Source organism: Gorilla gorilla, chromosome 4 (assembly GCF_029281585.2).
Source record: "Gorilla gorilla gorilla isolate KB3781 chromosome 4, NHGRI_mGorGor1-v2.1_pri, whole genome shotgun sequence".
Taxonomy (NCBI): domain Eukaryota; kingdom Metazoa; phylum Chordata; class Mammalia; order Primates; family Hominidae; genus Gorilla; species Gorilla gorilla.
In genome coordinates, this window is record NC_073228.2 from 119,520,883 (window position 1) to 119,764,675 (window position 243,793).

Genomic DNA, 243,793 nt, shown 5'->3' on the forward strand with positions numbered 1-243,793 from the left:
ATATCCTTCAAATATGAAGGAGAAATAAAGACTTTCCCAGACAAACAAAGCTGAGGATTTCTTCAATATCAGACCTGTCCTACAAGAAATGCCAAAGAGAATATTTCAATCTGAAAGAAAAAGACATTAATGAACAATAAAAAATCATCTGAAGGCACAAAACTCACTGGTAATAGTAAGTACACAAAAAAATCACAGAGTATTATAACACTGTAACTGTGGTGTGTAAACTACAATGATCTTAAGTAGAAAGAGAACCAATCTTTTTGATGAACCAATCAAAAATAATAACTACAGTAACTTTTCAAGAATACACAGTACAATAAGATATAAATAGAGACAATAAAGTTAAAATGGATGAAGCTAAGGTGTATAGTTTTCCTTTTGCTTGCTTATTTGTTTATTTGTTTATGCAAACAGGATTACATTTTTATCATTTTTAAATAATGGATTATAAGGTACTCTTTGCAGGCCTCATGGTAACTTCAAATTAAAAAACATACAACAGATAAACCAAAAAATAACAAGCAAGAAATTAAATCATACCACCAGAAAAAAATTAGCTTCACTAAAAGCAAGACAGGAAGGAAAGAAAGAAGAGAAGATCACTCACTCTCACACACACACACACACACACACACAAGCAGAAAACAAATAACAAAATGGCAGGAGTAAAGTCCTTACTTGTCACTAATAACATTGAACATAAATGGACTAAACTCTCCAATCAAAAGACATAGATTGGCTGAAGGGATAAAAAAAAAAAAAAAAAAGACCCAGTGATATGTTGCCTACAAGAAACACATTTTGCCAGGCTGGGTGCAGTGGCTCACACCTGTAATCCCAGCACTTTGGGAGGCTGAGGTGGGCAGATCACAAGGTCAGGAGTTCGAGACCAGCCTGGCCAACATAGTGAAACCCAATTTCTACTAAAATTACAAAAATTAGCCAGGTGTGGTGACACATACCTATAGCCCCAGCTACCCGAGAGGTTGAGGCAGGAGAATCACTTGAACCCAGGAGGCAGAGGTTGCAGTGAGCTGAGATTATGCCACTGCACTCCAGCCTGGGCGACAGAGTGAGAGTCTGTCTCAAAAAAAAAAAAAAGAAACACATTTCACCTATAAAGACACACATAAACAGAAAATAAAGAGATGGAAAAGATATTCTATACCAATGAAACCAAAGCAGAGCAAGAGTATCTGTATTTATATCAGACAAAATAGATTTGAAGACAAAAACTATAGGAATAGACAAAGAAGTTCTCTATATAATGATAAAGGAATTAATTCACCAAAAGGATATGACCATTGTAAATATATATGCACCAAACACTGGAGCACCCAGATATATAAAGCAAATATTGTTAGAGTTAAAAAAGAGATAGACCCAAATACAATAACAGCTGGAGATTTTAACACCCCACTTGCAGAATTGGATAGACCTTCCAGACCAAAAATCAACAAAGAAGCATCAAACCTAATCTGCACTATAAACCAAAAGGACCTAATAAATATTTACAGAACATTTTACCCAACAGCTCCAGAATAAATTTTTTCCTCAGTACATGAGCCATTCTCAAGGATAGACTATACGTTAGATCACAAAACATTCAAAAGATTTGAAATAATATCACACATCTTCTCTGACCACAATGGAATAAAACTAGAAATCAATAGCAAGAGGAATTTTGGAAATTATACAAACACATGGAAATCAAACAATATGTTCCTGAATGACCAGTTGGTCAATAAAGAAATTAAGAAAGAATTTGAAAAATTTCTTGAAATAAATAATAATGGAAACACACATACTAAAACCTGAGGGATACAGTGAAAGCAGTACTAAAAAGAACTTTATAGCTATAAGTGCCTTCATCAAAAAGCAAAAAATTCAAATAAACAACCTAATAATGCATCTTAAAGAACTAGAAAAGTGAGAGCAAACCAAACCCAAAATTAGTAGAAGAAGGAAGTAATAAAGATCAGAGCAGAAATAAATGAATTTGAAATGAAGAAAACAATACAAAAGGACAATGAAAGAAAAAAGCTGGTCTTTTAAAGATAAGCAAAACTGGCAAACCTTTGGCCAGACTAAGAAAAAAGGGAGAAGATCCAAATAAATAAAATCAGAGATGAAAAAGGAAGTATTACAACTCATGCCACATAAATTCAGTAAAGCTGCAGGATAGAGCATGAAAATACAAAAATCAGTTGCATTTCTATATGCCAACAGTGAACAATCTGAAAAGAAATCAAGGAAGTAATTCCATTTACAATAGCGACAAATAAAATAGAATACCTAGGAATTAACTTAATCAAAAAAGCAGAAGATCTCTACAATGAAAACTATAACACATTGAAGTAAGAAATTGAAAAAGATGCAAAAAAATGGAAAGACATTTTTATGTTCATGGATTAGAAGAATCAACATTGTTAAAATGTCCATACTTCTCAAAGCAATCTACAGATTTAATGCAATCCTTATGAAAATACCAATGACATTCTTCACAGAAATAGAAAAAAAATCCCAAAATTTATATGAAACTAAAAAGACCCAGAATATCCAAAAGCATCTTAAGCAAAAAGAACAAAATTGGAGGAATCACATTACCTGACTTTAAATTATACTACAGAGCTATAATAACCAAAACAGAATGGTACTGGCATTAAAACAGACATATAGATTAGTGGAACAGAATAAAGAACCTAGAGATAAATCCATACATCTACAGTGAACTCATTTTTGACAAAGATGAAAAGAACATACATTGAGGACAGGACAGTTTCTTCAATAAATGGTGCTAAGAAAAATGAGTATCCATATGCAGAAGAATTAAACTAGATTCCTACCTCTTGCCATATATAAAAATCAAATCAAAATGGATTAAAGACTTAAATATAAGACATTAAACTATGAAACTACTACAACAAAACATTGGGAAAACTCTCCAGAACGTTGATCTGGGCAAACATTTCTCAAGTAATATCCCACAAGCACAGGCACCCAAAGCAAAAATGGACAAATGGGATCACATTAAGTTAGCACATCAAAGGGCACAATAAACCAAGTGAAGAGACAATCACTGATTGGCTGATATCCAAAAGACAGGCAATAACAAATCCTGGCAAGGATGTGGAGAAAAGGAAACCCTTGTACACTGTTGATGGGAATGTAAATTAGTACAACCACTATGGAGTTTCCTCAAAAAACTAAAAATAGAGCTACCATATGATCCAGCAATCCCACTACTAGGTATCTACCCAAAAGAAAGGAAATCAGCATATTGAAGAGATATCTGCACTCCTGTGTTTGCTGCAGCATTATTTACCATGGTTAAGATTTGGAAGCAGCTACAGTGTTCATCAACAGACGAATGGATAAAGAAAAATGTGATACTTATACACAGTGAAGTACTATTACAGCCACAAAAAAGAATGAGATCCTGTTATTTGCAACAACATGGATGAAACTGGAAGTCATTATGCTAAGTGAAATAAACCAGGCACAGAAAGAAAAACATCACATGTTCTCACTTATTTTTGCAAGCTAAAAATCAAAACAACTGAACTCATGGAGATAGGGAGTAGAACGATGGTTACAAGAGGCTGGGAAGGGTAGTAGAGGGGATGTGAGGATAGCTAATGGGTACAAAAAACAGAAAGGATGAATAAAACCTAGTATTTGCTAGCACAACAGCATGAGTATAGTCAACAATAATTTAATTGTATATTTTAAAGCAACTAAAAGAGTATAATTGGATTGTTTGTAACACAAGAATAAATGTTTGACATGATGGATACCCCTGTTTTATGTGATGTGATTATTTTGCATTGCATGCCTATATCAAAGTATCTCATGTACCCCATAAATATATACACCTATTATGTACCCAAAAATAAAAATAAATACAAATAAAATTAAAAATTAAAAACAAAAACATCACAAAACTTCCAAATAAAGACTCCAAACATTTCTAATATTAAGGATTAAAATAAATGTGAGCTATACATACATTAAAGAAAGATGAATAAAAACAAGTATGATAATTATTTTTAAAAAAACTACAATGAGATATAATCTTACCCTGGTTTAAATGGCTTTTATCCAAAAGACAGGCAATAATGGATGCTGGTGAGGATGTGGAGAAACGGGAACCCTTGTACATTGTTGGTGGAAATGTAAATTAGTGCAACCACTATGGAGAAAGAACAGTTTGGAGGTTCCTCAGGAAACTAAAAATAGAGCTACCTTACGATCCAGCAATCCCACTCCTAGGTATACACCCAAAAGAAAAGAAATCAGGATATCAAAGAGATATCTGCATTCCCATGTTTATTGCAGCACTATTCACAATAGCCAAGATTTGGAAGCAACTTAAGTGTCCATCAACAGACAAATGGATAAAGACAATGTGGTCCATATACACAATGAAGTACTACAAAGCCATAAAAAGAATGAGATCCTGCCATTTAAAACAACATGGATGGAACTTGATTGAGGTTATTATGTCAAGTGAAATAAGACAAACCCAGAAAAACAGACTTCACATGTTCTCACTTATTTGTGGGAGCTAAAAGCTAAAATAATTGAACTCATGAAGACAGAGTAGAAGGATGGTTACCAGAGAGTGTGAAGAGTAGTGAAAAGTGGTTGGGTGTGGGCATTGAAACGGTTAATGGGTATGAAAAGTTAGAAAGAATGACTAAGACCTAGTATTTGCTAGTACAACAGGGTGACTATAGTCAAAAATAATTTAAGTGTACATTTTAAAATAACTAAAAGTGTATAATTGGATTGTTTGTAACACAAAGGATAAATGCTTGAGGTGATGGATACCCCATCTGCCCTGATGTGATTTTTATGCATTGCATGCCTACATCAAAATATCTTATGTAATCCGTAAATATATATGTGTACTATGTACCCAGAAAAATTTTTTACATCAGAAAACAATGCCAAAGAAAGGAATACTGGCAACTAATGATCTCAAGCCACAATGCTAAACCCTCTCCTAATAACTCTGTCCTCAGTCAGCAGATGAGTTTCGGCCTGACTTCACTGAGAAAATCCAAGTCATTGCAGGAGCAAACTCTTAACTGACTCTCCTAGCCACATATAAATACATCTCATTTGCAGCTCACCCTCCTTATCTTCTTTTATGCTTTCTCAGTAAAAGCGCTGTCATTCCTTCAGAAAAAGAGTAATTTCTCCACTTTAGTTTTGATCCTGTCCCCCCACCCCACCTGAGGTAGCTTTATTGATCATTCTCTCTCTTTTCCTCATGACTTGCCTGTTCCACTAACTCATTCTTCCACAGTAAATATTTAGTAAACAATCAATTTTTGTTCCACACCACATTTTCTCCACCTTTTTTTCTGGGAAAATCTCTGCATTTCTTGGAAAATGCCACCTGTAATGACCAAGTGGCTGTGTCCTCTGCCATGGTCTTATATAATCCTGTACGCTAGTCACAGTTAATTTTCCAGGGGAACATTCCAGGGAATAAAGTGAAGGTGAGACCCCCAAGGTCCTGAGCATTCATTCACAGGTGACATATCTTCGGAAAAATATCAAAGCTCTTCCCCTGAGAGAATCAGATGAGCTGGTTTGTTGTTCTAAACAGTGGAGAGAAGAAAACCAAAAACAGAGAAGAGAATCAAGAGGTAGAAACAAGATGAAGACCAGCTAGCACGAGGTGAAGAGTGTGAGCCAAACTCCAAGGTTGTGGAGGAGGGGAGGAGGAAAAGAGGACAAAGCAAGGAGAGAGATGGGTGAAGACTATTTTAAGCACAGAAACTTATTCCTTTATTTGAAAGTGTTTGTTTACTGTCATATCACTCCTCTGTCTTCCCATAAATCTTCATGAAACATTTTTCTGAGGGGATTTTGTTGTCGATGATTTTAAAAGAGGGCAGAGGCTCACTCACATCTGCATTGCTGTGGCACAGCACAGAGATTTCTCACACAAAAGAGAGAATCAAAAGAAAGAGGTCATAAGATTGTAAAGTGTGGCTCACCTGCATTCCACCCCCAGAAATTTATAGAAATTATGGGAAGAGCTTTGAACTCATGGAAGGCAAGTCAATCTTACTGTTTTCTCTAAAAAGACAGAAAGAAGGCTCTGATGATGCTGTCATATGTCCCAGTACATAAATGGTAACTCACAGATAGTTCTAAAGCAGTGATTCTCAAAATAAAATTTGTCAAACATGAATGGGACTTGAGGTTCCTCTTATTATAAGTCTTTGATTCTTATGGGGGCTAATGCATAATTATATAAACTTATGTCACTGAGTAAATACTACGGATTCCTAAACTGGGTGGTCATAACATAAAATTCGCCATTTGCCAGAGTTTACTGAAGACTCTATCACAAAGCATCTGGCTGCCACTGAATGCTATAAAATTCTCATTGTGCCTGTTGCCCAGAAACATTAGAATTTCCATAATTCTCAGACTGAACTATATTATCTGTACCATCAGTGTTAGCATGAGTGGGTCACAGTTTCAATTGCTGCTATTCCTGAACTAATAAATATAAATTCATAAGTTTTACTTTTGTGGGTCATTTTGTTTTTGTGTAATTGCTGCAATGTTACCATTTTGATTTTAATTTTGGCCCTCTCCAAGTCTTTGTTATCAAGTTCTTCTTTCCAGTGGGAGATGGGAACAGCTTGAATAAGTAGACTGTGGCACCTTTTGTCCTACATTGGCAGAAGTTCAAGCAATTTAAAAGCTACCAAACTTAGTAGCTTTCAGTAACAGCTTTGTAAGCAGTTTCTCATTCTGTGCTTCAAACAGACTGATGCTGGAGAATAGGAAAGTTGTGTTCAGCTTCACTTTGGAAAAGTTGGTAACCACAGTCTGATGCAGCCTTTCATTTGTTTCTCTAGGTTCAGTAGTAATGTCTCATCTTTTATTCCTGATTTTAGTAAGTTTAGTCTTCTGTATTCTTTTTCTTGACCAGCTAAAGATTTGCCAATTTTTGTTAATCTTTTCAAGTACACAACTTTTGGTTTTATTATTACCCTTCTCCTGCTTGTTTTAGATTTAGCTGCTCTTGAGTGTTTTAAGGTGCTTCTAATGGTAAAGCTGTTGATATGAGCTCTTATTTCTTTTTTAATATAGGCATTTATAAATTTGCCTTTATGCATTAGTTTCGTGGCATCCCATATGTTTTGATATGTTATGCCTTCATTTTTATTCAACTTAGAATATTTTTAATTTCTCTTTTGATTTCTTTTTTAATCCATTGGTATTTGGAACTGTCATTTAATTTCCACATATTTGTAAGTTTTCCAGTTTTTTTCTGTTATTGATTTCTAATTTTATTTTATTGTGATTGGAGAACATATTTTGTATTATTTCAATTCTTTTACATTTATGTTTTATGGCATAACATGTAGTTTGTACTAGAGAATGATTCATAGGCACTTGAGAAGAATAGATATTCTGCTGGAGGAGCCAAGATGGCCGAATAGCAACAGCTCCGGTCTACAGCTCCCAGCATGAGTGACGCAGAAGACAGGTGATTTCTGCATTTCCATCTGAGGTACTGGGTTCATCTCACTAGGGAGTGCCAGACACTGGGTGCAGGTCAGTAGGTGCAGCGCACCGTGCGCGAGCTGAAGCAGAGTGAGGCATTGCCTCACTCGGGAAGTGCAAGGGGTCAGGGAGTTCCCTTTCCTAGTCAAAGAAAGGGGTGACAGATGGCACCTGGAAAATCGGGTCACTCCCACCCAAAGACTGCGCTTTTCCGATGGGCTTAAAAAATGGCGCACCAGGAGATTATATCCTGCACCTGGCTCGGAAGGTCCTACGCCCACAGAGACTCGCTGATTGCTAGCACAGCAGTCTGAGATTCAAACTGCAAGGCAGCAGCGAGGCTGGGGGAGGGGCGCCCGCCATTGCCCAGGCTTCCTTAGGTAAACAAAGCAGCTGGAAAGCTCCAGCTGGGTGAAGCCCACCACAACTCAAGGAGGCCTGCCTGCCTCTGTAGGCTCCACCTCTGGGAGCAGGGCACAGACAAAGGAAAAGACAGCAGTAACCTCTGCAGACTTAAATGTCCCTGTCTGACAGCTTTCAAGAGAGCAGTGGTTCTCCCAGCACGCAGCTGGAGATCTGAGAACAGGCAGACTGCCTCCTCAAGTGGGTCCCTGACCCCTGACCCCTGAGCAGCCTAACTGGGAGGCACCCCCCAGTAGGAGCAGACTGATACCTCACATGGCTGGGTACTCCTCTGAGACAAAACTTCCAGAGGAATGATCAGACAGCAGCATTCGCGGTTCACAAAAAACCACTGTTCTGCAGACACCGCTGCTGATACCAGGCAAACAGGGTCTGGAGTGGACCTCTAGCAAACTCCAACAGACCTGCAGCTGAGGGTCCTGTCTGCTAGAAGGAAAACTAACAAACAGAAAGGACATCCACACCAAAAACCCATCTGTACATCACCATCATCAAAGACCAAAAGCAAATAAAACCACAAAGATGGGGAAAAAACAGAGCAGAAAAACTGGAAACTCTAAAAAGCAGAGCACCTCTCCTCCTCCAAAGGATTGCAGTTCCTCACCAGCAATGGAAGAAAGCTGGATGGAGAATGACTTTGATGAGTTGAGAGAAGAAGTCTTCAGACGATCAAACTACGAGCTACAGGAGGAAATTCAAACCAAAGGCAAAGAAGTTAAAAACTTTGAAAAAAATTTAGACGAATGTGTAACTAGAATAGCCAATACAGAGAAGTGCTTAAAGCTGCTGATGGAGCTGAAAGCCAAGGCACGAGAACTACGTGAAGAATGCAGAAGCCTCAGGAGCCGATGCATTCAACTGGAAGAAAGGGTATCAGCAATGGAAGATGAAATGAATGAAATGAAGCGAGAAGGGAAGTTTAGAGGAAAAAGAATAAGAAGAAACAAAGCCTCCAAGAAATATGGGACTATGTGAAAAGACCAAATCTATGTCTGATTAGTGTACCTGAAAGTGACGGGGAGAATGGAACCAAGTGGGAAAACACTCTGCAGGATATTATCCAGGAAAACTTCCCCAATCTAGCAAGGCAGGCCAACATTCAGATTCAGGAAATACAGAGAATGCCACAAAGATATTCCTTGAGAAGAGCAACTCCAAGACACAAAATTGTCACATTCACCAAGTGGAAATTAAGGAAAAAATGTTAAGGGCAGCCAGAGAGAAAGGTCGGGTTACCCACAAAGGGAAGCCCATCAGACTAACAGCGGATCTCTCAGCAGAAACTCTACAAGCCAGAAGAGAGTGGAGGCCAATATTCAACATTCTTAAAGAAAAGAATTTTCAACCCAGAATTTCATATCTACCCAAACTAAGCTTCATAAGTGAAGGAGAAATAAAATACTTTACAGAGAAGCAAATGATGAGAGATTTTGTCACCACCAGGCCTGCCTTACAAGAGCTCCTGAAGGAAGCACTAAACATGGAAAGGAACAACCGGTACCAGCCGCTGCAAAATCATGCCAAAATGTAAAGACCATCGAGACTAGGAAGAAACTGCATCAACTAATGAGCAAAATAACCAGCTAACATCATAATGACAGGATCAAATTCACACATAACAATATTAACTTTAAATGTAAATGGACTAAATGCTCCAATTAAAAGACACAGACTGGCAAATTGGATAAAGAGTCAAGACCCATCAGTGTGTTGTATTCAGGAAACCCATCTCACATGCAGAGACACACATAGGCTCAAAATAAAAGGATGGAGGAAGATCTACCAAGCAAATGGAAAACAAAAAAAGGCAGGGGTTGCAATCCTAGTCTCTGATAAAACAGACTTTAAACCAACAAAGATCAAACGAGACAAAGAAGGCCATTACATCATGGTAAAGGGATCAATTCAACAAGAAGAGCTAACTATCCTAAATATATATGCACCCAATACAGGAGCACCCAGATTCATAAAGCAAGTCCTGAGTGACCTACAAAGAGACTTAGACTCCCACACATTAATAATGGGAGACTTTAACACCCCACTGTCAACATTAGACAGATCAACGAGACAGAAAGTCAACAAGGATACCCAGGAATTGAACTCGGCTCTACACCAAGCGGACCTAATAGACATCTACAGAACTCTCCACCCCAAATCAACAGAATATACATTTTTTTCAGCACCACACCACATGTATTCCAAAATTGACCACATACTTGGAAGTAAAGCTCTCCTCAGCAAATGTAAAAGAACAGAAATTATAACAAACTATCTCTCAGACCACAGTGCAATCAAACTAGAACTCAGGATTAAGAAACTCACTCAAAACCGCTCAGCTACATGGAAACTGAACAACCTGCTCCTGAATTACTACTGGGTACATAACGAAATGAAGGCAGAAATGAAGATGTTCTTTGAAACCAACGAGAACAAAGACACAACATACCAGAATCTCTGGGACACATTCAAAGCAGTGTGTAGAGGGAAATTTATAGCACTAAATGCCCACAAGAGAAAGCAGGAAAGATCCAAAATTGACACCCTAACATCACAATTAAAAGAACTAGAAAAGCAACAGCAAATACATTCAAAAGCTAGCAGAAGGCAAGAAATAACTAAAATCAGAGCAGAACTGAAGGAAACAGAGACACAAAAAACCCTTCAAAAAATTAATGAATACAGGAGCTGGTTTTTTGAAAGGATCAACAAAATTGATAGACCGCTAACAAGACTAATAAAGAAAAAAAGAGAGAAGAATCAAATAGACACAATAAAAAATTGATAAAGGGGATATCACCACCGATCCCACAGAAATACAAACTACCATCAGAGAATACTACAAACACCTCTATGCAAATAAACTAGAAAATCTAGAAGAAATGGATAAATTCCTCGACACATACATCCTCCCAAGACTAAACCAGGAAGAAGTTGAATCTCTGAATAGACCAATAACAGGAGCTGAAATTGTGGCAATAATCAATAGCTTACCAACCAAAAAGAATCCAGGACCAGATGGATTCACAGCCGAATTCTACCAGAGGTAAAAGGAGAACTGGTACCATTCCTTCTGAAACTATTCCAATCAATAGAAAAAGAGGGAATCCTCCCTAACTCATTTTATGAGGCCAGCATCATCCTGATACCAAAGCCGGGCAGAGACACAACCAAACAAGAGAATTTTAGACCAATATCCTTGATGAACATTGATGCAAAAATCCTCAATAAAATACTAGCAAACCGAATCCAGCAGCACATCGAAAAGCTTATCCACCATGATCAAGTGGGCTTCATCCCTGGGATGCAAGGCTGGTTCAATATATGCAAATCAATAAATGTAATCCAGCATATAAACAGAACCAAAGACAAAAACCACATGATTATCTCAATAGATGCAGAAAAGGCCTTTGACAAAATTCAACAACCCTTCATGCTAAAAACTCTCAATAAATTAGGTATTGATGGGACATATCTCAAAATAATAACAGCTATCTATGACAAACCCACAGCCAATATCATACTGAATGGACAAAAACTGGAAGTATTCCCTTTGAAAACTGCCACAAGACAGGGATGCCCTCTCTCACCACTCCTATTCAACATAGAGTTGGAAGTTCTGGCCAGGGCAATTAGGCAGGAGAAGGAAATAAAGAGTATTCAATTAGGAAAAGAGGAAGTCAAATTGTCCCTGTTTGCAGACGACATGATCGTATATCTAGAAAACCCCACTGTCTCAGCCAAAAATCTCCTTAAGCTGATAAGCAACTTCAGCAAAGTCTCAGGATACAAAATCAATGTACAAAAATCACAAACATTCTTATACACCAATAACAGACAAACAGAGAGCCAAATCATGAGTGAACTCCCATTCATAATTGCTTCAAAGAGAATAAAATACCTAGGAATCCACCTTACAAGGGACGTGAAGGACCACTTCAAGGAGAACTACAAACAACTGCTCAATGAAATTAAAGAGGATACAAACAAATGGAAGAACATTCCATGCTCATGGGTAGGAAGAATCAATATCGTGAAAATGGCCATACTGCCCAAGGTAATTTATAGATTCAATGCCATCCCCATCAAGCTACCAATGACTTTCTTCACAGAATTGGAAAAAACTACTTTAAAGTTCATATGGAACCAAAAAAGAGCCCGCATCACCAAGTCAATCCTAAGCCAAAAGAACAAAGCTGGAGGCATCACGCTACCTGACTTCAAACTATACTACAAGGCTACAGTAACCAAAACAGCATGGTACTGGTACCAAAACAGAGATATAGATCAATGGAACAGAACAGAGCCCTCAGAAATAACACCGCATAACTACAACTATCTGATCTTTGACAAACCTGAGAAAAACAAGCAATGGGGAAAGGATTCCCTATTTAATAAATAGTGCTGGGAAAACTGGCTAGCCATATGTAGAAAGCTGAAACTGGATCCCTTCCTTACGCCTTATACAAAAATCAATTCAAGTTGGATTAAAGACTTAAATGTTAGACCTAAAACCATAAAAACCCTAAAAGAAAACCTAGGCATTACCATTCAGGACATAGGCATGGGCAAGGACTTCATGTCTAAAATACCAAAAGCAATGGCAACAAAAGACAAAATTGACAAATGTGATCTAATTAAACTAAAGAGCTTCTGCACAGCAAAAGAAACTACCATCAGAGTGAACAGGCAACCCACAAAATGGGAGAAAATTTTCGCAACCTACTCATCTGACAAAGGGCTAATATCCAGAATCTACAATGAACTCAAACAAATTTACAAGAAAAAAACAAACACCCCCATCAAAAAGTGGGCAAAGGACATGAACAGACACTTCTCAAAAGAAGACATTTATGCAGCCAAAAACACATGAAAAAATGCTCACCATCACTGGCCATCAGAGAAATGCAAATCAAAACCACAATGAGATATCATCTCACACCAGTTAGAATGGCAATCATTAAAAAGTCAGGAAACAACAGATGCTGGAGAGGATGTGGAGAAATAGGAACACTTTTACACTGTTGGTGGGACTGTAAACTAGTTCAACCATTGTGGAAGTCAGTGTGGCGATTCCTCAGGGATCTAGAACTAGAAATACCATTTGACCCAGTCATCCCATTACTGGGTATATACCCAAAGGACTATAAATCATGCTGCTATAAAGACACATGCACACGTATGTTTATTGTGGCACTATTCACAATAGCAAACACTTGGAACCAACCCAAATGTCCAACAATGATAGACTGGATTAAGACAATGTGGCACATATACACCATGGAATACTATGCAGCCATAAAAAATGATGAGTTCATGTCCTTTGTAGGGACATGGATGAAACTGGAAATCATCATTCTCTGTAAACTATCGCAAGAATAAAAAACCAAACACTGCATATTCTCACTCATAGGTGGGAATTGAACAATGAGAACACATGGACACAGGAAGGGGAACATCACACTCTGGGGACTGTTGTGGGGTGGGGGGAAGGGGTAGGGATAGCACTGGGAAATATACCTAATGCTAGATGACGAGTTAGTGGGGGCAGCGCACCAGCATGTCACATGTATACATATGTAACTAAGCTGCACATTGTGCACATATACCCTAAAACTTAAAGTATATATATAAAAAAAAATAGATATTCTGCTGCTGTGAGGTGTTCAATAGAGTGTCTGTTAGGCCTAGTGGATTTACAGTATTGTGGAAGTCTTCTTGAACTAGTCTGCTGAGATGTTCTATCCATTATTTTTTTCAGAGATAAATGACTTTATTATTCACAGTGCAACAAGCAGCATAAGCATCAGCACATTTACTTTGGTTTTCTGAGTCTCATTTCCCACAGAACAATGTGAAGCAGGTCAGTCCATACTTGCAGGAATAATAGGGTGTGTTATAGGAGAGAAACCCCAAGCTTAGGGAAGCTGGATCTTTTATAACAGGCAGTGAGCCTACCTGAACTTTGCTCCAGAAGGAAACACTATGTTGCTTGTTAGCGAGTAAATAAATTTGCCTTTTGATCCCAGAAAACCATAACTTCTACTTCCCAAGATTATTTTCTACACAAACGTTAAAAAATATATGGTTCTGAACAAAGAAAATTAGAGCCTCTGCAAGACAGGTAGAAGTGTGAGAGACTCATGAAGAACTGTCTCTCAACAATTACCTAAATCTTTCTCATCATTAAAAAAGAAAACACTCCCTGACTCTCTTTCCCCTCCATTTACTCCTTTGTCTTAATCAGTTTGGGCTGCTATAACAAAAATAACACAGACTGAGTGTCTTAAACAACAGAAATCTATTTCTCCCAATTTTTGAGGCTGAAAAGTCCAAGATCAAGGTGCTGGCTAATTCAGTTCTTGGTGAGAGCTCTCTTCCTAGTTTGCATATGGAGGATTTACTGCTGCAACCTCACATGGCAGAGAGAGGGATCCTGTCTCTCATGTCGCTTCTTACAATAGCATTACTCCCATTCATGAGGGTTTCAACCTCATGATCCAATTACCTCCTAAATGTCCACCTCCAAACACCGTCATTTTGGGGATGAGGGCTTCAACATATAAATTTTGGGAAGACACGAACATTAACTTCATAGCACATCACTATCCTTTTTTTTTACACAATAAAATACCTCAAAGTGTTTCTATTTTTTTAAATCACCCAATCCCTTTGCAAGCCACACATTTTGGATTTCACTGAGACTCCTGAATCCAAGGGATCCTTTGCATTCTTATTTAACTTGTTACTGTCATAAATTTTCACACTCATGACAACTTCCTCCTTCTTGAGACTATTTCCCCTAGTTTTTTCTAAAACGAAATGCTTGTATCTTCCTTCTTCCTGCTTCTTCCCTTCCTCTTCCTTTTATTGAAATATAATTCATATAACATGAAATTAATCATTTTAAAGTGTATAATTTAATAGTTTTTAATGTATTCATTTTATTGTACAACCATTACCACATGTAATTTCAGCACATTTCCATCATCCCCAAAAGAAACCTCATACCCGTTAGCAGTCAGTCTTAATTTTCTCCTCCCATCATCCTTGGAAAATCCTCATCTACTCTCTGTTCCTATGAATTTGCCTATTTCAGATATTCCATGTAAATGAAATTATATGGTATATGTGTATGGTCTTTTGTGACTAGCTTTTTTCACTTAGCATTATACTTTCTAGGTTCATCTGTGTTGTAGCATGTACTGGTAGACATTTCTTTTTAAAGTTGAATAATATTGCATTGTATAGATATGCTATGTTTTGTTTACCCATTCATCAGTTGATGGACACTTGGGTTGAATCTATTTTTTGGCTATCAGATAATGCTGCTATGACATTTGTGTGTATGTTTTCAGTTATTTTGGGTTACACTCATTATTGAAAATAGATTATTGAAGTCTCTATGAATTATTGTTGTCTATTTCTCCTTTAATTCTGTCAGTTTTTCTCCATGTATTTTGGTCTTTGTTGTTAGGTACTTATAAGTTTTAAATGTTATCTTCCTGCTGGGTTGACCATAAAATATCAATCTTTATCTTTGGTAACATTTTTTTACTGTCAATTTCGTTTGATATCACATAGCCACTCCAGCTGTCTTTGGTTGCTATTTGCATGATACATCTTTTTCCATCTTTGTATTTTCAACCTATTTGTATGTTTGAATCTAAAGTATGTTTATTATAGACAGGATGTAGTTGGATCTTGTTTTTGATTGGATTGTTTAATTCATTCATATTTAATGTTACTACTGATATAATTGGATTTACATCTGACATTCTACTTTTTGTTTTCTATATGCTTCATCTCCTTTCCCTCCCACTGATCTCCTTAACTGTTTTCTTTTAAGTGAATATTTTTAGTATAACATTTTAGTTCTTTAAAATAATTTTTTAATTTTTTTGCATTATGTTCATAGTAGCAGACTTACCATATGCATTTTAATGCTTCAGAATCTACTTCTAGGTTTACGCCAACTTAATTTTATCTTCTTCCCCCTTTTTGTGTTATGATTGTTATATATATTACACACATATTATATAATGTATAAATGTAATATATATCTATTCCAAGTGTTATCTATCTGTCTATCTATTTATCTACCTGTCATCTATTTATCTGTCTCAGCTTTCCTCTCCCAGTGGATCTATGAACAATGCTGACTTGTCCTGGCATTGATGTGTGACAATGTGCACTCAACTGTAAACCTCAGGAAGACAGAGACCATGTCCATAGTGTTTCCTGCTATAGCCACTGAGTTACCACACTTGATAAAGCTGAAGCAATAATGCATAGTGGTTAAAAGTGCCACCTACAGTCCAACAGACCTGGATTTACAGTGTCTCTGCTATCTACTAGTGTAGTGACATCCAGCATGTTACATAGCTTCTCTGTGCCTCATTTTCCTCATCTATCCGTGATATTGTAATGCTGTCATTCTTATTACTTGTCTGACATATTGTTCATGTTCAGAGCTGTTCCCTTTTATCTTATCTGTTGGAGAAGTTAACTGAAGCTTCAGCACAATCTGGCCCATCATTTTAATTTTATGCAATGAATGTTTGGGGTTTTGACCATTTATTCCTTCCCATTTGGTACCCATTTTTTAACATTAAAAACAAAATGAAACAGAATTAAAGTTTCAGAAAGAAACAAAATTCATAACGAGATCAGTTTCCAGTTGTTTAGTGGTCTTTTGGTCACAGCCAGAAATGCCCAAGCTAAGAGCCCACCTGTGATCACTGACAGCCCCCACCTCAGGCAGCTTGGCTTTCCTCAACCCCGAATCTGGCTCAGGGTCACTGTGTTCTCTAACCATAGAGGGATTTTGTTCCTTTGCTTCACCTGCAAGCAAGCTGATTTATAATTTGTCCCTTAGTATGGGCGGGGGGGGGGGGGGGGGAAAGGGACGCACAAGAGCTGACTAGATTACAGCTATTTTTGAGAGCATTTCTCTGTATGTTTAGTATCAAATGCTAATGGAGAGAATGCTAAGATGAGAAAATTGCCAAATGTGAGATGCTGTTGTGGAAATCACTCAGAAAGAACCATAGTATTATTCAAAATGAAGATGTCTTCTTCCAGTCTTCTGGTGCTAAACCAGCCCAATTTGGTAAGTAAAAATTGGGATCTTTTCATGTTAATTTGTATTTCCATGACTACTAATGAGGTGGAGTGGATTTCGATATATTTATTGGCCATCTTTTCTCCCCTATGAATTATCTGTTTATATTGTTTGATTCTTGCCCATTTTTCTCTATTGAGTTTGTCCCTGTTGCATTTGTTTGATCACTACTTATGAATATATTCAGAATATTTCTTTTTCTGATCTATAAAATATAAATATTTTTCCTGTCTGTTAACTTTTAACCTTTTCTTGCATCTGAATTTTCCTGAGGATATTGTCAATACTAATTCTAAGTCTCATTTAATTTGCTTCATAACTATATAGAGTATAAGTAAATAGGGTAACTATATTTACTCTCCAGGGCAATTCTGACTTTTGAATTTGCCCTTGGCTGGTTTCAGATGTTTGATGACCCTCTTTTGTGTCTGTATTTGAGAACTCCCTTTTGTCTGTCTAGTTCCATAGATGTATTACCAAGCTTCATGCACTGACTGGGGAGGTATTGACCATTGGCTGTCTTCCAGATGAGGGTGCTTCCCTGTCTTCCTGGATGTCACCAGCTTTCTGGTATTATCTGCAGCCCAAGAGTCATCACTCTCTTCTCTCACCTAGGAACAGATACCTCTCTTGTTTGCTTCTGGTCCATGGGAATGAGATGGAATGGAAAAAAGGAGCTGAACAGCATGGCTCCTCCTCCCACCATCCCTGAGCAATTACCCTTTCGGTTGCCTCAGGGTCCAGCTGCTCCACTGCCTGCCACCTCTGAGACTGGGGCATCTCAGGAGCCCTGGCACCTTTTGCCACAATGTCATTGCAAAGGTTTGGGGTATGGCTCTTTCTGCCTTCTATCTTCCAGGACTTTTTCAGCTTCTGATTCACTATGGCAACTCTAACTCTTTTGTTCCAACACAGGTATAGAGTTTTAAAAAATTATTTTCTCTTGTCATGTCTAAAAATTTGAAATACAAGACAGAGACGCCTTTGCTTTACACATTTGCTTGACTATTTCCTTCCCTCGATCACCTGATATTTTTATTCTAATCTACTGGTAACATCCTTTAGGCATTGGCTTAGGTGCTGAGATGGTCTGTGGCTCTCTGAAATTATAAAGCAAAATTTTATATATCTGTAAACACTTGCATTTTCCTAGAGCACAGGCTGGTAATTCTTGTTTTCAAAGAAAGCCATGAAACAAAGAGTCTAATGATTGCACAAAAACAAAAGACAGTAAGACAATGATTTCACAATTGTAAGTCTTGCCTGGAATTTTAGATTTCCTTTCAAATTCTATTTTAGGATCTGATTACTTTTGATCCAGGGAGTAAAAAGCGAGAATCTGCTACAGCCTCAGCTGATTTTCCACATAGGTTTGGAACTGCTTTATGGGAATAATCTGTGTAATCACTTTTAATCAAACCAGAAGAGAGAGGAAAGATAAGAAGTTAAGAATCCAGTCAAGGTAAGCCTGAGCCAGCAGCACCCTAGAATCCCACAGCATGCACTCAGCCCCTCCAGTGGCCAGCAGCCAGGTGCTAGTTGCTTTGCCTTCTCAACTCTTTGTTTCCCTTGGCAATGACTTCTTAGAGAGGTCCCCCTGCAGAAGTGATTGCAATTGCAAATTAAGAAAATGGGTGAGAGAAAATAATTATTTTCTTCCATTCTCAGAATAACGCATGAGGTTAAGCATATGAGAGAACAAAATAAACCAATTCCAGCATGTAAATGATCAGCATCTATTTTAATAACTACACTTGGGATTCTGTAAATATAATGAATAGTAGTATATGGCTTTTGGAAACCATTTAATGGATCCTTATCAGCAGCCTACAAACAGGATCTGAATGGTCACAGCTTTGGATAATGGGACACAATTTAGGAATTGAGGGAAAAACCAACTTTGCTAATCTCTAGAACAATCAAGAAAATGTCTGGAATTTATAAATAACAGTGGAGGGAAAGCATGAACTGCCAGAAAGCTGCTATTCCTCTGCTTGGCTTTTAGCAGAGGCTGAGGAATTTGCTTGGGTTGTTTGGGAAATTCTTGTGATACTTATAATATAATCAGGCAGAGGTTTTCTTTTTTTAATATATTTCTGCTTGCCTGCCAAATGCTAATGATTGCTGGATACCAATTGTCTACAGCAGTTGTTAAATGAGTTTCCCTTCACATCTCCTCTGGGGGTGTTTATAAAAGGGTGAGGAATCTATCAAGAAGTATGCTGTAGAAAGCAACAAATCCCCAATCTCCTTTCCACTCTGGAGGTACTGAGTTGAAAAGAGGCCAGGGATCTTCAGGCTCCACTTATTCCTGACATCACCCAGAACCTTGGCGAGGTTCCAAAGTCTTCAGGGTTGGAGGTTCCAACGACTCTGGGTTGGAGGTTGACTAGGTCCGGGAAAGCTTTTGCAGCCCGAAGACTTCTGCCTCTCTTACCTACTTCTCTGTGTTCTCCATCCCTAACCCCTGTCAACCACTAATCTGTTTTCCATTCCTAACACCCTGTCCCTTCAAAAATGTTATATAAATGGAATCATATAATACCTAACCTTTTAGATTGACTTTTTTCACTCAGCATAATTCCCTGGAGAGGCATCCAAGTTGTATCCCATTTCAACAGTATTCGATGGTGTGTATGCACCACAGCTTGTTTAGTGACTCACCTATCCAGTTCGGGTTATGATGAATAAAGATGCTATGTGAACATAAGTTTCCATTCCTTTGGACTGAATGCCCAAGAGTGCAATTGCTGGGTTGTAAGCTTTAGTTTTATAGGAAACTGTCAAATTATTTTCCAGTGTGGTTGTAACATTTTACATTCCTACCAGCAGCAGTTGGATCCAGTTTTTCCATGACCTGGTCAGTGTTTTCACTGTGCTTTATTTTAGCCATTCTGATATGTGTGCCATGACATTTAACTGTGATTTTAATTTTAATTTTTCTTATGGTGAATGATATTGAACATCATGTATGCCTTTTGACCACTTTCTAGTTGGATTGGTTGTTATTAGTGCTGAGTTTTGAGATTTCTTTTTATGTTCTAGATAACTGGTCCTTTGTTGAATTCATATAACTTTTAATATGTTGCTCAGGAAATACATGATTACATTTTCACTGTGAAAATAATATAATATTTAGCAACAAAATTTGAAAGTTCCCCTCACACCCTGCTATGTAATTTCACTCATGCCACTAAGGGTCACCTTTTTTCCCCAATTTTTAAAAATTGTGTTAAAAATACACAACATAAGATTTACCATCTTACTCATTTTTAAGTGTTGTTCAGTGGTATTAAATACATTCATAATGTTGTATAACTATCAACACCATTCATCTCCAGAACTCTACCATCTTGTAAAACTGGAACTCTAGTAAATAACAACCCCCTTTTGCCCTCTCCTTTTGTTCCCTAGCAATCATCATTTTACTGTCTCTCTTATGATTTTGATCACTCTAAGTTCTCTCATATAAGAGACTGTGACCGGCTTGCTTCACTAAGCACAATGTCCTCAAAGTTCAACCATGTTATAGCATATGTCAAAATTTTCTTCCTTTTTAAGGTTAAACAGTATTCTATTCAATGCAGCTACCACATTTTGTTTATCCATTCTTCTGTCCATGGACACTTGGAACACTTCCATGTTTTCACTAGTGTATAATATTTGGTCAGCAGACACAGAAGTAGAATTTGTGGAGCACACGGTAATTCTATTTTTAATTTTTTAGGAACTGCTATACTGTTTTCCATAGTGGCTGTACCACTTTATATTGCCATCAATATAGTATTTTATATTGCCATCAATATAGTATTCCAATTCATCCACATTCTCACCAGCACTTGTTTTTGTTTTTATTTTTGAGACAGAGTGTTGCTCTGTCACCCAGGCTGGAGTGCAGTGGCACGACCCCAGCTTACTGCAACTTCCGCCTCTAGAGTTCAAGCAATTCTCCTGCCTCAGCCTCCTGAGTAGCTGGGATTGCAGGTGTGCACTACCATGCCCAGCTAATTTTTGTATTTTTAGTAGAGATGGGGTTTCCCCATGTTGGCCAGGCTGGTCTCAAACTCCTGACCTCAGGTGATCCGCCCGCCTCGGCCTCCCAAAGTCCTGGGGTTACAAGCATGAGCCATCTCACCTGACCTAGTTTTCTGTTTTATGATCATAGCTATTCCGATTGGTATTAGGTGGTATCTCATTACAGTTTTGATTTTCATTTCCCTAGTGATAAGTAACATTGAACATCTTTTCATGTCCTTTTTGGCCATTTGTATCTTCTTTGGAGAAATGTCCATCCAAGTTCTTTGCTCATTTTTGAATCAGGTTGTTTGTTTTTCTGTTGTTAAGTTTTAAGAGTTCTCTGTATATTCTGGATATTAATCCCTATCAGATATATAATTTACAAATATTTTCTCTTACTCTGTAGCTTGCTCTTTTACTCTATTGACATTGTCTTTTAATGCACAATATTTAAAAATTTTTATTAAGTCCAGTTTGCCTACTTTTTTGTTTCCTGTGCCTTTGTTGTCATCCAAGAAAGTATTGCCAAATCCAATGTTCTGTAGCTTTTACCTTATGTTTTCTTCTAAGAATTTTATAGTCTTAGCTCCTAAATTTAGGTCTTTAATCTATTTTAAGTTAATGTTTGTCCATGGTTGTAGGTAAAAATCTATCTTTATTCTTTCACTTGTGGATATCTACTTTTTTCAGCACCATTTGTTGAAAAGACTGTCTTTCCCCAGTGAATGGTCTCACACTATTAACAAAAATCATTTGACCATATATGCAAGGGTTTATTTCTGGGCTTTCTATATTTTATTCCATTTGTCTGTCTTTATGCCCATATCACACTTTTGATTATTGTAGCTTTGTAGTAAGTTTTAAAATCAGGAAGTATGCGTCCTCCAGTTTTGATCTTCTTTTTCAAGATTGTTTTGACTATTCAGGGTCTCTTGAGATTCGATATAAATTTTAGGATAGGTTTTTATATTCTGCAAAACATGTCATTGGGATTTGGATAGAAATTGCATTGAATCACTTTGGGTAGTATTGATACCTTAATATTAAGTCTTCCGATTTATGAACATGAAGTGTGTTTTCATTTATCTGTCTTCATTAGTTTCAGCAATGTTTTGTAGTTTTTGTTGTACAAGTCTTTCACTTTCTTGGTTAACTCCTAAGTATTTTATTCTTTTTGATTCTATTGTAAACAGAATTGGTTTTGTAATTTCCCTTCCAGATTGTTCACTGTTAGTATATAAAAATCTAGTTGATTTTTGTGTGTTGACTCTGTATCCTGTGACTTTACAAAATTCATTTATTAGTTTTAATTTTTGTGTGAAATCTTTATAATTGTACACATATATAAAATTGTATCATCTGTGAACAGAGATATTGTTACTTCTTCCTTTGCAACTTGGGTGCCTTTTTTTCTTGCCTAATTGCTCTGCCTAGAACGTCCAGTATTATGTTGAATAGAAGTGGTGAAAGCAGACATCCTAATGTTAAAGAAGAAATTTTCAGTCTTTCACCGTTGAGAATGATGATTGCTGTGGGCTTTTCACATAAGGTATTTATTATGTTGAAGTAGTTTCCTTCTATTTCTAGTATTTTGAGTGTTTTTTAAATCATGAAACTATGGTGAATTTTGTCAAATGCCATTTCTGCATCAATTGAGATGATCATATGTTTTTCATCCTTTATTCTGTTAACAGTGTATTATGTTGATAGATTTTTATATGTTGAATCATTCTTGCTTTCCAAGAATAAGTCCTGCTTGGCATTATCTTAGTCTTTTTTTTTTGCTAATAACAAAATAGCTGAAATTGGGTAATTTATAAAAAAAGGAATTTATGTTTTACAGTTATTGAGGTGGAGAAGTCCAAAGTCAAGCGGGCACATCTGGTGAGAGTCTTCTGGCTGGTGGGAACCCTACAGAGTCTGGAGGCAATGCAGAGTATTACATGGTGAGAGAGCTAAGCTTGCTAATATGTTAATGTGCTAGTTCAGGTCTCTCTTCTTTTTCTTATAAAGCCATCAATTTCCCTCTAATGATATCCCATCATCTATTATTCCAAGAATGTATTCATCCATTCATTAGAGCAGAACCCTCATGATCTAATCACCTCTTAAAGGCCTTACTTCTCAATACTGCCACATTGGAAATTAAACTTCAACCTGGGTTTTGAAGGGAACAGTCATTATATGTAATCCTTTTAATATGCTACTGAATTCAGTTTGCTAGTATTTTCTTGAGGACCTATGCATCTGTGTGTATCAGAGACACTGGTCTGTAGTTTTCTTGTAATGTCCTTATCTGGCTTTGGTATCTAGGATAATGCTGGCCTCTTTAGAATGAGTTGGAAAATGTTCCCTCTAAAAAAATCAGATTTCAGCAACTTCAATTAAAAAAAAAAAAGAAAGTGTTTCCTCTTCTCCAATCTTTTGGAAAAGTTTTAGAAGAATTGTTAATAGTTCTTCTTAAATGTTTGGTAAAATTCACCAGTGAAACCATCAGCTCCAGGACTTTATTACAAGATTTTTGTTACTGATTCAATCTTTTCACAAGTTATAGATCTATTGAGATTTTCTATTTCTCCATGACTTAGTCTTGGTAGCTTTTGTGTTTCTAGGAATGTGTCTATTTTATCTCAGTTATCCAACTTGTGACATCCAATTATGCACAGTACTCTCCTATAATCTTTTTTATTTCTGTAGACTCAATAGTAATGTCCCCACTTTTATCTTTAATTTTACTAATTTGAGTCATCTCTCTTTTTTCCTTAGCCCATCTAGGTAAAGTTTTGTCAATTTTGTTGATATTTTCATAAAACTTTTGGTTTCATTGATTTCCTCTATTGCTTTTATATTCTCAATTTTACTTACCTCTAATCAAATCTTTATTGTTTCCTTTCTGCTAGCTTTGGGTTTACTTTGTTCTTCTTCTTTATTTTGTAGTTCATCAAATTATAAAATTTAGTTTTTGATTTGAGCCCTTTCCTGTTTTTTGATGTAAGCATTTATAGGTATAAATTTCCCCCTTTGAACTGCTTTCACTGAATTCCATAAGTTTTGGTGTGTTTTGTTTTTGTTTTAGTGTATCTAACAATATTTTCTAATTTTCTTTGTCATTTCTTCTTTGATCCATGGGTTAAGAGGGTGTTGTTTATTTCACAAATTTGGGAATTCTCCAGTTTTACTTCTGTTGCTAACTTCATCCTACAGTGTTTAGACAGCATACTTTTTATATCTCTTTTTAAATCTGTTGAAACTTCGTTTCTAGCCTAACATGTGGTTTATACTGGAAAGTGCCCCATGTACAATTGAGAAAAATGTGTATGCTGTTGTTGTTGCTAGAATGTTTCATATGTCTGTTAAATCTAATTGGTTTATTATGTTGCTTAAGTCTTATATTTCCTTATCTACCTTCCATCTGGTTATTCTATCCATTACTGAGAATGGGTATTGAAGTCTCCCACTATTATTGTAGAACTGTTGGTTTCTCCCTTTAGTTTTATCCGTTTTTGCTTTATATCTTTTGTTAGTCTGTTATTGTGTATACAGATGTTTATAACTCATATCTTCTTGCTGTGTTGAGCCTTTTATTAATATATGATGTCTTTCTTTTTCTTTTGTAAACCTTTTGACTTAAAGTCTGTTTCATCTGATGTCAGTACAGCCACCTCTGCTCTCTTCTGGTTACTTTTTGCATGGAATAACTTTTTGTATCCCTTCACTTTCAACCTATTTATATCTTTAGATCCAAAGTGAGTCTTTTATTTATAGAATACAGTTGGATCATGTGTTTTTATCCATTCTGCTTATCTCTGACTTTTAGTTGGAGAGTTTATTCCATTTACATTTAAAATAATTAGTGATAAGGAGGAAATTCTATAATATTGCTATTTGTGTTCAATATGCCTTATATCTTTTTTGTACTTCATTTCCTGAAACACTACTGTCTTCTTCTGTGTTCAGTTGATTTTTTGCTGTAAAGTGTTTATATTTCTTTCTTATTTCCTTTCATATATATTCTCTAAGCTGTTTTCTTTGTGGCTCCAATGGATATTACATTTAGCATCCTAAAGTTATAACTCTGATTTGGATTTATACCAGTTTAACTTCAATAACATACAAACTCTGCTACTTTACTACTTCGTCTCCACCCTTTTCAGTTGTTATTTTCATTAAATTATATATTGATACATGTGCACCCCAAAATAAAAACTAATACTTCTTTTGAATGCATTATTCTCTTTATTTACATAGAAAAAAATGTGGAGTTAGAAACCAAAGTTACAATAATACTAAATTTTAGACTAATTTTTTTAGTGTATTAGTTTTTAAGTCACATGGAAAACAAATAAAAATGTAGTTACAGATCATTATATTAATAAGTGTGTGGAATCTCAAACTGGAACAAAAGTTGGGGGGCATGCTAACAAGAAATGCCATGACAAGTAATAGGAAGAAAAGAGTATTGAGGGAAAGAACTTTTTTTTTTTTTTTTTTTTTTTTGCCTTTCTTGAATTTGGTTTTTATTGTGGGTGGGTAAAACAAAACAAAACAAAAAAAAGGATGACAAATTTTACCATTATCTGCCTAAGCATTTGTATTATTCAGGGTCTCCAGAGGAACAAAACCAATAGGATATATACACAGAAAGACACACACACATATACACACACACATGCATAAACATGTGCATACCTATATGAGATTTATGATGGAAATTAGCTTACACATGATTATGAAGGTCAAGAATTCCCACTGTCTGCCATTTGCAAGCTGGCGAACCAGAAAAGAAGATAGTACAATTCAGTCTGGGTCTGAAGGGCCAGATGAACTGATGGTATAACCCTCAGTGTAAACCTAAAGACCCAAGAACCAGGAGTGCCAAGGCCTGTGGACAGGAGAAGACAGATATCCCAGCTGAAGTAAACAGATGAAATTTTGGTCCTGAGCAGGATGAATGGTGTCCCCTGCTTTGGGAGAGTGATCTTCTGTACTCACTCTACTAATTCAAATGCTAATTTTTTCCAGAAACACCCTCACAGACACACTGGAAATAATGTTTTACCAGCTATCTGGGCATCCCACAGTCCAGTAAAGTCGGCCCATAAAATTAACGTTTTTCTCATTTGCCCTGAGAATACTTGCTGGCAGCGCTTGCTGCTTCAGCATTTACCCCGAGATAACTTCGCCACGAAATATCTCAGTTTTATTATTATTTTTGCATTGCTCTAGCACATCCACTTTGGAAACAAAGGACATCATTCTATTTATAGAATTCTGTTTTTAGTAGTGGTATTTCCATTTACAAAATATAGTAATTCTCAATGGCTGAAAATATCAAATCCTGGAAAACATAGCATTCTAATGTGTGATGTTAAGACTGTTCTCGAACAGTGGTTGGCTGAAGATTCATTTGATAAATGTGATTTTTCTAAAAGAGACAATTTTGATGATTCAGACAATTCTGATGTTAGTTCTGTTTAGAAATAACTCCAAGAACAGTTTTTATGTTTCACTTTCACCCTGAAAATTAGGCAGATTTGCTTAATCCTCAAAGAGCATGTTTATATAAAATTAAATGAGCGCTGACAGTGAGCTGCACTTTTTTTTCTAAACAGGAAAAAGGTTAACCATCACACCATCTATATTCTGTAATAGACCCTACTCCCCACCCCTACGGAGAACTGGGTGACAATATGTTGAAGCTGGCAGTGCACTGAGAAAGCTTTGTGTCCAATTTCGCAGTTTTACTGAGGATGAAATGGGAGTTCTGATAGACAAAGAGTTACACAATTAGCCACAGCAGCACTAGGAGAGGAAACTGAGTCTCTTGACACTCTATGAGTGGTGAAATACTCTTGCTTTTGTGGTTTATTAGGGCCTTCTGGAAACTTTCACCAATGAAGAAAATCTGTAGGACAAGGTATGATAAGGTAGACTCAAAAGAAAAAGGCAGACCACTTACAAAAGAGGGTACTAGCAAAAGGGCCCAAAGTTCCAAAGTTCCTGCCATCCTAAGCTTACAAAGTAGTTACTTGTAGAAGAGCATGGGGAAAGTGGGATAAACTGGTATAATCGAGACAAAAATGTCAAATAGCCCAGGACTAAGAGCTGGGCACTCTGGGATTTCGCCTGAGCCCTGTACCTTTTCTATCTAACATATTGTCCTTTGGTGATTTGATAACTGCAGCTTCCTTTATGGGTTGATCTGACCTTGAGTGAGAACATTTGGTTTCAGTGATTTAATTAGAACAAACCAAAAATGCCTGTCACTTACACAAATAATCTTAAACACAGAGTGAGGCAAGAGTTGCTAAAGTCCTATGAAAATGTAAAAAGGTCTCATTTTGTATGTTGTTTGGTTACTAACAAGTTCTGAAGTACTAGATACAATGTTTGAAGAGTCTGATAATATTAAAATACATTGTGTTGAGATGGGTTGGTACTTTCGATGTGAATCTTGTCACATTAATCTCTCAGGGAAAGTTATCGACAGCCACCACATCTATTTTTAACTGAATGCAAACTGTGGCAGAACTAAAACCAAATGCTGAACTGCACACTGACTATGTTCTGAACACTTAATATACAAGAGCTTGTAATACTGAAGCCCTTAATATTTACTTTTATTTCCTGTCTTCCTTCTGGCTATACTCCTTAATTTGTCTGTGTTGGATTTTTTTTCTCAGATAATTCTCATTCCAATTATTCATTATCTAGCTATTCTGAGAAGCTGATAGGGAAAAAGTGTTACTCAGGGAAGCAATAGGACTTTTTTACAGAAGCCATTAGGTCAGAGAATTTATTCGTTCAAGGTGGTTGTAGATATGAGTTGGTAGACACGAGTTCTTTAATAGGGAGAACAGAAAAAAGATCATTAAGGCATCTGTTAATACGTTTTTAAAATGGAGATACTAGCTCATTTGGGAAATTCTTGATATAGAAAAAGTATTCACATTAATGCTACCATCATTTCCAGAGTGTAAAATAATTTTGCAGTTTTAATTTAATGTCAGAAAATGCTTGACTATTTTTCCTCATTGTTTTCCAGGCCTTAACAATTTCTAATTATCCTATTCTATTTGCTGGCTCTAAATCCAGAGCTTCTGACAAGAAATTTTACATTAGAAATTCTGTTGATACCTTTTTAAAAATAAAACACTTGTAGAATATAAAGACATTGAGAATATAAAGGGCTCAGAATAACAGGGAAAATCATAATGAATTCCTAAAAATTAACTGCAAGAAGAAATATTTTTAGATGCTATTGTTTCTTAAAACGTACTTCAGCAGCACTTATTAAGTCTCTGGTTTTTACTTCAAACAACACTTTCCCCACATTCATTCGTTAATAGTTTATCTGTTTTTCAAGACCTGGATCAAAAGCAACCTTCTTTCCTAATTAGTTTCTTCCTTTTCCATGGTACATAGTTGATTTTGTTTCGTGAATATCATTTTTTTTTGTTGTTGTTGTTTGTTTGTTTGTTTTTAATTCTACCTGATAGTAAGTTCTGTGAGACCTCATCTGTTTTGTTCATTACTATGGTCTCAGGGCCTAGAACAGGTGCATAGAAAATAACTGTTTTTCCACTCACTGACCTGTTCCATCAAACTAATTCAGGTAGGGACCTTGTTTAGAGTTGCCCCACAGACTGCTGAATCATTAAGGATCTGCTAAGCCAACCCACACAAATCTACAAACTTCAGTGGATGTATTCCAGGGGTTCTCAGGATGGCCTACTGCAGTAAGAGAATGTGAAGGTTATTTTCATGTGTCAACTTGACTAGTCTATGGTGCCCAGGTGTTTGCTCAAACATCAGTCTAAATGTTGCTGGGAGGTTATTTTTTAGATGTGATTAACATTTTAATCAGTAGGCTCTGAGTAAAGCAGATTACCCTCCATAATGTGGGTGGGCCTCATCCAATAGACTGAAGGCCTTTAGGGAAAAACACTGAGAAGGAAGAAGGAATTTTACCTCTAGACTGCCTTTGAAGTCAATACCTCTATATCCACTCTTCTCTGAGTCTTCAGCCTGCTGTCTACACTGCAAAACTTGGACTTACCAACCCTCACAATCTTATAAGCCAATTCCTTAAAAGAAATCTCTCTCTCTCCCTCTACATATATTTATTTACACACACACACACCCTATTATTTTTGTTTCTCTGGAGAACCAAGACTAATATAGGAAAGAAGGCAGAGTGGGAGATTGGCAGTGATGCTTTTATTCGCTCACTTGTTTTCCATGTATTGCAACCTAGAGCATCTTCTGCATACTCAATTGAGTGGATTATGTGGAAATGATGGGGAGTGACCATAAAAACCTTTTTTGTCACACAAAGATTCACCTTATGGCAAAAGCACATTTATTGAAATAGGAATCATACATAAAAATAAGATCAAAAAGCAAAGTTTACAAACCTTCTGACCTCTTCAGTGAGGACAAATTAGCTGGCAGTAGTATGTCATCTAGCAAATATTTTATAAAAGAGAGACACACAGCCTGTTGCTTCAAGGTAAAGGTAGTAATTTAATAGTGAGGGAGAAAATAACAGCTCAAGCATGCTACAGAAGCATCTAAAAGTAAATGTTTGGAAATTATTTTTGTTACTGGAAGTAAAACATTACTTATAAAAACTGCACATTTATACACTTAAAAAGTTGGAAATAGACTGTTTACAATATAGTATCTTTTAATTAGTTTGCAAGAACAACTGGCTATTTAATAGCTCAATTTCAAGGCAAGAAAAACGAGCATAATTACTGCATGAAATTTAAAAAATGAGTTTTATGATTTAAAATGAGTTTCATGATTTCCTGCAGGGCACAGAGGCTCACACCTGTAATCCCAGCACTTTGGGAGACCGAGGCAGGTGGGTCCTTGAGGTCAGGAGTTCAAGACCAGCCTGGCCAACATAGTGAAACCCTATCTCTATGAAAAATACAAAAATTAGCTGGGCATGGTGGCACATAACAGTAATCCCAGCTACTCAGGAGGCTGAGGCATGAGAATTGCTTGAACAAGAGAGGTGGAGGTTGCAGTGAGCTGAGATCTCACTACTGCACTACAGCCTAGGCAACAGAGTGAGAGACTCTGTCTCAATCAATCAATCAATCAATCATTTTCTTCTTCCAGGCCTAAGTACCTACTATAGACTGAATGTTTGTATCTTTCCAGAACTCCTATGTTGAAATTCTTATCCTCAATGTGATGGTATTAGGAGGTGGGGGCTTTGGGGGTTGATTAGGTCATGAGGGTGGAGCCCTCATAAAAGGGTACTTTTATTAGTGCCCCTATAAAAGTGACCCCAAAGAACTCTCTTCACTACTTCCTGCCTTGGGAGAACATAGTGAGAAGGAGGTTGTTTTTGAAATAGGAAGCAGGCCCTCACCAGGCATTGAAAAAGATTCAGTGCCTTGACCTTGGACTTCCCAACCTCCAGAACTGAGGGAAATAAATATTTGTTTTTTAAGCTACAGTCTATGTTATTCTGTTACACCCGCCTGCATAGACTAAGACAGAAAATTGGTACCAAGAAGTGAGGGTGCTGCTGTAACAAATACTTTTTTTTTTTTTTTTTTTGAGACAGTCTCGCTCTATTGCTCAGGCTGGAGTGCAGTGGTATGAGCTTGGCTCACTACAACCTCCACATCCCAGGTTCAAGCAATTCTCATGCCTCAGCCTCCCAAGTAGCTGGGAATACAGGCACATGCCATCATGCTTAGCTAATTTTTGTATTTTTAGTAGAGACAGTGTTTCACCATGTTGGCCAGACTGGTCTCAAACTCCTGGCTTCAAGTAATTCACCTGCCTTGACCTCCCAAAGAGCTGGGTTTACAGGTATGAGCCACTGTGCCTGGCCTGCTATAACAAATACTTTAAAACGTGAAAGCAGGTTTGAAACTGGGTAACGAGCAGAGGTTGGAAGAGTTTTGGGGTGTATGCTAGAAAAAAAGCCTAGATAGTCATGAACAATATTTTAAAAGTGATTCTGGTGAGGATTCAGAATGAAAAGAGCTATAGAGAAAGCTTCTGTCTTCTTAGAAAATAATTAATCATAAACTGAATGTTGGTAGAAAAACAATAAAGGCCATTCTGATGGGTCTCAGCTGGAAATGAGAAACCTATTATTGCACAATGGAGAAAAGTCAATCTTTGTTTTAAATTGGCAAATAACTTGGTTAACTTGTGTTTATGTTCTAGTGTTTTGTAGAAGGTAAAATTTGTGAGCGATGACATTGGCTATTTAGCTGAAGGGATTTCTAAGTAACGTGTTGAAGGTATGGCTCGGCTCCTCCAAATTGCTTAGTAAAACATGAGAAGAGAGGAATGACTTAAAGATGGAATTGTTAAGCAAAAAGGAAGCAAGACTTAAAGATCTAGAAAATTCCCAACCTATTTATATCGCAAAAATGAGAAAGTGTGTTTGGAAGACAACACTAAGGATGTGGCCAAATGACCACCTGATAAGATTAATGTGGATCAACCATCTTAACAGAAGTCATGTGCTATTCTTCAAGACAGTGGAAATATAACCCCGAGGGTATTTCAGAGATCATCAGGGGTGGCCATTTCCATCACAGGCCAAAGTACACGGGCCCAGGGGACATGCCTGTTTCCACCTAGGTTTCAAAGAATGGGGCCACCAAGAGCTGTGGGGTGCTGAGCCATGAGCACAGGACCCCAGGTCAGTGAAGCTGTGACATTCCAGCAGAGAGCTACTTCATGGCCATTTCTCTAAACTGTGGGGATGATATTCTAGTAGGATAGGAAGGCAGGGCATCAAACCAAAGAGGATTATTCTCAAACTCTGAGGTTTAATGAAGTGTACCTTCTTCAGTTTTGGATTTGTTTGAAACCTATTCCCCCTTGCTTCTTTCGTATTTCTCCATTTTAGAATAGATATGTCCATCCTATACCTGTCCAGTCAATATATTATAAAAGCATATAACATGTTTGATTTCACAGGCTCACAACTGAAGAGAAATTTTGCCTCATGATAAATTATACCTCAAGTGCCACCCATATCAGATTTAGATGATATTTAGATGAGACTTTGGAGTTTAGACTTTAACGTTGATGCTGTAATGAGTTAACACTTTTGAGGCTATTGAGATGGAATGAATGTATTTTGCATGTGAGAAGGACATAAATGTAGGGGGACCAGGAGTGGAATCCTATAAACTAGATGTGTGAGTACTCACCAAAATTCATATGTTGAACAGACTAAGATAGCACTTTTTAATATAAGTTTTTTTCTGCTATGACAGCCATTAAGATCAAACGTCAAACCAAATCTAGTGCTGCTACATCACAATATATTGAACCAAGGTTAAAAAAGAAAAGGAGCTGGCTGAGCATGGTGGCTCATGCCTATAATCCCAGCACTTTGGGAGGCCGAGGCGGGTGGATCACCTGAGATCCAGAGTTTGAGACCAGTTTGGCCAACAAGGTGAAACCCTGTCTCTACTAAAAATACAAAAATTAGCTAGGCGTGGTGGTGGGTGCCTGTAATCTCAGCTACTCCGGAGGCTGAGGCAGGAGAATCGCTTGAACCTGGGAGGCAGAGATTGCAGTGAGCCGAGATTCTGCCACAACACTCCAGCCTGGGCGACAAGAGCAAAACTTCATCTCAAAAGAAAAACAAAACAAAACAAAACAAAGGAAAAAAGGAGCCTATTCCATTATATCATCCTGTTTTAAATGTGATTAATAATAAGCTTTTAGTTATAGCAAAGATACTATAAATAACACACATTTAAAAGTCATTTACAATGTTTATTTCATTTTAAATGACTCTCTTTTCTTTGCTATTTTGTGCACGTTTTATAATTTTGTGCTGTAGTAGTATAACAGAGCATTATAAACTTCACAAATAAGTATATACACAATGGGACTGTAACTTCATAATGTTTTGTAGATAGGAATTTGGAGAGCTCCAGGTCGAATGAGGGCCAGTGGATATTCCACACAGTCCTCAGTTTGAGGGATACTCACAAATCTGCTCACTGAAATGAGACCTCTTGCCCATTTTCACATGCTTTTGGGATTTATTTTAATGGATAAAGTACTCACTGGATAACGAAATGTAAATATTACAGAGATTAGACTTAAGGGACAGTCAGATGATGGAGATTAAGTTAAAGGCTTAGTTGCTTCCACCATTAAAGCAATTATGAAGAGTGCTGAGAAAATAAAGACAACTAATAAAACTGCAAATTGCACATTCATCAGCAGTAATAAATTATAGTGGCACCACATCCTCACAAGCAGTATCCTTTTATGACTCCATTTATTACACTGAATCAGTGGTTTTATTTTCTTGAATGAATTCACAGTGCTAAGAGGGATTCTTTTAAAGAGAGAGTTCAGTAGTACGTACAGGTTAGGAATCCACTTAGCTAATTTTAAAGGAAAATTTCTATACGAAACCCATAAAAATAAGTTTTTCTTCATCAGATTATGTCTAGTTCATAAAGGAATAATTGCCCACAGAATAGAAAAAGCAGGGCAGGATTCTAAAGTATTAAACCTGGCTGGATGATGTGTCATTAAAATAAGGAAGTTCTTTTTTTAAAAAAACACAAAACTGGAAACATAACAACGCAGGAATTCCCCAATTGTAATATACAATGTTCTGCTTCAGGAGAGGTGCTCAGAGATAGTAGAAAAGAATGCTTATTTTCTGCCACATGTATTTATAACATATCCATAACTTTTTAATTCATAATTGTGTTTGCATTTTAAAGAATGAACTCTAACTCTAGCAAAATTTACACTTATAAAAATGTAGTATGGTGAAAAAATTTGGTATGGTGAACTTTGAAGCCAGAGCAATCTGGATTCAAATTCCAGCCTTGCCATTTACCTGCCATTTAATCTTGGGTAAGTTGTCTAACTTTTGTGAATCTATGTACCCTTATGTTAATAAAACTACTAGTCTCATTGTTTTTTGTTTGTTCTTAAAGTGAGACTATATGTATATACATAATTTGACTCATAAAGTGGCCTTCTCACTTCATTTAACATTTTAACCCTTAAATATGGCCTAGCTTTGTGTGTTTTTTATGTTTTTCTCCATGACACTTATCATTTGCTTACTTTGCTTATTTTCCATTTCTTCAATTGGATTTAATATAAAATCGTGCAGGTACTTTGGAAAACAGTTTGGCATGTCCACTAATAATTAAACATAGAGTTATCTTATGACCGAGCAATATCACTCCTAGGTATATGCACAAGAGAAGTCAAAATGTGTCCACACAAAAACATATGCTTGAATATTCATTGCAGCATTATTCTTAACAGCAAAAAACAGGAAACAACACAAGTGCCCATCAGTTGATAAATGGATAAACAAAACATTACCTATCCATACAATGGAATATTATTCAGCATAAAAAGGAATGATATAATAATACAAGGTACAATATGGATGAACCTTGAAAATGTCATGTTGACTGAAATAAGCCAGTCACAAAAGACTACATATTACAAGATTCTATTTACATGAAATGTCCAGAATAGGAAAATCCATAGTTCTCTAAGTAAATTACTGGTTGTTTAGGTCTGCGGAGGATGAGCAGTAGGGGAGTGATAGCTAAAAGGCACGGGGTTTCTTTTTGAGGTGATGAAATATTCTGAAATCGACTGTGGTGATGGTTACACACCTCGGTAAACACTAAACCCACTGAATTGTACAGTTTAAGTGGGCAAACTGTATGGTGTGTGAATTATATCTCAATAAAGCAATTAAAACTATATGGTTTCTTGCCAGTTTTTATTATAATGTGAAATAAGTTAAAATATATATTCTCTTTTCTGTAAGACTTTGGTTTTGGTTACTCCTGAAAAACATCTAATTAACTCTATAAATTTCTTGATAGTCAAATGGGTCAGATAAGTTATCTCCACAAAATATTTGAAGTCACAAAAATGTAAACAAATATATTTAACTAAATTAAATGATAATAATTGTTATCTTTTAAAAGGATTGTATCCTGTAAACTCCAAACACTACTGCAAAAAAAAAGTTGACTTAATTATTACACTTTCTGAAAACTGTTAAATGCCATCTGTCTAAATTTTACTACCAACAGAAATCATCTTAATCTGTACTGTTACAACTTAAATATAATTCCTAAGATCCCTGAAACTTGGACTAATAGTAAATTATACATAAACTTTGGTTATCTAAAATCTTTGGTTATCTGGACACATTCTAAGATATTAAAATTTGTAAAGCTAGAAATCACAAAAGTAGTACAAACAAGTAATGTGTATTTTATCTTTGAAAAGTGCCAATCATGATAATACATTTGATATAGTATATTTATAGTCATGTAAATTAAATTATACAGCTAATATATCTGAAAACTGAAATTTAAAGCTTTAAAAATTTTATCACACTTATTGGTGTATGTTTAAACATAGATATAGTGTTATATTAGAATTGTCAAACTAAGAACCTTGTGAATAATCAAAGAAAAACTAACAATTAGGTGGGAAATGGTCTTTGAGTATTCAATCAGCTCTTTTAAAAAAAGCAACAATGACAAACAATCATGTTTTCTTATTTGGTGGCTGTTTTGGAGAACAGACTTCCTTAACTCATAGGAACAGAACTTCGTGAGAGGCTCCTAAATCTTTGTGGTTTTGTGTAGATTTCTTGATTCTTTTAATTAACTTTTTTTTTTAAGAGAGGGATTCTCGCTGTGTTTCCCAAGCGGGCCTCGAACTCCTGGGCTCAAGTGATACCCCCCACCTCAGCCTCGTGACTAGCTGGGATTAAAGGTGTGCACCACTGCAACTGACTTTCAATTCCTTTCTGACCAAAATCTTTTATTTCTAATAAGAAATAAAAGAAGTTAAAATTCTATAAATTATTAGTTACTGCTGTGCTTAATTTAAATGTTATTTATGATTATTTTTATAGCTAAGATCATTGTTTCATCTTTAGACATCAATGACCTGTTTATATATTAATGCTATAAAATGTTTCTTTGATAATTATTTTTGATATTGCTTTTCCTAAATATAGGTTCCAAATACTTCATAATAAAAATTTTAAGATATTATTTTGTCTTAACTATCTTTGGGGTTTCCCAGGAGTCTTCTGAGACACAAAAGATTTGTTCCAAACTTTATTAAATGAATAATGCTACAAATAAGAATATGTGTATGTTCTACAAAATTATGAGAGCCATCCTGCTATCAATCTCACAGTATGGGGACAAACCCCTCTCAAATCAAAAGGAGAAACTTAATCCTCTCCAGGTTAATTGCATGCAGATGAAATGTTATTATAAATATATTCTTATATCTTCAGGATGCTTATAAATCACATATATTAATAGAGGATTCCATTTCTCCTTATTCCAATAATTCTGGCTAATATAACATATTAACTAGAGTTATTCAGTTTTGTCATCAATAGATGGTTTCTGCTTTCTTTTACATTTGCTTAAAAGTACCTGCTATAAACCACAGATCAGAAGTTCTGGAAAAATTTTCAAAAAAATCTCCAAAAATTTCAACACTCTTCAGCAAAGAACTGTTGACTATTCTACTCCACAGAAAAGTAGATTTATGGATCCAGACTTGCCAAACAAAGCTGGTATCTTTATTACAAAGAGACCCAACACCTTTCAGAATTCACAAGATGAGTTTGGCCTTTCACAGTTCTTTCATCCAGAAGTGGTCAACCTCATGGAAGGAGACACATAAGCTAACATTAATAAAACCAGTATTAACTAGGGTTAAAAGAACTGATTTGAGTACGATTATTGTTTTCTTTAAAATGGGCATATTAAATTTAGGTTTTCTTCATAATATCCTCAGGAACCATTTCATACAGATGTCACTGGACTGTTGATTGCTGAAATCCTGTCCAAAGCTAACATTCTTTGAGCTAATATGAATAGTAACTCAATCAGCAACGTTTATTACATGCCTCCCCAAATGTATATTTTGCACATAATTAGATCACCAGAAATGTGATTTGTGCTTCTGATTATCTACACTCAACTGCATTATTAATGTGTTGATATTAATGAGACTTTACCATTAACAACACATTAATTTTGTTTATAAATTGCATCTTAAAATATTGACCACTTTTATTAGGAGTGCATGCTGTTTTTTCCAAGAAGGAAAAAGTGCTCTGTTTTAGCATTTATCAATATACCCTATTCAGTTTTGTTCTGCTTTTTTTTTTTTTAGCAAGGGAGCACTGATAGTTAATTTTATATGTCAATTTCGCTTGGCTATAGTACCCAGTTATTTAATCAAACAGTAATCTAAGTGTTGCTGTGAAGGTATTTTGCAGATGTGGTTAAGATCTATTTGACTTTACTTAAAGGAGATTACCCTTGATCATGTGGCTGGGCCTCTTTAATCTGTTGAAGGCATTAAGAGAAAAAAACTGAGGTTTCCCAAGAAACGGAATTCTGCCTCAAGACCACAGCACCAACTCCTGAACTCTTGCCTGAGTTTCAAGTCTGCTGGCCTGCCCTACAAATTTTGGAGTCAAGACTACATATATCAATTCCTGTCTGCTTCTAGCCTGCTTGCTTTGTTTGCCCTACAAATTTCAGACTTGCCAGGCCTAACAATTTCATGAATCAATTTTTAAGATAAACTCCTTTATATCTACATCTATATCTATGTCATATCTCTATCTATCTATCTATCTATCTATCTATCTATCTATCTATCTATCTATTCTATTGGTTTTTATTTCACTGGAGAACCATCACTGATATAGAAATGAATTTGCATAGAAGTTGGCTAAGGTTAGGAGTATAGTCTGTGCCAATAGAAAATAAATCTTCCCTATGGAAAGTTCACTAAAGCCATTTAAGGACCAAATCCATTAACTTGATCTCATGGGGCTGATAGAGGGCAGGAGAGCCCCAAAGTGGAGTCTTAGACCAGGAGGGTTCTTGGCTTTGCCCAGGAAATAATTCAAGGGTGAGCTGGTGGTGCTAAACACTGACTTTTATTGAAGTGGCATGCATAAATGCATTGTCAACAGTGATTTCCTTATGGGCACGAGATTGGGAGTTGGGAGGGGAAAAAAAACCTGCTTTTTTTTTCCTTCACAATTACTATATATATTTCAGAGTCGTTTATGTTTCAAAGACCATAGATCAGTATGTTAATTGAATAATTAAAACTCCATAAGCTAGGTAGGTGTGGTGGTTCATGCCTGTAGTCCCAACTACTCAGGAGGCTGAGGCCGGAGGATCACTTCAGCCCAGGAGTTTGAGGCTACAGTGAGCTATGATTATGCCACTGCACTCCAGCCTGGGTGACAGAGCAAGGCCTTGTCTCTAAACAAACAAACAAAAATTTCATGAGGTTCAGAGGCCTTGATCATTATTTTTTGTGGAATTCCGTGGGAAGCCTAGAAGTGTTCCCCACAAAAGGATGATGTCCCCACGAAAGGATGACAGCCTCCATTTGCCGAAGACCGGCTGATTCATAGGAATCCTTTTCTTGGATTCATTAAAATTTAGCATTCATAAACAGAAGCTCAGAGGGAAAGAAGACATTAAAGTTAGGGATGCTGTAGGATACCTAAAGAGGTCTATAGAATTCAGGGAGTCCACAGAGCTGGCTGGGAACAATTGTATTGTTATTTTCACTAACCTTTATCTGAAATTCAGGATTTCCCTCAATTAACAATGTAAACAGCAATCCAGAGCAATAGACAACTGTGTTTCTATCTCCAATAGAGATCACAGATATATTCATATTCATTATAGTTGCAGATATCTCAAAATACTGTTTCTGCTTCTCACTGCTTTGAAGTTATAGTAGATAGTAGGCTTGCTGGTAGATCTAAACTAGTGCATTAAAAGTACATAGATTATAAATTTGGCTTATAGTCAGGTAACTGTGTCTGTAAATTATTGTTTTTCTTTGCAGTCCTCTACATGGTATTTTCTTCCTTTAATCCCATGACAAGCTATGGTGTTTTAAAAATATATTTAAAACATTATTCTTAGAAGGGGTCTGTAGGCATCACCAAAGTTCTAGAGAGGTTCATGGCATAAAGAAAGTTAAAAATCTCTTCTTTAGAGAAAAACAAAACTAAATAATCTTTAACAAATAAAAGCAATCACAGCTTTTTGTTCTTGTTAAAAGAAAAGGGATTTACAGATGTGTAACATTCCATATTCCAAATAAGTGTTTTTTCTTTTTGCAGAGACCTAGCACAAAGGAATTACCATTACCACAGTCATCTGGAGGTAAACTGTTTTCCCATAGCTACAGAAAGATCTTTTGTTTAGGAAAAGTATCTAAGCAAAAAACTGACTTATACTATATAGATGATTTTTCCTTTAATCAAGCAAGAAGTACTTGACAAGGTTTTAATTTATGATATTCTGCTCTTTCAAATGATAAAGATATCTTTAAATTTCAATTAGATTTTACTAAACAATAGACCTAAATCCCATTTTACCTGTCTTTTCTTATTTATATCTTATTTACTTTATTTATTTGTTTTTATGGTAGGGGTCTTGTTCTGTCACCCGGACAGTAGTGGAGTGGCGCAATCATAGCTCAATGCATCTTTGAACTCCTGGGCTCAAGTGATCCTCCTACCTCACCCTGAGTAACTGGGATTACAGGCATGAGCTATCATGCCCAGCTCTCCATTTTACCTTTTTGAATCTTAGAAAGAGGAACCAGAATCCATATAGCCAATTGAAGCAATGTGACACATATAAGAACTCAATTTAGGAATTCAAGGTTATTGCCTGGAATCATTGTACTGAGGTTTATAGCCAATCATAGATCAAAGATCACCAGAAGGACCATGTCAGAAGACTGGGCAGTAAATAATTTGCAGTTGTTTGTTCCAATACATTCTAATGTGCCCTTTGATCTTAAAAAGTTCATGGACAGATGATGGTGAGGGAAATAAAGGACAGCAGAGTTCAGTGATGGGAGGTTGGGATGGGGAAAGGCTGCAATGCCGTGTGATGCCCTCAGTTCCACAGGGCACATTGTGTAAGCACTTTGCTTTCCCCTCAGCAGGACATGCACTCTGGCCTCACGTTGAGTTGCATAAGTAAGGATTTCAATTTTTTAGAAAAATTTACTTTATCAATGAGGATGCTGTTTATGATGGCAAGGACATCAAGCCCCTTTGTTTGGACATAAGGTCTAGGGAAAAACCCCTAACTCCTCCCTCTTCTCCCTTCTCAGCAGTCTGAGTTTGCTGCAAGTTGCAGTGCATTTCAGGTTATAATAGAACAGGAGGAGAGTCTCATCTGGGAAGAAAAATGGGAAGGACCAGGTGGAAAACTATCAGGGCTTAGGTATTCAAAAGTATGGCATCAACTGGCAGATATGCTACATGTTTTTTGAGGTTTCTCTACTTCTGACCATTTTGGCTCCATGAGCCATATTTATCAATAAACAAGGAGCAATCTATCAGACATATTCAAAGTGTGGCCTATGGGCAGGAGGCATTATCTGGGAGCTTCTGGGAGAAATGCAGATTCTCAGACTCTAACCTAGAGCTGCTAAATCAGAATCTCCAGGGGTGGGACCCAGGAATCTGTGTTTTAATAATCCTTCCAGAAGATTCTTAGGCAACCTAGGCAACCCTCTGCAGGTTCCTCTTCTGAGGGAGGAGGATGTCGCTGTGTCACTGAGCAACGGCAGTGTTATGTGGGTGTTTATTAACTGGCCAAAGCCCCACAATGAAGAGCAGCAAAGCCATTACTTCATGGCACACAGACTGAGGGGAAAAACCATTAGTTTCTGTTTAATTTGCCCATGCTAAATCCACGCCAATAAGTTTGCAAAACATTACACACCTCCCTGTGACTAACTGTTTTGAAATTATACTCAAGTGTTTGGGTTGTTTGGGGAATTAAGGTAGAACACGTTGTTTAGGGAATCTGAGAACTTTTTCTCATTTTTTCCACAGACTTTCTATAAATATGTTGAAAGCTTGGACTGGGTCTTACTCATGCTTTTCTTACCAGCACTGGCTCAGAGCCTGCTTCATTAGAGCTGATTAATAAATGTTTGGAAAATGAATAAATGAGTAATAAATGAATGAAATTCAATGAAGTTTTTGTCTTTACCTGTGTTTATAGGTTTTATATTGCTCTCAGTATAAATTACCACTAATGTAGTAGTTCAAACAACAAACATTTATTATCTCATAGTTTTCTATGTCCAAAGTCCAACTGGGTCTCATTGGGCTGATCAAGGGTTCTGCAGGTCTGCATTTCTTTCTGGAGACTCTAAGGGACAATCCATTTTCTTGTCCATACAAGTGGTTGGTAGAATTCAGCTCTTTATAGCTATAGGGCTGAGGTTTCCATTCCCTTGCTGAGTGTCAGCTGAGGGCCTTTCCCAGGTTATAGAGTTCACTGCATTCCTTGGATCCTGGCTCTCTTCCTCCATCTTCAAAGCCAGCAATCAAGGGTTAAGTACCTCTCAAACATTGAATCTCCCCTCTTTCTTGTTCTCCCACATTGCTCTAACTCTCTACCTTCCTCTTCTACTTTTAAGGACTTTTATGGTTACATGAAACTTACCCATATATACAGAATAATCTCATATCAAGATTCATAACCTTCATTATGAATGCAAAGTCCTTTTGCTGTGTAAGTTAACATACTCAAGGATTCTGGGAATTAGAGTATCTACATCCGATGGGCCATTATCCTGCCGACCAAATTCTATTACACAAAGTATATTAAAAGCATCTAAATCCTGATTGAAAAAGATTTCAATTCAAATTAAAAGAAATTTGATGAAGAACAGGTATCTTTTTTTTTTTTAATGAGACAGAGTTTCACTATGTCACTGTATTAGTCCATTTTCATGCTGCTGATAAACACATACCCAAGACTGGGTAATTTATAAAGAAAAAGAGGTTTAATAGACTCACAGTTCCACATGGCTGGGGAGGCCTCACAATCATGGCAGAAGGAGAAAGGCACATTGTACATGGCAGCAGGCAAGAAAGAATGAGAGCCAAGGGAAAGGGGTTTTCTCTTATAAAACTATCAGATCTCATGAGACTTATTCACAACCATGAGAATAGTATAGGGGAAACTGCCCCCATGATTCAATTATCTCACACCAGGTCCCTCCCACAACATGTGGGAATTATGGGAGCCATAATAATTCAAGATGAGATTTGGGTGGGGACACAGCCAAACCATATCATTCTGCCCCTGGCCCTGCCCAAATCTCATGTCCTTACATTTTGAAACTGATCATGCCTTCCCAACAGTCCCCCAATTTCTTAACTCATTTCAGCATTAACTCAGAAGTCCATAGTTGAAAGTCTCATCTGAGACAAGGCAAGTTCCTCCTGCCTATGAGCCTGTAATATCAAAACCAAGCCAGCTACTTCCTAGATACAATGGGGGTACAGGCACTGGATAAATACACCCATTCCAAATGGGAGAAATTGGCCAAAATGAAGGGGCTAAAGGCCCCATGCAAGTCCAAAATCCAGCAGGGCAATCAAATCTTAAAGCTCCAAAATGATCTCCTTTGACTGCACGTCTCACATCCAGGTCATGCTGATGCAAGGGGTAGGTTCCCATGGTCTTCGGCAGCTCTGATCCTCTGACTTTGCAGGCTACAGCCTCCCTCCCTGATGCTTCCATAGTCTGGCATTGAGTATCTGTGGCTTTTCAAAGTGCACAGTGCAAGATGTCGGTGGATCTACCAATCTAGGGCCTGGAAGACAATGACCCTCTTCTCACAGCTCCGCTAGGCAGTGCTCCAGTGAGGACTCTGTGTGGGGGCTTCAACGCCACATTTCCCTTCCACACTGCCCTGGCAGAGGTTCTCCATGAGGGTACCACCCCCACAGCAAACATGTGCCTGAACATACAGATGTTTCCATACATCCTCTGAAATCTAGGTGGAAGTTTCCAAACCTCAGTTCTCAACTTCTGTGCAACTGCAGGCTCAACACCATGTGGAAGCTGCCAAGGGTTGAGACCTGCACCCTCTGAAGCCACAACCTGAGCTGTACCTTGGCCCCTTTTAGCCATGGCTGGAGCAGCTGGGACACAGGACACCAAGTCCCGAGGCTGTACACAGCAGGGAGGCCCTGGGTCTAGCCCACAAAACCACTTTTTCCTCCTAAGCCTCCAGGCATGATCGGAAGGGCTACTGCAAAGGTCTCTGACACACCCAGGAGACGCTTTCCCTATTATCTTGACAATTAACATTTGGCTCCTTGTTACTTATGCAAATTTCTGCAGCCGGCTTGAATTTCTCCTCAGAAAATGGATTTTTATTTTCTTTCACATCATCAGGTTGCAAATTTATGAACTTTTATGCTTTGTTTACCATTTAAAACTGAATGCTTTTAACAGCATCCAAGTCACCTCTTGAATGCTTTGCTGCTTAGAAATTTCTTCCACCAGATTCTCTAAATTATCTCTCTCAAGTTCGAAGTTTCACAAACCTCTAGGGCAGGCGCAAAATGCCACCAGTCTCTTTGCTAAAACATAACAAGAGTCACCTTTACTCCAGTTGCCAACAAGTTCCTCATCTCCATCTGAGACCACCTCAGCCTGGATGTCATTGACAATATCATTATCAGCATTTTGGTCAAAGCCATTCAACAAATCTCTAGGAAGTCCCAAACCTTCCCACATTTTCCTGTCTTCTTCTGAGCCCTCCAAACTGTTCCAACCTCTGCCTGTCACCAAATTCTGAACTCATTTCAGTATTTTTGGGTATCTTTTCTGCAGCACGCCACTCTACCAGTACCAATTTACGGTATTAGTCCATTTTCATGCTGCTGATAAAGACATACCTGAGACTGGGTAATTTATAAAGAAAAAGAGGTTTAATGGACTCACAGTTCCATGTGGCTGGGAAGGCCTCCCAATCATGGTGGAATGCAAAAGGCATGTGTTACATGGCAGCAGGCAAGAAAGAATGAGAGCCAAGCAAAAAGGGGAAACCCCTTATAAAACCATCAGATCTTGTGATACTTATTCACTACCACGAGAACAGTATGGGGGAACTGCCTCCATGATTTAACTGTCTCCCACCGGCTCCCCTCCCAAAACACGTGGGAATTTGGGGAGCTGCAATTTAAGATGAGATTTGGGTGGGGACATAGCCAAACCATATCAGTACCCAGGCTGGAGTTCAGTGGTGTAATCACAGCTCACTGCAGCCTCAACTTCTCTGGCTCAAGCAATCCTCCCACCTCAGCCCCACAAGTGACTGGGACTACAAGCGTATGCCATCACACCCAGTTAATTTTTGTCTATTTTGTAGAGACGGGATTTTACCATGTTGCCCAGGCTGGTCTCGAACTCCTGGACTCAAGTGATCTGCCCGTCTCAGCCTCCCAAAGTGCTAAGATTACTGGTGTGAGCCACCAAACCCAACCAGGTATGATGTTCTTGTAGAATGCATTAGCACAAGGTATCAACCCCTTGAATTAGCCCTTTGAGAGATGATGAGTTTAGAAAAGTTTGTTTATAGCCTTCTATTATCACCACTTTTAAAATTCCCCTTCCTGTGCACCCTCCCTCTTCATACCATGCTGGACAGCACCCAAGCTCTTAAACCTTCTTCCTCTTTTCTTTGTGTGGCTCTCAGTCAAAACATAATAGGAATAGCTAATTATTGATCACTTTACTATATGCTTATTACTTTCATACAAACCATCTCATTAAATTATCATATTACCTCAAATAAGTACTTGTCATTTTAGAGGAAGAGTAGACTTATCAAGTTTAAGTAACCTATTTATGATAGTCAATAACAGAGCTCGGATTCCGCCATAAGCCCCTCTTGTTCATCATTACACATGACGTCTCCTTGTGATGCCCCATTTTCACATTCCCTCTACTCCTAAGCAGCAGACCAAACTTAGACTCATATGTTCACTAAATGATACACAAAAATGTCTTTTGTAACAAGATCTCAAGTCTTAAAGAATAACCCCATTGGTGAAAATCAAGGCATCTCATGGTAGGCCAGGAGAGGAAATCAAACTATCTAGCTTCCCTTGGCACACAAACATTTATAAAGCTTGACAGAGTAGGAGTTTAGAAGAGCACTGGAGAATTCTTTTTTTAAATCTTTACTATGCCAGAAAAAGCACTAGTTCTATGGAGTAGTCAGGAAGAAGGTCTAAGGAAGATCCCATGATATTTGTCATTGCTATAGACACTGTGTTTGAACAAAATCTCTCACTTCTATTTCTACAAGAATTTTATCCAAATTGGTAAAAATGTTCCCTCAGTATGGGAATTCATAAATAGGAAAAATAACTATTGGCTTATGAGTTATTTCACCCCTTTTGACTATTTAACCATTGATTGTCTGGTTTTATTACTCAGTATTTAGTGCCTCATTATTTAGTAAATACATACTGTATATTTTGCTATTTGCTGACACCATGCTAGGTACAGAGGCGAAAAAGAAGGAATACAAAGTTCAACCACAGACTTAAATACACTCAGCAGCAGCCAAATTATAATATAAAGTAAGCTGTGACCTAATCTCATTTTTACCCTTATCCTGGATGATACCTTAATCAAGAAAGCCCAAGGAAATATAGATTTAATTCTGAATGGCTTGTTTGTTTGGAGGCCCAGGCTTGTTCCTAAGAAATTCATTTTAAACATGCAGTGTAGAGCAGGCTACTTCTCCTTTGCTCTATCATGTTCCATTTGCAAAAAGGAACTGTGTTCCAGGGGAGCGAGGACCAGACTGTGGTCTCGGCACTCAGCTCCTGCCCACCCTAGAAGACTGTTTTACCCTTAGAGCTCCCACCAGCTTTCCTGAAAGAGCAATCAAATCTAGCTTTCCTGTGAATTATATTTTTTGATGCCATAAATAAATATTACTGTAACCTTTGTTTACTATATATATTTTTTTCCATAAATAATATTTCTATGGCTATGATGACTATTCATAGTTTAATTTCTGCATTAGCAAGACTGGTGCTTTAAAAATTATGATGTAGGTGGAATTTGTCTTCACACATCTCTTCTCTTTCAGCACTGATTGACTCCTGAGATACCAAGGGAACATATGCTGCTATTAGATCCATCTTTTATATCCTCTACCACCAAACTTCACCAACTAGAATGTGCTTTTCCAGCATGCACTATGTGGCTCTGGAATCTGTATGACTGATTTCAAGCCCTCACTCCATAAAACTTTCTGTCCTGTTGACCTTTTCATTTGGAACTTAGTTCTCAGACAGATAGATGAGGAATAAGCTACAGGGCAGGGGCTATCTCTTTTACATATTTGTATTTCCTAATGTCTAGGTTATTGTCTGTGCTATAATAAATCACAATACTACAAACTATATTAATAATGGTGGACACTTCTGTAGCATTTACAACATGCCAAGCAATTATTTATACAATTTATATACATTGACTCATTTCATCTCATGACAAATTTATAAGTACTATTATACTCATTTTATAAATATGGAAATTAAATGTTGTTGAGTTAATGAATGAAGTAATGGAAGGTTACCTCATATAATAAAGACTTCCTGGAGACAATTCCTCACTTCAAAAGAGTGACCCTAACAGCGGGAATTTGTGGCCTGTGGGCTATCTAAGAGGAAAGATACTTGTGGGTGTGTGGGGCTACAGTGGGAGAGGATATGTCTTTGAAATCCCTCCAGTGACACAGCACCCAACTTACACAGTATTTCAGGGATCTCTCTTTGTCTATGGTCTTGCTTCAGACAACTTGGCTTCATCTGATTTTAAGGAGTCCAGGAGTTAGGGAGGTTATAAATATGCTTGCCCAGATTAGGGGAGGGGGAGTTAGAACTCTGCAATCCAAGCCCTAAGGGATATATTAGAGACGAATAGAGAAATCCAGTCCAACCAGCTACAGAAGCTTGTGGGACAGTGCTGGCCCTGGTTACTGTTGGTCATGGAGCTTCTGTTTTCACTTCCTGTGCTACATAATAAATAACCACAAACTTAGCAGCTTAAAACAATACCAACTGATTTAGTTATTTTTGACTTTTAGATTCAGGGTTACATGTACGGGTTTGTTATATAATTGAGTATATAAATTGAGTGTCACAGGGGTTTTATGTATAGACTATTTCACTGCTCAGGTGATAAGCACAGTACCCAATAGGCAGTTTTCAATCCTCACCCTCCTTCTACCCTCCCCCTCAAGCAGGCCCCGGTGTCTATTGTTCCCTTCTTTGTGTCTATGTGTACTCCATGTTTAGCTCCCACTTATAAGTAAGAACATGCAGTATTTGGTTTTCTGTTCCTGTGTTAGTTCACAGGATAATGGCCACCAGCTCCATTTGTGTTCCTGTGAAGGACACAATCTAGTTCTTTCTTATAGGTGCATAGTATTCCATGGCATATACACACCACATTTTCTTTATCCAGTCCACCATTGATGGGCATTTAGGTTGATTCCACGTCTTTGTATTGTGAATAGTGCCACGATGAACATATAAGTGTGTGCATCTTTTTGGTGGAATGATTTATTTCCCTTTGGGTATATACCCAGTAATGGAGTTGCTAGGTCAAATGGTAGTTGTTTTACGTTCTTTGAGAGATTGCCAGGCTGCTTTCCACAGTAGCTGAAATAATTTACATTCCCACCAGGAGTATATAAGCGTACTCTTTTCTCCCCAGCCTCTCCAGCATCCATTATTTGTTGATTTTTTAATAATAGACAGTCTGGCTGTGTGAGATAGTATGTCACTGTGGTTTTGATTTGCATTTCTCTAATGATTAGTGATGTTGAGCATTTTTTTGTATACTTGTTGGCTGTATGTCATCTTTTGAGAATTCCCTGCTCATGTCCTTTGCCCACTTTTTGATGGAGTTGTTTTTTTTGTCTTGCTTGTTAACTTGTTAAAACAATACCAATTTATTATCTCACAGTTTTTGTGGGCCAAGCGTTTACGAATGGCTTATCTGGATATCAAAAGGTTGCAATCAAAGTGTCAGCTAAGCTGCATTGTCATCTAGAGGCTGGACTGGGAAAGGATCCACTTCCAAGCACACTTAGGTTGTTAGCAGAATCCATTCCCTTGCAGCTGTAGGACTGGACTCCTTAGCCTCTTGCTGGTTGTTGGCTGGCAGCTGCCCTCAGCTTCTTGCCATATGGCCCTCCCAATATGGCCACTTACTTCTTTAAGGTCTGCCACAGAGTTCCTAGAATAAGTCTTCCAGCAAGAGGGCTCATATATCATGACATAATCACACTGAAGTAACATTCTATCACCTCTGCCACATTCCATTGCTAGAGGTAAGTCACAAGTCCTGTCCACACTTAAGTGGAGGGCATGAGAATGAGAAGATGAGATTTTCAGGGGTTATGTTAGAGATTATCTGCCACAGTCTCTCCGGACCCTCTTGAAGAAAGCTCCATGAGGTTAAGCAGAAGTGTTATGTGCACTGCATTCACCCTGCATGTGAACAGATGACATCAGGCACCCTGTCTGACTTATTCATGGAAGTATCCCATGTCCAGAACAGACCCTTCTACTGAAAAAGGTCTGCCCATGAATAAATAAGTGAATGACTCCTCATATTATGTCTGTTGTAAAGAAAGGAAATTGACAGGCAGGAATGAGGCTAAGAGTACACCTACAACTTACACTTACACTTGATGTGTAAAAGACGGCCCTTTGCATGACTTACTCCCAGCTAGCTCGTCCATTTTCTGCAAAATAATGTCGCTGGCAAAGAAGTTGTTTAGAAAATTGGTCCAGGCGATAAGGGAGGAGGAAGAAGACTTTCTGTGAGGGCACTTTCTCTAGTGGACCAAGTCTTCTCTCAGGATGGCTGGGCACCCCACTTCCAGGTGGTTCTGGTTGGCTCTGCTTTTCATAGAGAAATTTTGGAAGTTCTACAAAGATGTTAACAAGAGTATGAGTGCATTTCTTTTTTCTAGTACTTTACAGTTAGCAATGTCCCCTCAGGTATAACTTTCTTTGAGTCTAAATCTCCAAGTAGCCATACTGGACACAAAGAAAAAGCAAACAGAAGGACTGAAACAAGAAGGGGAAATTTTAGTATTAAAGTGACCTCCAAGAGTCATGCAAGCAGCAGAGTCAGATGTTGCTTGGTGTCACTGAGATTTGACTACTCTTCCTGGAGCATTTCCTAACTGGGACCACACATTGTACTAACTTTGACCCAAGGGGTAAGGCTGTAGGCATAGAAACATGTAAGAACAGGGACACAAGGATGAGTACTCAGTAGGCTCTCAAGATGTGAGCTTTGCCATTCATTTAAATCATGTAGAGAAACAGGATAGAGTTTGGCTGGAAAACGGCCGCACACTAGACAAGTTTGATGTTTAAAATGTTGGTTGTTTGTGTGTCCATGTGCAAGTGCGTGTGTACGGAGGTTAGATGCAGAAGAGAGAGCATGTCCAGCCTCACTTTCTGTAAATTTTGTTGTTAGTAAGGAGGGGTGGGCTGGGCGTGGTGGCTCACACCTGTAATCCCAGCACTTTGGGTGGCCGAGGCAGGAGGATCATTTGAGGTCAGGAGTTTCAGACCAGCCTGACCAACAGGGTGAAACTCTGTTTCTACTAAAAAAAAAAAAAAAAAAAAACTTAGCTGGACGCGGTGGCACACACCTGTAATCTCAGCTACTCAGGAGGCCGAGGCACGAGAATCACTTGAACTTGGGAGACAGAGGTCGCAGTGAGCTGAAATTGCACCACTGAACTCCAACCTGGGCGACAGTGTGAGACTCGGTCTCAATAAACAAAACATAACAAAACAAACAAAAAAAAGGAAGGGAATAGGAGATCTTTAAGAGGAAAAAGAAAATTTGGAATTTCCTGAACAAAAATCCAAGGTATGGGAGGAGAAGTACAGGGATCAGAACTCAGAGATTGCCTTTGGCCTCTCCTTCAGTCCTTCAGCAGATTTTCAAAACTCCAACTGCACAGAAACTTTCAAATGGAAAAAGGATCTATTTACAGGCCAAGCCTTTACAAAAATTTATGAATCGGAACATAATAGTGTAACTAAGAGGTAGGTCCTGAAATCCAGCCAGGAAAAACACTAAGACAGAGAAATTTATTCCTATGAAGGAACAGTGGCCAAAAAAAACCCCAGAAAAACAGAGTAATCAGGGTTTGCCTTTCCACCCATGATTCTGAGCTGCTGTTTGTACTAGGAGTTTCTAACATGCAGTTTGCATCTTCTGTGTCACTGGCAGATCACACTTTACCAGTGGTTTTGGGGACCGAGTGACCAGCCTTTTATCTGGAGATCTGAGGTATTCTTGTTCTTTTTCCTGCTGTATCTGCCTCATGTTTGATGATGAAACATGTTATTTTTCCTAACACTTACCCATTACTTCTGGATGAACTTGTCAGAGGAAAGGCCCCAAAACACTTGCACTCCTTCTGTAAAATACTCAAACCATCTTCTTGTCCCAGCTAACCAAATGGGAAGCCAAGAGGCACTCAGGGCCTCCTCAAGCATGGGCTTATCTGGCCAATGTTTGCGATTATAAGTGATATATCTTTAAAAGACATATTTTAATTTTAAACTCATAAGGCTAGGAGAGCTTTTATAAAAAAACAGAATATACAATGGCAAACATACAAACTAATTTGGGACAGTTCATATTCTTGGAGCTAGCCACAAGGGTATGCAGTCCAAAGGAGAGCTTCCCCTTAGCTCTAGGTAGGAAAGCCTGTGAGATTTTGGCTGTGCTTCATTCTTTGGGTACACCATCAGCAGAAGGAATATATAATGAACTTAATAGGCTTAAACATTAACTGATAGTTTAGTACAGTGCAGGAATGCCAGGGATGCCCAGAAATGCACAGGTAGGGAAGAGGATGTCAACGTCCTCTCTCTGAATAAAGAGGGCAGACCTGAGGCCAGGGTCTTTAGCCAACATGATGATAAAAAGGAGGAAGAGAAAAAAGTGGGAAAGGAGAAGGAACACGATGATTCTAAGTGGAAAACTGTCACCTCCAACATAGCACTCAACAAAGTTGAAATGCTATTTTGTGTTTAAAGAGTAAAATTGAGAAAAATGTCAAAGAGGGAAAATACATGTACTGTGACTTGAGCAGGCTGTGAAATCGAACTCTGTTTTAACATTTGAGATAATCAACTCTTATCAAGATTATATTAAACTTCATTAAAAATTGCCTTCTAAGTTGAGAGAATAACCAAGTATTTTATAGGCTTTTTTTCTTAACTTTAGATGGCTGGATTGAGAAGACAGTAAATGAGAAATATATGTATAAAATCAGATAATCCTTGCTCTCTCAAACATACCAACCTGTCAGTGACCTTGGGTGGCTTTGTCACCAATAAAAATCACAGGTTATTTCACTGCAGGTTACGGTTGTTGCAAATATCTTAAAATACCATTTATGCTCATCGTTGCTTTGAAATTATGATAAGAGAAATCACTTATTCATCAGGCCCACAGCAGCTTTTTGAGTAAAAGAAGATAAGCCATTAAAAGAAAACAACCGAGGTAGGGGACTGTGACTAAGGAGAACACACACAGATTGGGGTTTGACTGCTATGTGAATAGTCATTTTTTTTAGTCACTCAATAAACTTGAACTGAGTATCTGATGTCTGCCAAATAATAAACTTGGCCTGGCACTAAATTATTATTTTTGGGAGGAGTAATCAAAGACAGTAATTCCTAGATAAGAAAAAACAAAATCAAACAAAACACAAAACAGGCAGATTTCTTTTTCTATGGAGATCACCAAGTTGCTTGAGAATGAGGTACCTACCAAAGATTACCAAGACTTTCTGCAGCAAAGTATACTGACTTTGTGCTCTGGACCAGAAAGTAAATTCTAAGGATCTCTTTTATAAAAGAACATTGCACCATAATGATTTTAAGGCATGGGACTTTTAGAAAACGGTAGGAGTTTCTCTCATATTCAATCTCTACTGCTGTGAGTTTCTTAGTGATTTGACAATAATTCCCAGTAATTTTCCAGAAAAGTTATTACAGTCTTTTCAAAACTGCCTAGGACAGATGCCAAGACAAAGCATTCAAGCTGCAACAGGGGCCAGATTTCAACCCACTCATGCTTTCCCAATATGTACTGCCATCTATTACAAGAGGAGGTGATCTAAGAACTTATACCTAGTGGTTGGCAACTAAGCATATGAGTATGAACAGTTCCACAATTTCTGTCGTATCAGAACAGCAGCAAGCAGAAGGGAATCAAATGCTTCTCTGCAACCTGTCTCTTTGGTGGGACTTCCATCAGTACTGACACCTGCCAGGCATCCACAGAAATCTAGATTGCATTAACAACCACAGGTTGCCTTCTCTGATCTTAGAATTTTGGAGATACCCTTCCACGTTAGCTGGAACAGAGGGACAATAGTAGAGTTTGCTTCTTAACAGAGCCCTTTCTCTTATATCAATCTGGAAGTTTCTTTCTATCTCATCCTTCTTGGTGAAGGGTTCCCAACCTTTTGGGGAGCACCTGGAAGCTCTTTGATCAAATATTTCTTGAGAGTCAGTTTTTACTCTGTGGTATCTTGATACTTACTACTACTCTCCAGGGGCAGCATTTCCTCTCTGCCTAAACAGAAATGATTGTCTGGGTTTCTGTCAGACTGTACTATCCACTCAACAAGTAGATCCAGCCCATTTTACCATAAGAAGCTATTTTTAATATCTCCCCGAAAATGTTGGGGGCCACCACATGATCACATTTGGTGCCTCAATAGGAGGTGAGATTATAAGTAATGACAAAAAAAGTGACCTAAAAAATCCTTTTAAATGATTTTGACATTTATTAATTCTACATGTATTTTTTAATAAAGCATATATTTCTGAGTCAGATTATGTATTCAGTATAATGAAGAAATAGATTCTTGAAAGAAGTCTTCCCAGAGAACCTCTGGTCCACAGATTGGAAAATGTCACATTATGTTATGAGTTCCTTGAGGAAGAGGCTATGTTTTGTTCAGCCTTTTATCCCTCATGCCTAACCCAGTGTTTGGCACAAAGCACATGCTTAACATGAAATAGATATTTGGGAGATGTTTTGTTTTAGTGAACACTTTTGTTACATTAATGGGACACTTACCATGTGCCAGACACTGTTGTAAGTGCTGTACATGTATTAACTCATTCAACCATCAAACAACTCTAGGATATAGATGATGTTTTACAGATGACAAAACTGAGACTCAGAAATCTTCAGTAATTTACTCAATGCCACATTGCAAGGAATTTAAAAAGCCAGGATACAAAGTAATTAAACATTTCCTTTAATGTTTTCAAATGTAACCGCATGGCAGATAGGGAGTCCACAGCCATGGTTATTCGGTGGGGCACTGCTGACTGATCATATTTTAGAATGCTACTTGGGCAACTCCCGAACATGCAATGAAGAATGAGCGCCCTTCATCAGACCGCGTGTGGTGGTTCACACCTGTCCCAGCACTTCAGGAGGCCAAGGTGGTGGATCACTTTAGGTCAGGAGTTTAAGACCAGCCTGACCAACATGGTGAAACCCCGTCTCTACTAAAGTATAAAATTAGCCAGGCATGGAGGCATGTGCCTGGAATCCCAGCAACTCAAGAGGCTGAGGCACAACAATCGCTTGAACCTGGGAGGTGGAGGTTGCAGTGAGTCGAGATCATACCACTGCACTCCAGTCTGGGTGATAGAGTGAGACGCGGTCTCAAAAATTAAAAAAGAATGAGTGCCCTTCATAAGGAAGTATTAATCTCCTTGTCTCTAGGCTACTAGAAATAGTTTCACAAATACACATCACAGTTTGTATATACCACCATTTCTAATCTGATTTATTTCATACCAGGCTCTCACCTGGTTTTTAACAGAATAAGGGATTGTGTGAATGAAGGATTAAATGAATGAATGTCTATTCCTTGATAAAGACTTTATATGACATCAATTACTTTTCTGGCTAAGAGGTTTTGGAATACAGTATGAGCTCTTCAGTGGAAAGAAAATTAGGTCAGAGCTTCATTTCTCATGGGATGGAATAATTAAAACTCATCAGTTAAAGAGAGAAAGACACCACGCAGAGACAGGCAGGAGGCAGAGGGCAGTCCACACAGTCCATCTGACCTTGCTGGGTCCCCACAGCACTGAGTACATCAGAACACAGGCACCACGGGAGAAGCAAAGAGAAATGTAGGAGGCGTCCTGCCTTCAAGGAGCTCACGATCAATACAGAAGGTAAAATGTGTACATCAGTGAACATAATACAAGGCAAAATGTGACCTGTGTTAAAAGTAAATGAATAAATAAAGCACAGAAAGATTTAAACCAAGATTCCTGGGATCACAGCAAGGCGCCAGATGACTTCCAGCTACTGGAAGCAGGAAATGCCAACCCCTGAACTGGCTGTATTTTGATTAAAAGAGATTAGAAGGAAGGACTTTCTACAAAAAGGAAACTATGGAGATGCAGGGGTGGGAGAATGGGGGAGAACTGGCAGTTCATTCTGGTTGATTAAACAGTGGATACACACTGGCCAACTCCTGGCTAATCTTTATTTGGATTGGATAGTACATTATTGTGTTTTTCAAAAAAAACCAAATGTTATATGTGAATGCCCTAAGGGAGGACAAGGGCTCTGTATCACTTATCATTCTCCACTGTCTGACATACCCACCCATCCACACATTCATGTTTCTTGCTATCTTCACAGGTTATAGGATGGGTGATCTCTGCACTAAAGCAGAGTGTCTTGGATCTTACTGGGGCTTAAGCTAGGGGGAAGAAATTACTCACTAAGAAATAATCAGTTCTTAACCTAGAATTCAGACAGGGGAAAGCTAGGGAGATGGAGTAGAGGGAGAGGGTTCAAACTGGATGGGAAAAAATTGACCTTAATTTTCACTAAACTCTAACTAAAATTTAGTGTTTCGTTCCATTTTGAATGCGGGTAGGGAGAATCACAGTAGTATTAGCAGTACTTGTTACTTCGTTGCCAATAAAAATCACAGATTATTTCATTCCATGTTGCAGTTGTAGATTTCTTAAACTACCATTTATGCTCATGATACTTTGAAATTATGCTTATCAGACTTATGCTCGCTCTTGTTTTTTGTTGTTGTTTTTGTTGTTTGTTTGTGTGGGGGAGGGGTTTGTGTTTTTTGTTTTTGTTTTTGGCTCTATCACCCAGGCTGGAGTGCAGTGGCATGATCTCGGTTCATTGCAACCTCCACCTCCCGGGCTAAAGCCATCCTCCCACCTCAGCCTCCCAAGTAGCTGGGACTACAGGTGGGCTCCATCATGCCCAGCTAATTTTTGTGTTTTTTTAGAGATGGGATTTCACCGTGTTGCCCAGGGTGGTTTCAAACTCCTGGGCTTGAGCAATCCACCTGCCTCTGCCTTCCAAAGTGGTGGCGAGAAATTGTGCCCAGCCTAGATCTTGTTATTTAATGAGTTAATAAAGAAGTACATATATTACTATATCACAAATTTTTAAAAAGTATTTTGATATGATTTGCATATAAATGATTTCTTTTGTACACCAATGTGTTTTATTTTAAAACATAACTCTGAAAAGAGATGCATAGCTTTCACCAGACCACCAGAAGTATCCATGACCCAAAATAGATGAAAAACCTGGCTGAAGGTAGCTTGGGATCACAAAGAGAGCTTTAAATATCTTCATTAGCATTGTGAATTTAGTCTTGCAGGCAAATGGGAGACACTGAAGGGTTTTTTTCTTTGTTTTGGGGAAGGTGTTTGTATTAGTCAGGGTTCTCTAGAGGGACAGAACTAATGGAATAGATATATATACATATAAAGGGGAGTTTATTAACTCACATGATCACAAGGTCCCACGATAGGACATCTGCAGGCTGAGGAGAAAGGAGAGCCAGTCCAAGTTCCCAAACTGAAGAACTCAGAGTCCAGTGTTCGAGGGTAGGAAGCATCCAGCATGGGAGAAAGATGTAGGCTGAGAGGCTAGGCCAGTCTCTCTCTTTTCACACTTTTCTGCCAGCTTTTTATTCTAGCCATGCTGGCAGTTGGGTAGATTGTGCTCACTCAGATTAAGGGTGTGTCTGCCTTTCCCAGCCCACTGACTCAATTATTAACCTCCTTTGGCAACACCCTCACAGACACACCCAGGATCAATACTTTGTTTCCTTCATTCCAATCAAATTGACATTCAGTATTAACCATCACAAGCCCACCCCTTGTCAACTTGAACCCATACACATCTCCTGAAATCATATATAATCTTCAAATAAAGACAGTAATAAGGTCATAATTATGCCTAACATAATGCAAATATCCTTTGTACAACTGGAAATGCACCAATCCGCAACCCAAATACTATTTTTTTTTAGACAGAGTCACTCTCTGTTGCCCAGGCTGGAGTGCAGTGGCACAATCTTGGCTCACTGCAAGCTCTGCTTCCCAGGTTCGTGCCATTCTCCTGCCTCAGCCTCCCAGGTAGCTGGGACTACAGGCGCCCACCTCCACGCCCGGCTAATTTTTTTGTGTTTTTATTAGAGACCAGGTTTCACCGTGTTAGCCAGGATGGTCTCGATCTCCTGACCTCGTGATCTGCCTGCCTCGGCCTCCCAAAGTGCTGGGATTATAGGCATGAGCCACCGTGCCTGGCCCCAAATACTATTACATTAAATTAACAATACTTAAATGCTGATGTGAAGTCAATAAATCTTATGTTACATGATAAAGGAGAAAGGAAATAAAATGAAGATATTTTCTGAGTACAAGCATATGCATGAAAAAACATGTTTTTAACAAAAGAAGGGGAAAATATTCATAACAATTCCAATCCTCATTTCTGCAGCTGGTCACGTGATCGTAGCTGATATTGATGACTACCTTCTACTACCCATTCTGTATCCCCTTTGTCTTCAGCAAGCACCTCAGAAGGTCATGGCTTTTTTTTTCTGGTGGAGTGACTCAAATCTTCATTCCTGAAGGATCTGGGTCATTTGTAGTCCTGCCTGGTTTGGGCTGTTGTAGTTTCCCATTGACTTTAATCACAGGGCATGGTAATACTAAGAGACACCCTAATGGACCTCTTGTAGTCCATGCATATTCTTCCATACCTCCATTATGAAGTAGTAGACTGATTTCATCTTGATAGTCCAGATCAATTGCCCCATCCAACACTGTAACTCCCCTCTTAGCCTGTTGACTTAAAGGTAGGAGGAGCCCGAAGTGTCCAGGTGGCAATCTTAACTTCCAGTTTAATGGAACTGTTGTTGTGTCTCCTGGTGGCAGTGTTCCTCCCTCTGGAACTAAGACCTCTAGGCCAGCAGAATGTAATATCATGGGAACAGGAAGTAAAAATTTTCCTGGTGGATCACTAGAGGTGATGGTGAGTGGTGCCACTTCCACTTCCACCCCTTGATTCCTGGACCCATGAATCCTGGCTATGGGAGAAACAGTACCATATATTGGATGCAAATTCAAAGTATACACAGCCTTCTGGAGAACTTTGCCCCAGCCCTGCAAAGTACTGTCACCCAGTTGGCATTGTAATTGTGACTTCAAAAGGCCATTCCACCATTCTATCAATCCAGCTGCTTCAGGTTGATGGGGAACATGGTAAGACCAGTGAATTCCAGGAGCATGAGCCCACTGCTGCACTTCTTTAGCTGTAAAGTAAGTGTCTTGCCAGACACAATGCTGTGTGGAATACCATGACGGTGGATAAGGCATTCCATGAGTCCATGGATGGTAGTCTTGGCATAAGCATTGAGTGCAGGATAGGCAAACCCATATCCAGAGTGTCTATTCCAGTGAGGACAAACCTCTGCCCTTTCCATGATGGAAAAGGTCCAATATAATCAACCTGCTACCAGGTAGCAGTACGAGGAATGGTGCCATATTGAGGGCTCAGTGTTGGTCTCTGCTGCTGGCAAATTGGGCACTCAGCAGTGGCTGTAGCCAGGTCAGCCTTGGTGAGTGGAAGTCCAAGTTGCTGAGCCCATGCATAACCTCCATCGCTACCACCATGGCCACTTTGTTCATGGGCCCATTGGGCAATGACAGGTGTTGCTGGGGAAAGAGGCTGAGGGATGTCCACAGAATGGGTCACCCTATCCGCTTGATTAAAATCCTCCTCTGCTGAGGTCATCCATTGGTGAGCACTCACATGGGATACAAATATCTTCACAGTTTTTGACCACTCAGAGAGGTCCATCTACATATCTCTTCCCCAAATTTCTTTGTCACCAATTTTCCAATCATGCTTCTTCCAAGTCCCTGTCCATCCAGACAAACCATTGGCTACAACCCATGAATCAGTATATAATCACACATCTGGCCAATTCTTCTTCCATGCAAAGCCCACAACCAGGTGCACTGCTCGAAGTTCTGCCCACTGGGAAGATTTCCCTTCACCACTGTCCTTCAGGGATGTCCTAGAAAGAGGCTGTAGTACTGCAACTGAACACTTTTGGGGGGTGCCTGCATATCATGCAGAACCATCTGTGAACCAGGCCCTAGTCTTCTATTCCTCTGCCAACTGATCATAGGGAACTCCCCATGAAGCCAGCAGTGCAGGCTGGGGGAGAGATGGCAGGGTTGCAGGAGTGAAGACCATAGGCATTTGAGCCACTTCCTCATGTAACTTACTTGTGCCTTCAGAACATGCTCAAGCCCAATCACGTATATACCCCTTCCATTTGACGATGGAATGCTGCTGTGCACTACCCACTTTATGGCTAGATGGGTCAGAAAGCACCCAGTTCATAATAGGCAGTTCAGGTCACATGTTGACATTCAATTTCCACCAAAGCCCAGCAACAGGCCAAGAGCTGTCTCTCAAGAAGAGAGTAGTAATCTGCAGAAGATGGCAGGGCCTTGGCTCCAAAATCCTAAAGGCCTCTGCTATGATTCACCTAAGGGGGCCTGCCAAAGGCTCCAAACAGCATCCCTATCTGCCAGTGACACCTCAAGTACAATTGGATCTGCTGGGTCATAGGGCCCAAGTGGCAGAGCAGCTTGCACAGCAGCCTGGACCTGTTGCAGAGCCTTCTCCTGTTCTGGAACCCACTTAAAACTGGCAGCCTTTCACATTACTCGATAAATGGGCTAGAGTAACACACTCAGATGAAGAATGTGTTGCCTCTAAAATCCAAATAGCCTCACTGGGTGTTGTGCCTTTCTTGGTTGTAGGAGGGGCCAAATGCAGCAACTTATTCTTCACCTTAGAAGGAATATCTTGACAGGTCCCACACCACTGGACCCCTAGAAATTTTACTTAGGTAGAAGTTCCCTGAATCTTATTCAGATTTATTTCACATACTCTGGCATGCAAACATCTCACCAATAAGTCCAGTGTGTTTGCTACTTCTTGTTCACTGGATCCAATCAGTATAATGTCATCAATGTAATGAACAGTGTGATATCCTGCAGAAGCGAAAACCAATCAAGGTCTCTCCGAATAAGATTATGACACAAAGTTGGAGAGCTGATATACCCCTAAGGTAGGACAGTAAAGGCATACTTGCCAGCTGAAGGCAAATTGCTTCTGGTGGGCCTTGTGGACAGGAATGGAGAAAAAGGCATTTGCCAAGTCAATGGCTGCACACCAGGTACGAGGAGATGTGTTAATTTGCTCAAGCAATGAAACCACATCTGGTACAGTAGCTGCAAGAGGAGTCACCACCTTGTTAAGCTTATGATAATCCACTGTCATTCTCCAAGATCTATCTGTCTTATGCACAGGCCAATTGGGAGAGTTGAATAGGGATGTGGTGGGAATCACCACCCCTGCATCTTTCAAGTCCTTGATGGTGGCACTAATCTCCGTAATCCCTCCAGGGATGTGATATTGTTTTTGATTTACTATTTTTCTAGGTAGAGGCAGTGCTAATGGCTTCCATTTGGCCTTTCCCACCATAATAGCCCTCACCCTACCAGTCAGGGCGCTAACATGGGTGTTCTGCCAGCTGCTAAGTATGTCTATGCCAATTATGCATTTTGGCCCTGGAGAAATGACCACAGGATGAGTCTGGGGACCCACTAGACCCATTGTAAGTCAGACCTGAGCTAAAACTCCATTAATTACCTGATTTTCATAAACCCCTACTTTAACTGGGGGACCACAATGATGTTTTGGGTCCCCTGGAGTCAATGTCAGCTCAGAGCCAGTGTCTAGTAGTCCCCAAAATGTCTGATCATTTCCCTTTACCCAGTGCACAGTTGCCCTGGTAAAAGGCAGGAGGTCTCCTTGGGGAGGGATGGAAGAAAGATTCACTGCATAAATTGTCGGTAGTGTAGTGGGGTCCTTTCTCAAGGGGACCCAGTCTCCCCTTTATTCAAGGGGTTCTGGGTCTGTAAACTGGCTCAAGTCTGGAAATTGATTGAGAGGCCGTGATTCTTTGTTTGTATAATTCAAATTAGTCTTTTGTCCATTCGACCTAGAAGGTTTCTACTTGTATAATTTAAGTAGGAATGCAGTAGGCTTCCTATTGATATCACTTTTGGGAACACTGTGATTAATTAGCCAATGCCAGAGCTCTACACAAGTCAGACTATTCTGATCACCGCTTTGCCTCTGCTGTCCATTATGGTAGCTACTCCCACCTTGCCTTTGACAGTTGAGTGCTCCCACTTGGCCCCTGCCACCTTGGGATCCAATTATTCCCATTGTATTTAAATTTTGTAGTTGAGTGACTGCAGTTCCCACTGTTAGATCTGACACACAGAGAAGAGCAATTGCAGGGCTCTTCAAAGATTCAGGTGATGCCCTCATAAATCAATTTCACAAGGCATTGGTCAAGGGTATATCTTCTGGACCCCCCACCCCTACCCCAAGCTGGGATGAGTAGGTCTAAATTGACTAATCCACTCCATCACCCCAATCTCCCTAAGCCTTTGGATCCCTTCCTCTATATTAAACCAAGGGAGATCAAGCATTTCCAGCTCACTCACAGTGGGCCATCTTTTAATCCATATTTCAGCTAACCAAACAGTTAGGACCTTTTTTAACTCCCCAAGCTGCAAAATTAAATGCAGAGTCCCTACTTATTGGGCCCAAATCAATAAATTCAGTCTGATCCAACTCTGTGTTCCTTTTGCAATTATCCCACACCCTTAATATACATTCCCATGCCTGTTATCCAGATTTCTGTTATATAAGTTAGAAAACTCAAGCAGTTCTTTTTGAGTGTAGTGTACCTCCTCATGGGTCACACTCTCAACCTCACCAACAGGGGCCTGCCAGGACTTTAGTTATAAGTCTAGAAGCAAATGTGGTGTTAGGGGTGGCTCCTGAGGAGAATCAACATTATCTTGCCTGCCAACTGCCTCAGGAGAGGCCATCACTGTAGACTTAGGCAGCGCAGGATTTATCTTCTCAGACAAAGGTGGAAAGGCTGATGGCAGCATGGGTCAGGGAGAGGATGTTGCCACTACTGGGGATGGGGAAGCTGTTCTTTCTGACAAAAGAGGTTCATCAGTGTGTACTAACTCAGTGTCCAGCTTCATCAGGATCCTCCCACATCCCCATTCCAAGTTGCAGTGTCCCATTCTTTTCCAGTCAATGCACTCATTTTAACAGTAGACACCTGGTGAGGCTGTGCATGCACCTTTTGTTGCAGGTCAGCCACTCACATGATAAGAGCTTGTGTCTGTTTTTCCACAATTTCAACTCTTTCTCTACAGCTGATAAGACTCTCACTCAGGGCAATCTTAGCAGATTTGAGGCTCAGTATCTGCTTCTGAAGCCAGGAGATAGAATCCCTAAGTTCATCATTTTCTTTCATCACTTTGTCTACAGAATTTAGGAGCAACCAACCAGCTTCACTATGTTCCTTGGTTCTCCACATATGCGCAAAGGCATTACGTATAGAGTCACTAAACTCCTCGCCTCTCACGCGCAATGAATCAGAAGTGTCAAATGTATTTATTTTGCATAACTCTCTAAACAGTTCATGCCAAGGATTATCCGTGTTCTCCATACTATTAGAAGTAGAGTCCTTAGCATTTTGGGGTCTAATCATATTAAGCAGCCAACTCCAGAAACCCCAAAACCAACAAAAGAACTGCATCTTTAATATTCTCTTCCTCTAGAACCACTGCTGGTACCAAAATCTGTATTAGTCAGGGTTCTCTAGAGAGAGAGAAATAATAGCATATATATATATATGTCATATATATGAAATATATATAGCACATATATATGTCACATATATATTACTTAATAAACTTAAATATATATGTAAATATACAAATATATATAAACTTAAATATATATGTGTGTGTATGTGTGTGTAAATATTTAGGGGAGTTTATTAACTCACACAATCACAAGGTCTCACAATAGGCCATCTGCAGGCTAAGGAGCAAGGAGAGCCAGTTCAAGTTCCAAAACTGAAGAACTTAAAGTCTGAAGTTTGAGGGCAGGAGGAAACATCCAGCACTGGAGAAAGATGTAGGTTTGGAGCCTAGGCCAGTCTCTCTCTTTACACATTTTTCTGCCTGCTTGTTATTCTAGCCACGCTGGCAGCTGATTAGATGGTGCTCACCCAGAGGGGTGGGTTTGCCTTTCCCAGCCCACTGACTCAAATGTTCATCTCCTTTGGTGACACTCTCACAGACACATCCAGGATCAATACTTTGTATCCTTCAATCCAATCAAGTTGAAACAGTATTAATCATCACAGTGTTTAAATATTAATAATTACTTTTTAGTAAACTGGAGCAAAATATTTTCTAATCAGTTTTATTGAGATAAATTACATATAAAAGTACATACACATTTGAAGTGTAAAGCTCAATGAGCTTTGACAAATGTATATATACATGTAACCATCATTACAATCAAGATATGATTTCAGTAGCAGAAAGTAAAATTTGGAATTTGTACCTCCTGCTGTCTCTCCTATCCTCAATGTATACCCACTTCCAGTTCGCAAGTGCACTGGTCCTTCACTGAGGGACCCAGACCCCGAATTCCAGCAAGGGTGAATAGTCCACAAACCAGTCCAGGTGTCAACAGTGATGGCATATTGAAATTCAAGGACTTAGACATAGATATGATACATACACAAACAGTCTAAGGTCAGTCTTCAAATATCTACCTAGGTAATCATGTAGGTAACCATAATCAAATTGCAACTTTTTACTGGCTGAGGGAGGGCTGGAATTTGATCATCCATTCTTATTGACTGATAGCATATGATGCTGCTAACCATATCAACACATGAATTGATAATATCTATTTCATATTGCCACAACTTAAGCTATATCTTGTTGAAACTCCTGAAAACTACAGACATTCTTTAAAAAAAAAAAAAAAAGGCTCCTATTACCCTCAGGGACTCTGGGAAATCAGCCCAATAGGATGATTTGCCAGGTCCTATAAATATTTACCAAGATGGCATTAGATAAAAGAAAGTTACAAAATAATTTGCATTGGAAGTTGTTACTTCAGCTGCATAAGCCTAAGACTCTATCACCCTAAAATAAAGTAGCCTTTTTCTTTTTAAAGACAGACTACAAAAAACTTAACTCACTTTATAATAGTTTTCCTAATATTCTCAAGGTATCAAAACCCTCCAAATATATTTTTAGGGTGTAAAATAAAATTGAAAAGAGGTACTATTCTTGGAGGCTATATGTGGGGTCTTCCCTGTCTTCTGTCATGTGCTTTCTTGTATTATTGTTAGGCAAGCAAATTACACCATTATATTACTTTTTGAATATAAGTTTTCTGCAAAAATATTTGTAAGCCTGTCATTGCATAATAATGATGACAATGGGGAGGAATAATATAATGATACACATGATTTTTTCCCAATATAGATGGTGAGTCTTCTAGCATTTACTTTAATATCTCTCATTTATTGAATGACAGTTGTACTTCAAGTTGTATAAGACACTTTATTTACATATATAATCTTATTAAGTCCTCCCAACAATCCTAAAACTGTGTTAATATCTATTTTTTTTACAAATGAGGAAACTGAGATGCACAGAAAGATAAGTGGCAGATCTGACTTCTGTCTTCCAAGAGTATGTTCCTTCCACTTCCTTGCCTCTTTCAGGGATGTATTACTAGTCATCTTAATTTTTATAGTTCGTCAACTGCGCTTCAGCGTCTCATTTTGAAATATCTGGAGTGAAAGGTATGAGCTCTCTATTTTGCAAGGCAGAATCCCATCTTTTGTATTAGTAAGGGGTAGATCTTTAAGGAGGGGATGGACACCACTTCCCAGCTCCCCTGGACTTCTTGGCACCATTCTTCCCTCCAGTACATTTGCTCTGAGCTCCTTTCCTCCTTTACCTTCCAGTTACTACAGAGCCATACAAATCACCTATGACTATACCTGATCATCTTTTCTTTCCTTTTCAGTCTTATTAAGCAAATAGGTAGTTTTCATACGAGCAAATCTGGAAAAATTTAACAATAATCGCAGAGACTGGCTGTAGTCTGCCACAGCCCTGGGTAATCAGCACATTTAACAATCACTCTCATGAGATATTACTGAAAGGAAACCCGAGCTTTGTCTCCCACTCTCCCTTTAAAATTTACTTCCTCTGAATGAAATCCTCCATGTTCCGTGACTTCTGCTCACTCTTCTGAAATAGTCCTAGGGCACTTTACGTCACAAAACAGTCTCCATCCAATAATGAGAATGCCCCCTCCAATGTAACATACAAAACTCTTTCTTTGATTGTTAATTTTTTTTTCCATCTCCTAGCAAGGCCAGGATTTAGGGGAGAGTGGTGGCTTTCTCTCTTTCTCTCTCTCTCTCCCCGCCCCTTTCTTTCAGTGTCTCCTCTCAAACCTGCTAAGCACAACCCTCAGGCCCCTGGGGTTGGAGGGCAGAAAGGAAAGGAGTACAGAAAGTTCTTTCTTCACTGGTGTCGTTCTAAAAAGTTTTGCACGATCAGGCATGGAAGATATTTAAAACTGGTTCCCCCACAGGGACTACTGTGGGTTCTTTGGCAGTTCCCTTGATAGGTTCCTCCTACTGCAACTCTGTTTGAGAAACCAGTTCTCTAACAGTTGAACAGTTTGCATTTTGATCTGCCTCACTAACTCCTTTTAATAGTTATCCTATCTCAGAGCCTCAGTCAAGATTTCCCATTTAACATTTGCCACTATGTTCATCCTGTATATTATGGATCGCCGTTTGTTTGGTGGCTATGAGTGCAGACAATATTCCTTTTCAGCCAGTAAAACTATAAATGGAAAACATTAGCTGGCCTTTGTTACAGTACTGAAAACTTTTCTCATAATTAGTTTTCATTCAAAATTTAATCAACTTCAACTTGAAAATGAGGTATACTACCTCTTCTACAGGTAGTAATTCTTTTTTCAATTTGTTGTACATTTTGATGGTTTTCAATAAATAGGCATTCTCAGCTCTGGTCATCCCATGCCTAAAATTGAAATCAATATTCCCCCCCAGCTGATGAAAATTTTCATCACGATTTACGTTTTTCTGTGTAAAAATGAAAAAGAGAACGTGAATTAACATTCCTAATTCCCAGAAGGTATGCATTCTAACTGAAGATTACCCTGTACCATTTTTAGTCGATATCATTCATGTTGTTGATGGACACAATACAGATTCACTGGAGTCATGCGTTTTTAAATAACAGTAGCATGTTAATTGTTAAACATCCTAGTCCTTTTTTCTGTCTCTCATTCCACCCTCAGGATCATATCAGACATTCTTATGGCAACTACACCGGCATGGCAAAGACTAGAGTGAGGGAGTAAGGTATCCAGGACACAAAATTTAAGGAGGCACTCACTCCCATGGTCATACAAGCTAAGTACCCCTTCAACTTTGCACCCTTGGTGCCTCACTCATCTTACGTTAGTCCTATGCCTGTGCATCAGACCTGCATTGCTTCGCATTCATCCAATAATATTCTTGAGTACCTTCTGTGGACCAAACACTGTTCTTGGTGCTGGATGTCCAGAAGAGGAGCAATCAGTTACAAATTCCTGCTCTCAGTATTGGATAACAATTAAGTGTTGTGCTATGGAGAAAGAGAAAGCAAAGAAGGAGAAAAAGGATGTGCCAGGGTGGGGTCGGGGTTGTCAACCAAAACAGTGTTCAGGGAAATCCTCACTGAGAAGTCAACATTTGGGCAAAGAACTGAAGGAGGTGAAATGTTTTTGAAAACTTGACGAAGTGTTCACAAAATGTTAATGAATTTGCTACCAGTAATTTATAATAAATAAATTTCATGTAACTATCTGACTTCTCTTGACAAATCCAAAGACCTGGCAAGACAGAGCCACATTTCTGTATGACAACAACTAGATGGAGCTGAGGGAGGCCCTCTACTTTAAACCAAGCCAGAGCCTTTATATTGGGCAAGGGTTCTCCAGTTCCCAAAGTCTCCCTCTCCCTGCCTCACTCAATTTCATCAGTTGTTTATTCCCTGTAGACTTTTGAGCTTGCACACTCTGGCTAGAATCCTTCAGAGAAGAGAGACCTCAAATGCTGCCACTCTCCCTTCAAGCAGCCACTCATGGTCATGGTGCTATTGCAAAGAGATGGTCTCCTTACCACACCACAGTGAAGTCGCTCTACTACAAGGCAAGAAAGGCCTTGATTCCAGACTCCAGAGATGAGTGATCTTTATTTAGCTGCTTGAAGCTGAGGGTAGACAGATACTATTGAGCTGTTTTCTTGCACAGTGATTGAGATTACCCGAACATTGTAAAAACCCTGCTATCCTAGTCCACACATGTTCTATCTTTCAACCAGAGCAGCAAAAGAAAAATATCAATTCTGAGATGCTCAAGGCATAATTTTCTGTCTCAGCAAAATTTCAAGACAACAAGCTGTCACGGGCATTGGAACCCCACCGACCTGCTGGCACATACGGAGGACAGGAATTTTCCACTTGAATGAACTGCCCGTACTGTTACTGAAACTCCCCTGAGGAAGAGATCTGTGGTGGCAGGGAGTGCTGGCAAAGAGACTGCTGTGAAGTGTAGACAGAAGCACCATTCCCTACAAGGCTGAGAGAGTCAAAGGCAGGTTGCCATAGCTACTATTGTTTAGCCTTTCCATGGCATATTTTTTTTCTGCAACTATTTGCCTAAATTATAGCAATATTTTAAACTGAAGCCAAGTAGGTGAGAATGAGTTAAGATTTCTCAACTTCAACTTATGTAAAAAATCTCAACTGTGAAATTGCATCAAACCAGTTTTGTTGTAAAATGAAAATAGGTGGGAGCACTGTGACTTCCAAGAAGACATGGGGTGAGTGTGTGTTTGACAAACAGTGTGAGATTCTGATATTTCAATCAACTCCCTACATTTGCACTGGATTAAAAAAATTTCTCAAACCCCGTCTACTCTACGGAGTACTTTATGTCTCAGCTTTATTGCACAATCAGTTGTAAGAAAAATAAAGGGAAAAAGAAGTATGTTTTCAAGCTTAACTCCAAGTGAGTAATGGAAAATTGAACTTTCATGTTAGTAAAAATGAAAACCATGGTTTAAAAGTTACAATAATTTTAAAAGTGACTTTTCAAATAGCAATTAGGTCATTCATTTGACTTAATACTAAATTTACATCAATTGAAGGGAATTTTATTTTACGGTAATCCTAAGAAAATTTTGAAACAAGAGACATTTCTCTTTGGTGTACAAGATTTCTCTTTTCTGTACTTTTCCTTCACCTCTAGCAGGTTCTCCTATATACTGCCAAAAAACAGTTTCCAGTAATTATGCTCTTACCCACACATATTTAAATATGGGTTGATGGGTAGACATAGGAACGTTATGTTCTTTAAAAAGCTCTGGTTAAAAGATTGTTGCTGCTTTTAAGAACACAAAGAAAAAACTGCGAAGGGAAGAATGGCTGTATCACCTTCACAAATTCTTATGATGTTTCTCCTTTTAAGCAAAGTTTTCAAAGGATGCCAATCATTCGTTAATGAAAGCTCTTTGTGGTTTTCTTTTGCAAATCAAACATTAAGCAGCAGCATCTGGCCTGCAGATTGTTCTAAAATTTTTGTACCTTTTTGTCACACCCATGGCAACAGTAGAGATGCTTTGCAATTCTGTATTCTTGTGATATCCTGAATACACAGAAGCTCTAATTATGTAGTAGACCTGACCTTACAAAAGGAAAAACTAAATAAATTGTATTTTTATTTTCCATAAAACAACTCTTCAGAGTTCTTTTTACCTTGCACCCCTTTCATTCTTTTTTGTTTACCTGTAAAACAAGTTTGCAAATGACTATTTGCCCATACACATAGCTTGAATGCTAAATTAATATTATTTGCAGGAAAACTTCATTTTCATATGGACTTCCATGCTAAGGGAGCCACAGGTGAGAGAGAGATTATCTAAAAATATGACTTAAGATTCAATAAAGCCATTTCACATGAACATTTTTTAAAGGCTTGAAGAAATTATTTTGGGTAAAGTCTCTTTCCAGTGCCCCAGAAACTATGACCACAGGCAATGGATTATGCTGCATTTGCTGAGGCTGACCCCGTTCACCTGCTTTCCTTCCATGAATTATTATTGAGGTATAGCAATGGTTTTGGGTGGTCCAAAAATAGGACACTAGGCCAGCCCCCGTCCTCAAGGTTATGCAGTAAGAAAACAACCATCTTTCCTCCACTTTCTGTGACCATCCTCCTCTGCCTCAGAATTCCTCTGACTTCATTTTCATTCCCTGCATCCTCCTTCCTTCTGGCAGAGGCAGAAGCTTCTCTTTTCCTGGTCTGAATAATCCTTATCCCCACATCCCCCTCCTGCCTTGACTCCTAATTCCATCCACTTCCTTTCTTCATCAACTTTCTTTTCTCCTTTTGAATGTCTTTCTCTCCTCCTGTCCCTTTCTTTCTGACTAAAAGCCTATGCGCATCATCCCTATTCTGAAAAACCCTTCTTTACAATGTATTGTCACCTCAAGTTACTACTCCAGCAACTTTCTTTCCCTACCAATCACCCTGTTAACAGAAAATCCTTAGCCAAATTAAATTAACAGAGTTTAATTAGACAAAGAACAATTCATGAATCAGGAAGCCTCTTGAACCAGAATAGGCTCAGAGAGATCCCAGCATAGCCACATGGTAGAAAAAGATTTATGGACAGAAAATGGAAAGTGACTTATGGAAAGTGACTTACAGAAAAGAGAAGTGAGGTACAGAAATAGCCAGATTGGTTACAGCTCAGCATTTGCCTTATCTGAACATAGTTTAAACAGTTGGCCCCCTTTTATTGGCCAAAACTGGGTGATTGGCACAAAAGTAGGTTATAGCCTATTTACATCTCCGTTTAAGTTATAGTTCACTATGTACAGAGAAACCTTTAGGCTGAACTTAAAATATGTGAGGAGGTAGTTTTAGACTAAACCTGATTTAAAAATTTTCCCCTTTTGGTCATCGTCTCTCAATTTTGGGAGATTGACCAAAACTTTAGTCATTGATGTCGCTAACACCATTGTAAATGTGAGTATTTGGTCTCGAAATCCCCTAGGAAATAGCAGAACAGTGGGATTTGTAAGGTGGGAACAAGAACTTCAGGTTATATTTTTGTAAGGGTTAGAGTAGAGGGTACTCTCTTATGCTGAAATGTCCTGTTTACAGGAGAAAAACAAGACCTGGTCTCCTCTGGAATCTATTTCTTTAAAGCCTTAGTTTGATTATATCACATTTAGCTTGAGTGTCTATTTTGGTTTGGTGTGATCTGTTGGGGCCTATTGCATGAGCTCAATCCAAAACAATGGCCTCCCATAATTTTCTTTAAAAAATTCTTCCCTTCTGGTCAAGTTCTCATTTAGTTGAGAGTATGACCAAAACTTAGGGCCTTAGTGCCACTCTTACTGTCATTTTGGGTTTTCAGTGTCAGCATATCATTCATAGGTTCCAGTGCCCTCATGGTCACACATTTCTTTCAGCTCGTCATTCCAGTTGAAAAGAGACCATTTGACATTCTAGAGATGGCTGCGTGCAAACATTTAAGGCTTTTAAGAGAATACAACACACCAGGGAGACTACTATGACTATCAGGAGAATAATACCAAGGGTTTAGAGTATGCTCTTTAGCTGGGATACCCATTAACCAAAGCAACTAAAATTAAACAGATCAAAGAATGAGCTGGGTAAACAGTCTATTTACTTTAACCAAGCGGTCTGTTCATTAATCCCGTACGACTGAATCCCCATAGTACACAATTTATTTCTCCATGGGCAACAAGACATGCCAGCAACTGCACGGCTACTTCTCCGTTTAGCCAGTAAGTAATCTAGAGCAATTTTAATATTTAGCATAACTTTCACAAGAGAATTTAAAGTCTGTTGTGTAACCACAGCCTTTACTATAGAATCGCGCTATCATGAGAGATTAATTTTTAATCATTACCTAATTTACTCTAAATCATGAAAAAGAAGACCTAAAAATGACGCTCATCCAGAAGAATGAAGACGTCCTGGCAATTTTCTCTCTCTCTCTGTTTTTTTTTTTTTTTCTTGACAGGGTCTTGCTCTGTCACCCAGGCTGGAGTGCAGTGGCACAATCTCGGCTCATTGCCACCTCTGTCTCCCAGGCTCAAGCAATCCTCCCAGCTCAGCCTCCTGAGTAGCTGGGACTACAGGTGCATGCCACCGTGCCCGGCTAATTTTTGGTTAGAGACTGGATTTCACCATGTTGCCCAGGCTAGTCTAAAACTCCTGAGCTCAAGCAATCTGCTCACTTCAGCCTCCCAAAGTGCTGGGATTACAGGTGTGAGACACCACACCTGGCCTGACAATGTTCTCTTTAACCCATGATGTAGTTTAAGAGGAGTGGACCAAAGTTTCATTTCTGACTGATTATTAGGCAACAAATATGCCATTAAAATTTCTTACCTACATTGATCTTTCATCTTGCATCTATCGCAACATGAGCTTGTCCGTGTATAAGGCTGGCTGCAAAATCTTTCATAAATAGGAGTATACCCCATGAATACACACAACAGACCCCCTTTTCATTTCCATTGTTCACAGAGGCATAAGCACACATTGAAAGATATGAGTCTCATGATAGCAGAGAACTCTCAATCTGTGATTTTGGAAGAAAGCTGTCCACATCACAGATGCCAATGCTTCTGGGAAGAAACTTCTCTGATTAGCTTTACTTTAAGGTTTCTAATGGGTGTACAGTTCCAAGAGTGTGGAGGGCCCTTCTGAGTTGTGAGATTATGAACCTTATGGTATCTCTATTTTTAGTTTCTTGAGGAACCTCCAAATTGTTCTCCATAGAAGTTGAACTAATTTACATTCCCACCAGCAGTATACGAGGGTTCCCTTTTCTCCACACCCTCGTCAGCATTTGTTATTGTCTGTCTTTGGATATAAGCCATTTTAACTGGGGTGAGATATCTCATTATAGTTTTGATTTGCATTTCTCTGGTGATCAATGATGTTGAGTAACTTTTCATATAACTGTTTACAATTTGTATGTCTTCTTTTGAGAAATGTCTATTCAAATATTTTGCCCATTTTTTTGATCAGATTATTGGATTTTTTAGCTATAGATTTGTTTGAACTGCTGGTATATTCTGCTTATTAATCTCTTGTCAGATTGGTAGTTTGCAAATATTTTCTCCCATTCTGTGTATTTTCTCTTCACTTTGTTTATTGTATCATTTGCCGTGCAAAAGCTTTTTAACTTGATGTGATCCCATTTGTCCATTTTTGCTTTGGTTGTCTGTGCTTGTGGGGTATTGTTCAACAAATCTTTGCCCAGACCAATGTCCTGGAACATATCCCCAGTGTTTTCTTGCAGTAGTTTCATAGTTTGAAGTCCTAGATTTAAGTCTTTAATCCATTTTTATTTGATTTGATTTTAGTATATGACAAGAGATAGGGTCTAGTTTAATTCTTCTTCATATGGATATCCAGTTTTCCAGCACCATTTATTGAAGAGACTGTCTTTTCCCCAGTATATGTTCTTGGCACCTTTCTCAAAAATGAGTTCACTGTAGGTGTGTGGATTTGTTTCTGGGTCCTCTATTCTCTTCCTTTGAGCTATGTGTCTGTTTTTATACCAGTACCATGCTGTTTTGGTTACTATATCTCTGTAGTATAATTTGAAGCGAGGTAATGTGATTCTTCTAGTTTTGTTCTTTTTGCTAAGAATAGCTTTAGTTATTCCAGGTCCACAAAAGTAGTTTCATATAAATTTTAGGATTGTTCTTTCTATTTCTGTAAAGAATGTCATTGGCATTTTGATAGAGATTGCACTGAATCTATAGATTGCTTTGGGTAGCATGGACATTGTAACAATATTGATTCTTCCAATCCATGATAATGAAATATCTTTCCATTTTTTGGTGTTCCCTTCAATTTCTTTCATGAGTGTTTTATTGTTTTCATTATAGAGATCCTTCACTTCTTTGGTTAACTTAATTCCTAGATATTTGCTTTTATCTGTGGCTATTGTTGATGGAATTACTTTTTAGTTTTTATTTTTTACATTGTTCACTCTTGGCATACAGAAATGCTCTGATTTTTGTGTGTTGATTTTGTATCCTGCAACTTTACTGAATTTGTTTATCAGTTCTAGTAGCTTTCTTGTGAAATCCTTAGGTTTAGTTTTTTTAAATACAAGATTATATCATCTGCAAAAAAGGACAATTTGGCTTCTTCCTTTTCAATTCACATGGCCTTTTTTCAATCTTCTCTGATTACTCTAACTAGGGCTTCCAGTACTATGATGAATAACAGTGGTGACAGTGGGCATCTGTGTTATGTTCCCAATCATAGAGGAAAGGCTTTCAGTTTTTCCCCATACAGTATGATACTATTTAATATCTGTGGGTCTGTCATATATGGCTTTTATTATGTTCCTTCTATCCCCATTTTTTGAGGGTTTTATTATGAAGGAGTGTTGAATTTTATCAAATGCTTTTTCAGCATCAATTGAAAAGATCAATTGATCATTTTTATCCTTCATTCTGTTGATATGATGTATTATGTGGATTTATTTTTTTATGTTGAATCATCCTTGCATGCCTAGGATAAATCCTACTTGGTCATGATGAATGATCTTTCTAATGTATTCTTGGATTTGGTTTAGTAGTATTCTGTTGAGGATTTTTGGCGTCAATATTCATCAAAGCTATTAGTCTGTAGTTTTTTGTTTTATTTTGTTTCAATGTGTTTTTGGTTTTGGTATCAGGGTAATACTGGTCTCATAGAATGAGTTTGGAAGTATTACCTCTCCTTTATTTTTTGGAATAGTTTGCGTAGGATTGGTAACAGTTCTTATTTAAATGTTTGGTAGAATTCAGCAGTGAAGTCATTGGGTTGTGAGCTTCAATTTGCAGGGAGACTTTTTATTATGGCTTCAATCTCATTTCTTGTTATTGGTATGTTCAGGTTTTGGATTTCTTCCTGTTTTAATCTTAGTATGTTGTATGTATCTAGGAATTTGTCCATTTCTTTTAGATTTTCCAATTTATTGGCATATAGTTGCTCATAGTAGCCACTAGTAATCCTTTGACTTGCTGCAGTATCACTTGTAATGTCTCCTTTTTCATTCCTGATTTTATTTAATTGGATCATCTCTCTCTCTCTCTTTTTTTGTCTGGTGAAAGGTTTGTCAATTTTGTTTAACTTTTCAAATAACAAACTTTTGTTTCATTGATGTTTTGTATTGTTTTCTTCATTTCAATTTCCTTTATTTCTGCTCTGATCTTCATTATTTCTTTTCTTCCAGTAACTTGGGATTTAGTTTGCTCTTGCTTTTCTAGTTCTTTAAGATGTTTATTTTAGATTGTTTATTTGACATTATGGCACTTATAGCTATAAAATTCCCTCAGAATTGCTTTTGCTGTATCCCATAGGTTTTGGTATGTGTGTTTCCATTGCTTGTTTCAAGAAATTTTTCAATTTCCTTCTTGATTCTTTCATTGACCCACCGGCCATTCAGGAGCACATTGTTACATTTCTATGTATTTGTATAGGTTCCAAAATTCCTCTTGTTATTGATTTCTAATTTTGCTCCATTGTGGTCAGAGAAAATGCCTGATATTATTTCAATTTTTTTGAGTGTTTTATTTTGTGACCTAATATATGGTCTATCCTTGAGAATTATCCATGTGCTGAGGAAAAGAATGTGTATTCTGCAGCCATTGGAGGAATGTTCTGTCAATATCTATTAGATCCATTTGGTCTATAGTGCAGATTAACTCTGATGTTTCTTTGCTGATTTTCTCTCTGGAAGATCTGTCCAGTGCTGAATGAGGGGTGTTGAAGTCCTCAGCTGTTATTGTATTGGAGCCTATCTCTCTCTGTAGCTCTAATAATATTTGCTTTATATATCTGTGTGCTCCTGTGTTAGGCACATACATATATTTAAAATTGCTATATCCTCTTGCTGAATTGGCCCCTTTATTATTATACAGTGAACTTCTTTGTTTCTTTTAATAGTTTTCTGTCTTCAAATCTATTTTGTCTCACATAAGTGTAGTGACACCTGCTCCTTTTTGATTCACACTGGCATAGATTTTTTCCATCCTTTTATATTCAGTCTATGTGTGTCTTTACAGATGAAGTGTGTTTCTCGTAGGCAACAGATCACTGGGTCTTGTTTTTTTCATCCACTCAATGAGTCTATGTATTTTGATTGGAGAGTTTAGTCTTTTTACATTCAATGTTATAATTGATAAGGACTTACTCCTGCCATTTTGTTATCTGTTTTCTGGTTGTTTTGTGGTCTTCTCTTCCTTCTTTCTTTCCTTCCTATATTCTTCTAGTGAAGGTAATTTTCTCTGGTGATATGATTTAGTTTCTTGCTTTTTATTTTTTGTGTACCCATTGTATGTTTTTGTTTGTTTGAGGTTATCATGAGGTCTGCAAATACTATCTTATAACTCATCATTTTAACCTGATAAAAACTTAACACTATTTGCATAAATAAACAAGCAAAAAGAAAACTAATAAAAACTCTAACCTTAACTTCATCCCCTGACTTTTTAACTTTTTGTTTTTTTCTATTTATTTATAAATTTTTGTTCAGACTATGTCTTTAAAAGTTGTGGTAGTTATTATTTTTATTGGTTCGTTGTTCAGTCTTTCTACTTAGGATAAGAGTAGTTTACACACCACAGTTACACTGTTACAATACTCTGTGTTTTTCTATGTACTTACCAGTAAGTTTTGTATCTTCAGGTGATTATTTACTGCTCATTAATGTCCTTTTCTTTCTGATTGAAGTACTTCCTTTAGCATTTCTTGTAGGACAGGTCTGGTATTGATGAAATCCCTCAGCTTTCGCTTATCTGGGAAAGTCTTTATTTCTCCTTCATGTTTGAAGAATATTTTCACCAGTTATACTATTCTAGGGTAAAAGTTTTTTTTTTTCCTTCAACACTTTAAATATGTAATGCCACCTCTCTCCTGGCCTGTAAGGTTTCCACTGGAAAGTCTGTTGCCAGATGTATTGGAGCTCCATTGTATGTTATTTGTTTCTTTACTCTTGCTGCCTTTAGGATCCTTTCCTTGTCCTTGACCATTGGGAGTTGGATTATTAAATGCCTTGAATTTATCTTCCTTGGGTGAAAACTTCTTGGTGTTCTACAACCTTCTTGTATTTGGATATTGATATCTTTTTCTGTGTTTGAAAAGTTCTTGTTATTATCCCTTTGCATTAAACTTTCTATCCCGATCTCTTTCTCTACCACTTCTTTAAGACCAATAACTCTTAAATTTGCCCTTTTAAGATTATTTTCTATAATATATTCTGTAGGCATGCTTCATTGTTTTTTATTCTTTTTTGTATTGTCTCCTCTGACTGTCTATTTTCAAATAACCTGTCTTCAAGCTCACTAATTCTTTCTCCTGTTTGATTATTTCTGCTATTAAAGGTCTCTAATGCATTCTTAAATATGCCAATTGCATTTTTCAGCTTCAGAATTTCTGCTTGATTCTTTTTAATTATTTAAATCTCTTTGTTAAATTTATCTGATAGAATTCTGAATTTATTCTCTGTCTTATTTTTAATTTCTCTGAGTTTCCTCTAAACAGCTATTTAGAATTCCTGTCTGAAAGGTCACATGTCTCTCTTTCTCCAGGATTGGTCCCTGATGAGTTATGCAGTTCCTTTGGTGTGGTCATGTTTTCTTTGGTAGTGTTGATGCTAGTAGATGTTCTTTAGTGTCTGGGCATTGAAGTTTATTGGAGTCTTCACCGTCTTGGTTTATTTGTAGAAGTTCTTCTTGGGAAGGCTTTCTAGATATTTGAAAGGACTTGGGTGTTGTGATCTAGGCTCTATCTGCTTTAGGGAGTACTGCAAATCCAGTAACACTGTGGTTCTTGCAGACTTGTGGAGGTACCACCTTGATGGTCTTGGACAAGATCTGGGAGAATTCTCTGGATTACCAGGCAGAGACTCTTGTTCTCGTCCCTTACTTTCTCCCAAACATACAGGGCTTCTCTCTGTTCTGAGCTATCTAAAGCTTGGGGTGGAATCACACAAGGACCCCTGTGGCCACCATCACTATGACTGCACTGGCTCAGAACTGAAGGCAGCACAGTGCTGGATCTACCGTAACCACTCCCTGGCTACTCTCTATGTCCACTGATGGCCCCCAGGCTCTACAATTAACAGATGTCAAGGCCAGCCAGGCCTGTGTCCTTCCCTTCAGGGCAGTAAACTATCCCAGGCCCCAGGTGGGTCCAGAGGTGCCATCCAGGAGTTAGGGACTACAGTCAAAAACCTTAGAAATCTACCTGGTGTTCTATTATATTGTGGCTGTTCTGGTGCTCAAACCACACAGTGCAGTTCTTCCCACTCTTCCGTGTTTTTTCCAAAAGCAGGAGACTCACCCCATAGCTACCACCACCCCAGGCCTTGAGGAGTACTGTAAGACTACTATTGATGTTCCCTTAAGGTCCAAGTTCTCTTAAGTCAATTTGTCATGAATGCTGCCTGGCCTGGGACTCACCTTTCGGGGAAGTGGGCTCCCCTCTGACCCTGGGCAGGTTCTGAAATGGTAAGACTCAAGTCGAGCTCTACCCCTCTGTGGCCATGCTGTGGTACCTAAGGTATCAGACAAAGACCCCTTTACTTTTCCCTCTGCTTTTTTCAAGCAGAGGGAGTTTCCTCCCATAGCCACCACAGCTGGTATTGTGCTGAGTCTCATATGAAGCTAGCAAGTCTCAGAGGCTCACCCAAGGAACTCTATGTAGTACCTGGGTATCGCTGCTGGTTATTCAGAGCCCAAGAGTTCTTCAATTAGCAGGTGATTAATGCTGCAGGACTGGGTCCTTTCCTTCAAGGCAGTGGGTTCCCTTCTGGCTCAGGGTGTGTCTAGAAATGTCATCTGGGAACTAGGGCCTGGAACAAGGACCTGACAACTCTGATTGGTACTCTATCCTGCTGTGGCTGGGCTGATATTTAAGATGCAAGACAAGGTCCTCCCCACTCTTCCCTCTCCTATCCTTAAGCATAAGGAAGGAGTCTTTTTTGGAGCCATGAGCTGTGCAGCCTGGGGTTAGGGAATGGGTGATGCCAGCACTTCCTTGCCTGTCCCAGCTGATGTCTCAGTATGCCATGTGCCCTCCCCAGTACATGATCTCTTAGCCTACTTCAACACTAGGACTCACTTAAGAATATCAGTCCTTATGGCCTAGACTGTCTTTCAAGTTTTCTGATATACACAGAGTGCTGTAGCCCTTGGTGGAGAGGTTTGCAGGCACTGGGATTAACGATTCCCCTCTGGCTGGGGCTGGTTTAAATGTTCCCTCCATGGGTGGGCTCCAGCTGAGTTTGGTTTCATTTTCCTTTCTGTTCAAACACAGCACTGAGTTCAATGCCTCACAATTGCTGTGTTCTCCCTCCCTAGCTGGAGATGGTCTCCACACCACACCGCTGCTGCCAGAGGGAGCATGGAGGGATGGTGTCAGCAATTTGGGACTGTTTTTTCTATCTCTTTAGTGCCTCTTTCAGCAATATGAAGTTAAAACCAGGTACTGTGAGTGCTCATCTGATTTTTGGTTCTTATGAAGATGTTTTTTTTTCTGTGTAGATAGTTGTTAACTTGGTGTCTTTGCACGGGGCTGCAATCTGTGGAGCTTTCTATTTCGCCACCTTGCTCCACCTTGCTCCAACTCTAGTTTTCTTTGATTGAAGCATTTCCTTCTCTTATTTTCCTGAAGCTTACCATCCAGGAAAAGACTCTCAAGATTCAGTGTATTCTCTTTGGCTTTGTCTCTGTCATTTCCCTCAAGAGTTATCCATTTTGTGGCTTCACTGTGCATTGTTTAGGTGTGTTTTTACAAAGGGATTATTTCCCCAATTTGCATTCCAACCTCCAGTAGCCATTGGTCATATCTACATAGATAAGCCATTTAGACCTGAAACTTCATCAGTTTTAAACCAAACTCAAGACCTAACTAATTTATATGCCTCATTTTATTTATATGAATGGTGTCATCATTTCTAGCTACACAAGCTCACAGTCTCCAAGTTATCCTTGTTTTCTCCTCTCCCTTAACACCTGAGCACTAAACCGTAATCCAAAGGCAGTTCTCAGGATCCAGCAGTGAGTGAGAGGAGAGTACTGCAAGATATTTTTGGTTACAATTTAGTGACATTTTTATGTCCTGATGATATTCTAGATACACCACAGCCAAGCTACTAGGTTAAGTTTATGCCTGTTCTTCATATCCCCTTTCTTCTCATTTAATTTTCTTTTGCATCCATATCTCCAGTTTTCTTTGAATTCCTTTCCTAGCTCTTTCTTTCTTTGTTTTATCTTCTCTTTTATTGGTAATCAATCATATTTTTTAAAAGTATTATATTCCCTTTGTCTCTCCCCATCAGCATTAATTTATTGAACAATACCTATTCAATCCTATCTATCTCACATCGTACTTCATTGGTACTCATTTTCATCATCTTTCTTAATCTTAAAACAATTCCAAAGGAACAAAGACCATTGTATGGCAGACAGGCCCGATAGCAGTAACTTCAGCACATCCTGAAAATGACCCTATGGTCTAAGAAGAATTTGCTCAGTTTCCCAATCAAAGGAATCTAGGAGTGGCCAATCCAGATTTACTCCTTATCTATGAAGGACATCTGAGCCCCTGGCTCATCCCTTGCAATGCAGGCCACACAGGGGATCAAAGCCGTTTGTTTTGGTTAGATTGCGGTAGCTAGGGGGAGGGTGCTAAGTGAAAATGCTATATAAACTGTCTGCTTTTTACAAACGGTAGCGGTTTGCCTGACCAGCCTGCCACCAAAGGACCATACCTGTATGTAAATCCCCCCAGTAAACCCTATGTCTTGTTCACTGTCTCTTCTTCATCTTCTCAGACATAGTGTCATCCCTACTGGAGTCAATAGGGGTCCAATACAACAACCATTTCCGTGTTATTCATTATTTTATCTTGTATCCCATGGTGCCAAGCACTTAGTAGGTGTTCAGTAAGTGTTTGTTAAAGGAAAAAAGGATGGGAGGGAGGGGAGAAGGGAAGGGGAGAATTTGCTCCCCACTTTGCAGATAGGCAACTAAGACAACACTCACAAAGCCAATTAGTGATGGAGTCAGATTTCTACTCCCCATCTGGTTAAAGTCCAAACCTGTAATAAGGACATTGCTCTTCTGTGTCCCCCACTCTATACTAGGTGCTAAAGGAGAAGACACATATGTAAAAGACAAAGGTTCTGCCCTCCAGGACTATATAATTTAGTAAGGTAGTTAACTACACAAATAACTATAATATAAGTTAGGATATAATTACGGGTCCACAATCTCCAAAATGATTTGTTCAGTATCTAGCTTCTGGGTAAATAATTTTAATGTGTAACAGAATAAAATAAGTTAGTAAACAGTCTCCATATAGAAGGTTCTCCTTTCCCCGGGAGCCTTGTGGTTGCCCTTAAGAACAAGAATCTTAAAATTTAAACAAAGAGGACACTCTCTAACACAAGTCAGATCCAGAGGCTCAGGTTAATGAAGATGCCTGTATAGTTCTGAGACTGACAACAGATTCAAAGTCCTGAGAAACAATTCTTCACTGCTGGCTCATAAAAGCCAAAATAGTGTCATTAAAATGTGATGTAGCTTATTATCTTTCATAAGTTGGCTCAAAAGAGGAAACTTCTTTATGGCTTGGAAAAGATAGAAAGTGAATTCATTTTTAAAACACTAGAGTAGACAAATAATGTAGTCTCTCGTGCATACCACACCATCTAATTCTCAATACAGTTCCTCCTTTAAGGAAAAATAAATACGAGTATTTATACAGTTCCAGGAAGTATCTTTCTATTACAAGGATGGTGGCTCATGGAACCAAAATGAAAATATGAGTCACTTGCAAGGGACCTGGTTGAAAAGCTACAGGTTGAGACTTGTTTGTTGATAGGAGTATTTGTGACACCTATCATTTGGACGAAGTGTTTACTCTGAGGAATGAGACCTTGTAATAAGATGAGATTTATATTTCTCCCAGAGTATTAGTAAGGAGATAAGTAAAGATCTCTCTAAGTTCCTTGGAGCACTCCTATTTTATCTTTTCCTCCTTTGGCTGTTGTTTTTCCTTCTGTTAATTTTCAGCAATCTTTTTTTAAAGTGGCCATTTTTTTCAATAATTGCAACTTGGAGGGTTAGATCTGTCCAGAGGTTTATTGGGTATATTTTGGCAGTCCAGACTGGGTGAATAATTATTTCAGCTGCAGATTCATAATCTTCTTAGCTTTATTTTTTGGTCTAGTCTCTTTCCCTTTTTCATTTTTAATTAAAGTACAAGACAACTTTTCAGCAAGATTAATCAAATTGTGAGTGTGAGAAGTAGCCCAGCTAGGGCAATGTCTCTTTACTATTAGAGCTAATTTTTTGTGTAGCCCATTTATAAACTTGGAGTTCAGGAGAGTCTCATTTTGATGATTAGCAGAACTCACCTCAGATAAACCTGAATATTGTCTAAAAGTCTTTTCAAATCTTTCGAAATATAACACCACTGACTCACCTAGATGTTGTTGACATCGCTGTATTTTATTCCAATCAACTCCCTTTTAGAAGACTAAAGAAATGGTTGCAAGTAGAGCCTTTCAGTGTCACGGGCATTCCTGCAGTCTTCTTTTGAACATTTACGGAAATCCTCTAGGGGTTTTGCCAACGGGCTTTATCTATCCAAGCCTCATTTTTAGCCTTGTTTTTGAAGCTAACATGTAAACTAGTTGATATAAATCAGAAATACCAGGGTCATAAGCTCAAATACTTAAATTCCATAGCAGGGCAAGGTAATTTAGACAGTAAAGGATAAAGACAAAAAGGACCCGAGGGAGGAGAAGGGAAAGCTTCTGAGGGAGGAGAAGCTTCAGTAACCTTTTTAAATTCAGAAATTGTTTTAGACAACTTTTGTTTTTTTTTTTTCCTGCAAAGAAATAACTTTATCAGAACCTCTTTTGGATGCATTCAAATACCATTGAAAATGACATTCCCAATTACTCTGTTTTATTCTAGTCAGCTTTTTTAAATTTGAACTTGCAAGTAAATTAGTTGAAGTTTTTCAAAGGTATCCCATTTCAGCCATTGAAGTTTTGGTTCTTCACAAGTTATAAGGGACCATTTTTAAAAATAATGACAAGGTGTGGTGCCATAAGTATTGTACATGAATCTAGCTGGAGTCTCTAAAGGTGGATTTTTCCTCAAGGAAGACTTGGTTTTAGATGGCTGATTGTCCATCATTTGCACTTTTCTCTTAAGGACTAAAAGCTAAAAGGGAAAGGTGTTTTGGACTGAGCATACTGCTTAAGGGACTAGCTCCCCAAGGTGTCACCCTTGGGTTGGTTCTTCCCTTTTATGTGTCTCAATGAAAAACAGGAATTCAGTGTGCTTAAGGCACTGGGAGATCAGTCCCTTATATGTGCCCACAAGTTTAAGCAAATTTCCCTCTATTTTCTTCTTTGGGAATTCCCTGTGGGACCATTTCTTGTCTCGATTGATAAGCTCTGAAACTTGCACAAGTGCTTGGTTGCCTAAGGTGCCTTTGGCTGGGAGGAACAGTGTCCCTTTTCTTCAGGACTTACCACATCCTAATAAAGGTCTTTTGTTAATTATTGGTCACTCAAAAGAAGAATTCTAATTTGCCAAATTGAACCAAACTTCAAAACCTCACCAATTTAAATCACAATTTTGCTTAATGCATAGACATTTACTTTCTCCTATTAAGAGAAACCAGATTTTGAACTAGAGAAAAGGTTGCAAACTTTAGCAAGTAAGACGAACAAAATCTTAACCTTAAAGATGATTAAAACCACAAACTTGCAAACAACAGAATCTCTAGAGAGATAAAAAATGAAACTACTACCTTAAAGCTTTAAAGTTAAGCTTCAATTCCAGCTCCATCCGGTATGGAATCAGGTTGCTTGAATACAGTCTGCATTTCACCTAAGCCAGGGAGATTTGAAACCAGAGAGGAGCCTTACCAGGGGCTCCCACAAACTCCAGCAAAAGTCAGTTGGATGGAAACAGTTCATGCTGGTACCAGCATGCTGGTCTGTAAAGAAAGCAGAAAGAGTCAATGTAGGAAGCTCACTATGGGTCTCATCTGGGTCACCAATATGTCAATCTGAAATAACGGAAAGGATAAGAATCTAGTTTAAATGAGTTTATTCAAGTGCAAAACTGAGGATGGCCATTTGGAAAATACAGACTCCAGAGAAATGGGGTCAGTGCTCAGAAACTGAAAAGGCAAGGTTTTACTTATATCAGCAGAAAACAAGGAAATTTAACAGGATTATATTTCCATACAAGGCTGGTTTATGAGTTACAGCAATTTGATTTGTTATAGCTTGTTCCCCTCCCCACCCCCACCATGGTATTTAACATTCCATCTTAGACAATGTGATAATCATGACGTCTTTGCGTAAGAGAAGAAAGAGGGAAATTAATCTATAATGAAGATCAATAGTTAAGAGTAAATGAGTCATTTCTGGAACCCTTTAGTCTTTAAAAACATTTTACAAAATAATATAGGTAAAGGAAAAGGCTAATGTATAACCAGAGAAACAGAGGTTACAGCTGCCTAGGTTATATACGTCTGTTACATGACTCAAATCCCATAATCACATTCCATTAAGGCCTAAAATGTTTAAAATTCCAACAGCTTTTATTTTATTTTTCTAACTTTTATTTTAGGTTCAGGAGTACATGTGCAGGTTTGTTATACAGGTAAACTGCATGTCACGGGGGTTTGGTGCACAGATAATTTCATTACCCATGTGATAAGCATAGTACCCAATAGGTATTTTTTTCTGATCCTCTCCCTCCTCCCACCCTCCACTCTCAAGTAGGCCTTCGATGTCTGTGGTTTCCCTCCTGGTATCCATGTGTTCTTGTTGTGTAGCTCCCACTTATAAGTGAGAACATGCAGTATTTGATTTTCTGTTCCTGTGTTAGTTTGCTTAGGATAATCGCCTCCAGCTCCATCCATATTGCTGCAAAGTACATGATCTCATTCTTTTTATGCCTACATAGTATTCCATAGGGTGTGTGTGTGTCTGTGTGTGTGTGTGTGTGTATATACACACACCACATTTTCTTTACCCAGTCTATCATTGATGAGTATTTAGGTTGATTCCATGTCTTTGCTATTGTGAATAGTGCTGCCGTGAACATACACATTCATGTGTCTTTATGGTAGAACTATTCATATTCCTTTGGGTGTGTAGCCAATAGTGGAATTGCTAGGTCAAATGGTAATTCTGTTTTAAGTTCTTTGAGGGATTGCCACACTGCTTTTCACAATGGCTTAACTAATTTACACTCCCATCAACAGTGTATAAGTGTTCCCATTTTTCTGCAACTTCGCCAGCATCTGTTGTTTTTTGACTGTTTATAATACCAATTCTAACTAGTGCAGGATGGTATCTCATTGTGGTTTTGATTTGTATTTATCTAATAACTAGTGATGTTGAGTATTTTTTCATATGCTTCTTGGCTATATGTATGTCTTCTTTTGAAAAGTACCTGTTAATGTCCTTTGCCCACTTTTTAATGGGTTGTTTGTTTTTCGCTTGTAAATTTGTTTAAGTTCCCTATAGAGTCTGGATATTAGACCTTTTTTGGATGCATGGTTTGCAAATATCTTCTCCCATTATGTAGGTTGTTTACTTTGTTGATAGTTTCTTTTGCTGTGCAGAATCTTTAGTTTAATTAGATCCCATTTGTCAATTTTGGCTTTTGTTGCAATTACTTTTGGTGTCTTTGTCATGAAACATTTGTGAAGTCCTTCCTGTGTCCAGAATGGTATTTCCTAGGTTATCTTCCAGGGTTTTTATAGTTTTAGATTTTACATTTAAGTCTTTAATCCATCTTGAATTGATTTTTGTATGTCATATAAGGTAGGGGTCCAGTTTCAGTCTTCTGTGTATGGCTAGCCAGTTGTCCCAGGACCATTTATTGAATGAAGAGTTCTTTCCCCATTGCTTGTTTTTGTCAAGCAATGTGGAAGACCAGATGGTCTTTAGGTATGTGGCATTATTTCTGGGCTCTCTATTCCATTCCATTGGTCTATGTGTCCGTTTTCATACCAGTACCATGCTGTTTTGGTTACTGTAGCTCTGTAGAATAGTTTGAAGTATACTTTGAAGTATAGTTTGTAGCAATGTGATGGCTCAAGATTTGTTCTTTTTGGTTAGGATTGCCTTGGCTATTCAGGCTTTTCTTTTATTCCATACAAATATTAAAATAATTTTTTAAAATTATGTGAAGAATGCCATTGGTAATTTGAAGGGAACAGAATTGAATCTATAAATTGCTTTGGACAGTATCGCCATTTTAACAATATCGATTCTTCCTATCCATGAGCATGAAATGGCTTTACTGTGGAAGGCACTCCTTGGCCTCCCAAAGTGGCTTTCAGAAATATGCCACATTTGGTGGCCTCCTTTCTCTCTGTTTTCTCTAGATTGAATACGGGGATTCAACCACACCACTTCACTCTCTCACCCTTTATAGCATACAGTTCTCTCCCTTTCCTTGGCATCCCCTGGCCCTATCATCACCTGAGGTCTTCCCCACGACTTTGGGGGCTCCCATCTAAAAATACATTCTAAGTCCTCTACCTGGAACTAATTTACCTCCAGGTCTACACTACTGATAACAAGATATATGATCCCTTGCAAAGGAACTTGTAACACCCTGAAATTACTCAGAAATCACACCTGTAATCCCAGCACGTTGGGAGGCCAAGGTGGGCGAATCACGAGGTCAGGAGATCCAGACCATCCTGCCTAACACGGTGAAACCCCATCTCTACTAAAAATACAAAAAATTAGCCAGGCATGGTGGTGGGCGCCTGTAGTCCCAGCTACTCAGGAGGCTGAGGCAGGAGAATGGCATAAACCCGGGAGGCGGACTTTGCAGTGAGCCGAGATCACGCCACTGCACTCCAGCCTGGGTGACAGAGCAAGACTCTGTGTCAAAAAAAAAAAAAAAGAAAAAAGAAAATAAATCACACCTTACAGGCGAACTCTGTAAGTGGGCTCCTGTAGGAAAGCAGCCTGTTGCATGGCAAGAAAAATGCCATCTTGAAGTGAAACCGTCATTAATTCCTGCATATCCAGGCATTCCCACAGCAAGGTCAAGAAACAATGCCTATATCATAGATTACTCCTCATAAAGATGCTTCTCTAACTTCCCCAGTGGTCATGAGTGTCATAAGAGGGTCTGAGACATGACAAGCAGCGCATGCCTTACCAAAACAAAACAAACAAACAAAAAAAAAACGCTTGCTACAGAAAGGATATTTTCTGGAGTGCCGAGTGTGGGGATCCATCATCTTGTGTCTACCCAAAGCATGGCTTTTGTTTGTTAGTCCCTACTAAATGTTTCTTTCTGGGAAACTGAATTTGTCAGCCTCTTTCTTTGGCCTGTCAGCTCTCTTGGCTTTTGGGGGTAGATCTGCATATATCTACTCACCCAGAACATTTGGTGAGTCAGTCAGGAGCTAAGAGGCCAATAGACGGAAAAGGGGAATGAAGCATCTGTAGGGGAAATCCTAGGCCAGCCACGTCTATGTGGGATGGTGTGGCACATCTGTTAGATGCATTTGGACTTCTGTGTGAGTATGGAGACACCCTGAACATGCTGGTTGGCCTAGAGTGGTTATTAACTGAAAGGCATATGGTGCGGTGTGGTAAGGAAGGGCAGTGGATAGTCACTGCAGTGGGTTGGCTGCTTCTGTGGGCCATTTGTCAGCACAGGTTTAGCTAGCGATAGAAATGAAAAGCAAATGGGTAGAGGAGGAATTGCACCAACCCGATAGAAAAGGAAATGTGCCTTTTCACTTCTCTGATTGCGTCAAATGTAGCTACATGTTTTACCAAAAAAAAAGAAAAAAAAAGCCTGCTATAGAAAGAATATTTCAGGAGGGTAGGTGTGGGAATCTATGGTCTCTCAGCTGCCCAAGGCATTGCTTCTCTTCATAGGTTCCTATAAAATGTTTCTTTCTGAGAAACTGGATTTGTCAGCCTCTTTTCTCTGGCTTCCTAGCTTCCTCGGCCTTTGACGGGGAGACTTGCATATATCTGTTCACTGCAGAACAACCCCATACATGAAATTAATTTTGAGATTAGAGGAAGAAGTTTCATTTATAAGCCCAAAGCAAACAATGAGGAAAAAAATTTATGCTCGGGAAGTTAGGGACTAAGAACTAACCTAATGACAGGGCTAAAGAAGGAAATTTGGCCAAAATAATCTGACAGAATGCAATTTCAACAAAGGCAAATTAAACCAAGGTAAGTCACTCCATGTACATTTGTGTCTAAATTAATATCTCTAGTCACAAATAACAACTTAAACTTATAGAAGTAGCTGATGAAACCAGCTGACACAGAGAGCCATGTATCAATCTTGATTATAGAACCTTCTGGAGATCATGGTTATTTCAATATATTTGGACACTGAGGGTACATCAAAAGGGCTAAAAGATTATGGCTAGAAGATAAAATAGATGTGTCTCTCTATTCCTTTCTCTAGATATAGCTAAAATCTCTGGACATCATACATAAAACAAACATAAGAATACTCGGAAAGGTGAGGACAAAAAAACAGGTCAGTTAGGGACTTTGAAACCTTAAAAAACAGCATGGCACTGAGGTCTCTAGATTTCCTCATGCCTTATATATTTTATACTGGATGCTAGAGAAGCCTGTAACCCAAAATACCAACATACACTGATAAAAGAAAAAAAAGCCCCAAGAAAACCAAGAAAGGGTCAAAAGGTCAGCCTAGTGAAAAACAAAAAAATCATCTAATTAATTCAATTTTTAAAAAATAATTTCAACTTTAATTTTAGATTCAAGGAATAAATGTGTAGGTTTGTTACCTGGGTATATTGTATGATGCTGAGGTTTGGGGTATGATTGACCCTGTCACCCAGACACTGATCATAGTACCCAATAGCTTTTCAACCCTTGCCCTCCCCCTTCCCTTGCCCCTTTAGCAGTCTCCAGTGTCTATTGTTTCCATCTTTATGTCCGTGAGTATCCACTGTTTAGCTCCCACTTACAAATGAAAAGATGTGGTATTTGTTTTTCTGTTTCTGTATTAATTAGCTTATGATACGGTTAGGCTCCGTGTCCCCACCCAAATCTCATCTGGAATTGTAATCCCCATAATCCCTATATGTTGAGGGTGGAACAGGTGGAGATAATTGAATTATAGGGGCAGTTTCCCCTATGCTGTTCTTATGATAATGAGTGAGTTTTCACGAGATCCAATGGTTTTATAAGGGGCTTCCCCTCTTCACTTTGCACTCACTCCATCCTGCCACCCTGTGAAGAAGGTGCATGCTTTTCCTTTGCCTTCTGCTATGACTGTAAGTTTCCTGAGGCCTCCCCAGCAATACGGAACTGTGAGTTAATTAAATCTCTTTCCTTTATAAATTACCCAGTCTCAGGTGTTTCTTCATAGCAGCATGAGAATGGACTAATACAGCTTAGGATAATGGCCTTCAGCTGCATCCATGTTGCTACAAAGGAGATGATTTTCTTCCTTTCTATGGCTACATAGTATCCTACGGTACATATATACCACACTTTCTTTATGCAGTCCACCATTGACGGCACCTAGGTTGATTCTATGTCTTTGTTATTATGAATACTGCTGCAATGTACAAACAAGTACAGGTGTCTTTTTGGTAGAATAATTTATTTTCTTTTTAATATATACCCAGTAATGAGATTGCTGGGTCAAGTGGTAGTCCTAAGTTCCTTGAGAAATCTCCAAAGTGCAGACATAAAATTTTTGACAATAACCACCCAACTCCAGCCAAACATTAGGAGGAAAACTGTAGCCCTGCCCTGATCCCATCAGCAAAGGCCAAGTGGGAAGGCTATACTTCCACCTTTACCCAGATGTAATGAGGTGCTCTCTTTCCTCCTGAGAGTGCCAATGAAAGCTGCACTGGGAACATAAACCTCTACCCCCATGTGGCAGTTATGGGGCAGCACTTTCCTTTCCATGCTGATGTGGTTTCAGATGAGGCTTGCTGAAACAGAATATTTAAATAAGATCCAAAGTCTTCTGATTTAATGCTCCAAATGTCCAGAATATTAAAATTTACTCATTATACCAAAACCCCAAAAAAATCTCAATGTAAATGAGAAAAGACAATAACCAGATGCTGTCTTAGTCTATTTTGTGCTGCTACAGCTGACCACAGACTGGGTAATTTATAATAAACAGCAATTTATTGGCTCATGGTTCCAGAGGCAGGGAAATCCAAGATCAAGTGGCCAGCATCTGGCGAGGGCTTTCTTGCTATGTCATCCCATGGTGGAAGAGCAAAGAGAGAATAAGAGAGGGAGAGTAAGAAAGGAGAGGGGCAGAAAGAGAGGGCTGAACTTGTTTAATTAAAAAAACAAACCCACTCCCATAATAATGAACCCAGTCCGGTGATGACAGCATTAATCCATTCATGAGGGCAGAGCCCTCATGGCCTAATCACCTCTTAAAAGATTTCACCTCCTGGGCCAGGTGCGGTGGCTTGCGCCTGTAATCCCAGCATTTTGGGAGGCTGAGGCGGGTGGATCACGAGGTCAGGAGATCGAGACCATCTTGGCTAACACAGATGAAACCCTGTCCCTACTAAAAATACAAAAAAATTAGCAAGGCATGGTGGTGGGCACCTCTAGTCCCAGCTACTTGGGAGGCTGAGGCAGGAGAATGGTGTGAACCCAGGAGACAGAGCTTGCAGTGAGCCAAGATCACACTACTGCACTCCAGCCTGGGCAACAGAGTGAGACTCCATCTCAAAAAAAAAAAAAAAATTACCACCTATGTTAGTCTATTTTCACACTGCTATGAAGAACTATCTGAGATTGGGAAATTTATTTTAAAAAAGAGGTTTAATTGACTCACAGTTCCATATGGCTGAAGAGGCCTCAGGAAACTTACAATCATGGCAGAAGGCAAAAGGGAAACAAGGCATGTCTTACATGGCATCAGCATCAGGAGAGAGAGAGAAACAGAGAGGAACTGCTACATACTTTTAAATGATCAGATCTTAAGAGAAATCCTTCACTATCACAAGAACAACATGGGGAAACCCACCCCCATGATCCAGTCACCTCCCACCAGGGCCCTCCCTGGGCATTACAATTCAAGATGAGATTTGGGTGGAGACACAGAGCCAAACCATATCATTCTGCCCCTGCCTCCTCCCAAATTTCATGTCCTTCTCACATTTCAAAACACAATCATGCCTTCCCAACAGTCCCCCAAAGTCTTAATTCATTCCAGGATTAACGCAAAAGTCCAAAGTCTCATCTGAGATAAGGCAAGACCCTTCCACCTAGGAGCCTGTAAAATCAAAAGCAAGTTAGTTACTTCCAAGACACAATGGAGACACAGGCATTGGGTAAATGTTCCCATTCCAAATGGGAGAAATTTGCCAACACGAAGGGACTACAGTCCTCATGCAAATCTGAAACCCATCAGGACAGCCATTAAATCTTAAAGGTCTGAAATAATCTCCTGTGACTCCATGCCTCACATCCAGGGCATGCTTATGCAAGGGGTGAGCTCCCAAGGCCTTAGGCAGTCCACCCCTGTGGCTCTGCAGGGTAAAGCCCCCACAGCTGTTTTCACAGGCTGGTGTTGAGTGCCTGAAGCTTTTCCAGGTACACGGTGCAAGCTGTCAATGGATCTGCCATTCTGGGGCTGGAGGATGGTGACCCTTTTTTCACAGCACCACTAGTCAGTGCCCCAGTGTGGACTCTATATGGGGGCTCCAACCCAACATTTCCCCTCAGCATTGCCTTAGTAGAGGTTCTCCATGAGAGCTCAACTTCTGCAGCAGACTTCTGCCTGGACATCCAGGCATCTCCATACATCCTCTGAAATCTAGGTAGAGGTTTCCAAACCTCAACTCTGGGCTTCTGTTCACCCTCAGGTACAACACCACATGGAAGTCACCAACGGTTGGGGTTTGCACCCTCTACAGTCATGGCCCAAGCTGTATCTTGGCCACTTTTAGCCATGGCTGGAGCTGGAGTGGCTGGGACACAGGGCACCATGTCCCAGGGCTGCACAGACCCTGAGCATGGCCCTGAGCATGGCCCAAAAAACCATTTTTCTCTCCTAGGCCTCCAGGTCTTTGATAGGAGGGGTTGCTGTGAAGATCTCTGAAATGCCCTGGAGACTTTTTCCCCATTGTCTTGGCTATCAACATTCAGTTTCATTTTAGTTACACGAATTTCTGCAGCCAAAAGTTTACTGTTCTCCCCAGAAAATGGGTTTTTCTGTTCTACCACATGATCAGGCTGCAAATTTCCCAAACTTTTGTGCTCTGCTTCCCTTTCAAACATAAGTTTCAATTTCTGATTATCTCCTTGTGAATGCATATGACTATATGCTTTTAGAAACAGCCAGATCACATCTTGAATGCTTTGCTGCTGAGAAACCTCTTCTGTCAGATACCCTAAATCATCTCTCTCAAGTTCAAAGTTTCACAGATCTCTAGAGCAGGGACAAAATGTTGCCGGTCTCTTTGCTAAAGCACAGCAAGAGTAACCTTTACTCCAGTTCCCCATAAGTTCCTCACCTCCACCTCAGCCTGGATTTCATTGCCCATATCACTAAAACCATTTTGGGCAAAACCATTCAACAAGTCTCTACAAAGTTCCAAACTTTCCTGCATCCTCCTGTCTTCTTCTGAGCCTCCAAACTATTCCAACCTCTGCCCATTACCCAGTTGCAAATTCCAAAGTCATTTCCACATTTTCAGTTCTCTTTATAGCAGTACCCCACTCCAAATACCAATTTTCTGTATTAGTCTATTTTTACACTGCTATAAAGAACTACCTGAGGCTGGGGATGGTGGTTCATGCCTGTAATCTCAGCACTTTGGGAGGCTGAGGTGGGCAGATCACTTGAGGTCAGGAGTTCAAGACCAGCCTGGCCAACATGGTGAAACCCCATCTCTACTAAAAATACAAAAAATTAGCTGGGCATGGTGGCACATGCCTGTAGTCCCAGCTACTTGGGAGGCTGAGGTTGGAGGATCACTTGTAGCTAGGAGGCAGAAGTTGCAGTGAGCTGAGATCATGCCACTGCACTCTAGCCTGTGTGACACAGTGAGACTGTATCTCAGAAAAAAAAAAAACTACCTGAGACTGGTTAATTTATAAAGAAACGAGTTTTAATTGACTCACAGTTCTGCTTGGCTGGAGAGACTCAGGAAACTTACAATCATGGCAGAAGGCAAAGGGAAAGCTAGGCACATCTTACATGGCAGCAAAAGAGAGACAGAGAGGAACCACCACACACTTTTAAACCATCAGGTCTTGTGAGAAGTCACTCACTATCATGAGAACAGCATGGTAAAAACTGCCCCCATGATTCAATGACCTCCATCAGGTCCCTCCCTCAACGTGTGGGAATTACAATTCAAGATGAGATTTGGTTAGAGACACAGAACCAAACCATATAACTTCACAACACTGCCACATTGAGGAATCTAGTTCCCAACACCTGAACTTTAGGGGACAAATTCAAACCCTAGCAGATGCCAACAAAAAGATGACATGAATATTGTTTGAATCATTTGACAAGAGTTTTAAAACAGCTAGTATAAAACGGCTTCAGTAAAATTTACAAATACACTTGAAAAAAATGAAAAAAATAGAAAATCTCAGCAAAAAAAGAACCAAATGGAAATTTTAAAACTGAAAAATGCAATAATATAAATTAAAATTTTAATGGATGGGATCAACGGCACGATGAAGAAGAAAGAGGAAAGAATCCATAAACTTGAAGATAGAGCAACAGAAATTATCTAATGTGAACTACGGATAGAACATAGGCTGAACAAAAATCAACAGAGCCTAAAGTTCCAATGGACCCATACCGAAAGATCTAACTCCATGTCATTGGAGTCCTAGAAGGAGAGGAGAAATCATGAGAATAAGAAAGCACTCAAAAAATAATAGCTGCAAAATATCCCAATTTGGCAAGAAGTATAAACCTACAAAGTCAAGAAACTGTAAGATTCAAAATAGGATAAACATAAATGAAAGCCCACCAAGACACATCATAATCAAACTTCTAAAAATCAAAGACAAAAACTATTCAGAGAGACTCCAGGGTTGCCACACAGTGAGACAACATTTATAAATAGGAAAAAAAATGATATACAGAAAACAGAAGTGAAGTACAGAAACAGCTGGATTGGTTAAAGGTGGGCATTTACCTTATTTGAAACTGGTTTGAACAGCTGGCTTTCTATGATTGGCTGAAGTTAAGCTGCTGTGATTAGCTGAGCCTCAGCTATTTGTTAAAGTAGTTTACAGTCTATTTACACATCAAGTTGGGTTACAGTTTATTATGCACTAAGAAGGCTTTAGACAGTACTTAAAACATAAGGAGACAGCTATAGGCCAAACTTAATTTAACAGTATGTTTCTCAATGTACATAAAGGAAGTATTTAAGACAATTATATTATAAATGGGAGTGGGTAAAGGAGACTTAAGTGGGGTTAAGTGTTCTATACTTCACTTGAGCTGGTTGATCTTAACACCAATACACTGTGATAATTTATGTAGGTATAATATAATAACTTGAACAACCTTTAAAAAAGACTATAAAGAGAAATAGACTCAAAAATCCCAGATAAATAAATATGAACTTTCAAAAACTGTTCTTGTAACTTACGGGAAATCAGGGAAAGAAAAGAAAAATTAAAAACGTAAGAAAAAAAGAATATACATAAATCAAAATGGCAGACTTGGGCCCTAATATATAGACAGTTTTTTTAAATGATTATGGATGGGGTGGGTGCTGTCACACATTTCTCAGAATCCTACTATTTTGTGCTGTAAGCCTTCACTTTTTAAAATGAAGGGCTGCATTCCCAGATATACCCAGAATGGTTAAAGTTACATTTTCCCCCATGATTTTCCATTCCTTTGACTCATTTCATGCTTATAAATGTTCAAAGCCACAGACCTCAGAAACTAAAGCAGTAATCAGCCAGGTACCCTTTACAATTAAACTAAAGCTATGACATTATATTCAGCAACTTCTCCAAACCAAGGCTTTCCAAACACTTCCGAATTAAATTAAGTTCTTTTTCCTATCCTACCTCTTCCTTTTAACCAACTGTGAAGACAATGTTATAATGTTACCAAGAAGAGGTTCTCCAGCATATTGTGTGATAATAATAAACCTTGTAGTTAGGAAAGGAATAAAAGAATTTGAAATAAGTCTATCTGTGGTTTAAAAGCATCTCTTTTCTCCTTATGTCAACCTCGAAGTTTGTAAGCTAATTCTTGGAGACTTGACTCCCTTTTACATAGAAGAGAATTATATCTATTTTGAGGGTTAAATAAATTTGGTAAATGCGAATGTGTTTGGCATAGGTCAAGGTAAACAGTAGGTACTTAATATTAGATTTCCTCCTTCAATCTCAGATTTCTATTAGGCAAGCAAATCTGGAAATCTTTAGAATAAAGCTCTACTGTACATTTTCATGTTTTCTTTTTCATTTTTGGTGAACCTGAGTACAATCCTGATATATAGATCACTTAGAGAAGAAACTATTACAGTTTTTAAACCTGCTGACACTATCACTCATCTGTAAAGTGACCAGTTAATCTATTATCCAGTTTGCAACACCTTTGAGAATGAAAGCAGAAACTATCACTATATTACTCCAGGACATTATGACTGCCTTGGAAAAATCAGGATGCAGAGTCATAGACAGGAAATCAGCTGTGACCTAAAAGCCAAATCACAAAGGCATCAGAGCAGCCAAAATAAAGATTCCCAAATTCTCTTAAGGGTATACGTTATATTCATGGGAAAACTCCAGTAACTCTCAGAAGAGCCAACTTACTCTAATTTACACCAAATTTATCAATATTGCTTTTCTAGTTTTTAATTCACAAGGACATTGACTATAACAAGACACTATAACCGTGAATAGAAGACAGAGGATCCCCAAAAGTAAAGCATTTTAGGAGTTGTAGCAAACAGTTACAAAGCTCAATAGCAGGAAATAGCTGTGTCATAGAACAGTGCCAACTATCATGTTCATAAGGTTGACCCTGGATCATTAGAGAAAGTTTGATTCACGTTCAGGTATCATTTAAAGCCCTAATGAAGAGTGAACTCCATTTCTATCCAAAATGTTTTTTAAAATTTTGTTTTGTTTTTCAAAGGATAAATGTCTCAGTATTTGAAACTCAGCCAATCAGAAAACATAATGGTGGGCTTAGCTTGAACCCAAGCTAGGCCTGGCCTAGGATTCACGCCATGTAATCACAAGAAGAAAGTCCATGGAGAGGGACTTCAGGGCTCCTTGAGAAGGACCTCCTCTAAACAAAAGGAAAGACTTACAAGAGAAGGTGTGATATGGTCTAGCTCTGTGTCCCCACCCAAACCTCATGTTGAATTGTAATCTGAATTGTAATCCTCATATGTTGGGGAAGATACCTCGTGTGAGGTGATTAGATCATGGGGGCAGTTCCCCCATGCTGTTCTCGTGACAGTGAGTGAGTTCCCAGATATCTGACGGGTTTATAAGGGGCTTTCCCACTTTGCTCAGCACTTCTCTCTCCTGCCACCAAGTGAAGGACGTGTTTGCTTCCCCTTCCCTCATGATTGTAAGTTTCCTGAGGCCTCCCCAGCCATGCGGAACTTTGAGTCAATTAAACCTCTGTTCTTTATAAATTACCCATGCTTGGTCAGTTCTTTATAGCAGCATGAGAACAGACTAATACAAGGTGATAGGAGAGTAGCCACTGAATGAGAGAAGGGCATTTCTGGGAAATTATGGTTCTTACTGCTACCTGGTCCATTTCCTCCCTCTCCTCCTGTACTCTTCTACACCACCTCCATCTGCAATCTGTGCAAGAGGCTTGGAGAGGGTAGCCCCCAACATACGTACATTTGATAATAGCTGAAAATACTGTGTGTGAGCCACACATGAGACAGCCCAGGGACTTGGAAATGTCTCAAAATCCCACAATAGAGAAGACAGATGACAGCCAGTAAATCCTGCACTACTTTCATGGTGGCCCCAGGCTGATGGGGCCTGAGATCCCAGATCTGAGACTTATTTGAAGATCTGGATAGCTAAGATTTTTGCTGTGCATTGTTGAGCAATTCTACTTCCCTTATTATCTACATGGATAACACTTGAAGATTTTACACACAAATTTTTTTCTGATTATAAAAAGAATATATATATAACTACCAATATAAAGGTAATATCCAAGTATTAATTGTGAAGACAAGAGGGAATATATAAATATATGTTATATATGTATTGTAAATATAAATATATATTAATATGCATACATTTATATCTATACATATACATATACACATACATACATAGATTTATAGCTATACAGATATATAGAATATATGTTCCCTTCAGGAATGTGGGAGAATAAAGGTAGATCAAATAGCTGAAAGAAAAAAAAATCTGAGAAACTTGTTAGTGTTTCGAATATGTAACTAAAATTTTTTTATACATGCACTTGTGTGACTGTGCATACGTATTTGAAATTTTTTGTATCCTGCTATGGGGGAAGTTATTTGGTGAATGATGTCTTGGGAGACAGAGACTCTAATAGAATTATTATAATTTAGATCAATTTAGCTTAAATTCCTCTCCTGGGGACCTTATACAAGGTTTATTTTTTTCACAGATGTTACCTCTCTTGAATAAATTATTAAAATATCTCCCTATGTAAATTAGCTCTCATTCAAATACTGAAAACTATTTTGTGTGTGTACGTATACACACTGGCTCTGGGATTAGTTTAAGGCATATAAAATTGACATGGAATGCGATTAATTTATATTGAATTATTAAGAGGTCATTTAGCTTATTTTTATTTATTTTTTTAAGAGACAGGATTTCTCTCTGTTACCCACACTGAAATGGAGTGGCACCACTGTAGCTCACTGCAGCCTTGAACTGCTGAGTTCAAATGATCCTGCAATCTCAGCCTCCCAAGTAGCTGGGACTACCAGTATGTGCTAATTTTTTTTTTTAAAGGTTTTTTGATAGATACAGGGCTTGGCTATGTTGACTAGGCTGGTCTTGAACTCCTAGCCTCAAGTGATCCTCCTGCCTCTGCCTCCCAAAGAGCTGGGATTACAGGCATGAGCCACCACACTCAGCTGATAATTTAAAATAACATACATTTATTTTACTGTGAAAAATAGTAATGCACAGTGTTGATACATGAGAGAAGCCCCAAAATGACACCTCTCTTCTCGTTGAGTTTTAAAGTAAGATCAAAAGAACAAGGCTGGACAAGGTGGTTCACGCCTATAATCCCAAAACTTTGAGAGGCCAAGGTAGAAAGATGGCAAGATGGCTTAAGCCCAGGAGTTCGGAACCAGCATGGGTTGGTTCTTCTCTACAAAAAATTTAAAAATTAGCTGGGGTAGTGAAGCATGCCTGTGCTCCCAGTTACTTGGGAGGCTAAGGTGGAAGGATTGTTTGGGCCCAGGAAGTCAAGGCTACAGTGAGCCGTGATCACACTGCTGCACTCCAGCCTGGGTGACAGAGCAAGAAAAAAAAAGAAAAGAAAAGGAAAAGAAAAGAAACAGATGTAAAATTGAAATATTACCTTTATTGTTGATAAAACTGATACTGGAGAAGGAAGCTTATATCTGCAGACAAGCAAGCTGCCTGATATTGGAACCAGAATTAGACATTCCACTCCCAGCAGTGCTAGTCAAGGCCACCATCTCAATGTAGAAGAGGAAGACACATATCCTTTGTAGGGCAGCTCACTGCCAGAAGGAAAGAAAAGTGAAGAGTTTACACTTTGTATGCCCATTTTTCTCCTCCGAACTCATGGGTTTATAAGTAAAGGAGTGAAGAGAGTGTTATATAATCAATGTCCTTCACATGGAAAGAAATGTCAGGAGAGTTTCCTAAACATGTTGTCTAGTTGTGTTTTTTATTAACCATTAACCGTTGGGTGCAGCTGCTCCTTTGGGGGAAAATATCAGCAGGCTCTCAGTATAGGTCCATGCTCCCACCTCATGGGTTCTTCTGCAATACCAACAACTTCCCCTTTGAATATCATCCTGGAACCACCAGAGAGCAGTTTTGATTTTGCCCCCAGAAGAGTCTTAAATGCATCGGAACAGTATAGTAGGTAAATTAAGTCCAAAGCCACTTTCTACCCAATTCCAAAAGTTGACTGCCTATTCTGTTTTTCATCACAAGTCCTGAGCAGCCTCCTGCACCAGCATAGTCTATTAGAGGTTCAATATTAAGACCGTCCAACAAAAAATGGTCAGCAAGCATAGAAATATGAATATAAACTCTCTTGCATTAAGAGTTCACAAGAATTGTTTGAGGCCAGGAGTCTGAGACCAGACTGGGAAATACAGCAGGACCCCATCTCTACAAACAATTTTTTAAAATTACCAGGTGTGGGCCGTTGCTCTCCAACGCCAGCACCACCTCTCACTCGCTGAGCTCCAGCCTAAGGAGAAGGGGGGTAAGTAAGGAGGTCTCTATACCATGGCTCTTACAAAGCAGACTGCCTGCAAATCCACCGGTGGTGAAGCATCCAGAAAGCAAGTGGCTACAAAAGCCGCCTGCAAGAGTGCGCCCTCTACTGGAAGGGTGAAGAAGCCTCATTGTTACAGGCCGGTTCTGTGGCACTCCGAGAAATTAAACATTATCAGAAGTCCACTGAACTTCCGATTCGCAAACTTCCCTTTCAGCATCTGGTGGAGAAATTGCTCAGGACTTTAAAACAGATCTGGGCTCCAGAGCGCAGCTATTGGTGCTTTGCAGGAGGCAAGTGAGGCCTATCTGGTTGGCCTTTTTGAAGACACCAACCTGTGCGCTATCCATGCCAAACGTGTAACAATTATGCCAAAAGACATCCAGCTAGCACGTTGCATACGTGGAGAATGTGCTCAAGAATCCACTATGACGGGAAACATTTCATTCTCAAAAAAAAAAAAAATTATCTTCTTGCTGTTATTGGTAGTTCTTGTGAATTTTTAATGTAAATGCAGGGACGTAAAGCGTTAATGCAAGTCAAAATGTTTCAGTGAACAAGTTTCAGCAGTTCTACTTTGTAATAATTATAAATAAACCTGTTAATTTTTTTTCTGGAAAAAAATTACCAGGTGTGGTAGTGCATACCTGTAGGACTGCTTGAGCTTGAGCCCAGAAGTTTGAAATCATAGTGAGCAATGATCACACCACTGCACCCCAGCCTGGCAACAGAGCAATACTCTATCTCAAGAAAAATAAAGAGTTCACAAGAGCAACTAAGCCTGCTTACAAGATGACTCTAAAAACATTATTGTCCAATGGAATTAAAAGTCCAGAATCAGCTTCCCTTGCCATTCAGTGTTAATGTCCAAAGACATACCAATTCAAAATTTACCCCTCTCAATCTCTTATCTTGTTCAGTTTTCAGATAGAGATTCTCCATCTTGGATAATGTGATTCTTTCAGCAGTTACAGCATAAGCTGTTCCATATCAGAATTAGTGTAGTTCTCAAGACGTAGTATTACTTCACGCTAAATCTTTCATGTACCACCCTTGGAAAAAGTTCAGAGTTAATTAGTAGTACTTAATAGCACTGGTCCCACATTTACCAAATTTAGAAAATTGCTCCATCCCCAGTCCCTAGGGCAGTTATCCCAGAAAAAAATTATATTCTCCCAACTCAGTACTTAGTCTAAACCAAAGAGAGTTGGCAAAGACCGCAGCAGAGATTCGGCAGCATTGAGTGGAAGAAGATACTTTCTTGGTTTGAGCTGCACCAGTATGCCAGAGTTTATGCCACTTGTCCATAGGCCATGATCTGGGAGCTTAACAATAACTAGGAAATGGCTCTTGGCAAGAGTTTATTTTTGGAACCATGAATTTTCCAGATGGGGAGAGAAATACTCCTACGCATATTGTCACCTCTCAGAAAAGAGCATTTAAGATACTGCTGCTTTGAGCAAAGTCCAGAGAGCTGACCTAGGGGCATTCCCAGTCTTATTTGAGGTGCCTTTCTTTCCCATCCAGTATATTCAAAACTTCCTAAATTGTTCTTTGTCCTTTGAATCCCATGTTTCTACTGTTCAAAGATATTTTAAAAAGAAGTAAAATCATGACTCTCATATAGATAGAAAATGAGCACATGTTAAAGATGTTATGTAACCCATTAATTGCGTGGAGAAACCAGGCAACTGGTTCAAAGGAGAAGTCATAGAAGTACAAATTTTTATGGACTAAGAAATGTTGATGTGAATGCTCGTTTGGATGCATGGCTTCTGCATGGGCATGGGGTGGTGAGAGGATGAGGGAGTGTTGTTCCTCCACCAGAACAAATTTCACTTCAAAAAAATTTCAAAATACAAAGAAATTATTTTGACTGGTATCAGTTATTTTCCTATTTACACAGTTAGAAAATAGCTCCCATAGAATAGAAATTAGATAACCATGAAGGGTGTATTGTGCTAGTCTAGATGTGACATAGTTTCATAGTTTTCCATTGGAGCACACATCTTCCTTCACTAGCACCCCAATATTGAACTGAACGTAGGCACCGCCAAGTTACACAGCATTCATATTCTTTTCTGATCTGGCTTTTTCTGTCTTTGCTCATGGAGGCTGTTTCTACTACCTCTTACTGCCAGGTCAGTAGTCCTAAGAACTCTGCATTCTAATCTGGGACATCTTGAGATCACACAATGAGGAGTGATCCTTGAATCTGTGTACAAATCCTATGAATTTAAGGTTAGCTCCTTCACAGCTCACTCTTTGGTCCTGGATGCAGAATGAAATTGGAGCAGCTCATCTAGTGCTCCCTCCCAGGGTCTGGCACTCTTAACTGAAACTTCCTGCAACATACACACACGCATGCACAGACACACACACACCACACACACAAATACCCTTCAGCTGCACTGCATTTTAAAAGCACCAAAAGTGTGCTGCTTTTAAAGTATGTCCAAAGACTTTCCCCTACTCCCTTACAAATGGACTACTGCCTTAGCTTTTTCAGTATTAAGCCCTTTGAGGCCCACTAGAATCTGTCCAGAAGCCCAAGAGGCCAGAGCATTTATGCCTGTGTAATCCAAGGACAGGCAGCAGCCAGCTCAGCAAAGCCCCCACTGGGGGACAGTAGCTTTGTTGAGGACAGGAAGGCCAGTGTCTGCTTGCTCACCAGCCCCCTCATGGCTATCTTCTGAAGGCAACTGTGGACCCCATGCATTTGTCGGGTCCGCCTTCATAAAGATAGCTATTGGCCTGTGAATAAGGCCTTCATAAACAGCAGTAATCAGCAAGTTCAAAATACCACATAGCCCAAGGGATAGAGCCTCTGACCTAGGCTGCAACAGTGCAAAGCTAACTGCACAGCTGTTCAGACTGACTGCATCAAACCACCAAAGTCACCAAGACAATAAAAAGGGTTGTCCATTAAGCATGTCATATCATCAGCTATGAGATATACCCCTATTAGAAAGCAGTTAAAAATGAAAGAGAAAAATGTAAGTCTTAGAATCAATTAAGTATAGCAGTAATAGTAAAATAGCCAAAATGTGGGTGTAGTTACTATATGCCAGGCTCTGTTTAAACCTTTACTTGTATTGCCTCATTTAATTCTCACAACAGCTTTATGAAAGCAGGCATTATTAACAGAATCCCCATTTACAGAAAAAAATGGAAGTAGAGTGAGATTAGAAATTAGTCCAGGGCCACCTGGGTATTAGATAGTGGAGCCAGTCAGTCTGAGTATGAATGTCTACACTTACATTCTTGTAGCTCATTTGGAAAGTATAGAAATATAGAGAGAGGCAGGAGGAAAAGCCATTTGTCATCTTATCCCTGAAAGACAACATTAAAACTTTGACACTGTTACTCCCAGTAATTAAAAAAAATTCTTTATTATTTTTATTTTTTATTTTTTGAGATAGAGTTTCCCTCTTGTTGCCCAAGCTGGAGTGCAATGGCGCAATCTCAGTTCACTGCAACCTCTACCTCCTGGATTCAAGTGGCTCTGCCTCCTGAGCAGCTGGGACTACAAACACATTGCATCACACCCAGCTAATATTTTATTTTATTTTTTGTAGAGACGGGGTTTCACCATGTTGCCCAGGCTGGTCTCAAACTCCTGAGCTCAAGCAATCCTCCCACTTTGGCTTCCCAAAGTGTTGGGATTACAGGCATCAACCACCACACCCAGCCTTGATCTACTTTTTGTTGCAACCATTCTATACCCCAAAGGGGATGCACCATTCCTGGAGGTACTATAATACCAGGTCAATGGGTGGAGTGGGGCAAGTTACTAGTCCATCTCCTAGCTCCAAAAATCCATTCAATATATTATCCTCTGATAGAGGATGTATCAGGTATTAAACTGATATAAATAGATACCACACTTGATCTTACCCAGGCCGAGTAGTGGTAAAAATAAATTTTCTACGAGACTTTTAATAATCAATGTTTTTGAAGTGATTGTTTTTATAGGAACCAAATGGAACTATTAATAATTATTATCCCACCAACACTCCAGAACAGCCCTACCATGGGTCCTTTGAACTCCAAGATTGTTGGGAATCCTAGCCAGTTCTTTCCTTGCTTTGTCCCTTTATGGGGTTAATCCAAGCCTTCCCATGGTTTGCAACATTTCCACATGCTGCTAAAGAAGACCATGCAGCAGTAGTGTGTTTCTTGTGTGCCTGTCTTAGACCCTGAGCACTGTCACATGATCCCACTGAATTATTGCAGTAAATGATCCAGACCCCTTGAGACACCATATGGCAAGCAACCAGACATCACAAAAGTATGACTTGTATTTCTGGGCAAGCAGCAGTCTCAGAGGACTAAGCTTTTCCTAGGCCTTGAAACCCTTGCAGCTGCCAGTAGCTGGATGAAATGCGCATCTCCAGGTGGAAGAATGGTCATCAGCCCACCCCAGAGAGAGCCTGACACTTGAGAATACAAGTGGGGCTTAAAGCATGTGCAAAACAAAGTCGAAGACCTTGTCGGTACTAATGACATCAGCTTTTCACACACAGCAAACCCAGACAAATGGAATGCAGATAACTACGTATTGCATGAACAAATTAAAAGAAATATGCTTTGATTTTTTTTTTTCCCTTTAAATCCATACAGAAGGAAATAGGCGTGCAGGGTGCGGTGGCTCATGCTTATAATCCCAGCACTTTCGGAGGCCAAGGCGGGCAGCTCACATGAGGTCAGGAGTTCGAGACCAGCCTGAAAAATTAACTGGGTGTGGTGGTGCACACCTGTTGTCCCAGCTAATCAAGAGGCTGAGGCAGTAGGATCGCTTGAACCTGGGAGGCTGAGGTTGCAGTGAGCCAAGATCACGCCACTGCACTCCAGCCTGGGTGATGGAGTGAGACTCCATCTCAAAAAAGAAAGAGAAAGAGAGGTGTGGTGCCTTACACTGCCAGGGCCTCCAAAGACCTAATATATAATTGGGGATATATAATATAGAAATAAACTTGTGGCTGGTATAGATTTTCTCAAACTGGGTGGGGCAGGCTCGGCTGCATTCTCAGGGATTTGGTAATTTTGTGAGGAATTTTAAATGTTAATTTTTCATTTTAAAGATAGTACAAAAATAACTTCACCTGTTATAAAGATTATTTGCAGTGACAATTCATATTTGAAAATCTTTGCTTGTAGAATAAGACTTTTGTTCCATAAAGTAGTATTTTTCTCACTGAAGTAAGTAGACATAGTTTTGAGACTTCATGAAATTTTTTTCCCTTTACAAGGTTAATATAGCTCCCAGATTTAAGAAACATTGGTCTGGGACATTTTTAAAAATTGAAAACTGTAAGACATAATTATAATTTGGTATTAGTCCCTCTTTATTTCAGTTTCTCAACTACAAAACTTTCTCCCAGCCTCTCCCTTAAATGAGATGTAAAGTCAGGTGAGATTAATGTGCACTACAGCTCCGTAAGAGGAAAGATACAGGCTAAATGGAGGGCATGAATTGTTTTAAGCATAAATATAGTTACTGAGGAGAAGTGCAAATCACTACGGATCAGAAAAAAGGTGATTCTTACCTAGCAGCCTTGTGACAGTGAGGCTATGAAATACAGGCTCAGAGCCAGCCGGTTGGCTCCTCCGCAGTGGCAGAACTTCCCCAACTGTGACCAGCATAGGAAGACTAGGCAGAAGCCACGTGGGGCTTCTATTTGGGCTAAATGAGCAAAGCAAACCCATATGGAGAGGATTGCAGCAAGGAGGAGCAGGTGACAGTGCAAGTAAAAGTACCTAGCACAGTGCTTCACACGAACCAGATGGTCTACACATGTTTATTCCTTCTGACTCTTTAGTTCAACTAAATATTTAGTGGAAAAACTGAGAGATTTTAAAAAGAAAGAATTCAACAATTTGGTTTGACAGGACTGTTATTTTGACTTATATCCCAGATAAGTTTTTGTTTGAACTGATATCTCAGATATAGACCAAATGAACAGATTCACATCCAACAAGCCTATGTAGATATTTGCTGTAAGCTAGACACACGTTAGGTGACTTTGCAAAGGCAATCCCAGTCCTTCCCAAATCCTCCAATGTCCTATTAATTAACAGTCTCATCTCAAATACATAATAAATAAATAATGAACAGTCTTATCTCGTACGACTCTGGAAGTCCAAAGCCTAAAGTTCCTAGGAGGAAACTCCCATTTTCCAAGTGGTTTTCCGTTCAGTTCACTTTATGCCACACTGTGAACACGGCTCCTTCTCCATCATTCCCCAAAGCTTATATAGGGCTGTCGGGCCCCTAAAGTGAATTCTGCTGCTTCTCTAGAAAAATAGAAGCCTACTGCTACTGCCTCTGCTCCAAGATTCTTATCACATACTCCATGAGTGTCTTTCCATTCCTTACTCTACCTTTAATTCCTGACCCCAGACAAATTACCCTGCCTAGAAAAAGAGAAGCCACCTTAGGCCAGCCCCTGAGATTCCCTCAGAGTGAGCAATTCAAAAGATCAAGGTTGAAGCTGAAATGTTGTTTGTGATCTGACCTCTGAAGTCACACGCCATCCCTTCCACCATATTTCACAGCACATGCAGACCAGCTCTCCTTTCATTATGGGAGTATGCTGCACATGCGCAGGAATATCAGGAGGTAAAAATCATTGATGGCCTTCTTGGAGACTGGCTACCACTTTGCCACTGGCTTTGGGCAAGTCCCATAACCCCTCTGAACACCAAGGTCCTCATCTATGAAATAGAAATTAATAATAGTCTCTACCTCATTAGGTTGTTTGAAAATGAGAAAATACATGTTAATTCTTTTCACTTACCAGGAACTCAGTATACATTAACCGTAATCACAATAATTCTACCATCAATACTGTTGGATAATAACTAAAAGCTTTCCCACACTAAAACCATATATCTATCTGACCAGTCCACAGAGAAGTCCACATTGCTTAAGCCATGAAGTGGAGGCATGCACAAAGCCACTCACACCTTCACATCCTTTCCTTCATAGATTCACAGAACATTACAGCTGCCCGTCTCTTCTCTCTCCCTGCCCTATTGATCACACATTGCAACTCTCTATATTGAACAACTTACAGTCCCGTGTTATTCCACATTTTTAGTCTTTGTACATGCACCTCCTTCTGCACGGAATGCTCTTTCTTTCCAGCTCTCTAATACCTCACCTAACTTCAACTCATCCTTCTTTGCTTCATAAATATATTGATTTGTTTTCCTAAGTAGTTTCTTTCTCTTTTTCCTTTTCTTTCCTTTTTTCCTCTCTCTTTCCCTGTATATGTATTTAGACCTCCTTTTTCCCCGTACCTTCTTTCGTCTACTCAAAAAATTCCTACCAAGTGTCAACCATGTGCCAGGAAAAAACTAGCAAGACAAAAGCCCTGTCCTCCTGGAATATGTAGTTTACTGAGACAATTAGTACCCTCTCTCCAAAGGAAATACATACATACATAAGACGTCAGGTCATGATGAGTGCTGTGAAGAAATATTAAACTGGGGAAATAGAGAAAATGTTGTAGAACTGCAGACCTATTTTAGAGTAAATTTAAATAAATTTTAAATAGATTTGGCTTCCTATAGACTATGAACACCTCAGGGTCAGACATTAGATCATTTACCTCTATTTCGCCAGTGCTTAACAATGTGTCTGGAGCTAAGAATATGTTTAATAAATATTTGTTGAATAAAATAAAGAAATAAATATATGTATGTATGAATAAATGAGTAAATGTTAGATTCCAATATAAACCCTATATGAAAAAAACTGAGGCCCAGAGAAAGTTGATTTACTCAAGAAAGCTTACTTCAAGGACAATGCTGTTTTTACTGTGTCATATTACACGTACCTAAAACATCTTTGTTTTAATAATACCCTATCTGCTCCTTTTTTAGTGTTGTCTAGACTTGGCTACTTGAATGAAATTCTGAAGAGCCTGTTTTTCTAGTTTTTTACTTAATCTTCATGGAAACCATCACTATTTACTCTAGAATAGATAAAGGGCTTCACCAAAGTCTCAACAGTATATTAGCTCACTTGGTCAACCAGTTGTTTGATCATAAACTACAAGGATTCAGAATGTGCAGCTGATCAGGAACCAGAAAAGAGTTCCCACTAAAATCCCTTAGGATTCGATTCTTTTAGAGAAGAAAAACAAATCTAGGACAATAATTCTCAAACTTTTGGACTCAGGACAACTTTACCCTCTTAAAAATTATGGAACATCCCAAAGAGCTTTTGTTTTTGTGGATTATATCTATTGATATTCACTGTAATGGAAACTAAAATTATGTAATTTCTAAAAATATTTACTTATTTTAAAATAATAGCAGATTCATTAAATGTTAACATCTTTTAATGAAAAATAGCTATATTTTCTAGAATAAAAAAGGTAATGAGTGGAGTGGCTTTTTTACACTTCTGAGAATCTCTTCTATGTATGCTTAATAGAAGAAAGCTGGATCCTCCTATCTACTTCTGCATTTGGTTTGTTATGATAGCATTTGTCATTTAGCCTCTGGAAAATTCCACTGCACATTCATGAGAGAATGAATAGAAAAAGTCAAATAACATTTCAGTATTATTACAAAAGCAGTTTTGATCTTGTGGGCTCTATGTAAAGGACTTGTGGTGGGGGAGGTCCCTAAGCATCCCCTTGTCCATACTTTCAGAAGTGCTGGTTTTGAGAGTCATAAATTTATATTTAAAAAAACAAAAATAAAATAAAATTAAACTATGTTTCAGGTTTTTATTCTAAACATGTATCTATTTTAATACTCCTATAGCAGTGGTTCTCAACTTTTAGTGTGCTTAAGAATCATTTAGGAGGCATAGTTAAAATGCTGATTTGGCTTCTACCCCCAAAGTTGCTGATTCCTTAAGTTTGGGCTAGGATCTAGGAGGGTGCACCTTTTAACAAGTTCTCACTCCAGGGCTCTATCCCCCAGATAATAATAATCCATGCCGCATTATTTGAGAAAAACCATTCCAAAGCAAAAAATATCTTGGATAGTTTACAAAACTAAAGCATTTCAGTAAGATGAAATTTTAAATTTTGAAGTAAAAGTATCTGACTTAAAACAGAGAAAGAGATCAAGAAAAGAGAAACCCGTTTCCTGTGATACACACAGGTCCACTCTATGGTTATTGCACCAAGAACGTGTGTTATTGCTAGCATAAGGAATTTTCCTGTCCTCCAGATTTCACTATAGCCAAAGGTCTCTTAAGTCATCCAAACACAGTTCTTCATTCTACTGCTAATATATTTACTTTCTGGCCTTAAAAAAAAAAAAACTTCTAGAAGTAGCTAAAGATATCATTAAAACGTATAAAAGAAAAACACATTAAAGTAGTTGTTCTTTGCCTAAACACAACGACGGTGATTAAATTCACCATTTCATTCATTCATTTATCAAATAGCCACAAAGCTTGTAGGCCAGGTCCTGGAAATATCAATATGTTTACCCTATAGGCTGTCCCATTTCTGTTAAAGGCACAACCATCCACCTAGCTGTTCAAGCTGGAAACCCATGAGTCACTCTTAATATCTTCCTTTTCTTTATACGCTCCGTTTCTCATCTACGTACTAGTGCTGAACTCCAAAATATACCTCAAACTTGTCGACCTATTTCTATCTCTACCACCTTCACTTTAGTCAAGCCACTATCATCTTATGCCTGGACTCCTGCAATTGTTCCTAACTGTTCATTCATTCATTCATTCATTCATTCAATATTGATGAGGACCTACCAAGTACCAGGAACTTTTCAACACTCTAAAGACAGAGCAGAGAAACAAAACAGGCAAAATCCCTGCTTAATGGAACTTTCATTTTGGTGGATGGGAGACAGACAAAAAACGAATTGTACAAATAAATGTAGATATGTCAAGTAGATAATTAGGTATAGAGTTGGGTGTTCAAGGGAGAGATCAGGACATATTTTAGTATTCTGGAAGTTCCAAGAACATGTCAAGCACTCATTTGCATATATTATTCCCTCTACATGGGACCCCCTTATCTTTATATTTTTTTAGAAGTTGGTGCCTTCGCACACCTTAGCCTACATGTCATCTACCTAGAGAGGTCCCTGGCCACCCAATCTAAATTAAGTCCCTTACTATAATTTCCTCTCAATAACACCTGTTTATTTTCCTTCTTAGCCCATACCACAACTTGCAAAGTACTTGTCTATTTATTGCTCTCTCAATATTAAGCTGTAAATTCTATCTTTATTGTGTTTATCATTGAATATTTAGTGCCCATCACATAGTGAACAGATGTTTTGGTTAGGATTCTACCAGAGAACAGAGCTAGCAGGAGATTTTATGTATATATGTAAACACACACACACACACACACACACACACACACACACACGTATGGAGAGAAAGAGAGATTTACTGCACCAACTGCAAGAGGATCTTTTTTTCCTTTTAATTCTTTTTTTCTTTTTTTTCCTTTTTTGAGACATAGTCTCAGTCTGTCACCCAGGCTGGAGTGCAGTGACGTGACTTTGGCTCCCTGCAGCCTCGAACTCCTAGGCTCAAGAGATCCTCCCTCCTCAGCTCCCAAGTAGCTGGGACTACAGGCGCATGCCACCACACCCGGCTAATTTTTGTCTTTTTTGTAGAGACCAGGTTTTGCAGTTTTCGCCATGTTTCCCAGGCTGATCTTGAACTCCTGGGCTCAAGGGATCCCCCCACCTTGGCCTCCCAAAGTGATTACAGGCATGAGCCATCACACCCAGCCGGCTTTTGGTTTATTTTTAGCATCACCTGAGTGATATGCTTAGTTTGTTATTTTCAGTCTTTCTTCTATATCCTTCCCTTCATGCCCTGTAATATCTGGAAAAATTTGTGGGTAGAGGACATAAGCAGAAAGAACGTAATCTTACTCACAGCTGATCATAAACAGCTTGGAATGCAGACGAGGACATTCTGGAAAATATTTCTCCTCATTGAGTTGCTTTTTAGTCCATACAAAATCCTCCCCATGAGTCTCCACTTCTCTTGATCTCCCTTAATCCTTCCATCTCTAAGACTTCCATATCCTGAAAGTTTGCAGGACATTCTACAAGGAGCCAAAGCACTTAGCACTTGCCCAAGCTCAGCAACTCCTATTAGCCCCTCAAAGCCAAGGCTGGTAAAACCTCTTTGCTCTAGACCAAGCTTGTTCAACCCAAGGCCCACAGCCCACATGTAGCACAGGAGGGCTTTGAATGTGGCCCAACACAAATTTGTAAGCTTTCTTAACATATTAGGAGATTTTTTTTGTGATTTGTTTTAAGCTTATCAGCTATCTTTAGTGTTAGTGTACTTCCTGTGTGGCTCAAGACAATTCTTCTTTCAATGTGGCCCAGGGAAGCCAGGAGATGGGATGCCCCTGCTTGAGACCCACACATTCTTCATGCCTAAAAGGTAAACATGCCACTCTTTCTCACTTATATAACCCATCTTTCACAACTTCATAGTATCATTACCATGCAATATTTTTCAAAAAAGGCTCTCCACAATAATGAGGAAGAGGCAGATTGAAGAGAATCAGAGATTGCTGTCTCGTCACACTATTTCTGACACAGTTTTCATAATTGTTTCTCAGTAGTCTAATCTCACAAGTTTGATAACATGTGCTTACATTAGCATTGATTTTTAACCAGTTGCAAATATTTGTTTTTATTTCTACTTTAACCCAAGATTACTTAGAAAAGTTTTTTTTTAATTTTTTAACTTTCAAGTTTACTGTTTCTTTGTTTTTGTTTTTGACTATCATTTTTTGTTAATTTCTGTTCCTATTACATTGTGGTTAGAAAATGAGATTTCCCTTTGAGGCTTAATGCATGTTAAATTTTTATAAATATCCCACATGTATTTGAAAAGAATGCAAATTACTTGTGGTCAAGCTTACAACTGGGTTATTCAAATCTTTTATAGCTTTACTAATTTTTCTCTCTCTGATCCAAGAAAAGAGCATTAAAATATGTTACCACTGTGGATTTGTCAAATCCTCTGTTTTCTATCCATTTTTCCTTTATGTATAATGAAGCTACATTGTTTTATAATTTTGGTGGATTATATCTTTCACCAATATGAAATATTTCTTTTGTCCCATTGAATGATTCTGTCCATTAATAATTAATACTAAATGGTTTGTTCATATGTTTAGTATTTTCTTGTACTTTTTTTTCTCTTTTTTTTTCTTTATGTCTCTTACAAAACAGCAGGTAGCTGGATTTTTTTCTTTTTTCCTACTCAGCATCTCTGTCTTTTAATGGGGAAATATAACCAGTTTATATAATTGTCAATATGATATGGCTTTTCTTATTCTTGCCTCATTTTTACTATTTTATTTTTATCATTTTCTTGTTTTTTCCTCTCTTTTCTTTTGTTGTGGTTTTTTTTTTTTTTTTTTTGCCCACTCTTTTCTTATTTATTTGAAAGTTACAAGTCCTACATCCATTTTTTTTTGGTTACCCTAAAAGTTGCAACTCACCTAAAAAATTCTGTTTACCCATCTGTGTCTAGATATAATCTGTATTTTTTTGTCGAGCTACACAAAACAAACATTTTAGCATGTTTTCACTTACTTCTGAATCCTTCATATTTATCATCTAGTTGAAATGGTCTTTGATTTTATTTCCAGATTGATATTAGTTTTTTTTTACATTATGCATGAGTGATTATTTAGACATAACTATATGCTTTAGCAATTTCTTAGCTAATTATTGCTTCTGTAAGCTAAATATTTTCTCTCTTAGATTCATTTTCTGTCTTACTGGATTATATTCTTGAGTAATACTTTCAGAAAAAAAAAAATCTGTGGGTGGCAAAGCTTTGAATACCTGCATGACTAAAGATGTTTTAATTGTACTTAAATAATTGAATTTGTGCTCATCTAGCTTTTCAAAAAATTTTAGTCTCAAAATTGTCTTCCAGGATTTCAAAGATATTATTCCATTATCTTCTCACATTCAGAGCTAATGATGAGAAATCCAAAGTTAATCTGATTTTTGTTTGTTTGGAGGTATCATGATTTTTTTCTTACTGGATGCTTTTAGGATTTTCTCTTTATCCATGGATAGTGAAACACAATTTGAATGTGTCTAATGGGTGCTTTTCAAAAATCCTACCCATTAGGGCCCTTTGGGGCCCTTATCTATTGCGGCCCTTCATTCAAATACTCTTGTCTTTCTTTAGATGTGGGAAATCTGTCTTCCTTTTTCTTCCTTCCTTCCTGCCACTCTTCCTTTCTCCCTCCCTTTTTTCCTTCCTTCCTTTCTCTCTTTTTCTTTCTTTCTTTTCTTCTTTCCATTACCTCTGATCTCTCTCACTGCCTCGTTCCTTCCCTCCCTTTCTTCTCCCTCCCTTCCCCTCCTCCTTTGAGGAGGGGAATCAGAATTTCTGGATTGTGCTAGATTATGAGAAAATTCTTCATGTAGATCTTCTAATTAATGTTTACATCTGTCCTTTCTTATATTAGGGTTATTTACTGAGTTTTGCAGTTTCTGTGATCAAAAAATAAAGACCAAAAAACCCAAAATTATATAATATTTTTTCTAATTGCCTATCTTGTTGCCTATGAATATGCAATGTCCCTCTTCTATCACACTGAGGGTATTAATTACAACTATTTTGGAGTCTTTTCTGTTTGTTCTGTTTACCCTGTTTGAGTTTGCTTGTTTGTTGAGCTTGGTGCCTCACTTTCCCAGTGTTCCTCAAATGTTTGGTGATTGGTAGTTGTGTTCTTATCTTTGTATCTGTGGTTCTGTATATACAGGTCTGTGGATTCCACTGCAGTTGACTACAGCTTGCCTCCAGGGACATAAACAGATAAAAGATGTATAACTTCCTATGTGGGGTGGGATGGGACTTGTGGCCAAGAAGAGGTGTTCCAACCATTGCCTTCTGGGTGAGAGGTTTTCCCACCCACCTTGGAAGCTGACAGCCATGTGGTAGCACTGCTTTGTCATTTTATCCCCAGGCCCCATCTAGGGTGTCAAACAGCTGCTGCCCACTGCTTTGTGCACCCAAGAGAAAGGGGATGGGCTGATTTGTCCAGAATGTTTATCAGTATTATAACTATATTTGATCTCTATTAGGAGACCTGTGAGAGATTTCTTAAAGCCCCCTTTAAAATACTTTTGCTTTATGATTTGCAAATTGCATTAAGCCACATCTAAAGAAATACGAAATTTTCAACTTGTTGTTTTAAAAAGGCAAAACTAGCCCTTAACTACATTCCTGGTAATGTTAATTGATCTCACAGAGGGAAGGTGGAATTATACCTTTGAATAAAGCAAAACAGGTAAGCAAATGCAAAAGGGTTATATACTAAGTCAGACCTTATTTTAAGAATTTTTAGTGGGAAATTATTACCATCATCGGCACCACAATGAGTAAAAGAAAAACTAAGTGCCCCTTAACAGAATAGATCTTCAAGATTTCTATGTAATTTGAGGAGAATAAATGAGAGACAGAAAAAAAGGAATAAGCTCAATTTAATTTGATGTTTTTAGAGAAACCAAGGTCATTCAAATATTTTTTAAAAAACTTTACAAAGAAAATCTTATTACTGTTACATAAAACGTTTAATGTTTGTGACAACTAGAATATTGTGTTTGGGTAGGGTTGCCAGGCATTATTTGCATACAGGGCATATCCAGTGTCCTGTATTGACTTTGTCAGAACACATTAAACGCCCTGTATTTGGCTTTTTCCCCCAATAAATTAGAAAAATTCAGCAGCTAGAGCTATTTTTCTGCACCCATAATTAGTACTTAAATTACTTAAATAGCAACACCAGCTAAAAATCATTCTTTTGGAAATAAACATCTGGACAATCCCTCATTGTCTCTCCTGCAGATTTGGCTAAGAGAAGACCAAAAGAGGAAACTGAGAATTAAAAGTACTTATTTTTCATATTTAAGAAAGTAAAAGACTATTTTATTGGCCACATTTCCAAGTTGTAAATGAGTAGGCATTGTTCATTCCCAGACGACTTTGTATCGACACACAGGCTCTGAAAATCAGCCAAACAGCCATTGCTTCACTCCTATGGCCATGCTTCTCATCATCAATCAGTCAGAAAACAGCCTCCCTACAAGCTTCTGAAATGGAGAGAATCCATAAGAGCCCAAAGCATCTGAGAGCTAATCAGTCTCAGTAATCTGAGATGCCCCACACTCACAGATAACAGCCAATCGGCAAGGGTCTCCCTCCAGTACCGTTGCTCCAGAGTCAGCCAGTCAACAGCAGCCTTCCTCCAGTGACCACAGTAAGGTAGCTGAAAATCCTTCAGTCTCTAGGCACTTCACTTCTGAAAGCCCGGCAGTCTCTGAATGTCAGGATTCTGAAAACCTATATAAGATCAACTCTGGCTTTGCTCCAGCAGACTATCTTACAAGCACAGTTCTTACTGTGTCTTGTAAGTTATCTTCAAGCTCTTTGTGTAATGAAGTTGTTCATTCAGCATAAAAAAAAGTCAGCTATAGGCCAGATGTGGCTCATGCCTGTAATCCCAGCATTTTGGGAGGCAAAAGCAGTAGGAACTCTTGAACTAGGAATTTGAGACCAGCCTGGGCAACAGAAACTGTAATGGCTTTCACTGGTGTATGTCATCATCAATCTTAAAGCTCAAATGACTATTTGAAGGTACTGCTACCAGAGCATTTTTCGATTCCAAAACTGCAAGCAAATATTTAAGTGGCAGGACAAAATCTACAGCAATAATAAAAAATATAATAACTGCATTTACTCTACAGATTATCAAAGATCTAATGTCTCACCTTTTGTGGCATAGCCAAGTGTGAATAAAATAATCACGATCAGAAAAAAATTTCTTATTTCTTGTGCAGTATTTTTCCTGTAAAAAAGGATTGTTTATAAGACTATGGTGAGTAAAATCTTCCAGAGGAGACTTCAGGCACATTGGAAAATTTTAGTGGACTTTATTAGTGAGCTAGGAATTCATAAGATAAATTGTATAGCTTTTGGTGGGGACCATGTAAATGTATGCATACAGGTACAGAAAATGTGTAGTCAAAGTTGAAGCAAAGCATGAATGATTGTATAGAAGATGTTGACTGTCCTGCCCGTATTCTGCATAATGCTGTTCAAATAGCATATGATGTTCCTTCTACTGATACTGTCACGAAATTGTTATGAAATTCTTCTCTTACTTCAGCTTTTATGCAGCAGCTCCTCAAATAACATCGTTTTGTTCAACATCATTCCCTTGTAACGCTGATGAAAAAAGTTGTCTAAATTGTCACAGTAGGAGTGTGTGTGAGAGCACCCTGCAGTGAGTTGGCATCCTGGCCGGCGTGGGTTCCCACCTATGCCCTGAACTGCCGGGATAGGCTCCGGCCACCCTTGACTCTAAACTGAAACAATTGGGTAAATAATTATCTTGTTTGTATTAATCTTTCCCAATAGTATGTATAGCTCACATTTATTTCAATGTTTAGTATTAGAAGCGTTTTGGGTCTTTATGCAGAAATTTGATGATGTTTTTGTGACCGGAAACATGCCATAGAAACTTTACTCTTGTTTACACCAATCAGCCTATGGTGAATTAGTTTCATTATATGCAATTTCACTTAGTCACAGTTTCTAAGAACCTATGGAGGACCTAAAGTGAGGACTTACTATACTTATAAGCAGCGTTTTCCCATTCTATCAGATTCAAAACCTATTGGTCTCTTTAACGAATGTATTTGGGAGAATCCTCAGTATGAAATCATACTTTAATTCTGAAGGAAAGACCCCCCCCCAAATTCTTGTTGAGTACTTAAATAGTTTATTAAGTAAAGGCTACTTATTTCTTTTTCATATTTTGCAATTACTTTAGCAAGAGGATTATGCAAATTGAAAGAACAACATTTTTGAAGTAGTTGTTTAAGGAAATTATTAAATGCATTAGAGAATGACTTGAAAAATTTATTCCTTTAATTATCAAAGTTGTTTTGATTTTATTTTGTTTTTATTTATTTACTTTTCTTGAGACATGGCCTTGCTCTGTCACCCAGGCTACAGTGCAGTGGTGCAATCACAGCTCACTGCAACCTCTGCCTCCTGGGAGCTCAAGCCATCTGCCTGCCTCAGCCTCCTAAGTAGCTACAAAACTTGTTTTTAAAAGTGGCAACATTACTTTGAACAAGAAAAGAAATTCCAGCTTGGATTAGTTCATTATTATGGCACTTATTATAACTATGTTTTGAAATTGATACCATCCCTTGAAGAATTTGATTCTTTTATAGAGATATTACTAAATACACTTTCGACATGGGAACAAGAGGAATCATCATATGTATTGTTGAAGAGGAAGGGAATAAAAATTCATAGCAACGCTCTTTTTTGACATTGGACAACATTTTAAAAGTCATTGATCAAGATGCAATATAATCCTCAAGAATAGAAAAGCAAGTTACGTCACCAAAGATGGTATGTTCTTCAACAAATTAAATTTCAAGAGCACTTACTGGGATTTTTAATTTTAGGCCAGTACATGCCTAGAATACCAGCTCGTAATGAGCATTTTTTGTCATTGGTAAATGTTAAATGCACAAAAGAATAAAACTAGTTGGATGGGACCACTGTAGACGACATGTTAAAATGGAAATGGAGTATAGATTATAACCACAAGGAGTTTTATAAGTAAATTCTGGAAAACAAAGAGCTGTTAAGGAGAGCCATTAGGGTGATAAAATTTTAAAAATGGATATGTAATTTAGATGGCTATTATTTATTTCAGATAAACAAGAAATACTTTTTATAGTAAAGTATGTCATGTAATATTTTTCATTTCTCTAAATGTATATATATAGGCAACTAGAAGTAAAATTTAACTGGGCATTCTGTTTTATTATTTGCTAACCTGCAACTGTATATTTAGCTCAAATTTAAGTTTTAGTAGAGATTGATTTTTATGTGTTTTATATATATAGCTATATATATATACAGTTTATAATAAATTGGGGCACTTTATATATAATTTTGCCTATTGTATAAGACTTAGTAATATTGCTTGCCTTTTATTGGTTATACAGGCTTACAGCTATTTTAATCTTTGTTCTTATGCAATATCATTAGCAATATTATTCTTTTTTTCAGAATAACATAGTTTTTAGCAGCTTTATTGAGAGAGAAACATACCATATAACCCACTTACTTGAAGTGTACAACTCAATGGTTTTTATTATATTCATATAGATGCAACCATGGCCACAGTCAATTTCAGAACATTTTCACCGTCTCAAGCATGATACTGGTACAGCCTGCAGAATCATGAGCCAAAATAAACCTCTTTTCTTTATAAATTACCCAGTCTCAGGTATTCCTTTATAGCAATGTAAACTGACGAATACACCCATCTTTATGCACTGCTAATGTACTTTCTATGTTTATAGATTTGCTGATTCCAGACATTTTGTATAACTAGAACCATATAACATGTTCTCCTGTGACTGGATTCTTTCATATTTAGCATAATGTTTTCAAAGTAATCTGTGCTATAGCAAGTTTCTTTTTGAGACAAGGTCTCACTTGGTTGCTCAGGCTGGAGTGCAGTGACATGATCATAGCTCATTGCAGCCTTGAACTCCTGGGCTCAAACAATCCTCTTACCTTAGCCTCCTGAGTAACTAGGACTACAGGTGTGCATCACCACACTCACCTAATTAAAAACAATTTGTAGAGATGAGGTCTTGCTGTGTTGCCCAGGTATAGCCAAGTGTTAGTACTTCATTCTTTTTTATGGCCAAATAATATTCCATTGTATGGATGTGTCACATTTTGTTTATCCATTTACAGCTGATGGACATTTGGGTTGTTGCTATTTGGGTTGTTACTTAGAGTTGGAATCACTGGGTCATATGGTAAGTCTATGTTTAATCATTTGAGAAACTACCAGACATTTTCCAAAGTGACTGCACTGTTTTTCATTTCCACCGCAGTGTGTGAACGTTCCAATTTCTCCAAAACCTCGTCAGCACTTGTTATCTGACTTTTATATTCTAGCCATCCTAGTGGGTGTAAAGTGGTGTCTCATTGTGGTAACAAGAATAGACAGAATTGGGTTAGCTTCTACTATAGTAATTACTGTGGAGACAAAAGACAACTTTAACTAAAATAATAATAAACAAATAAATAAGCACCCACTCAAGAGGATTCTTTTAAAGCAAAAAAGGACTTTCTGTGACTATGAAGCATTGTTTTTAAGTTAAATAATCCAGTAAAAAATGGAAAGAAAGGAAAGAAGCAGTTGAGAATCCAATCAATGGTGTGCTAATTAAGTGGAAGGAATATTTCAAAACAAAGAACAAAACTTCTGATCTATGTAAAAACTGAAGTCACCACCTTGAAAAGGTTTGCTAAATTTCAAGCAGGATTAGAAAAATAAGTCATATGTCAATATCTAGATGCAGCCTAGTAAGTTTCTGAATGAAAGGATAGAAAATCTTACATGCTTCCAGACGAAAGACAAAATCTCAGACTGGCATCAGACTACTCAAATGCAGTGATGGAAGCCAGAGGTTGCTGGAATAGTATCTACAGGATGTCGAATGAAAGGAGCACAGTCTAAGAAGCCTACTCTCAGCCAAGATGCCATTAGCCTCTCAGAATAAAAAGCCACATATTGGTGAACACATTATGAGTTAGATAATATATTCCCACACATATCTTAGCTGAGGCAAATGCTAAGAAAGGAGACCTCAAACTCAGGGAAGCTCAAAAGAAGATGCAAGAGTGATACACAATTATATTGTTGGTTAAATATAATAAATAAATAGTGCTACAGAGATAAGGACTTTTTTTATGTCAATGCCAAATAAAGTCTTAAAATTGAAGACATATGAGAGAAAAATCTAATAGTAGTGTAGAACTAAAAATACCAAAGGATCTCAGAAAATAGGAATTGGAGAAAGGTGGGAGGTAAGGGAAGCTTAGCATTCGAAAGCTCTTATTTAGTGACTGAAGAAGCAAAAACATGGTAAGAATGAGCAGAGGGCAATAGGACCCTTTGGTATCTTGTTTTTATTCAATAGTAGAAAATATTTATTAGGACTATGAGAAATTAGAAAATGACCTCCAGTGGGATGGAAAAGTGAGAACTTCTAAAATAAGAGTCACTAGCCAGGGGAATTTGGGAAGAACCTCTGGAAGTTTAATGCCTAAGGGCTGAGTTTCCTGGCTCTTAGCATCTGAATTTCACAGACTGAAATCAGGATGCTTTACTGGTCTCCTGATCAAATTTGTGAGAAAAAACCTGCTAGAGAGGCAAAGCAGCAGAATGCATGGAGCACAAACTTTGGAATCAGATAGAACTTGGTCCCAATCAGAAATCTGCCACTTTGCCGCTTGCTCTGAGTCTTTGATTGTCCTTGTCTGCAAAATGCGGATAAAAGCAGCTCCCTCACAGATTATTGAGAAGATCAAGTAAAATAATACGTGAATATGCAGTGCAGTGCCTAGCACAAGTAGCTGTGCTACAATAGTCATTTTTATTTTATTATTACTCTAATGATGTATTTATTATTATTTATTGTTTCTTACCCTAGCCTGTTCAGATACTCTAAGGCCCAGAGGACCAGGTCGGGCTCAGCTGGTGAGTCAGAGGCTTTTATTTCAGCATCCTGACCCCTGTATTAGTTCTTCCCTATGTGACTTTGCTGTGCAATTTCAAAGCCACTCTCTCATGCTGAGATGACCCAGAATCGTTCTAAAATCTCACCTCCCACCTAGACTGGCTATTTGGACCATTGTTTATTTGAATCATTGAAATATCCTTAAATAAATTTGTTCATTGATTTCTTTACATTTTGTGGGGTGAAGACAGGGTGAAAGAGGTAAAAAGAGATAATTTCATGGCTATTCTGAAAGAAAGATGTGAAAATTATTTTGTTAAGTACAGACTTCTGATTCCAAGCATTTTGGATTTTGAAGTTAAAAGAAATGAGGTTGAGTTTGACTTTCCCAGACTAAAATTGATACCTATATATTAAAAACAATTTTTTTTCCAGTTGGGACTACGTCAGTTTCCTGCCGTTATCTGATACGGGTACGGAAAGATGCATCAGACTCAGACATAGTTAACAGCTCAGATTAACTGCGTCTAAAAATATTGTAGATGGAAAGAATTGGATGTTCTTGCAGACAAGAGCTGAATTAGCATATGCAGGTATATTTGTATCTTGGAGAAATATAAAGTATAACAAAATAAGCAGAACTAGATTTTCATGAAGCATTAAAACTACATTTAATGATTTGCATGGAGATTCTTCTTTCTGAAAGAAAAAAAATATGACAATTCCTCCACAATGTTCCTAAGAAGACTGCTGCATTTGCTTCATAACAATCTATTTATCCAAGCAAATTAGTGATTCTGTATTTTGTTATCTGAGACATTCACACAGAATAGGCTGTCCCTATAAAGCATCTTGGATCCTGTCATTGCCTGCATTTATTTTTCTTGCCCCTTCTCACTCACATGTCCCTTCTGCTCATATGCTATGGGTAACAACACAATTGAGTTTGATAAGAGAATTAGTATAAATCAGACCAGTTCATAAATTCTATTTCCCTATGACACTGCCCAACATCAAACTTCACTTTATCTTCCCAAGATGTGTTCCTTCCTGACTTACCTGGGTCAAATGTATAAGATTCCTTCTCCTTGGAGCCTGATGGAGATTTCACAGTAATCTTTGATCACTTTCTCTCTTCAGCCAATCCACAATCAGATCCTGTGAATCCTGCCTCTGCAATGGCTCCTCTGTCCCCTTGTTTTCTGTTCATTTCCACTGCTAACTCCTAGTCCAGATCTTCCTGTCAAAGCTCCTGCAGGGACCTCTGAAATGACTTTCATGTCTTCAGTTCTCTCCTTCCAACAAACTTACACAAAGAACCAGGTAAAATTTCCTAATGCCCAGCTCTGATCACATCACTATTATGTCTGGATCTCTCTTTATTGTTTACAGAATGAAACCCAAAGTCTTCAGCCTTTGCCCACTGCTTTTCCACTCAGCCTTCCACTCCCACTATGCCCTCTAGTCAAATTGGATTCACAACTTTCCAAACTAGTAAAGCCTTCTTAAATGAATGAGACACAGAAGTATGTGAGCCTTGGCCACCTTAAGACTTTCCATCTCCCTACAATACCCTGTTCCTCAGGTCTACATGTAAAGATCCAACCCATCCTTTAGGCAGAAAAGCTCCCCATTCTCAGGTCCCATAGTCCTCAGTTCATATCTCTTTCATGACATTTATTGTTATTCTTTTTGGTTTGCTACTTATCGTATGTGTGTGTGTGTGTGTGTGTGTGTGTGTGTGTGTGTTTGTGTGTGTTATACACCTTTTCAGGATGGAGGCTTGTTCTTTTTAGATTTGCTACAACTCCTTGCACAAGATCTAGCACCTCAGAGGGACTAACAGATGTCTGTGGAATAAATACATTATTTTCTTTATTGAATTGATTTCACCCAAAGCAGACTTTCTACAAGTTATTTAACCCCAAAGCTTAGTTTGCTAATAGAGTTCTCTGACATTTAGGCAAATTTTATTGTATTATGGATAAAAACATTTTAATTATATATCAGCAAGTTATATATATATATGTGTGTGTGCATATATATATATATATATATATATATATATATGAGCTGTAGGTATTTATTTTTCTGTTGGTGACAATCTGACAGCCAACTTAGGGGCTGCCTGTGATAATAATACATGTCCTATTGGCCAAGAAGTGATTAAGATGGCTGTGGGGACAAGTTAGACCAGGGTCAGATAAATGTTTTTGGCTGCTAGGTTGTGTTTTGTAGAGAAGGAATTTGACAAGGGGGACAGAGTGCTTCCCAGCATATGATGACGCTGGCAATCTGGGGCAGGTACCATTTGTGTCTTCTGATATGTCCAGAGATAGCAGATGTTTCTTTGTTCTGCACTTTCCTTATTTATACACACGAAAGGGTGTCCTCTGATTCTTAAATTAATGGGAGTCATGAATCCTTTCAGTACCTCAACCTCTGGCCAAAGGAGGAACTTTGTCTGCTCCCACCAAGAAGCGGGTGCCTCACCCTTTCCTGTTAACAGGTGACTACTGTGCCTGCACATAACCACCACTGCCCAATCTGGGAGGATGTCTCTCTCCCTTATTTGCTGATTGTGGATGCCCAGCCCAAGGGGTTTCCTGCTAGGGTGATAACACATTGTTCTTGAACAGAGAGAAACAACTTAGAGGGATTATCTTGTCCTAAGATGTTGTGTTGCCTCTCAGAGTGGAAATCTACCTTTTAAATACTCTCTTTGTTCTCTGAACAGTCTGTTGTCTCTGTCCACACCACAACTATGAAGTTATTTGTCAGGAACATCACTGTTAATGGGGGTGAAATGGTGGGGAAGTGGTTACTCTGGTGGAGACTGAGAAAAAAACAGATGGAGCACTTTCGTTCTCTGGCAATTAGGCTTAAATGATTCTTGAGTGGATTCCCCAGTAGCATTGATTGTCACAATGCCCACGTTACCCACTCATGCTCCTGGCTCTCAATACAACAGGCTTCCCAGAAGGGAATCTTTCCTCCCCAGACTAATAAAATTGGCTACCACAGATTAAGTGAATGGTGGAGTGGAAAAATCCCACAAAAAAGACGTGTGCCAGAGTTTCTGAAATTAGAGACAGCAGAGATCAAAGGGATTCTTTAAAGACCTCTTTAAATCCTGTGCATTAAAAAAAAGAAGTAATTAGGCAGGCAAAACCATTATTGAAATCCCAAGATGTACAGTAAAATTTCAAAGCCCAGCTGGTTTGGTTGCTAGAGGAGTCGGAGGGTTGGGAGGCCCTAATACAAGACCACTTAGTCTATCCTTCACCCCTCACTAAATGTTTGGGTCTGGGGCACTTCTAGGGAATCCTAGGGTTCTATGGAGCTCAGTTGTTGTTTTTAATCCTTTAATTGAATGATAAGGAAACTGAGGCCCAAAGAAGCTAGAAGCCTAATAGCCCAATACAAGTTAATGACAGAGCAAGGTTAGAATTCAGGACTCTGGGCTGAGTGTTCTTTCTGCTCCTTGTAGAGGTTTGGCACAGGCTAGGAAACAAAGTCAAAGGAGAAATAGAATAAAATTCCAAAAAGTTACTAAGAAATAATTTAGGCATATGAATTATATATAGTAGAAGAAACTCCCAATAATAGTCATGAGCATGATATTTCTTCAAGTGTTCTCTGTAGACCTTCAGCATCAGAATCCCCCAGATTTCTGGGGACCGTTGTTAAAAGTGTGTATTTCTGGTCTTCATCCTAGACCCACAGACTTGGACTCTCTGGAGGTGAGTCCAGGAAACTGCATTTTTAGACACTCCCCTAGTGGTTTCTTACACTTGACAATGGCATGCTCTGTCCCCTCCAGCAGTGGCCTTCACACCAAAGCAGGATAGGATAGCGCTTAACAGAATGTGTCAGCTGCATACCATCCCCTGTAACTGCTGTTACTTGGTTTTTGACTTTTAAAAATACCTTAGGTAAGGCCAAGTGTGATGGCTCACACCTGTAATCTCAGCACTCTGGGGAGCTGAAGCAGGAGGATTGTTGGAGCCCAGGAGTTTAAGACCAGCCTGGGCAACACAGCAAGACCTCCATCCTACAAAAAAATTAAAAAGAAAAAATAGCCAGGTACAGTGGTACGCACCTGTAGCCCCAGCTACTTGGGAGGCTAAGGTGGGAAGATCACTTGAGCCCAGTAGTTTGAGGCTATAGTGAACTACGATTGCACCACTGCATGCCAGCCTGAGTGACAGAGCAGAACCTTGTCTCAAAAATAAGATAATTAATTATTTTCAAAAAGCAGGATACAAAATAACAGCAAAGTAGGAGGGATAAGTTCTAGTGTTCTACAACACTGTAGGATGATTATAGTTAACAATAATATATAGTTTCAAATAGCTAGAAGGAGGATATTGATGTTCCCAACACAAAGAAATGATGTTTGAGATGATGGATATGCTAATTACCTTGATCTGATCACTATACATGATATGTATCAAAATATTACCACATGCCTTAAGAGTATGTACAATTATTACTTGTTGATTTAAAAAAATGAAATTAATTTTTAAAATTGTCTTGTCACAACTCAGTGCAAGAATTGGTACCTCAGGAACGTATTAACTCATACCAGAGCAAACACAAACTAATTCCTGTAACAGAGCAGAATGTGGCAAGTGCTATAAGAAAGTGAAAATAAAATTCTATGGGAGCCCAAAGGTAGACAGATTGCCTCCCACTGAGGCAACTTCTGAAATAATTGATATTTGAGCTGGGCCTTGGAAAGGAGCCGCTATGTCCCCAGAGGGCAGGGAACTGGGGCAGAGTGCATTTTAGACAGAATGAGGAGGCAGAGCAGAACCAGTGAGGTAGCAAAGTGGTACTTGTCCAGAGTACGGGGTGGGGAAGCTGTGTGTGTTTGTGGGGGATTGAGGGGTGCTAAGATCTAAGTGCAAACCTGGCTCTATTGGGCAGGAGAAGGGGGAATGTAGATTGAGGGTTAGGGCCAGAGCTATGTGGGGTGAAATCACAGCAGAAGCTAGAATATGGTTGTGACAGACTCAATGCATACAGGCTTAGAAATAAACATAAGAGAGGTATTTCATTAACTCACCATGGCAATGCAAAGATGGTGAAGGTGTAGGGGTGCTGCTGGGAGAGCAGGCTCCACCAACACCTAATAAGTCCTCAAGGGAAAATGCCTGATCCCAAGCTCTTAGTGACTTTTGTCAGTTTTCTTTGTAATGTGAGGGGACTTGATACCTTTTGGGTTTGGCCTCAGGCCTTAGCTAGATTTCAGGACATTGAAAAAAATCCCACCTGTCTCCTGTTACACAGAGCATTAATTCTGATGGAAGAGTTTTGACGTGGTTTGGGATCAATGGAGGATGTTGAGACGTTGGAGCTTTCCCTTGAGCTCACTCATGAGTCTGTCTGTAAAGTGCTTTATCTTTGGAGTGATGAGAATGTTTTTGTAAGTTTCATCAGTAAAAGAAGAGAAAGAAACAACCTAGTCTTGCAGTTTTAAAAGTAGTGTTATATGGCCAGGTGCGTTGGTTCATGCCTATAATCCCAGTAATTTAGGAGGCTGAGGCAGGAGGATGGCTTGTGCCCAGGAGTTCAAAACAAGCCTGGGCAACATGGTGAGACACGACCTTTAAAAAAAAAAAAAATTAGCCAGGCCTGGTGGCATGTGATCCCAGCTACTCTGGAAGCTGAAGCAGGAGGATTGCTTGAGCCTGGGAGGGTGAGGCTTCAGTGAGCTGTGATCCTGTCACTGCACTCCAGCCTGGGCAAAAGAGTGAGAAAGAGTGAGAGCCTGTCTCAAAAAAAAAAAAAAAAAAATTAGTGCTATCAAGGGTAAGAAGGTGATGGTCGTTTGGTTGCTATAATTCTTCAATTTATCCTTTTATTCATACATTCAACAAATATGATTTGGTGGAATTGGTTCCATCTTTGACTCCAGAGGCCAACACTGGACTCTGGCCAGGCCAGAGATTACACCCTGTTGGCCATAATGAATGGATCGGGGATAGTTATTGATGCACTCAGCACCCATAAAGCTAAATTCCTTTCAACACCTATGGAAAGATTGTGAATAAATGATCCCTTATCTTGCCAAAATTGAAATAGAGAGCTTGGGTCATAAGCCTGCAGGTTTGGGGAGTCATCTTAACACACACAGGTAGACTTTAGGGTCAGGAAATATGGAGAGCATGATAGAGTCCTAATAAGCTGTTTGAACTCCTTGGCACATGCTTGCCTGATTACTTACCCTTGGACTTTACGGTAACATGAGCTTGCTTTGTTCGGGTCAGTTTGGGTCACATTTTGTCACTTGCAACTGAGCAAGCCCTAACTGAAACAACCTGGAATACTGGTCTGGTGCCATGGAATATAGCCATGAACATGGTCCCCAAAGTTGATCACCTTTGCCCTGTCAAATAAGTAGGAATAAAGCACAGCCCAGTCTCAGCCTCTGCTATGATGCAATCATTAGTTGGATCTATTCAGGAAAAACAAAACTACTATCTATTCCATTGGGCCTGAGTATCTCATGAATATATTTTGTAAACTATGAAGTCAGAAACCAGTCGACAGATATCAAACAGGAAAATCATAATCACAATTGTGCTGGCCACATTGTTTACTTTCTGTCCCTGCTTAATAGTTTTTCTTTTCTGTCAAAGGTCCAATGTCCTGGGCAGAATTGATGTCTATTTTGTTTTTTCCATTATGAAGCTGTGTGTCCTTGGGCAAAACATTTCATGTATGTGTGGCTAAGTGTTCTCATTACTGAAATAGAGCAGGGAGAAATAATATCTACTTAAAAAATAGATCTTTCCTTAAAAGATCTATTTCTCTGAAGTGACAATAACAAATATATATGCAAAAATATTTTAAAATTTAGAAGTCCAGTACAAATGAAAGCATAAAAAAGTATATATATAATTTTGTTTTTTTGAGATGGAGTCTCACTCTGTTGCCCAGGCTGCAGTGCAGTGTTAGGCACAATCTGAGCTCAGTGCAACCTTTGTCTCCTGGGTTCAAGTGATTCTCCTGCCTCAGCCTCCTGAGTAACTGAGATTACAGGCGTATGCCACCACACCCAGCTAATTTTTGTATTTTTAGTAGAGACGGTGTTTCGCCATCTCGAGGCTGGTCTGCTCTCGAACTCCTGACCTCAGGTGATCCACCCACTTGGCCTCCCAAAGTAAGCTGGTATTACAGATGTAAGCCACCTTGCCCAACCTAAAAATGTACATTTAAGTTGCTCAAGCGAATCTTGTTCTTACTCTGAATTGGTTGAATAACCTTAGCTATAAAAATGTGCTGGCACATGTTTAACAAAACTTCTCTGAGGGTAAAAATACCCTAATTTGTAGCGTTGACTAATTTCCGCAGTAGAAATTCTATCATTATAGTCAATTTCAACCTACCAATTTGCTTGCAAAATTCCCGAATATCAGCTCTAATAGGGCTGTATGAGCCTATACCAGCACAACATTGCTCAGATCCATTGGTTAGCTCCTCTGCTTTAGTTTCTTCACTTATCAAAACACTCGTTTCACTAATTATAATCATACAGCTTTCACTGCAAGGTGCCTTGCAGTCATCTACTCTTGTAATGACATTTTCTTTATGCTATGACATGCCTAGCAGGGATCTTGGCATCGAAGGCTAATCGATCTTTATTTGCATTAATTTGCTTTCTAGTTCTGTAATATGTCTATCCCTCATGAGCAAGGAACTGGTCTGGTGATGCTTTTAGGCAAACATTACACATAGTACTCTTGTATGTGGATATTTAGATACAGATATTTTAAGTAGATAACCACTTCCTTGAGCTCTTATAAGAATGTCCCTCAGATTACTGAGGGAGAGTCAGTCTCTCACGGTTGATGTCTCTGTGTGAATTATTCAAAAAATTCACCAAATGCCCCTCAGTAAGCAACAGGTGAGGCATATTTTCAAACAGCCCAGAAAGTTATTACATCTCCTTCAACTGCACAGAAAGCTCAATGATAAAAAACAAAAACAAACATCAGGAATGCCTCAACTCTCCTATAGTGGGGCTGAATCCTAAATTGACCATAACTAGATCGTGACTTTTCTTACTAACAGGGGCCCTAGAGCTTTCTTGGTTGTGGTATATACTCTCTCTATGAGTGTCAAACTTCTGATAGCTTTGGAGCTTCACATGAATACAGCAGGCCAGTGAACAGAGTGGAAATGGCTGAATTGAAGAGCCAAGACATGGAGCAGCAGACTGTGCACTAAAGGGACGCCTTCAAGCAGGGCAGCTGGCTATGACTTTCTGCTGTTACCTCATTTCCTGGGCCCTGTTATCTTGCTTGTTTTGCAATAAAGAAATATGTCAACTGATATTTGTGAAATGACATTATGCACACGGTTATTCATTGCAGAATTGCTTGTAATTATAAAAGTCTGGAAATTACTGAAAAGTCCATCAGTAGAGGGCTAGTTAACAGAACTATGGTACATTCATCCAATGGGATAGCACACAGCCATCAGTACAGAAGAATAAAGAAGCTGTTTGTATCCTGATATGGAAAGATCTCCTTATAAGTTCCCAACATTGACTTCAGAATGCTACCCTGTGTATAAAAAGTGGGAAAAAATAAATGAGGAAACACAAGAAAGTGATAATATTGGCTACCTTTAGGGAGGGAAATGAAGTGCTTGGGGTTAGGAAGGAGACTTCTCACATTGTTTCTCATAAAATGGTTTCTCACATTTTAGCATTTTAGAATTTGCTATGATCAGTGTGTCTTACCTATACCAATACATACACACATGAACACACTTTTTTCCCACATATACTTTTTACAGAAATAATTTTTATTGTGGGAAAATATAGTCATTTTAATCATTTGTAAATGTGCAATTCAGTGGCATTAAATAGATTCAGAGTGCAGTGTACCCATCACCACTATCTATACCCACCAAATTTTTAGTATTCCCACCAAAAACTCTTTAGCCATTAAACAATAACTCCCCATTCTCCCTCCCTCCAGGCCCTTGGTAACCTGTGTTCTACTTCTGATGAATTTGCCTATTCTAGGTACCTTGTACAAATGGAATCATACAATATTTGTTCTTTGTCTGGCTTATGCCATTCTCCCACTTACTTTTGTTTTCTAAAGAAAACATCTATCAGCTGGATAAATAAAGTTGTGAAAGTTTGAAATGTCGTTCATGTCTTTAGAAAAAAGAGAACAGATCTTGTGAAATGTGTTGACGTACCTTGGACAAGGTAGCTCATGCCTGGTGTTTCCTAGAAACCTTAGATAACTCATTGTAACCTTTAAAAGGTTAACTAGTTGCCCAGCTTAATCTCAGAAAATGAAGTCAAATAGCCACCATTTCGCACAAACCTTGGCTCATATATGGCAGAGCTTTCTGAAGAGGGGCCCTAGAGGTCTTCAGAGAGTCCATGAATCTTTTCTGAAATTGCATGCAAATTTGTTGCGTGTCCCCTTTTGGGAGATAAGTTCTTTAGTATTCAGAGATTTTCAAAGTGGTCCATAATAATAATTTTGAAAAAGGCTAAGTACCATTGTTAAATAGGATAATTAATTCTGTCCCCTTCCTTGGAACAGATGTAAAAACGCTTTGTTCATCAAAAAGATTGTGTGAGTACATGATTCATGAATCCACGCCAAGGTAAGTCTCTGAATCAGCTTTACAAAAGAAGTCTGTGGCTTAAGAAAATGATCCTTAGAATTTACATCCTTAATAAAAATAACATGGCACATTTGATTTGGTGGCACACAGAAAACACCAAAGCATCCATGTGTGTTTGTACAAGATTATCATGTAAGGAGGTTGAGGATTTTTTCATTCATTTCATAAATATTGAACACTTACTATGTGTCAGGTATAGACCAAACACTCAAGATATAAAGTAGTAAATAACACAATGTCTCTCCTCTTATGGGGGCTCGCGTCCTATTACTAGGATTTAGACAATAAAGGAGAGAAAAAAGAAATGACACTTTCAGATAACCGTAAGTGCTTCAGAGAGTGCTTAGAGATTTCACTGTTAGATAGTGTGATTGGGAAATTCCTCTCTGGGAAGATGGCATCTGAACTGAAACCTGATGGGCAAGAATGAGCCAGCCACGTAAAGAGCTGGGAAAGGACATTCTAGGCAGAGGGAGCCACAGTGCCAAGCTCCAGCTGCAGGTAAGATTGGAGAAACTGTGTACTATGGGGTGATTGGCCACCTGTCTCCTCATTTTAGGGCTACTCCTCTTCTACCCTCAGGTCTCCACTCCCTTTTACATCCCACCTACACTTTAGCAAACAGTATGATTCCAGCCCTCAATATTCCTTTTCACTCCTACAAAGTCCTCTTGAGCCCTTGATGCCATCACTGCCTTGCTTATGTGCAAACATCCCAGTGACCCAAGCAAACAGTAAGCTCTGGGAGAAGCAGTACGTTGGCTCCTGCATAAATGTTGTTATGGGCTGGAGACAGCAGACCAATCACAGAGGCAGGGAGAGTGGTGAGGCCATCTAGATTGAGCCTCACATTCACAAAGTTCTTCACATTTACATTTGACCATCACTATCATACATAGGGTATTATATCATTTATGTGTGTTAAAGGTGCTATTTATTAAGCACTTAATGTATATGTAGAAAACATGTAACTATACCATAATTTTGCTTTTTGTTATAATGGGATACAAAAAAAATGAGAAGTGGCCCAGCCTTCTTTTACCTTGAAAGGCCTAAATATAAAGAGAATGAGTTTTAGAGGATGACTGCTTGAGATGAAATCCTGGCTTCAATCCTAGCTCTGTAATATTTTGGCTAGATACCTTTTGGCGAGTTTCTTAACCATGCTGAGTATGTGTATATAGAAAGAGGAATTGTGTCCTAGGATGGATGGTAAAAAGAGCCTCCCTCATACCTAATTTAGATAATGATATATAGATAAGGGTTTTGGACTTCTGAGTTGATATTGTAATGGGATGTAACTCTGTGATCAGGAGAAAGGCCTTCCAAAGGCATTCAATCTAATACTCAGAACCTAGAAATGTTATTTCATGTGGCCAAAAACAAAACAACTTCTCAGATGTGATTAAGGATACAATCTTGAGATGGAGACATTGTCTAGTTCCTCAAAGAAAAAAAGGGAAGTAAATGAGATGTAGAAGGACTAAATCCGCCATTGCTGGCTTTGAAGATGGAGGAAGGATGTTCAAGTCAAGGAATACTGGACAGTCTTTAGGAGCTGAGGGAAAAAGAAACCCACAAAACAAGAAAACAGATACTGTGCAGCCTACAGAAAGGAGTGTAGCCCTTACAATACTGATTCTAGTGCTGTGAAACAGACTTCTGACCTGCAGGGCTATAGAATAATACATCTGCATTGCTTTAACCCTCTAAGTTTGTGATAATGTGCTATATACAGCAGCAGAAATATACCAATTCATTAAGGTTACTTTTCAGAATTACTAGTAGGCTCAAACAACTTATAACAATACCTAATACATAGTAAGCATTCAATAAGTGTTAATATCTTTCCAAAGGATGAGAGAGGAAGCTAACATGTAAATACTAATATGAGATATATAAACAATATAACCAATGAGCTACACAGAAACTATTTTTAAAGGACTTTGCTAACTACATTCCCAGAATTAATAAGCTCTAAGATTATGACAGATATTCCTTAAGAAGTTGCTTAGAGCAGGAAGAGCAAACTCGAATGCATATGCAGGCTTTGCAGGTAACAAATAATGGAAATAGGTGAGTTTGGGACTGCAGCAGATTGGAGGGCCGGCCCATTTAAGAGGCAAAAAACCCTAGCCTAGCCAACTAATACCAATAAAAATGCAGTGCAGACCAAGTGTTCCAGATAATTCAAATTTTGAGCAGCTAGAATCCCTCAACTTCTATGAAATCTCCAGTTTTTAAATGTTGAAAACCAATCCACATTTAAACACATACAGATATAGACACACAATTTTCAGGCAAAACTGACCATGTCTGAGCCACACTACAGCCAGAGGCTCTCAGGTTGGTGTCTCTGACCAATTAGTGAAGATATTAAGTCCAAAAAGGTTAAGTTGTTTTCGAATGTTTTTTGGCTCTCTCATATTCTTACATCATAAAAGCATTTGTCGGCTGGGCGCGGTGGCTCACGCCTGTAATTCCAGCACTTTGGGAGGCTGAGGCGGGCCGATCACGAGGTCAGGAGATCGAGACCATAGAATGGTGAATCCCCGTCTCTACTAAAAATACAAAAAATGGCCGGGCGCGGTGGCTCACGCCTGTAATCCCAGCACTTTAGGAGGCCAGGGTGGGCGAATCACGAGGTCAAGAGATTGAGACCATCCTGGCTAACACGGTGAAACCACGTCTCTACTAAAAATACAAAAAATTAGCCGGGTGCGGTGGCAGGCGCCTGTAGTCCCAGCTACTCGGGAGGCTGAGGCAGGAGAATGGCGTGAACCCGGGAGGCGGAGCTTACAGTTAGCCGAGATTGCACCACCGCACTCCAGCCTGGGCGACAGAGTGAGACTCTGTCTCAAAAACAAACAAACAAAAAAACCATTTGTCACGGTGCTTTTGTATATCTAGATCTAAGAAACTGATTTATGTGAAGTTTCTGTCATGTTAATCAGAAAGACAACTTCAAATTGTGTTCAAATCCACTTTATTAAAATTATTTGGCAATTTTAGCAGTACAAAATCTTTGACTATGACCATAGGACACAGACATGAGTTTATGTTTTGGTTTGTTGTGGTCTGGGGAGCATGTACTTTTCTAAATCCTCTGCACTTCCTTTCATTACCAAATGGCAGAGTGCCGTAAGTTCCTCTATTATTCATAGAAAAGAAATTTGTAAGGTAAGACTGAAAAAATAAAATCTACAGATTCACAAAATTATCTTCCAATATTAAGAACATACAAAGTATACTAAAGACATCTACATTTAGTCCTCCAGGTAACAAAGCAAACATTTGACGTTTGACGTTTCTGTTTTTACTTCTTGCTAATTACAGTTCAGAGACCAAAGTATTTCCAAAAGCTATGAAAACCCTCACTGACGCTCCTAGTATGGATTTAATGGAATTAGAGGATAGAACTATGAGAACACTTGAAAACTTGCCTTTAAAAATCACAAGACTTTCTTTTCCTCAGTGGGACTTTTCTTCTGCAGTAGCTGAGGGCACTATTTGCTTACTTAATGCCTTATAATTAGCATCTGCCTTACAGTAGATCTAAGTATTGGCTTATTTAAGTATATTACTGGATAGCACGTGGTAGGTAGCCTTTTTGTCCAAGGCAAACATACAGCGAACCTTAAAGTAAAACCTCAGAGGGTTTGGTGCCCCTTAGTTGTTCTCCAGCGAGCCCGAAGTTGCCTGTAAAAAAGGGGAAAAAAAGAAAGCTGTGTAAGAATCTTCACAAAAGACATTTTAAGTCCTTCTAAATAGTTCTGCTTTTGTAGCAGTGTATGAAAACTCAGCAAGGGCAAGGGAGCCTTGTTGTTTTTCCTGCAATAAGAATATCTCTTAGGGTTTGGAATGTGGAAGATAAAGATGAAGCGGAGCGACAATGAGAAAATTCTGCCCTGGCTTCCCTCAGAGGCTGTGCTTTCATTAAGACTCATAAGGATTGTTTTGGTCTCCATTTTCACACATTGTCTATTTCTGGATATTCTGATAATTAAATAAAGACTATTCCTCTAAATGACAAACTTATTTCAGAGGTAGAAGACTGCCCTGCTGTATTAGTGTCTGTTGCCTTTTTATTTTTAGTAGGAAATGCTTGTTTCTCAAGGAGGAACATGTTAGTATAGTCTATTCTTATTTGTGGTATAAATGGCATAACAACTCTAAGAATAAGCAACATTGGCAAACAAAACAGACAATTTTCTTTAGTTATATCATCAGAATAACCTTTACAAAGGTTAATTATGCAAGTTATCCCTGTTGGCCCAGCAAATTAGACCTATGAATAGTAAGTCATGGCAGTAACAGTTATATCAAATAATAGTTTTCACTCTTATTTCCCAAGTAAATGAAAACATTTTCTTTAAAAACAAGCATACATTTTGAAATTTCTCAAATAATGTTTGGATCTAACATAATAAGTTTTTAAAAATAAATTGAAAAGATAGTCTCTAAAGTTAAAGAAAACAATCAAGATATATTGGGCCTTATCCATGAATTAAGACTCATCTCATTCTTTGCATACATGCAGTGTAACAGTGCCAACCTACAGAGCATTTAAACCTAGAAGAAATTATACTCACATTTGGAGTTCTGATTCCAAATTTACTGTGGAATGTCATTGTGACTTTGTTTTTATGTCCTGTTCTTTGATCAAAGGCATGGCACGTATCAAAAGGTGGACTGTACAAGTGAAGGCTCACAGCAGGTTCCGTATGGCTGATGTTCTCTACTCGATGTAAGCCAATGGAATCTAAACAATATCCGGGAAGGAAAAATAGATAAAGGAGCCTAGATAACAGCTGTAGGTAAAATCTCTGTGAGTCATCTGAGATCATGAATCAATTGTGATGCAAATGGAATAGATATTAATTAGAATTGAACTTGCAGTTAAAGATAGTAAGTGACATGCATGCATTAGCCTCTGCTCCTTCCTGAAAACCCTCTCCAATGGCAGTAAAAAAGTAAAAAAGACATCAATATACAAAGACAAAATAGGAAAAGAGAAAACACTAAGAAAAATTTGAAAGCTTAGAAAGTAAGATGGATAGCTTTACAGAGCAGAGAAAGCTAAATCTTAAGCTATCCATGGAGAAAACCAAGAAATAACCTGATTTATATCTTGAAACTCCAAATAGCACAGGAATTGACAGCACCAGGTACTTCTGGAAATGAGGGTAAAGATAGGCTGTAGATGTAAGAACTGGTTTAAAGCCTGTTTAAGAAGTAGAGTCTCAAAACCCTTTTACCAATTCTCTCTCTTCTTTCTTTTCAGCAGCAGACTAGGTCTAGTCTCTAGAAAGAGTGTAAGAGATCAACTTGGGACTGATGGAAATCAGGTGAAAAACAGGTGAATTAAACAACAGCTTCCATACTGAATGGTAAAAATCCCTGCTTTAGTCATCACCTAGCTGCGAGAATGCTGCCAGACAAGATTTTTCTTTCCAGGCAGAAGATAGGAAGCAACTTCTCAGAGAATCTGATTGGCTCAAGAAAAAAGCTTTAAAGATATTGTTGCTGGAAGTTCCTGAAGAAAAAGGCTCTGCCAGACTATCAAAAAGTGAAATCCAGTTGACAAGCTCCACTCATGTTCAGGGTTACCAATTAATTTTTTTGTTCTTGGTTTTTAAATATTAGCACATTGCCAAGGTCACCAGACATTTGAGCAAGGCCTCTAGTATGAAAGACAGAGGTCAGAGCAAACAAAAAAGCAACCTGCAACAGAGACTACTCAGGGGAAGTGTTCAAAAACCTATCATTAATGTTTTCCTAGAAATAAGAGAAAATACCATAAAAGGGACCATAAAACAAAAAGAGGTTGAAGAAACAGAAACCAGAAAAGGGTTGGCAGGAAATGCTGAGGAAGACTCAAAGAACAAAAGGACAAAGACAGAAAATAGAAAAGAAAGAGAAAAAAAAAAGAGGAACAGTTCAAGAGGTTTAATATCTAAATAGGAGTTTCAGAAACAGAATTAAAAAAGAAATTCAAAGAAATAACCTGTTAATGTTTTCCTGAGTTGAAGGACACGAATTCCCAGATTTAAAAACCCACTGAGTACCCAGCACAATGAATGAGTCATCAAACAAGATACATCACTGTGAAATTTCAGAATACTGAGGATAGAGAGAAGGCACCAAAAGAGAAGATCCCAAAAGTTTCTAGAAAGAAAATGGAAAGATTCAAAAATCAGAATGGGACCAGGTTTTTTTTTTTAAAAAAAAAAAAACAGGGTCTCATTCTGCTGTCCCTGCTGAAGTATAGCAGTGGGATCTTGGCTCATTGTAGCCTCCACCTCCCGGGCTCAAGTGATCCTCCCACTTAGCTTCCCAAGTATCTGGGACTACAGGCACCTGCCACCATGCCCAGCTAATTTTTGTATTTTTGGTAGAGATGGGGTTTCAACATGTTGTCCAGGCTGTTCTTGAACTCCTGGGCTCAAGCAATTCTTCCATCTTAGCCTCCCAAAGGGCTGGGATTACAGGTGTGAGTCACCAAACCCGGCCAGCCCTAGGCTTTTGATAAGAACACTAGAAACTAAAAGACAAAGGAATTACCCTCATGGTTCTGAGGGAAGATATTTATCAGGTGATAATCCATAACCCAGCTAAATTATCAATCAAGTTGTAGGAGTTGAATATAGAGATATTTAAATATATGGGGTCTCAAAAATTTACCTTCCATGGATCCTTTCTTGTGGAGCCATTGGAGCATATGCTCCACCAAAACAAGGGCATCAACCAAGAATGAAAAAAAATCATGAGATCAGTAAAGAGGGGATCCAGCCACAGGAAACAGCAAAGGGAAAGCTTGAGAGAATGTAAGCCTTACATTGTAAGGAATCTCAGGATCACAGCTCACCCCTGGCCTAGAGATCAACGAATCTGTGCTGAAGCAGTCAAGAGGCCCTGGGAGAGAGATCTTCAAGAAGATTAAACACACACACACACACACACACACACACACACACACACACACACACACACACACACAAAACAAGATGAAATACTCAATTAAAAAATGTTAATAAACTTACACAGTTACAAGAAAGTTTCAGGGATTAATCAAGTAATGAATTTAGCATAACTAATGTAGGCACCCCATGAGGCTTTGTGCTTTCTTCTTTATGATCTAGCTCCATGAGTGCACATCATAAAGAAGAATGAAGCATAGAACCAGAAGACTTAAGTCCTACTTCTAGGTAATTAGCGATGTTATCTTTGAACAAGTCACACCTTCTAGGATCTTTCATTTTCCTTATTTCTAAAACTGGTGCCTAATTCTCAGATCTGCAAATTCTTTGATCCTGTAGCTTGTTGTGTTCATAATATACTGGCTAAAGCACAGTTTTGAACAAATGTTCAACACTGCAGGTCCACGCATCATCTAATGCATGCTGACAATCCTGCAAGCAAAGACCTTGCAAAAACAAGTCACCCATCCTTTAGAGAAGCTCCTATTAATAATCCAGGCATTATTATTATATTTTGATCTTTGCTTCTTTTTCCTTTATGGTCATGGTGTACCCTCTGTCACAGTAATACTGGACTTTTCTTGGGGGTATTTATGAAGGAGAGTTAGGTCCACGCCCTGTCGACCTTTTGCTCATTACAATAGGCAACTTGGTCTCCTTGCCCCAGTCCTCCCTTCTCCTCCACCCTATGTTGCATGCTGCCACCAAATCGATCAAGATATTCCCAATTATAACTCTGCTGACCAAAGAAAGTCCTTACTTTTAGCTGGTCTTGCAGGCCCATAGCCTGAGCTCACTTTACTCTCCTGCTAATCCACTGACCAAACCCATTCTTCTTTCTTTCCTTCCCCCAATGCTTGAATAGTTTCCATTTTTTACAACAATTGTACCTTCACTTGTGCTCTTCCTTGTACTTGCAACATCCTTCCCCCTGATCACTATCCATCTCCACCCCTACTCCTGCATCTGTAAGAATCAGAGGTTGAAAATTTGTGGCTTTTAAGTTATTTGGGTAATTAGTCTATAGAAATAATTAACATATCCCACCCAATATTTTAATAATTGGCAAAATTTCATATAAAACCCAGAATTTCCAACTTCTATGGAAAAAGAAACCAGGTTGATCTCACTGGAGCTGGGTGGCCACTGCTGTCACCTTAATATGAGGCTTGTATACTACAGTTCATACCAGGCCTCACCACAGCTTTATCCCTGATGTATACCACTTCCTTATCTGTTGAGATTCTATAGGTTTTTGCATTGAAGACCCTTAGAAAGCTTACCTGTTCTTAAAGATCTGATCTATTTTCACAAGCACTCTGACTCCAGCTGAAAGTAATTATTCTGAAAGGTGTGTGAATGCTTTACTTCTGAAATTATTCTGAAAGCTTTACTGTGAATGTACAGACAACAGAATTTTCTTGGAAATCTGGTGTGCCTTATAGATAGCAACCCTCACATTATTTGGGTAAATGAATCAGAGCTTCCTGCCACATAGGAAACTAACATCCTTGTGTTATGTGAATGAGGGACAACTTCCCATACAATTTGATCTTTGCAAGTGACTTGTATATCGGCCAAATATCGAGGCCAGTAAGATTTATGAAGAAAAAAACTTGCTTTGCCAAAAAAAAAATCCCCCAAAGCTCTATAATACTTTATATAGGTGGGGTACATGCTGATGAAGAACATAGGTTTTTCAATCAAATTGCTTAGGTTCAAATTCTGGTTGCCACTTAAAAGCTGAGTGACCTTGGACAAATTGTTTAATCTTCCTATGTGTTGGCAACCTTCTATGTAAAAGGGAATAAAAAACTATCTATCTGTCTCATATACATTTTAATGAGCTTTTTGGAAAGTTACTGTTCCTTTTAGGAATATGGAAATTAATCACTGCCTCTCTTGAAAAGTATTTGGCTATCCCATATCCCATTTAGAAAAGATAAGGAATTCTTGGTAAGATATGTATAAATCACTGGCCAATAACGTGCTTTGTAAAATTTCCCTCGAGGATACTTTTTAGGTATGCTATATGTATTTTAGAAAAACAGAGACTAGCTAGCATTCTTAATTAGTTACAGAACATTTTGTTCTATTTTCTAACACAAGGCTAATGTTTCCAACTTGATCTCTTTTGTTGAAAGACTCCACTGAAGTAAATTCATATTTTATTTTAACTGTCTTAAGTCTTGGCAAGTAAATGACTTTTCAGTGGATACTGATCTGCATGCATATGTTTTCAATAAGTGATTCCAACCAAGATACAAAGGCTTAAAAAACAAAACCTGCTATGTTTAAGTCATTTCCCAAGTATTTTAAATCATGACTCATGATCCAGGTTCTACTGCACAAAAAGTGTAAGTAACCAATATTTCAGACAAAAGGTCATGGTTCTTCCCACTTGCCCTTAGAAAAAGAATAAGATGTTACCATTGATGTAGGCACACTGGTTTTCCCTCAAGACTCTTTCAGACTTCTTGACCATCTCATTGGATTTTTTGTCAGGCCAGGCAAATAATGTCTCCTTTAGATTTCCCTGTAGCATCTTCAGAAAGCAGTGGGAGTTGGTATGATCATGAATACTGCTATATGTACACAAAATGACAACTGAACTCAGTAGATGGTCTAGTATCCAGACCTGCAGTAACAGTCTTCCCAGAACTGACACCTGCACACTGTCAATAAGCCATCTCCCCAGCCAAAATCCATTTCAGCTGAATTTTTAAAATGTTATCAACTTACAGTTCAACAATGTTCAGGGTAAAGTAATAATATATCATCTATATCAATTCATATAAAAGGTACAATTTTGATGCATACCCCCACTAATGAACAGTTTTTTTAACTTTGTTATACTACTTTGATAACAGAAACACAAAACCAGCAACAATTTTATCTTCCCCCAAATACATATAACTCACTTAAACTGGGCTAGAATTTGATTATGAAAGTACATTAGAGAAATTTTAGAAAAGATTAAGACAATCATCCATAGTAATTGTACCACACTGAGAAGATCCACTTAACATTTAATGTTTTTTCCCCAAGGCTTTTGTCTTTTCTCCTTCCTTTGGGGAGCTGTGGGAGAGAAGGTATCTATATGTGTATTACCATCCTAAAGTTACACTGTATATAAAATGTTAACATTGTGTCAATTTACAGTGCTCTACCTGTGATTACCTTCCAACATTGGTGGGAAAAAGTTAATTGGATTTGAGGAAACAAAGGATTTATTTATGCAATCTCAGAGTAAATAGTATTTAAGTATATGAAGCAGTCGTGGTTACAGGGTTAATTAAAATATATGTATCTATATACATTTTGGGTATTCATTTCATATATTGAATTTTATTAATTTATATATGTACCATAAAAAGAATTTGTTTCCTAAATCCACAGAGTCTAGTCCCACTCTGGACATAATGTGCTTTCAAAAATATTGAGAGAATGAATGGAAACACTTCATTCCATATGAGTAAATAAATGCACTCTACAGACCTAACTTTCCAAACACTTATAAATTCATGTTTTCTTTCATAAAAATGGATCTAAATTATTGCTTTTACCATTCTCAAAAGACTGAGAAAGGTATGTTTCAAAAGATAGTAATACTTAGTTGATAATAAGACTGTCAAATGTGAAACTAAGACAAATTAAGGACAGAAAACAGAGTATGGTTAACTTAAGGGGGTTACTTACCTCATTTGATTTACTATTCATTTTGGGGGCTGGTTTTAATATGTCTGCTGTATGCCTGAATGCCCTGTGCTAATTCCATTGATAATTTTTGTTGGGATTAGGGAACATTGTGAACAAGTAATTAGAAAATGAGGGCTGGGTGTGGTGGCTCATACCTGTAATCCCAGCACTTTGGGATGCCGAGGTGAGTGGATCACCTGAGGTCAGGAGTTCGAGACCAGCCTAACCAACATGGTGAAACCCCATCTCTACTAAAAATACAAAATTAGCCAGGCATGGTGGCGCATGCCTGTAATCCCAGCTACTCAGGAGGCTAAGGCAGGAGAATCGCTTGAACCCAGGAGGTAGAAGTTGCAGTGAGCTGAGACCATGCCATTTCACTCCAGCCTGGGCAACAAGAGCGAACCACTGTCTCAAAAAAAAAAAAAAAAAAAAAAAAAGAGATTTGTTACTACTTGTAAGACCTGTGGCTAGCCTGGTACTATATTTTTCATATGCTAGAAAACATGCTCTAATAAATATCTGTGAATGAATAGTTATTTTACCTGCCATGTCCTTCACCCCAACAGAGAATCATCAGATTAAATTTTCCATTTCCTTGATCCACAAGATTTCGGGTATACCTAAAAAAAAAACAATATATTCAGAAGTTTTAAGTTCGTTGCTGAAACAAGCACTGGAAAAAATAAGTGTGTCACCAAGTACCATTTATTCACAAATGTTAACATTTCCACCTCTAAGCAACTTTGAATGCAGTTTTCTAATTAGAAATCCAACACAAATGAAAAATCCTTTTTCACAGTTCATTTTGAACGGCTGCATTTACAGAGGTAGCTGCTCAGTTTTAATTAATGGCATGGGAAAAATAACAGGAAAAAAACTGAAATTGCATGTTTCTCAATGTAACAGCCTCAAACTGATGGAGTAAGTTTCTCAGAGAAAGTATTTCCAAAGTGCATTACTGGTTCAGGCAAGAATGTTGCTATTGTTTTGTTTTGTTTTTCTTTTTTCTGCCTGTAGCTAAACCAAGACTTGAGAAACAAGGTTTCATTAAATAGCTGTTCTAGAATTCTTAGTTTTACTAAAGCCTAGACACAAACCACATTCAAAAGCCCTTATAATGAAAAGTCTTCCACAAATACCATGGGGGCTGATCTAACTACCAGAACAAAGAAGACTACATTAGTGAAGTAAAGAACCCTCTAAACCTCTTACAATTAGGAGAAACCAGTAACTGGCAAACACATACACACAGACACACTCACCACAACCAACCACCACCACTGCCACCACCAACAACAAACTGCAAACCACGACCACGACCATGAAAAAAGCAAAATCAACGTCAAAGTTTCTATTGGTCCAAGGTGTACTGTTGACAGCATCTAGTTAGCAAAGTTTCATAATTATGACATTCATTTAGACTGTCATGTTAAAGAAAAGGGGTCTTTACTCCATTTTTGGGGAGTTTTTTTTCCCTTCGTCATCAGTTAACTCTTGTCCAGCATGCCCCTTCCATCCTGTCCCATTCCTCCCCACCCCGAGGTGTCCGAAGAGCATGATCCTAGAGGGAGTTACTTAGTAAGTGCTTTTTAGCCTCAGTTTTCCCTACTTTGTAGCCTTTATGACCTAACAAGAAGCTGTGCACACAACCTTCAATTCACAGTAAACTGAGTTCCTGCAGAAGGATCCTAATTCTTCCTCCAGAAGTCTTAGGATAATCTTTCTTGCTTCTCTGCAGCTTCTTTCAAAGAATTCACAGCCTGGCCCACACGGGAGCATATTCTGTCTTGATTCTTCTGCACTGGCCCTCCCAAAGTCAGAGAACAGAATCCTTCACAGCGCTAGGCACCTATTTAATGCAAAAAATACTGTAGAATTGACTTCTCTCCCATCTCCTGTCTTCCCCCAACCGCCCCCTCAGGACTACATCCATTATGTTAATGAGCTGTACCTCAGATATCTGTGAAAAGACCAATCAACCCAACTGGTTGCACTTCAAAAGGTTTAGAGTTTGTCAATCAAGACTACTTCAAGGTCCTTGAAAATACACTTGTTCTAAAGATTAAAGATTAAAAACTGTTACAACCTGTCCTGGTTTAACAGTGGTTTAGAGTGTAGGCTCTGGAACAACAGTGCTAACCCCGGGAGCCTGCAGCCGCTATCGATAGAAGACCTAGTGCAAGTCATTCAACGTCTTCATTGCCTGCCATTCCTCATATGTGCCAAGTGTCTGGAAGAGTACCTGTCCCATAACAAGTCTTCAATTACCTGGAGCAAATGCAAGAAAATTTAAAAGCTAGACTCTCTGCTAGCTTTCACGGCTACAGATGGGCTCTACCATGAACTAAGCTGATAGGAGCCAAAGGAATTTCCTCAAGTCACTTGTATATGAAAAATGGGATCCTTAGTGGTCTTCACTTTTTTTATTTCAAATCCTAAAATACAGTTGAAACCGCCCATGCCAACAAAACTTTACGAAACATCCCACATGTTGAAGAGTGACTAAAAGAACCTGCTCCCAAGAAAAACAAACTTACTTCTTTCCTTATTCTTTTCTTTCACTTACCCCTTTCTCCTAACCCTAAACCCAAAAAACCATAAAGACTGGCGCACTAACTGCTCAGAAAAAGTAGAACCTCTCACACTTCGGGGTGATTAAATTTTACCTCTGGCCCCGGAGGATTGGTAGAGAGATTCGACTTAATCACCAAGCCGGGGCTGCAAAAAAGCCAGCTTACCAGGGCACCTCACTCAAGTACATCTGGGAAGTAGGGGTCTTTAATTTACATTACAGATAGTCAGAACCAAGGATAAGAGAAATCAGATCATTTGGGGGCTGAAAAAAACGACGGTCGAATATTTAATCTGCGAAACTTGGCAGTGGATTTGAATAAACCCACAGTCGGGGAAGTTAGTTAAATTGGTTTGGGAAAGGGAACAGCAGAAATTGCGTAATGGCAGCTGACGGCCACAAGACGCTATTTTACATGAACAAAAATGCTTGCTATAAGGTGCCCGGTTGCAGGCGACCGAAGGCGCAGTGATGGAGAACTGACGCGGGTGACTTGTCTTCTTCAACATCACACACTTCTCCCGATGGCTGATGTAGTGCTCCCCTGGGAGCACCCTCTGCTAGTCCGGCCAGACGGTTCCTTAAGGTGCCAGGAGGGCCCGAACCTGAGTGCGGTCTCTCCGCATCTCCGCGCCAGGGGTTAACGATGGCTTGGGAGTGTGGGCATTGCTCCCGAGGCCAGGGGCAGGAGGACTGGTGGTTTAGAAGCAGAGGGGTTTGCGGGAGAGAAGAGAACAGAAAATCTCGCAGACGCGCGGTGGCCTCCCTTCCCGGCGCCTGTCCGCCGTTCCCGGCCGGAGGTAAGCAAGGCCAGTAGGATCCACCTTCCGCCTGCGCTGTGGCCGCGGAGCCCCAAGCGAGTCGTGCCAGCCCCGCGGCTGGCCAGCGAGGGGGCGAGCGGCGGACGCAGCGCGGCCCGAGCTTCCCGAGCCAGTCACTTTGGGCTGCGTCCCCCACGTCCATTCCTCCTCAGACTGGGCGAGTGGGCGCCGCCTGGCATTGAAGCTGCAGCGCGCTCACCTGTACTGGTCGAACTTGGCGTACATTGCCCACTCGGTGGGGTCGCTCTCGTAGGCTTCCATGATGGCCTGCACCTCCTCTACATTGACCTCATCGCCGGCGAAGAGCTGGTGCAGGATGCGGATCAGATCAGCCAGGGTCCGTGGCTTCAGCACTTCGGTCTGCTCCATCTCGTGGGGAGCTGGCTGCGCGCGCGTCTCACTGCTGGGCTGCGGTGGAGGAGCTGAGCGAGCCAAGGAGGTGGGGGCGAGGGAGCCTAACAGCCCGCTAGACCGCTAAGCAGACACACACGCACAAACCCAGCATTAGAGTGCCGAAACGTAAGGATGTCGTCGCAGAGACAGCAAGAGACCCACCCCCAGGCCCCTGGCAGCGCAGTGGATCCGGGATCGTTGGAGACGCGGTGCGCACACAAATCAGGTTCAGATCTGTGGGGTTCATCCTCCCGGGCCCCTTTTAAGCGCTTGGAGTCACTAGGAATGTACCAACGGCCCTCGGAGGGAGGACGAGGCGGAGAGCCACCCAAGAAAGGTGGCGGAGGCGGGGAGACCCTGCGGGCACGGCTCACGCGCACATCCCCTGCTTCCCCGGGCTCCGCGCCTTCCCAAGAGCCCCATTGTCTCCGGGGTCCCGGGGATCGCGTGGGCTCCGCGCAATCTCTCCCCCACTTTAACGGCGCGTTTTAGCCGTCCGGCCTAACGCCTCTCCCCGCTCCACCTCCGCCGCTGTGGTTCGCGACGCTGGAACGTAGACAAAAAGGGTCGGAGGAGATGGCTGCGGGGACGGACGCTGAGTAAAGGAGGAAAAGAAAAGGGAAGGAGAGGGACACTTCTTCCAAATAGAGAATTGTGAGGAGCCTGCGAAAATTGAGGATGGATTCCACTCCTAGGCCAGAGAGTGCCTGTTTTGTCGATTGAAACTATCCACGATATGCCCCAGGCTAGGTGAAAATAAGTCCAAGACTTTATATATATATATTTAAGTATAAACACACACATATTTTTTAAAATGCATACTGAAATATATTTTGACAAAGGAGACTCGGGTCTCTAGTAAGACGATTAGTGAAATGATGGAAAACCAAGAACTCTTTGATTTTAAAATCAAATATTTTCTTTTAAAAAATATCCAGCGCAAAGAACCTGATATTTCATTTGATGGTGTAAAAGGGGGCTTTTTCTGAGGGGATAGGGCTCTGACGCAATAATTTAAGAGGCTATAATTATATTTGAATCTTTCAACCTTAGGCATGTGCTTGAAGGAGCCTGCTAGTACATACATATAAGGAAACACGTTTCTACGTCATGCATAGCACCTAGTACGTTGGGAACAACACAAATCAAGTACAGTAGGATTTAAATGAGAAAGATGTGAAAGATGGAAGAAATGCAAGTGTAGATTTCTTCCTTCTCATTATGGATGGACGCAGGGAATAATTTGGATTTAAGGTTATTAAAGTTCTAGACTTCTGAAGACCTGTTTTTTTCTAGACTATGATCGCCCTCCCTCGTGTATATACATGTATACAATGAAATTTACTTGTGCCAGGTAGTCTTAAACATCTCTGGTAAAACTCGCTACATTATATTCTAACAGTGTTGTTAAAAGCTGAATCACCTATTGTTTAAAAATGGCTACAAATAGAAAGCATTCCAGAAGCCAGCCTTGGTGATGTGTGTTGCTGCGGGGTAGTGAATTAACAAAGTATTTTGTGACAGAATAACCTGTAAACTTTTCATTGTTTACTCAAATTACTTTTTATTCTTGGCAATGTTTTCTATTGAGTCTCTTAATTACTTCATTTCAGCTAGTCTAATCCATAAATGTTTGGAATGAACAACAAAAATGAAATGCAAGCACAATTTATCTTTTCTGCATTTCAGTTGATAAAACTTCTAAATTTTTCTGACAATTCATTTTCTTTCTCTGACTCCTCTTTTTCTTTTTACATTTTTATGAAAGTAATATATTCACATAGTTAAAAAAAAATCAATAGTACTGGAAGGTCAATGAAAAGCAGCAGGCCCTTTTAACCATTCCTGACCATCTGTCCTGTGCTTAAAGAGTCAGTCTCTTAACTCTTCTAACTCTTCCTTGTGGTAGTTACTTCCTTTTTCCAAAAATAGGCTTATATTTTTTTTTGTTTCAGCAATTTTAGATATTATCTAGTCATTTTACATTACGATAGCTCCATTCGTTTATTATTCATTCATTAATTTATTTAACAAATGTTTTTTCGGGTGAATAGAAATTTTCATTTCACCTGAGTAAATACCTAGGAGTGAGATTGCTGGGGCATTTAGTCAGTGCATGTTTAAATTTGCAAGAAATTGACGTACTAATTTGCAAAGGGTCTGTGCCATTTCACATTCTCAACAGTGATGTATGAGTTCTAGTTGCCCCGCATCCTCACCAGATATTGTCAGTTTTACCGATTTTGGCCAAATAGAGGTGTGCTGATATTGCATTGTGTTCTTCATTTTCTATATCTCTAATTGTTATGGGCAGGTCTCTGTTCTTAGAGCTCCCAAGATGGTGGCCACCGCTCCCAGGATGGCAGCAAGCCTTTTGTTCTCTGAACTGGGGTTCTTGGCCTCATGGATTCCAAGGAATGGAACCTTGGGCCATGCGGTGAGTGTTATAGCTCTATTAGAAGCCGTGGGTCACAGAAGAGAACCGTGGAACCCAGCTACTAGTGTTCAGCTCAAATAGGACGAACCCGGGCACTTAGCCATGCAGGAACAATGGCGAGCCTTTAGCCGGATTGGGAGTGGCAATGGGTGCCTCGCTGGATCAGCAAAGCAGCGGACACCCTGCCGGATCTGGAGGGGTGGAAGTCAGTGGCGGGTCTGTGACAGTGGCAAACAGCAGTGGTGAAAAGTGAGCGAAAGCTCAGCTCGAGCCTTAACAAACACAGACCAGAAGAGTGTGCAGTTGCTAGGTTTAACAGAGTGAAAACACAGCTCCCATACAATGCGAGGGCACCCAAAGAGGGTTGCCACTCCCTGCTTTAATGCCTGGGTTTATATCCCGATCATTGTCCCTCCCCCATGCTCTCAGGTGATATATTATTTGACTATTTCTTTACCTCCTGCTTTAGCCTAATTTGTATTTTAGTGAGCCCTCTTTACTACCTGATTGGTTGGGTGTGAGCTGAGTTACAAGCCCCGTGTTTAAAGGTAGTTGCAGTCACCTTTCCCAGCTAGGGCTTAGGAATTCCTAGTCGGCCTAGGAAATCCAGCTTGTCCTGTCTCTCATAATGACTAATGATGTTGAGCATATTTTTATGTGATTAGTTATTTGTAAATAATTTTTGGTGAAATATCCAAGTATTTTGTCCTTTTAAAAACTTAACTATCTGTTCTTATTGTTGAGTTTTAAGAGTTTATTATATATTCTAGAAACAAGTCAGATGTGATTTGTATATATTTCCTCCCAGTCTGTGACTTGTCTTTTGTTTGTTTTTTTGGACAAAGGTCTTGCTGTGTCACTGAGGCTGGAGTGCAGTGGAGCCATTGGCTCACTGCAGCTTTCAACACCTGAGCTCAGGCAAGCCTACTGCCTACGCCTCCTGAGTGGCAGGGACTACAGGCGTGCACCACCACACTTGGCTGATTTTTTATTTTTTTGTAGAGATGTGGTCTTGTTATGTTGCACAGGCTGGGCTTGAACTACTAGGCTTAAGTGATCTTCCTGCCTTAGCCTCCTGAAGTGTTGAGATTATAGGCATGAGCTACTGTACCTACCCTCTTTTCAACTTTTTAGATTCAGGGGTTACATGTGCAGGTTACCTGGGTATATTGTGTGATGCTGAGGTTTCTGGTACAAATGTTATTGTCACCTAGGTACTGAGCATAGTATCCAACAGTTTCAACCCTTTTTCTCCTCCATCCTCCCTCTAGCTATCCCCAGTGTCTATTGTTGCCATCTTTATGTCCATCTGACTCCACCTCTTGACCTTCAAAGACCTCAAGGAACTTTCTTAATATACTGATATTGACACATTTTTATTGTTTCTTCTCTCAACTTCCTCCCTTCCCCCACACTCAAGATTTCATTGATCGTCTGTATGTGGATGCCTCCCATATTCCCTTAGTTTTACATGCAGACTGCAATCTCCAACACCTTTTGGCACCTCCGATGCAGTATGTGTGAAACTCCTTTCAAGAATGCTCTTCCAAACTCCTAAAGGTTCTATTTCTGCAATGAGGCACCCAGGCTCAAAAACCTCATCCACTGCTGCCTACTCCTTCCTTGCATCATTATCCAGACCCCATTCAACCAATTGCCAAGTTTTGTATCTCCTTATCATTTTCTCTACTTTGTATTCTTATTGCTATTCCACTATTCAAACCTCTATTTGATTTTGGATGGATTATGGCACTGGCCTCTGAACTGGATTCCTTGGTTCCAGCTTTCTCCCATATGTATCCTTTATTCACAATCGCTTGATTTATTAGCCTAAAGCACAGAACTAATGATGTTGTTTCCTGGTCACATTCTTCCAATAACTCTAACTTTCCTATACAATAGGTCTTATCAGGCTGGCATTAATTTTTTTTCATATTTTGGCTGTAAACTACCTTTCTTGATATTTCACCTTTTATTATTTTTCTTTATGAATATATCTTTCAGCCAAATTGAATGTGCTTACCAAATCCATTCTTTTGCTTAAGCTTTTCCTTCTGCTTAAATCCTAGCCAGCCATTTCAACATGTCCCAATCTTATTTTAAGATCCAGCTTTTACTTTCCTGTCAAATGTGCCATCTCTCCTCCTCCTGAACAACGGAACAATCACTATCTTCCTTAAGGCACTTACCATTTCTCAGCATGTATTGCAATTATTTACGTGGATCACTTTGACAGTGAGAACCTTTAAGACAGGCTCCTCTTAAATTTTATTTTTATATCACCATCAGTGCCTAGCACACAGTATTTTGTGCAGGTTAGGCACAAATAGAAATATTTCTTAAGTGCATGCATAAATGAAGTTAGTAAAAGCATATTGGCTAGAGTAATTTGTCTAGTTCCTCATTCCTCTTTAAGATCCTAGGGTTGTGATTTCAAATCGAGAAAAGACTTTTTTCAGGTTCTTTGCAAAGGACATCTGAATTCTTCCCAACAGTGTTGCATATTGTAACCTAAATGTAGTCATTAAAAAAAGTTGACATTATAGACTTTATTAACATAAGTATAATACCTAGATCCAGAGAGGTAGCTCTACTGTACTCTGAATTGCCCAGGGCAATCAATGACTGTCACATTTTCAGACAGGCATTGACATGGTGGTAGATATAAAGAGAAGGGAACTATCCAACATATTTTAAAAAGCATGTACTATATTCCAGGCACTGCTAACAAAACTAAGCCACTGCCCTCAGAGGGCTTACATTTTAATGGGGTTGGGTTGGTAGGAGGAGCACACCAACAAATATTGTATACAGCATACATGGAGAAATGGACATACAAATACTTTATATACAATGGAGAAAAATAAAACAGGGGAAGTTGGGTAAGTAGAGTGGCGACTTGCTGTTTTAGAGGGAGTTCAGGGGAACATTTCCTTGAGGTGGTATTTGAGCGAGGACTGAAGGATATTAGCAAGACATTTGTCTAGGGCAAGTTTCCAGGTGGAAGAACCAGTAAGTGCAACAGCCCTTGGATTGGAGAAAGCTTAGTGTTTGAGTAATAGCATTTGGGTGGCAGAGTGTGGGGAAGTGATGACTACATATCACATAGGCCAAGGTAAAGACTTCAGCTTTTACACCAATATAGAAAGCCACTGGGGATTCTAGGCGAGGAGAGAGTACATACAGAGGAACCAACGAGTTAGTTGTTGCAATTTGAGTGAAAAAAAAATATGATGGTGGCTCTGTCCACAGTGGTAGCAGATAAGAAATGGCTGGACTCTGAACATGTTTTTCAGGTAAATCAGTCAGGCTTTTAAATTTTTATGGATACATAAATGTACATATATATGGGATACATGTGAAATTTTGATACAAGCATACAATATGTAATGATCAAATAAAGGTAACTGAAATATCCATCACCTCAAGCATTTCTCATCCTTTGTGTTATGAACATTCCAACTCCACTTTTCTAGTTATTTTTTGAAGTATACATTATTAACTATAGTCACCCAATTGTGCTACCCAACACTAGATCTTTTTCCTTCTAACTGTATTTTTTTTACTCATTAACCAACGCTTTATTATTTCCCTTTTCCTACTACCCTTCCCAGCCTCTGGTAACCATCATCTACACTCTATTTCCATAAAAGCAACTTCATTTTAAGTTCTGTGATAGATGTGCTGAACGTGCAGGTTTGTTAAATAGGTATACATGTGCCATAGTGGTTTGCTACACCTATCAACCCATCATCTAGGTTTTAACCTCCACATGCATTAGGTATTTGTCGTAATGCTCTCCCTCCCCTTGCCCCCAACCCACCCACAGGCCCTGGTGTGTGATGTTCCCCTCCCTGTGTCCATGTGTTCTTATTGTTCACCTCCCACTTATGAGTGAGAACATGACGTGTTTGGCTTTCCATTACAGTGTTAGTTTGCTGAGGATGATGGTTTCCAGCTTCATCCATGTCCCTGCAAAGGACATAAACTTATTCTTTTTTTATGGCTGCATAGTATTCCATGGTGTATATGTGCCACATTTTCTTTATTCAGTCTATCATTCATGGGAATTTGGGTTGGTTCCAAGTCTTTGGTATTGTGAACAGTGCTGCAATAAACATAAGTGTGCGTGTATCTTTATAGCAGAATGATTTATAATCCTTTGGGTATGTACCCACTAATTGGATTGCTGGGTCAAATGGTATTTCTGGTTCTAGATCCTTGAGGAATCACCGCACTGTCTTCCACAATGGTTGAACTAATTTACACTCCTACCAACAGTGTAAAAGTGTTCCTATTTCTCCGCATCCTCACCAGCATCTGTTGTTTCCAGGTTTTTTTAATGATTGCCATTCTAACTGGTGTGAGATGCTAGCTCATTGTGGTTTTGATTTGCATTTCTCCAATTGACCAGTGACGATCAGCTCTTTTTCATGTTTCCTGGCTGCATACATATCTTCTTTTGAGAAGTGTCTGTTCATATCCTTTGCCCACTTTTTGATGGGGTTGATTTTTCTTGTAAATTTGTTTAAGTTCCTTGTAGATTCTGGATATTGGACCTTTGTCAAATGGATAGATTGGAAAAATTTTCTCCCATTCTGTAGGCTGCCTGTTCACTCTGATGATAGTTTCTTTTGCTGAGCAGAAGCTCTTTAATTTAATTAGATCCCATTTGTCAATTCTGGATTTTGTTGCAATTGCTTTTGGTGTTTTAGTCATGAAGTCTTTGCCCATGCTTATGTCCTGAATGGTATTGCCTAGGTTTTTTTTAAGGGTTTTTATAGTTTTAGGTTTTACATTTTAGTCTTTAATCCACCTTAATTTTTGTATAAGGTGTAAGGAAGGGGTCCAGTTTCTGTTTTCTAAATATGGCGAGCCAGTTTTCCCAGTACCATTACCATTTATTAAATAGGGAGTCCTTTCCCCATTGCTTCCTTTTGTCAGGTTTGTTGAAGATCAGATGGTTGTGGATGTGTGGTGTTATTTCTGAGGCCTCTGTTCTGTTTCACTGGTGTATATATCTGTTTTGGTACCAGTACCATGCTGTTTTGGGTACTGTAGCTTTGTAGTATAGTTTGACGTCAGGTAGTGTGATGCCTCCAGCTTTGTTCTTTTTGCTTAGGATTGTCTTGGCTATACGGGCTCTTTTTTGGGTCCATATGAAATTTAAAGTAGTATTTTTCTAGTTATGTGAAGAAAGTCAATGGTAGCTTGATGGGAATAGCATTGAATCTATAAATTACTTGGGGCAATATGGCCATTTTCATGATATGGATTCTTCCTATCCATGAGAATGGAATTTTTTTCAATTTGTTTGTGTTCTCTCTTATCTCCTTGAGCAGTGGGCCTTGAAGGCCCTTCATGTCCCTTGTAAGGTGTATTCCTAGGTATTTTCTTTTTTTTTTTGAGACGGAGTCTCGCTCTGTCACCCAGGCTGGAGTGCAGTGGTGCGATCTCAGCTCACACTGCAAGCTCTGCCTCCTGGGTTCACACCATTCTCCTGCCTCAGCCTCCCGAGTAGCTGGGACTACAGGTGCCCACCACCACACCCAGCTAATTTTTTTTATTTTTTTATTTTTAGTAGAGATGGGGTTTCACCATGTTAGCCAGGATGGTTTCGATCTCCTGACCTCGTGATCTGCCCACCTTGGCCTCCCAAAGTGTTGGGATTACAGGCATGAGCCACCGTGCCCAGCCAGGTATTTTCTTTGTAGCAATTGTGAATGGGAGTTCACTCATGATTTGGCTATCTGCTTGTCTGTATTGGTGTATAGGAATGCTTGTGATTTTTGCACATTGATTTCCAGTCCTGAATATCCTTGTTAATTTTCTGTCTCGTTGATCTAATATTGACAGTGGTGTGTTAACATCTCCCATTATTATTGTGTGGGAGTCTAAGTCACTTTGTATGTCTCTAAGAACTTGTTTTATGAATCTGGGTGCATCTGTATGGGGTGCATATATATTTAGGATAGTTAGCTCTTCTTGTTGCATTGATCCCTTTACCACGATATAATGCCCTTGTCTTTTTTGAACTTTGTTGGTTTAAAGTCTGTTTTATCAGAGACTAGGATTGCAATCCCTGCTTTTTTGTTGTTGTTGTTGTTTTCCATTTGCCTGGTAAATATTCCTCCATCTCATTATTTTGAGCCTGTGTGTGTCTTTGCACAGGAGATGGGTCTCCTGAATACAGCACACTGATGGGTCTTGACTCTTTATCCAATTTGCCAGTGTGTGTCTTTTAATTGGGGCATTTAGCCCATTTACATTTAAGGTTAATATTGTTACGTGTGAATTTGATCCTGTCATCATGATGCTAGCTGGTTATTTTGCACATTAGTTGATGCAATTTCTTCATAGTGTCATTGGTCTTTATATTTTGATATGTTTTTGCAGTGGCTGGTACTTGTTTTTCCTTTCCATATTTTGTGCTTCCTTCAGGAGCTCTTGTAAGGCAGGCCTGGTGGTGACAAAAATCCCTCAGCATTTGCTTGTCTGTAAAGGATTTTATTTATCCTTCACTTACGAAAGTTAGTTTGGCTGTATATGAAACTTTGGGTTGAAAATTCTTTAACAGTGTTGAATATTGGCTTCCACTCTCTTCTGGCTTATAGGGTTTCTGCAGAGATCCACTGTTAGTCTGATGGCTTCCCTTTGTAGGTTACCTGACCTTTCTCTCTGTTGCCCTTAACATTTTTCCTTCATTTCAACTTTGGAGACTGTGACAATTATGTGTCTTGGGGTTGCTCTTCTGAAAGAGTATCTTTGTGGTGGTCTCTGTACTTCCTGAATTTGAATGTTGGCCTGTCTTGCTACGTTGGGGAAGTTCTCCTGGATAATATCCTGAAGAGTGTTTTCCAACTTGGTTACATTCTCCCCATCACTTTCAGGGACCCCAGTCAATCGTAGGTTTGGTCTTTTCACATAGTCCCATATTTCTTGGAGGCTTTGTTCATTCCGTTTCAATCTTTTTTCTCAATCTTTCCTTCACACCTCATTTCAGTAAGTTGATCTTCAATCTCTGATATCCTTTCTTCTACTGATCAATTCGGCTATCGATGTGTGAAAAGAACTCCTGCAGCTAGCTCGGTGTCTGCCTGAACAGCTGCCCAGTTTTGTGTTTGAAACCCAGAGCCCTGGTGGTGTAGGCACATGAGGGAATCTCTTGGTCTGTGGATTTCTAAAACCAGGGGAAAAGTGTGGTATCTGGGCCAGATAACACAGTCCCTCACAGCCTCCTTTGGCTGGGAAAAGTAGGCTCCCCTGCTCCTTCGGCTGGGAAAAGTAGGCTCCCCTGCTCCTTCCACTTCCTGCATGAGGCGACACCCCACCCTGCTTCTGCTCACCCTCTTTGGCCTTACCCACTGCCTACCCAGTCCCAATGAGATGAACAGGATACCTCAGTTGGAAATGCAGAAATTACCCACCTCTGCATTCATCTTACTGGGAGCTGCAGACTGGAGCTGTTCCTATTTGGCCATCTTGCCAGCCAATCCTAAAAGCAGTTTTTTTTTAGGCTCCCACATATGAGAGTATGTGCTATTTGTTTTTCTGTGCCTGGCTTCTTTCACTTAACATCACAATATCCTCCAGTTCCATGTTGCAAATAACAGGATTTCATTCTTTTTTAGGGCTCAAGATGCCATCATGTACACTTTCTTTATCCATTGATCCATGCATGGACTCTCAGGTTGATTATGTATCTTGGCTATTGTGCATACTGCTGCAATGCAGGTATCTTGATATACAGATCTTCTTACCTTTGGGTTTACAACCAGCACTGAGAATGCTGGATTACACAGTAGTTCTTTTCTTCATTTTTTGAGGAAACTTCATACTCTTCTCCTTAGTGGCTTTAGTAATTTACACTCCCACCAACAGTGTACAAGTATTCTTTCTCCACATCCTCACCAGCCTCCATTATTGCCTGTTTTTTGGATAAGTAATTTAAACTGGGGTGTGATAGCTCATTTAGTTTTGATTTGCATTTCCCTGGTGATTAGTGATGTTGAGCATTTTTTCATATACCTGTTGCCCATTTTGATATCTTCTAAGAAACACCTATTCAGATCTTTTGCCTAATTTTTTTTTTGCTATTAAGCTCTTTATATATTCGTTTTTAATTCCTTGTCAGATGAGTAGTTTGCAAATATTTTTGCCCATTCTGTAGCATATTTCTTCACTTTTCCTCTGCTGTGCAGAAGCTTTTTAGCTTGATGTGATCTCATTTGCTCATTTTCACATTGGTTGTGTTTTTGAGGTCTTACAAGAAATCATTGCCCAGCTTAAACTTTTGGTTTCCCCAATTTTCTCTTCATAATTTCAAGTCTTACATTTAAGTCTTTAATCTATTCTGATTTTTGTATATGGTGAGAGAGGGGTCTAATTTCATTCTTCTGTGTTTGGATACTCAGTTCTGCCTGCACCATTTATTATAGAAGAGATTGTCCTTTCCCTAATGTATGTTCTTAGTGTCTTTGTCAAAAGAGTTGACTGTAAGTAAATACATGGATTTACTTCTGGGTTCTCTATTCTGGTCCCTTGGTCTGTGTCTTGTTTTTATGCTTCTATCATGCTGTTTTTGTTACTATAGCTTTGTGGTACATAATTTGAGGCCCAGTAATGTGATGCCTCTGGCTTTGCTATTTTTGCTCAGGATGGCTTTGGCTGTTCTGGGTCTTTTGTGTTCCATACAAATTTTAGATTTTCTTTTCTCTATGTCAGTGAAGAATGTCACTGGTATTCTGGTAGCAATTGCATTGAATCTTTAGATTGCTTTGGGTAGTAAAGCTGATGGATTGAAACTGGGTTGGAAGAGAGTCAAGATTCTAAGCAACTATAGGGATGGATTTATCATTCTTAAGACAAGACTTGGGAAAAGTGGGGCAGGAAAGGGGGAAAGGTATGTTTTGTAGATGTAGATAAAAGAACTGGGAACAAATACTTGGAGGAAGCAAGGAGGCAGATTTTGCCATGTTGTAAGAAAGACAGTTATGAAACAAATAGAGCCATCTCAAAATGGACAGGACATCCTTTTTGTCTATCACTAGAAGTAATCAACCTAGATTCATGTGTATCAGCTATGACAGAAGGAACTATGGGAATTGATTTATAAGGATTCCTCTAAAGATTTTACTCACGTTTTATCTTTCATTAATATTAAATATGAAAACATGGGTATAGTAGCATCAGGTATCAAATTACTTTCCATTATTTCTAAAAATTCAATTTTAAAAACTTCCGAGATTTAAATTCAAATCTGAAAATCTGTCCTACCCCCTTCAGTCAACATGAAAGTGACTCCAAGAACAGGGACTTTATTAGTCTCTTATGAGCTTTATTAGTGTTATTCCAATATTTAGGACATAGTAGGCACTCAATATGTGAATGACAGGTTATACGAACAAATTGAAGTTTATACTTACGTTTCAAGGTTTTTGATATTGCCAAATGGCCCCCTAAAAGTGATATACCAACTCATATTCTATTCACCACAATATGACAGGATTTCCCCACAACTCTGCTAATAGCAAGATGTACATTATTTTTATTGTCAGTCAGCATTGTTTTTATTTGTATTTTTTGTAACCAATGGGGTTCAAGGTGTTTCATGTTTTGTTGGCCATTTGTATCTTTTTGTGAATCGAAATTTGGTATGTTTTGCCTATTTTTCAGTTGGTCTTTTCTTACCAATTGAAACGAATTCTTCATATATTTTAAGACATTAAAAACACCGTCATATGTTGCAAATGTTTTCCATTACCTTCTGCTGTACAAAAACTTAAACTATACAAAATTTCCTGTTTTTAGCTGTCATACTTTGCTAATCACAATTTCATTCACTCGATGTGTTACATTACTAATTATTTACATATAAGGAAATGTACTAAGTATTATGTGTGCGTGGGTACCAGATAAAAACCAGAACAACTGGACACATGGCTCTGAGGCAGTATGCAATAAGTGCTGTAATAGTGGTAGTTTGCTCTAAGTGTTTTTATGAGAGAAAGGGTATCTTCTCCTTGAATGATTCAGATAGCCTTTAAGAAGTTAAAATCTGAATCAGGCCTTGAAGAAGAGTTAGGATTTGAAAGGGTGAAGGTGTAAGTAAACTGCAGGAGCAGAAGTAGATAACAGAAAACACAAGGCATCTTCAAAGAATGGTGAATAATCCAGTTTGGGTTAAATAATGTAGGCAGAGTATTTATATAAATACGATTTGAACTGTATTCAAATAGTAGTATTTGCTGAACTGTTTTCTGAATAGTTTTCATTACGTGGCCTGTAGCTGGCTTCCTTAGTGCCAAAAGTTTACTCAGCATATTATAATCCTTGGAAAATGAAGCAGAAACTGCATGAAAAGAGATTTTTATTTTCACACTCCTTCAACACCTAAGGCTTTCTCACTTTGTGTTACAACTAAATTGGTTGACTAATGTCATGTAATCTGAGAAATACACTGTACTTTGTTCTAGTAGATATTTAAGGTCCCTTTAGGACTGAAACTTACAGAAATCAGATTCCAGGAATTATCCAATCTCATTTTGATTTCGGATAAAACATTAATTTGCCTTATTCCTTAAATATGGTGAATTCATTATGAAGTCTTTGGCATACTTTTAAAGATGCAAGTACAATATTGCAATATTATACATATACTTTGTGTGCCATGGGTCATCTATGCACAGTAAGATGAAGCATGATATTAATGACATCTATTTAGTCACAAAGAAAATTTAAAATATCACCTGAATGTTCAGTTTTTCCCCCAAGTTTAATCAGACTTGAGAGTTTAAATTAAAAATAAATTGTGTTGTAGGTTCTAGTCACCCAATAATTTATCGGATCCAGGCTTAATTATTGTTTAATGCTGCAAATTTAGCGCAGAATAATTCTTTGAGTAAAGATCAAGAAATAATTAAATATGATTTGAAAAAGTACAAAGTCCAGGCCTGGCACGGTGGCTCACACCTATAATCCCAGCACTTTGGGAGGCCAAGGTGGGTGGATCACCTGAGGTCAGTCAGGAGTTTGAGACCAGCCTGGCCAAAATGGTAAAACCCTGTCTCCACTAAAAATAACAAAAAATTAGGCGGGTGTGGTGGCAGGTGCCTGTAATCCCAGCTACTCAGGAGGCTGAGGCAGGAGAATCACTTGAACCCGGGAGGTAGAGGTTGCAATGAGCCGAGATTGTGCCATTACAGTCCAGCCTGGGCAACAAGACCGAAACTCCGTCTCTTTAAAAAAAAAAAAAAAGTGCAAAGTCCTATGTATTCTTCAGAGTTGTTAGGAAAGAAAACGAATAAGGTTAGCTACATATTTAGCTAACCTTAGATTTAATAAACTATTAAGTTATTTAGGTCAAAAAGAATAATTAAATGGATGCTACAAATTCAACCAGTATTTTCGATTTTTTGAGGTCTATCATCTGAACCCTCAGTGGCAAACAATACGAAAATTCAACATATTTTTATTTGTTAAATATATGAATATAATTAAATATATTCCTTCAGTAAACTGAACTGGACAAAACTAGAGAACAGATCTTTTCCATACACAACTTATTTAACTTTAAAGTGATATTACTTTGAATTCTACTACATACCATCTTAGATCCTGTTTTGAAATTCCATTCACATTACATTCGATTTACTAGAATGCCTTTTTTTTTCTTTTTTGAGATGGGGTCTCACTCTGTTGCTCAGCAGGAATGCAGTGGTACAATCACGACTCACTATACCCTTGAACTTCTGGGCTCAGGGGATCCTCTTGCCTCTGCAGCCTAATAATGGCTGGTCTCAAACTTGTGGCTTCACGCAATCGCCACACCTCGGCCTTCCAAAGTACTGGGATTACAGGTGTAAGCCACCATGCCTGATCTGGAATGCTTTCTAAAAATATGGCATTATAAACATAATACTAAAGAGAAAAAAAGGTTAAATCTCACTTCGAGAAATTATCAGTCTAATAGCATCAGTAAAAATGGCACTTTTAGTCATGGCATAAAATACACAATAAGGCTATTTTTCAATTATTGAGTGTTTTCAAGTTGGAAAATGCATTATGAAACACTCAAAAAGATGTTACTGGGTTTACTCATCAAGTGCTTTTGACACCATATAAATGACAGAGTAACACCACAGTTATGTGATTGGGACTCAAGAATCCTTAAATGATAGGACTGAAAACAGGTATATGACTTATTTGTCCAGAATTTATATTTTTCTGTATCCCAATAAAATAATTAAGCCATGTGTATTGTGTAAAATTACAGTCTTTTAGTCTGTCCAATGTGCTTGCTCTCCTGCCTAGATATTAGCTAAAAATTAGCAAAAACAGCCATTTCCCCTATTATTCCCCAGCAAAGATGTGAAACCAAAGTGCCTAACCTTTTCTGCCTGGTGGACTGCCCTCTACTGGACTATTTGAGGTATTCAGCCAGCAGGTCAATGTGACTAAAAAGGTAAACATAGACATAAATGTAAACATTAAAAAAAAAGGAACCCTTTAGTATATTAACTTTTACCATGAAAACAATTTCAGTCATTTTGAGAACTGGCAATGAAGATGTTTATACAGTCTTAGTCTCCTTTTCAACCTTGGAGGCAGATCTGCAGCAATAATAGTAACAAGTAGGAGCAATGGGTGTACTATCATGACCATCTTTTATGATGACTGGTCTATTAATACAAATCACATTTTTCTGAGTCCATTCATGCTATGGATGTTTTCTTATGCATAAACATAGAGTAGACACATACTAAATAGATCACATCTGTTAAGTCTCTTGCCACAAGCATCAAAACTTTTCAGAGCTGTCTCTTCTGTGAAAATCCATTTTATGTAGTAGCAAGTTGATTTTCTTTGTGGTTCATCCCCACGCCTGAGACTTGCAGTAATGTAAAACCAGTTTTCCATCACTGCCAAAACACTACAAAAAAAAAAAGGCAATAAATCAAACTCAATCTTTATTATTCTTAGATGAAACTAAGAAAATAAATGCCACATGTATCATAAATATCCACACACGTATATTAAGTTACCTATGTTACAGGCTATCTCTTTAAAAGGATGCCTGTTTCTATCAGACACATATTAATAATCCTAAGTGTTTAATAAAATCTGTCCTTTAAGCATCTTAGGCATGAATGAGCTTATGTATTTTAATCTTGTCCTTTCTCTACATGTCCAACCACAATGTATGTAATTTTAGCTGTTTTCTAGTAGTGGTGCTAGTATGTGTACTCTAATAACTATTACAATGACACTGTAAGATGTTTAACAGTCATTCTTATGCTGTTTTCTCAATTTCTTGTAGGCAGATTTGGATAACAGATTATAAGAACAATGTAGAAGAAATCAAATGTAGATAAAGAAAAAGCCTTACTTTATGAGAATCATGAAGATGACTTTGAAATGTAATTTATTCCTTGGTTCTTCAATCATTGTATCATTTATTAATATCTTACTATGATCAAGATGTTAGATAACAGAACAAGAAAGTCATCTTTTCTACCCCAGAAAATTAAGAATGGCATGCCATCTCTTGAAATAAAAATGTGAATTAACAATACTACACAATATACATATTATACAGATGTGCATACTCGATTAAGAAAAAAAAGCAGTAATTTCTTTTTTTTTTTTTTTTTACCTCATAGAGAGTTCCAACTTCTTGGTCTGGGGAAGGAGCAAAGGACTGATTCACATAAATAAACTACAAGAAAGGAAGGAAAAACAGAGATGTTTAATGGTATCCTGATTAATCTGCATTTTTCTGCATTCCATTCAGCTAGCTATTTTGTATTGTTTTCACAATTGAAGAAAGCTTCTCTGAACTCCTAACTTTTCTAAATAGTCAATTTAAAGAGATCTTTATGAAGATCTCCTTTTTCCTCCACAGGAATAAAAATAACACAATTCCAGTTCCCAGAACAGTGGTTCCTAACTTTTTATAACTAAGAAACTTTTAAATATTTTTTACAAATAGCTTTTGAAGAGCTGGCTATTCAAGAAATTACATTATCGTAAAAATGTCCCCACTTACCCACAAAGAATTTCTCCTAATATAATTACACAGGCACACAGCCAAAAATCAGTATGTCTAATATTCAAGGTAGTTTGTACACTTTCCTTGGGTAAATGTATGACATATATACTTAGGTTTTTTAATAAAGTCACTTACAGGCAAATGAAGCAGGAAAAAAAGTAACAATTAAAACCTTATAACCTTGCTCTTTAAAGGATTCACTGCTCAATGTTTCAGTTTAGTCTGTTTTTACTAAAATATTTCTAGTACTTAAAGTCACAGTGTTGAAGTGCCCTCTAATAATTTTCTTTTTGGAAAACAAAACTTTATTTGCAGGTAACATATTTAGTTTTCCTTTAATATCCAAATTTGGGACTAAAATGTCCTGGGTTAAACTTAGTATTTTTTAAAAAAAAGTATCAGAATAGTTGGTTGACAGATATTATTTTGATCACCAACCATGAACCATCAATATTGCTTGCATCTCTCTTAGCCAATATAGTGTGGTGATTAAGCGTATAGGCTCTGAGACACACCTGGGTTTGAATCCTGGCTTTACAAATAATCTCTCATCCTCTTTATTTGTAAGATATGGAAAATAATAGGACCTATACCTCTTGGGTCTGTTAGGAAAGACAAAATGAGATAATACACTAACTTTCAGTGCCTGGTATATGTACTCAATAGACGTTATTGTTAAATTATCTTTCAATAGTTCATGCTGAAATATCAGTTCGTGGTTATGGCTGAGTAGAGTTCTGGCACAAAAATTTCAGAACTGTAACAGAAAACAATGTGCATTATAATGTGAATTTTTTGTAATACAGATATAATTTGTGTTCAGTGCCTGACAATTTATGAGCAAATCCAGATTTTACTCTTGTACATTATAAATGAGGGGAAGGGCTCTCAATAACAGCTTAGTTTATTTTATCAGTGTCTATGATGTGCTGAGAATTGTACATGGAACTATGAAGATTAATGTGATCTCTTCCCTCACTGAGCTTATAATCTGTAGGAGAGGCAGAGACACACATGAATAAATACGGGTGAGAAAAGTACATCTAATGAAGTATGTAGCGTACAGAAATGTACACTACTCTAGCCTAGCAAAAGGGTCAGTGATGGCTTTGTGGGAAATAAGAAATAAGCAGGATTTAACCAGGTGAAGAAAGCAGTAATCAGGACTTCATAGGCAAAGGAGACAAAGAGTAAGATGGTGTTGTGTTCACAGAAAACAGCAGACTAGATGGAGCAGAGAACCAACCAAAGGCATTCAATGTGATTTTGTAACAGGTGTTAACTGGAAATTTTAAAAAAGCAATTCAGTTAGTTTAAAAGACAGAAAGACATAAATCTGTTTGTATACTATAAAGCTCTATATAAGTAATAGGTTAACATCAATTCCACTGCAGAATCGCTAAGTGGCGTATAATTTGTTACTTTAAAGTAGATGTAGTTACTCCAGGTTTGTGAAAGTAAAATTCCATGGAAGTATTATTTCCAAACTGCAAGAACTTGGGCAGACAAAATTAGTTTTATTAATTACTTTGCCTTTAAATCAGCTTTTTTTTCTTTCTGCTTTTAAATCAGCAGTCTTTAAATTGATGTCTCTAGTTATTCTGGTTATAAAGCTCTCTGTCTAGTGGATTCCTCAGGGTTCACTGGAATAGCATTTTCTGCTAATAGTCTGTGCCCTGATTAAGTCAGTTATGCAGGATATGAAAGCCTTATTTCACACTTTTTCCTTAAGCATCTTTGCTGTCAAAGTTTGACGACAGCCTAATTTTCTAAGTCATGCCCTCTTTCCCGTCCCCTACATTTCCAAATGATTTCAAGTCCAGTAATTTTAACAGAATGCATCCTGATGTTCATTATTCTGGGTTGATACTCTCAGGTACTTCGGATGTTTTTTCAATATGTAGTTTCAAATCTCTTACCTTAAATGACATTTTTACAGTATTTTTTCTGTTCCCTTGCTCTGGTTTTCTTCACAGACTCTTGTCCAAAGGTTGACTCACTTTTTAAATTTTTTTCATCTTCTATTTTTCTTAACACATTATCCATTGTTTATGTTCCTCCTACTTTAGTCTCCATTTCTGAAATAATTTTCTTTTATTTCTAATTCTTTTCCTGAGCTTCATTTCTTAGTTTTACTAATGCTGATCGTTTTTCTTTCATGTCTTATACCATCTTCTTGTTTTTAGCTCATTTTGAAATACAAGGTTACAGTTTTCGACTTGTCTTATAGGTGTATATTTCTGGCTTGATTTCATCGTCTCAAGGGATGCTGTTCTTTTCCGCAACTCTTTTTTCTTGTAACACTGTACGGGATTTGACCTTGTTATTCCTGTTATTGTTTTTATGTGAAATTAGTTTTCCTCAACCTTTAGAATGAGGTGAATTAGGGTAGTTTTTCTAACTTCACAGAGCTCCCCCTGTTGTTTTTTGTATACTATTCAAAACGATGGAGGCCTGCTTTGAGCTTTCCAGGCTCTGTTCCCCTCCATTTTGATCTGGTCTTTCTCTTTCCTTCCTTTCTCATGTCCCTACCCTTTTCAATTTTCATTTCACTTCCTGAAACTTCTCCTCAGTATGGGGTCCCGGAGCCCTCCTGGGTCCATTTTGAGATTGTTTGAGCCCTTCAAGTCCTTAGTGCAAATGTATTGTCATCACGTGCTACAGAAGAGGGCAAAACTCCTTAGTCAGCTTCTATTCTTAAATTGGCTCACTTTACTTCCCAGTCAGGATCTATTAGCGCTTTTGAGGTTCTACTTTTCTCAGTGCTGTCAGATGCCAACCCTGTTTCTTACTGCTTCTTTCAGCACAGATGCTGATACCATGAAGGTCCTGTGGTTGCTGGTGGTTTGTCCCCACCAACATGTGTTTTGGGGCTCATGGGGATACCTTATCACCTAGTTTTGTTACAAATACTAATCAGGGGTTTTTGGTTTTGCTATCTAGTTGACTAAGTTTTGTGAGAATTCAGAGAGATTCACGTATACCTTCTGATTCCACCATTTTCCCAGAATTCCTAGCATTACTTTTTTTTCCTTTAACATCCATTTTGCTAGATAAAATTCAGGAGGTATCAGTTTTAGTTTAATGTAGGAAAATGACAAAATAATTCTTATGTTTCCTATTGCTTAAATGGGAAAGGATAATCATATTCACTACAGAGGCTTTAATTTAACCCTTATGAAATTGTTTTCATAGGGTAAAATGGCTGAATGATGGCAATTTTATATGGTTCAACCTACTATGTATTGGTATCAATCAAGTCCTTTCAGGTTACTGAATGAATACAGGCAATACAAAATTTCAAGACTCTTAACACAGAACACAGTATCATTTCATTTTTCTTAAATCTCCATGTATTTCTAAACTAATGCATTAAATTACGCAGTACTCTTATTTTACCAACTCTTCATGTTGCATCTTTAGCAAAGATACAGCCTCTGCTCATTTTTCTCAAGTGTATGTCCTCATTCCGCTGACTTTTCCATTTAGCTTCACTTTTGTAAGAGCATTTGCAGCCAAACTCTTAGATCAGAGTCAGTTTTTTGCTCCTCCCTGACAAAAAGAAATTCCAACATGTCCTGCTTTAATGATAGTTCACTTGTTTTACCCATGCACACGCCTGTGTTCAGAAGCAAATATTTCCCTCTAGTGCTCCCAAAAATTCCTGATGTTATTTAAAAAATACTTAGCAATTCTTCAACTACCTATCCACTCATGCTATCTGAGTTAATACTATCCAAGATTGTGATCTATTTGCAGATAAAGGTGTCTCATACATATAATTATGTATATATAAAAAACAATGTGCCAAATACATGTAGACATTTAAATTTCTGTAGTCAAATGCCAAATTAAAATGCAGTGGCATTTAAAGAATTAACGTTTACTACAACTGCCACTATGAAGTGCTTAACGTGTACTGTAACATGAAATATTTCCTAGTTCTTTCACAATATATGGCAAAGATACATTGCTTACCTCAAGAAAAATAGGAAAAAAGTAACTGCTATCAAAACAAACTGAAAAAATCCAAAACTTCTGTAGTAATGTACAGATATTGCAATGCTCTATGATAGATTTTTATGCATGGGTATTCAGTGACTTTCTGAGGAAAACAATACAGGAGGCAAAAAATAAATACATAAACTGGTACACATTGTAAAACAAATCTAAAACATTTCATTTCAGAATTCCCCAGAGAATCCTTTGATAAAGTACATAAACTCCACTAACAAGAGATAAGGCAGGGCACAGTGGCACACTCATGTAATTCTAGCACTTCTGAGGCGGCCCCATCTCTACTAAAAACACAAAAATTAGCCAGGCTTGGTGGTGCACTCCTGTAATAATCCTGGCTACTAGGGTGGCTGAGGCAGGAGAATCGCTTGAACCAGGAGAAGGTTGCAGTGTGTCACTGCACTCCAGCCTGGGCAACAGAGCGAGACTGTCTCAAAAAAAAAAATTGGATAAATAAAAATAAAGGGATAAAAGGGCATAACAAAAGCAACATATGTGGCTCCATATGCATTTCTATAAACAACAGTTAATTCACTGTTGCCTAGGAACTACTGCAAATTTTTGTAGGAAAACATCACCATTGGTTTCATACCAACTGTTCTGAGGCCACAAGTTTAAGAAACTTTTTGATGAAGTCAATGAGTCCTTGGATGGTTCGTGTTCGCTCTACTGCCCACTTCTTTGTTTTCATAATAGGAGTGTCTCCCACAGCCTTTAGCAAAATGTCAACTGTAAAAGAAGAATAAAATTTACTGACAATTACACTGAAACATCTAAAGAGAATGGAATATAAAAGACTTAGAAATCAGAAATATTTAATCTACATCCATCTTACGTATTTATGATACCGAAGATATGTGAGAGATGTAAAAATGTTAGATTCTTTTCCATCATTTTTTTCTTGATCCTACAAAGTTCTCCCAACAGGACTAATTTTTAAAATGCATTTTATCTTAACAGGCAATTCCAAAGAGAGGAAATACAAATGATCAATACACAAACAATATTTAAGTTCACAAAAAGCAAAGTAAAATAATGTCATGTCCCTTTTCACCCACGAAACTAGTTAAAAATTAGAATAATTACCAGTGTAGATGATACTACTTTTGAGAATGTAAAATGGTATACCCTTTGTGGAATGCAATATGGTAACACAGATCCTAATAAAGGTATACTTTGATTCAATAATACTTCTAGGAATCCAGTGTAAGAAAATATGAGATGTGTAAAAATTCACTTAAAAAGATTTCACCTCCATTTAAGCATTTATTTTTATATGAAACACTAGTAAACCTAAATATCCAAAAAGGATATTTGGAGGTGACTGATTAAATAGAATGTAGTAAACCGCATACACTTTAAACTGCCTGGGGTTCGAATCCTGGCTCTGCCACTTGCTGGGTATATATGTGGATATTTAATCTCTCCAACAGCATGTATAATATCTTAAATTCATTAAAAACCATCACAAACACATTCACATAAATATGGAAGAATATGCACCAAAATGGTATTTCTCAGTAGTGACATTGTAGGCAATGATTACTTGGTTTTACTTATGCTGTTTGTAACTACCAAATTTTCTGTAATAAACTTTTTAATAAAGGAAAGCAATGTTATTAACAATAATAGAACAACCAAAGCCAAAAAGAAGTTGCAGAAAGAGAAATCTTAAGGTTTCAACGATCCAAAACACAGAAATGCAAATCCAAACCCTATGAATCTGTCTCTCAGACATAAAGTTATTTGCTAAAACAAAACAAAACAAACATACATCTGGCTGGGCGCGGTGGCTCACGCCAGTAATCTCCACACTTTGGGAGGCCGAGGCAGGAGGATCACTTGAGGTCAGGAGTTCAAGAGGGCCCAGTCCCCTTCCAACTTCTTGTTCAAGACCAGCCTGGCCAACATGGTGAAACCCCGTCTCTACTAAAAATACAAAAACTTAGCTAGGCGTGGTGGTGCATGCCCGTAATCTCAGCTACTTGGGAGGCTGAGACAGGGGAATAGCTTGAAACCGGGACGCGGAGGTTGCAGTGAACCGAGATTAAGCCACTGCACTCCAGCCTGGGTGACAGACTGAGACATCCTCTCAAAAAAAAAAAAAAAAAAAAAAAAAAAAAAAAAAATCTACAGTCAAAAAGCAAGACACATTGAAAGCAAAATAGTGTATTGCTGCCCCCTAAAGTTAACTCTATTCTATTACACCCTTCTTGCTCCATTCTTTTGATATTAAATATTGGGGCCAAAAGATCAGAGGTCATTTTATTCAAGTTTACTCCTGGAATGAACGCATCTAGAACACATGATGCATGCACACTTTATCTTCCTACTAAAGAACTACTTAATTATCCTAGGTCCAGTTATCTTGGGAATAGGAATGAATTTGGAGATAACGTGGGATTTTAGTTAGCCTATCTTTCATACCTCCCTTCACTGCTCCCTCAAATCCCCTGGGGATATCAATAAATCGATTAATGCAATTAAACATTTCCAGAAAGTGAAGCAGGAAATATCTTGAGTTATGCTACCAAGGATGAAGTGTAAGACAGTGAGAAACTAGAGAAGGAAAATAATTTAATTACAGCTGCCCTCTCTTTTTAATTTTAAAGGTGATTTGCTTGTAGTTCTGAACCCGGATACACATTAGAATCAACACTTACTCCCCAGGAAACCTAACATACCTCCAGTGCCAAAACCTTGGTCTGTTTCAACAATCTTTCTTCTGTAGATTAAAACAAAGGCTGAGGATACAAAACAGTTAAGCTGCTTTCATCATACTATCCTCAACAAATGATGACAACCACAAGGTAGGAATAGTTAGAAACTAAGTTTTATACTGGAGAGGCAAACTCAAATGCTAACAAGAGCCAGAAAATAAAAATCTCATCCTTAAATGACAGTTGAATTTGCAAAAAAATACTGTCCAGACCAAGAAAATATGCCCTCGGGCAATATTTAGATTGTAAGCCATTTTTTTAGCTTTTGTTTTACACAGCTATCATCAGAGTCCAGTAACAAGTTTTGACTAAGACTGTTAGACCTTAAAACGAATCTCCGAAAGTCCGCTCTTGCCTATAGTAAATTGGAAGAAAAAATGCAACAAAACACTGTAAAACCTGCGAAATTCTTTTGAAGATTCTAGTGGCTATCCATGGAAATACTCATAGTGCATCACGTGGAAATGGGAGTCTGATATAAAGGGGGAAGGGGGGCAGTCTTGGGAGAGAATTATCCTCCACAGTAGCAGAAGTTGAAGAAAAGGCAATGAGACCAATGTCTTTTTTTTTTTTTTTTTTGAGGCGGAGTTTCGCTCTTGTTGTCCAGGCTGGAGTGCAATGGCGAGACATCCACCCACTGCCACCTCCGCCTCGCGGGTTCAAGCGATTCTCCTGCCTCAGCCTCCTGAGTAGCTGGGATTACAGGCGCGCGCCACCACACCCAGCTAACTTTTATATTTTTAGTAGAGATGGAGTCTTACCATGTTGGCCAGGCTGGTCTCGAACTCTTGACCTCAGGTGATCCACCCGCCTCAGCCTACCAAAGTGCTGGGATTACAGGCGTGAGCCACCGCGCCCGGCCAGAGACCACTGTCATCTTAAGACAGAACGGGGAAAACGTCTAAGGACGAAATCAGCCTCTCTGAATCGAGGATGCTTACATGCTGATTTTCCCATAGGCAACTCTAACTCTACACAGAGTGCTTTAGAACACGTAACTTTAGCAATCTCTTTTACAAAGGGAAACATTCTCAAGCAATAAAGGGTTGAGGATAGCTGGCTCAAGCAATGAAATAACTCACAAAGGTTCCAAAATGTGTTTCTTAAAAAGGTAACATCTATGCCTTTAGCTTTCCCTTACCAGTCTTCATTTTGCGTTAAGAATTTGGTTTTTGGTTTAAGGAGTGAATTCACAACCAACTGGGAGGGGGGAAAAAAGCAAAAGCGAGTTAAGCTGGAAGGCGTGAATTCTAATCCAGGCTTTGCCAATGACCACCCCTACACCATAAAACATTACTCAAATAATTAGCTCCTGTATTAAGTACCTGGAATTACCGAGACCCCCCCCCCCCCCACTCAGCTCCCTCCCTCCTTCAAAGAGCTCGCAGTATGGCCAACTCAAAAAATACAGTATCAAAATAAGTGTGGCAGGCAAGTATCAGGCCCTACACCGATAGACAGAGATGGTATTTTAACACTCAACTTAAAGGCCTTAAAAATCAAAAAGTACACTTCTTTTCTTCTGATGACTGGTCAAAATGCAGGTCTAGGACAGGAGCTCCTCTAAATTTTGCTTCTTTACTGGCCGCCACCCCTAGTCGGATGCAATCTGAACCTCCCGCCTCTCTGCCCGGAAATAAATTCAGTTACTTTTTTTCTTGGTGTCGCCAGCAGGTTCCTCTGTTCCCGGGGAAACTGCAGCGGAAGATGGGGGCTCCGGGGTGGTTGTTTCTGGGGAGACATCCGTAAGTCCTTCCCCTCCAGCAGCACTTGAGGGAGGAAGCTGCAACACAGACTGCGACTCCTCCGCCATCTTGCTTGGGAAGACTCAAGAGCGGAAGTAGCGACTGAGCGCGTGCAGTGGGCGTGCTTTTCTCCAGGGAGCGTCGCAAAGGAGGCGCCGGAGTAGGGGGACGCAATTACACAGTGAAACTTGGTGTTCCCGGCTAGTCATTCAAATCGAAGCTGTCGCAGACCTCTGAACGTTAGTAACGCAACATGTGTTTCTCCGCGACTACAGACCTCAGGAGAGGAGCGGTGGGCAACGTGTCCGTGCTCGGTCGAATGCTCACACTCCCGTTAGGCCGCTGGCTCGGACCTAGAAATGTTTCCGCTTTCCTTAGTGCCTGCCCCGCCCAGGCCCCGCCCCTTGGGCCCCGCCCGACGGCTCGGGAGCGCGCGCGGTCGCGTGCGGGAGGGGGCGGGTGGGGAAGGATCGCAGGCGAGATTACGAGGCGAGGCTCGCGCGCCCGCCCCCAACCTGGCCCCCAGTGCCCACCCGGTCGGCCCGGCACAGCCATGATCAAGGCGATCCTAATCTTCAACAACCACGGGAAGCCGCGGCTCTCCAAGTTCTACCAGCCCTACGTGAGTATCCAGCCGCCGCTGATCCGGGCGAGGGGGAGTCGTTGGCGACGGGCAGCGCCCAGCGCGGCTTTCTCAGAGCGACCCCCTCCGGCGCGCTGCGGCCCTTGTCGCGTCCCGGCCGCCTGGCGTTCGCCAGCTGTCAGCCTCCCGGTGGGTGTGGACAGGGTTCCCACCTCCCTGCCGCGCGGTCAGCCACCGACGTGGCTTTGCCCGGGCGGTTCCTCCGCCCGTCGGTGGGCTGCATGCTTTCCTGGCTGCGCGGGCGAGGCCCTGGAGACTTCCCGGGGCCCGGCCCTCGCCGATCGGGCAGCCGCAGCCCAGCCGCGCCGCGGAGCCCTGCGCCCCGTCCCCAAGAGCCCACCCCGCGCGGCTGCCTTCCTGCCGCCCGCGGCTGCAGTTAGCCCGGGAGGAGGAAGACGGCGTGGAACTCGTTCTTCTCGCCCCCCTCCGCCGACTCCCATCCTTTTCAGGTGGACTTCTTTCTGTTCTTTGGACAGATGGGCTACCGTTTTTCACTGTGATCCTCTCATAGCGCAGGAACTTTGGCTTCCTGCGTTTGATAGATAACTGCATGTTCTGTACAGTCTCTCTTCTGTATGTTTCGATACGTGACAGACTGCCCAGTGTGACTTTCAGGTGTCTCCTTATTGAAAAGGAAGATATGTGAGGACCTAATATTTTTATCAGGCGTTTTACCAGCTGGCTGCAAATTATTTACCCTCGAAGTAACCGGCGACGTTTGTAGTTGACTGATTGGAGCTGTAGTTCTATACCTAAAAGTTATGATTTCAGCTTCTGGTTTGGCATTTTTTCACGTATGGGAATTTGCCCTCATTTATAGTTTTTTTCTATTTATGAAGAATAGTAGCATTTGTAGAACTTCTCTTTTAGACGTGTAAATGCTGTTTAGTATGGACAAGTGCAGGAGGCATTAAGGTAGTAGAGATAAGTGATTTGTTGATGATGGAGGAAGGGTTTTATAGAGTTATGTGCTTATCTGAGGGCAGAATTCGTTAGCTGAAACACATAAAATTGGACTCCCAGTGGTAGGATTAATGTGAGGTATAACTGTTGTGTGGTATTGTGGCACTTTGCTTATAGCAAGAAATGAGCTTTCAATTCAATTTTGAAATTGTGCCAAGGCTAACACTTTTATGCAGATAAGTCCCAGATGGAAATCAATCTTGCCATTACAAAGTAAATGTGAAAATGTCAGTTTGCCTAAAATGATAATGCAGTCTGGAGGTGTTAGTTGAAGTGAGAAATCTTGAGCTTATTCTTCATTTTTTTCAGTTGTTTTGCTTTTGCTAGCTGTAAAGAATATTTTCTGCTACTCGTGTGTGGTTTTAATTTAGTGTAACTTGAATACTAATGGTCTGTTTAAAAATTCTACATCATTCTTTAATCCAGATTAAATTCTAGTTGATCCTCCCGAATGGGAAAAAATGCCATTAACTTTACCTGTTTGTTAAAATATAGTACCAGCTTTTATTGAAGGAGTCTTTGTCATAACCATTTTGCCAGTGTCATCCATTTGCAGTGTAAAAAAGGTATGTTGCAATAGTAAAAGAATTCAAAAAATTATTTTTCCATATCTAAACTTAAGCAATATTCAAAATAGTGGGTTTCCTGGCTAATAATCCTGGCATATAATCGGTGTATACTACTCGTATAGTGTATAATTTAACTATCTATTGAAAAATGCATTTAATTTAGAAACTCAGGAATCTGTCTTTCCCTTGTCCAAAAGTGGGAACAGAAGTATTGTTTACCATCACTTACTAGGTAGCAGTGACGGTTAATGTGGGAAGTGGCAGTTTTGGCCGGAGTGGCAGCTCTGGTGGCATTTTTGGCCATTGTATGAGTGACAGTGCCACTGAGGGCACAGAGCTAGAAGATATAAAAAGAAGAATCTGGTGGTCACTGGCCATGTATAAGTGAGGTATGAGAAGCTGTTTCTGTGTATTAAGTTTCTATAAGTTGGGTTTTGCCGAGTGTTTTTTTGTCTTTCAGGAATAATTTAAGATTATTTATTTATACATTTGCTTCCTCCACTAGACCATAACCTTTTTGAGGGCAGTTATTTTTTTTCAGTCATTCATTCCATCAGTTTGTCAACGGATAAATTTAATTTATGCCTACCATGTGCAGGCACTGTTTTAAAATCTGAAGATGAGCAGATAACTTTCTCTCTTGTGTGAGAAACATAGCGCTATTAAGGAGTAGGCTATATTATAGCATGCCAGATAGTATTACGTGCTGTGGAAAAAAAAATAAAGCGGGTAAGAGTCTTAGAGAGTGAGAGGATGACAGTTTAAAATAGGGTAGTCTGGTAAGTTCTCACTGAGAAGGTGGCATTTGAGCAAAGACTTGAAGGAGGTAAGAAAGGCAGCCTTGCAGATATCTGGGGGAAGAGCATCCCAGGTAGAAGGAGCAGCAAATGCAAAAACCCTGAGGAGAGCGCCTGTTTGAAGAACCCCAGGAACTTGTACATAGCAGGAGCAGACTGTGTAAGGGAACATTAGTTGGAAGTGTCTGTTTGTGTAGGGCGTCATTCTATTCTTGCTGCCTGGAATGTCCTTCCTTTCCATTGCCACGAGTACAAATTCAACCCCTTGTTCTAGGCCCAGCACAAACATCACCTAAACATTCGGTGAAGCCTTTGATCTTGCTCAAAGCCTCCTCATGGTTTTTAGGATTTTTTTCGTCTTTGTTATGACAGTATTCTCGTTCACAGCCTATAATTCCTCGTGGCAGCCATCCTATAGAATACTTGAAGGAACGTATCAGATTTTAGGTATATTTTTGTCATTCTAAGCAGTCAACACTGAGTCTTGAACATAGAAAACTCTCTAACTCTTTGCTAAATGCATTTATTTAGAATCTCCTAGCTTGGGATAGAGTTGGGATTGGTTAACTTGCTGAGTTTCCTTCTGTCTCTTAAAATGTAGTCCTTCACTAACTAGAGGTTTTAAGAATCTCTGCCTTTAGCATAAAAGTAATGATGGAGTATCTGTTACTCAGCTGTTTCTGTTTTAAGAGGTCTCTAAGAAGTATATGTCCAATATGAATAAAAATATTGAGTTTAATTTATTAAACAATATCTAGAGGTGTGACTGAGCTAACAATTCCGTATACTGGCAGGATGCTGAGGTTTGAGTCCAACCGTAATCGTTTAACACTGAGCAGTTTAAAAAATGTTTAACCATTTGCCAACAAGTTTATCCTACTGCACTGCATTTTCATTCCTCATGTATCTCCCTCAAATATAACAACTTACATATTCATCTCTGCCCTTTAACAGTGCACATTTCCATTTCATGCTGTAATACATTGTTAGATTTGATTGTGGCTCCAAGCTGTTATATGTGAGAAATATGAAGTTACACACCTGTTTTGCTAAACAGAAGTTTTGGTTCATTCTGCTAGAGTCAGACATTACGAATTCAAGTGTGGGCTGGGTGCCATGGCTCATGCCTGTAATCTCAGCACTTTGGGAGGCCGAGGCAGGCGGATCACCTGAGGTCAAGAGTTCAAGGCCAGTGTGGCCAACATGGTGAAACCCCATCTCTACTAAAAATACAAAACTTAGCCAGGCATGGTAGCGCACGCCTATAAGTGCAGCTACTCGCTCCGAGGCTGAGATAGGAGAATTGCTTGAACCTGGGGAGGTGGAGATTGCAGTGAGCTGAGATCGTGCCACTGCATTCCAGCTTGGGTGACAGAGTGAGACTCCATCTCAAAAAAAAAAAAAAAAATTCAAGTCTGGACTCAAAATGCATTCCTTTTTGTTTTTGCCTTCTATATCCTTGGTCTATGACTGCACAAATTCAAATGTTTTGCTTGGTTTGTCTTTTTAAGTTGATAGTTAGCTTCAGCGACTTGGCAACAGTAACGTTTAGTCTTTTGATACTTACCTGACAGTATTTGTGCATTACTGTAAATAACTAATGAGACTTATATTTTATAAACCAAATATATTTTTACATAGCTATCTAACAAAAAAATCCCTTGGGTTATGATTCCATAGTGTATCCTCTGGTGAATTACTTTTAAAACATTTTTCTTTTTTTATAGAGAAAAGGTCTCACTATGTTGCTCAGGCTGGTCTTAACCTCCTGGCCTCAAACACTCCTCCAGCTTTGGCTTCCCAAAGTGCTGGGATAACAGATCTGAGCCACCATGCCTGGCCTGTGAATTACTTTTATAAAGTGGAAATGTCTTTCTTTTGTGTGAATTATCTTAGTTGTTTCTTCAGATATAAAATACTGTGTGTATGTATGCATGCGTGTGTACACACCACACACATATGAAGTGCAAGCAGGAAAATTTTCAAATTAACCTATATGAGTTGCCTCAATTTTTTTAATAAACTGTATTTAATTAAACTGTTAACTAAATGCAAGCCTTAGGAGGAACTCTAAGATTCTTCTCGTTTTTTTTTTTTTTGAAAATCTTAACATAAAAATACAAAGTGTTGAAAGTATAGATAACTTCTTTTTTCTTTTAAAAATATCCCTTAAAAAGATCCATCCACGTTCACTGATGTCTTTTTTTAGTGACTATTAAGACGTTGTGGCAGATGGGATAATTAAACTTATGTCTGTGATCAAGACAGAATTATCAACACTCCTGAGTATGAGGGTGTTAACACATACTAACACACGGCATTTCAGCTTTTTGTTAAAAAGAAAATTCCATACGATTTGGTTTCCTTCCATATTAGTTATAATGCGTTTGTCTGCATAAATTGGGTTTTATGTAGCCTGACTCAAGTGCTTAGAAAGAACTATGTTATGTACATTATAAGAAGTGCAGAGTAGTAGGCCGATTCCAAAAGTATTTGATTCAGCAAATCAATGACTTTATTGTAGATCCAATTTCTTTCTCTTTCTCTGCTTTACTCATCACAAAATTACTATTATCCAAAGGCTGTTTTTCTCCTTTGGTAATCAGTTCAATTCAGAAAGAGACAACTATCTGTTTCTGCAGTCCTGGACTGTGTCTTTCCCTTCATTCTGGTTAGACCCACCCAAGACCAATAATATTAATAGCTTACCCTAATCAAGATCCAACTTTGGATTGGAGCTGACGATGAGAGTGAAAACGGGAATAAAATGGATATTCTGTTGGAAAGACGAAAGAAAGGAGTGGATGGTGGGTAGGCAAACAGGGGTCTGCTATTTCTTCTTCTAAACTTTTAAAAAAATATTTATTTTTATAGCCGGGTACAGTGGCTCATGCCTGTAATCCCAGCACGTTGGGAGGCCTAGATGGGAGGATTGTTTGAGCCCAGGAGTTCAAGACAAGCCTGGGCAACGTGGCAAAACCCTGTCTCTATACCAAAAATACAAAAATTAGCGAGTCATGTTAGCACACACCTATAGTCCTAGCTGCTTAGGTGGCTGAGGTGAGAGGATCACTTGAGCTCCGGAGATCAAGGCTGCAGTGAGCTGAGATTGCGCCATTGCGCTCCAGCCTGGGAGACAGAGGAGACCCTGTCTCAACAAATTTAAAAAAATATATGTTTTTATTGAGGTATAGATGACAAAAAAAAATTACATATATTTACCGTGTACATGTTATTTTCGTATATGTATATATTGTGAAATGGGTAAATCAAGCTAACTAACATATCTATCACCACTATTCCCTCTTTATTAGCTTTTAATATATATTAGTTTTCTGAAATTTTAGATTGCTTCTGAGGTTGTTAATATCAGGAATAGTTCCTTGTAATATGCAATACTGAACATGTGTCACAATAGATCTTAATTTCAGGTTTTCCTTATATCAAAGTATCCTCGAAAAACCCAAATGCTTATACGTTCACAGTTTTTATGTGGAGTATGCTGGAAAACTTGCTTTTTAAAAATTAAGATTAAACCTTTTGAATATTTAATTGTAAAGGAGGAAATAAAGTCTTCAAAGTTAAAATGATTTTTGGTTATGAGGTAAGTGTTATAAATAGCACAATGTTATAGGTCATTTCATAGCTTTTCTAAAAGAAGGCCTTACATGACGTACCTATATTATATTCTTTAGCAAAGTTGTTTTCGATTTTAAGTAAGTTTCTTTTTTTGTGACTATGTGGAAAATTAAATATTAAGGCCACTAAGGTCATTCTTGATTTTACCACAGACAGATAATTATTAACACTTAGTGTATTTCCCCCTGGTCTTTATTTTTCTTTTCAGAATGTCCTGGTGAATAGGATATACCTTTTAGACATTAATAACAGAAATAAATGCTTTGAAGCTGATGATGGATTTATTAAACATTGTGGCTTTAAGATAACTGAATATGTTAATGTTCAGCCACTCTCGTTAAAATTAAATAAAGACAGTATATGTTAATAGCACATTAATAATTTGCATGTTTTAAGAAATGTGTATATATCTTTCTTTTGTATAAAATTAAACTTACCTATGTAACCTGAGGTTATCAGTGTCCTTGTCTTTTTCGTTCTGAAAGGAAATCTTTGCTAATTTTTGTTTGAAAGTCAAGAGTTCATTCTTACCTTTAGCACTTAGAGTCTTTTTTGTACCTGTGGATTATGGATTTTGTCACTGCTGTTTATAATTCAAGGTGATTCTGAGTTGTTACCATCTAGAGGGCCCAGTCCCCTTCCAACTTCTTGTTGTATAAAACTGTCACATTAGGCTAACTAAACACATTCTTTCCTCACCCATCTGCCTTTTCAGTTTTCCTCTCATCAAATCCTTTGAAGTACAATATAGTTAAAACAGCTTTCTTTGCTGAAGAATCAAGCAACTCTTAGAAGGATATTGAAGTGAATAAAGGACAATTCTAGCTAATAACTGTTTTCTTAAGACTCCAAGTGGAGGAAGCCCTTGTAGAGTTAGGCCTCTGACTAGGCCTTCTAGAGATAGGCCTCTGGGAAGAGGGGTGGTCTTTCTGGATACTTTCTGATCTGTCTCTCCATTACACTCTTTCTCTTTTCCTGTCCATATCCTTTCAAGTATTTATTTGTTGTTTGTATGGCCCTATTCTAAGCACTAGTAATACAGTGATGAGTAAGACAGATGTCACCCTTGCCCTGTGGGTTTACATTCTGGTGATAGGAGATAGGCAGTAAATTATTTAAGATTGTAATTAGTCTGAAGACAAATGAAACAGTATAAGGGAATAAAGCTTGATGGAGGAAAGCCTATATTAGATCGGGTCATTGGGAATACCTCTTTGACGACCTGACATTTGAGAGGAAAACTGAATGAGATAAGAGAGGAAGAATATGAGAACAGCAACGAAAAGAATGTTTCAGGCAGAAAGAGGTGCAGTGTCCCTCAAATGGGACCACACTTGATGTGTTCAGGAATAGCAAGAAGGCAAGCTGAGAAATCACGGGGAAGAGAGGCAGGAGATGAAGCTAAAGAGAACGATGGGGACAGATCATGCCGGTATGCCACACCGTGCCCCTTCTTGACATAATTCAGTTTGATGACATCATGCCCAGCATGTTCTCCACAAGAGGAGATACTCCTCTTTGAATCACACTTGGATTTTGCCATTTAAACAGTGCCTCTGCAGAAGGGGCAGTGAGGCTCTCCTCTGATTAGTTACTTTCTTCTCTACCCAGTTATTGTTAGGCTCTGTAAAGATGGTGTTGCTAGGCCAGTGAATGAAGGTAAAAGTCAGTGCATCAAAACCAGGCATGGTGTGTGCCTATAGTCCCAGCTACTTGGGAGGGTAAGGTGGGAGGATTGCCTGAGCCCAGGAGTTGAGGCTATGCCAGGCAACCATAGCAGGGCCCCTGTCTCCTAAAAAAAAACAAAAATAAAGGAAACAAAAAACATGAGTGCTCCAGTTCTGTATAGCCTCTCTATCAGTGAGACCTGTGATCAAGCTTTCGTAAGTCACCTGTGAAGTAACAGAACTCAAGAAGAAAACCATTTTTTTCTTAGCTTATTGTCTTAATTATATGTGAATAGAGTTTATGTGAAGCCCACTAGACCCACCTCTATTGTGCTGAAAAGCATTTACATTTTTCCACTCTTGCAAGCCTGGTGTAATTACAAGAATCACTTGCTGTCAGTCACAGTTCTCTTTGTTACTCAGGAGGAAAGGGCTATCTTTTAATATTCCAGACCCATTGAATTGTTGTGATTACCTTGTGCTTACTGAGGAAGAGTACTAGTTGATTCTACCGCATACATATCCTGCTATTTCCTGTCATTAATATATCTTAGTGTGATATGAAAGGGTTATAAAATAAATTTTATTGTAGTAAAAAATATATAACATAAAATATCATTTTAACAGTTGCAAGTGTACAGTTTTGTGGCATGAAGTATATTCACATTGTTGTGTCACCATCACCACCATCCATCTGTAGAACTTAGTCTTTCCCAGCAGAAACTCCTTACACATTAAACACTAACTTCCTATTCTCCCCTTCTCCTAGTACCTGGCAAACACCATTCTACTTTGTGTCTCTATGAATTTGACTGCTCTAAAAACCTCATATAGGAGGAATCATGGAATTTTTGTGTTTTTGAAACTGGCTTTTCTTTTAGCACGTCTTCGAAGTTCACTCATGTTATGTAGCATGTATCAAAATTTCTGTAATTGTTAAGGCGGAATAATATTTCATTGTATGTGTGTACATATCATCGACCTAAAAGGAAGAGGCTGAAGCACAAAATAGGATTCAAAGAGTTTACTTGAGCCAAAATGAGAACAGTTGCCTGGGAGACTCAGACTCAAGTATCCTTGGATATGAGCTCCCTTTGGCCATTGTTACAAGCAGGTTTGTGAAGGCATTAAATAAAGGGGACATGGAGTGGGCTGATACTAAGTTGTCTGTCAGGAATTCTCACTAGTTTATAGAAATAACTTTGGTTAATGATTGACTAACATTGTTGAGATGCAGGGAGTTGTTTATAGTGTGTGGTGCAGCATTATTAGGTTATTTTCTAGTTACTTGTGGCAGTGTAAAGCAGTTTCAATAGATAAATATTTCTCATAGCTCAAAGGAGAGAAGTAGGATGTGATTGCTGTCACATTTTAATGCCTTTCTGGGCCAGATCATTTAAAAGGACTTGCATTCCTCAGATAAAAGTTTCTTTCTCAATGCCGTATTTTGTTTATCCGTTTGTCAGTGGAAACTTGGGTTGCTTCCATCCTTTGGCTATTATGAATAATGCTGTGAACATAGATGTACTGATATCTGTTTCAGTGCCTGCTTTTACTTTTTATAGGTACATACCTAGAAGTGGAATTGTTAGATTATACGGTAATTTTATGTTTTGCTTTTTTGTGGGGAAGCGGCACATCATTTTCCACAGTGGCTGTACCATTTTACATTCCCACCAGCAATGCACAAAGGTTCTAGTTTCTCTACATCCACGTTATTTTTTGTTTTTTGAAAATAGCCATCTTAATGTTTATGAGGTGGTGCCTCATTATGGTTTTGATTTGCATTTCTTTAGTGACTAGTGCTGTTGTGGATCTTTTTGTGTGTTTATTGACCATTTGTATATCTTTGGAAAAATATCTATTTGAGTCTTTTGCCCATTTTAATATTCAGTTGTTTGTTTTTGTTGTTAAGTTGTAGGAGTTTTAAAAATATATTCTAGATATCAGTCTCCTGTTGTATATATGATTTGCAAATATTTTCTCTGATTCTGTGGTTGCCTTTTTACTCAGTCTCCTGTTGTATATATGATTTGCAAATATTTTCTCTGATTCTGTGGTTGCCTTTTTACTCTGTTGATAGTGTCCTTTGATACACACAACTGTTTAATGAGATTTAACTTACATTTCTGTTGTTGTTGTTGTTGTTGTTGCTGGTGCTTGCCTTTGGTATCATACCCAGAAAATATTTTTTTAATTACTATATAATAGTACATTGTGTAGTATACTATAATTTAACCAATCAATGTGGACTTCAATTTTGAGTAAGGTTTTTTGATGAGATTAAGAGAATGGTTGTGGAGCTTGACATACAAAGACTTAGTAATTGTTGTGTAAATAATATTGATTACTTTTATTACTGCTTGTTACTTTCTACTTCTAATTGGAAGATCATGTAGTCAGTCATAGGACTATAGAACACACCAGAGATTGTTCTCAAATACTCTTTGTGTTTTCTCAGAATGAATTATCTCTTTTATTTTATTTTTTTCCAAAAACCCCAGTGTTTAAATTATATGGGCCCTGTTTTGGTAAAAGGCAAAAGGTTTGTAAGATCTGAAGAGAAACCAGAGTATGTGGGCCCTGTTTTGGAATGAACTTGCTGCTTATAAAATGGAAAGTCCTCAAACACTCTTCCTCAGAAAAGTTCTGTAAGAAGACTTTTATAGGAGAAAGTATGGCTGTAAAAGTTGCCCCAGCTTCTTTCATTTTCTCTGAGAAATTAGCTAACCTTTTAAAAAAAAATCTTAATTAAAATATAGCTCTCACATGCTATAAGATTCACCCATTTAAAGTATATAATACAGTGGCTTCTAGAATTATATCATGGTTGTGCAACCATCGCCACAATCTAAGTTTAGAACATTTTTGTCAAACTAAATGAAATTTAGTAACTATTAGCAGTCACTCTTCAATCCCCACTCCCCACTGTCCCTGGCAACCACTAATCTGTTTTGTTTCCGTAGATTTTTCTATTCTGAACATTCTATATAAATGGAATCATGAAATATTACAGTCTTGTGATTGGCTTCTTTTACTTAACATGATGCTTTCAGGATTTGCCTATGTTGTAGCATATATTAATATTTCATTACTTTTTATAGCTAAATAATATTTTAGTATGGAGAAATATATATACACTGTATCTTGTTTGTCCATTTATCAATTGATGGACATTTGGGTTGTTTCCACTTTTTGGTTACTATGAATAATGGTGCTATGAACATTCATGTATGAATTTTTCTGTGACCATATGTTCTCATTTCTCTAGGGTATATAACTGGGAGTAAAATTGCCAAATCATATGGTAAGAATATGTTTAATTATTTGAAGAAATGCCAGACTATATTCTAAAGTGACTGTACCATTTTACATTCCCACCAACAATGTCTGAGGGCTCCAGTTTCTTCATATCCTAACCAACTCTTGTTATTGTTGGTTATTTTTATTCTAGCTGTCCTGATGGGTATCAAGTAGTATCTTATTGTGATTTTCACTTACATTTTCCTGATGACAGATGATGTTGAACATCTCTTCATGTGATTATCATCTATTTACATATCTTTTTGAAAGAAATATATATTCAAATCCTTTGCCTGTTTTTAAGTTGTCTTTTTATTATTGACTTGTAAGAGTTCTTAATATACTCTAAGTGCAGATCCTTTGTCAGGTATATGATGTGCATGTATCTCCTCCCATTCCATAGGTTGTCTTTTTACTTTCTTGCTGCTATCACTTGTAGCACAGTAGTTTTGAATTTTAATATCATCTAGTTTATCTCTTTTTTTCTTCACTTGAGCTTTTGGTATCCTATCTAAAAAATCTTTGCCTACTCCAAGGTCAAAATCTTGTAACTGTGTTTCCTTTCAAGAGTTTAGTAGCCTTAATTCTTATACCTAGGTCTGTGGTCCATTTCAGGTTAGTTTTGTGTATGGTGTGAGGTGGGGATCCAGTTTTATTCTTTTACATGTGGATATTTAGTTGTTTGAGCACCATTTGTTGATTATTCTTTCCCTATTGAATTGCCTTGGTACTTTACTCCAAGGTTTCCTCCCAAATTTTACCTTGTTCTTGGAGTTCTTAGACCTTCCAGCTGCCACCATGGTTGACTCTCTAAATATTTCAAACTCAGTCTGTCACCTTCTCAGCTTTTTGTTATTTCAGTAATAGAGTGTTTGCCATTGAAATTGGGAAATATTTTAATATGTGTCTTTGTTCATTTTGTGCTTCTATAACAGAATACTTGAGACTGGGTAATTTATAGTGAACAGAAATTTATTTGGTTCATGGTTCTGGATGCTGGGAAGTCCAAGGTCAAGGAGCCACGTGTGGTGAGGGCCTTCCTGCTGCATCATAACATGGTGAAAGGCATCACATGGTATGCACACGTGGGCAAGTGTGTGAGAAAACTCGCTTCGATAACCCACCCACTCCTGTAATAATGACCTTCATTCATTCATGAGAGCAGAGCCCTCATGACCGTATCACCTTTTAAAGATCTTACGTTTTAACACTGTTGTGTTGGAGATTAAATTTCCAACACATGAACTTTGGGGGATACATTCAAACCAAAGCAGAATGGTTGATGGTGGTTTAGGGCGTTAATTATACCTGCCATTTATTGAGTACTTTTTTGTGCATGCTAAGCATTTTTTATACATTGTAAGAGAAAATAGGAGAGAATTCTTCTCTAAAGAAATTTAATGAGATATCTTGGAGAGTTCTAATTAAGTTACTATTGTAAGTGCCCCAGTCTCTTCTTGTTTGGGATTTGAGGATACTATCCTGATTGCTGGTTCTTTGCACACTCTGGCTGAAGTTAGGCCTGCCCATGTACACAGAGTCTCCAGCCAGACTTCTTAGGAGAGGCCTTGACAGAAAACACACTGACTGAATTTTCTTTGCTAGGGTCTTCTCTTTTTCATGATTCCTAAATGTTTGGAGTGCTCTGAGGCTTTGTCCTCAGACATCTCTTTTTTTTTTTTTAAGTGCAACATAAACTATTATTATTCTTCATATATTTTCTTGATTCTGTGATTTTGTCCACATTTTACTTCTGCCCTTCATGTAACTTCATACTCCCCATTCTCTATATTTTTGAATTCTACCTATTCTTTAATGCCCTTCCTCAGTATTTGTCACTTTTCTTTGAAGATGACAGTCTTGCTGCTCAAAGTCATTGTTCCTCTTGACTTCTTACAGTATGTTATTTGTACTACTCTTATGTCAGAAATCGCCCTCTACCTTTTATTATAAAGTTATTTTCTATATATGTATGCTTATATATGTGTGTGTGTATACATGTATATATTTTATATCTATCTATCTATCTATCTATCTGTCTATCTATCTATCTCTATCTCTATCTCTATCTCTGTCACCCAGGCTGGAGTGCAGTGGTGCAATCTCGGCTCACTGCAACCTCCACCTCCTGGGTTCAAGCGATTCTCCTGCCTCAGCCTCCTGAGTAGCTGGGACTACAGGCATACACCACCATGCCTCACCACTTTTTTTGTATTTTTAGTAGAGATGAGGTTTCACCATGTTGATCAGGCTGGTTTTGAACTCCTGACCTCAAATGATCTGCCTGCGTTGGCCTCCCAGAGTGCTGGGATTACAGGCGTGAGCCACCGTGCCTAGTCCTATTTTAATATTTTTATTCAACCAAGGCCTTGCTCAGCCACCTAGGCTGGAGTCCGGAGGTATATCACGGCTCACTGCAGCCTTGATCTCCCTGGGCTCAGGTGATCCTCCAACCTCAGCCCCCTGAGTAACTGGGACTACAGGCATGCATCACCATGCCCAGCTAGTTTTTGTATTTTTTGTAGAGATGGGGTTTCACCATGTTGCCCAGGCTTGTCTGGAACTCCTGGCTTCAAGTGATCCTCCCACCTTGGCCTCCCAAAGTGCTGGGATTACAGGCTTGAGCCACTGCACCCAGTTGATTATGAGGAATTCTGTTTCTTTTTTTGAAATATAAAAAAGGCAAAATACAAAACTATAAATTCAAAATAATGATATCTATATTTTACTTCTTGTATTAGATCATAAGCTGTTTGAGAAAAGGATCTATTTGTCTTTGATCTTGGTAATCCTCTATATTTTAACATTTACCAGAGTGAATGAATGCATTTTAAGAAAATACTTTCCTACATTTTTAAAAGAATGATGAGGATGGGAGATGACATTGACTATGATTAGAGGGAAGTTTTAAAGTTGCCTGTGTGCAGTAGCCAGACAGGGTCATGGGAAGGGGGCCCTGTGCTTCTAAACTCAGTGGTTGCTGGTTAGTTTGGTATTCAAAAGAGGATAAAAATCTGGTAGATTAGTTCATTCTCAGCATGTGTAGCTAGACATGAGTAAAGATAACAGCATGAGAAACTGTTAGTACGCATACCTCAGTTCAAACCTTTAGGGAATGATTAAAATTTAAAAAAAAAAACATTTCACTCAGTTGCACTTAGTCGTATGTCTTGCATGCTTAGTCTAAAGACTGTAGCAAAAAAAAAAAAAAGAAAAATTAGATTTTACATATCTTTGCAGGTATCACAGCCTTGCAGAAGAACCAACTGAAAAAAAAATTCTCAGGCTTTACAGCAAGCAAACTTCACTATGATTTTTACAATTCTGATTCTGTATCCCCTGGGGGTTATCCCAGTTGCTTCTTTAGGATGGGGTTTATTACGTTGTACATATATCCCGATGTGTCTGTGTGAATCTTTGTCTTTTTTGGGGGAGGGCAGAGGGCGGTTCTTTTTTTAGATATTGTTTTTAAAAAGGAATAAATGCATACACCTGTTTGTCAAAAAAAAAAAAACAAAAAAAAAGTTGCCTGTGTGATATATGCATAAGGACAGGAGGGAAACGTAGGAAAAGAGAAAATATTGTTAGTGGGTTTCTGTTTTTTAAAAGTTTATTTTTGTTTTTCATTACTACATTAAGAAATATTAAAATAATAAAAGTTTGTGCCTTTTTGTAACTGTAGTTGTCTTTAGACTGAGGTAATCTAGGAGTTGTGACCAACTGAAATATAGCTCTTTTGACTTCGGTTGTGAAACTATAGTGTTAGGAAATCTGATCAGCCTGAAGCAAGTTCTAGGCTCCTTAATGAAAGCTGCTAAGTTAAATAAGGAAAATAGTTTTATGTCAGCAGATACTTATTTAATTTTAGCTTAGCCTTTGGATGTTTGATTAAAATTTTAAGGCATTCTTTCCTATATTGTTTTCTTTTTTCTTCATTTTTAATTGACATAATAACTGTGCATATTTATGGGGTACAGTGTGATGTTTTGATCTATGTATACATTATAAAAGGATCCAATCAAGCTAGTTAATACATGCAGCATCTTTTTTTTTTTTTTTCTAGAGATGGCATCTTGCCCTGTCTCCCAGGCTGGAATGCCCTGATGCCCAGGCTGATGGGCAGTGGTGTGATCATTAGCTCACTGCAGCCTCAACCTCCAGGGCTCAAGGGCCTCAAGGGATCCTTTTGGCTCAGCCTCCTTGGTAGCCAGGACTACAGGTGCCCACCACCAACTAAGTTTTTAAAACATTTTTTTTGTTGTTGTTTAGATGGGGTCTCACTTTGTAGCCCAGGCTGGTATGAAATTCCTGGCTTCAAGCAATCCTCCGGCCTCGGCCTCCCAAAGTGCTGGGATTACAAACGTGAGCCACTGCACCTAGCAACGTATCTATCATTTCACCAACTTATTATTTCTTTGTGGGGAGAATGTTAAAAATACATTCTTCTGGAAGTTTTAAAATATATATTATTATTAACTGTGGTCACCATGCAGTTCAGTAGATCACAAAAACTTATTCCTCCAGTCTGACTGAAACTTTGTACCCTTTGATCAACATTTTTGCTTTCCCCGTTCCTCCTTTTATTCCCACCACCAGCCGCTGGTAACCACCACTACTGATTTTCTTAGTTGAGTATTGCCAGCATTCTAAGAAGATTCCAAATGGCAGCAGTTGAAGTTCCTATGAGAAATTCTTTCACTGTCAATGTAATGAAACATAGTTAAAGGTTAGCACAGTTGACCTCTTCCTTGATAAGCAGTAATATAATGCAGAAAGATAACATTCCTTAAAAGAAAACTTCCTATAAGATTTTATTGTCCTTAGAATTCTAGAGCTGACTTTTCAGATAAGGCCCAGAGGTAGTACTTAAAAATAAGTCAGTGTTAATGCATGCTTATTATATGCCAGATACCATTCTACAAGTATGTACATGTATGTATAAAGTAAGTGTATGAACTCAGTTCTCACACCACCACCATGAGGTAGATATTGTTGCATTCTCCATGCTACAAATGAGGAAAACTCAGGCACAGAGAGGATAAGTAACTTGCTCAAAGTCACAGAGTTAACAAAGAGTACATCCAGGAATAAACCCATGTATCTGGTTGCAGATTATTTACTCTCCTCCTTTCCTTCTTTTAGTTTGTTTCTTCAAGTTATACATACATATTGGTTAAAGAATCTAATAGTTTCATAAGGTTTGTTATGAAAAATAACATTTCATTTCTCCCTTTCCACAAGTAACTATTTTTAGCTGCTGATTACAGTGTTTATGTATGTGTCTAAATAATGTACTTGTTTTACTGCCTGATTTATTACTTGTAGACATGATTTATTCTGCTATTAAAAATGATTATTTGGCTCTCCTCTCCTCCACAACTAATTCCCAGTCCCCTCATAGTTATTTCATAATTTTGGTTAGATCAGTGTTTGATGTTTACGTTAATTTATTATGTAAACACTATCTTCAGCTGAGCCGTGTTGTAAACTGTACTGTTTTTTCTTTCCTGACACTTTTTCTTTAAAGGTTGTAATTACCTTTTCATTTGATGTAGTTTTTAATGCACTTATCACTAGTTTACATCTTTGCCAGTTGTCTGAATCATACACATCTTTTCTCAGTTTTAGGTTCTTAAATAAATCTCTTCTGGAGCCTTTTGACTAGGACCAATCCAGACCAGTTGTATGGCAGTCATGCTGGGATCTTTATTATTTTAGGGGATTCCTTTTGCTTGTTTCCTGTGTTGGACCTCCTATTGCTTCATTTCTTTGTTTATTATCCTGCCATGGTGGAGCCAGTAATACCCTCCAGTAATTTCTTGAGAAAAAGGTCATGGGAAGTAGATTTTTTGTGATCTGGCATGCTGCCCAAAAATTTTTATTATGACTCCACGTTTACTGCATATAAAATTTTAGGTTAGAATTTTTTCTCAGAACTTTGATTATATGCTTCATCACCTTTTAGTTTCCAGTGTTGCTGTTTAAAAGTCTGAAGCAGTTCTGATTACTTACCTTTGATGTGTGATCATTTATACCTTCCAAAAAGTTGTAGATTCCTGTTTTTTGGGCAGAGTTTCTGCAGTTTCACAGACCCTTGCCATTGGTCTGTTTTCATTAGTTGTGCTGGGTACTTGATGGGTCCTTTGGTTGTAGAAACTTTTGACCCCTGCTGGAAACATTTCTTCATTTTCTGTTCTCGAGTCTCCTTTTTTCAGTTTTTCTGAATTTCTTTGGACTCTTCTACGTATCTTATTCTTTCTCTTTCATTTTCTATCTTTGTGCCCTTTGGGTCAATTTCCCACCTTTATTCTCCAGTTTTCTACTGAATTTTTAACATTTCTCCATATATTTTAAATTCCCATGAGCTTCTTTATTTCTGAATTTCACTCTTTTATAATATACTGTTATTTTATAGTTGCATTATCTTTTCTTACTTCTCTTATATTAATGATATATATTTTTAAATTTTCTTCTTTTTACTTGGTTTGTTTCCTCTGAGTTGCTTTTTCCCCTATTTTATGTTTAACTTTTAAAAAAATTTATTTATTTTTTAGTTTTTATTTTTTATTATATTTTAAATTCTGGGATACATGTGCAGAATGGGCAGGTTTGTTATGTAGGTATACACGTGCCATGGTGGTTTGCTGCACCTATATTAGAGTTGTCTTCAGCTGTCCAATAATCCTTGACTGACTGCTCCTTTCTAAGGATAGGGTACTGAAAGCTGATTGGAAGCTCTCAATCCATGATTAGAGGTTGCCTGTGCGATCTTTACTTAAGGTAATCAAGCTAGGCAGTTTAGGTAGTGTAGGAATTGGAATTGTGACTACAACTCCCCAAATCATCATGACTTAACGTAATACAAGTTTGTTTCTCACTTACATAAAGCCCAGCGTTGGTGTTCTTGGTCAACTAGAACCTTTCATGTGGGCCTTTTTTTATCATTCTTGAGAAGGGGCCAAAGGAACTTCTACATCTAGTTAGCATGGAAGATTTTGCAGGAATTTTTATGAGTGAGGCTTGGGTAGTATATTTTTAACAAGCTGATCATCTGGGAGGAAAAAGCTCTGATTTATAGCATTTGCTGATCTTTATGGTATAAATACTTCATCATGACCAATTTCAGGCTACTGACATGATGTCACCAAATGCAGAATTAGGAAGAGATACACCCAATAGGCTTTCATGCCAGCTCTGGCATACCACTGTAACTACTAGCCACATTCCACTGGCCAGAACTGTGTTGTATGGCTCCACCTAAATTCAAGGGAGGGTGAAATTGTATGCCCTGGAAGTAAGGGAACTAGATTTTAGTGAACAGCTAACAGTTTTCTGTCATAGTTGGTGTCTCTATTATCATTATCTTTAGATCTAGTTAGAGTTCCTACAGAGTTATGTTCCAATCTCCTGCCTAGACGGTGAAGAAGGCCTGGCTCTAGGTATTCTGAGAACTGATTAGACAGGATCTGGTGGTATCTGTACATTTACATAATCCCCATGTTTTCAGTGTGGTCCCTGAATTTATTTTATGTTACTGTAACAAATTACCACAGACTTAGTGGCTTAAAACAACCCAAACTTATCGTTGTACGGTTCTGTAGGTAAGAAGTCAGATGTGGGTTTTACTGGACTAAAATCAAGGTATTGGTATAGCTGCATTCCTTTCTGGAGGCTCTGGGAGAGAATCTATGTTCTTGTCTTTTCTAGCTCCTGGAGGCCACCCTCATTCCTTGCTCATGGCTTCCATTCTCCATGTTCATAGCCAGCGGCATAGCAGTATATCTCTGATTCTTTTTCTCTAGTCACATCTCCCTCTGACCACAGCCCAGGAAAGTTTCTCAGATTTTAAAGTACCATGCGATGCGATTAGCCCCACCTATATAATCTGGGATAATATCTTCATCTCAGAGTCCTTAATCACATCTGCAAAGGCATTTGTCATGTTAACCACACATATTTACAGGTTCCAGGGATTAGGATGTTGTCATTTTTTGGTGGGCCGTTTTTCTGGCTACCACAGTACCCCTTGCTCTCCGAAGACCCTCCCTTTGATCTATTCCTAGTAATAAAATTAAGAACTTTTGTTGGGGATGGTAGTGGGAATTTAGTGATCCTTCTGCTTTTTAAACAAACTTTCCATCCTTATTTTACAGTACTCTATCTTCACTTCCAGACATATGTAAAAGCACCAGTTCATGAGGTTTTTGCCTATTTTGTGACACAAATTGAGTTAGTTTTATGATTTCCCTCTCACCAATTTAGGATTAAATTTTCTGAGAATACTTTAACACTTATTTAAACACTTTCAAGATTTTGTTGTTGTTGTCTTCCTTTCCCATTCTCTTCATCCTTGTGTGTTTATGCCTTTACCAAAAAAGCCCTTTAATATTGTCTTAGCTGGGGTTTGGGCAGGCAACAAAGGCAGATGTGTGTTTAATTTACCATCTTAATTAGAATACAGCTTGCACTTTTAACTTCTGTACCATACTGCCTTAACTTTATTGCCTTTTTTATGTGTAAGGTAACCCAGATTTTGGATAATACAAATGGTTGTGGATCCTGTCTTCTAGATTACAAATTTATTTATTCAATACACTTTTATTGGCTACTGTACATCAGCCACTTTGCTTAGCATTTCAAATACAAAACTCAGGTTCCGGTGTTAGAATTCAGACTACTACAAAGGAAATTTGAGCACATTGTTATAAGTGTATGATAGGAATAGAAACAATACCAAGGAAGCATGGAGAAAAAAGGGACTAATTTTAATTGAGAGTCAGGAGAGACTTCATAGAAGTCATAATGTTCTAGCTGTGTCTTAGAAAGGGTGTTGCTAGAGAATGGAGTGTGGAAGTTGTTCCCAGACAGAAGTGGGAAAATGTGAAGAAGGTGAATGGTAAGAAGTTCAGTGTGGCTGGAGCAGATCATAAAGGGGAGAAGAAAGAGTTGATGAAACTTCAGGGATTAGTCTGGCTTAGATTTTGGAGAACGTTTTATGGCATGGTAGGGAGTTTGTATTTAGGTCAGATAAAAACTAGAGATCTTTAAGAAAGGAAGTAACACGGCTTGCACATCTTTGGTTAAATTTATTTCTAAGTTTTTTATTTGTTTAATTTCTTGTTTGGGATGGTATTGTGAATGGATTTAAAAAAATTATTATTAAAAAAATTTTTTTTGAGGCAGGGTCTTGCTCTGTCATCCAGACTGGATTGTGGTGGCATGATCTTGGCTCACTGTAACCTCCACCTCCCAGGCTCAAGCAATCCTCCTGCCTCAGCCTTCCAAGTAGCTGGGACTACAGACATGCACTACCATGCCTGGGTAATTTTTTGTAGAGGCAGGGTTTTTCCATGTTGCCCAGGCTAGTCTTAAACTTCTAGACTCAAGAGATCATCCCACCTCAGCCTCCCAAAGTGTTGGGATTACAGACGTGAGTCACTGAACCAGGCCAAAATTTTCTTTTGTTTTTCTTTTTTTTTTTTTTTTTTGAGATGGGGTCTCGCTATGTTGCCCAGGCTGATCTTGAACTTCTGGGCTCAAGTGATGATCCCCTTCAGCTTCCCAGAGTGCTGAGATTATAGGTGTGAGCCACTGTGCCCAACTCAGAATCATCCGTATTTAAGGGCGTGGTTCGGTTCTTTAACTTACTTTTGATAGGATTCCATTGTACAATTCCATTCCATAATTATCCTTCTGTGACTGGTGGACATTTGGGTCATTTTCAACTTTTCTTATTACAAACAGCTCTTTTATGAACATTCTTCTGTTTGTCTCCTGGTACAGAGGTTAAGAGATTTTTTTTATGTACAGTCAACTCTTGCAAGGGTCTACTTACACACAGCTTTTTTTCAGTAAGTTTATTGGGAAGTTTTTTGGAGATTTTTGACAAATTGAAAAAACTTGGCAATTGTGTAGCCTAGAAATATAAAAAAAAATTAAAAACTTTGGAGATATATTATTAATGCATAAAACACAGTAGATACTAGTTTATTTTATCATTTACTACCATAAAATATATACAAATCCATTGTAAAAAGTTAAAATGTATCAAAATTTATGCAAACACGTAGAGACTGGACGTGGTGCTACTCTCAGTACATGGTGCTAGTCTCAGTGGAGAGAACTGTAAACAAATGTAAAGATGCAGTATTAAATTATAACTGTATAAAATTAACTGTAGTTTGTACTGTACTACTGTAATAATTCCAACATTCTGTTGCTATTGTGGTAAATTCAGGTGTTTTGAGAATCTGCTTAAAATGCTGTGTGATGCTAATCATCTCCTGGTGAGCAATTTGTCTCTCTAGTAAATTGCACATCACAGTAAAAAGTGCTTTCTCCCAATTCCTGTGTAATTTGTTATCATGTTTGTTGTAATATCATAAACCTTGAATAACACTATGGGAGTCATATGAAGTGCTACTAGTGATGTTGGAAGTGCTCCCAAGCAGCAGAGAAATATCATGACACTACAAGAAAAAGTTGGATTGCTTGTTATGTACCTTAGATAGAGGTCTGTGGCTGTGGTTGCCCAGTATTCAATGAATCCAGCAAAAGGACTACTGTAAAGAAAATAAAATTCATGGTCAGGCACAGTGGCTCATGCCTGTAATCGCAGCACTTTGGGAGGCCAAGGCAGGTGGATCACTTGAGGTCAGGAGTTCGAGACCAGTCTGGCCAATATGGCAAAACGCCGTTTCTACTACAAATACAAAAATTATGGCTGGGCGTGGTGGCTCCCATCTGTAATCCTAGCACTTTGGGAGACCGAGGTGGGTGGATCACCTCAGTCGAGTTCAAGACCAGCCTGGCCAATATGGTGGAACCTCGTCTCTACTAAAAATACAAAAATTAGCTGGGCATGGTGGTGGGCGCCTATAATCCCAGCTACTTGGGAGGCTGAGGCAGGAGAATCGCTTGAACCCAGGAGGCAGAGGTTGCAGTTAGCGAGATCATGCCATTGCACTCCAGCCTGGGCAACAGAGCAAAAACTCTCTCGAAAAAAAATAAAAATAAAAATAATAATACAAAAATTAGCTGGGCATGGTGGTGGGAACCTGTAATCCCAGCTACTCGGGAGGCTGAGGCAGGAGAATTGCTTGAACCCTGGAGGTGGGTTGCAGTGAGTCAAAATTGCACCACTGCACTCCCGCCTGGGCAACAGAGGGAGACTCCATCTCAAAAAAAAGAAAAGAAAAAGAAAATTCATGAATCTGTAGCTATAGCTATGCCAGTGTGTGAGAAAACTTTGCACCTTTTGCAAAATCCCTTTTTATGTCGTATTGAAAATCCAGCTCTTATGTGGGCACAGGAATGCCATAAGAAAGGCATACCTATAGAATATGATTTGAGAAAAAATGAAGTCATTATATGATAACATAAAGCATAAGGAAGGTAAAGGATCTAAAGCTGGAAAATTTAATGCCAGCAAAGGATGGTTTGATGCTTATAGAAAGAGGTTTGACTTTAAAAATGTCAAGATGACAGGAGAAGCCAGCTGTTGCTGACCAAGAGGTAGCAGACGAGTTCCCAGGCACCGTTAAGAAAACCATTGCAGAGAAAAGATGTCTGCTTGAACAGATTTTTAATGCAGACGAAAGTGCCTTATTCTGGAAAAAGAAAAAAATCTACCACAAAAGATATTTTTTAGTAAGGAAGAGGAACAAGCACCAGGATTTAAAGTTGGAAGGGATAGGCTAACTCTACTGTTTTGTGGAAATGCATTCAGGTTTATGATGAGGACTGTCTTTATCTATAAAGCTGCTAATCCCTGAGCCTTGAAGGGAAAAGATAAACACCAGCTGCTAGTCTCTTGGTTCTATAAGAAGGAGTGGATGAGAACCCCTTTTCTGGATTGAGTCCATAGATACTTTGTTCCTGAAGCTAGGAAATTCCTTGCTAGTAAGTGACTGCCTTTTAAAGTTTTTTTGATATTGGACAATTCCCCTGGCATCCCAGAACCCCATGAGTTCAACACCAAAGGCATTGAAGTGGTCAACTTGCCCCCAGTCACAAAGTTTGTAATTCAGCCTAAAGATCAGGATCATAAGGACCTTTAGGGCTCATTACACTTGGTATTTATGGAAAGGATTTTCAACACTATGCAAGAGAATCTTAATAGAATATCATGCAAGTCTGGAAGGATTACATCATTAAAGATGTCATTGTTGTTATAGAAAAAGCTGTGAAAGCCATGAGGCCTGTAACAGTGCATTCCTGCTGAAGAAAACCGTGTCTATATGTTGAGCATGACTTCACAGGATTTATGACAGAACCAATCAAAGAAATCATGGAAGAGATTGTGAATGTAGCAAAAAAGGTGGGAGAATGAAGGGTTTCAAGATAAGGGTTTCAGAGAAATCTAAGAGCGCATAGCACAACAGAGTAATTAGCAGAACACATTTTGATGGAGATGAGTGCTTCTGAACAATGCCAGATGATAAGGAAGTAGACTTAGAAGAAGCAGCGCCAGAAAACAAATTGACATTAGACAATCTGGCAGAAGAGTTCCAGTTATTCAAGACTGCTTTGACTTCTTTTAATGACATGGACCCTTCTGTAATAAGGATGCTAAAACTAAAGCAGACAGTGGAACAAGGATTAGTACTGTATAGAAACATTTTTAGAGAAATGAAAAAGCAAAACGGCAGACAGAAATTACTGTGTATTTCCATAAAGTTACATCAAGTATGCCTGCCTCTCCAGCCTCCCCATCCACTACCTCCACCTTTTCTGCCTTTGCCATACTTAAGACAACAAAACAAACACCTCTCCTCGTCCTCTGCTTCTTCAGCCTACTTAACATGAAGACAAAGAGGAAGTCTTTTTGATGATCTATTTCCACTCAATGAATAGTAAATATGTTTTCTCTTACGATTTTCTTAATAACATTTTCTTTTCTCTAGCTTACTTTAAGAATTGTTAAGAGAAAAAGTGTAGTGGAGTTAACATTTTTGGGGAGTCAAAACTTATGCATAGATTTCCAAATGCATGAGGGATCAGCATCCCTAACCGCCACATTGTTCAAGGGTCAACTGTCTATGTAATTGCCAATGTGCAATTGTTTTTGATCTTCAAAAACTGGTTTCATATGGTTTAGATTAGTATCTAGGAGAGAAAGTGCTGGTTAATAAAACTGTTTCCCCAAGTGATTATATGTTTACCCTCCCACTGGTGAGATGAGAGTTTCTTTAGCTCTACATCGTTGTCAACATTTTTTACTATCATATTTTTATACTTTTGCTGATAATCAGTACATGTGGAGCTATCTCATTGTTTTAATTTGTATTTCACTTAATTACTACTGAGGTTTAGTATCTTTTCATTTCTTTGTGGACCATTCACATCTTTTCCTGTGAAATTGGTGTTCATGATTTTGGTCAGTTTTCTATTGTAGTGTTTAGGAAGCTTACTCTTGTTTTGTTTTGTTTGAGATAGAATCTCGCTCTGTCGCCAGGCTGGAGTGCAGTGGCGCGATCTCAGCTCACTGTAATCTCTGCCTCCTGGGTTCAAGCGATTCTCCTGCTTCAGCCTCCCGAGTAGCTGGGATTACAGGCACGTGCCACCACACCCAGCTATTTTTGTATTTTTAGTATAGACGGGGTTTCACCGTGTTGGCCAGGATGGTCTCGATCTCCTGACCTTGTGATCCACCCATCTCAGCCTCTCAGAGTGCTGGGATTACAGGCATGAGCCACTGTGCCCGGCCAGGACGCTGAATCTTACTGGAATATGAATTGCTTTGTCCAGGTTAATAAATATTTATTGACCCAATCCTTGGCTTTAGATCAGCTTATATAAAGATGAGTAAGATGGATGGACTCTTACCTCAGTCTATATTTAGTAAAGGTTCAACTTAATTGGAAGCTCCGTAGTTCTATTTCTTTCCTCCATTCAAATACAGATTAGCTACACTATTTATATCTTTACCTTTCTGATTCAGTTTACTCATTTGTAAGATAATCAGCTTTGACTAGTTAATATCTAGTTTCCCTTTTACCAGTGTATGTAATTCATCTAATATTTTTTCTTGTTGGTTTTTGAAACTTAGAAATGCGTTACTTTTATTATAGTGGTAAATATAAATAATTGGGTTTTTTTTCTTTTTCATCAAAAAATATTGGGTTTTGCTTCTGTAAGGTATAATTTAAGTCACTTCTCCAAGGACCCCTCTCTTAGATGGATTTCCCAGACAGATATTACTACCTTTGATTTTAAAAATTCTTAAAATGCTATTAAACCTATACACTCCATCCTAATATATATGAATTATTCTTCCTCAGAGTGAAGATACACAACAGCAAATCATCAGGGAGACTTTCCATTTGGTATCTAAGAGAGATGAAAATGTTTGTAATTTCCTAGAAGGAGGATTGTAAGTAAAGCATTTCATAGACATTTCTAAGTTTTGACTATGTGATTAAAATATATACTGTTTAATCAGTTTATGGTAAAAGTTTTCTAATTTTGATTAATTGGATTAGGTGAATTAATTGCCACCTATGTTAGCTATAAATCTAACTTAAAGAATTATTTTTTAAAGATATGCAATCTTTTTTCCTCTTAAAAATTTTGGAAGGGAATTTTATATAAAGGTAATATATTAAATCGTAAAAATTCCAACATTACAGGGAAGTATAAAATGTAAAATAAGAATCTCTCAACCTTAGTCCTTCTACCCAATTTCTTGTGTATCCTTCTAGAAAACTGTTTGTATTGACTAACATATAAAGTATGTTATATGTGTTGACTAACCTACAACCTTAAAATTTTTATTTATGAGATCACACTTTGTATGCTCATTTGCATGTTGCTGGTTCTCAGTATTTTCAAAAGCTTTGCATATAAACACATCTAGGACAAGCTTATTCTTTTTAATGACTACAGAGTATTCCTTTTTGTGAATGTTCATAAAAATTAGATTACATTCTTTATTTTACTGTTACAAGACTGAAGTCTGTTTTTCAAATATACCTAATTCAGCTAATCAATTTTTCTATTTTTAAAATGAATAAGAATATTGCCAAATATTACAAATAAATACTTTTAAACGAATAGCTTCCGTGAAAACAGTTTGTTCTCAAACATAAATCAGTCAGAGAAACTTAGAATTTTCTGTATTTTACTGTGTATGATGGATGAGAAATACTCTGGATAACAGGGAATCCATGGTCATAAGTTACTTTTTATGATGTGGAACACTTAACTTGGGTTTCCTGAAAGATTATATCATGCTGTCCTTAAATGTCCAATACATACTTACAAATTTTGCTGTTAACTCAAGGTTTCTAATTTAATAATTGAGACAAGTGTACCTGCTTCTGTTTTTGAATTTTACTTGTACTTATTTAATTTTAGTTGTCTTTGACATTACTATCACTTCCTCTCATCCTAGCCTCTTGATTTCTTATCTCCTAGGAAACTTACCACCCAGCACAGTGCACTGCATGTAAGAACTTGATTAATCTTACTAGGGTGCTATTTCAATTAGAAATTGTGGCTGGAAATTGTGATTGTTCTTTTTTAACCTTACAAAAAATAGAAAGCAAATATTGCAGCAGAGATGAGGCCTCGCATCTAGTTTAATCCTAGTTTTGTCACTAACCAGCTGATTTCCTTGGACAGGTTACTTAAATTCTCAGGCCTCAGTTTTCTCCTCTATAAAATGAGTTATTTGGACTAACAGGATTTCTCAGTCCTGTGGTTTTATATGATGTATTACATTCTGTACAGGAATTTTTATCAGTATTATACTATAGCTTAAAGATAAGATTATATTTTTAAAGGCAAAGTATGTACTTGCCACATTAATATTTTGCTTGCTTTTAATAGCATTACTGGCCTTTTTGAAACTTATATTCTTCAGAAGTTTGCTCTCCTTTTAAAGTAAAGCAAAAGTTTTAAGATAATCACTAAATCGCTGATTCAGAATGAAGTAAAGCCTCCTATTTGTGTTCTTTTTGCCTCTTTCAGGGAACAGTTGCAGTCATAGTCTGTAAATATACTCTCAGAATCTTTAAATTGCATGTAGATATTTTTAAATTAAACATCTTCTCTAGAAGAGTATCTAGCATAGTAGGAAATTTTTATTCTTGTCAAAGATCATTTCTCCTTTTGCTATTAGAAGACATAGAAGTAGTATATACCTTGGGAAGTTGTTTCTACAGAACTTATAAGTTTAGTATTATTTTTACTGTGTAAGAAATAGATGCTGGCCAGGCGCAGTGGCTCACGCCTGTAATCCTAGCATTTTGGGAGGCCTAGGCGTGCAGATCTCCTGAGCTCAGGAGTTCGAGACCAGCCTGGGCAACGTGGTGAAACCCCATCTCTACTAAAAGTACAAAAATCAGCCAGGTGTGGTGGTGTGCGCCTGTAATTGCAGCTACTGTGGTGGCTGAGGCAGGAGAATTGCTTGAAGCCAGGAGGCAGAGGCTGCAGTGAGCTGAGATAGCACCACTGCACTCCAGCCTGGGTGACAGAGTGAAACTCTGTCTCAAAAAGAAAGAGAGAGAGAGAGACAGAGAGACAGAGAGAGAGACAGAGAAAGAGAGAAAGGGAGGGAGGGAAGGAAGGAAGGGAGGGAGGGAGAGATGCCATTTTCCTATATTCTGTTGGGGTGGATGTTAGTTTAATTTTGGTTACATATAGCCTTGATTGTAAATTATGTAAGTGTTTAGGGGTCTTTTAAGAAGGTGAATTCATTATTGTAAACTTAACTATGAAATAGCTAAACTATATTTAGAAAAATATAAGATGTTTGGAGTGATTCGTAAATTATTATTTCTAAAATACTAAAATTCCAGTCATTATAAATAAAAGTATTTCATGAAAGAGTTTAGTATCTTAGCTCAGTTTTCTTGCATTTATATGTCAAAACAATGTAATTTTGGAAGAGATCTTGACGGTAAATCTATCCAAAACTTAAGAAGTGTCATTCTTCTTTTTTTTCTGGTTGATAATCAGTCTTAAGCTGTGTAACTTACTGTGACATATGGAGTTAAATCTAGTAAGCACTTACAAATGCCCCATGATCTAATTTCCGCCTACTTCTCTGACTTTATCATTTACTAATCTTTTCTTATCTACTGGCCTTTTTTCTCTTCCCTGAACATACATACTTTGTTCTTGATGAAATGGCCTTTTATTACTTACTACCTTAGCCTGAAATGCTCTTCTCTAAATTTTTTCCAAGCCAACTCCTTATCATTAGATCTCAGCTTAAATGCCACTCTTGCTTAATATTCAGCCTGAAGTAGGGAACCCATCAATATATCATCATTGTATTTTGATTATCAGTGTAACACTTGCCACTGTCTGATGATGTTCTGATGTGTGTGTTTGTTGCTTCTTCCCCACTACCAGTGCTTGGCACATAGTAGTTACTCAGAGAATAGTTTAATGAATGAATGAACTGAAATTAAGCACTGGCTTCTTTTACTTGATATTTCTGAAGAAAACAGCCACCTTAATTTACCTAGTCTCTGAATAAGTTCACTTAAATGCTTTGCCATTAAATGTCACCTTTCATTTGACAAGTGGTTTTTAAACAAATTATCAGTTTGCTTGAGCTAATGAAAATGATTCGCATTTTGTTTCCAATAACATTACAATTTTTTTGTCATTTAGATTAATTGGAGGATCTGACAACAAACTGATTTATAGACATTATGCAACGTTATATTTTGTCTTCTGTGTGGATTCTTCAGAAAGTGAACTTGGCATTTTAGATCTAATTCAAGTAAGTTAACACTTGCTTCTTACTATCTTAAATAACAGTTTGACATTTAAATTTTTAAAAACTTATATATTCTAAATTTTCTAAAATGATGTTAGTAAGAAATAAAGCATTTCATAATAGATATTGTGTTGGTAAAAGAGGTCAGAGGACATAGAAACAAGCAAACATTTGATCTGATTAAAACTATCATAACTAGTTTAATCATGACGTTTTATCTTGCTCATGTAAGTTACAGCAAGGAGCTCAAGACTCGTGGGTTTCTTAACACATGTATCCAAAACTAACCCTAAACCCTACCTCTCCCTGTCTCCTGAAAATCTTTCATAATGTCCCTGGAACTCAAGGTCAGTCATCAGCAAATTTCTTTTTATCTTCAGCCTCTTCTGTTAATATTACTTTACATTTTGCTCTAAATTAAATCTTGCTTCCATGATGATACTACGTGCAACCCTTTGAAGTAGTGGCCATTTTCTTTCCTGCTTCTTTCTGCCTTTGAGCCTGGAGGTGTAATCTTAGCTTCTCATTGCATTTTCCAAACCATTCTTTCTTCTCAAACACCTCCAAATTTTGTCTTATGTTATCAGACTATACCACCTTCTATCCATTTAGTTATAGTCATCACTCATCTCCATCTCTCCTTCACTGGAGATTTTGTTAAGAATTGTGAAGGGTCTGAGATTTGCTCTACTTGCAAACTAAGAAGTTAACCTGCCATAATTTCATGGATGCTGGCAGAAGGCAGGAGATTTCTGGGCCAGAGACAAAGGACCTTATTACTAATAGCAAAAACATTAGCTAAAGTGACAGCATTTGCTTGCACGAATTCTCTAATTCCCAAAGGGTGATATGAAGAGGTCCAGATGATACCTGCACACACAGTGGGTTAAATGACAGATGAGGAACGCCAAGTTTAGGGAACTGGAATCTTTTATAATGGATACTAAGCATGTCTGCCCTTGTTTGGAAGGAAGAGAGACTGTCTCTTCCAAGAGTGTAAGGAAACCTATCCTTTGCTGTGGAAGAAGACACTGTCTATTTTCCAGGGCTGTTTGATATACAAGCATGCTTAAAAAGATAGCCCAGAACAAAGACAGTCAATGCCTCTGCTCACAATATGTGTGGAAACACAAGATCCATGTAAAATTGTCTCCTAATAGATTTTGGTTGTTGGTTCACTGGCTTTCATTCCAGTACTGCTTGTTTTGTAATTCTTGGTGATTCCATTGTTCATATGTATAATTCTCCCAATATCCTGGTGTCTTCAAAATCTGGAACTCCTCTCTTCCAATAAATTTTGCCCTCCACTCCATCTCACTATGTACCCATTTCTAGATTTTATCTTTGTCTAAACTATAACCCCTCCATAATCTCAATTTCACAGTTTTGAAGTCGTTAGACCTATTGCAACCCTCAGTTTTAAAAAATCTATCATTTTTTTCACTCTGATTTTACTGATGTCTTACTTTCCTTATCCAGCTTAAATTTCATAATCATGGTAGTGATATAGCCTTGTGTACACTGAACTCCTTGCCCACACCCATACATCTGAACATACCTAGAGGAAAAAAAAAAGTAACCATATTTACCAGTCTCACTTTAAATTAATGATCCCTTAGCTCATTGAGTCCTTTATGCTACCCAAGAATCATTTTCTGTTTCCCCAGTCCATTTACTCTCCCATACCTCTAGATGACTACTCATACAGTCTCCTCTCTCCTAAAATATCTAGCACTTCTAGCACCTTGCTTCCCAGTGCACAGATAAAATTGGCTTTTGAAGTTAGCAAGAAGGTGGCATGGTTTGACCTCTAGTTGGCGTTACAGAATAGACAAGAAATTAACCCAAGCAGACAACTTAGGTAACAAATTCTTAGCACTGTGGCTAAGGCTTTAAAAATAAAAACATTGTGGCCGGGTGTGGTAGTTCACACCTGTAATCCTAGCACTTTGGAAGGCTAAGCTGAGCAGATCACTTGAGCCCAGGAGTTCGAGACCAGCCTGGGCAACCCCATCTCTACAAAAATTAGACAGGCATGCTGTTCTGCACCTGTAGTCCCAATCACTCGGGAGGCTGAGGCCGGAGCCAGGGAGGATGGCTTGTAGTGAGCTGAGATTGTGCCACTCACTCCAGCCCAGGTAACAGAGTGAGACCCTGTCTCAAAAAAATAGAAATAAAAACATTGTTAATAAAATAAAAAAGGAGATAAATGATAAATTGATCTATTTGTATGCCGTATTACTCTTAAATCTGTAATTCTTAAACTGGGTTTTTGGGAGGAGCTGGGTATCAAAGTTACATGAAACCACAAGGTAATCATGGCACATATTCCGGGTATATGTTTCTTCTTTGTTTTGAAGATTGGCGGCAGTGAGGAAATGAATGTAAATATGTATATATTATGAGGTAGAATACAAATTTTTCATAATATTTAAAGCTCTAAGTGGAGACTTGAAAGAAATTTTGAGCTTGAGGTAAAGGTGCCCTGAGATCCCTTGGGTATATGTTCACTTTCCTTCTGGGGCCTACTTGAGAAACACTGCTGAGTTATGTTTTGTTTTCTCAAGGCTTTTCTAGTAAAGAAAAAGAAGCCAGATCTTACTTTTGATGACATTGAAGGGTTGATCAGGACTATATATTGCATTGCCTTGTAACTTTGTTTATTCTTACATTTCTTAGTTTATCCCACCTAGGGGAGTAGTTAATTCATTTTATCGTTATGTCAAGAGAGCATTATATTTTTACAGAAAAAAAATTAATATAGAACCATGCTTTCTATTTCTCTGTTACCCATGACTGAAGAGAGTGGTAGACATGCACACTATGTTCCAAAACACTGTTTTTATTTACCTGAGCCTAGCCGCTAGAATTACAGGAAGAAAAACAGGAGAAAGTGTACCATTTCAAATTTAGTCTCTTATTGAAGAGAAATGTTGCTGTTAAGAAAGACCAAAACAAATGTGTCTTTTCCTAGAGGTAAATCAGAAGTATTTTATGCTTGCGTCCTGAGATTAAGTCATCACTGTTGATTATTATTTTCTTGCTGTTGTTGATCTTCTTATGAGAAAGTAGTTCTATCTCCAAAGGGGATTAGATGGGGAGTTTTCAAAGAACAAACATGCTATTAATATATCATATCCAAAGTAAATTCTGTCATGTACTCGTGGAAAGTGGAAACTATCTTTTGTGTTTTGCAGAATTTTTTATCCATGCTTCACACGTTGATCACTTGTTTTGATATTAGATAACATACAGAAGAAAGGATTTCAGGAGGACTTTGTCATTTTCCGATTACTAAAGTAGGCTAGAGCTGTTTTTACAATACCCCTGAGTTACCACATGCTGATGTATTGTGTCACAAAAAAGAAGATTTCTGTAATTCACCTTGTAGGTACTATATCTGTCACTACCAGGAACATGTTGGAAGTTCTGTGGTTGTGATCTTTCCCCTTCAATTACCACAGTTCATTAAATACTGAAGAGGGAGTGTACTGAGCACACATGAGTCAGTCACTTTAAAAAACATCAGTTGAATAAACAAAGATGGAAGTGCATAACTTATTGTTTCTGCTTCTGTTTCATCAAATAGCTATTCACAGAGAACTGATTTTCTTAATTTGTTCATCCTCTAGTTTTTAGAAAGGCAATTTTAATGTAAAAAGTAAAAGTGGAAAATTATAAACCAAGAGAGTTTACATCAAAACCTCTTGGTCTTGCATATTCTTTTAGAGAACAGATCAAGAAAACTCAATATGTAACTATTAAACCTATGCTTATAATTTTGATATTTTAAATATCAAAAGTGATACCATTCATATAACTGGAAGCATATATTTTAATGCAGAGAGTTAGTGTCTCTAAGGTATGCATATGTTGTCCCAAATATGACTTTGTATCTGTATAAAATCTGGGAGAAGGCATTATTAGTAAATTCGTTATGGAATTTACACCACTATTCCACCAGTACTGAATTTACATCAGTAGTCCACAGAATTTACACCAGCTACCCAAACGAATGATCAGTTTTTGTTTTCTTTTGTTTCTTTTTAAAAATTCCTTGTAAGTTTGGAAAAAAGGGGTGGACTTTTTTTTATTGATATATACCATTTTAGTGTGATATTAACTGCTATGTGTGCCATATATGCAAGAGTTAATAGCTAGCTTTTTAAGGAGTCCTTTCTGTTGTAGCATATTGTTATTGGAAGTGTTAAAATATTTACAGGATGAGAATAGAAGTTTATTAAATATTAATGTTGGGTTGAGTTATTTATAAGCAGTCGTATTGTCCTTAGTTTATTATGCCAAGCTGATAATGGAGGCATATAAATTCACTGGATAATTCCAAATTTCTGTTACAGTTTTCTGTACCACATGTAACAGTAATCAGAGCATCAGTCTTACTCAGTTGTAGCTAGATAAAAAAACAACAAAATTGAGAACTAACAGCTAAACTTTCTTTAGGTTTAGAAAGATACGTTCTGACCATGTTGTTAGAATGTATATTTAAACTGAAGCTCCATATATAATATTTGTTATTATTACAGTACTGTTAAACTACCTTTTGAGGAATTATTTTATTCATGGCTGCTAATGCTCATTTAGTATGATGTTGAGCAAGTTATTTATTCTTTATAGACCTTAATTTTTTTTTAACTGTAAAGTATGTTTGTTTCAACATGTTGCCTACAGACAAGAGGTTGTTTGAAAGACCTGTGAATTAAAGCTATCTATTATCTTGTAGTGGTTAAAACCATTTAGCCCTGCCATATACTAGCTATGTAATTTTGGGCAAGTTATTTAACCTCTTTGACCCTAACTTTCCTCATCCACAAAACAGGGATAATAATAATAACACCAATTCACAGAGTAGGTGTGAGCGTTAAAAAAAGATATTTCATGTGAAACCCATGACTAAATGATTAACATTTCAGTGGTTTTTAGCTAACATTATCACTAAAGCATATATTTGTAGGAAAGGCATATAAAATATTATTTTGTTAGTACACAAACTGAATTAAGTAAATATATTTTTTTTAATCTTTCTGACTTTCTCATTGTTAGAAGCATTTTTGAATCTTTTTATCCTATATGTTGTTTGATGGCTTGGAATGAATTTTATATGACACATTTATGTGATAAGAAATAGTCTTCATTGGGGAAATTTATAAGCCAAGAATACTTAAGTGAGGAAAGGTCTCTGATCTTCCCAGCATCACCTAGCAAATTATGGTGAGGTAGGTACTTCTGACCGACTGAATATACAGTGGTGTGCCAATGAAGGCCCACCCAATTATTGTTCTCATCTATCATGATGGTAGGCCTGAAAGCACACTTGGTGGTGGGGTGACAGATACACTGTTTAAGCCTTGGGCTATGTAGGTTTGGGTACCACCTGTTTTTTAAAATTGCCTGGGAAAACCGACTGGTTTTCCAGTCCAGCACTTGGAAATTGTGGGAATTTGTAACTCTCCTGTTGGAGATGAACCAACTCTTGGTCCCAGAGGAAGATGAGTTTCTGGTGCAGTTCCTCCTGCTGGAGCAAGAGGGATTCCTGGCCTAGCGAGCTTATTTTCCAGGCACTCAAGTGAATGCCCAGGATCATTTTAGGAAAATTCTGCCTCCTACATTATACTGTATTACCAGGTTATTTAAAACTTTCTGTTTTCAGTAAGATTTGTTTCTCATGTATTTTTGGGCAACCCCCAGTTTTTTTAAAATAGTTTGGGTCAGATTGTTAGAGTTGTGCAGGATTCCTAAAATTATTTTCCTGTGTTCTTTTCATGCTTGAGAAGTCTAATTTCCAGCAATTGCAAATATAATAATTCTCAGTTATTTACATTGCTATTTATTTGTGACAAATCCTGGTATCAAATTTGATGATAACTGCTTTTCTAATTTACATGTTTCATTGATGACTTAGCAGTTCTTTTAAGAGGCATCATGGCGTCAGGTTTAGAGTGTCAGGGTGTTAGAGTCAGGTAGTATGGATTTGAATCTTGGCTCTGTCACATAACAGTTATATAACTTCAGGCAATTACTTAACCTCATCTGTCCCCAGTTTTCTTTTTTGTAAGTGCTGATATTCATACTTATCTCACCAGCGTTGTTGTAAGAATTAGAACTAATTTATATAAACAACCAGCAAATGGTCTAGAATATAGTAGACACGCTTTTCTTAGTTACTTCACAGTAGTGAAGGAAGTAGTTTAGAACTCAAGTGCTTAAAGTCAGAATTTTGGAGCTGGGAGTGACTTAAAATTTATTTTCTTCCCTTCAATGTAGGTTTAAGAGAAAAACTCAGGTTATGTTGGTCTTTTTCTTTGATTTAAGGTAAATTCATCATGTCCTAATGTAGAATGGTTGGTTTTCAGGAAGGAATTGGACATGGTGGAGAGACTCCCCAAATTTAACATTAACCACAGTACAGCTATTAACCCAAGAAATTAACATTGATACACTACTATATAATCTGTAGGCCTTGTTTACAATTTGCCACTTGTCCCATTCAAATGTCCTTTTTCTCATTCTGGATGTAATTCACACATTCCATTTAGCTGTCATGTCTTCTTAATCTCCTTTACTGTGTAACAATTCTTTAACTTTGTCTTTCATTCATGTCTTTCATATACTGATCCTTTTGATGAGTACTAACCATTTATTTTGATATTCCCCAATTTGGGTTTGTTTGATACTTCTTAATGATTTAGATTGTGCATTTTTGGCAAGAATACCACAAAAATGATGTTATGTCCATAGTGCATCATATCAGGAGGTATACGATGTCCATTTGTTCCACTGCTTGTGATATTTGTGATGATCACTTGGTTAAGTTCGAGTCCAACAGGTTTATGCACCATAAAGTTTCATTTTCCCATGGTGCTAGTATTTTTATGGGGAATATTTGAGACTATGTAAATATACTTTTTCTAATCATATATTTGTTAATTCATCTTAATATCTATTGATCATTCTTACCTAAAAGAATTATTAATATTTATGGTGTTTACCAAATGGTGGGGTTTTTTTCTATCATACTTTCAATATTTAATAGTTGAAATTCTCCTGTGAGGAAAAGCTTTGTAATATATATATATTTTTATTATACTTTAAGTTCTGAGATACATGTGTAGAAGGTGCAGGTTTGTTACATAGGTATACACATGCCGTGGTGGTTTCCTGCACCCATCAACCCGTCGTCTACATTAGGTAGATGTAGGATAGCATTATCTTCTAATGCTATCCCTCCCCTAGCCCTCCAGCCCTCCACCCCCTGACAAGTCCCGGTGTGTGATGTTCCCCTCCCTGTGTCCATGTGTTCTCATTGTGCAACTCCCACTTATGAATGAGAACATGCAGTGTTTGGTTTTCTGTTCCCGTGTTCGTTTGCTGAGAATGATGGTTTCCAGCTTCGTCCATGTCCCTGCAAAGGACAGGAACTCATCCTTTTTATGGCTGCATAGTGTTCCATGGTGTATGTGTGCCACATTTTCTTTATCCACTCTATCATTGATGGGCATTTGGGTTGGTTCCAAGTCTTTGCTATTGTGAACGGTGCTGCAATAAACATATGTGTGCATGTGTCTTTATAGTAGAATGATTCGTAATCCTTTGGGTATATACCCAGTAATGGGATTGCTAGGTCAAATGGTATTTCTGGTTCTAGATCCTTGAGGAATCACCACACTGTCTTCCAGTGGATGAACTAATTTACACTCCCACCAACAGTGTAAAAGCGTTCCTGTTTCTTCACATCCTCGCCAGCATCTGTTGTTTCCTGACTTTTTAATGATCGCTGTTTTAACTGAATGAGATGGTATCTCATTGTGGTTTTGATTTGCATTTCTATAATGACCAGTGATGATGAGGTTTTCTTCATATGTGCGTTGACTGCATAAATGTCTTCTTTTGAGAATTTTCTGTTTATATCCTTTGCCCACTTTTTGATGGGATTGTTTGCTTTTTCCTTGTAAGTTTGTTTAAGTTCCTTGTAGATTCTGGATATTAGCCCTTTGTCAGATGGATAGATTGCAAAAATTTTCTCCCATTCTGTAGGTTGCCTGTTCACTCTGATGATAGTTTCTTTTGCTGTTCAGAAACTCTTTAGTTTAATTAGATCCCATTTGTCAATTTTGGCTTTTGTTGCAATTGCTTTTGGTGTTTTAGTCATGTAGTCTTTGCCCATGCCTATGTCCTGAATGGTATTGCCTAGGTTTTCTTCTAGGGTTTTTATGGTTTTGGGTCTTATGTTTAACTCTTTAATCCATCTTGACTTGATTTTTGTATGAGGTGTAAGGAAGGGGTCCGCTTTCAGTTTTCTGCATATGGCTAGCCAGTTTTCCCAACACCATTTATTAAACAGGGATCTTTTCCCCATTTCTTGTTTTTGTCAGATTTACCAAAGGTCAGATGGTTGTAGATGTGTGGCATTATTTCTGAGGCCTCTGTCCTGTTCCCTTGGTGTGTATACCTGTTTTGGCACCAGTACCATGCTGTTTGGGTTACTCTAGCCTTATAGTATAGTTTGAAGTCAGGTATCATGATGCCTCCAGCTTTATTCCTTTTGTTTAGGATTGTCTTGGCTATGCAGGCTCTTTTTTGGTTCCATATGAAGTTTAAAGTACTTTTTTGTAATTCTGTGAAGAAAGTCAATGGTAGCTTGATGGGGATAACATTGAATCTATAAATTACGTTGGACAGTGTGGCCGTTTTCACGATACTGATTCTTCCTATCCATGAGCATGGAATGTTTTTCCATTTGTTTGTGTTCTGTCTTATTTCCTTGAGCAGTAGTTTGTAATTCTCCTTGAAGAGGCCCTTCACATCCCTTGTAAGTTGGATTCCTAGGTATTTTATTCTCTTTGTAGCAATTGTGAATGGGAGTTCACTCCTAATTTGGCTCTCTGTTTGTCTATTATTGGTGTATAGGAATGCTTGTGACTTTTGCACATTGGTTTTGTATCCTGAGACTTTGCTGAAGTTACTTATCAGCTTCAGGAGATTTTGGGCTGAGACTATGGAGTTTTCTAAATATACAATCATGTCATCTGCAAACAGAGACAGTTTGACTTTCTCTCTTCCTATATGAATACACTTTATTTCTTTCTCTTGCCTGATTGCCCTGGCCAGAACTTCCAATACTGTGTTGAATAGGAGTGGTGAGAGAGCGCATCCTTGTCTTGTGCCAGTTTTCAAAGGGAATGCTTCCAGCTTTTGCCCATTCAGTATGATATTGGCTATGGTTTTGTCATAAATAGCTCTTATTATTTTGAGATATGTTCCATCTATACATAGTTTACTGAGAGTTTTTAGTATGAAGGGGTGTGGAATTTTATCAAAGGCCTTTTCTGCATCTATTGAAATCATCATGTGGTTTTTGTGACTGGTTCTGTTTATGTGATGGATTACGTTTATTGATTTGCGTATGTTAAACCAGCCTTGCATCCCAGGGATGAAGCCGACTTGATTTTGTTGGATAAGCTTTTTGATGTGCTGCTGGATTCGGTTTGCCAGGATTTTATTGAGGATTTTCGCATCAATGTTCATCAGGGTTATTGGCCTAAAATTCTCTTTTTTTCTTGTGTCTCTCTCAGGCTCTGGTATCATATCAGGATGATGATGGCCTCAAAAAATGAGTTAGGGAGGAGACTCTCTTTTTCCATTGATCGGAGTAGTTTCAGAAGGAATGATACCATCTCCTCTTTGTACCTCTGGTAGAATTCGGCTGTCAACCTGTCTGGTCCTGGGCTTTTTTTGGTTGTTAGGCTATTAATTACTGCCTCAATTTCAGAACTTGTTATTGGTCTGGTTCAGATATTCGACTTCTTCCTGGTTTAAGTCTTGGGAGGGTGTATGTGTCCAGGAATTTATCCATTTCTTCTAGATTTTCTAGTTTATTTGCGTAGAGGTGTTTATAGTATTCTCTGTTGGTAGTTTTTATTTCTGTGGGATCAGTAGTGGTATCCCCTGTATAATTTTTTATTGTGTCTATTTGATTACCCTTTTCTTCTTTATTAGTCTGGCTAGTGGTCTATATATTTTGTTAGTCTTTTCAAAAAACCAGCTCCTGGAGTCATTTATTTTTTGAAGGGTTTTTCATGTCTCTGTCTCCTTCAGTTCTACTCTGATCTTAGTTATTTCTTGTCTTCTGCTAGCTTTTGAATTTGCTCTTGCTTCTCTAGTTCTTTTAATTGTGATGTTAGGGTGTCGATTTTAGGTCTTTCCCGCTTTCTCCTGTGGAGGTTTTAGTGCTATGAATTTCCACTGAAGCACTGCTTTAGCTGTGTCCCAGAAATTCTGGTACATTGTATCTTTGTTCTAATTGGTTTCAAAGAACTCATTTATTTCTACCTTAATTTCATTATTTACCCAGTAGTCACTCTGGAGCAGGTTGTTCAGTTTCCATGTAGTTGTAAGGTTTTGAGTGAGTTTCTTAATCCTGAGTTCTAATTTGATAGCACTGTGGTCTGAGAGTCTGTTCATTATGATTTCTGTTCTTTTGCATTTACTGGGGAGTATTTTACTTCCAATTATGTGGTCAATTTTAGAATAAGTGTGATGTGGTGCTGAGAAGAATGTATATTCTGTTGATTTGGGGTGGAGAGTTCTGTAGATGTCTATTAGGTCCACTTGGTCCACAGCTGAGTTGAAGTTCCGAATATCCTTGTTAATTTTCTGTCTTGTTGATCTATCTAATATTGACAATGGGGTGTTAAACTCTCCCACTATTATTATGTGGGAGTCTGAATCTCTTTGTATGTTTCTAAGAACTTGCTTTATGAATCTGGGTGCTCCTGTGTTGGGTGCATATATATTTAGGAAAGCTACCTCTTCTTGTTGGGTTGATCCCTTTACAATTATGTGATGCCCTTCTTCGTCTTTTTTGATCTTTGTTGGTTTAAAGTCTGTTTTATTGGAGAGAAGGATTGCAACCCCTGCTTTTTTTTTTTTGCTTTCCATTTTCTTGGTAAATATTCCTCCATCCCATTATTTTGAGCCTGTGTGTGTCTTTGCACGTGAAAGGGTCTTCTGAATACAGCACACTGATGGGTCTTGACCTTTTATCCAGTTTGCCCATCTGTGTCTTTCAATTAGGGTATTTAGCCTGTTTACATTTAAGGTTAATATTGTTTTGTGTGAATTTGATCCTGTCATTATGGTGCTAGCTGGTTATTTTGCCTGTTAGTTGACGCAGTTTCTTCATAGTGTCGATGGTCTTCACAATTTAGTATGTTTTTGCAATGGCTGGTACCGGTTTTTCCTTTCCATATTTAGTGCTTCCTTCAGGAGCTCTTGTAAGGCAGGCCTGGTGGTGACAAAATCTCTCAGCATTTGCTTGTCTATAAAGGGTTTTATTTCTCCTTCACTTATGAAGCTTAGCTTGGCTGGATATGAAATGCTGGGTTGAAAATTCTTTAAGAATGTTGAATATTGACCTCCACTGTTTTCTGGCTTACAAGCCAGCAGGGTTTCTACAGAGAGATCTGCTGTTAGTCTGATGGGCTTCCCTTTGTGGGTAACCCAACCTTTCTCTCTGGCTACCTTTAACATTTTTTCCTTCATTTCAACCTTGGTGAATCTGACGATTATGTGTCTTGGGGTTGCTTTTCTCGAGGAGTAACTTTGTGTTCTCTGTATTTCCTGAATTTGAATGTTGGCCTGCCTTGCTAGGTTGGGGAATTTCTCCTGGATAATATCCTGAAGGGTGTTTTCCAACTTGGTTCCGTTCTCCCTGTCACTTTCAGGTACACCAATCAAACATAGATTTGGTCTTTTCATGTAGTGTCATATTTCTTGGAGGCGTTGTTTGTTCCTTTTCATTCTTTTTTCTCTCATCTTGTCTCCAAGCTTTATTTCATTAAGTTGAGCTTCAATCTCTGATATCCTTTCTTCCGCTTGATTGATTTGGCTATTGATACTGTGTGTGCTTCATGAAGTTCTCGTGCTGTGTTTTTCAGCTCCATCAGGTCATTTATGTTCCTCTCTAAACTGGTTATTCTAGTTAGCAATTCCTCTGACCTTTTTTCAAGGTTCTTAGCTTCCTTGCATTGGGTTAGAACATGCTCCTTTAGCTCAGAGGAGTTTGTTATTACCCACCATCTGAAGCCTACTTCTGTCAATTCATCAAACTCATTCACCTTCCAGTTTTGTTCCCTTGCTTTTGAGGAATTGTGGACCTTTGGAGGAGAAGAGGCAGTCTGGCTTTTGGAATTTTCAGACTTTTTGCACTGGTTTTTCCTCATCTTTGTGGATTTATCTACCTTTGGCCTTTGGTGTTGGTGACCTTCAGATGGGGTTTTTGTGTGGACATCCTTATTGTCCTTGTTGATGCTATTCCTTTCTGATTGTTAGTTTTCCTTCTAACAGTCCTCTCTGCTGCAGGTCTTCTGGAGCTTGCTGGAGGTCCACTCCAGACCCCGTTTGCCTGGGTATCACCAGAGGAGGCTGCAGAACAGCAAAGATTGCTGCCTGTTCCTTCCTCTGGAAGGTTCGTCCCAGAGGGGCACCCGCCAGATGCCAGCCAGAGCTCTCCTGTATGAGATGTCTGTTGACCCGTGCTGGGAGGTGTCTCCCAGTTAGGAGGCACTGGGGTCAGGGACCCACTTGAGGAGGCAGTCTGTCTCTTATCAGAGCTCGAGCACTATGCTGGGAGATCCGCTGCTCTCTTCAGAGCTGGCAGGCATGAACGTATAAGTCTGCTGAAGCTGCGCCCACAGCCACCCCTTCCCCCAGGTGCTCTGTCCCAGGGAGATGGGAGTTTTATCTATAAGCCCCTGACTGGGGCTGTTGCCTTTCTTTCAGAGATGCCCTGCTCAGAGAGGAGTAATCTAGAGAGGCAGTCTGGCCACAGTGACTTTGCCATGTTGTGGTGGGTTCTGCCCAGTTTGAACTTCCAGGTGGATTTGTTTACGCTGTGAGGGGTAAACCGCCTACTCAAGTCTCAGTAATGGCAGATGCCTCTGCCCCGACTAAGCTCCAGCATCCCAGGTTGACTTCAGACTGCTGTGCTGGCAGCAAATATTCAAGCCAGTGGTCCTTAGCTTGCTGGGCTCCATGGGGGGGGGGATCCACTGAGTGAGCTAGACCACCTGGCTTCCTGGCTTCAGCCCCCTTTCCAGGGGAGTGAACGGTTCTGTCTCACTGGTGTTCCAGGTGCCTCTGGGGTATGAGAAAAAACTCCTGCAGCTAGGTTGGTGTCTGCCCAAACGGCCGCTCAGTTTTGTGCTTGAAACCCAGGGACCTAGTGGTATAGGCACCCGAGGGAATCTCCTGGTCTGCGGGTTGCAAAGACCATGGGAAAAGTGTAGTATCTGGGCCGGGTGGCACCATCCCTCACAGCACAGTCCCTCACAGCTTCCCTTGGCTACAGGAGGTAGTTCCTCAACCCCTTACACTTCCCAGGTGAGATGATGCCCCACCCTGCTTCTGCTCACCCTTTGTTGGCTACATTCACTGTCTCACCAGTCCCAATGAGATGAGCCAGGTACCTCAGTTGGAAATGCAGAAATCACTCGCCTTCTGCGTTGATCTCGCTGGGAGCTGCAGACTGGATCTGTTCCTATTCGGCCATCTTGCCATCCACCTCCTTTGTAATATTTTTACTCTTTTTAAGTCACTGCTCAAAATATCAATCATACCATATTCAACTATAGGTAGAAGAATGTATTTTTAGGCCAAATACCATTTTAAAAATCAGCTTTTGCTTGGGAGTTTAAATATAGTTTTGACAATTTATATCAATATGAGCTTTAAAAAATGTTCTCAGGAGTAGTTTTGTACACAGAAAGAAATTATTCAGAGGTTACTTTCAGTTTTAATAATACTTATTAACCTTAACAAATTCATAAACCCAGTTCTTTCTTAAAATTCTAAATTCAACATACAAATCAAATTAAGTCGCTTAAATGGAGGGACTGAAACATAATTAAATTTCCTATAGTACAAGCACTCCTCGCTTTGCAGATTACCATGGTAATAATTCATGTTTATAGGAACCATGTTTATCACTTTGCATGGTTCAGTGGTTGCTGAGATCTATTAATGTGGTACCCTATAAAACAAGGAGTGCCTGTATTTTAAACGGAATTTATATATTTAATATGTTTTATTTTTATGCTCATATTTTGGCATACTTTCTCAAATTTTTAAATATCTCAAATTAATTTTTAGAAGTTCATATATTATGGTTACTCTTAAGTTATCTTAAGTATTCTAATAGTGTAGGCAAATTTTCCTTTACTTTTCAGCTTAAAAAGTCAGGTGGATCACAAGGTCAGAAGTTTGAGACCAGCCTGGCCAACATGGTGAAACCCCGTCTCTACTAAAGATACAAAAAATTAGCCGGGCATGGTGGTGCGTGCCTGTAATCCCAGCTACTTGGGAGGCTGAGGCAGGAGAATCACTTGAACCCCAGGCGGGGAGGGGAGTGGAGGTTGCCATGAGCTGAGATCACACCTTTGTACTCCAGCCTGCGTGACAGGGTGAGACTTCGTCTCCAACAACAACAACAACAAAAATCCCATTGCAATTGGATATTCACGTTTACATAGATTTATAAAAGCCTAGTCTGTTAAGTATTCTTACAATACCACATTTTTTAAGGCTTAAGTATTTAAATATCAACTATACAGAGTCTTTCTAAACTTAACATGAAAATATTAATATTATAGGTTCACATCATAATTTCTGTTACTTTAAATTTTTTGGGGTTAAAAAATCACTTAACTAGTAAGGCAACCATTTTTTTTTCCTAGTTTCTGAGGTTATTACATGTTGACTTGAGAGGCCCTGGCCTGATCCCAAGACTGATTCTTTACTAACACACTGATAGGAACACTGATACAGACATTCTATCACATAGAAAAATGGTTGATCTCAGAGTTCTTCCTAGGTTGAAATCATAGCCATATAACTTAATGTTATGAACTTAACTATTATTACTTCTTTCTACTTCCAGAAGTCTGCACTAACATTACGGCCAGCATAATTTACCATGTTAGTTGTATTTCCATTTCTTCTGCTTTCTTGAGATATTTCATTGTCTTCCTCCTGGTTCCAAAGACACATTAATGACTTTCCATTTGTATTAGTCAGTGTTCTCCAGAAAGACAGAACTGACAGGATATATGTATATATGAAGGGGAGTTAGTTTATTAGGGAGAATTGGCTCACACAATCACAAGGCAAAGTCCTACAATAGGCCGTCTGCAAGCTGGGGAAGAAAGAAGCCAGTAGTGGCTCAGTCCGAGTCCAAAAGCCTCAAAAACAGGGAAGCCAACAGTGCAGCCTTCAGTCTGTGGCCAAAGGCCAGAGAGTTCCCTGGCAAACCACTGGTGTAAATCCAAGAGTCCAAAGGCTGAAGAACCTGGAGTCTGATGTTTCAGGGCAGGAGGAACCAAAGGAAGCAATCAGTATGGGAGAAAGATGAAAGCCAGAAGACTCAGCAAGCAAGGTTATTTAACCTTCTTTTGCCTGCTTTGTTCTAGCCACGCTGGCAGCCAGTTGGATGGTGCCCACCCACATTGAGGGCAGGTTTTCCTCTCCCAGTCCACTGACTCAAATGTCAATCTCCTCTGGCAACACCCTCAAAGACACACCCAGAAACAATACTTTACCAGCTATCTAGGCGTCCTTCACTCAAGTTAGCAGCTAATATTAACCATCACGTTTTTGAATACTTTTGTTAATTTATTTTGTTCTCCTTAAATTTTATCATTTGATGTAGGTGGATGAAATACTTTAAAGAATGGTGTGAAAAGCCTGTGTTTGTAGTTAGTTCTTTTTCTATTTCTTCACTTAAAAGGAAGTTTTGAGTGAGATTTTAACTGTTAACAGTAGATTTTTGTGGGTGCTGTAAGTATGGACAGTTCAAATTTTTGCTTTATACTTTTCTGTATTTTCCATATTTTCTAAATGATCACTTCTTACTACATTAGAAATAATATATTATTTGTTGTTGATGTCGGTTCTGGAATTAGATTTTTGAGATTTGAATCAGGACTCTACCATTAAGTGTTAGTGGTTAACCTTTTGCTTTAGATTACTCTTCTGCAAATGGTTGATGATAAAAGTAGTTGCCTTATGGGATTACTGCAAAGGCTCAAATAAAATAATATACTTAAAGCAGTCGGAACAGTGGTAATGCCACAATACTGTGTAGAGTTGACTCTTGAACAACACAGGTTTGAACTGTGTGGGTCAACTTATACACAGATTTTTTAAGATAAAGATTACACTGAGTGTACCTGCCTCTCGTGCCTCCCATTCCACCTCCTCCACTTCTTCCACCTCTGCCACCCCTGAGACAGCAAAACCAACCCCTCATCTTCCTTAGTCTACTCAATGTGAAGACGAAGATAAAGATATTTATGATGAACCATTTCCACTAAATGAAGAGTAAATATATGTTCTCTTCCTTATGATTTTCTTAATAACATTTCTTCTCTAGCTCGTTTTATTGTAAGATTGCAGTATATAATACATATAACAAAAAATGTGTACTAGTCGACTGTTTATGTTATCGGTAAGGCTTCTGGTCAACAGCAGGCCATTAGTAGTTAGGTTTTTAGTGAGTCAAAAGTTGTACGCAGATTTTCAACTGTGTGGAGAGTCAGCATCCCAACCCCACTGTTGTTCAAAGATCAGCTGTACCAAGTAAATGCTAGCTGTTATTATAATTAACTTTCTATAAATCACAGAGAAGGAATCATTAATGTAAACTCTTTCAGAATTATTATGACTTGGTATAGAAGGTAGATGGTCCTTTCTTCAGCTCTTAATTTCTCTATATTGACGTTAAGAGTTCATTATGTGTTAAGTGCATGGTACATAGTAAATGCACAATAAATGACTGTTTTTGCTAACATTGTCATCACTGGCATGTGAGTGTCCAAGTGAGGTTTAATAGAAATCCAGTCCAGAATGCAGTCATATATTGAGTCAAGTGCTATTTACATATCTTAAACACCATACTTTAAAGATTCTTAATAGTACATGCAGTGGTACCTATTGGAGAGTGTACCTAGGCTACATTCATAATTGTTCTTCAAAGGTAAATGATCTGATTTTAAGTTCAGTTTGTGTTCCCTAGCTCTGCTGGTACATTCAGTATTTGTAATGGTATTTTTTAGTTATTGGTTTGAGTTAAACCAAGATGTTTCTGTCTAGAACATCTTGCTGGTGATAAAAAAATAATTCTTTGGCTTCAGCATATTAGTATCCTTAAATTTATGCCTCCTATTTTTGCACTAAAGACTTTTCCTGTCTTATAACATGTCAGTGTAACCCTTTTTTTTTTCATTTATTATTGTAGATTCAAAACAGCAGGATCTGTTTCTCCTGAATTTTAACAGAAATTTCTAAACCCAGAAACCAATTTTTTTTTTTTACTTAGAAACTCAAAAGGGGGTCTGCCAAATAAGTGGTATTGTTTAAGGGTAATTTGTGGTATTTTTATTTTATCTTGTGTACATTTTTATTTCTCCGTGTGTTTGGTATTGTAATACTAGCTAATGTATATTGAGTGTTTTCTTTTGTGAGACATTGTTTTAAGCCCTTTATATTTATTCATTTAATCACTAAAACAACTCTATGATATAGTTACCATTATTATGCCCAGATAAGAAACTGAGGCTTAGTGTTAAATAACTTGCCTTGGATCTCAGAGTTAGAGGCAAAGCTAGAATTTAAGTATACACATGCTGAAGTTTGTGCTCTTGAGTACTAACTACAAAGCTGTCATATAATAGATACCTGTTACTCTTTGTGGCCTGGATGTATAGGTTACTCTTTGTGGCTTGGATGTAAAGATAAAGAAAACACAAGCATGTTTTATAACTAGAATAGCATGGGAAAGGAGGACTCTTTATATTTGGAGGAGGCATTTTTCAAAATCTATTTACTTTTTATATTTATTTTTTGAATACTAGGTAATTAAAATGCAGGACAATTTAAAATATTATTCTTTTTGTAAATTAGAAGTAATTTTTCTCCCACCAGCTTTTGAATTCCTTGAGGACAGAGTTTAGGTCTTTGGTTTTATATCCCTGGCACCTGAGTAGCTACTTAGTAGTAGTTAGATACCTGTTATATTGAAATTGGCTTTAAACTTTATATCATTTTAAAGTTGAAGCACAAGAGGGTGCTATTTACTATGATACTTCTAGGTCTTAGCTCCTTTTATCTTTCTCCTTGTGAAATAATAATGCAACAGCAATTGTTTTATTGTTGTTATGGTTAGAACCATCAAGACTCTAATTTTTCCCCCTTAATTTCTTCACTTCAGATTGTCGATTATTTGTTTTTTGTTGGCCTTGTCCGTGTAACAGATCATCAGTGTGTAATGGACCTTAGGGCTCTAGATTTCTGATGATATTAAATAATTTTTGCTAAATCAAAAGAAAATTAGAAAGTCTTTTGAAGAAGGTTTTTTGATTTTTTAAAACTGAACATAGTATCTGAGTGCTTTAAATTTTAAGAATTTTTTTCATAAATTAAGAACATGCAGTTATAATGACATTTTGCTGCAGGGTACTTTTTTATAGTATTCACATTTTTTTACATGTGATATTGTTCTGGATTAAATGTGGACAGCATTTTTTTCTTCCTAAGTTAACAAATTACAGTGTCTTGGTAGTTGTGGCATGTAGTTATCTTCCTTTTATATCAGTATTTATCAGCAGAATTATAATTTTCTATTTCTATTTTAATTTTATAATTATCATGTATTTTGAACAGCCAGATAAATAATTCTGGCTGCCATTTATTAAATGGGTCTTCGGAACTGTGCTGGGCACTCTATCTAAATTGTTTAACTCAATTTTTATGATAATCCAGAAAAGTAGGTAGTTTTATCTCTGTCTTATAGTTCTGAGATTTAAAGGAGTTAAATGACACTTGAGGCCACAGAGCAGGGATTTGAAGCCATGTATGTCTTCCTGGTTTCAAAGCATGTATCCTCAAGACAGTACTGTGCTGCCTCTATAGGCAACCCATGTTTTTTTACCACTCCATACTTTACCAGAGGCACACTTAATGCTATCACGAACTTTTTTTTCTTTTTTGCCCAATATAATCTGCACATTTAGTAGGTTCTGCTAATCTTTTATAAATACATGTAAGTGAAGGGGAACTATTTAGACAGCATTTTTACCAAGATGGTCTTCTAATGGTTAAAACAGTATGACTGCAACATATAGGTAATCAATGGAACTAGAAAAATTAAGAAAGAAAAAATAAAGGCATACTGGAAATTGTATTCTGATTAGTAAATCTAATAATGATTTAAAATCAAGTAAGACCACTCCACATCATACACAGAAATCAATTTCAGATAAATTTGGTCCAAACATGAAGAGTAAAATAATAAAGCTTTTGTTTTCTTCTGAGTGAATCTCTTTCCTGACCTTGCTGTAAGCCAAGATTCCTTAAAGTGGACATAAAACAATGTTAACTATAAAGAAGAAAACTGAAAAATTGGATTTTATTGGAATGGAAAAATTCTGTTCTTCCAAGGACACTGTTAGGAGAATGAAAAGGCAAGCCACAGAACTGGCAAAGGTATTTGTAATACATATGACAAAAGACTGTAGCTAGACTATATAAAGAATTCCTATACATCAATAAGAAAATACAGACCCTTGTAATCCCAGCTACTCAGGTGTCTGAGGTGGAAGGATTGCTTGAGCCCAGGAGTTTGAGACCAGCCTGGGCAACATAGTGAAACCATGTCTTAAAAAAAAAATGATAAAAAGACCAATAGAAAATGACCAGAAATCTTGAACAGGCATTATGAAAATGGATATCTAAATGGGTAATACAGTTGAAATGGTACGCAGTCTTATATCAGAGAAGTCCAAATTAATACCATCATATACCACCACACACCCTTGAGTATGGTTAAAGTTAAAAGATGGATAACATAAGGTGGTGAAAAGGCTATGGAACTACAGAAACTCTCATATACTGCTATTTAAAGTCTAAGTGTGTATAATTGTTTTGAAAGTCTATTTGACACTGTATACTAAAGCTTAACCTATACGACTCTTTGACCTAGCAGTTCTACTCCAAGTATACAATCAGTAGATATGTGTATACGTATATATATGTTCACTAAAAGATGTGTAAGAAATGTTCTTAACAGTACTAATTGTAATGGCACCATACTGGAAACAACACAAATTTATGTCACCAGTAGAATGGACACACTGTGATATTCTAATTCAATGGCATACTGTACAACTAAGAATGATTAGCTGTTGTATTATGTAATAACCTGAATAAATCTCACAAAAAATAACAATGAATAAAAGAAGCCACTCACAAAAGAGCATGTATCCTATGATCTCATTTTAATATGGTTCAGACATAGATAAAATGTATTCATAGTGTTAGGAAGTAGGGTATTGGTTACCTTTGATGGTTGATAAGTGACTGATGGACTCTGAGAAGGCTTCTATAATGCTGGTAATGTTAAAACATGATTTGAGTGTTGATTATACAGAAAAATTTATGTTATATATGTTATGATTTTTATACTTTTCTATGTGTATGTTACACTTAAGTAAATACTTAAGTGGGGGTGGAACTTAAATGACTTTATTTTCCATAACTTTTAACTGTGATTTTCTAAATAAGTATTCAAATGATTTCTAAGTTAAAGACTATTTTAAAAGTAAATATTTTCTTCTTTCTCAATGGAAATGTCACCAGTAACTTGAGTTGTTTCCGGAGCTCTGATATCATCCCAGGCTGTCTAGTTTCTTTAAGCAGATGTGCCTATTAATAGGGGTCTAGGAAAAGACCTTTCCCAGCTGTTTCATCAGGGCTGCCCTGGTAACAGTGAAAATTTTCCTCTTTTCACTCCTATTATTACTCTCTCCAAAAAGTTAATATTTGTTAATTGCTTACTCTGTGTTCAAGCAGCATTACGCCATTCAGTCCTCATAACAGGAGTCTGTTGTATCAAAGAGGAAAAATGTATCTGAATTAGTTAGAAATAGAATGAGTAAAGTCATTTCAGGCACCATGTCACCAGGGCCTTGAGGAGAAATAGATAAAGTTGGGAGTTTGGGTGGATACTAAATGATACTAATTTTTTACCTACCAAAAAATTAAACTAAAATCTCACTTGTGGCTGACCTGTTGTAAAAGGAACATACAAGATTTTTTTTGCCTCTACTTCCACAGTCTGTCAATACAATACATCTGACACCAGATATGTGGGAGTTTGTCCCCCACACACCAAGCAGTTCTCCTGCTGGGTGTCCTGTAATTCAGTGCTGACAGTATCTATGTGGTGATAGTATCAGATCCCATGACACAGTCCCACAAGGCTGCCCCCACTTCAGATGCCAGTTGCAAGTAGTAGATTGTGACCTGTACTTTTGATTGAGTGATGGTAAATTGGGATTCTTGTGACCCCTCTCCTCAGTTTGATTAATTTCGCAGAGCACTTTACAGAACTCAGGGGAACACATTTACCCACTTATTATAAAGAATATTACAAAGGATACAGATGGGTGGGACCCTCATGGAGAACCTCTACTAGGGCAGTGTGGAAGGGAAATGTGGGGTCAGAGCCCCCACACAGAGTCCGTACTGGGGCACTGCGTCTTGGAGCTATGAGAAGAGGGCCATCATCCTCCAGACCCCAGAATGATAGATCCACTGACAGCTTGCACTGTATTCCTGGAAAAGCCACAGACACTCAACACCAGCCTGTGAAAGCAGCCAGGAGGGAGGCTGTACCCTGCAAAGCCACAGGGTTGGAGCTGCCCAAGGCCGTGGGAGCCCACCTCTTGCATCAGAGTGACCTGGATGTGAGACATGGAGTCAAAGGAGATCATTTTGGAGCTTTAAGATTTGACTCCCCCACTGGATTTCAGATTTTCATGCACCCTAATAATTCAACCAAAAAATGGGCAAAAGATTTGAATAGACATTTCTCAAAAGAAGACATACAAATGCCAAACAGGCATATGAAAAGGTGCTCAACATCATTGATCATCAGAGAAATGTAAGTCAAAACTGCAGTGAGATATCATCTCATCCCAGTTAAAATGGCTTATATGCAAAGTCAGGCAATAATAAATGCTGGCAAGGATGTGGAGAAAAGGGAACCGTTGTACACTTGGTGAGAACATAAATTAGCACAGCCACCATGGGGAGCGGTTTGGAGGTTCCTCAAAAAATAGAGCTACCATAAGATCCAGCTCACTGCTGGGTATATATTCAAAAGAAAAGAAATCAGTGTGTCAAAGAGATATCTGCACTCCCATATTTGTTGCAGCACTGTTTAGAATATCCAAGATTCGGAAGCAACCTAAGTGTTCATCAGCAGACAAATAATGGATAAAGAAACTGTGGTACATATACACAATGGAATACTAGCAAAAAGAATGATATTGTCATTTGCAGCGACATGGATGGATAGAACTGGAGATCTTTATGTTAAGTGAAAGAAGCCAGCCACAGAAAGACAAACATCATATGTTCTCCTTAATTTTAGGATCTAAAAGTCAAAACAGTTGAACTCATGGACATAGAGAGTAGAAGGATAGTTACTAGAGACTTGGAAGGGTAGTGGAGCATTGGAGAAAGGTGGAGATGGTTGTGGAGATGGTTAATGGATACAAAAAATAGAATGAATAAGACCTACTATTTGATAGCTCAATAGGGTGATTATAGTCAATAATCATTGAATTGCACATTCAAAAATAAGTAAAAATGTATAATTGGATTGTTTGTAACCCAAAGGATAAATGCTTGAGGGGATGGATACCCCATTTTCCTTGAAGTGATTATCGTGCATTGCATGCCTGTATCAAAACATCTCATGTACCCCACAGATATATATACCTATTATATACCCACAGAAATTAAAATAAATTATAGCTAGACAAAATTAAGTGTATATATTAACTATAATAATTTTGTTGTCATCTCCTTGTGGTGAGGTCAAGTGTTTTGAGTATCTGCTTAAATTGCTATGTCCTGCTAATAATTTCCCCATGAGCAAAAAGTAATCCCTTCTGGTTCTTGTGTATTTTTCATCATGTTTACTCAATATCGTAATCCTTGAATAACACTACGGTAACTCCCATACCAAGTGCCACTAGTGATGGTGGAAGTGCCCCCAAGAAGCAGAGTGTCATGACATTACCAGCAAAAGTTGAATCACTTGATATGTACCTTAGATTGAAATCTGCAGCTGTGGTTGCTTTCCATTTCAAGATAAGTGGATCCAGCATATAGACCATTGTACAACAAGAAAAGGAAATTTTTAGGAAATTTCGTGAAGTCGTACCCCAGCAGGCATGAAAACGTTATTTCACATTTTTTGCGAAATATGAAATATGTGTTAATCAACTATGTCGTTGGTAAGGTTTCCATCAATAGTAAACTATTAGTAGATTTGGGGAAGTCAAAGTTAGGCATGGATTTTCAACTGCCTGGAAGGTTGGAGTCCCTAACCCTACGTTGTTCAAGGATGAACTGTAGTTACATGTCCACTTAGCCATCTAACATTGATGCCAGGAAGGAACCTTGGATTGTGGGTGTGTAGAAACGTGCCCTACATAGGAGGAACTATAGCAAGAAGCCTCTTGTTTACATTTTACCCCTTTCCCCATAGGATCACCTGTGAATAGTGGGATGACTATTCATTTCAATAAACTAGGGATAGTCCTGGTTTATAGCTGTTGTTCCAGGCTGTTACTACATTGTAATAATATTGCATACTATTATATAATTTATTATTAATAGCTGTTCCTTTTTACTTTTAATACTACCCCATTTAGGATAATAAATTATATGGTCCCTTTATCTTAAGTTACTGAAAGGGGTGGTGAGAATAGAAATGGGAATAGAATAGTCAATGACAACTATGCAAGTTGGAATTTAAGAGATTGATTTTTGAAGGTTTGCATCAGAGATCATCAAGATCATCTCAATGATTTACTGGGATGCACTGGACTCAGAAGTTGCTATATGCATGCTATGGTTTATTATAGTGAAAGGATACAGAGTAAAATCAGCAAAGGCACATGGGATGAAGTCTGGAAGACTCCAGTTGCAAGCTGTCAGGTGTTCCTTTCTACTGGAGTTACACAGGACATGCTTAATTTCCCCCAAAATATATGATAATGTGTACAGAGTATTCCCAACCAGGGATGTTTACGCTGGGGGTCAGTCACATAGGTATGTCATGCCTGCATAACTGACCTTGGCTACCTAAGCTTCAGATCCTCAGAGAAAAAGCAGGCGTTCACTATAAATCACATTATTAACATGAAGTACCTGCTCAAATTGGTACAGCATGGCCCAAGACCTCCAGCATACAAAAACGCTCTAATCAGACAACCTTCTGAAAGGTTGGAGCTTAGTTCTCAGGAGCTGGCCAAGGGCTAGTCCTGAAAACAGTCCATTTATGGGAATGTGCAGAGTTAGAGCAACGCAAGCCTGCTGCGGTGACTCTTCCCCACGAGGTCATACAGGTTATTCAGTTTAGAGTTTGAACCCAGGTAAGTCTGATTCCAAAGTCTGTGCTTTTTCACTAAGTAGTTTTTAGTGGTCTTTTATACTGATTTGATAATTAAAAATTACTGGCTGCATTAGATATAGTAGGGACTTGGACTGTGCCTTACCTCTCTTGACAGATATTTCCTAATGAGCTTTCTTCCCCCTCACATCAAAATAGGAGGCTTAGTTGAGTATTTTTAAGTGCTTTTATAAGAAATGGTGCTAAGACTTTCTAGTTTTAGTCCTTTTCAAAAAAAGTTTGTTTTCTATACTTACGTATTGAAAAGTAATTTATCTGTAGTTAAAGTTGGTAGGACTCTATTCTTTTTTTACTTTTTTTGCATTAATACAATTTTTAGTTTGAAAAAGATAAATGTATAATACACAATTTTAGTTCATAATTAAGAATTGCCTTCCTTATAGATAATAGTTTTGAATAAATTTAAACAGTTCTTAAAACCTTTTTTCTTTTTCCATAGGTATTTGTGGAAACATTAGACAAATGTTTTGAAAATGTCTGTGAGCTGGATTTGATTTTCCATGTAGACAAGGTACTATTTCTATTGTCACATCTAAGCTTTTTAAGAAAAACATTAACTTATAATTATCATAGTGAAAATGGCTTTAATGAATAATTCTATTTTTATTCTTTTATTATTCAATTCATAAATTGTTTTTACTATGAGCCAGGCTTTGTGCTTGGTGGAGAAGATTCAGATCCTGCCTTAGAGGAGTTCACATCAAAGGGCGGAAACAACGGCATTAACAAATAATAATAATAGTATGTGTAGCATGTTAATGGGGACACAGCTGAACCACTTACCTCTGCCTAGGAGATTGTGAATGGAGGAAATTACATTTAAACTGGATTTTTAAGGGATTAGTAGATATTTCATACATAGAAAAGGAGAGGATGGTCCTACTGGCAGAGATATAAAATATAGGCCTTTTTGTGAGGAGGGACTGATACTGATCAACAGGCCTAATTTAAAACAACCATTAATGCCATGACTTTGAACTTTATTGTGAGGCAATTTAATGTTTTTAAACAAGTTTTTACTGACATTATTATTGCTTTGTTTGTATATTTTTTTGATAGAATGATTTTTTCTTGTGTTATGGAGATTGGATTGATAGGCTGGGAAATTAAACACATGGAAATCAATTAAGAGTTTATTGCAGTAGTCTAGAAGGAAATGACTAAGACACTACGATGAGGTTTGAAAGAAGGAAAAACACGTAAGATTAGGTTTGGAAGAAGGTAGAATTGATGGGATTTGATGGCTTATTGAAAGCTGAAGGTGAGAGAAAGAATGACAGATTTCTACCAGTATTAGTAGATATTTGTGATACGGAACTTGGGAGGAAGAGATTCCACTTTCACTATGTGCAGATTTTTTTCTGTATTAGGTTTGTATAATCTAAGAGATTCTTTATGAGTGATTCAACTACTGAGTAAGAGTCTGAAAATTTTAGCAAAAAAAATCCAGTGTGATTTTTAAAAATTGGCTTTAATGAGGCATAATTTACAGGTGTTAAAAGTCAACAGTTTTAAGCTTACAAAACTAAGTTTTGACTAATGTGTATAGTACATGTAACCAGCATCACAATCAAAGTAGTACAAAGAATGCATTTCATTATTTGTGAATGTCAAAAAAATACTTTTCTCTTTGGCCAATATTCTAGATCATATCTCTCATTTACCAAGTGATTTGATTTTATAAATTAATTCATTTTGGATGGAGTACTTAAGCATGATATTTTTATGAGTCTGTTTTTAATGTTCTACTGTTTTTCTCTAATTGCTATGTCTAATACTTTTTCACACTTACAAAGACTCTTGTTATTTTTAGTCATTAGGGTTCACAATATTCAAAATTATGTTTGAAGACCAGGTGCAGGTGCTCATGTCTGTAATCCCAGCACTTTGGGAGGCTGAGGCCGGAGGATTGCTTGAGCCCAGGAGTTTGAGGCCATCCTGGGCAACATGGCAAAACCTGGTCTCTACAAAAAATACAAAAATTAGCCAGGTGTGGTGTTATGCATCTGTAGTCCTAGCTGTTTGGGAGGCTGAGGAGAGGGGATCATCTGAGCCTGGGGAGGTTGACGCTGTAGTGAGCCATGATTGTGCCACTGAACTTCAGCCTGGGTGACAGAGTGAGACCCTGTATCAAAAAAGAAAAAAATTTATGTTTTGGTACATGATTAAAATTTTTAGAAAGCTGTGTTTTAAAATGACTGCTGAGAGGTCATCATTAGCTTATATAAATACATTTACCATCTTTTAAGAAAATTGAGGACTCTCTTGTGAAATGTGATGGTAAGAGTAAGGTTCTTATATTTTTTTTACTAGAGAAAGAGAATAAAAGTTTTTAAGGAAATTAAGTTGTACTCATCTGCAACTTCCATACATGACACAGAATGTTTTTAAAACTTCTGTTTCTCATTAGTATGCATTCATTTTAGAAAAATCAGAAAATACAGAGAGAAAAATATGTGAAAATCATCCCTATCCCGGAGATTGCCTAGTGTTAACATTTTAGAATATGTATAGTTCTTGATTTTGCATCTTTAAAACAAATAATCTTTAAGCAAATACATCTTTAAAACAATAAAGATGGGATCATACAGTATGTATTTTGTGTTAGCCTGTTCATTTTACAAAACACTATGTCACTATTTTAGAACCTGCCAAAATTAGCTGTCTCTCTTTTCTCTGGGCTAAGATCTTGTTTTATTTTTTCAAGGCAAGGAGACAAAAGTTTTAAGATACCAAAAGACAGAGATCAACTAAGTGTTTCCTTTCTATTCTCCAAGACAATGCTAACTTTGCTTTCAGCCGTTTGATGAAAATTATTTTCAACTTAAAAATATATATATATATTTTAAAATTTCAACTTTTAAGCAGCTCTGGACCTTCCAGCAGTAGGGATCTTCTGGCTGGCTCAGCTCACATTTTCTCTTTTTTTTTTTTTTTTGAGATGGAGTCTCGCTCTGTCACCCAGGCTGGAGTGTAGTGGCGATCTCGGCTTAATGCAAGCTCCACCTCCCAGGTTCACTCCATTCTCCTGCCTCAGCCTCCCGAGTAGCTGGGACTACAGGCACCCGCCACCACGCCTGGCTAATTTTTTTGTATTTTTTTAGTAGAGATGGGATTTCACGGTGTTAGCCAGGATGGTCTTGATCTCCTGACCTTGTGATCCACCTGCCTCGGCCTCCCAAAGTGCTGGGATTGCAGGTGTGAGCCACCACACCCGGCCACAGCTCACATTTTCTTAAAGGCAAGACATAGGGAGGTTTGCACACAACCCTCAGACTGCTTCTGGGTCACAACTGAGTAGATGAAAAGAGAAAGTTGTAGAGAATACCCCTTTTGTTATCAGTCAGGATGAGCTAATTTATGCTGCAGTAGCGAACATGGAAATGTTAGCCACTTAAAACAAAAAAGGGTTATTTCCCATTCACACAGTATGTTTATCATATTCCACATGCTGTCATTTTGGGATCCATGGTAACAAAGCTGCCACTATCCAGAACATCGTTAGTTTCTATGTCAGAGAGAAAAAAAGTTTTCATTGGGTAAATTTATCTGCTTTTCAGGGTATCACAGATGATAATTGTAACAAGTATTTTGCCACTACAAACATGGATCAGTAACTTTCCAGCCTCCAATGTAACAGTTTCTATGTGGCCAGCTGCCCAACCTGTAAACCACTGTCACACATTTTCTTTTATTGTGGTTGTTACCAGTTTCTTTTTATAAATCTTTACATGCTAATAACCGTATCAATCACATAGGCTAGTGTAGTCACCCTGAAGTAGTGGGACAGACCCACCCCTACTCACAGCTGGTTTGGATGTAGAGACTAACAATGTCACAGGTGCCCCAAGAGGATAGGAAAAGATTTATTACTCACATAATGAGGCTTTCTGGAGAAAACAGAACAACACGGGGCTTGGGTTTTATGGTGGTTTGGTGGTGGGGATGGGGTGTGAGGATTTCTGCATGTGGGCCAGGTCTTAGGTAGTCTGAACTTTCCACTAGTGTAAAGGAAGGAGCACCCAGACCTTCTTAACAGCTTGCCCAGATATGGGGCAGAAGAGGAATGGGGACTAGTAGAACTTGAAGGCTGTGAGCAGACACACATCAAAAATGGAGTCAGACCCTTTATCACATACAGCTAAGGTATGCTGTGGTTATTACCCCTAAAATCCTAAAATATGAATCATTCAGTTTGTTTCTTACTTACACTATATGTTTATTGTGGATTTGCTGGGAGAGCTGCTGAGTTATCTGCCCATTTCCTATATAGTGTGGCTCCAATTGGGTGGCCCCGTGTTGTTGCCCATATTGGAACAAAGCATCAAAATCCAGGGCAAAATGAGAGAGCTAAAGATTCTGTTCAGGGCTTGGTTTGGAGGATGTATGACTTTGATAGTGACAGCTGTTAATATACTCTGTTCTCCTCTCTGCATTCCCCCACTTGCCTCCACAAGTGATTAGGGTAGAGATTTGATTGGAGGCCTGTGTCTTTCATACCCTTGAGGCTGAGAGAATAAAGACTTAAGAGCAGTGGTTTCTTGCAACCTGGTCCCTCTTGAGGATTTGGACAGCCTGGTCTTTAACCACAGGCACAGAATGAGAGACTCCTTTTACTTTCACCAAATAAAGGAGCTAGCCATTAATAACATCTTGGAAGCCAGCCCTGAGCACAGTAAGCCAATAGAAAGCACTGCCATCTGAACAAGAGAGATGAACAGATTGAACAATCAGAAATTACGCTCCATGGAAAAGAACTACTGGAGAAGATAGAGTAACACTTGAAATTTTATAATTTTAAAATTTATTTATTTTGGTATGGCTGGGGTCTTGCTGTGTTGCCCAGGCTGGTCTTGAACTCCTGACCCCAAGTGATCCTCCTGCCTTGGCTTCCCAAAGCATTGAGATTACAGGTGTGAGCCACCACCTGGCCTCACTTGAAATTTTAAAATGATCTTAAAGGTACTTAAGATTTGGAAAAGTCTTCTTGGGCTTGAAAAGAGTTTTTCAGACTGAAAACTTTTAAAGAAGGTGGTCACAATTGAGGCTTGAATTAAAGGTAGAAGATCAAGTGTAGGAAATAATCCCAAAGCATAAGACTGAAAGATAGAAAACATGAAGAAGAAGAAAAGAGACTTTGAAGGATACATTCAACATGTATTATACAAGTACTTGGAGGGTCTTATCCAATTGAGAGAAAGAAGAATGAGGAATAATTAAAGTATTTTAGTAGGAAAACAAGGTCTCTCAGTGGTCTAGAAAACTTGATATTTGTTTTATAAATAATAATAAAGTCATTTAAGAGGGAGAGATATTTATTAATGGGAAGTATAAGCACAGTAGAGTCTCATATTTAAAAGGAAGAGAATAGTGTAATAAAATTAGATCAAACTTAAAATATTGGGAGAAAAGAGAAAGTATAATTAAAGGTAGAAATAATATTCAATACACTAAAAGTGCATGGAATGAAATAATTCACTGAAGACAAAGATGGGTTTAAATAAAAGGCACAGTTTATATAGGAAAGGCCAGATAAATTCTAGAGTATTTTTCTTTATAGTTACCAATTTTCATAACTGGTTGCTTTTCTAATATCCACCAAAAAAGATCATTTAAGTTTTTAGTATCCTATGGCATAACATTTTTAATATATTTGATTTGTTTTAATCAGTTGCAGACATTATTTTCTATTATGTTCAAGTTGCCCATCTTTGGCCAGTGGGAACCCCTTCAGATTATCTTTGCTAGTTCATTTGACCTGACCTACCCCCTGTCATAGGCTTTGGTAGCTGTCTTGTGTTGTGGTCCAGCTAGATGTTCCAAACTCATTTCCTGTTCCAGACATGTTGTCAACCATTCTTTTCTAGGAGCCCTGATTCCTTTTTGTTGGCGATGGTATATAGTAACTACAGTCTAGAGGTGCTCATAATTATGAAGCTGCTCATTGTTTTTTGGCCTTTTCAATGAACAGAGCATCTTAACATATTTTCTGCTCCAGCCCTCAAGTCAGCCATGTCTCCAAGGAAACCTGGCTTCCTTCAGTAGAGAATGATGTTTAGAAATGACAATTTGGGCACTGTGTTTGCTCATTGTTACTGGGGTGACATGACTCCTGGTTCTTAGTGAACTGAGCTGGGAAATAGATGTACGTATACACGCACAGCTGTTTCTGGATCTTGATATGTATATTAAAAATCATTGACCACTTCTTAATACCTCAGAATCTAGTACAATACTACAGAATTTCTTCTGGCTTTCTCGTTTTCCATATTTGCAGCTTGCTTCTCTGACAGAGATCAGTGAGAGATCTCATTATAAAAATATGTGTCTAATAATTAATGTTGATTCACTTTTAAATTTTTATATTTTTGTTTGTTTGCTCTTACCAACACAGTTTCATTTATCACTGTCATATGTATATCAGGCACCAGTCTCTTTTGTGGTTTTCCTAACTTAATTTCTCATTCTTTCCTGCCTCTAACTTTCAATTGTTTATTTTCTTGCAGAACTGTGAAAATTAATGTATATAATATGTTCTCATTTGTGTAAATTAGATATGCATATACACACGTATAACAAGTATGTGCACAGCAAGGTTTCTGGGATACCTAAGATATAGCTAGCTGAGTAGCTTTGGATAAAGGGGCCTAAAACGGATGCAGAGTGTGGTAGAGACTATTGTTGTTCATACATAAGTTTCTGTATGAACTTTTAGTCATTTGCCTATATTCTTTTTTTTTTTTTTTAAGTTACGGTAGTTTTCAAAACACTGTCATGTCTGGTTTGGTTTGGTTGGCTAGGAAGATTAATTTATATAAATTTGTCTTCAGAATTTGTGCATGAGGTGTCCATGTTTCCAAAATGAAAAATAGTAAATAATGATGACTTTTTTTTTTTTTTTTTGAGGCAGGGTCTCACTCTGTTGCCCAGGCTAGAGTGCAGTAGTGTGATTTCAGCTCACTACACCCTCCACTTCCCGGGCTCAGGCAGTCCTCCTGGGTCAGCCTCCCGAGTAGCTGGAAGTACAGACGTGAGGCACTATGCCTGGCTAATTTTCTGCATTTTTTGTAAAGACAGGGTTTTGCCATATTGCCAGTCATCTGTCCACCTCGTCCTCCCAAAGTGTTGGGATTACAGGTGTAAGCCCCCATACCCAGCCTCCAGGGATATTTTTTAAATTATGAATAAATTTGCATGAAATCTTACAAAGAAATCTAAATTGAGTAATACATATTTAACTCCTAAAAAGAGTTTGTTGAAAATAATTACCTTATAATACCTAGTGGTTCTATGCTAAGCACTTACATAAATTATTTATTTAATTGTTATGGTAATCCTATGAGGTGCCTATATTATTTCTGTCTCTGTTTCGTAAATAAGGTAACAGACTCAGAGAGCTGAAGTAACTGCTCAAGGGCTACAAGTAATAAGTGGTAGAGTCAGTATTCATACTTATCTAATTTTGGAGTCTCCATTTCTAACCTTACCACGTTATTTTAAAAAAATTATAGCAGAATAGATTCTTCTGTGAAATGTAATTCAGCTCTGAATTGTTGATTTTTTGATCCAATAATACCTTATGAAAAGACAGAAGTTATATTTTTACTCCCCAATGGAAGACATCATTTTTAGTCATTGTAAGATGTATTTATTAGAAGAAATCTGAATATTACATGTGTAGAGGATTTGGGGGTAAAAGCACTATTAAAGTACCCATAATTTAAAAAATTCTGCCTTTTTCCAATCTAGAGCCTGTTAGAAGTACTGTACTACATTGCTTCATTAAGTACCATGAGTGTAAAATAACAACCTAATTATTGTTGGCTAAGAATCTGGCATAAAAGGCCCTTATAAATCATATTTTAGTATTAAACTTCACATAATAATAATAATGGTAGTTAATATTTACTAGTCATTTACTTTGTTTTGAGTACTGCATTGGATTACCTTGTTTATTCCTTTCAACAGTCCTATGAAGTTAGTACTATTGTTTCTGTTTTATAGCCCATTAAGCTCAGACTTAAGGAGGTTATATAACTGCCTAGGGCTTCACAGTAGTGATGAAAGTGGATTATGAGCCCTTACTCCAAGTTGTTTTTACCACTCATACTTTTAACATAGACAAAGTGGTATTTGAAACAAAAAGTGAATCATGAAACTTCTTTTTAGTGAATTTTCTTTATGGGTATATATTCTTTTATTCCCTTTAGGTTCACAATATTCTTGCAGAAATGGTGATGGGGGGAATGGTATTGGAGACAAATATGAATGAGATTGTTACACAAATTGATGCACAAAATAAGCTGGAAAAATCTGAGGTAAGAATGGAAAATGCTGTAGTTAAGGAAGGTTCTAAGCATGATGACAGATTACGCATGATTTGTAGTTTTCACTGTTTGTCCTTCAGTATCACCCTTTAGGTTCAGCCGTTACGCTTATTCAGTTTTTTAAAAATGGAATATACATGTAGTATGCTAAAGGTTCTGTGACTGTTCTCTACCCAACAGCTTTGTGTATTCTTTTAGCCACAGTCATAGCTGCCTTGGGTAATAAGCACAATTCCAAATCTTGTTGCCTAAAAGAATTATCTGAATAATGGAATCTAATATTTGCTTTGTAAAACTTCAGTCAGTAATTATCAAGGAAATCTTAGAACTAATATTTTAAAGATATATAAATTTTGTGTTACAAAACTACTTCTGGAAAGGGAAAGGACAGGAAATGGAATTCTTATAAGGAAGTAAGTAATGTTTCAAGTTATTAATAAATGCCTAGCATGTTTGAGTTCACATTCAAAAAAATTCAATACCTTAATCTTTTAATTCTAAATCTTTCCCTAAGATTTCACTGACAAGTTAGTTAAGTCACATATTTTAGACATTAGTACATATATATCCATGGTCTTTATTGCATTCTATAAGATCGGTTTGTTATACTTAGCTAACTTTCTGCTGTTAGATTCAACCTTAGATTGGATAAACGAGGAACAACCAGCACTTTAGCATTGTATAAAACCCTACTTCAGAATTGTAGTGACTCTTCCCTCAAGCACTAGTCTGAATATCAGTAGCAGGTGCTGTAGCTGAGCCACCTGGGTTCACATTATTTTGGTTGTTTATTACCCTAGCAGAGGTTTAGAAAGATCAATAGTTTTATCATTTGAGTTCAGGAGTTCGAGACTAGCCTGGCCAACATGGTGAAACCCCGTCTCTACTAAAAAAATAAAAATAAAAAATAAATAAATTAGCTGGGCACGTAGAGCGCACCTATAATCCCAGCTACTCGGGAGGCTGAGGCACAAGAATCACTTGAACCCCGGAGGTGGAGGTTGCAGTGAGCCGAGATCACGTCACTGCACTCCTGGGCAACAGAGTAAAACTTCATCTCAAAAAAAAAAGAAAGATCAATAATTTTGATATCTCATTCATCACCCAACTTGTTTGAGGATACTCTTACATTTGGTATTTGCAGTCATAACTCAGATTGGAAAAAACAAACTTTATTTTTATAATTATTAGTGTTAAGCTCAGATGTATCGTTGATTTAAAGTAAATATTACTATGAAAGCATCAAGGTATTAAAAATACACTGGCATTAATTTACAACAGGTGAGTTCTGAAAAATTTTACCTTGTTGGCATTTTAAAGGATCAGTTTAACTCAATTCTGTGTCCATTTTAATTGAAGAAAACACAGGGTGAAGAATAAACCTCAAATCTAGAAACAGTTGAAGCTTATAAAACATTTTCCAATGTTCTCTTTTAAATTTAAAATAGTCTTGCATTTTTCTTTATCTCAATTTCCCATTCCTGTTGGTTTCCCAAAGGAGAAGCTTATAATGGTGATTTAGAGCTAAGATTATCTTAATTAACTATATGTTTTGTTTGTCCTATAGCCAATTTTTAAAATATTGGCTTTTGAAAGTGGAAAACATAAATTAGGTTAATAGAGAAAATTTTGTTTTAGGACAAGGAAAAAGACTCATAATTTAATTTAGTATAACTGACTTGCAATATATTGTTTAGTAAAGAAAAGATTATTATAAACCCTGAGCTATTGCTTTTAAAGTTTTAAAAGAACTTAAAATGTGTGTCATTTGGTAAACATTGCTTTGCAAAACTGTATGGTTATAGATTTTAAATGCCAAGGGACAAACAGTGATGCAATCCGTTAATAACTGGTATAAATGAATGAGTATCTAGTAATTTGTGAATTCTGCGTAATCATCTGTAAAAAATATTGACCAGTTGTCTGGAATTTTCACCTTTCTAGGTAGTTAACTCCTTTTCATTAGTGGTGGTCCTTCTTTTTCTTCTGCTACTTAACACGTTTATGCCTGGTGTTCCGTTATTGGAGTGCTAAGCTTGTGGGAGTTATTTATATCCTACTGCTCAAGGTCATCCCCAAGGTCTGATTTTTCACAAAAAAAAGTTTGCAACCTCTGGCATAAATGGGTTAATGTGCTATATTGACAAAAGTTATGAAGGACCTATAATTATTGCATAATGGGTATTTGCTTTTTAATTGTTGAATAAAACTTCGTTAATGAGGCAATTTTTCTTATCTATAAAGAGCAGTAAAATGTGTATTTACATTTCAATGGAAATAGTTATAAGAATACTATGACTTAAAATCTATTCACAGAAATAATGCTTTTAAAATAGTTTAGAATACTGGTGATTACTTCTATTATTCATTCCCTGATCATCTTGCATCATACATAATTGTTATCTGGTACCAAATTAGTTTCTCTTTTTTTGTCTTTTACAAGAAAGTATGTTTTAAGTCTGATTGGGGATAAACTACAAAATTATATATTTTCTATACATGTAACGTCTGCTAATATTTTAGTTATGAAATCGGATTTCAAGTCAAAGTGAGGCCATTTAGTCCTGATCATCTTTTTAAAACAGCACTGAAAATTATGATGACTAATTTTTCGTAGGTTTTGTATATTTTAAGTATGTTTGAAAGGCTTCTAGCTTTATTCCAGACACATTGAAATGTCAAAAGCTTTCATATGTTTCACGTCCATGTTACTCCAATTGGTTAAATTTACCAGAGATATTACCCTGCAGAATAATCCAAAATTACTTGAAAGCAAAATATAAACTTTTACTAATCTTCTTATTAAATTTCAGTTAAAATTTATTATATACGCACAAACTTAATGACTTGTTTGGCTGGGCGCAGTGGCTCACGCCTGTAATCCCAGCACTTTGGGATCACTCAGGTGATCTGCTCACCTGAGGTCAGGAGTTTGAGACCAGCCTGGCAAATATGGTGAAATCCCATCTCTACTAAAAATACAAAGAAATTATCCAGGCATGGTGGCACTTGCCTGTAATCCTAGTTGCTCTGGAGCCTGAGGCGCAAGAATCGCCCGATTCCGGGAGGCGGAGGTTGCAGTGAGCCGAGATTGCACCACTGCACTCCAGCCTGCGTGACAGAGTAAGACTCCGTCTCAAAAACAAACACACAAAAAAAGACTTGTTTAAAATCGAGAATGTCATGATTGATGAAAAGAACTGGTTATCAATATTTTTAAAAATTATTTAAGTAATATCTTAGGAACATCATTTATATTTAAAAATCAGTCTGGGTATAATTAAGACACAGCTTTTTAAACATAACATGCATTTATCTAGGGGCCTTTGTCAGAAATCAGAGCTTTTATTATGTTTGTCTAAAGTTAGTACATTTCTGGTAATGGAAAAAAGTGAACCAGTTTAATTCCCAATACCTAGACAGGTAGAAGCAAAGCTCTCCCAGATCCTGAAAGAGAGAAGCAAAGATATACTCTGAATGTATTTCCATCTATTCTGTTTTGATAGAAAAATGGTTTACTATAACATTGGAATATTGGGAGAGGAGGGTTTAAGCTGGGAGGTTGATGGGATTTGGGGGAAGTATAAGAGGCACTCAGGAACCTGCCTAAGAATAAAAGGACTCCCTGGGGGTGGAGGTAGAGGGGTGGGGTTGGGGAGATCTGTTAGCTTTTATGTATTTCATGTTATTCTTAAGATGGATAAATGGGTCTGAATTTAGTCACTACTTTTTGAAAGTCAGTCCTCTTTTTTTTCCGAACATCCTGATCTTTCTAGCTCTTTCCATTCTTCTCTCTTACAGACCTTTATCTTTCAGTCTCCCAGACAGGACAGGTAGACAAGGTATTGCTGACTTTGAGAAATATGTACTATAACAAAGGGAAAGCAAAATGATGTCAAAGGCAATTAATTATTTAGGCCAGACTCAAAAATTATTTGTGTTAATAAACCCATATAGTCCCTGTAGCCTATTTTCCATTCTAGTTTCTCCTTGTAGTTTCTTCATCTTTTATTGGACTTAGTGTATTTTACTAGTATATCATTGATGTCATGTTTGTTCTGTTTTGTCTGCCTGCATTGTAAAAGGAAAGTTTAAATTTTTTTAAACACTTGTCATCTAACTGACAAATTGCATTTGCAGAAATGACAATTTACTTTGTATATAAAAACGTAAAATTTATTTTGAGCATCATATAGCAGAACCAATCTTAATTTAACTCTCACAGATTTGTTTTTTTTCCATCTCTAAATTAGGATTCTAACATAAAATTGCCTGCTGGGTTTTGGAAGCTGTGAATTTAAAAACCAAAAGCTGAACCTTCAGAGTTTTGCATACAAAATGGGAAGCAGTGAAGGCTTAGAATAGTTACTGTTAAATAGTACTTTTTCCCCTCAAATGGTTTTCAGTTCCAAAGTCTTAACAGAATTGCTTTTACAGTTTTGACCTGCAGGTGCATATTAACAGTGGCCAACAGAAAATAAGATCAGAAATCTTATAAAACTTGACTGTATTTCAAACTTGAATGCTCGAAAAATGAAATTACCAAATTACCAAATCACCAAAATACAATGGGTTTTCATTGTAGCAAACCTTCTGACATCCAAACATGTCATAATCAGAATCAATAAAAATATATTAATGTTTTAGTACTGAATAAAAAACCCTGAATATTTTTGCAAAGCGTATTGGCAAATATTGGAAATGTTTTTAATAGACCTCTAGTTTTACAAAACTAATTTTTCTTCTGATATTTCCTGTACGTTTTTTCACACAATAAATTAACTGTGTGAATTACTTTTTTAAAAGTTCCATGTACATGGTGATGAGCAACTAACTCTTTTGTGTGAAACCATGTAAGCAAAAGAAATGTTTATAAGGTCTCTGATTGAAAATTTCAAAATAAAAGTAATTTATTGAGTCCTATGGAGGAAAAAATGTATAAACTTACGAAGTTAGATTATGCACTTACTAATTAGAAAAACATCACTGAGAATTGATGATTGTGATGATATCACAAAGCATTGCCTTTTAGCCACTAAATTTTTACTTACTCTCTCGATGTGTTTGAGAAGAAGTAGCAACATACAGGTGGCTTTATAGTATCTTATTTTGAGATTGTGGGCTATATCACAAAACTGGGGTACCGTTTTTGGTCCCTCTATCCATGTTATTTTGTCCCTCATATAGAGAATACATAGTAGTCTCATTCTCACCATTAGTCAAAATTATTGCCAGTTTCTGTGTTACAGTATGTAATTTATTACTGCTATTTTCCAGCAAAGAACCATTAATCACTTGGGTCTGTTAACTTTATTACTAGAACTGTTAATTGGCCTTTTTAAAAAAAAATCAAGTTTCTGTTTTCAAAGAGGAGAGAATAAGAAAAGTGGCTCTAAGGTACCGATGGTGGAAGGTCACCTCATGAGTGGGTTCTGCCTCTCTACCTTGACATACACATTTGTCTTGTACTTCTACAAAATTATGGTGAGAACCCTTGAGGTCACTTGTAGTGGTCAAAACTAGTAATGATAAATCCATGAAAGTCATTAGTCTGCTCTCTTTTTTTCATGCAGGCAAATCCTATGTTTGAAATTAAAGCTATAATTGAAGATAATCCGTACAAAATGACTAATAATTTGGAAGGTTTTTTAAATTTTTGAACATTCTAATTTTGTTAAAACTGTAAAACACCATAGTTATTGCTGTCTAGAGAATTGTCATGAGCTTATCTAAATGTTTATAGTTGCAGTATTAAAGCACTGCCATTAAAACAAAGCCTATTATATATCTCCCTGATTAAAAGTTATTCTACCTCGTGTTGAGAAATTTTTTAAACTATTGACATTTTCTTTTTTGCTCAAAAACATGCTTTCAAAATCTGCCATTATTTTGTTAATGATTTTGAGTCTGAAACCATTTAATATTGTGTTTATTAATGTTGGTGTTCTTTCACTTTGCTGTTAGGTCAAAATTATGAATGTGCATATAGCAACTTCCAGCAGGAAGGGTGGGTAAAGGTTTTAATATGTACAAATTGTTCCAACTACCATCTTATTATGCTGTATTCAAACTTGAAAAAAAAAGATATTTAAGATGGTAGGATGGTATTTTATGTCTTAGATGAAATAAATAACAAGATTACTATATTACTTTCCTTTTCCCTTCAAGAAAGTCGATTGTTTATTGCATGAGGAAAAGGGAGCTTTCAGGGTCTTTGAAATATATTTTAGTAATGCTGCTTTTTCAGTTTTGCTTGCACATATTTTGTTTATTTTTGGGTCTGGCAATTTAAAAACAAAATCAAAAACAAATCATATCCATCCATTACTATCTTTGTGATTCAAGTGCTTGAAATTTCCAAGAGTATGTCTGTATAAGTCTTTATCTGTTTGGCCTCATTTTGGTATACTTGCAGACTTCATTTTGTTTTCTTTCTCTTAATTCTGTTAATTTATTTAATCTCATGGGAGAGAAAACATGATCATTCTTTTATATACTGTACTTCATTCTTTCATCCAGTTCATATTCTTAACTGCTTTGGATTCATATATTTGTTTTTATTGGTGTAGTCTCTGCAGTTTTACCTGCCATGGTGGTGCTCAAGTATAACATAGATGGAAACAAGTTATTTCTCCAGTAGAATTTCATTCTTTTTATTTCTGCTGTGTGTCAACTATATAATCTTAAATCTTTAAGAACTATGTTGTACTGTCAGAAATATCTTACTTTTACGTTTAAAAATGTATTTACAGTAATCCCCCCTTACCTGTGTTGGGTACATTCCAAAACCCCCAGTGGATGCCTGAAACTGTGGATGCTACTGAACCTTATATATGCTATGTTTTTTCCTATGCATATATACATATGATAAAATTTAATTTATAAAATAGGCACAGTAAGAGATTAACAACTAATAATAAAAGAGAACAGTTATAACAGTATAATGCAATAAAAGTCATGTGAGGCCAGGCACACTGGCTCACGCCTATAATACCAACACTTTGAGGGGCCAAGGCAGAAGACTCACTTGAGGCCAGGAGTTTGAGCCAGTCTGGGCAACACAGTGAGACCCCATCTCTACAAATGTCTATTTTTTACATTAGCTAGGCATGGTGGGACACACCTGTAGTTCTAACTATTCAGGAGACAGATGGGAAGATCACTTGAGCCCAGGAGTTCGAGGCTGCAGTGAGCCATGATTGCATCACTCACTCCACCGTGGGTGACAGAGTGAGACCCTGTCTCTAAAAAAAAAAAAAAAAAAAAAGGTAATGTGATTGAGGCCTTTCTCTATCACAATATTGTACTGCACACACTTATTTTCAGACCACAGTTAACCACGGGTAAATGAAACCATGGAAAGTGAAATTGCAGGTAAGGGGGGACTACTGTACTGCTAACAAGTCAGGTAAACAATTTCTGTAAGTTTTAGCGTTGAAAAGTTAAGTGTTAGTAAAAGTTATTTTGTTGCTTTGAATGTATCTTACTGGAAAAAAAAAATCTTAACCAAGATGAAAATTACTTCATACCTCTGTGTCAGCAAACTGATTGCCTAATGGAAAGTTACTTTACCTTTTATGTTTTAATAAAAATGTTTCAGGCATCACTTTCATGAATGTCTGAAAATGAAATTTGTTTTATAGCCATTCTGGTGTTGACTGAGTGACATAAAGTCTTTTTTTTTTAGCCCTAAATTTTTATATATAAACATTGCTAGCTGGTTTAAACATCTGTTGATCAATTGTCCTTATCATATTTTCTCAACATTTTATATTTTGCATAATATGATTTCTTTTTAAAACGTTAGTTTAATTAAAACTTAAACACGTATTACAATTTTAAATTTTCCTACCATTTAAATTCATGGCATACTACACAAAAGTATTGAACATGCTTGAGAAATAATTTGATCCTCCTAATTCATTTGCGTGTTCTGAATAGTTCCCATCTTTTGCATGTCTATGGCTTGCTGCTTATGTTTAGAAGAATTGTAGTTTGTTGTACTTAGAAACTTCTTTTGGTTTTACATATTAAACACAAATATGCTATTTAAATCAGTTGCTATATTGACTTTATGTATTCTCGTTAGCAGCCAACAGTCGACACCATCTTTGGTCACAATGATACAACTCAATCTAATGAAATTTAACAGGATGCGTTTTTAAATTTTTTTATTTTTTTATTTTTTGCTTTAGTTTAGCTCTTCATGGTACAGGATATTATGGAAAAGAGAGCTTCATATACATTTAATACTGAAAACATTATGTTTACTATTTATAAGTGTAAACCACAGTGTCCAATAAGATACACAGATACACACACACACACGCACAATTTCTCTCACAATAATAAAATCCCTTAATAATTCACGCCTTTAAAATATTTATACTCAAATATTTTGTCAATACTTTTCTATAGTCAGTTCATTATTTGTCTTCTTTATGGAAATTCCTAAGCAAAAATAGGGGCAAATTGGTCTTTTAACTAGAAAAATAACAAAATCCTCCTATCTAAAAAATGATACTACCTCCAGGACGTCTGCAATTTTGTAAATTTTTCTTCCTTAGTAGACAACATACTTCCTGGTAAAAGAAAGCCAAAAGTTGGTAAACCTCTTTGAATTGGATTCTTCTTTGATCCCAACCCACTCTAAATTTTGTTAGCTAGACCTTTAACTTGAAACAATCAAATTAAAGACCCTTTCAAATATTATACATGCTGCCTTAATTATTATTTAGTTGTATCTCCAACATCTTTGGGGGAGCAGGAAGGAAGGGGGGATAACAAAAACTTCATTGCTTCAGGTAGGTATAAGTATAGAGGTCAATCACATTTTTAGTTGTACATCAAAAATAACTAACATCCATTAAATTATAAATCTTCTCCAGCCCTATTCAATATTTAATTGGGTATGGAGTTATTCATTTGTATCACCCTTATCATTGCCTGTGTAGAATATACTTATTATTAATACTATTCTACTAATTTTTCTATTATTTCCAATTCTGAATTGATAATCCATGGCTTTTATTTCATTGCTTAACAATGTTTGTATCCTTTATTTAGCAAATAGTTTACACTGGCCTATTTTGTATCAGTCAAGATTTTTCTCAGGTAACAGCTTTATTATTATTTTTATTTTAATTAACAAAGGTAGGATTACATAAGAAAAGAAAACTAAAATTATGAAAAGGGACCTTAAAGCTAGTGTTTCTAATTTTATGGACATTGCCATATATAATCTAATCAAAGTGGAAGATTCGTTTTTGTTGTCTATTTTTGTACAAAATGATGCCACTGAACTCAGATGTCTTTGTTGACTTTGCTTTATTATATAGCCTGAATAAAAAGTAATAAAATGTAATTGGTATATAAATTAAACCTCAAATATGAAGGCTGTTAACGTAGGTGAGAAAAATGATATATATGCATTTTCTTTTATTTGTAAGCATATTTTCTTTTAAAATTATTTCACAAATTACAAATGTTCCTACTAATAGAAAAGCCAAATATTATGCACTAGTGGTACTTACTGGAAATTTTAGAATTCATTTATTTATATTTACTACCTCTTGCATTTATGCTTTTCTTTCTCTAAATTTGTAAACTGTAAGCTGAATATATGTTGCTGAATCTATGCTATATGACAAAACATTTTTAATCATTATATTTTTACTAATGCATCAAAGGGTTGGAATGATCCTCTTCGTGTAGTTTCATCTTTAGGCAGAACTATATTCTTTGGATTGAGGCTTTACTTAAAAGCCTATTTTTTTAATGTTCTAGAACTTTCTTAGAAAAGTTTAAAAGAGCCCTCACAATTTAAAAAACTAATTTTATTGTTTTAAAATGTTTTAAGGGTTTATCCCTAAGAAATGAAACAAGTACAATCTATTACTTGCAATTTTTATTTCACAGCACATACTGATAATAAATGCCATTTTAAAAGCAAAAGAAAATCTATCACAATCGTTGCAAGAGATATTTAATAAGGAAACTAATGTAAATCATGCTTCATGCTATATGTCAGTTAAATCAAGATATAGGTGAAGATTTAGGTTTTATCATGTGAATATTGTGTGGTAGTGCACATTAATTTGTATTTAAATCTTTACATTGTTATCATTGCATGTGTTCACTGTATTTTTTAATGTGTCACTGTTTTCTCTTTATAGATTAGTATTTCAAAGTAACCATTCCATACCAATTCAAACTACCATCTGGTCCCTAAGCTTGTTATATGAAAATCTTTTATCATTGTCTTCCATTGTAAGTGTTTTATGATGAGCTACACCTGAGTTGTACATTTTCTTTTTCTTTTATTTGCTTCTGTATACAGGCTGGCTTAGCAGGAGCTCCAGCCCGTGCTGTATCAGCTGTAAAGAATATGAATCTTCCTGAGATCCCAAGAAATATTAACATTGGTGACATCAGTATAAAAGTGCCAAACCTGCCCTCTTTTAAATAAAAATGTAAAAAGGCCACTCCCAGGTAAAATCCAGGGGGAAGAGTCATCTAAGTTTACCATGCAGTTGTTTACCAAAAATAGAGGAGGAGAGTCTTAACTTTTGCTCTTGGATTTAAGTCAAGGTACTGTATAGAAGTTGTGTAAAATCAGTATGAAAGTTCAATGTTGCTGTTCTTGCTCAGTGATTTTAAAGAAATTGAGTAGTTCCTATGTGATTTTTTTTTCTTTTCTAAACTGCATTCCTGTGCCCACCTACGGCATGCCTCTATGTATTGGCTACTACAGTGTTTTAAAAAGTGTTTCAGATATTTCGCTAATTATGTACAACCTAAAATGTTGGTGTTTTGTATGGATCACAAGTGCAGCATTCCTTAATTCCTTCTGCTGTATGTCACACAATTGTTATTTAAAGAACCAAGTATGTATTGCATGAAAACATTATGACTTTTTTCTCTTAGTTTAAATAAACTCCAAGGTAACTGGACTTCTAAAGCACCTTTCTGTTTGCCTGATATCTACGTTAGCAATAATTTTTTTTACAACCCTCTGACTCAACAAAGTAAATAAAAGTATATTTTATCACTATTAAGCAGCTGTTAATGTCGATTTATTTTATACTCATGTTTTTAATATTCAGAAACTCAGTAAATTATTCGGACACTCAATTATTTCACAAATCAAGAGCAGTGTATCTTAGGCATATTGCGCAAGATGAGATCTGGAGTGGGGGGGGCGACAGTCTTTCTAAAATGTGTATTGAGAAAAATGTAAAATCTTTTTTATACAAATAGCTTTAAGCCTTGCCTGTTGTTCCTTCTTGCCCAGATGGTAAAAAATAATTTCAGCCAATACCTAATTGATTTTGAATACAAAAACCCTTGGGACTCTACTTGTCTGTTTCATCCTAAACCAAAGTTAATGTTTTCTTAAGTCCTCACACTCACATATTCTAGTTCTTATAATTGGCCCACATTTTATTTGGTCTTCCATGAACTGTGAGTGAGGTTACTTTTCCAGTTAGACTAAGGTTTTCCTTACAGTTCTAGTTCTCCTTCCTCAAATATTCTCTTTGAAATACTTCCATAGACTTGCAGCATGTATGAATTTTACTCCAAGAACCCTAAGATATAAGAAAAGTTACTTTATTTTTTTCTAAATAAAATTAATCTGTCTCTAAGCTCTCCAGTATGTTAGGGTAACAGGAAATTTAATCTGTGATTATTGGGATTTCCATCAGCTCAGAGATAAGAAAAAGTCCTAGAGAAAGGTTATGCAAAGTAGAGCATTTCAGGAGGTCCCTGGTCTTTAGTCATTTGACAGTGTTTATTAAGTGTTTACTGTGTGCTCCCAAGTCCCTGTCTTGTTTTTTTGAGATGGAGTCTCGCTCTGTCGCCCGGGCTGGAGTGCAGTGCGCGACCTCGGCTCACTGCAAGCTCTGCCTCCCGGGTTCATGCCATTCTCCTGCCTCAGCCTCGAGTAGCTGGGTAAAAGATAGGGAATAGTAGGGTTGGGGGTAGGAGCTGGGCTGTTGCTGTGATTTATAGAATAGGTAGGAGGAGGCATCTCTGATGAAGTAACATTTGAACAAAAACCTGAAGGAGGTAAGGAAGGCATCATGGGAACTTGTGGAGCAAGAGTAAATCCACATAGCAAGTAGCAGATGGCAGGGCCCAGAGGCAGGGGCGTGCTTGAGATGTTTGAGAAACAGCAAGGAGCCAATAGCAAAATGGGCAAGAGGAAGAGTGAGCTCTTTAATGTTCCTATTGTCCATCTCTCACAATGTTTGTTCATGGGCAATACACAATAAGGGATATTAGCTTTTAAACTTTTTGATATTTTGGAAAGTAACAAGGCATAAACTTCTGGTTAAATGTACATTATTAAACACTTACATTTGTGCTTTTTCAAACCACACTAAACTGACAGTAAAGAATTTGTGTTAAACGACATAGACCCAAATGGACAAAAAGGATCAGACAGGTGATAATAGCTACAAAATTTTTGAAGCTGGAAAGCTTATGAATAAAGCTAGAATATAAGTTAGCAGTGGAATAATCATGAAAGTATGTGGATTTGCACCACGGAATCCCGAAAGACTTTAGGAAGTGGAGGTACTAATGGAACTGTGAATAGAATTATCAGTTATCAAATTGTTGTATAAGTCAAAGCAGATAGACTCTCAGATCCCCTACACCATATCACAAACCTTAGCAATTGTCTCTCATTCACCCCTGATCTAAGAGCCTGGAGATTACCCTAAATACCTTCTCAACAGTGGGACTTCAGCCCACTTTGTCTCTCAGCCCCTAGACTGTTAGTAGCCAGGCTTATACTCTACCCTGTCCACAAGCAGGAGATTCTAGCATATTCTTCCCTAGGGAGATTAGCCCAAGAGAAAAGACCTACAGTTAATGATGTTTTAAGCTTGCTCATTGATGTGGACCATCTGTATCATCCTCCACTAAAGCCCCTCGTTGAAAAGCTTCTCCCATGCATGCAGAGCTTCCAGTCAGATGTTTAGGGGCCTCACACGTGAGCAGAAAGCCAAAAATCACCAAACATTTGAGCAGAGCTTTTAACATGAAAGGTAGAGGCCAAAACAAACAACATAAACTAATAGGAAAAACATTGTAAAATTAAAAGTTATCATCACTTATCCCCTGCTATATTAGACACCTCTTCAGAATCTTCTTGGCCCACCACTTCGGCCACTGCCGTAGTAACTAATTCTTCATAGTCTTGACCAGCTTTGCTCAACTACAACTGGATATTGCCTTGTTTTTGGCCCAAGCTATAATCTCCTGCTTTCTGCATCGGACCTTCTCTTCACCCCAGCTGAAATGTAGGAACCCTTTTGGTACTTATGTATGTACAATTTGGAGATGAGGGAAATTTAACACCATTCTGACTCTTGTGAGTGCAATAAATACTTCTGTTTTATACGTCAGCAGACAGTTGAGAGTATTTCAAAAGTCTTTCTCAGTAAGTCCCATGGGATTGAAAACTAGTTGCCTGGAGCAGTAACCAACTCCCTAATATGTCGCTTTTAAAAAAATTTCCCCCCCCTTCTCTGTTTAGTTCATATCCTGTACACCTTCCTGGGAGTACATTTTCCAAAAATTCTCTGTGCATAAGTGTTTATCACAGGCTCTGCTTCCAGGAAACCCAGGCTAAGCAACACACAGGGAAATAAAAGATCAAGAATAAGAGCAAAAAAGGAACATATGGGGAACCAAATGAAGTTTTCGGACATAATATAAAATATTATAAAATTGAATATTTAATGGGAAGATTGGAAGATAAAGTTGAGAGGTTTTCCAAAAAGTAGAATAAAAAGACAAATGGATGGAATATAAAAGGTAAAATTAAAGGATC

The 243,793-nt window shown here is 38.0% G+C and overlaps 3 protein-coding genes, 2 long non-coding RNA genes and 1 other non-coding gene across 15 annotated transcripts; 2 read left to right on the forward strand and 4 right to left on the reverse strand.

Moving 5' to 3' along the window:
* Positions 1-65,061: 65,061 nt before the first annotated feature.
* LOC115934677 (uncharacterized) lies at positions 65,062-82,487 on the reverse strand. Its single transcript, XR_004070449.3, has 3 exons — positions 82,387-82,487; positions 65,983-66,083; positions 65,062-65,536 (listed from the first exon to the last, which is right to left on the reverse strand). It is a non-coding gene; the product is annotated as an uncharacterized lncRNA (long non-coding RNA).
* A 19,315-nt stretch (positions 82,488-101,802) lies between these two features.
* On the reverse strand, positions 101,803-101,986 carry LOC115934902 (U2 spliceosomal RNA). The gene has a single exon (XR_004070635.2). It is a non-coding gene; the product is annotated as a U2 spliceosomal RNA (small nuclear RNA).
* Positions 101,987-131,284: 29,298 nt separating this feature from the next.
* Positions 131,285-143,323, reverse strand: CDO1 (cysteine dioxygenase type 1). Of its 2 annotated transcripts, XM_063706713.1 has the most exons (6): positions 142,591-143,183; positions 140,260-140,317; positions 139,540-139,617; positions 137,726-137,880; positions 132,908-133,077; positions 131,285-132,014 (listed from the first exon to the last, which is right to left on the reverse strand). In XM_063706713.1, the coding sequence occupies exons 1-6, from the start codon at positions 142,757-142,759 to the stop codon at positions 131,985-131,987; spliced, it is 660 nt and encodes a 219-aa protein (XP_063562783.1). In that variant the 5' UTR covers positions 142,760-143,183; the 3' UTR covers positions 131,285-131,984. The 2 variants fall into 2 exon arrangements, with proteins under 2 accessions (XP_063562783.1, XP_004042423.1); XM_004042375.5 differs by lacking the exon at positions 140,260-140,317 and having other exon boundaries at positions 142,590-143,323.
* On the forward strand, positions 133,242-134,535 carry LOC134758577 (uncharacterized). Its single transcript, XR_010133919.1, has 2 exons — positions 133,242-133,483; positions 133,600-134,535. It is a non-coding gene; the product is annotated as an uncharacterized lncRNA (long non-coding RNA).
* An 11,213-nt stretch (positions 143,324-154,536) lies between the features above and the next one.
* ATG12 (autophagy related 12) lies at positions 154,537-167,843 on the reverse strand. Of its 2 annotated transcripts, XM_004042377.5 has the most exons (4): positions 167,658-167,843; positions 163,880-164,016; positions 158,875-158,937; positions 154,537-158,151 (listed from the first exon to the last, which is right to left on the reverse strand). In XM_004042377.5, exons 1-4 carry the CDS (start codon positions 167,818-167,820, stop codon positions 158,092-158,094), a joined length of 423 nt encoding a protein of 140 aa, XP_004042425.1. In that variant the 5' UTR covers positions 167,821-167,843; the 3' UTR covers positions 154,537-158,091. The 2 variants fall into 2 exon arrangements, with proteins under 2 accessions (XP_004042425.1, XP_018883224.1); XM_019027679.3 differs by lacking the exons at positions 154,537-158,151; positions 163,880-164,016 and having other exon boundaries at positions 158,876-158,937; positions 167,658-167,820.
* Positions 167,686-241,007, forward strand: AP3S1 (adaptor related protein complex 3 subunit sigma 1). 8 transcript variants are annotated; one of them, XM_031010804.3, is made up of 7 exons: positions 168,006-168,374; positions 193,616-193,707; positions 196,959-197,070; positions 222,063-222,134; positions 229,834-229,941; positions 239,017-239,064; positions 240,290-241,007. In XM_031010804.3, the coding sequence occupies exons 1-7, from the start codon at positions 168,006-168,008 to the stop codon at positions 240,416-240,418; spliced, it is 930 nt and encodes a 309-aa protein (XP_030866664.1). In that variant the 3' UTR covers positions 240,419-241,007. The 8 variants fall into 8 exon arrangements, with proteins under 8 accessions (XP_004042424.2, XP_055243440.1, XP_030866664.1 ...); XM_019027678.3 differs by lacking the exon at positions 239,017-239,064 and adding an exon at positions 233,752-233,792 and having other exon boundaries at positions 240,290-240,378; XM_055387463.2 differs by lacking the exon at positions 240,290-241,007 and adding an exon at positions 233,752-233,792 and having other exon boundaries at positions 239,017-239,050.
* The last annotated feature ends 2,786 nt before the right edge of the window (positions 241,008-243,793 follow it).

Bases quoted from the DNA above. Each gene is read 5' to 3' on its own strand.
- CDO1 (XM_063706713.1), bottom strand. From the start codon at position 142,759: ATGGAGCAGACCGAAGTGCTGAAGCCACGGACCCTGGCTGATCTGATC. The intron at 133,078-137,725 runs GTAACATCTTAT...GATATTGTTTAG, and splicing joins CCAGTGTGCCTACATCAATG to ATTCCATTGGCTTACATCGA. The intron at 132,015-132,907 runs GTGAGTATAATT...CCTTTTTTACAG, and splicing joins TTGGAATCAGAACTCCAAAT to GCAACTTCGGGCTCGCTGGA.
- ATG12 (XM_004042377.5), bottom strand. From the start codon at position 167,820: ATGGCGGAGGAGTCGCAGTCTGTGTTGCAGCTTCCTCCCTCAAGTGCT. The intron at 164,017-167,657 runs GTAACTGAATTT...CTTCTTTTACAG, and splicing joins TGGCGACACCAAGAAAAAAA to TTGACATTTTGCTAAAGGCT. The intron at 158,152-158,874 runs GTAAAAAAAAAA...TTTTTTTTGTAG, and splicing joins AAGTTGGAACTCTCTATGAG to TGTTTTGGCAGTGATGGAAA.
- AP3S1 (XM_031010804.3), top strand. From the start codon at position 168,006: ATGTGTTTCTCCGCGACTACAGACCTCAGGAGAGGAGCGGTGGGCAAC. The intron at 193,708-196,958 runs GTAAGTAAAGCA...TTTGTCATTTAG, and splicing joins AATTTCCTAGAAGGAGGATT to ATTAATTGGAGGATCTGACA. The intron at 239,065-240,289 runs GTAACAGCTTTA...TTCTGTATACAG, and splicing joins TCAGTCAAGATTTTTCTCAG to GCTGGCTTAGCAGGAGCTCC.